The sequence below is a fragment of the Scyliorhinus canicula genome, chromosome 3, assembly GCF_902713615.1.
Source record: "Scyliorhinus canicula chromosome 3, sScyCan1.1, whole genome shotgun sequence".
Lineage (NCBI taxonomy): Eukaryota > Metazoa > Chordata > Chondrichthyes > Carcharhiniformes > Scyliorhinidae > Scyliorhinus > Scyliorhinus canicula.
Genome location: NC_052148.1, coordinates 72285618 through 72568697, shown reverse-complemented (window position 1 = coordinate 72568697; position 283080 = coordinate 72285618). Strand labels below are relative to the sequence as shown.

The 283080-nt window shown below is 45.3% G+C and overlaps 2 protein-coding genes across 7 annotated transcripts; both read right to left on the bottom strand.

Annotated features, from left to right (window-relative positions):
- Positions 1-2075: 2075 nt before the first annotated feature.
- On the bottom strand, positions 2076-102104 carry mtmr12 (myotubularin related protein 12). Of its 4 annotated transcripts, XM_038790707.1 has the most exons (17): positions 101954-102104; positions 76901-76952; positions 70319-70458; positions 67078-67150; positions 65450-65586; positions 60337-60430; positions 50790-50931; positions 37879-37948; positions 32336-32442; positions 27940-28070; positions 27081-27159; positions 17787-17854; positions 14372-14541; positions 11867-12037; positions 9006-9164; positions 7504-7560; positions 2076-4463 (listed from the first exon to the last, which is right to left on the bottom strand). In XM_038790707.1, the coding sequence occupies exons 1-17, from the start codon at positions 102020-102022 to the stop codon at positions 3882-3884; spliced, it is 2301 nt and encodes a 766-aa protein (XP_038646635.1). In that variant the 5' UTR covers positions 102023-102104; the 3' UTR covers positions 2076-3881. The 4 variants fall into 4 exon arrangements, with proteins under 4 accessions (XP_038646635.1, XP_038646636.1, XP_038646638.1 ...); XM_038790708.1 differs by lacking the exon at positions 7504-7560; XM_038790710.1 differs by lacking the exon at positions 70319-70458 and having other exon boundaries at positions 101954-102082.
- Positions 102105-146536: 44432 nt separating this feature from the next.
- On the bottom strand, positions 146537-281932 carry zfr (zinc finger RNA binding protein). Of its 3 annotated transcripts, XM_038790705.1 has the most exons (22): positions 281802-281932; positions 281313-281463; positions 280961-281050; positions 280626-280707; positions 241627-241918; positions 240455-240578; positions 239179-239397; positions 229113-229339; positions 212583-212771; positions 210506-210776; positions 209346-209527; positions 192486-192605; positions 192257-192402; positions 182880-183018; positions 182218-182420; positions 170115-170283; positions 169240-169381; positions 164031-164128; positions 163032-163127; positions 160100-160211; positions 149543-149640; positions 146537-147603 (listed from the first exon to the last, which is right to left on the bottom strand). In XM_038790705.1, exons 3-22 carry the CDS (start codon positions 280995-280997, stop codon positions 147418-147420), a joined length of 3132 nt encoding a protein of 1043 aa, XP_038646633.1. In that variant the 5' UTR covers positions 280998-281050; positions 281313-281463; positions 281802-281932; the 3' UTR covers positions 146537-147417. The 3 variants fall into 3 exon arrangements, 2 of the variants coding, with proteins under 2 accessions (XP_038646633.1, XP_038646634.1); XM_038790706.1 differs by having other exon boundaries at positions 170115-170280; positions 281313-281859; XR_005459942.1 differs by lacking the exons at positions 146537-147603; positions 149543-149640; positions 164031-164128 and having other exon boundaries at positions 160115-160211; positions 281313-281860.
- Positions 281933-283080: the final 1148 nt, after the last annotated feature.

Here is a 283080-nt window from a genome sequence, read left to right as displayed (position 1 = left end):
TTGATATAATTTACAGTATGATACAGTATAGTTAAGGCTGTTCGTAATCAGTTCAGTAGTCAAAATCTCAATTTAAAAAAATCAAAGATTGATCAATGTATGGAAACACAAAAGTTGCACACTTAGAACTACCATATATCTCATACAATCAATGAGACACCAATTGCATTGTCTTTTCAATAAAAACATTTGTGGTATATAACATTTTCTAATGATAGGTTTGTAATGATGTAGGACAACTGAAGTGGCTGAGAATTTTAAAAAGGCGAAGATTTATTATACTTTCCATAAATAGATAATGGAGTGGAGGGGTTACTCTCAGCTGTCCTCCATTTCTAAATAAAGACGCAATTTTCTTGGTTCTCCAAATATACATGTCACATTTGAGCTGGAAACTCAAAATGTTCATCCATACAAATGTAAATTTATGATTTAATTTTGGAGAAAAACAAGTCAACTATCTCATTTTTCTCCAGATATTGTAATATATTGGCACCGTTCAACAAACATAGCTGATGAACTTCCATTAACCCATTTCTTCCATTCACTTCTATTTTATACACACCTGAACCCTTTAAAAAAAAATGATAACTTTTTGGTACATTACACTGTCAGGATGTCAAATCCATTCAACATATTGTCAAATTCTATGTATAAAGTAGCAACATAATCTAGCCACAGTTTGTGTAAAAAAAAAAGTTTCCGATTATAAATTCTGATTAAAGCTTTAGGTTATAAAGTGATTTTCTGACTACAAACCACTTTATTTGCATCTGTACAAAGCTTAAACTATGCATATTCAGCAGATTCAACTGAAAGATGGAAAATATTGCTACCAAAAATACTTAATATTTCAGTTTATCCAGATACAAGGAAAGCTCCCCAAAATGTAGATCTTGTTCACACAAGTTTGAATGTTTTCAGGCAAAGTTGTGTTAATTTTCCAGTGTTTCCAATATTCAAAAGCACATCTTGGAGAAAAAGGTCAAGCAATTAACAGGTCTTCATTTTGTAAAAATGAGACAGAATACATTTTGCAAATACAAAAAATAAATTAAGGGAAAAAAAGTGAGGTACATTGTAAAAATCAAGAGAAAAATTTCCAGTTTCCAAAATAAGTGAGTTAGCATTTCTACTTACTTCTCTGGTTTCGCAAGAATATTAATGTGTGTTGAGATTTTATACCCAAATAGAAACATAGCAGGCACCCAAACAATGATTCTGGCAGCCAAAGACCGAATCTGAGCAGTTAGTGCAGGCAAAAAATCTACACAATTTAGAAGGGTCACAAACAAGTACGATAGAGCAAGTATAATAGAACAAGTAGACAGTATAATAAAGGCCTCAGTGCTGAACAGAGGAACTGTCAAATATATCAAACAGTTTACTCTCAGGTATTAAGCAGTTCGGAAACTTAAAACATCACAAAAGAAAATATATTGCTTTGAAAGTAAAGCTCAGACATGCCTCCTAGTGGTGGGTTATGAAGCAGTGTATACAGATAGTCAAAGCCCTCTTGACCAGAACAAAACATATATTTTTTAAGCAAAACAAAATAGGTGCAACGTTAATAGATGTATAATTTATTGTGTTTCCTTTCGAGACCATGCAGGAGCCATTCAATCGCACATTGTGATAACGCCTTTGCAACACCTGTGCTAGCTAATTAATATTCATTTAACATAGAATTTACAGTGCAGGAGACCATTCGGCCCATTGAGTCTGCACAGGCCCATGGAAAATCACCCTATCCAAGCCCACACCTTTACCCTATCCCCGTAACCCAGTAACCCCATCTAACATTTTTGGACGGCAATTTAGCATGGCCAATCCACCTAACCCACACATCTTTGGACTGTGGGAGGAAACCGGAGCACCCAGAGGAAACCCATGCAGACACTGGGAGAACATGCCGACTCCACACAGACAGTGACCCAAGCCAGGAATCGAACCTGGGACCCTGGAGCTGTGAAGCAACTGTGCTATCGCGCTGCCGGTAATCTTCACAAGTAGTTGATGAGAATGAAATATTGCCTATTCAATGTTTCAACTCTTAAGGCAACCACAACCTAGAATTAGAACTATAAATCACTCATTAGTTTTATTAATTATAAACTTAATACCTTCAATGCCTTATAGGGATCAGGCCAATTTAGAAATTGGACCAACAGCAAAAGCATTGAACTTAGAATGTTACGGGAACTTAAGATTTTACAGTACAAAATAGGCTTATGGCAACTTTAAATTTCATAACTATATGGTGCAAGAGAACAAGTCAGTAGTCAGATTCTGTCCATCATTGAAGGATATTCAAGATCAAATATAAAATTAGTTTTAGCCAACAACTGCATCAAATCCAGAATACAAAAATTCAAACTAATTTCCAGGAGAGTGAGACAGTCTAAAAATTCTCAATGAAATATTTTGTTGGATTTAAAATTTAAAAATCCAAATTTTCTTCTCAGACCGCCTGAACAAAACTATGGAAGAAGCCAGCACTTAAGTGACGCTCTTTAGATGTGAGTTTAGGCAAGAGTCATTTGATAAAACACAATTTTGTTCTCACACAATGCCCACACAAACTCTCTCCACAATGGCTTACTGGTTAGTAACCAGGGCAAGAATTCTAGTTGATTTTTCTCTCTCCACCTCTTAAGCACTAACTGGTACTTTCAGCTGATTGCTCAACATAGGTTGGTAGTAACGTTTAATCTGTAGGACCCACTCTGCAAAATTTATAGAGGAACCTGCTATGGTCGTGGTATCCAGGTCTTTGTTTTAGTAGGGTATCTGCATTTGTGCCAGGATTTTGAGGGACCCTATTTGAAGTTTTAACATCTATGTTCTCATATGTGTGCCTACAATGCAAGCTGACACTACTAGCTCACAATGTGGGTTGGGAACTTATTCTGATGAGGCAATATTGCTAAAAACAAAGTGCTACAAAATTCAAACATAAGTTCAAATTAAAAAACGAGCACAAATAAGGTGAATTTGCCATAACTTCGAGGCTGCACTTCCAGAGGTCATGAGCTGCAAGTATCACTAGGGTTACAGTTTAAGGATAAAGCTATCCGTTTGTTTAACTGAATCTTATCCTACCTGTGATTTCAACAACTATTCCTCGATTAATCATTGAACACTGCAAATATTTCCCTGTGAGGTGCAATACTATTTGAAAGCTTGTACTTTTGTCATTTATTGACAAATTGTAAATTTTGTCCCTTTCCTAGTTTTTAAGCTTTTTAATTCTTACTAAATGGGGAAGGGAAATGGGGTTTGCAGTACATCCATTATGAATGCAAACCCAAATATAAGTTTGCATTATGCGTGAGAAACTTTAATCAAACGTATATGTAGAATTTCCCCAAAACAGCCCCAAAAACAGTTGTAAAATATCCAGACTCACCAACTGAGTCATGCCATTTCCCTCCACCATGTAAAAACCTCCTATAATATAAATAGCACCAGTAATGAAGGAGATGTTTTGTTTTACTATACATTTTGGCAAAATCTGCACTAGTATTTGGCTTCGAAATTACTTCGAATCAACCGGCTTGCTAATAAGTACACATGCTCATAAGCAACCTGCTTTAGGTCAAAATAGTTCAGGAAAACAAGATCACTGAACCAGCAGTTTGGATTTTAGTCTCCTCACATAGGCACAGACTTTGGTTCAGAGACCATTTGCAGTTTCAAACCTTTGCTAAACAAAATCTGAAAACAGGAATATAGACGAGAAAGCAACTTAAACTCATGAAACACTTGACTGGTGTCATTGGCATGCAAAAACAAACATTCAAAATAAAGACTTGCAACATTGGTAAAGTACCACAGCCAAGAATAAAACTGAAATGTTATGGGGGGGGTGGAGATCTATCCTATAGCAAACCCAGATCTTCCTCGTCGTCTGGCAAATTCTCCATTGACCCAAAGCTCATTGAGAGATTTGTAGAGACTGGAATGCGAGGCTTTATGGATTGCCTACGTAGTGTACCAAATGGAAAAGTTGAAGAAAGACGGCTGCTCTGGTGAAAAGGTGTGAAGACATCAGTGTTTGGAGAGCTTGGTTGCCTTTTGAGTAAACACTGTGATACTTTTGTCTGTAAGGTTTTTATCTCATCTATAATTTCACAGGCTTTGTTCAGAGTTGTTGTCAAACCACCACCCGGTATTTGAACCTCCGGAATCCAGCGCAGGTATCGCTGGCCCCAGATTTTTAAAGCAGGACCATCATGCAAAGGAAGGAGCAGTCCATGGTGATCAATTGGTTTACTGCACCAATTTTCATAAAACAGTCTGTTGTTAACGGAATGATCTTCAGCTGTGGGTGTCCACCTGCTGATCTTTTTGCCTAGAAAAGTCTTTATTAAGTGATCCGTCTCCTCTCTGAAAAACCCTTTTTTGGGTGAAGGCCTACTGTGATAGGATGGACTTGAAGGCAGGGACATCTGGCGTTGTGGCTGAGAAAAAAAAAAAATTAGAATTGGGTTAGCTATTTTTTCCACCAGGAAAATATAACTGAACAGGTTTTTAAATCTTGGAAACAAACAGTCACAATTTCAAATAGCAAGATTGACATGCATTAAGGTGGTCAAGAAACAGAAAATAAAGAATTGTACAGAGTAAAGATATGTAATATGAAATTATTTAAGTTGTTGAGCCATTCAGTAGCATTTTTCCTTTCAAGCAAATCAGCCAAAGAATGAGCATTTCATGCACCCAGGCAATTGGGGTGGGGGAGTGGAATTTCACTTCCAGGTAGATATGGCAAAACATTAAGCCCCAAAATCATTTGAATTTCTATATAAACAAGTGGTTTCCATTTCTGCCAATGCTATTCTCCCATCAAGTATTTCAGAAAGTTGTGGATAATATTTTAAGTTATTTGAACAAAACCAAAAAGGACAAAACTTAAGTTATACTTTCTGCCATGTGGTTTAGTTACACTTTCTGCCTTGAGGTTTGTATGCACCTATTTTGCGGCATCAAGGAGATGTTTTCCTTCTCTTCTCGCTGGAAGAGCCCACCATTTTTCTTGGACCTGGTTCCATGGATACCATCAGTCCTCAAAAAGCTCAACCAAAAAGCAAGCAGTCATTCTTCGTATGTGAGCCTAGCTAGAGTGTATCGATTAAAAAGAAAATAACTGGAATGAGGGGAGAGACAACAACAGTCAATATTGTAACCCATCCAAGATTAGCAAATCAGCACAGGTCCCAGCGAAACCTAGAAATGTTCTGGTCCATTTAGTGAAGTTCCACATTTATTTAGAGAGTGTGCATGTTGGAAAATAATTCATTCATTTTATATGAAGACATAAAACTGTTTTTTCTAAGAAATCTAATTTTGGCCCTGCATTTCTCTTTATCAGCTGAGCTTGGACAAAGGTAATTATTTTTGAGTTTTATAAATAAGAGCATAAAATACAAAAACAAAGTGGCTATGATAAATTTGTGCATGATCCTGGGTACTGTGTGTAGTTTTAAACATCCCACTGAAGAAAAGGCATAAAAGCCACCGAGTGCTTGTAGTTTAGATACGTCAGGATGGTATCAGGCAACAAGAGACAAGGGGCACAATCTAACAGAAATGTTCCTAATGTCATTTCCAACGCATCTGCCTGGGGGTTTCTCCCCTTCTCTGTCGGTGAGTTCCCAACCACTATCTAACCACACTTAGTCACTTTTTCAGGCCCTGGGGTGTTTCTTTCCAGGCTAGCCCAAGAATTTGTTTCATCACTGGGGAGCCAAACTCGTGGCCAGACCGGCTCCTCACAGGGTGGCCCGATCTCCAAGTGAGCTTGAGGGTAACCCCCCACATACGCACTTGGGCATTACACCCCCCCCCCCACTGAGGACACCCCACTATGGGGTCACTGAGGACCTGCTCTTTTCAGGCCTTCCCACGCACCCTTTGAGGCCCTCTTCTTTTTAGGACCCCCATCCTTCACCACATCACGCCCCCCCCCCCTCCAAAACTTCCACATCACGCCCCCCCCTCCAAAACTTCCAGAGGTCCCTTCATATTTCTCCCCCCCCCCCCAAAACTTCCAGAGGTCCCTTCGTATTTCCCCCCCCCCCCCCCATCCATCTCTCCTTTCATGGGCATAACCACCCTCAGCCCCTTACCCTTGGCAGTGCCACCCTGGCACTTCCACACTGGAATCCAGGAAGTGCGCCTGCCAACCTGGAAATGCCACTTAGGCACCTTGGGCAGTGTCACAGTGGCAGTGCCCAAGTGCCAGGGTGCGATCCTGCCCTGTCCCTGACCACCCCAGGGTCTACCAATGGCCTCCCTCAACCCCCCCCCCCCCAGGGTCCACCAATGGCCTCCCTCAACCCCCCCCCCCCCCCCCCCCCCAGGGTCCACCAATGGCCTCCCTCAAACCCCCCCCCCCCCGGATGTCGTTACGTTGGGTCCACGTTTGTGTGGACCAGTCCGAATCAGTGCCTGGCTGGGGTCGCCTTGGGGGGAGGGGAACAGATGCCGGGAGTTGGTTCGATCCATCTTCAGCAAGGTTAAGGACGGCAGGGTAGCACAGTGGTTAGCAGTGCTTTACAGCTCCAGGGTGTAGTTGCCTTAAGAGATGAAACATTGAATAGGCAATATTTCATTCTCATCAACTACTTGTGAAAATTACGGGCGGCGCGATAGCACAGTTGCTTCACAGCTCCAGGGTCCCAGGTTCAATTCCCAGTTTGGGTCACTGTCTGTGAAGAGTCTGCACATTCTCCCCGTGTCTGCGTGGGTTTCCTCCAGGTGCTGCAGTTTCCTTCCACAGTCCAAAGATGGCCATGATAAATTGGCCATGGGCTAATTGGCCATGATAAATTGCCCTCAAGTGTCCAAAAAGGTTAGGCGGGGTTACCGGGATAGGATGGAGGTGTGGGCTTAGGTAGGGTGCGCTTTCCAAGGGCTGGTGCAGACGTGATGGGCCGAATGGCCTCCTTCTGCACTGTAAATTCTACGATTCTATTCTTGTAAGACTGGGTCTGACCCATTGTGGATGGGACCAGATCACGACACCTCGCAAGATCTGCTTAGATCTTGCGGCCATTGGGGATCTCACCCAGCATTTACCAGCCGCATCCTGCTCTAATTCCAGCTAGCGCGGCTGGTAGATCACGCTCAAGACTTCAGATATTCAAACAATTTCCGCTCAAACAGAGATAGCCAGAAGTAGAGTCTTGGATTTATTAAATAATTTCAGACAATAAATTAAATCAAATGCTGGAGGGCTGGCACTGGGCTGAATGTCCTACATGCATCTTTGGAAAAGATTTTTAAAAAGGTAACTTGATGGTGTCTAAATTAATAACCATGGTTTTTATTACCACTGCTAATATTACAGGTTTAAATAGGATGATTACATATCTGAGCAATGGTTTTAAGAATTTAGGCACCACTCTACATGTAACTGAAATGCAAGTTTATCCCACATGCACCCTCCCAATCAAGTTAGTAGATGGGTGTGGCCAAAAATTGAAGACCTTAAAATACCTCTGGTATACCCATAACATTTTCCTGGACAATCTCCAAGCAGTTCAGTTCAGGGTCCTTTGATGATATGAATAAGGCAAAATTTACTCAAAAGATGATAAATATAGTTCAATAAGAACATTCCACTACTCTCACTGTTAATACATATGTGGCTACTTTTTGCCAGATCATTATTGTAGGCAGAAAACATTATTGCAGCTATATCCAATTAGGAAGCAACCATATACTTGATGTGGAATCTTTTGCTAGGTTTTCTTATAGAAAATATTTAATTGAAGCATTAATAATTGTAACAATTTTAAACATCAGGTTTCAACAGGAACAAAACAATATAACCAACACACCCAGCCAGTGACAAACCCCAGCCAACATGGCTTACACAAACTGCACCACCTTCCCCAGCCCCCCTTCCACCGACTTGCCTGCCCTTACTTGCCCCCACCCCCAATATTTCTCGAAGTCAATGTACAGGAATTGCCTCTGGGCAAACCCCTGCACCGATTCCTCCCCCCCCCCCCCCCCCCCCCCCCCCCCGATAAATTTAATTTCCTCAAGTCTGAGAAACCTTGCCATGTCATTTAGCCCATACCCCCAACTTCGGGGGCTCTGAGCCCCTCCATCCTAGTACAATCCATCTCTGGGCCACCAGGGAAGCAAAGGCCAAGACATCGGCATCTCATCCCCTGGGCTCCCGGATCTTTCGACACACCAAAGATCGCTATCTCGGGACATGACACCACCCTCACCTTTAAAAACTTGTGAGGTTTACTTTACACACATTTTTTAAAAAGGATACCCTAAGTGAGCTTGAGGGTCCCTCGCACCCTCCATCTAGCAATGCCCCCCCCCCCCCCCCCCACCCCACACACACACACATTGGCATTACTGCCAATCCCCCCACCCCCCCCAAAAGTGACAACACCCTGCTGTGGGCTCACTGAGGGACCCCCCCCCCCCCCTTCCCTTTTCAGGACTCACACAAGTGCCTTTACACCCAGACCTCACTGGCTCATTCACATTTGCTGATCTGGATGTCACCCAATGAGGAAGAGATCCAAATTGCGACGTCTCTCTAGGTTCGGTTGAATCTCGTGAGACGTCTCGAGTGTCGTAAATCTCGCAAGGAATTCAATGGCCTCATTGCGACAGCAAGTCGGGAGTGACGGGGCCAGTAAATTGCACCCAAGAATTCAGATGAATGCCTGATAAATCTTTGTTAAACACCTATTACAGAAAAAAAAAACAAGCAACTCTTCTTTTATAAATTGCAGACAGAACTTAGCTCATCTACTTGGCTATTTAGTCGGTAAGGTGCACACCATCCTCCAACCCCCAACAACAGCCCCAAAAACAAACAGACTTGGGCCAGGTCATTCACCATAAAGCTTTTCTACAACACTGAAGGAAACGGCAGGATCAACTGAGATTATTTTCTATGTCCCCATACCAAGATATTAACTATATATTAAGAACACAATCCAAATTAAATTTAAAATAATTACCTTAATACGTTGTGTTCTTCTAAACCGATCAGGTTTTGGCTTTCCAATGTATAGTGGATTATAAAAGAGTGCTTGAACAGAGTTCTCAAACTGGACAGACCATTCCCAAACACTGGGAAGTTTCAATGACCTACTTCGCATTCGCCGATCTTCATCAAGCTGCAAGACAGACAATATAGTGTGACCTGGCTGGCAAAATAGCATCTTCAACACAACCAAACTACTTGGATCAGGAGAGAAACAGAGGTCCACCCCAAGACATTATCTACTTGTACTGCTCTTCAGCAGCAAAACAATATATAGAGTGGTTATTCAGTAGTACAGAACAGGTATTGCAGAAAAAGGAAATGTCACAGATTTTTGGGCAGGGCAGAGCTAAGCCTTAATATTCCTGGATAATAGGTGTTTAGGCGAGAGACAGGAAAGGAAGGGCGGCACGGGCGCACGGTGGTTAGCACTGTTGCTTCACAGCACCAGGGTCCCAGGTTCCATTCCTACTCGGGTCACTGTCTGTGCTGAGTCTGCACATTCTCTCAGCGTCTGCATGGGTTTCCTCCGGGTGCTCCGGTTTCCTCCCACAAGTCCCAAAAGACGCGCTTGTTCAGGCAATTGGACACTCTGAGTTCTCCCTCTGTGTGCCTGAACAGGTGCCGTAGCGTGGCAACTAGGGGATTTTCACAGTAACGTCATCGCAGTGTTAATGTAAGTCTGCTTGTGACAATAATAAAGATTATTATTATTAGTGGTAGCATTGACTAAAGATGGCATTACAGTACTGAAAGTACAAAGAGGTGCAAGAATGATCAATTAGTTATAACGGGGGATTTCAATTATACAAAACTAGACTGGGATAAGAATAGTGCAAAGGAACAAAAAGGATGAGAGTCCCTGGAATATATGTCAAGATAATTTTCTGCATCAGTATGTTTCCGGTCCAATCAAAAGGACGGGCACGACTTCCGGTGGTGGCCATGGAGAAGTAGGTTGCACATTTGATAGTTCCCGCCTGTGACGGACTTTTGGACCTTTTCGCCCCATTTCCCCCCCGATTTTATGGGATAAATTGGTGAAGAGTGAGACAGTAAGGAGAAATCCCCCTCCGGTGTATGGAGAATTGGACCAGAAGTGGCTGTGAGAAGACAAAGTCCAATAAGGAAGACACAAGCAGAGCTGGTAACGCGGGACAGCATGGCAGGGCAGAAGGGCCGTGGAGAGACGGCACAGTGGTCGACGGAGCAGCTGGTGAAGTTTTTCTGGTAGGAAATAGGGGGGGGGGGGGGGGTGAAATACTGTTATTGGTCCTGTTTGGGTACACTCCCTCATTGTGGTGGGGTGAGGGTGCTGTTGCTGGTCCCGATTGTTGTGTAATTCAGAAAATTATCTTGACATATATTCCAGGGACTCTCATCGTTTTTGTTCCTTTGCACTATTACTGTGAAAGGGCTTTGTGCCCTTCTTGAGACGGCGGTTGTTGGGTGTCTTGACAATTCTTCTTCTCCTGGGGTCATGGGGTGTCCTCAGTGGCTGTTGATGTGAATCTTCTGGTGTTGGCGATGCAGGTACACTGCATTGGATGTGGTCAGAGAAGAGGCTGGTTGTGTTGCGAGTCTTGGCATGGTGTGGGTACCATTGGCGTCTCTGACTCCCATGTGAGTGTTTTTAGGGACATGCCAGGTCTTGCACTGTGGTTGGTACCCTGTTGCTCCTTTATGCTTGTGATGTCTCTTATTAGCCAGGATATCCTGAGAAGCTGAGAGAAGTTTCGATTGAGCAGCTTTCTCCCTTTTCTTCTTGGACTTGTGGTGGAGGGCGCGAGCCAGGAAAGCACAGATTCACGGCTATATCCTGGTCCCTATTATCCGGAAATCCTCTGCTCCTAGTAGTTTCCTTTTTTTATACCAACACTGTTAGTGCTCTGGGAAGTGCTGACCACATTGAGCCAGCTGTATGAATATTTACTGGTCTTCTCTGTATAAATGTGTGGAATGATGATCACTCTCTACTGTGCCCAAGTTCGGTTTTTCTTGCGCCTGGTGGTTATATGTAAAATATCCTCCGAGACCTAGTGCCCTCACATGTTTTTCCTGCAATTTTCTATTTCTGTTATTGCGGGGTTAAGAACCGGTGACTGGCTCCTGCTGAAGTACAGATAGGTCTTGTATCTGAGAAAAGGATGTCACATTGTATTATTGATGCCTCCGATATGGGTTGGAGCTGAGGGATATATATCCTGGTGTGTACCTGAACATGACACAAAGATCTATTCCTGAATTCCCGTGGGCGTGCGTACAATTGCTGCATGGGAAAGTGTGCACCAGTTCATATCCTTCTCTCCCTCATTCTCTAGAATATCCGCAAATACACAAGGAGGATTACACTGAACTGTATTGTTCTCCTGACCTCTTCTGTATTAATGTATGCCGAGACATTTTTGCTGTGCTGAACCAATCCGGAGGTTTTGCTGCGTTATTTGTTAAAATGGAAACATTAATAAAAATATATGTTTTAAAAATGTGTTCTATCGTTACAGTTCTGATAAAAGGTCACAACCCGAAACATTAATAACAATTCCTCTCTCCACAGGTGCTGCCAGACCTGCAGGATTTCCTGGTTTTATACGCAGTATTTTGCTTTTGTACGAGATGATTGATAACACCTTAGCGTTCTCGAAGATTATAACTTCCCTTTAGCATTGTAATAGAACTCAAACATATTTTTATTTATGCAAGCTTTAGAAATATATCTGAAATTAGTTGAGGAACCACAATCAGGTTTCGCAGGCATCATAAATCCGACAAGTCAACAGCAATTTGGGAACACAAGCAAAGAATCTGAAGACATTTTGTAACTAGAACACCTACCATTTGGTTATTATCCCTTTGCCATGGTGAATTGAACAGGAAGGTGCTAAAAATAGGGATGTACATGCTGTCAGACAATATAGTCATGTAGGTCTCTGTAAATTCAAAGGCTGGTGGATATTGCTGAAGTAACTGCCATACGCATTCCAAGAAGAGAAGAAATACTGGTGCCTTCAATTTATAAAAGAAAAAATTGTAATAAATTCACCAAAGCTTATATCTACTTTACAAATAAGATTAAAATGAAGATGCAATGACTATTTTTGGTCATTATAAACTCACTTGACTTCTGTAGATGAGACAAATGACTTAATTTCACAACTTCTCCAAAAAGGTGTTGCTATGGGAACATGTCTTTCCTACAGCTGCTTTTTCATGATATTGGGAACATTCTTTTTCCAATCCTACTTGTGTCCCCTTCTTTCTGGCACAACATTGCTGTATTGATGCCACTTCCTACTCTTGTTCCAAACTCCAAAACTTCTAACTTCCATCCCACCAGTCTCCACATTCAATGGATCATCCTCTGGCAATGTCATGCTGCTGGTGGTAAACCTCCTCCTCTCCTGCCCTTTCAGTATTCCACCTTAATCCACCCTGATTCACTCTTCAATCATGCACAACCCCAAACCCATTTCCCATGTAAACAGGAGATGCAACACTTGTCCTTTCACCTCCTCTATTCCTATTGCTGGGGCCCCAAATTACTTGTCTGGGTGAAACAACTACTTGCTTGTACTTCCTTCCAATTTAGTAAATGTCAGGTCACACTGGGCAGACGAAATACAAATTGAATGATCTTTGCTGAACATCTCGGTTGCGTCAGCAACCATAACAAAGCTCCCGATTGCTTGCCGCTTTAATTCTCCGTTACATCCCCACCTCTCTGGCCTTGCTGCAAGCTCAAAGTACAACACCCCATCTTTCTATTAAGCATGCTACTGCTTTCTGACCTTGTGATTTTAGACCTTACTCATCACTCCAATTTTCTTTCGGCCATCAGAATTTGGTAATGGCAGGTTGCACCACTTCCACTCCGTGGTTCTGATGCTACTTTGGGTGGGTATTCCCCGATCGACACAGCCAGGTGGGCCACACCCTTGGGGTTGACCGGCTTTACTTCTGCCACATTCCTGGGCCAGGGGAGCCTTTTTCTCCAAGACATTTCCATTACTTCACTCTTGCTCTGTTGCTGTCTTGTAACCATTTACACCTCCTATGAAGCCATCCTTTGTTTCTATAATTACTGCTATCCCATTTACAGTTTAATTATTCCTGGATTCACCTCATCAGAATTCTATTTTGTTCTTCTCATGTCTCTTTCCCAGGTTCTGTACTGGTTTAAAGACTGTTTCTCTAACTTTATCCAGTTCAGATGAAGAATCAACAACCCGAAATGTTAAATCAGTTTCTCTCTCCAGATACTACCAGACCTGCTAGCATTTCCAGTTACTTTCGGGTACAGGTTTTGCTTAAAATACATGATAACAGTACTGAAAACAAAGCATTTATTAAAGCAAAAGCTCTCTGAGTAATTTGTCCTGTTCTGATTATTAAAAAATGTAATTGTTACTTTGGCTGAAGGTTATGATTCAGGTTCCTTCCAGTAATACAGAAAACTACTTTTTACAAGGGATGGTTACTACAAATCTAAAAATCAACAGAACGCCTACACCACAGGGCGGCACAGTGGCAGAGTGGTCCGCACTGCTGCCTCATGGCACTGAGGGCCCGGGTTTGACCCTGGCCCACTGTCCGCGTGGAGTTTGCACATTCTCCCCGTGTCTGCATGGGTCTCACACCCACAACCTAAAGATGTGCAGGTTACGCTAAATGGCCATGCTAAATTGTCCCTTCATTGGAAAAAAAGATTTGGGTACTCTCAATTTATTTTTATTTTTTTAAAGAAAAAAAAAGAACACCTACATCACAAGTGGAAGAGCAGCTCCGAATATACTCTTCCTACTTCCCCAGTATCTCCTTCATTGTATACCCTAGCCGTGATCATCAGCTCATGCCACTTTGGAAGAAAGGGCGCAAGGAAGAGTTTGTAAATCAATTTTTAAAACATTTTCCTCCAAATTATACAAGAGTGGTATATCACTTCACACTGGTAGGCAGATGTTAGACGCAAGTCAATTTAAGTCTTCCGAATTGTTTTCCAATTAGCAAGTCACTTTAAATTTTGCAGCGGTCGTGCTCAAAAAAGCCACTATAACATTGAGAATTAATTTTCCACTTGGTGTAGTATACACAAAATTGGACAAACTCTTGACTTAATCCCATAAACTGAGATGCAGCAGCACACCAACATATTAAGCTTTTTATCCACGTCTTGCCTGACAGTTACAGAATCAACTGGAAACATTTTGCACAGAAAAATAACAAATTCCACTTAATATGTTACAAAACTACATTGCATCAACATTGGACACAGCTATCCAATTTAAATTTAATAGTGGTGAGCAAGCAATTACTGGTTTCTCTTAGTTGTTTCAACCTTACCTCTTTATCATTGTTTCGCAGAAGATTACATCGATCCAGAAAGCAATGGCAACCCATCACCCACTCCTTCTGAATTAAACTTTGGAAGCCAGATATTGTTCTAAAATGTGGGTCTATAATCACCTGGACTAGACTAGCAATGAGACAGCACAAATCAGAGCAATTTTCTTCTGTGTGGGGAAAAGAAAAGAACACACTTAATGGGTTCTCTAATTTGAAACAGAGAATTGACAACCTCTCAACACAATCCACCACTACACCCGGGAGATCAGGAGGAGGGGATTGGTAGGCTCCCGCTAAAGAGGGCAGTGAGGAGTTTTAGGTACCTGGGGGTTCAGGTGGCTAGGAGCTGGGGGACTCTGCACAAGCTCAATTTTACTAGGTTGGTGGAGCAGATGGAGGAGGAATTTAAAAGGTGGGACATGCTGCCGTTGTCGTTGGCGGGTAGAGTACAGTCCGTTAAAATGACGGTGCTCCCGAGGTTTTTGTTTTTGTTTCAGTGCCTCCCCATTTTCGTTCCGAGGGCCTTTTTTAGGAGGGTGAACAGCAGCATTCTGGGATTTGTTTGGGCGCACGGGACTCCGAGGGTAAGGAGGGTCTTTTTGGAGCGGGGCAGGGATAGAGGGGGGGCTGGCGCTGCCCAACCTCTCTGGGTACTATTGGGTGGCTAACATCTCGATGGTAAGCAAGTGGGTAATGGATGGGGAGGGGGCAGCATGGAAACGGATGGAGAGGGCATCCTGTGGAGGCACGAGCCTGAAGGCATCTGGTAACGGCGCCGTTGCCGCTCCCTCCAACGAAGTACACTACGAGCCCGGTGGTGGCGGCTACCCTCTAAATTTGAGGGCAGTGGAGGCGACACAGGGGGCAAGTGGGGGGCTCGGTGGAGGCCCCGCTGCGGGGGAACCACCGGTTTGTCCCAGGGAACATGGATGGCAGGTTCCTGGGGTGGCACAGGGCGGGCATTAGGAAGTTGGGAGACCTGTTTATTGACGGGAGGTTCGCGAGTCTTGGTGAATTGGAGGAGAAGTTTGAGCTCCCCCCAGGGAATATGTTCAGGCACCTTCAGGTCAAGGCGTTTGCTTGGCGACAGGTGGAGGGGTTCCCTTTGCTGCCCCCGCGAGGGGTAAGGGATAGGGTGCTTTCGGGGGTGTGGGTCGGAGATGGGAAGGTGTCTGACATCTACCAGGTAATGCAGGAGGTGGGGGAGGCGTCGGTAGAGGAGCTGAAGGCTAAGTGGGAGGTGGAACTGGGGGAGCAGATTGAGGAAGGGACATGGACGGACGCCCTGGAGAGTGTGAACTCCTCCTCCTCTTCATGTGCGAGGCTTAGTCTCATCCAGTTCAAGGTGCTGCACCGGGCCCACATGTCCGGATCTAGGATGAGTAGGTTCTTTGGGGGCGAAGACAGGTGCATCAGGTGTTCGGGGAGTCCAGCGAACCATGCCCATATGTTCTGGGCATGCCCGGCACTGGAGGAGTTCTGGAAGGGGGTGGCGAGGACGGTGTCGAGGGTGGTGGGATCCAGGGTCAAGCCAGACTGGGGACTCGCGATATTTGGGGTTGGGGTGGAGCCGGGAGTGCAGGAGGCGAAAGAGGCCGATGTTCTGGCCTTTGCGTCCCTAGTAGCCCGGCGGAGGATCTTGCTGCAGTGGAAAGATGCGAGACCTCCGAGCATGGAGACCTGGATTAATGACATGGCGGGATTCATTCAGCTGGAGAGGGTCAAATTCGCCCTGAGGGGGTCGGTACAAGGGTTCTTTAGGAGGTGGCAGCCTTTCCTCAACTTTCTGGCTCAACGATAAGGTACTAGGTCAGCAGCAGCAGCAACCCGGGGGGGGGGGGGGGGGGTGTTGTAGGGGGATAGTGTTTAAGTTAATTTGCTTATTGTTAATTTATTTTGTTGTTTATTGGGTTTTGGGGGGGGGGGGGGGGGGGGTTTGTTATATGCGTTGTTACGGGTGCCGGGGGGTGTTTATTATTATTGTTCTGTTGATATTGTTCTGCACAAGATAAAGATGCATGGCATTAAGGGTAAAGTAGTAGCATGGATAGAGGATTGGTTAATTAATAGAAAGCAAAGAGTTGGGATAAATGGGTGTTTCTCTGGTTGGCAATCAGTAGCTAGTGGTGTCCCTCAGGGATCCGTGTTGGGCCCACAATTGTTCACAATTTACATTGATGATTTGGAGTTGGGGACCAAGGGCAATGTGTCCAAGTTTGCAGATGACACTAAGATGAGTGGTAAAGCAAAAAGTGCAGAGGATACTGGAAGTCTGCAGAGGGATTTGGATAGGTTACGTGAATGGGCTCGGGTCTGGCAGATGGAATACAATGTTGACAAATGTGAGGTTATCCATTTTGGTAGGAATAACAGCAAACGGGATTATTATTTAAACGATAAAATATTAAAGCATGCCGCTGTTCAGAGAGACTTGGGTGTGCTAGTGCATGAGTCACAGAAGGTTGGTTTACAAGTGCAACAGGTGATTAAGAAGGCAAATGGAATTTTGTCCTTCATTGCTAGAGGGATGGAGTTTAAGACTAGGGAGGTTATGTTGCAATTGTATAAGGTGTTAGTGCGGCCACACCTGGAGTATTGTGTTCAGTTTTGGTCTCCTTACTTGAGAAAGGACGTACTGGCGCTGGAGGGTGTGCAGAGGAGATTCACTAGGTTAATCCCAGAGCTGAAGGGGTTGGATTATGAGGAGAGGTTGAGTAGACTGGGACTGTACTCGTTGGAATTTAGAAGGATGAGGGGGGATCTTATAGAAACATTTAAAATTATGAAGGGAATAGATAGGATAGATGCGGGCAGGTTGTTTCCACTGGCGGGTGACAGCAGAACTAGGGGGCATAGCCTCAAAATAAGGGGAAGTAGATTTAGAACTGAGTTTAGGAGGAACTTCTTCACCCAAAGGGTTGTGAATCTATGGAATTCCTTGCCCAGTGAAGCAGTTGAGGCTCCTTCATTACATGTTTTTAAGGTAAAGATAGATAGTTTTTTGAAGAATAAAGGGATTAAGGGTTATGGTGTTCGGGCCGGAAAGTGGAGCTGAGTCCACAAAAGATCAGCCATGATCTCATTGAATGGCGGAGCAGGCTCGAGGGGCCAGATGGCCTACTCCTGCTCCTAGTTCTTATGTTCTTATGTTCTTATGTTCTTATATATATTTTTCAAAAAATTCCAATAAAAATTATTTTTAAAAAAAAACACAATCCACCACCACCCCCACCCACCCAGTTAAACATGGTATTTAAAAAAAAAAGAGGTCCTGATTAAATAAAGTGGACAAACTGATTAACATAAATTAAAACCCTATGTTCCACATTATATCTCGTTTGATCTTCAACTATGCCAGTGTTGCAAGAACTCAACATTGAGCAAAAGAAAAAGTAATCCAACTCTTCCTTACCCACAAGCACCACAGATGTGCTATGCTCCAAGCATTCAACAATATCCAAGGCTTTCTTCAGACATTGTCTGTAAAAGGAACACAGCCCACATCTCATATACTGGAACACAATACATCAGGGTTATTTTTAAAATAAGCACTAATCTTAAAAATATCAATACCATCTTCCAGTTGTCCTTCAATTATTTTTATCACCAAAAGATAGCGGGTAGAAAAACTGACTGGACACAACTTGTGGGCACACTCAAATGAAGACATGAAAAACCAGTCCAATATTGGACCATAGACCATATTTCCTGCATAAGTTGTCAGCACCTGCTGCAACTCCAGAGAACTCACACATTTGGAGAGTAGGAATGTTGGTGCTTGCCTGTCCAGCAGTTCCAAAGTCAAGTTTGAGAAAGAGGGTGGGTGGCCAGTAAAATGGCAGTGGAGTCGGGAGACCATTAGTGCTGTTCCTGCCGCCACAAATAGACGTTAAAGATTTGCATTAGAAAAAAAACTTTAGTTTTAATTCACAGTCGCTAAACAATCCCGAATGGCACAGGTTTGATGTTTGCTTTGCTCAATTTCCATAAGGGGTCCTAAACAGGCATTAGGCCCCTCATTTACATATGCAGAAGGGAGGCAGTGACGTAGTGGTTTTGCCACTGGTCTTGTAATCCAGAGACCCAGAGTAATGCTCTGGGGTTCGAATCCCACCACTGCAGATGGTGAAATCTGAATTCAATACAAATCTGCAATGAAAAGTCTAATGATGACCATTAAACCATTGCAGATTGTCTTAAAAACCCATCTGGTTGACTAATGTCCTTCAGGGAAGGAGATCTGCCGTCCTTACCCAATTCTCAACTATCCCCCATTGAAACAGTCTAAAAAGCCACTCAGTTTAAGGACATTTAGGGATGGGCAACAATAATGGCCCAGCCAGCAACACCCACAAATCAAGAACAAAAATGGACATGGGAATGTATGGAGGTGGCTTCATGCAAGGGCACCAGTTTGGGGAGGTTGGGAACTGCGCCCCTACCGTCCCCGCCGGCACGGTACTGCACCAGCCCCGTGGTGTTGGTGGTCCTGAGGGTCTGGGGGCAATGGAGGAGGCATGTGGAAGCAGATGGAGCATCGGTTTGGTCTCCAATCTGTAATAATCACCGGTTTGCCCCGGGAAGTATGGATGGGGTGTTCCGGAGATGGCGGAGAACAGGGATTGAGAGGATTGGGGATATGTTTATAGAGGGGAGCTTTCCGAGTTTGAGGGCGCTGGAGAAGTTTGGATTGGCGAGGGGAAACAAATTAAGATACCTGTAGGTGCAGGACTTCCTACGTAGACAGATTTCAACCTTCCTGCTCCTACCACCAAGGGGGATTCAGCACAGGGTAGAGGGTGGGTAGGAGAAGGGAGCGTCTCTGACATTTACAAGGAACATATGGGGTCAGAGGAGACGCAGGCTGAGGAGCTGAAGCGCAAGTGGGAGGAGGAGCTGGGAGGAGAGATAGAGGATGGTCTATGGGCGGACGTGTTGAGTCCACCCGTCCACAACATGTGCCAGGCTCAGGCTGATACAATTTAAGGTTGTTCATCGGGCTCACATAACACTGGCCCGGATGAACAGATTCTTTGGGGTGGATGAACAGATTCTTTGAGGTGGAAGACAGGTATGCAAAATGCGCGAGAGGGCCAGCAAACCATGTCCACATGTTTTGGACATGTCCGAAGCTTAGGGGATTTTGGCAGGGGTTTACAGATGTCATGTCCACGGTGTTAAAACAAGGATGGCTCTGAGTCCAGAGGTGGCAATTTTCGGGGTGTCAGAAGTTACAGGAATCTAGGAGGAGAAAGAGGCAGACGTTCTGGCCTTTGTTTCCCTGGTAGAACGCAGATGGATACTACTAGCTTGGAGGGACTCAAAGCCCCCAAAGTTGGACACCTGGCTATCTTTCTCTGTCTGAAGAAAATTAAGTTTGCACGGAGGTGACAACCGTTCGTCGACTTCTTTGCGGAAAATTAATCGTCAGCAGATGGGGGGGGGGGGGGGGGTTTAAGTTTAGCTTAGAGTAAGGGGTTAATAAAGGTGGGACCCGTCAGGGAGGGAGACTACTTTTGCACTATGTTTTAGATTCATGTATATTGTTTATTTTGTTGTTGTTGGAAAACCAAAAATACCTCAATAAAATGTTTACTAAAAAAAAGGAACGAAAATGGACCAGCCCACCAGCAACTCCTGAAAAATGGCCTGACTGGATTTATTGTCATTTGTACTGAGGTACAGTGAAAAGTACTGTTCTGCTTACAGTTCAGACAGATTGTTCCATACATTAAAAAACAATGTGGAGATGCCGGTGTTGGACTGGAGTGAGCACAGCAAGAAGTCTTACAACACCAGGTTAACATTTTTTCCTTTGGATCCATGGTGAAGAATCACTGAAACGACTACACAACGACATCAATAATAAGTTCCATCCCATCATCTGACTCTCCCTGGACGACTCTCCAGAATTGGTTGCATTCTTGGACACACTCATCTCCATCAAGGACGGTCACCTCAGCACTTTGCTTTACCGCAAGCCCACGAATAACCTCACAATGCTCCACTTCTCCAGCTTCCACCCTAAACACATTAAAGAAGCCATCCCCTATGGACAAGCCCTCCGTATACACAGGGTCTGCTCGGACGAGGATAACAGACATCTACAGATGCTGAAAGATGCCCCGTACGAACGGGATATGGCGCTCGGCTCAGCGATTGACAGTTCCAACATGCCACAGCAAAGAAAATGTACCGACCTCCACAGAAGACAAACACTGAACACAACCGACAGTACTCTTCATCGTCCAGTACATCCCTGGAGCAGAGAAACTACGACATCTTCTTTGCAGCCTTCAACAAGTAATCGAAGAAGACGAACATCTTGCCAAGGTCCAGGTGAATGAAGAGGTATGTTCCAGAAACATATATATGGACAAAGATGCAAGACAATGCTTTGAATGTGGGCATTTGCAGGTAATTAAGTCTTTACAGATCCAGAGATTTGAAACAAACCTGTTGGACTTTATATATTTCTGGAACATACCTCTTCATTCAGCTGAGGAAGGAGCAGTGCTCCGAAAGCTAGCGATTTGAAACAAACCTGTTGGACTTCTAACCGGGTGTTGTAAGACTTCTTACTTTGTTTTACAAACCACAGAGACAAGTTACTGAACAAATTCACAGGAATCAGTTGATGAACTTTTAACACAAAGAATAAAGCATTTATGAAATTATGGGCGGAATTCATTGGAAAAATTTCTAAGTTCATTTGTGGCGGTTTTTAAAAAAAAGTTTCCTGCCAGCAGGTTCCCCACTGCTATCCAATGATACTTAGTCACTTTTTTGGGCCTGGGGAAATTCTCAGCAGTTACATTTTTTTTTGGCACTGGGGAGCTGAACTCTTGAGATCGCGTCGCTATTTTGAAAGGGTGCCTCGGTCTCTGAGTGAGCTTGTGGGTCCCCCACTGCCCCTACCCATGGACAATGTCACCCCCCACTGCACATGGACACTACCCCAGACCTCCACAAGTGAGGTCACACTGCCATGGGGTCCCTGGGGGTCCCCTCTTCAGGCCCCCCTATGCCACCTTACAGATCCCCCACTTCCAGGACCTCAAGCGTCACCCCCCCCCAACCTCCCAGAGGCCCCTACTTACCTACCATGCATCCCCCACCCTTCAAACAGTCCTCCACTCTCCCTTCATGGGAGGGGCCTCCCTCAGCCCCTGACCCCAGTGCCACCCTGGAACCCTTGCACTGCCACTATGGCACCCGGGCAGTGCTCAAGCCAGCTTGGCAGTGCCACACGGGTACCCTGGCAGTGCCATCCTGACACTACCAAGGTGCCCACATTCCAGAGGGAGGGTCAGGAAGCCACCCTGCACTGAACCCGACTACCCAGGGGTTTCCCATGGCCCAGGGAATCCTCCGGATACCTTTCCGCCTGGACCCCACAAGACAGCCCCCAGTGCTGGATGGCGCCCGGTTGTGGCCTCGCTGGGGAGGCCGGGAGATCCTGGGTAAACTCACAAAAGTTATTTTAAAACCAATTTCTGCAAGCGCCATTTCGTCCCGCCCCTTTTGGACGTCAGTCTGACTCCGACGCCTCGTGGTACTTGGAGGCGTGAAGGCTGTCGAGAAAGGCATGTGACGCCTCTTCTGGGATCTACCAGTTGCACCACGCTTGAGCAAATTGCACCTATGACTGAAACATTTATGAAAACTTACGAATGTAAAAGATGGAACTTAAAAAGGAAATTAGGAGAGCAAAACAGAAGGGCAGCACGGTGGCGCAGTGGTTAACATTGCTGCCTCACGGCGCCGAAGTCCCAGGTTCGGTCCAGGCTCTGGGTCACTGTCTGTGTGGACTTCGCACATTCTCCCAGTGTTTGCGTGGGTTTCCCCGCCTCCCCACAACCCAAAGATACGCTGGGTGGGTGGATTGGCCACACTAAATTGCCCCTTTATTGGAACAAATTGCCCCTTAATTGGAAAAAATGAACTGGGTATTCTAAATTTTTTTTTAAAAAAATTTTTTAAAAAGGAGAGCAAAAAGGGGACAAGAAAGTATACCGGCAGGTAAAATAAAGGAAAATCCTAGGTTGTTTTACAAGTACGTTAAAGGGTAAAAGGATAACTCAGGAAAGAGTAGGGCCCATTAAGGACCACAGTGGTAATGTGTGTGTGGAGCCGGAGGGTGTAGGTAAGGTTCCAAGTGAATACTTTGTGTCCATGTTCACTCGTGAGAGACAGTGGGTATAGAAATCAGGGAGAAGGACTGTAATAAAAAAGTTCCTTTTTTTCTTTTTAAAAATTGGTACCTAATTCATCTTTCCAATTAAGTGGCAATTTTAGTACAGCCAATCCACCTAACCTGCACTTCTTTGGGTTGTGGGGGCGAAATCCACGCAAACAGGGGGAGAATGTGCAAATACACACAGACAGAGCTGGGATCGAACCTGGGACCTCAGCGCTGTGGGGCAGCAGTGCTACCACTGTAATAACAACATAGACTGAGAGAATTTTCTGAGTGGTCTGGTAGGATTAAAAGTAGACAAGTCTCCAGAGCCAGATGCAAGGTATCCAAGGCTGTTGAGTGAGACAAGGAGGAAATAGCAGGCCCTGGCAATAATTTTCAATTCCTCTCTGGCCACAGGAGAAGTGCCGGAGGGCTGGAGGATAGCCAATGGGGCACGATTATTCAAGAAGGGAGGAAGGGATAAACGAGGAAACTCCAGGGCAGTCGCACCTCAGTAGTGGGGAAATTATTTGAAGCAATTCGGAGACACATAATTAATCTGAAATTGGGCGGCACGGTGGTGCAGTGATTAGCACTGATGCCTACGGCACCGAGGACCCGAGTTTGATCCCGGCCCCAGGTCCGTGTGGCATTTGCACATTCTCCCCGTGTTTGTGTGGGACTCACCCCCCACAACCTAGATGTGGTTAGGTGGATTGGCCATACCAAATTGCCCCTTAATTGGAAAAAAAAATTGGGTACTGCAAATGTATTTTTTAAAAAATAATTTGCAGTTGGAGAGGCAGAAGTTAATCAATAATAGTCAGTATGATTTTGTTAACCAACTTGATTGAATTTTTTGATGTGGTGACCAGGTGTGCAGTGAGGAAAATGCATTTGACGTAGTCTACTTGGAGTTCAGAAAGGCTTTTGATACGGTCGCACATGGGAGATTGATCGCAAAGGTAAGAGCCATGGGATCTAAGGAAATTTGGCAAATTGGATCCAAAATTGGCTGAGTGGCAGGAAGCAGACGGTGATGATCATGGGGAGTTTTTATTATTGGAAGCCAGTGTCCAGTGGGGTCCTGCAGGATCAGTGTTGGGGCCCTTGCCGTTTGTGGTTTATACAAATGATTTAGATGTAGGAGGATTGTTGCAGATGAGGAACCAATTAGAGAGCAGCCAATCCTAGACTGAAATCATTAACTATCTAGTTGAGAGACCCCCTTTGGGGATGAGTGATCATAATATGATTGAATTTTTCATCTGGATGGAGAATGAAGTTAGAAGAGAAAATGCTGGAAAATCTCAGCAGGTCTGGCAGCATCTGTAAGGAGAGAAAAGGGCGAATGTTTAGAGTCCAGATGACCCTTTGACAAGCTTGATGGGCCGAATGGCCTCCTTCTGCACTGTAAATTCTATGCAAAGAGCTAAAACAAAGGAAAATCCTTTGTTTTACAAGTACGTTAAGGGTAAAAGGATAACTAGGGAACGAGTAGGGCTCATTAAGGACCACAGTGGTAATTTGTCCGTGGGGCTGGAGGGTGTAGATAGGGTTCCAAGTGAATACTTTGTGTCCATGTAGACAGACAGACAGACAGACAGACAGACAGACAGACAGACAGACAGACAGACAGACAGACAGACAGACAGACAGACAGACAGACAGACAGACAGACAGACAGACGCACCGGCCCTTGGAAAGAGCACCCTACTTAAGCCCACACCTCCATCCCATCCCCATAACCCAGTAACCCTATAACTTGCACACCTTTGGACTGTGGGGAGAAAAAACCCGAAACATCCCGGAGAAAACCCACGCAGACACGGGTAGAACGTGTAGACTCTGCACAGACAGTGACCCAAGCCAGGGATCGAACTTGGGACCCTGGAGCGGTGAAGCAACAGTGCTAACCACTGTGCTACCGTGCCTCCTTACAGGTGCTGCCAGACCTAAGATTTTCCAGCATTTTGTCTTCTGGTTTCAGATTCTGGCATCCATCCGCAGTAATTTGCTTTTATGGAGAAGGCAGTCGTTGATTCTGAGACTAGAGTCCTGAATCTTAATAACTATGATGGTATGAGGCACAACTTGGCTATGATAGATTGGGAAACGCTACTTAAAGGGATGACAGGCGATAGTCAATGACAAATATTCAAGGAACACATGGGGGAACGGCAACAATTACTTATTCCTGTCTGGCACAAAAATAAAATGGGAAAGGTGGCCAATCCATGGCTTACAAAGGAAATTACAGTTAGTATTCGATCCAAGGAAGCAACATACAAATTGGCCAAGAAAAACAACTGGTCTGAGGAATGGGAGCAGTTTAGAATTCAGCAAAGACGGACCAAGGGATTGGTTAAGAAGCGGAAAGTACTGTATGAGTGTAAGCTTGCAGGAAATATAAAAACTCCCTGTAAAAGTTTCTATTGGTAAGTGAAGATAAATAGATGGGTGAAGACAAATGTAGGTCCCTCAGTCAGAAACAGGGGAATGTATAATAGGGTACAAAGAAATGGCTGAACAACTAAACACGTACTGTGGTTCTGTCTTCACAAATGAGGACACAACTCAGGTACCAGAAATAATGGAGAACGTAGGGTTCAGTGAGAGGGAGGAACTGAAGGAGATCAATATCAGTAGAGAAATTATATTGGGGCAATTGAAGGCTGCTGCCTGATAATCTGTATCCCAGAAAACTTAAGGAAGTCTCTCTGGAAATAGTGGATGCATTGGTGGTCATCTTCCAGAATTCTATAGACTCTGGAACGGTTCCTGCAGATTGGAGTATAGCTAATGTAACTCCACTATTTAAAGAGGGAAGTAGAGAGAAAACAAGGAATTATAGACCAGTAAGCCGTGACGCAGTAGTGGGGAAGATTCTAGAATCCATTGTCAAAGATATTATAGCAGAGCACTTAGAAAATAGTGGCAGGAACAGACAGAGTCAGTATTGATTTATGAAGGGGAAATCATGCTTGACAAATCTACTGATATTCTTTGAAGATGTAACTAGTAGAATTGATGAAGGAGGGCCAGTGGATGTGGTGTATTTGGACTTCAAGATGATTTTTGGCAAAAATCCTGCATAAGAGATTAGTGTGCAAAATGAAAGTACATGGGATTACGGGTAGTGAATTGAGATGGATGGAAAACTGGTTGGCAGGCAGGAAACGAGTAGGAATTAACAGGTCTTTTTCAAATTGACAGGCAGTGACTAGTGGGGAACCGCAGGGATTGGTGTTAGGACCCAGCTCTTCACAATACATGTTAACGATTTAGAGGGGGGGACAAAATGTAATGGGCGGGATTCTCCGTTTCCAAGTGTTGACGCCGGCGCAGAATGCGTGCAGTTCCAAGGCAGCAAAATGGGCGCCACACCTGGGCCGATTCTGCTACTGTTAAGGGGCTAGCACCGGTGCCACGTAGAACACAATTGATTCCAATGAGAAACGGTGCGGGATTCGTCGGTTTCGCGATTGACACTCAGGAGGCTGATGTGCTGCAGCCGCATATACACACTTCACTCACCACACACATCCGGCACGCCTTTTCGCTAGCTCCACTCCAATGTCCTGGTAGATTCGGACCCTGTTCCCCTCCCATTCACAGTTCCACTTCTCTCTGGCCCACCGCAGGATCTTCTCCACAAACTTGTGAAGTCTCACAATCACCGCCTGCAATGGCTCCCCCACTCTCGGCTTCTGCCTTAGGGACCTGTGCGCTCTATCCACCTCTGGGACCATGTCCAGCACAGCCTCCATCAGCCCCGCCAGCATCCTCGAGGTGTATTTCCTAGCATTTGTGCCCTCCACACCTTCAGGCAGGCCAAAGCCAAGTTGGAAGAATTCAACCAACGTAGAAACGGTTAAACAAAAATCCAATAGGGAATTGAAGTAATGTGTCAAAAAAATACTGCCACTGGATCCCATTATAAAAAAAGCTTTTTATTTCTGGTATGCAATGATTGAAATACTATGCACATCTGTAGCAGTCAGATAAGCATCCAGCTCTTGTTTAGGACTTCATTTCATGCCAACATTTTGCATTGCAAAAAACTGAACGATGGGAAGTTCCTCACTTTCAAGGCCATGCATTTAATTATTCAATACAAGTGGATATATTCAAGAGGCGGCTAGATATAGCACTTGGGGCGAATGGGATCAAAGGTTATGGGGAGAAAGCAGGATTAGGCTGTTGAGTTGGCTGATCAGCCATGATCACGATAAAAGGCGGAGCAGGCTCGAAGGGCCTCCTCTTGCTCCTATCTTATATGTATCAATGTATGTAATATTGAAAAATACAGGTGTACAGAAACAGTGTAAATATTGTGGTATTTATTTTAGGTCATATATTTTGCAATCAAACTGGCTTCAATTATGGCAGGATTAATGGAAAAACTGCATTGCTGCAGTGTTAAATATTTCTGCTGTCAGCAATTACATTCAAGAAATTCCCAATTCAAGAAACAAACTAAGAAATCATGATTTAACAAGAATGCAGAAAAGATGTACAAACCTGATAATCTCTAGCCAGTTTGCATTCTCCAAAACAGACAGCCATTTAACGTCAGACTCCCAGAATTCAGCAGCATTATCTGGTTAAGAACAATTATTTTTTTTATTATTTTGCTGAATATATCTAGATCAACACACAATGAGTTAATCAAAATTGGTTTCTGACTACAACCTTACCTCATTCATAGGTTCTGTACATAGAAGTTAACATATTTAAAGCTTCTGGAAAATAATTCAAATATAGAACTAGTTTGAATCAATTTATGGGTTGCCTATAAAACAATACCAAGCCCGTGTTATTTATGGTTCATCTATTTGAATAGAAAACATTCTGCAACTAAATTTATGTATGCAAAACACAATTGCACCATAACACACTGGAGTGCAAAAGGACCGTCATACACTTGATTTAATATATTTACCAGCAGTCAACTGTAGATATAGATTTCATGAGTTAAGGTTCGACAGCATACACCCTTACTCAAATATTATTTTCCTTCAAGAAACAACCCATTAGCACACACCAAAATTGGTATTACTTCCCTACAGAACTCTGCCTGTGAACTGATAAGTATCATTTGTTTAAAACCAAATCGACATTTTTTGATATTAATGGCTACCACTCCATGAAAAAATTTTTTTTTTAAAATTAAATTTCAACAGTCCTTTGTTTACAAGGCTGGAAAATAAACACTTTTTTTTTTTAAAAAGTCACAACCAAGTTAAGGTAATAACCGTTTTCAAGCTCAACGTGAAATTTATAGGACTCAATGATAAAATCCGAATACATTTAAACAGTTGCATTGTTCCTCATCAGGAACCACATTAGTTATACTGTTTAATGTACAAAATGATTTTACCTGGCAAGAATAGCTGCTTAAATCTGCTGTAAGAAGCCTGTATTTCCTGCAGAGTTGGGAGAGTGGCTGAAAGGATCTCGGTCTTGATTGTGTGATTCAAGGGATGGGTTTCTCCGAGAACTTGAAACTGCCTGCCATTCAGAAGTAGTATAATCATTAGGTTGTAAAAGTCATGCAAGCCAGAAGTGCTGATGAAACATTTAAAAAAAAAATAAAAATGTATTCGTTATTTCAATTTTACCAAATATTACAGGAAACTTAAATGTTTACAAGTCTACAAATAAAAACATTTGAGGAAAAAAAATCTAAAAGGAACACACACACGCTCGAAACCCGGCCCTGAGTCACTGTTCATGTGGAGTTTGCACATTCTCCCAGTGCCTGCATGGGTTTAACCCCCATAAGCTAAAGACGTGCAGGTTAGGAGGATTGGCCACGCTAAACTGCCCCTTAATTAGAAAAAAATAAATAAATGGATACTCTAAATTTATATTTAAAAAACCAACAAGACGAAGGGGAGAACATTCACCTCCGCCCCTGGCTGCAGCCCCGACGAGTCCGACACTTCAATTGTGGCTATGAGAGAACATGGCTACAATTTGACATTTAGAATCGCTGACATGGTACGAAAAGGTGATTCAAAAGCTCAAGTTTGGGGCAGTACCAGACCATGCGGGTGTGATTAGCCAGGCCTCCGGAACACCGCCCACACATCATTCTCCTCCAGGAAAAAAAAACGCCATTTTTTGCCCAGTCAGATGTGCCCTAAACACTACTTTGAGCCGGATCAAGCCCAACCTCACGTACAGGGATGAGAGTTCACCCTGTGAAGGGCCTCACTCCACACCTCGTCATCTACCCACATTCCACAAGATCTTAGCAGGAGGGAAATCATGCCTGCAGTAGTGTTGGTAGGGAGACCCGGATCAATGAGTCCTGAAACATGTCCACTAGCAACGAGACCAATTGTCTGGCAAACTTCTCATAAAACTCACCCTGAAAACCATTCAGCCCTGAGGCCTCAACTGTTTGCATCTGCCCTATAGCTGCTAAGACTTCCCCAGCACCTAGCAGTGTCTCCAAATCTTCATTGATCCCCCACCAACTCAAAACGCTCCATTATCCAGGGCAGACACCAGCTTACCACTTGAATCCCTGATCTGAATTATCATCGAGGCTTGATCTCGGGAGGCCACCTCCACCTCAACCAGCCAGGAAACGGTTGGCCTTCTCCCCATATTCATAAATAACCCCCTTCAAACGTTAAAGCTGGTGCACCACCTCATCTATGGACAACAGTTGGAATTGTATCTGCAGTTTCTTCCTATCCGCCAGGAGCTCTGTGGGTAGGGTCACAGGAATACCTGCGGTTCACCTCCAGTATATTGTCCACTAACTTCTGGCACTCTTCTCTTACCTCCCTATCCATGTGCACCTTGTATGATATAATCCCCCCTCTAATAACCGCTTTCAAGACCTCCCACAGCGTGGAAGGACCCATTCCCATTGAACCCCACAAAATCATCTATAGCCGTAGAAATATATCCATGGGCAGCATGGTGGCACAGTGGTAGCACTGCAGTCTCTCAGCGCTGAGGTCCCAGGTTCGATCCTGGCTCTGGGTCACTGTTCGTGTGGAGTTTGCACATTCTCCCCGTATTTGCGTGGGTTTCACCCCCACAACCCAAAGATGTGCAAGGTAGGTGGATTGAACACGCTAAATTGCCCCTGAATTGGAAAAAATTAATTGGGTACTCTAAATTTATTTAAAAAAAGAAATACATCCACAAAACCCCACCTCTGCCAATAGCCCCACAACCAGCCTTCATACTAGACCTGGAACAGGGCCCACCTCTAAAATGAAGTCCAAGTGTGGAGCATGGTCCAAAATGACTATAGCTGAATATTCTGCTTTTCTCACCCTGGGAAGGAGAGTCCAATCCATCAAAAAGACGTGTATCCTAGAGTATACCGCATACGTACACGCGCACACATAAAAACCAGGGTCAGCCATTTACATCATGATCGATTAAACCCACCACTCAAATACCTATGCCAAAGGCCCACCCAAGGCAGCTACCAAACCCACTCAAAAGGCGAGTCAAAAGAAAAAAACCATAGTCACCGTCAATGAAATGGCACCCCCCCACCCCTCTCCCCACATCCTCCTCCCCTCACCCACCATCTCCCCCCCCCCCCCCAACATCCTCCTCCCCTCACCCACCATCTTCACCCCCCCCCCCCCCAATGAACTGGATTACCTCCCAGAGAACAATACACCCCACCCTCCAATCCTATCCCTCCATCGAACAGGTTAGGCTCATTGAACAACGTCTCAACATTTCCAACAGGCCACAGCCTCATCCCCCCACTAAGAAATTCTTGTTTGGTAGCTAATACCGTGCGGCTAGCGAAGAAGCCCTTACTCAGGGTAAATATTAAAAGGAACAAAGAAAAAAGCAACTCCTTGGTCCGTCCCTTTTACACATATAAAAAACAAAATCCAACACACCTGCCATGCTCAAATTTGCACCAGGGACAATGTATTTCCATTATTATTGCCTTAACCACCATCCCCTACCACATTGGTCCCCCATTGCTGCCCTCCCCTCATAACGTATGCAAACCCCAAATAACAAATAATATATACAGTATATAAGAAATCCCAAACAAATTAATCCCATGAACAACCATAACATCCCCAACTTGGAGAGGGTGGGTGTGATAGCCAATACTGAGGTGCACTGCAGCAAATTATAGAGGATGACATTAATAACCTTACAATGGGCGGCATGATAGCACAGTGGTTAGCACTGTTACTTAACAGCATCAGGGTCCCAGGTTGGGTCACTGTCCGTGCAGAGTCTGCACATTCTCCCTGTGTCGGAGACCCCCCCCCCCCCCCCCCCTCCCAGGTGCCATTGCCATTCACCTGGTCCACATTTGTGTGAACCAGTACTGAACGATGCCAGGCTGCAGCCACGCTGGAGTGGCCAGTAGATCCCGGATAAGCTCACTTAAGTAGGTTTAAACCCTACTTGGGCACCTGCTGTTTGGTCACGGCCCTTTGGAATGTGCTTCAGATTCCAACACCTCGCGGGACTTGGGTAGATCCCGCAAGGCGTGAAGGTTGCCGGGAAGTCCGCGAGGGGCCAGAGCACAACACGGCCACAAAATCTCGCCCAGAGAGTTATAATCGTTGCAGGACACATTGCAGCAACTCTGCAAGGTTAATTATGATAACACCTCCAAGACCACAGGAGTAGTAAAATCAACAGAACACCATCGCCTCCAATCACATCATGACTTGGACAAACATCAGTGACCCTTTATGGTGACTAGATTAAACAGCTGGAATTTCCACAGCAATGATCACAAGAATTGTAGCAATTCAAAAAGATAACCACGAGTCCCTTGATACAACTAGAACCAGCAATAATACTGACCTCACAATAATAATAATAATACTGACCTCACAATGATAATAATACTGACCTCACAAACACTACCAAGATCCCAAGAACAGCATTTCAAAAATAGGTGCAAAGCATTTTGCAATGATCTATGAACATGCTCACAGGCAGAGTGTAAGTATGTACAAATGCAGAATTAAATTATGTCAATTATGATTCCATTCCTCTTTCTAAATGATGTATTAAAAAGCAGCAATGCACCAAGTTGTTGGAGTGTCAAATTACAAGAAATTTGCTTAGGCAGAATATCATTGTAACCAGAATTTCAATGTGGCATTAATAAGTTTTTGCTCTTATATGCTGCACACTATCAAGGAAATGATCAACTGGCTCTTTCACACCCTGCAAAATTGCCAACTTAGATGGGCAGGCCATGTCTCCCACATAGATGACCAAGCAGATCTATGGAAAACTGTCTCAGGGTAAACAATACCAAGAGTCAGTTCCAACAATACAAGGGCACCCTAAACAAGAGACTTACAAACATTTATATTGCAGACCGCCTCTCATGGGAAAACACTGCAGTCAACCAGCTCAGAGGTGAGCACAAATTTAGTCCAACATATTTCGAGGGCCATCTGTGCCAAACTCTCAACATCAACACGGCCAGAGGAAGGCCTGAAATGGTGCAGCTGGAGAAGATTCACCCAAAGACAATTGGAACTGTGGGTGGCCATGATGATCCTGCAATACTCCCCAGTCATGAGATGACACCACAGAAGATAATGAAATAATTTACAGGTTGGACATGCTTTAACAATGAGGTGTCTATGACAACAATGTAAAATAGGTTACACTTTCCCAAGTATTATGGCGACAGGAAGTTAGAAATATAGGTCACATGGCCAAAAAAACCACACCCTTCCCAATTTGAAGCACAACTGTAGATCTTTACTGTCAATTTAACAAGACTGTCCACTGACCTGTCAATCCAACCTTTGTCCATTTGAGAAGTGTTGTCGTCAACTGTTTCAGGAAAAGCTGCCATTTTCAACAATGCACAACCACTGGGGTGAGACCAGCACCAAAGCTGCATGTGGGTAATTGAGAAACATACATATATATATATATACATACACACACACACACACACACACACACATCTATAGAATGTCCATGGGCATTTGACATTTAGGCAAAAAAGGGAAAGAAGTGGAGTAGCATTGTTGATGAAGGATGGGATCAGTACATTAGTAGGAGAGAATCTTAGACCAAAGGATCGATCTTCACATTGAGGATGTCCTCCATCGTGTTGTGTGGCACTACTGCCACGCTAAATGAGATAGGCTTCAAACATCTGGGTCTGGGTATTTATGAGGTGCTGTGGGCCATCAACAGCAGAATTGTACTCCATCACCACTTGACATATCCGCCACTCTACCATTATCACAAAGCCAGGGGATCATCAGTGATTCAATGAAGAACGCAGGAGGGCATGCCAGGAACAACATCAAGCATACCCAAACATGAGGCTCCAACCTGGTGACGCTGCAACAGGTGACTATTTGAATCCCAACAGCATAAGCAGCAAGTGATAGACAGAGATAAGAAATTCCACAACCAGCAAACCTCTACAGTCCTGCCACATCAAGGATCCAAGGAGTGTACAGTTGCAAAAATGAGATAAAGAGGACTTTCTTTAGTCAGCAGGTAGTGAATCTTTGGAATTCTCTATCCTAGTGGCTGTGGAGGCTCAGTCACTAAGTACACTCCAGACAGAGATTGATAACTTTCTGGATATTAAAGCTATCAATGGTTATGGGGAAAGTGCATGAAAATGGCACTAAAGTAGAAGATCAGCCAAGATCTAATTGAATGGCACAGCAGGCACATGGGGCCAAATGGCCTACTCCTGCTTGTTCCCATGTTCCTAAAATTGGAAAAGTTGGAAGAACTTAAAGGATATTTAAAAATTGTACTGCACAGATAATGCATCTACAGCAGTTTGACAATACGTTCGTGCATTTTAGTGGCCAAACTTTGGTAGATTTTAATAATTCCTCAATCTGTTCTAAAAATAAGCCTGTTAAGAAGATATGAATTCTAGCCTACCAAACATTACGTGTTTGAAATACTGTGAACGTTTGATTCAATTAGAAGCACAATTATACTCCATTCCAGGTCCAAGCTCAAAGACAGTGAGATTTATCTCAGGAAGCTAGTGAACAATTTACCAGGTCTTTTGAGATTATCACAGGGATACAAGAGGTACCATGGAAATTAGGTAACCACCATGTATCATTTTTGTTCAAAAATTTGAACAGGTCCTGTTTTACTGCCACTATTTGAAGAGGCAAGACAACAGCGTAAACATCTAAACAAGATGCATTGAACAGCATAAGACTTTGAATTCTGTCCAAAATAGTTTATTAACTGTTATGACATGTCACAGAATTTACAGTGCAGGAGGAGATCATTCGTCCCATCGAGTTTGCACCGGCCCTTGGAAAGAACACCTTACTTAAACTCACACCTCCACCCCACCCCCATAACCCAGTAACCTCACCTAACCTTTTTGGACACAAAGGGGAATTTAGCATGGCCAATTCACCTAAACTGCACATCTTTGGACTGCAAGAAGTCTTACAACACCAGGTTAAAGTCCAACATGTTTGTTTCAAACACTAGCTTTCGGAGCACTGCTCCTTCCTCAGGTGAATGAAGAGGTATGTTGAAGAGATAACATACCTCCGCATTTATCATTAAATTTTTTACAGTTTTATCATTAAATTTCAATAGATAGAGAAATACAGCACAGAACAGGCCCTTCGGCCCACGATGTTGCGCCAAACTTTTGTCCTAGGTTAATCATAGAATTTTGGACAATTTTTCATGGCCAATCCACCCAACCTGCACATCTTTGGACTGTGGGGGGAAACCGGAGTACCCGGAGGAAACCCACGCAGTCACGGGGAGTATGTGCATACTCCACACAGACAGTGACCCAAGTCGAAATCGAACTTGGGACCCTGAAGCTGTGAAGCAATTGTGCTATCCACAATGCTACCGTGCTGCCCTTAAGAAGTTAACCGACACTCCATTATTCTACCTTAATCCATGTACCTATCCAATAGCCGCTTGAAGGTCCCTAACGTTTCCGACTCAACTACTTCCACAGGCAGTGCATTCCGTGCCCCCACTACTCTCTGGGTAAAGAACCTACCTCTGACATACCCTCTATATCTTCCACCATTTATCTTAAATTTATGTCCCCTTGTAATGGTGTGTTCCACACGGGGAAAAAGTCTCTGACTGTCTACTCTATCTATTCCCCTGATCATCTTATAAACCTCTATCAAGTCGCCCCTCATCCTTCTCCGTTCTAATGAGAAAAGGCCTAGCACCCTCAACCTTTCCTCGTATGACCTACTCTCCATTCCAGGCAACATCCTGGTAAATCTCCTTTGCACCTTTTCCAAAGCTTCCACATCCTTCCTAAAATGATGTGACCAGAACTGCACACAGTACTCCAAATGTGGCCTGACCAAGGTTTTGTACAGCTGCATCATCACCTCACGGCTCTTAAATTCAATCCCTCTGCTAATGAACGCTAGCACACCATAGGCCTTCTTCACAGCTCTATCCACTCGAGTGGCAACTTTCAAAGATCTATGAACATAGACCCCAAGATCTCTCTGCTCCTCCACATTGCCAAGAACCCTACCGTTAACCCTGTATTCCGCATTCATATTTGTCTTTCCAAAATGTACAACCTCACACTTGTCAGGGTTAAACTCCATCTGCCACTTCTCAGCCCAGCTCTGCATTCTATCTATGTCTCTTTGAAGCCGACAACAGCCCTCCTCACTATCCACAACTCCACCAATCTTCGTATCATCTGCAAATTTACTGACCCACCCTTCAACTCCCTCATCCAAGTCGTTAATGAAAATCACAAACAGCAGAGGACCCAGAACTGATCCCTGCGGTACGCCACTGATAACTGGGCTCCAGGCTGAATATTTGCCATCCACCACCACTCTCTGACTTCTATCAGTTAGCCAGTTTGAACAATAGCAAGGTCAATCATTAACCTTCTTTCAAGATCATACACTGCCAACAAAGTTTCAATTTTGAAACCATTCACATAAAAGAAAACAATCCCTGGTGATTTTACATTTGGTTCTTAATCTTGCATTCAGGAAACATCTTAAGCTTTGTTGAATGCTTTCCACTTGATCTAAACGACAAGCTGCAATCACTCCTAATTATCATTTCCCCTTCATTATTACTAGGTAGTGCTGCAATTGGTGGCATTGTGAAGAAATTTTAAACATGTCTAATTTGCAGTGTTTTTTTTTTTTAAATATAAATTTAGAGTACCCACTTATTATTTTCCCCAAGGGGCAATTTAGAATGGCCAATCCATCCACCATGTACATCTTTGGGTTGTGGGGGTGAAACCCATGCAGACACGAGGGGAATGTGCAAACTCCATATGGAGTGACCCAGGGTGGCACGGCAGCACAGTGCCTCGCACTGTTGCTTCACAGCTCCAGGGTCCCAAGTTCGTTTCCCAGCTGGGTCACCGTCTCTGCGGAGTCTGCACATTTGCACAGTGTCTGCGTGGATTTCCTCCAGGTGCTCCGGTTTTCTCCCACAGTCCTAAGATGTGCAGGTTAGGTGGATTGGCCTTGCTAAATTGCCTCTTAGTGTCCAAAAATGTTGGTTGGGGTTACGGGGATAGGGTGGAGGTGTGGGCTTAAGTAGGGTGCTCTTTCCAAAGGCCAGTGCAGATTTGATGGGTCGAATGACCTCCTTCTACACTGTAAATTCCATAATTTGCAGTGTTAACATCGTAATACAAGATAGCTTCATTTTTAATGTAGAATTTGTTGCTAAATCATTTCAAGATTTGAACTGATGCCAGAAAGACCAGAACAAGTCAGTGCCATACCAAACAGCTGAATAGCAAAAGTATATTACACACTGAAAAGGTGGAGTTTGGATCTGTTCGGCTACATATGCCAACGGTGAAATCAAGCTGGAAGTAGCAGCATTTCATTGTTGATGTACTACAAAATTAGAACTGCAGGGTGGCTCAGTGGTTAGCACTGCTGCCTCATGGCACCGAGGACCCAGGATCGATCCCAGCTCTGGGTCACATGTCTATATGGAATTTGCACATTCTCCCGGTGTCTGCGTGGGTCTCACCCCCACAACCCAAAGATGTGCAGGGTAGGGGAGGCAGTGGCGTTCTGGTATTGTCACTGGACTAGTAATCCAGAGACCCAGGGTAATGCTCTGGGGACATGGGCTCAAATCCCACGATGGCAGATGGTGGAATTTGAATTCAATTTTTAAAAAATCTGGAATTAAAAGTCTAATAATGACCATGAAACCATTGTCGATTGTCAGAAAAACCCATCTGGTTCACTAATGTCCTTTAGGGACGGAAATCTGCCATACTTGCCTGGTCTGGCCTGAATGTGACTCAAGACCCACAGTAATATGGTTCACTCTAAATTCCCTCAGGGATGGGCAACAAATGCTGGCCCAGCCAGCAACACCCACATCCCATGAACGAATAAAAACAAAAAAAAGGTGGATAGACCATGCTAAATTGTCCCTTAATTGGGAAAAGATGAATTGGGTACATTAGATTTTTGAAAAACCAACCATTTCATCTTTGGACTTGAAGCAGCCAAAAATTCATATTTGGCACGCAGCAAGTGGGCCCCAGATCAGCTGCCTGTATACACTACCTCCCCAGATCTTTCCTTTCTTTGGAACAAAGAACAACTTGAATTTATTAGCAACTTTTGCACAGTACGTCTCAAGTTGTTTCACAGTGCTCCCAAACTTGATCCTGAGCCACAAAAGGAGATACCAGGACACGTGATCAAAATGCTTGGTCAAATAGATCAGTTTTAAGAAGTATTCTAAATGGAGAGGGGAGGAGAACGGCCTCAGGGGGGGGAAATTACAGAACTTAGGAGGCGTGCAGCTGAAGGCACAGTCACCAATAGTGGAGCAATTAAAACAGATGATGAGAGAAACGGCAGAATTGGAGAAGCATAGGTAGCAGGGTTGTAGGAACGGAGGTACTCAAGAGTCAGGGAAGGAGGAAGCCATGGGGAGTATGTGAGAACACGGATGTGTTGCCCGTTGCCGGTCTGCAAACCAGCAACATCCTTGCCAATGTTAAACTCTACCCACTGGTTTTATAGTGTTAATATTAGTTTAAAAGATTCTTGTTAAAGTAACTAACCACAATTTAACACAAAAATTGTGGCAATGTTTATTCTACTCGATTACATTTTCAATGCTATACAAATTATTATCCGCCATGTATACTTGAAATTAAGTGGTTCAACCTGCTCAATTTCTCAAAGGCATTTTGAGAAAAAGAGGACAACTGGCAGCGGATTTGCAGAACAGACTATGTGAAGGAAGGTACTAGTGGTAATAAAGGTGGGATTAGGGATGGGTGGTAAATTAAAGAAAAACAAACAAGTAAACTTACAGGAATTCCTTTTCCTTTGTATTTCTTAATGTCATCATCAGCAACACTTGCAGCAAAGAACTGTGGAAGTCTGGAAGCAAAATAACCGATCATGTTTTGAAAATGTAAAACTTACTGATAAAGAATTCTGCCCCTTTACCTCTGGGTTAAAATATTTTTCCTTCCCTTTAACATTTTTTGATATCCTATTACAATGATAGAATTTCACAAGCTATTGCATCGGAGCAGGTTCTCAGCTATTCACATGGTTCTCTGTCCCTCCCTCAGATATTTAAAGCTATCGTGAATTCAGCTTCCGTCATTGTTTCTGATCGGGGGCCCGTAAAAGCTTTTCTCCCAACTTCTCCCTTTGCCCATCGATGATCAACTATCAACTCAAACTATGGAAACAAATTTCCCTAAACTACATCATTAACACCCCTTAGTTTTGAACCTCTCGATCAGATCTTCTGTGAACCCTCTCAGCAAAAAGCCACAGCCCCTTCAGAACTAAGTCTCTTTTCCTGATTTATCTTTAGGTTGTACATTCTGCAGTTTCCAAGCCTTCTTGGCTCAAAGAAAGACACTCAAAACACACTACAATATTCTAACTGTAGCCTTAGGAATATTTAATACAGGTTTGAAGTTACTTCCTAACTATAAAACAGAATTGCATTTCCTATCCCCTCAGCACATTTAGAAAATCTGGGGGGTCACCTGCTTTTAAAAATAAATAATCAATTGTCCCTCCCATTTTAAACATTGGTATGTGAATATTACATTATATCAAAACATCGCAAACAATGGAAATCATACCCTTTCAAATTTGCATTTGCTAAATTGAAATAAGAACAAAGTCAATATCCCACCTCCTTGCAAGATTCAGAATTCTGATTCCAGCAGTGCAGAATCAATCACTAGAAATACTCCTTCAAGATTGCCAAAGAAACATGTTGTGTTGGGAATGGCAAGGAATTGTGCAAAGTTTATTGATATATTTTTGGTAAAGTTGTGCATCCAACCATACATTCTAAACACAAAGTGTTTTAGGAAAAATATTATTTTCAATCTACTTTAAACTTTGGTCTGGGAACAGATCACTCTCCTGATTTCTCAGCTTTAAATCCTTGACCAGGAAGGAAGGAAGGAAGGGAGAGGCAAGAGGAAAGGAAAAGGAGAAAATTACTATCAAATTAATAATCAGACCAAGTAAACCAAAGAAAACAGCCACCTTCCCACAAAACAGATAGGGCTTCAGTCTGCATCTGGCCGTAATATATTCAGCTGGGCAGACTGGAGGTGAAGTGCAAAGTGGAATAAACTGAAAAGCCACTTAATTTCTCAGCATCACCATCATCCATTTAAGATACAAATTCAAAACAAAGTCAGCCTTCACATGGAACTGCAAAGTATGGCTATTGCTTTAACAGAACATGAACATACTGCATGAAGTACAGTTTGGCCAGCAGGTCCATATTAAAATGTGAACCAGACCAAAAACCCGAAATAAACAAAGCCTCTTTCACGCAACATTCTTTGTCAAATGGATGGAGATCACTTGAAATCTAGTTAAGATGTAACAAGTCGGGCATACAAAGGCACAGTCGTTGCACTGCTGCCTCACGACGCCGAGAACCCAGGTTCGATCCCAGCCCCGGGTTACTATCCATGTGGAGTTTGCACATTCTCCCCGTGTCTGTGTGGGTCTCACCCTCACAACCTAAAAGATGCGCAGGGTAGGTGGATTGGCCATGCTAAAATTGCCTCTTAATTGGAAAGGTTTAAAAAAAAAGATGCAGCATAGTCAAAACGTACTGTGCTGAGGGCACAACATAGAACAGTACAGCACAGAACAGGCCCTTCGGCCCTCGATGTTGTGCCGAGCAATGATCACCCTACTCAAACCCACATATCCACCCTATACCCGTAACCCAAGAACCCCCCCTTAACCTTACTTTTTTTAGGACACTACGGGCAATTTAGCATGGCCAATCCACCTAACCCGCACATCTTTGGACTGTGGGAGGAAACCGGAGCACCCGGAGGAAACCCACGCACACACGGGGAGAACGTGCAGACTTCACACAGACAGTGACCCAAGCCAGGAATCAAACCTGGGACCCTGGAGCTGTGAAGCATTTATGCTAACCACCATGCTACCGTGCTGCCCCGGTTCCCCTTTTTACATAAATGAACAAACAAGAACAGTGACCAGCTTAAATTTTTTTTTAAACGGAGTCTGGCAAAAGACAGGTACATCTTTAAAGTGAAGAATTACACTGATACAGTAATTGCACCATGCAGACAGTGATGTGGAGGGAATGTCACTGGACCAGCAATCCAGAGCTTAGTCTAATGCTCTGGGGTCATGGGTTCAAACACAACAATGGCATCTGGTGAAACTTCGAATTCAATTTTTAAAAATCTGGAACTGAAATCTAGTCTAAGTAATGGTGACCAAAAACAAAAAGAAATCTGGTTCATTAATATTCTTTAAGGAAATAAATTTTACCTACATGTGACTCCAGGCTCACAACAATGCCCTTTGAAATGGTCTAGTATGTCACTCAGCTCAAGGGCAATTAGGAAAGGTCAAAAAATGTTGGCCTTGAAGGTGATGCCCACATTCTGTGAAAAACTGAACATTCTTCCCTTGTAATTCCATGATGGCACCGGGGGTTATAATGGGCCAACATGAAGCAATGAAGTGGAGAAAATCAATGCCACAGAGCAAAAGAACACAAGCATGATTCCTGACTTAGAGCTCAGTTTAACCACACTGTTCAGGAAACACATGCCAGCAGGAGAAAGGGAGTGAGGGAGAAAAGTGACTCATATTAATGCAAGGGAGACATTTCAGAAACCAGCTAAACACCACCAGTGAGGCTAGAAATAGGAGGATAGCGCAGCTAAATACATGTAGGAGGTGTAGGAGGAAGGGTTTCAAATTTCTGGGCCACTGGAATCTCTTTCGGGGCAGGTACAACCTGTACAAGGAGGACGGGCTGCATCTAAACTGGAGGGGCACCAATATCCTGGCTGGGAGGTTTGCTAGAATCACTCGGGAGGATTGAAACTAGCATGACAGGGGGGTGGGAACCAGAGCGTTAGCTTAGAAGGTGTAATAACTGAAGGGGAAACTGAAGGGAGAACAGAGAACAAAAATAAGAGAACAACATCACCCTGTCTTCTCAAACGAAATGGTTTGAAGTGTATTTGTTTCAATGCCAGAAGTATGGTAGATTATAGCACTTATTAGTACTTGGAATTACAATGTTGTGGCTACCACAGAAACATTAAAGGGCAGGATTGGCAGCTGAACGTTATAGATGCTTCAGGAGAGATAGAGGGGGATGTAAAAGGGGTGGGGGAGTTGCATTATTGATTAACGAGAATATTATAGCTGTACTGCGGGAGGACACCTTGGAGGGCTCATACAATGAGGCAATCTGGGGAGAGCTTAGGAACAGGAGGGGGCAATCACAGAATTGAACAATTTGGATTGAGTGCGGCTGTTGGATAGCAAATCAACATCGGACATGTGGGAGTCTTTCAAGCGACAGCTGATTAGCATTCAGGAAAGACACGTTCCTGAGAGAATGAAGAATAAGTATGGGAAGTTTAGGGAGCCTTGGATAACGTAGGACATTGTGAGCGTAGTCAAAAAAAAAAGGAGACTTTTGTACTGTCTAGAAGGGTCGAAATCCTTCAGGGGTATAAAGAAAGTAGGAAGGCCCTGAAACGGGAAATTAGGAGGGGTCATGAAACGTCCTTAGCGAGTAGGATGACGGTGAATCCCAAAGCTTTTTATTCATATGTAAAAAGCAAGAGGGTGGCCAGGGAAAGGATTGGACCACTTAAGGACAGTGGAAGGAATCTATGTATTGAGCCAAAGGAAATGGACATGGTACTAAATGAGTACTTTGCATCAGTGTTCACCAAAGAAAGGGACTTTGTGGAAGATGATCCTTGGGCAGGGTATGTGAACAGTCTGGATCATGTTAACATCGAAACGGAGGAGGTATTGGGTCTTTTAAAAGATTAAGATTGATAAGTCTCCTGGGCCGGATGGGATTTACCCTAGAGTATGGAGGGAAGGAAGGGAGAAATTGTTGGGGCCTTGACTGACATCTTAATAATATTACAATAAATTGATTATTGTCACAAGTAGGCTTCAATGAAGTTACTGTGAAAAGCCCCTAGTCGCCACATTCCGGTGCCTGTTCGGGGAGGCTGGTACGGGAATTCAACCCGCGCTGCTGGCCTTGTTCTACATTACAAGCCAGCTGTTTAGTCCACTGTGCTAAACCAGCCCCCGACTGTCATTATTCGGATCTAGGGCTGGAGAATAGCTAATGTGGTACCCTTATTTAAGAAAGGTACCAGGGATAATCCTGGAAACTATAGACCGGTGAGCCTCACGTCAGGAATAGGTAAATTATCAGAGAGAATTCTCAGGGACAGGATTTATACCCATTTGGAAACAAATGGACTCATAAGCGATTGACAGCATGGTTTTGTGAAGGGGAGGTCATGCCTCACTAACTTGATTGAGTTTTTTGAAGAGGTGACAAAGATGATTGATATGGGGAGGGCGGTGGATGTTGTTTACATGAACTTCAGTAAAGCCTTTGACAAGGTGCCTCATGGCAGACTGGTACAAAAGGTGAAGTCACATCACACGGGATCAGAGGTGAGGTGGTAAGATGGATACGGAACTGGCTCAGTCACAGAAGGCAAAGGGTAGCGGTAGCAGTGTGTTTTTCTGAATGGAAGGTTGTGACTAGTGGTGTTCCACAGGGATCTGTGCTTGGGTCTCTGTTGTTCGTAGTTTACATAAATGATTTGGAGGAAAATGTAGCTGGTCTGATTAGTAAGTTTTCAAATGACACCAAGGTTGGTGGAGTGGCAGTGTTGAGGATTGTCAGAAGATACAGCAGGATATAGATAGGTTGGAGACTTGGGCAGGGAAATGGCAAATGGAGTTTAATCCGGACAAATATATGTGAGGTAATGCATTTTGGTAGGTCTAACACAGGAAAAATATACCGTAAATGGCAAAACTCTTATGAATATAGCAAGTCAGAGTGGTCTGAGCGTGCAGGTCCACAGATCTTTGAAGGTGGCAACACAAGTGGACAAGATAGCATGCGGAATGCTTGCCTTCATCGGACGGGGCATCGAGTATAAAAACTGGCAAGTCATGCTACAGTTGTACAAAACCTTGGTAAGACCGCACTTGGAATATTGGACAAAATTATGGTCGCCACATTACCAAGAGGATGTGGAGGCTTTGGAGAGGGTGCAGAGGAGGTTTACCAGGATGTTGTCCGGTCTGGAGGATGTTCGCTATGTGGAGAGGTTGAATAAACTCGGACTGTTTTCATTAGAAAGACTGAGGCTGAGGGGTGGTCTGATAGGTGTCTACAAGATTACGAGGGGCATGGATAGAGTGGATGGACAGGCACTCTTTCCCAGGTTGGACGGGTCAGTCACCAGGGGACTTAGGTTTAAGGTCCGTGGGGCAAAGTTTAGAAGAGATGTGCGAGGCAGGTATTTTGTGCAAAGGGTGGTGAGTGCCTGGAACACATTGCCAAGGGAGGTTGTGGAAGCAGATACATTAACAACACTCAAAAGGCATCTTGACAAATACATGGATAGGATGGGTAGAGAGGGATACAGCAGAAGGAAGTGCTGAGGGTTTTGGCAAAGGTTGGTATCATGACCGGTACAGGCTTGGAGGGACGAAGGGCCTGTTCCTGTGCTGTATTGTTCTTTGTTCACCGCATTAGCACAGCTCTTAATCCAGGTCTGTCATCACCAGCACATGGCTCAGTAAATTCAAGGAGAGAAACCTGGGGTAGGTGGGACCTCTACAAACAGGATGGTCTTCACCTGAACCAGAGGGGTCCCAAATCCTGGGGGGGAGATTTGCTAGTGCTCTTCGGGGGGGTTTAAACTAATTCAGCAGGGGGATGGGAACCTAAATTGTAGTCCTAGTGTACAGGATGTTGAGAGTAGTGAGGTCAGGGATAGGGTTAAAAGTTCGAAAGAGGGCACCGGCAAGCAGGACGCTGGTTTGAAGTGTGTCTACTTCAACGCCAGGAGCATCCGGAATAAGGTGGGTGAGCTTGCAGCATGGGTTGGTACCTGGGATCTCGATGTTGTGGCGATTTCGGAGACATGGGTAGAGCAGGGACAGGAATGGTTGTTGCAGGTTCCAGGATTTAGATGTTTCTGTAAGAACAGAGAAGATGGTAAAAGAGGGGGGGGTGTGGCATTGTTAATCAAGGAAAGTATTACGGCGGTAGAAAGGACGCTTGAGGACTCGTCTACTGAGGCAGTATGGGCCGAGGTTAGGAACAGTAGTGGAGAGGTCACCCTGTTGGGAGTTGTCTATAGACCTCCGAATAGTTCCAGAGATGTAGAGGAAAGGATTGCAAAGATGATTCTTGACAGGAGCGAGTGTAACAGGGTAGTTGTTATGGGGGACTTTAACTTTCCAAATATTAACTGGAAATACTATAGTTCGAGTACTATAGATGGGTCAGTTTTTGTGCAGTGTGTGCAGGAGGGTTTTCTGACACAGTATGTAGACAGGCCAACAAGGGGCGAGGCCACATTGGATTTGGTACTGGGTAATGAACCCGGCCAGGTGTTAGATTTAGATGTAGGTGAGCACTTTGGTGATAGTGATCACAACTCGGTTATGTTTACTTTAGCAATGGGCAGGGATAGGTATATACCGCAAGGCAAGAATTATAGCTGGGGGAAAGGCAATTATGATGCTATTCGGCAAGATTTAGGATGTATAGGATGGGGAAGGAAACTGCAGGGGATGGGTACAATCGAAATGTGGAGCTTTTTCAAGGAACAGCTACTGCGTGTCCTTGATAAGTATGTACCTGTCAGGCAGGGAGGAAGTTGTCGAGCAAGGGAACCGTGGTTTACTAAGGAAGTTGAAGCACTTGTCAAGAGGAAGAAGAAGGCTTATGTTTGGATGAGACATGAAGGCTCAGTTAGGGCACTTGAGAGTTACAAGTTAGCCAGGAAGGACCTAAAAGGAGAGTTAAGAAGAGCGAGGAGAGGACACGAAAAGGCGGATAGGATCAAGGAAAACCCTAAGGCTTTTTATAGGTATATCAGGAACAAAAGAATGACTAGAGTAAGATTAGGGCCAATCAAGGATAGTAGTGGAAAGTTGTGTGTGGAATCAGAGGAGATAGGGGAAGCATTAAATGGATATTTTTCGTCAGTGTTTACACTGGAGAAAGACAATGTTGTCGAGGAGTACACTCAGGTTCAGTCGACCAGGCTAGATGGAATTGAGGTTCAAAAGGAGGAGGTGTTAGCAATTTTAGAAAATGTCAAAATAGATAAGTCCCCTGGGCCAGATGGGATTTATCCTAGGATTCTCTGGGAAGCCAGGGAGGAGATTGCAGAGCCTTTGTCCTTGATCTTTATGTCGTCTTTGTCGACAGGAATAGTGCCGGAAGACTGGAGGATAGCAAATGTTGTCCCCTTGTTCAAGAAGGGGAGTAGAGACAACCCTGGTAATTATAGACCTGTGAGCCTTACTTCGGTTGTGGGTAAAATGTTGGAAAAGGTTATAAGAAATAGGGTTTATAATCATCTTGAAAAGAACAAGTTGATTAGCGATACTCAACACGGTTTTGTGAAGGGTAGGTCATGTCTCACAAACCTTATTGAGTTTTTTGAGAAGGTGAACAAACAGGTGGATCAGGGTAAAGCTGTTGATGTGGTGTATATGGATTTCAGTAAGGCGTTTGATAAGGTTCTCCATGGTAGGCTATAGCAGAAAATAAGGAAGTATGGAATTGAAGGTGATTTAGCGGTTTGGATCAGTAATTGGCTAGCTGAAAGAAGACAGAGGGTGGTGGTTGATGGCAAATGTTCATCCTGGAGTTCAGTTACTAGTGGTGTACTGCAAGGATCTGTTTTGGGGCCACTGCTGTTTGTCATTTTTATAAATGACCTGGAAGAGGGTGTAGAAGGATGGGTTAGTAAATTTGCAGATGACACGAAGGTCGGTGGAGTTGTGGATAGTGCTGAAGGATGTTATAGGATACAGAGGGACATAGATAAGCTGCAGAGCTGGGCTGAGAGGTGGCAGATGGAGTTTAATGCGGAAAAGTGTGAGGTGGTTCACTTTGGAAGGAGTAACAGGAATGCAGAGTACTGGGCTAATGGCAAGATTCTTGGTAGTGTAGATGAACAGAGAGATCTCGGCATCCAGGTACATAAATCCCTGAAAGTTGCCACCCAGGTAAATAGGGCTGTTAAGAAGGCATATGGTGTGCTAGCCTTTATAAGCAGGGGGATTGAGTTTCGGAACCACAAGGTCATGCTGCAGCTGTACATAACTCTGGTGCGGCCACACCTGGAGTACTGCGTGCAGTTCTGGTCACCACATTATAGGAAGGATGTGGAAGCTTTGGAAAGGGTTCAGAGGAGATTTACTAGGATGTTGCCTGGTATGGAGGGAAGGTCTTACGAGGAAAGGCTCAGGGAATTGAGGTTGTTTTCGTTAGAGAGGAGAAGGCGGAGAGGTGACTTAATAGAGACATATAAGATAGTCGGAGGGTTAGATAGGGTGGACAGTGAGAGTCTTTTTCCTCGGATGGTGATGACCAACACGAGGGGACATAGCTTTAAATTGAGGGGTGATAGATATAGGACAGATGTCAGAGGCAGTTTCTTTACTCAGAGAGTAGTAGGGGTGTGGAACGCCCTGCCTGCAATAGTAGTAGACTCGCCAACTTTAAGGGCATTTAAGTGGTCACTGGATAGACATATGGATGAAAATGGAATAGTGTAGGTCAGATAGGCTTCAGATGGTTTCACAGGTCGGCGCAACATCGAGGGCCGAAGGGCCCGTACTGCGCTGTAGTGTTCTATGTTCTATGTTCTACATCAGTGAGGAACAGTGAGTGAGCTGGAGTTTCACCAATCCTAAATTCCTTAAGTCTACTTCAGTGTAGTTAAACCAAAACAAATTGCAAGTATTCCACATTTTTAAAACTTATAGAAGAATGTTAAAACGAATACTGCTTGGGCACTTCAGCTCGGGCATAGGCTCCAAACTAGAGCATCAAGTTACGACAAGTCTATTTTGATATTTACAGCTCTGGCCATTCAGCCCATCATCTCTGCACTGACTCCCAAAAGAGCTACCTCTTTTCCCCAGCCCTATTTCTGTAGCTCTCTAAATTAATCACTTTCAAACATATATCTAGCTCTCTTAGTTTGCTTATAACCAACAGAAACGCATTCAACAAGCTAGCTTCCAAAACTAAACATTTATGGATACAACATTCTAAAGTATATTTTTTGACTGAATGAATACTTCCAAACAAAGCTAAGCAGCAATCAGAATGGCCAACAGAAACGTGAACCACATAACCTCCTCTATGACAAATAAATGCAATCAGTTCACACCATAATACCCATGTTTTGTCCTAATCATAAACAAAAAAGGAAAAATTAAAACACTGAAGGCAGCGCAGAGGAGAAAAAGGTCTACTATTAATGGTCTGAATCTTTAAGGGACTGAAAAAATCTGGTCTTTTCATCCTTGAAATGAAGTGACCAAAAGGTAAATTTAAATTTAAAAATAGAGAAAAAAAATACTTGCACTTATTTCGTATCTTCACACCTCGTCACAAACCTTTTGACTTGTAGTAATTGTTGCATTGTTCCCATAAACAGCAATACATAAACAACCAGGTAAACCGTCATTGGTGGAAAGATACACACTGGCCAAAATGCAGGAAGTAGTCCTGTTCTTCACATTATTCCAAGGGATCTTTTACACATTATTCCAAGGGATCTTTTACACTCACAAGAGGACAGAGTTCTAGTTTAATGCCTCATCCAAAAGATGGCTCCTCTAACAGACCAGCATTGTCAGTAGAAAATTATATAGGAAAGGGGCAAATCTTTAAATTGCTTAAGGACAAGAGGAAACTGGTTCAAATTAGTAAAGGCAGATGACGACAAATTAGTTCTTCATATACATATCAACTAAAATACAGAGAATTAAGTCCACAATAAAGCAGCTAAACAAGAACCTTGGAATCATTTAGGAACCGATTTGATGGTGCAGTAGTAGGATTCAGGTTTATTTGAATAGATGAGCAAACACACACTTCCCCCAATGCCCGAGACGTGAATCACTAGCATTTTAATGTGTTTAAGATATCAATTCCTAAATAGCTGCAAATAGTTTCAATCAAGAGAATAGATTATAATTTTAAAAGTTTCCTTCACTTTGCAGACCTACATCCAGGCTGTTCAGGAATTCTTGTATTGTCAGAGCTGCCCAGTTTCAGGTGAGACATCACAGTAAGGCCAATCTTTGCTCAAGTGGGCATAAACCACCCTATGGCACAATACAAAGCGATGAGGGTAGTTCTCTTTGTACCCAGGCTAATTTTTATTCCTCAAACAAATGTCCAGTTATTTGCCACCTTTTTCTTTTCCATAAAAGGATCAAGTGGTTCTTAAATTTGCTGCTGGATTTCCCTACAGTACACGGACATCACTCGAGAAGTACTTCTTCATCGGCTGAAGCAATTTTGAACATCCTATAGTCACGCAAGAGGTTATACAAGTCCTCCCTGTGATTTTTGATTGAATGCAGAGTAAACAGGCTATCATAATGCATATGCATATACCAACAATAAGGAAGGACGGAAGAAAGAGGGAAAATCAACCGTGGATATCTAAGGAAATAAGGGAGAGTATCAAATTGAAGGAAAAAGCATATAAAGTGGCAAAGATTGCTGGGAGATTAGAGGACTGGGAAATCTTTAGGGGGCAACAGAAAGCTACTAAAAAAGCTATAAAGAAGAGTAAGATAGAGTATGAGTGTAAACTTGCTCAGAATATAAAAACAGACAGTAAAAGTTTTTACAAATATATAAGACAAAAAAAAGAGTGGCTAAGGTAAATATTGGTCCTTTAGAGGATGAGAAGGGAGTTTTAATAATGGGAAATGAGGAAATGGCTGAGGAACTGAACAGGTTTTTTGGGTCGGTCTTCACAGTGGAAGACACAAATAACATGCCAGCGACTGATTGAAATGAGGCTATGACAGGTGAGGACCTTGAGAGGATTGTTATCACTAAGGAGGGAGTGATGGGCAAGCTAATGGGGCTAAAGGTAGACAAGTCTCCTGGCCCTGATGGAATGCATCCCAGAGTGCTAAAAGAGATGGCTAGGGAAATTGCAGATGCACTAGTGATAATTTACCGAAATTCACTAGACTCTGGGGTGGTCCCGGTGGATTGGAAATTAGCAAACGTGACGCCACTGTTTAAAAAAGGAGGTAGGCAGAAAGCAGGAAATTATAGGCCAGTGAGCTTAACTTCGGTAGTAGGGAAGATGCTGGAATCTATCATCAAGGAAGAAATTGCGAGGCATCTGGATAGAAATTGTCCCATTGGGCAGACGCAGCATGGGTTCGTAAAGGGCAGGTCATGCCTAACTAATTTAGTGGAATTTTTTGAGGACATTACCAGTGCAGTAGATAACGGGGAGCCGATGGATGTGGTATATCTGGATTTCCAGAAAGCCTTTGACAAGGTGCCACACAAAAGGTTGCTGCATAAGATAAAGATGCATGGCATTAAGGGTAACGTAGTAGCATGGATAGAGGATTGGTTAATTAATAGAAAGCAAAGAGTTGGGATAAATGGGTGTTTCTCTGGTTGGCAATCAGTAGCTAGTGGTGTCCCTCAGGGATCCGTGTTGGGCCCACAATTGTTCACAATTTACATAGATGATTTGGAGTTGGGGACCAAGGGCAATGTGTCCAAGTTTGCAGATGACACTAAGATGAGTGGTAAAGCGAAAAGTGCAGAGGATACTGGAAGTCTGCAGAGGGATTTGGATAGGTTAAGTGAATGGGCTAGGGTCTGGCAGATGGAATACAATGTTGACAAATGTGAGGTTATCCATTTTGGTAGGAATAACAGCAAACGGGATTATTATTTAAACGATAAAATATTAAAACATGCCGCTGTTCAGAGAGACTTGGGTGTACTAGTGCATGAGTCACAGAAGGTTGGTTTACAAATGCAACAGGTGATTAAGAAGGCAAATGGAATTTTGTCCTTCATTGCTAGAGGGATGGTGTTTAAGACTAGGGAGGTTATGTTGCAATTGTATAAGGTGTTAGTGCGGCCACACCTAGAGTATTGTGTTCAGTTTTGGTCTCCTTACTTGAGAAAGGACGTACTGGCGCTGGAGGGTGTGCAGAGGAGATTCACTAGGTTAATCCCAGAGCTGAAGGGGTTGGATTATGAGGAGAGGTTGAGTAGACTGGGACTGTACTCATTGGAATTTAGAAGGATGAGGGGAGACCGTATAGAAACATTTAAAATTATGAAGGGAATAGATAGGATAGATGCGGGCAGGTTGTTTCCACTGGCAGGTGACAGCAGAACTAGGGGACATAGCCTCAAAATAAGGGGAAGTAGATTTAGGACTGAGTTTAGGAGGAACTTCTTCACCCAAAGGGTTGTGAATCTATGGAATTCCTTGCCCAGTGAAGCAGTTGAGGCTCCTTCATTACATGATTTTAAGGTAAAGATAGTTTTTTGAAGAATAAAGGGATTAAGGGTTATGGTGTTCGGGCCGGAAAGTGGAGCCGAGTCCACAAAAGATCAGCCATGATCTAATTGAATGGCGGAGCAGGCTCGAGGGGCCAGATGGCCTACTCCTGCTCCTAGTTCTTATGTTCTTATAACAGAAGCAACATTTTGGTAGGGTGATGTCAGGGATGGGACTTGGTGTACCTTTCCTGGAGACAATTTTAGTGTTGCAGGGGAAAGTAGGAGGAGAGTCAGGCTATGTATTCCCAATAATTACCCAGTATTATCTACGATATCTAACTGCTGACTACTCACCTGGTGCTGATTTTGTAATTCTCGTTACTGGAAATTATTCTGTAAGTTAGTAGACCTCCGGTTCGGTCCAATTCATCTCTCCAGTCGCTTTTAGTTTCAAACATGATGGTCGGAGGCTCCCCTTCTATTCCCAAGGGACCCACTGGGAAAAAAAAGGCAACTTCTCATTGACTGAGGGATACACTTTTGCAAACCAAATACCTCCCCATCACTTACTCTAGGTACAATCTAATTGCTGTGGATAGTTATGGACAGGCATTAGCACAGAAAGTGCTGTGGAATTCCATTTGAGAATTAAGTGTCTTTTTAAAAGAAATAAAAGTTACAATGAATGAAGTGAGGTCGCCATAGCCCCAGATGACCACACCTCAGGCGAGGGGCGAGGTTAAGAAGGCGAGGCCTTCATGAATAACCTCAACCGGCACAGGAATTGAAACCGGCTGCTGGCCTTGAATGAAGTAGTGAGGAATTGTCAAAAGGTTTCAAAACCATTATATTTAGCAAGACGCAAAGAAAGAAATATTTATACATAAAAGAACTACAGGCAGTGTTATTTGTGAATGAATGAAAATTTTAAAAAGTCAGTTCATCAAAGCAGGTTCCCCTCAGTTAATTAACAAATGGGACTGTATTGCAGAATGTGCATTTCAAATGTTTATTATTTTTGATATGTACACATATACTTTTTCATTATTTTGCAAAGTTTCTACTTTACATTCTTTCAAATATTCAGAATGTAAACGGTTTCCTTAAAGTCAACATTTTAAAAACAGCAACGTTGTAGCATTAAGCCAAAATGTTTTTTTTTAAAAACAGTACATTAGTACAAACGGTTCATGTGGTGTTATGTTTCCACAATATCACAATAAACTCAAACAAACTTAAGTATCGCAAGAAACTGGGGGAAACTAATCTCTCAAAAACACTGCCATATTTGAGCGTAACTAAAAATCAATGCTGACACTCCAACGCAATACTAAGGGAGTGCTGCATAGTTGCAGGTGACACCTTTAACAAGAGATGCTAAACCGAGGCACCTTCTGCTGCTCACGCGCGTGTAAAATAACCCATGGCACTACTTCAAAGAGCACAGAGTTATTCTGGCCATTATTTATCCTTCAATCAATATCACAGAAAAAATTCTGGTCACTATTATTATGCGCCAGGGTTTAGAGAACACTAAAGTATATCATGGAGTTCACCTGACCACAATTTTAAATACATTTTGGTTATAGGGAGCACAAGGGCCCATTTTACACGTGTGATGCAACAGAGAGCTAAAGTATGTTTAAAACAAAACAATGTTTATTCTATGAATCCAGTTAACATTTTATAAACACACAGTAAACATCTGATCAACTACAAACACGGATACTTTCCCAAACACAATATTCTATAGGTAACCCGTACTAATTTCCCAAACAACATCCATAAGTTAAATCCTTTTTTTAAATAAAATAAAGACAGCAGGTTTAAATGCTCTACAGAAACAGGTATTATTTTGAAAATCAATGACCTGGAGACATTCCTTAGCTTGTAAAGAGAGATCATTATACAGCTGATTGCTTTGAATGCAGCGATCCACTTCTGAAAACAAAATTAAACACACTGCAGCTGCCAGCTCAAAAACAAAGTTAAAGACAGACAGCCCAGCTCCACTCACACAGTTGTGTGCACATTTGCTTTCACACCGTTCTTACATTACAACATTGTTAGGTTACTGGACAAGAACCCTTTTTTAAAAAAATTTGTATAATTGTGAGGAAAGGATACTTCACCCATTCTGGCCAATTGATGTCTTTTATGTTGAAACAAACATTAATTTAAACATAGAATTAGCCACATTAACATCAAAGAAAATAGCGATACAATTTTCAGTTAAAAAGTTCTTAAACACAAGGGAAAACTAAAACTTACTATCTACACTTGCAACTAGCTCCAATTAAGCAACCCAATACAGTAAAACAAAATGCCACTTATAAATTCAGTTAACAAACAGATGATTTGTTTCGCTCTGAAGACTTTTGGAGACAAAGAGCAAAAGCAGCACACCTCTGCTCAACCTAAACTAATTTGGCAAAACTGCTGTTCAACTTAAAATCTTTGTCTCGTCAGACTCATCCTATGGCAAACTGCAACTACAGACAAACCTGGCTCCTCCCACTAGATACATCATCTGTATCCCACTAAGATGTCATATGACCTACTTAGCTAAGACTAAATACAACCCCTCAAATAATCTACCCTCCAGGGGATCTGTAGCAATCACAACAATATTCCATCTGCCCTCTATATGTAAACAGGTAAATGGCTGGAATCAACTTAATTACAGCTTTAGCAGATATACAGTCTGGATACCTTAACTTAGGTTTTTTTAACATTATTACTGCAAAAAATATATATATTAATCAGGCTTTTAATAACATTGCCACAAATATAAAATGTATGATACATAACAATTTCTGCATTCATCATACAACAGTGGCTACACTTTACTTCACTGCCTGTAAAGTGCTCGAGACATCCAGTTGTCATGAAAGTCTCCTTTTTCTAGCACATTTCACTGAATACTTTGGACACATTACAAGTATCATACCACATCCTACTTACTATGTTGGTACAAATTCCCCAATGCTTCAGGTAGTTAAGATAATGCATAATGGAGCCAGGAGCCAACCTTCACCACAAAGTAACTACTGTCCACTAGGGCCAGGGAGAGCAATCATGGGCCCAGGTGCCTCTCCCATTTCTGGGCCCTTTATCCCCCTCCCAGCCCTTTAACCCTCCCCCTCAATCATGCATGATATTTTTTTCAATATTCACAATGATTCTCAGTACAAAATCTTACAACACCAGGTTAAAGTCCAACAGGTTTGTTTTGAATCACTAGCTTTCAGAGCACTGCTCCTTCCTCAAGTGAATGAAGAGGTAGTTCCAGAAATATTTATACAGAAAGTCAAAGATGCGCAATACAATACTTTGAATGAGAGTCTTTGCAGGTAATTAAGTCTTTATAGGTCCAAACGGAGCAACTGGAGAGAAGGGTAACCCCAGGTTAAAGGTGTGAATTGTCTCAAGCCAGGGCAGTTGGTAGGATTTCGCAAGCCCAGGCCAGATGGTGGGGAGTGAATGTGATGCGACATGAATCCAAGGTCCCGGTTGAGGGCGTACTCATGTGTGCGGAACATGACTACAAGTTTCTGCTCGGCAATTCTGCATTGTCGGGTGTCCTGAAGGCCGCCTTGGAGAACGCTTACCAAAAGATCAGAGGCTGAAGGCCCTTGACTGCTGAAGTGTTCCGACTGGAAGGTACCATTCCTATCTGGCGATTGTCATGCAGTGCCCGTTCATCCATTGTCGCAGCGTCTGCATGGTCTCACCAATGCACCACGCTTCAGGACATCCTTTCCTGCAGCGTATGAGGTAGACAACGTTGGCACAGTCGCACGAGTATGTACCATGTACCTGGTGGGTGGTGTTCTCACATGTAATGGTGGTACCCATGTCGATGATCTGTCATGTCTTGCAGAGATTGCCTTGGCAGGGTTGTGTGGTGTCGCGAGTAAATAAATCAAAACTCCATTACCTGCTCCGACGACCACTGGGCGGGCAGCACTGCCCCCTTATCCTCCACCATCTTCACCTGTGTCGCACCACAAAAATCCCTTTCGTACTCCAACTGCTCACTCTTTCTCGTAGCACTTCTCGTCCGCTGATCCATACACTAGAGGAGTATTCCCTTCCCTGGGCACTCACACACCTTTTGCCCTCAAGTACCACACCATTCAGTGGGGAAGGACCAAAAAAAAAAAAAAATCCACCTTGAGCGGGAGCCACCAAATATGCGACTACTCACTCCATGGCCGCCACCCCAAGTCCACTGTTCTTTCATTTTCTGATTCTTCTCTATGGCCTCCAGAAGATGCTGTCGCAAATCATTCAGAGCAGCTGAAGGACTCCTGCAAGGTGGCCAGCGAGAACAGCCAGAATAATTGCTCTACCTCCTCAAAAGACAGGCTCCCTCTCTCCCGTCTTTGCTTTTTCCCCAGTCAGAGTCTGTCTCTGGCGGAGTGGCACTTTTGGGTGAAATTTAACCAGTGATTGAAGGAACGAAAGCAACAACCAACTAGAATGTCTTGTCGAGTTCCCCAATAGAATGCATTCAACGGGACTTAGCAGCTTCAAGGGAAGTTGCTATGAGAGCTTCAGAAGAAAACCCTCAGCAGTACAAACATCTGCACATTTGTTCAGGACTTCTAAAATTGGTCATTGACACACCCCTCCCTTAAAGCAAGCATCTTCAGCCTTGAAGCAGGGGAGGAAAGGTCAAGAAGCAACAAGGGTCAAATAAAGTACACAAAATACTGGAAAAGCTCAGCAGGTTTGGAAGTGCAAGTGGCTAGCATTGCGGTTTCACAGCGCCAGGGTCCCAGGATCGATTCCCTACTGGGTCACTGTCTGTGCGGAGTCTGCACGTTTTCCCCGTGTCTGCGTGGGTTTCCTCCGTGTGCTCCGGTTTCCTCCCAGTCCAAAGATGTGCAGGCTGGGTGGATTGGCCATGCTAAATTGTCCTCAATTGTCCAAAAAGGTGTGGAGCAGTTATTGGGTTACAGGATAGGGTGGAAGTGAGGGCTTAAGTGGGTCAGTGCAGACTCAATGGGCCGAATGGCCTCCTTCTGCACTGTATGTTCTAAGAGAGAAACAGAGTTCACTGTTCTCTTCCGAAGAGGCATCATATTGAACTCCATGAACGTTAACCCCGTTTCTCTCGCCACAGATGCTGCCAGAATGGAGTTTTTCCACCAGTTTGTTTTTATGTCAGTTTATGTCTACAGACTCACTTGTTCAAAACGGTTAGAAATGGCTGATCAGAAAAGTCAAAACGTCACAATTAAAATCATTGGTGCTTTCTACTGAATGCCATTACTAATACAACATTCTTTTTGTTGTCGCAAAGTGCATTATTTTAACTTTCCCAAAGAAACTGAAATTCCAATATTGTGGAATAGAAGGTTTTGCAAATGTTAGGAACTGCAAAAAAAAAAAAAAAAAACTTAAATTCCGCAATTTTAAAATGAAACCAGTAGGAATTGGTGGACAGTGCCTCTGCCCTCATCCCCTAAACAAATAAATGTTTTAAAATCTCTTAACATTTAGGCCTGTGAATTTGATGCTGCTGAACACCAATGATTTATCACAGGTGTACAACCGATTACCAACATTAAAATAAAACTGATATTCTTGAGGGACAAGCACAATGCGAGATCCATGGAATGGCACATCTGTTGGTGTATTTGTTCTTAAGTTCAAAAACACGTTTGTAGGATTTCCTATTTCAAATGAAACATTAAGACAAGCTTCAAACACAGCTGTATTGAAAACCTTCTCCCAGCCCTCCACTCCACTAAAGGATACCTGTACAATCAGAGCCCAAGAAATCTTTGCTGTTTTACCTCTCATTCTTGCACACCTTTGTCCATCTTTAGTTTACCATACCATACCATAGATTATAGATGGAGGCTTTCATTCCAACCCCCTCTCTCTCTCTTTCTTCCTAGACCCACGCCTCCCCACTGGCCGTACCATCTCGAAATGCACATCCTCTTGTCTGATCACTCTCGTTTCCTTCCCCCAGGGAGTGAAATTCATGAGTCCCAGAGTAATTGATTTAAACAAATAAATAATCTGTATTCATCGAAGGTAATTAGAAAAAAATTGAGGCCAGTACACAGGTGGGAGAAGCAGGATCGGTCACTAGAAGAGCAGCTCTGTCTTTCCCATACCTGCTGCTTCTCCAATCACTGCTCTACTGTTTAGAATTGGAAGCTGCACAAAGTTCAGAAGCAGCAATTTACCCGACCTAAAAGACCACGGGCTGGATTCTTGGTTCCTGAGCCCAAGTGTTGACGCCGGGGCAGGATTTGTTACTTTCACGACAGTAAAACTGGCACCGAACCTGGACTGATTCAGTTACCGTGGAGGGGTTAGCATCGGCGCCACATGGCGATTCCCAAGGAAAATGGCATGGGATTCGCCACATCCATGCAGCTGTATACACACACACTACAATCCCCACACACACTCATCCCAACAAACAAGATGGCACTGGTTATGCTGAAGCACATCCATACAGCTGATGGGTCGGTTGGGCCAGAGGACATCTAAGGGAGTGGCCTGGGAGACACCTATATGACCTGTGGTCCTAAGTTCACAGTGGACTGCTAGCAGTGTGCGCGCAGCTGCACTGCTGCCTTTCCAACTACAGCAATGGTGTTCTGTGCCTGTCCACCCCGACCACACTGCCCACCACCTGGCCAACCCCCGCTACACCCACCAGCCCTGGCAGAAGTCCCCCAGCCACCACATACCCATCAGCACACTATGGCGATGTTGGACACTTTCCGTATCCCCATCTCTCCCTCAGCAGCCATGACGCCGGTTTCACGATTTTTAAAAGCACAAGTGAACCGCATCGTCGGAAACTCAGCCCATCGGAGGCGGAGAATCACGGAGACCCCGGAGAATACCAGGCCGGGCCCGCTAATGACATGCAAATGGTGTTTACAGTATGTGTGTTCCAGACCACATTGATGCCACTATCGAGCTGCTGGGACACGGAGATTTGGCATCAAATCAGCGCCCGCCGTGATTTTGGCATCGGTACCTATTCTCCGCCCAATCAAGTTTCCAGATTTTGGCGTCAGTCAACGGAGAGTCCCGCCCCAGATTTTTTTTTTTTTTTTTTTAAATGCAACAGTCTGCCCGACAGTTCAGATTTTTTATTTTTAAAGTCATTCTTTTGGGTCTGCAGTTCTGCCTCTGGAAACTGAATAGCTACAAAAGTTGGGGATCTTTACAATGGGAAGGCACTAGAATTATCTTATAAAAGTATTCTAGATTCCAACAGGTATGGACAGGATAAAGATCAATGTATTTAATATACAGATGGGATGTGGGTGAACTGGTACGGCCAGCATTTGTTGCCCATCCCTTATTGCCCTAACTGAGTGGCTTATTAGGCCATTGCAAGGGCAGTTAAGAGTCAACCAGTCACATGTACCCCAGACCGGGTAAGGATGGTAGATTTCTTTCACTAAAGGATATTAATTAACCATAACCAGATTGGTTAATTGATCATAATTATGTTACAGTGAGCCATGACCGAAGCAATTGCAATATTTTAGCATTTAGGCTAACAAAATGGAGCACTACTAATTAAATGTGAAGCATTATGGGGTCTGGCAGACTTGACCATATTCCTGCAGTGATTCACAGACATTAAGCTTGCTCAGCAGGGCTTCTCTTATCAACGCGCAGGCAGCTGCATTGAGTAATGGTTAGCACTGTGCAGGATGTGTATTTTGCCAGGGGAGGTGGGAGCATTGCCATGGCGAAGGCTCGGAGGGTTGTTCCTTTGTAGGAAGACTCCTCCAGCCTCGCCCATTCCATGTTAGGTTCTGGTATCCATCCCCTCACCCTCTTGGCTGTGGCTGCCCAGTGGTAGTACTGCAGGTTCGGTAGGGTCAGGCCGCCTATATTTTTCCTCCTTTACAGTGTCGAATTGGGGATCTTTTGTTCTTTCCTCCCCTTCTCAGGGCTGATCTTACCCCATCTTATGCCCACTGTCTGTTCACTGTCTGGGACTATGCTTCACCGTCACCCGTTTCATTTTTTATTTTCATTTTCATTCCTCTGCCTGTGCCCTTCCCTGTGACCCAGTATTTCTGATCAGGGCGAGGCAGCACAGTCCCGCCCGAACGTATCATGTGTCCAGGAAATCTCTTTCTCTATCCTCCTTCATCGCTGCCTCGCCTGCCCATGGTTTGACCGTACAAATTCATCGACCTCCGCTGGGGTGTTAAAGTAATGCGCCTTGTTCTGGAACGTGACCCAGAGCCTGGCTGGGAACAGCATTCCAAATCTTTCCCAGTTCTTGCACAGGGCCGATTTTGCCGGAATAAATTTGGCCCTGTGTTTTGCTAGGTTTTCCCCAATGTCCTGTCATACCCGGATTTGGTGTCTTTCCCAGGTACTCGCCTTGGTCTGTCTCACCCACCTCAGGATCCTCTCACGATCCTGGTATTCATGTAGCTTCGTGATGACCACCCTCGGTTGTTCCCTGCCTTGGATTTCGGCCTGAGAAACCCATGCGCTCTGTTAATCTCCGGGGGGCGTTGGGGAAGCTGTCTCGCCCAACTAGGTTGCCCAGCATTTGGGTGACATAGCCCATTGGGTCCCTGCCCATGGGTCCCTGCCCTCGATTCCTTCCGGCAAGCCCACACTTCAAAAGTTCTGGTATCGGGACCTGTTCTCTGGGTCTTTGACTTTTGGTTGACTCTTAACTGCCCTTGCAATGGCCTAGTAAGCCACTCAGTAAGGGCAATAAGGGATGGGCAACAAATGCTGGCCGTACCAGTTCACCCACATCCCATCTGTATTAAATACATCGATATTTATCCTGTCCATACCTGTTGGAATCTAGAACACAAGATAATTCTAGCACCTTCCCATTGTAAAGATTCTTTCACTCTGGTCTGTCGATGCTTTCTCCAAGTAGTGGATCGTTTTTTCTTGCGCTTCCGCCATCTTCCCCAATCCATCGATCGCTTTTTGCATGTGACCTTCAGCTCAGTCACCGCCACCTGGATTTCAACCTTAATCGCCTCTTTCATTGCGGTCAATTCCTTTATAAGGAATGCTTTCCATCCGTCTCCAGGTGGTGGTGGTATCTGGGGGGCTGATACTCGGGTCGTCGGCCACCCTCTTTCTTGGGAGGTCGCGGCCCCCTCACCTCATCCGCCTGCTTCTCGTGGCCTTTTCCACCGCTTCTGCCGTCCCTTTGACCCCCTCGAGCTCCCGTTTGCTGGCATTCTGGTTCTATTACTTTCTTTTCTTAGTGGAGGTTGAGTTGCTTGCGAATGTTTGGGCAAAATTCACCTAAAGGTGCCTATTCAGTTAGGATCTGGAGGAGAGCCACCAGATGTGCGTCCATTCAGCACTTCACCGTCACCAGAAGTCCATGGCTGTTGAAACCCGCGCAGAAATAAGTAGACACCAGCTAGCTGGTCAGTGTTTTGTTGCTTCTTCCTTTGATATTCTTCATTTTCTAAATATCTGTCCAATTAATTGTTTAAGGAGGTAATAATTTGAATCAATAGTCAGTTGTGGTAAACCAATAGATGTTTTATTATACTTCGGAATTGTCTTTTTTCTAAACTTTCCTCTTGCCTCTCATTACAATGTACCCGTCAATTGTGATCATCTCTATTAGAAACCCCCATAAACATATTGATTTCTGAAAATAGCAAAATTTCAATCCTTCATGACTTCAGTCCTAATTTGTTTGCACCGCTCTACCTTGTGGTCCCAGCCCAGTCAGGAACAGGAACAAGCTGGCTGCATTCAAACTCGGGCCACAAAGGGGAAAGGAAAACTGGTTGAAACAATGATCAAAACATACAAAAATATTTTAAAGGTTACAGTAATCCACATATTAATCAAAGCAAAATTTTAAAATAGAGAACACGGAGTATTTATACGGCATTACCTTTAAGACCACCTGCTGTACCAACATAGGAGAAAGCAAATAAACATTTTAAAGATGTTGGATTCAAACAATGGTGAACTATCACCCGGATCAGCTGAAGGAAAAAGAAAAGAAAATGAGTGGTCAATAAAGATATTACATTTTAATGACTTTTTACTGTGTGTTGGGGAGTGGGGTGGAGGTTGAGGGGTCAATAAGCAAGCTCAAAGATAACAATTACCTTATCCTTTTCACCTCACGAGGCAAGATATGTATACAAAAAGATCAGAAGCTCAACTTCCCAAAGAAATAGTTGGCCACATTTTTCACAAATAAATTTATTCTTTCATGGGTTGTGGACATTACTGGCAAGGTCAACAGTTGCTGCGCTGCACACCCCTTTATTGTGGCTTGTTAAGAATCAACCACCATGCTGCTAGTTGGGAGTCACATGTAGGTCAGACCAGGTAAGGACGGCAGATTTCCTTCCCCAAAGGACAATAGTGAAACAGATGGGTTTTCACAACAAATCAATGATAGTTGTCATGGTGATCATCATTGGGACTCGTTTAATATTCCGTATTTATAAACGGAATTTAAATTCCACTAGATGCCATTGTGGGATTTGAAACCATGCTCCCAGAGCATTAGCTTGGGCCTCTGTATTACTGGACCTGAATGACACTGTCACGGCTAATCAGTCTTCCTATTTTAAACTTACTCATTTTTATAGTATATATTGAACTATTACTAATTCGGTGCTTCCCAACCAGTGGGTCATTTTAGGGTCACAAGCTCAGAGGCAGCAATGGTTGCCATAAAAGCCTGTGAAAAGGTACGTGTGTTTTTTTAAAAAAAAAATAACCCTGCAGCCAGCCAGCAGTGAAAAATTACATTACTGCCCACCTCGGGTCCAGCCCCCATACCACCGCCAAAATCCTGCCTGAAATGTGATATAGGGGAAATATGGGGAGGCAGGGGCACAGTGGTATGAGGCAGTGGCACAGTGGTATTGCACACTGTACCAGTAAACCAGAGCCACAGGGTAATGCTCGGAGAACCTGGGTTTAAAATCCCACCATGGCAGACGGAGAGAGTTGAACTCAAATTTTTTTAAAATCTGTAATGAGTCTGAAAATGACCACAAAACTGTTGTCAGTTGGTGTAAAAACGCATCTAATGTCCTTTAGGAAAGGAAATCTGCTCTTACCTGGTCTGGCTTACAAATCCATTTGGGTCGAAATTAGAAATTCTAAGAAGAAAAAGACACTGATAGGCATAGTCTATAGGCCACCAAATAATAGCATCACACTGGGACGGGCAGTAAACAAAGAGATAACTAATGCCTGTGAAAAGGGTACAGCAGTTATCATGGGAGATTTTAATCTGCATATAGATTGGTCAAATCAGCTCGGTCAGGGTAGCCTTGAAGAGGAGTTTGTTGAATGTATCCGGGATAGTTTTCTGCAACAATATGTAATGGAACCGACGAGAGAGCAAGCTATCCTAGATCTGGCCCTGTGTAATGAGGCAGGAATAATTAATGACCTCATCGTTAGGGATCCTCTTGGGAGGAGTGATCACAGCATGGTTGAATTTAGTATACAGATGGAGTGTGATGATAGAATCCAATACGAGGGTCCTATGCGTGAACAAAGGGGACTACGATAGAATGAGGAAGGACCTCGCTAAAATAGACTGGAAACAAATATTTTATGGTAGGACAGTTGAGGAGCAGTGGAGTACTTTCAAAGAAATCTTTCATAGTGCTCAACAAAAGTATATTCCAGTGAGAAGGAAGAATTGTAAGAAAAGAGGTAATCTACCATGGGTGTCTGAGGAGATACATGAGGCTGTCAAATTGAAAGAGAAGGCTTACAAAGTGGCCAAGATCAGTGGGAAACTAGAAGATTGGGAAAACTTTAATCGTCAGCAGAAAGCCACGAAAAGAGCCATAAAGAAAAGTAAGATAGAACACGAAAAAAAACTGGCACAGGATACAAGGACAGATAGCAAAATTTTTAATAATTATATAAAACTAAAAAGAGTGGCTAAAGTAAACATTGGTCCGTTAGAGGATGAGAGTGGTCATTTAGTTATGGGATATGATGAAATGGCGGAGGCATTGAACAAATATTTTGTATCGGTCTTCACAGTGGAGGACACTAATAATATGCCAGCAATTGACCGAGAAGAAGATGGTAGGTGAGGACCTGGAAACCATTACTATCACGAAAGAGCAAGTGTTGGGCAAGCTAATGGAGCTCAGGATAGATAAGTCTCCTGGCCCTGATGGAATGCATCCCAGGGTACTGAAAGAGATGGCTGGAGTAATAGCAGATGCACTGGCGGTAATTTTCCAAAATTCACTGAACACTGGGGCAGTCCCAGAGGATTGGAAAACAGCAAATGTGACGCCACTGTTTAAAAAGGGAAGTAGACAAAAGATGGGGAATTATAGACCGGTTAGCTTAACCTCTGTCGTGGGGAAGATGCTCGAGTGTATTATCAAGAAAGAGATAGGAGGGCACTTCGATAGAAATTGTCCCATTGAACGGACGCAGCATGGATTCATGAAGGGCAGGTCGTGCTTGACAAATCTCTTGGAATTCTATGAAGACATTTCGAGCAAGGTAGACAAAGGGGACCCAGTGGATGTGATGTACCTAGATTTCCAAAAGGCCTTTGACAAGGTACCGCACAAGAGGCTGCTGCATAAGATAAGGATGCATGGTGTTAAGGGTAGAGTACTAGCATGGATAGAGGATTGGTTGTCTAACAGGAAACAAAGAGTGGGAATAAATGAGTGCTATTCTGGCTGGAAATCAGTGGTGAATGGTGTGCCTCAGGGATTGGTGTTAGGACCACAATTATTTACAATTTATATAGACGATTTGGAGTTGGGAACTACGTATAAGGTATCCATGTCTGCAGATGACACGAAGGTGTGTGGCAGAGCAAAGTGTACTGAGGACTGTAAAACCTTAGCGGAACTTTGACACATTGAGTGAGTGGGCAAAGGTCTGGCAGATGGAGTATAATGTCAATAAGTGTGAAGTCATGCATTTTGGTAGGAGTAACAATAAAACGGATTATTACTTAAATGGTAAAAAGCTGCAGCATGCTGCTATGCAGAGGGACCTGGGTGTACTTGTGCACGAGTCACAGAAGGTTGGTCTGCAGGTGCAACAAGTAATTAGGAAGGCAAATGGAATTTTGTCCTTCATTGCGAAGGGGATTGAGTTTAAAAGTAGAGAGGTAATGTTGCAGTTGTACAAGGTGCTGGTGAGGCCACACCTGGAGTACTGTGTGCAGTTTTGGTCTCCATACTTGAGAAAGGATGTGCTAGCACCAGAGGAGGTTCACTAGGCTGATTCCGGAGTTGAGGGCGTTATCGTATGAGGAGAGGCTGAGTAGATTGGGATTATATTCACTGGAATTCAGAAGGTTGAGGGGGGATCTAATAGAAACATATAAAATTTTGAAGGGAATGGATAAAATAGAAGTAGAAAGGATGTTTCCACTGGTAGGTGAAAGTAGGACAAGAAGGTATAGCCTCAAGATTAGGGGGAGCAGATTTAGGACTGAATCAAGGAGGGACTTCTTCACTCAGAGAGTGGTTAAAGTATGGAATTCCCTACCGAAAGGAGTAGTAGACGCTACTTCACTGAATATATTTAAAGATAGGGTAGATGTTTTTTTGAAAAATAAAGGAATTACGGGATATGGCGAGAATGCGGGCAAGTAGTTCTGATACCACGAAAAGATCAGCCATGATCTTATAGAATGGCGGAGCAGGCTCGAAGGGCCGGACGGTCTACTTTTGCTCCTAGTTCTTATGTTCTTATATGACTGCTGGCCCACAGCAATGCGGTCGACTCTTAAATGCCCTCAGGGATGGCCAATAAATGCTGGCCCAGTCAGCAGCGTCCACATCCCATGAAAGAATAAACAAACAAAAATATAGAGGGGCAACACAAGCTAAAGAGGACACAAGAATGCAAACAAGCTACAAGATTATTTGGAGACAAATAGAATTAAAAATCAGCGAAGCTTATGTAAACTTGCAAGGAACTTTAATTAGACCTCCTTGGAGTATTGTGCACTGCTCCGGTCGCCACATTGCAAAAGGATAGGGACACTGGAGAACATACTAAAAGGATTAAACCAGGACAGGAGGGGGGTACATAGAACATAGAACAGTACAGCACAGAACAGAACAGGCCCTTCGGCCCTCAATGTTGTGCCGAGCCATGATCACCCTACTCAAACCCACGTATCCACCCTATACCCGTAACCCAACAACCCCCCCCCTTAACCTTACTTTTATTAGGACACTACGGGCAATTTAGCATGGCCAATACACCTAACCCGCACATCTTTGGACTGTGGGAGGAAACCGGAGCACCCGGAGGAAACCCACGCACACAGGGGGAGGACGTGCAGACTCCACACAGACAGTGACCCAGCCGGGAATCGAACCTGGGACCCTGGAGCTGTGAAGCATTTATGCTAACCACCATGCTACCCTGCTGCCCCAATCTCAACATCTCAACAACCTGCATTTATCCAACACCTTTAACACAGCTAAATGATTCGTGGCACTGGAAGGTTGAAATATGAAAGGAGATGAGGGAGTATCCATGGAGGGGATTTAAACATGAAGTTGGGGTTTTAAATTGGTAGCTTTTGGAACTAGGATCCAATGCAGATCAATAAGTCAATGGGCAATGGATTATTGGGAGTTGGTGTACTACAAGATAGTGGGAGCAGTTTCAAATAAGCTGATGTTTGTAGAGGGTAAAAGGATGAGGGGACAACAAGGAAAGCATTGGAATAGCAAACTCCAGAGGTGACACAAATGCCTGTGGGTGTAACTGGGCAACTGTCCCGCTCACATACACAAATAGTAATGTTAAACACAGGAAATGTTTAAGTCCAGCCATCCTGCACACTGTGCATAAGCCTATGGGCTTATGCACATGCACAATGTTCCCCACATAGCACTGAATAATTTCAAAGTGTACGCACTTCACAACTGGAAAGATAGGGAATATTTACAAATAATCCATAATGTGCAAATTGCATGAGGGGTAGACAATTAGATATTTGTTAAATTTTAGTTCTCATTTACCCTTTTAGCATCCTCTTCCTTAGTGTATCTTAACCCAAAGTGAAAGACCCGAAAGTCTTTGCAGTAAAGCAGAAGCTTCTCAGGAATTTTGTTCTTTACAGCACCAGGCAGTAGTGGCTTCTTTTTATCATCATACACTACGAAGAAAACCACAAAAAGTTATGAAATCCTTACACATGAAGCAACAGTAATAATAAAGGAAGACTGAACTTCAGCTGCGGTTATTCTTGCAAAAAGTAAATGTTGCACATTTCCTGGCCCAACATTCTCCTTCCAAAATAATAATAAAACTTCAGCAACCAATTCTATCCCCAGCAAGGCAGGAGACTGGAAGTTTTTGGTTATTTTTTTTTTAAATTTCAAATTTTTTTTAAAAAATGAACAATAGTTTTTGAAGATATCCATTTATAACAAAGACACCTAGGTACAAATCTCGTCACTGAAATCCCCCACTCATTTTACTGCTGCAAGCTGAAAATACAGGCCGACGAGCAGACAAAACAGAAAGCCCCTGCTGATGAAACTGCATGTCAAAGAAAGGAGTAAAACACTTCCTTCATTGAAATTGTAGCCAAGAAATTCTCGTTTGCAGGGAAGTTAAAATTGGATATTAACTATAACTATCGAATCTCAATTTCACTCAATTGGTATCTTTCGACTGAAGAATAAAATAGTTTGAGATTTAAAGCCTCTTGAAGATGGATCTAGGCTTGATACACCAGCAAAGTACGGAGTACTGAGAACTCTAATGTGGTAGGGGCCTCTTTTAAACAAGACATTAACCAGCAGCCATACCTGCCTGTTCAGGCAGATACAGATTCCCTATTCAAAGTTCCAATGAACTGCAAACCAACACATCCCTCCCTCAACTAACAGCTTTTTGAGCGATTCGGAAGGTGGCTCCTACATTACTGGTGAATTAAAATCAAAACATTTCATTGATTCTGGAGACAATTACTGGTGCTATGCAGTCTTTCATTTTAAAGAGTTACAACAGCAAAAATATAGGACTATATTCTCCACATGCCATTCGATACATTTTACACATTGTAGTTTTGGCATGCAATGAATATTGCCACCAACCGAATATATGCAGATCAAAATAAGTGGCTTTTCTTTATATATGCCTGTTTAAATAGAGCCTTTGTTTTTATAAAAAAATTATATTTCAGGTATGGCAGCACGTGAACAATTTAATGGCCCTAAGTAAATTACTGAAGGTTTTCCTACCCCATCTAGGAAGGAAGGCCTTCCTTCTACCCGATTTGCTGAAGGCATTTACTGCTTGCAGCAACCCTACAATATCTGCACCAAAACCCTACAATATCTGCACCAAAAAAAACCCACTATAAAATGTACAAACTTCAGCAGGCAGGTGAATGAAGTTAGGATCCACATCAGTCAGGATCCAACTGAATTACAGAATGGCTAAAAGGCTCTTACTCCTTAGTTCCTATGGATTCAGTTTCAGAGTAGGTCATTCAGCCCCTCTAGCCTGTTCTACTTTTCAATTAGACACAACACTGCTGTTAAAATCTAGATGTACTGCAACTCAATAAATATTTGTCCTAATGGAAACAAAACTAGAAAAATCAAAATACTTCATGCAGCTTTGCTTGTTACATTACCTCCAAAGATCTGGTCCACACAATGCAAGGATATGTCATTTTCACCCATCAGTTTATTCCTATATGATTGCTCCTGAAGTACAAATGACAGGACAAAAGAAATCAAAATAAATTTACAACAAACTGATCATTCAGTTAAAGTCACCACCTAGGTTATATATATTCATATAGCAATCTGAAGTGTAGGTCTCAATGATACTGGGTAAATTCAACAAATGTTTCACATTACAGAAAAAAGATCATTCATGACATAGCCTGAGATCTGGAATGTAGTTTATGATACCTTTTTTATAAAAATAATTAATGAGACACTAGCATCATCAGCAAGGCCAGCATGTGTTGCCCATACCCAATTGCCTATAAGAAGTTGGTGGTAAACCACCAGTCATGTGGTGCAGGCACATACATAATGCTCAGCAGGTCTGACAGCATCTGCGGAGAGAGAAGAGAGCTAACTTGGAGTCTGGATGACCCTTTGTCAAAGAGTCATCCAGACTCAAAACATTAGCTTCGTTCTCTCTCTGCAGATGCTGTCAGATCTGATGAGATTGTCCAGTATTTTTTGATTTTGTTGTAGAATCCAGCATCCACAGTACTTTGCTTTTAATTTACATATATAACGCTGTGAGAAAGGGAGTTCCAGGTTTTTGACCCAATGACAATGGAGGGAGGCCGATATACTTCCAAATCAGGATGGTGGGTGACTTGGAGGAGAACTTGTCCATGGCTGTGTTCACATGTACTTCTCAGGTGGTCGAGAAGGTGCTGTTGAAGGATTAGCATTGCTCACTTACAATTCAAACGTGGCAATGGTTTGCATTCTTTGAACAGTAAATGAACTGAAATATCACATGACTAAAATCCCCAAAACACATACCCTCACTAGTCATATTATTGCCTCATATAAACTTGCTTCTTATTCTCAATTAATCTGCAGTGATTGTACAAGACGCAGATTGTTCACTCTTATTCCTTTCTGTCTAAGGATGTCCATTATGATCAATTATTTACAGGATTATTAAAAAAGGGAGATTCCCTTCTACTTTATTTGCTTATAGATTTGGATTTGATTTGTAGATTTTATTACAGATATCTGGCATTGCACCCAATTCAAGATTCTCCACCACCATTACCTGCAAGCGTCAACACCTTGATCAGGTTATATAATACAACTGATTTTGAATGCAATGACCAATCTCAGCAACCAAATAATTCGAAGATCCTGGTTTGGCTCTTGAAGGATCATCATTTACAAAACAGTCATGGATAATTCACCCCATTTTACCTCTTGCATCCAGGAATGTCCTAAGCAGCCCTGGATTCACCATTTTCATTTTCTGAGATTACCTCAGACTTTCCAGTCTTTCATCATAAACTATATCCTGATACTAGGGATCATCCCAAGGATGAACACTGCACCTTGATTACTATATGATAGAAATAATTTAAACAACCCTCTCCTACCCAAGTATAAAGTAACATTTTTATAGTTTCTCATTGTCTCTAAAGCAATTGATCTAATAGACAGCGCAGTTTATTTCTTACTTTCAGATTTGATTATTTTCAAAACTAGTTTTGCCTCCGATTTCAAACTATGCACCCATTCATTCTTCCACCATACACCTGCTACTGCTCTTCAAAACTACAAGTGTTCCAGGCAATTGCTGATCCCAGTTGCTAACTCAATTCTGCACTCAATCTCCAGACAGCAGAAATGGAGGCATTGTAGTTTAATGAAGTAAATTTCAGCAAGCAGCACACGCAGAAATTCTTCGCACAGAGGAAGCCATTCAGCTCACTGTGCCTGTGCCGGATGAAAAAGAGCGTCCCAGTCTAATCCCACTTTCTAACTCTCAGCTTTGAAGGATACATACTTGAAGTGCTGTAACCAAGTACATATGGGTATCTGCGACTGCCACCCTTTCATTAATTGGGTTCCAGTCCCCGCCAGCCTCAGTTAAAAATTCCTCAACTCCTTTCTAATATCTCTTTGGAAATTACTTTAAAAATCGCTGCCCCATCCTAGTTATCGATCTCCCACAGCCTCTACTTTTCCAAAGAAAACAACTCCGGTCTATTTGAGTTTTACTTATAGCCAAAATTGTTCAGTCGTGGCAACATCTACTATGTACTTATTGAGTACAATCTTTCCTGTAACATTATGACCTTGACATAGTATTCTTGTCGTTGCCTAACTAGTGCTCGGTTTGTTGTTCATTGCCGAACAGTTCTACCATAACTTCACTGCTCTAACCATGCCTCATCTCCTGTCCTGTTACCTCAGGAATCTATGGACATGCACATTAAAGATTCTGCTGCTGCTGCTCAGAATCTGACCATTCATTGAACGTTCCTTTGTCCTGTTTGCTCTCCTGAAATACACTTCCTCATTACTTTTGCAGCTTGAATTTTATTTGCCACTTTCCTGCTACCCAGACCAGCCCATCGACACCTTACTAGTAAATAGCTTTCTTCCTCGCCGTCATCCATGTGCCAATTAGTGTCATATGCAAATTTCTTAATCGTACAAAGTCTAAATCATTGATCTTCATCATGAGAAGTACTGCACCAAGTTTGGAAGCACATCACTGGAAAGAGCCATCCAGTCACAAACATACCCATTGACCTTTATCCTTAGTTCCATGCTACTGAGCCAATTTTGGGTTCAACTTGTCGCCTGCCCTTTTTATCATATGGGCTTTTATTTTCCTGATCAGTCTGCCACGCGAGACCTTGCTAAAAGTCTTGAAAATTCCACATACGTTGCTTCACACGTTAAACTCATTGACCATCTTGGCTTTCAAAAAACTCAAATCATAGGACACTACCTTCCCGTCAGAATTACAGAAATTTAAAACACTGAATGAGGCCATTCAGCCCATTGTGTCCACGCCATCTCAGCGATGTACAATGGCACCCAAATATCCAGTTTTCCAGTCTACTTTATCTTGGTCAATCATGTCAACAGCCCTTTATTAAGGAGTGCCTTCCAAAATGATGATTAATATTACCCCTCAGAACTTTGTGCCCAATAATTTGCTGACTGGCCTCTACTTACTTGATATAGCCCTTTTTACACATGTTGCTATTTTGGGTCTACTTGAGGTTTGCTCAGTTGCACAGGCACTGGCCTGGGAGCAGAGCATTCATCCGCTTCTCAATTTGAAACTCTCTGCAGAGCTACGAGAAAAGAAAGTCCACATTTACCACCTATACAAAATACCTTCTGAATGATGCTTACCACTTCATCCAACAACTGCTCAGCACTTAAAAAGGAAATCTTGAAATTCGTACAGACAAGCTTTCCATAAAAGCCTCGTTGTAAAGAATCTTCTCGACTGTATTTCACTACAGTGTTGGCTTCACAGATTACAAGTTCCCCTGTGAGAGGCAGAAAAGGGAAGCGAGGAGCAGAGAGGGAAGAAAAGTGAGAACTAATTAAATCAATTATTCGTGTTGGTGTGTGAAAATGTGGAAATGTACGTATATCCCAGCTTTTCTCACCTCTCTGTATAATTGAAAACCCTTACTCTGTTCAAAGATCTTGATATCCTTCCTAAACTGTGGTGCCCAGAACTAGACAAAATACTCGAGCTGAGTACAAACTAGTCCATACCTGAGTTTATGTTCTGTGCAAACTTCCATCCATCTTTCCTTATCCAACTTTATATAATTGTATTGTCTTCTCCCTCATAAGCGTTTGAGGGGGGGGGGGGGTCTTCTCCCTCATAAGCGTTTGGGGGGGGGGGGGGGGGGGAGATGAAGAAACGAATAGGACAAGGCAGCAGAACCAGAGGATCGTGGGACTTCCCAAGGATGTGGAGGGTTCAAGGTTGACTGAATACTTCAAGTCGATGTTTAGGACGTTGATGATTTTTGGGGGTGGGGGGGGGGGGGGGACGTTGATGATTTTTTTGGGGGGGGGGGGGGGGAGAAGAGAAGGGAAGGAGGATCAGGGTCCCCTAATTGAGCTAGATCGCACCCACCGGTCGCTTTGGGTGAAGTGAACCACTGCAAATGATGATATCACGCTTTCACAGTTATCGGTCGAAGGAGAGGGTCGGGGAGAATGGGGAGGTGCTGTGGGACGGTAAGAGTACCGGCATCTATCAACACATTGCAGCCGAATTGGCAAGAAGCTGTGTGGCCTTTAATAGTGTGAAGTCAGCGCACTACAAGAGTGCTCGCTTTGGCGTGGTGTACCTGGCAAGGCTGAGGATTACGCACAAGGCTAAAGACCATTTCTTTGAGACGGCGGAGTCATTGATCAAAGCTGAAGGACTTGGACTGGACTGAAGGGACTTGGTTGGTGGTTGGGACGGGTCTGTATGGGGACGTTGCAGTAGCAATTGTGGGGATCCAGCGGCTTAATGGGTGGTGGATGGAGTCAGTTTAGTGTATGGGGTCAGGGCTAAGGGCATTGGTGATCACTTTGCTACCTTTTTCTCCAGGGGCATACTCAGGGAATCCAGTGGTGGCCTCCACATTGAAGATATGGAGTTTTGACAGCACTTCAAAATGGGGGCAGTATTGAAGTTGGTGCTGGTCGGTGCAAACCATATGTTTCAGTCATCGAGGCTGCACACTAGGTTTAGGGGGTGGAAGGAGATGGGAGGGATGCTGTGATGGAGGATTTGTTTTTGGAAGGCTGATTTGCAAGCCTTGGGAGTTCGCTGAGAAATTTTAATTTTCACAGGTGGATACATTTAGATATTTACAGGCGCACAACTTTGCGAATAAGATCTTTCCCAACATTCCATGTGGTGCCACCTTCCTCGTTTGGAGGGGGCTTGGTCATTGGCAGGGACGGAGGTGGGGAGTACCTCAGGGATTTCTGGAAGGCTTATAGCAGAGGAGGCAGTATCTTTGGAGGGGGTACAACCAAGTGGGAGGATAAGTTGGGGTCCAAGCTGGAGGAGGAGGAGGAGAGTGTGGTGTGAGATTCTGTGTAGGGTGAACACTAGGTCAACATGTGTGAGGTTAAGGCTGATACAATTGAAAGTAGCGCACAGGCCCCATTTGACTAAATCCAGGATGAGCAGGCTACTTGTGGGAGTGGAGTCGGAGTGTGAGGGTTGTGGGTACGGCCCAGCTAATCACGTACACATGTTCTGGCCGTGTCCTAAATCCGCGGGGCACAAAGTCTCCTTCTTTGGCACCATATCAACGATCCTACAAATTCAACTGAAGCCTTGTCCCCCTCGGGCATCGGGCCTGCCGGAGCTGCAGACTGGGGCGGGGGCTATGTTCTGGCCTTCATCTCGCTCATTGTTCGAAGGCAGGTGTTGATGGATTGGAGGCCAGCTTCTCCCCAGAGTGCTTCAGTATGGCTAGCTGGGGATCCTGTAGAGTTTTTGTATCTCGAGAAAGTGAAGTACACCATGAGGGGAGCAACTGATGGGGGCAGCCATATATTTTGTACTTCAAATTACTAGTCACCGTTAGCTTTTAGGAGGGACGGGGTGGTTATTCTTTTTCTGATGCATAAAATTGAAAAATGTATACATTTTTTATAACCATTGTCTATATTATTTGCTTTAACCTCTCCCTGCAAGTAACCAGTTCCACATTCTCAGTACTCTTTAGAAGAAGTTTCTCCAAAATCCCTATTGGATTTCTTTGTGTCTATCTTATATTGATGGCCTCTAGTTATACTCTTTCCCAGAAGAGGAAATATTCTTCACCAACTCTACCAAGGACCTTTCATAATTTAAGCACCTATATTTGATCACCCATCAAGTCATTTTTCAAGAGAGAAGTCCTAGTCTGTCAATCTTTTCCTGATTTGCATATCCATGCATTTCTGGCATCATTCTTGTAAACGTTCTCTATATACTCTCCCGAGTCTTTATATATTTTTTATAATATGGCAATCAGAACTGCGCATAATCCAATCAAGGCTCGACACTTTTCCCATTTTTCAACTCTCTCACTCGAGAGATAAAGCCCAGTGCTTGGTTTGTTTTTTATGTTCTTGCTGCCTGTGGTGCAAGTTTTAGTGATTTGTGTATTTGTACGCAGAGATCCGTTTCACTACTTCACCTAGACTGGCACCTGGCCTCCCTATTCTTCCTACCAAAATGTACTAGCTCACATTTATTCAAAGTCATAAACAACATCCTATGTGACAATTCCTCCTCATTCACCTTGACTTCTCTGCAAATTTTGGTGCAGTCATCACATCCATCTCCTCCAAGACCATCTCTTCAATGGTTCAGCTGAATAGGGCAGTTCTTGATTGATTCCACTCTTACGTATTCATAGGAAAGTGTAAGCCATGCAACTCATGACTGTTCTTGTATTTAACCAGATAATGGTCAATCTGTGACCCAACTATTGCTGTTGTTCCATATCCATCAATAATAATAATCTTTCATTGTCACAAGTATGAAGTTACTGTGAAAAGCCCCTAGTCGCCACATTCAGCACCTGTTCGCGTATGCTGGTACGGGAATTGAACCCGCGCTGCTGGCCTTTTTCTGCATCATAAACCAGCTGTCTGGCCCACTGAGCTAAACCAGCCCTAAACCAATACCCTTGCATTAAAAATTCTTAGTCTTGAGAATTTCAATTGACACAGCAACACAGCCTTTTGCAGAGGAAGGAGAAAACAAGTTCCAGATTTTCACTTACTGATGAGATTTTTTTTTTTTAAATCTCAATCTTTGTTACAAAGCCAATGTGCAGAGTGGACAGGACAAGCCCTTAATCAATCTCATTGCTTGCTGGCTCCAAAATCAATTCAAATTGAATCCAATTCATGGTATTCACATGATGTACAAGATTCGAGCTGATTTTGGGCTTGATCTGACACTTGATCTGAGCCAAAAGGCCAAGAAAGTGTTACTCGATTTCACTCTCAAATGACCAAACTTCAATATTTAAATAAGGCCTCCTTGTTTTGTCTTACCTCATCAGCAGAAATAGTTTGTCTATCTACCCCAAGCCCTTACCAATACATCAAATTAATTGATTGCCATCAATATGCAGTGAATACTGACAAGTATTAAAAAGAAAACATGAATTAAATTCTTGACCCAGCACATAGACACATGCTTGCCACAGAAAAGAAAATTGTACGCTCATGTTCTTAGATGTGAGAGCATGTTCAATGGCCTCCTCACAATTCCCCCTCCTACACTTCACCTCTCCTGCAGGATCTAATTTGCATTGTTAGATCTCAAGCCATTTTAAATGCTTGATCAACAGGACGCTGCCAAATCTAGATCCCCCTGGTTGTCCAGAGGAATACAGATGAAGGTCAAACATAAAAAAAGCTTATGAGAGGCACAAAGAACGAAGCTTACGAGAGGCATAAAGAACAAAGCACTGCAGGTAGACTAGACGGGTATAGAAGTGCAGGGATGAAATAAAAAAGGAAATAAGGAAATCAAAGAGAGGGCATGAACAAAGATTAGCAAATAAAGTTAAAGAAATCTCAAAAATGTTTTACCAATATATTAATCTCAAAAGAATTAGTTATAGAAAAAGTGGGACCTATCAGAGATGAAGAAGGAAATTTGTGTGTCGATGCAAAGGCTATGGGGAAGGGTTTTAAATGAATATTTTGTCTCCATGTTTACAAGAGAAAGCGATGATGCAGATACAGTACTCCAGAAGGAACACAGATATTGGATGGGATACTCATAAAAGAGAGAGGAAGTACTCAAAGGGTTGCAATCCTTGAAAGTTGATAAGTCGCCAGGGCCAGATGGATTGTTTCCGAGGCTGCTAAAGGAGGTCAAGGAGATAACAGATGCTCGGAAGCTGATTTTCCAATCCTCACTAGATGCAGGAGAGGAACCAGAGGACTGAAAAAATGCAAACATAGTTCCATTGTTTAAAAAAGAATTGAAGGAAATGCCGAACAATTATAGGCCAGTTAGTCTGAAGTCGGTGATGGGCAAATTAGTAGAATCAATCCTGAGAGAACGGTCACAAAGAAAGACATGGGACGAGTCAGGGATGGTCAGATGGATTTGTTACAGGAAGGACTTGCCTCACAAATTTGATTGAATTCTTTGAGGAAGTGACAAGAGGGTTGATGAAGATAGTGCAATGGATGATGTGTGGATTTTGTCAAGGTCTTTGACAAGGTCCTACACATGGCAGACTGCTCAAAAATGTAATACCCCATGGGATAGAAGGTAATGTGGCAAACTGGATAAAATATTGGCTTAGTAACAGGAAACAAAGGGTAATGGTTGATGGATGCCCTTGCGAATGGAAAGTTGTCTCCTGTAGTGTTCCACAAGATTGTGTTGGAACCTTTACTGTTTGTGTTATATATTAACGATTTGTACATGAATGTGGGGGGGCACAATTGGGAAACTTGCAGATGACAAAGATTGGCTGGAGTGGCAGACAGTGCGGAGGATAGCTGCAATCTCCAAAACAATATAAATGGGTTGGTGGAGTGGGCTGTAAAGTGGCAGATGGATTTTAACATGGGGAAGTGTGAGGTCATGCATTTAGGGAGGTCAAACAGTTATAGGGAGTACACAATAAATGGGAATATACTAAGAGGGATAGATGAAGTGAGAGATCTTGGCGTACTAGTACACAGGTCCCCAAAGGCAGCAGTTCAAAATAGACAAGGTTGTAAACAAAAAAAAGCACATGAAGTGCTCTCCACCATTGATGGGGTATAAAATATAAAAGGAAGGGTAAAAAAATGTTGGAATTGTATAAAACAATACGTGTGCAGATCTGGTAACCACATTATAGGAAGGACATAATTGTTCTGTAGAGAGTGCAGATGAGGTTTACAAGAATGTTCAGCCGGGCTAGAAAAGTGTGGCTACGAGGAGAGAGTGAACAGGATAAAATTATTTCCCTTGGTTGAAAATTCTAGAACCAGAGAACATAAATTCAAGATAAGTGGCAGAAGGTGTAGAGGGAACATGAGGAAGAGCTTTTTTTTAAAAAAAACGCAGAGGGTAGTGGGATTCTGGAATTCACTGCCTGGAGTTGGTGGTGGAGGCAGAGACCCTAAACTCTTTCAAAAAGTACCTGGATCTGCACTTTAAGTGCTGTAAGCTACAGGGCTATGGGCCAAGCGCAGGAAAGTGGGATTAGAAAGGGCACCTGGGTGTCCTCAGGCTGGCATGGACAAGATGGGCTGAATGGCCTCCTTCTGGGCTGCAATGCTTCCACGGTTCTAATGTTCAACTGGGTGGGTCTCACAGCCTCAGATCGCAAAGTCCATTTTTCAACAACGATCACGATCAAGACAGCAGTTCGACCACAACTGGAGTATTGTGCACAGTTCTGGGTGCCACACTATATGGAGGATGTGAACGCACGAGAGAGTGCAGAAGGGGTTTGTTTACAAGAATGATTCCAGGGGTGAGAAACTTCACTTTTGGAGGATAGATTGGAGAAGTTGGGACTGTTCTTCTTGGCCAAGAGGAGATTTGACAGACATGTTCAAATTAATGATGGGGCTGGATGGAGGAGAAAGGGAGAAACTTTTCCCATTTGTAAAAGAAGCAGATTGCTGCGAGGGAAAATAAATTCACAATGAGTGGTTCAGGTCTGGAATGCACTGGCTGGAAGTGTGGCGGAGGCAGGTTCAATCGAAGCATTCAAGAGGGCATTAGATGATTATTTGATGGGGTAGGGGTATGGGGAAAAAGGCAAGTTAATGGGCGCTAAGTCACGATGCTCATTTGGAGAGCAGGTGCAGACACAACAGGCTGAATGGCCTCCTTCTGCACCATAACAATTCTGTGATTAAGAATAGAAACTCTCAACTGACTTTATCCAACATTCAAAAAGAAAAAACATTTACTGTGCAAATGTTTAGAAGATTTTTTCTTACCTGGTAATAAATGTGGCTTCAGCTCATCATTAACATTTTCCTTTTTAATTTCCTGAAATGAAAATAACATCTCAATCATGGATTAACACAAAATGTCTTCGGGAACATAGTGAACTGGAGTTGAAGAAAAAGGAGGCCTAGAACACACAATCCGATTTGAGATTATATGGAATTAAATTGCGCAAATCATTCTACAGTATGCGCTCCACAAACTTAACACATTCCTCCAATGTGAACAATCATATGATGACCATTTATCATTGGCAATATAACACTTGGAACATGGTCTTCCTAATGTTGGCATAAACAATCATTCTTGGACAACCAATTTAGGAAATAGAAAGAACAGGTTGCCAACATGTCATTTATTTCTCTGCATTTTTCCTGTAACAATTTTTTCTATTCTCTCCTGAAGTTATTGACTCTTTCTGCAGTGTCCTTGGGCAGCACAGTGACAGTGTGCTGGGTGCTCAGTGTTTCCTCCCACAGTCTAAAGAAGTGCAGGTTAGGTGGATTGGCCATACATTGTCCAACGGTTAGATGGGGTTGCGAGGTTACAGGGATAGGGTACGGTATTGGGCCCAAATAGGGTGCTCTTTCAAAGGGAGAGTGCATACTTGATGGGCCAAATGGCCTCCTTCTGCACTGTGGTGATTTTGTGAGATCTATGTAGACTTTCATGGCACTAGACACCCTTTAGAATCAAAGAATTGAGCGTCCATAATGGGTTGTCTTGATTTCCAGAAATATTAGGTAAATCCTATTCTCCAGATATCCATCCAATTATTTTCTGGATAATTATCAAGCCGAGACAATTTTCCCTGACCAAGCTTTGGGGAGGTTTCAAGACCAATTTGCTCTAAGGGAAAGAACAATTCCACACTGGAGTGAAACCAGTCTGGAGACTAAATGGTATATTGTTCTTTCACTGTGCAACACTGCTCCACCCCAGACTAATCAAGTTATCAGCCTCTTTGGTTACAGTTTAGAATGAGCTCTACTCAATATATTGTGGGTCTGAGGTTTCAGCACCTCACTGAACTTGTTCACTGAAAATGATCCTTTTCTCAATCTGTTCTCCCGGAGGCTTCATGAATCCACAAGTGCGAGAAATTAAAATATCAACAGGTAGATGCTCAGTGCATGGAACAAAAGAAGCACGACCAACTTGCACACCACTGATCAGATATTTTTGTATGTAAAAATGTATGTCCTTAGAAGAGTCATATGAATCCAGCATGCAGCTTGAAGATATTTCAAATCCTTCTTTCTGTTTAGGTTTTAATGAAAACAAACAAGAATGAGGGAATAGCAAGGTTTGGAATCATAGATCATATATAATAGAAAAACATGGATTAGCGGCCGTACCGCGTGTGGCTCCCACGCAGGCCCCGGCACATCGGGCTTATCTGCCCGATCCAAGGGAATCGCAATTTCTTTCTTTTAAAAAAAAACAAAAAGAAAACTGTACATGGAGGTTGGGGCCCAAGGATTGTGGCAAGAGAGCAGAGTTGCCAACAAGTGTGGCTCAGGCAAGTTCAAGCAGGGCCCAAGCCGGACCAGTGTAGAGCTCATATCCAGACAGGCCAGGAAGACCAAGTTCACCATCCACCAAGAGAAAGAGAAGGAAAGTAAAGTAAACTAAAGGAAAAGAGAGGCCGGGGGGGGGAGGAGGAGGAGGAGGAGGCGGAGAGAGAAGGAGGATGGATCCCTCAACAGCAAAAGGAGGGTGACCAAGAAAAGATGGCAGCAAACGGGAGCTGGGGGGGGGGGGCGAAGAAGCACCAGGAAGAGCCATGACCATCAGGGTGACTAGACAGCAGACACACAAGGCAAAGGGGTCCCAGCCACCCAGGAGAGAAGACAACCAGCGACCCGGGCATCAGCCTCGACACACAAACACACACGAGAAAGTGACAAGGAGGGGAAACCCAAGGGAAGCACAAAACAAAGCACGGGGACAAGGGGAGGGGAAGGGCCACGCAGGCAGACATCCCCCCCCCCACCAAATAAAAACTAAAAGCCCCAGCAGAAAGAAGCAGAGCACAATACGGGGCCCAGAAAGCGGAGCACAATGACACAAGAAGCGGTACGCAATACGGGGCAACATTAAGAGGGGAACCACTATCAATGGGGGAAAGGGAGGGGGGGGACCTCATGTAAAAACAGTTGTTAATAAGATACAAGCTTGTTTGTAAATACCAGGCTCACATGAGCTGTAACTCTGTAAAAACTGGAAAACATGAAGGCAGCACAGTGGCTAGCCCTGCTGCCTCACGGAACCAAAGTCCCAGGTCCGTTCGCGGCTCTGGGTCACTTTTTGTGTGCCGTTTGCAATCTCCCCATGTTTGCGTGGGTTTTGCCCCCACAACCCAGCAGTGCAGGGTAGGTAGATTGGCCATGCTAAATTGCCCCTTAATTGGAAAAAATGAATCAGTACTCAAAAATCTTTTTTTAAAAAGAAAAACTCAGTTTCTACTAAAACGTGAAGATCACCATTTTCCAGCCTATTAATATGTACAAATCTCTTATTCGGGGAGACATTGTCAGATGTGACATTATGGCAGAGACAAACAGCCTTTTCTTTTGATGTATATTTTTATTCCGTTCAATGTACTCAGAGATTAGCAGTTGCAAAGAGACACCAGAGACTAATCTCATATCCCTCCACAACTCCCCCTTCCACTTAATCCGTTCCACCAGCACCTTCCCCTGCTCTCCCAACCACCGATATATGTCCCCGATCCTGCCCTCCCCACCTAATCTGGGAGCAGCAGTTTCTCCAGCAGCATGTGCAGATGGGTCTTGTATCCGTGAAGGGAATATGTGGGGGATTTTGTCCGATTTATCCGGTCTTATTTGTTCCCATTCTTGCATTGACAATTGTGAGCTGTACCTGTGTACACTGTTACCTTACATCAAGCCCCTTAAGGTAGAGCAAAGATTTTTCCTCTCTGAATTTTAGTTGTTTTTCAGTCGCACTGCAAATTCATCTCATTCACTATCTCTAGTTGATTTATTTTCCTTTCTCAGCTACTTTAGAAGTCACTCAGGCCACCTTGCTGGTTTTCCGTGACCTGACTTCAATCAAAGCCATCCAGAATATGTCCAGCCAAAGGTGACAACCCTATTGATCAGTCCAGTTTATCCATTTGCTGTGAAAGACACTGAACTCTCCGAGGATCACAGAGTCTAAATCTTTTCTTTAAATTTCTGATTACCCTTCGAATGTACATTCCCACCCAGACTTTTCACATAAAATTACAGACTGTGAAATTACAGACACTCTGTCCTGTAATCTAAGGGGCCTCACGGTAGCATGGTGGTTAGCATCAATGCTTCACAGCTCCAGGGTCCCAGGTTCGATTCCCGGCTGGGTCACTGTCTGTGTGGAGTCTGCACGTCCTCCCCGTGTGTGCGTGGGTTTCCTCCGGGTGCTCCGGTTTCCTCCCACAGTCCAAAGATGTGCGGGTTAGGTGGATTGGCCATGCTAAATTGCCCGTAGTGTAAGGTTAATGGGGGGATTGTTGGGTTACGGGTATACGGGTTACGTGGGTTTAAGTAGGGTGATCATTGCTCGGCACAACATCAAGGGCCGAAGGGCCTGTTCTGTGCTGTTCTATGTTCTATGTATGTACAAGGTGCATAAAAGTGGCCAATTCCCTTTCTCCCAAAAGAAAGTTGAACATTTATGGCAGGGAGATATCGTTCATAACACTCATCATGGCTAGCTTTGCTCAAATGCTGAATTTATTACCTTCTTGCCACTTAAATATGTTGAGGTAGAGAATTTCCACTCAGTTGTATTGGTGTTTTCAGCTCAATTCATCAAAAAATCATGACAAACTATGTACATTGTGTATTTTCAATCTTCTGCACAAGTTTAAAAAACACTAATGGAAGTTATTCCAGCTCACAGAACACACCATGTCAAGATGAATCAAATAACATTAGGAGTTACTATTAATAGCACTCGTGATTAGCCACTTATTTTTTTTGCAATAAATCTATTTTTAGCGTATTAATCAAACAACACCAAGTGGCCACACTTAAGTACATCAAGGGACCATTAAAAGCAACAATTTAATTGTTACAATAGGTTTGGCAGTATTACGTAAATCAGTTTGAGCAGAAATGAGAGAACACAAAAAACCTTCTCAAAATGGATACAATTTTGTCTGCATTTTCTTTGCCTAAATCATCAATTGGGCCAATGGTAGAAACTCTACTCTAATGTATGAAGGGCTCAAGAAGTAGGAAATAATTGTCACAGCAAATCTAGCACAGACAAAAGATACCATAAAAGGTCAATCAACAAATTTGTAGACTTGCGCCTTTTTAAAATCTAAAGTTTCAGTTAATGATTCCCTCCCTATTTATTTTTCCTCACCATTTCTTTCCACCCTTCCATGTACCAGTTCCAGCAACAGCAAGAAGCTATATTCCAGGTTCCAGATGTATGTTACTATACTGCACGGTGGTGTACTCAATCGTGACTAACACATGGTACCTACTTGCAGTGACTAATCAGTTTTAAACAAAGGACATAGCTTCAGTTTACGTATTACTACAGCATTAAGTAGAGGGGAATATTTGATGGAGGTACACTACAATATCACTGGCATTAATGTTTATATAACTAAAGACCTTGTGTATGGCACAACTTTACTTTACTTCATAATTAAGTCATGTTTGTATGTCAATATTTAACATTCAACCAAGTCATGTCAATATTTATAATGAAAGTGGCATGTAAACATTCCTATATAAATTGTTGCTGCACATGGAATTGCACATGCTGACCATTATATTGCACGGTGACAAGAATTTCAGTTTCTTCAACTCTGCCCTATTCCCCCTCCCACAACATCATCTGTTAAATGGTTAAATGATAGGAGACTTTCACAGTAACTTCATTGCAGTGTTAATGTAAGCCTACTTGTGACAATAATTAAGATTATTATTAGGCATCTGAATTTAAATCCAACACACCAGAAGCAGAACATGAAAGTTTCTGGGCTATTACAGTACAAAGATTCATCCAAGTGATTAATGCGAGAGATAGAGAGAGAGAGAGAGAGAGAAAAGAGCTGCCACCTCTAACCTATTTGGCCCACGCACCTCTGCAAACCTCCAATCCACTGAACTGCAAAACTGTAAAAACGGTTGCTACCTTGAACAAAGAATGTGCCAAAATCTTGAAAATTTTATTTGAAATGTCTACTTTCTCACATGCTGCATTGTAACCCATCAACATATACTGCAACTGTACAGACATTACAATGCGGAAACAGGTCATTGGTCCAAACAGGTCATGTCAGCATTTACTATCTACGTATGCAAATAGCCCTGATCACATTGTCCCATCTCTTCATTTCCCTGACACTATTTGAAGATTACAAAGAAGTGACTTGGAACAGTTTTTAATATCAGACCTTAGCCATAAAAAGGAGAATGGAGACCTTACCCATAAAAGGAGATGGAGATACACAATGAAATAATTTGTTAGCAATGTTGTTTGAGTGATAAATCCTAGCCAGACCATCTAGGACTCTCCTGTTCTTCTTCCTATGGAGAACAGGGATTTCACCCAAAATACATCAATCACGTCAGCTTGGACTACATACTCATGTCTCTGGAGTGGTACCTGAACCCACAACCTTCTGACCCAGAGGCAAGGATGTTGCATCGAAGCCAGGTTGGCATCTGGATTATAATTCAGTTGCTCTGCTGCCCAACATAAAAACTCACTCATGAGAATTAAAGTTTGCCAGCTAAATAACAGCAAGAACAAAACCTTCCTCTCCAGCCTTCACCAGAAAGTGATCGTCAGGCAACAACCACCCTCAAGCATGCCAATGTCCATCCCTTATCTGGTTGCGCACAAGCTAAACAATTTATATTCCTTTCATATTCACATTAATGTCAGGGTAGTAGTCAAGGTTCAGCAACTAATCTTTGTAAGTATATGAAGAAAAACACACCTAAACCTCTCCACCTTTATAGAACCCCCCTTAAAAACACAGCTTTGGGTCTCCCTGCTTAATGTCCAAATGGGTCAACATCCATTTGGTAGATTTCTGGTGGCGGCAACGTGGTGAGCAGTCGCACTTGGATCAGCCCTTTCTGTCCAGATTTTGGGCAATTTGTTGGAGGAAATTGGTGTTGTTTGACGAAATAAGATCCTGTTTTAACAGTAACGTCTTGTATATATAACGTAAAGCAGAAGTTGGGCAAGAGATTGTCGTCACACGCAGTTCCTTGAGCCTCGGGGGGTGTGGGGGGGGGGGGGGGGGGGGGGGCATGGCAAAGGCTTCTCGTGTGGTTGACTGAGATGTTGGCTTGCTTCTTGACAGACAAGTTTAAGAAGCTGCATGTTATAACCTGCCTGGATCCTATTGGCTGGGGCAATTGGCTATTGTAGGGTCCAATCAACTTCATAGAATAACAGATGAACTCGGGTAAATTTAAAGGCACTGCACCTGGTAGGGGCACTGCTCAAAAAAAACAAAGAACGGAAACTTATCAACATCAAATCACAACGTGAAAAGAGGGGTCGATAAAACAATCCAAACCCTGCAGTGCCCATAAGGCCTCGAGAATGCCGTGACACCACAGACTCCCTTTCCAGGGACCCCCCAGCCGCAAATAAAGCCACGGAAGAGGAACAGGCAGTCCGGCTGGTTGACCCCCTCGGTCAGCCGCTGCCTGGACCTGTTAATGGTAAATTTTGCCAGGCCCAGGAGCAGGTTCAAGAGGACGTCTAGTCACCCCATGATCCTTGGGGAATATGAGCTGCCCCAATGAGGGGAGGGGGGAAACAGGGCAATCATTAGCAGTATAGCTGTATAAATAGAGCTGGCCAGTGTGGTATCAGCTAGAGAGGGAACTGCTGGTGCTTTGTACATATTGTTGCAAATAAAGTTACTTTCTGTTTGCCTCTATAAACTCATGCTGGTTTCTTCATGGCCCTCACTGTGACTGCCTGCGGCACTTTTGAGGATCTGGAGAAGGCAACGGAGGCTTTGTCCTCAATTCGGGCAGCCATGGACAACATGGATAGACAGATAGGAGGTACAAGAGGCAACAATATAGGTGGAGGTGGCGCTCTCTAACCATAGTGATTGGAGGCAGAGATGGCATTGTTGGTTGGAGTGGCGCAGAGTGTTAAAGGCCAAGGCTGATGATCTGGAGAACCGCTTCAGACGCCAAAGCTTCTCGTTAGGCTGCTGGAGAGCCTGGAGGGCTCAGGTTCCATGGACTATATGTTCAAGATGTTTGGAAAGTTGGCAGGGTAGAGGGTCGTTCCGACACCTCACGAGTTGACCCAGGCCCATGGGTCGCCACAGGGCCTCATATTCAGGCTTAATCAATACCTGGATAAGGAGCAGGTTCTGAAGTGGGCAAAGGACCATCAAGACTGCAGATGGGAGGACCAGGTCATCAGATTATACCAAGATGTTGGGGCCAAGACAGTGAGAAAGTGTACAGAGTTTAATAAGGCCACGCTGTACAAGAGCAGCATGAGGTTTGGTGTAGTGTATCCGGCTCGTGTTCGGGTGACTTTCAAGGGCAGACAATTACTTTGGTGCATCAGAGGATGAGAATTAGTTTGTCAAGAAGCACAGACGGGGTGAACTAAAGTGCATAAGGAGGGTGGAGTTTGTTATTTGTTCATTGTGAAGTTCATCTGTATTTGTATTTTTGCGGGATTTTTGTAATGTGGGGTGGACTTGGGGTTGTTTCTTGGCTTGTTGGTGGGTGTTTTTCGGGGGGGGGGGGGGATTGGGTGTTGATTTTCTTCTATTGTTCCGTATTAAAGATTGGTATGGGCGGGGGAGTTGATCGTTGATATACTGTTTAGTTGACATTGATTTCTACCCTGTGCAGGGGTTACCCTGCTAGCAGTATAACTAGTTAATGTTGTGGAGAGGGGGAGATGTCTCAACCTTGTTAATACTGGGGTGGCAACAAAAAAAAAAGGTAATGAACTTAGGATTTTTGATTCTGCTCCGAGGACAGGGAAGGGGTGCTTTGTTTTGCACGGTTAAAAAGGTCCCAGGTGTTTGGCACCTGGAAAGTTTGAGGGCAGATGCGTTTTTTTAAAAATAGGAGACTCATTTGAGAATCAAGAGTAAAACAAGATTGCAGAAGGGATCGGTGGGGCAGGTATATCACTCAGGATCTGATGGTAGGGCACGGGGGGGGGGGGGGGGGGGGGGGGGGGGGGCACTGTTTTGATTAATAAGAGGGTGGCTTTTTCTGGGGTTAATATATTAACAGACCCAGGTGGGAGCCAATTGTAAATGGATTTTGAGTTGTCGTCAACGGGTAAGGCAGTGAGCCAGCTGTGACACTTGAAGGGGACTTTTTAATGAGTATGGGGAGAAAATGAAAAAATGAAAAACGCTTATTGTCACAAGTAGGCTTCAATGAGGTTACTGTGAAAAGGCCCTAGGCGCCACATTCCGGTGCCTGTCCAGGGAGGCTGGTGCGGGAATCGAACCGTGCTGCTGGCCTGCTTTCAAAGCCAGCGATTTAGCTCAGTGAGCTAAACCAGCCCCTACTAGCCGAGTTCCCGACGGCGTGGTTCTAACCATGTTTTGCCTGTCGGGAACGGTCAGTGGCAGCTGCTGACTCAGTCCGCGGCCGCCCTGGTGGGGGGGGGGGGGGGGGGGGGGGGGGGGGCAGGGACCCTCACAGATGGCCAGGCAAGTGATCGGGGGGGGGGGGGGGGGGGAGGACCTACATTCATGGTGCCGCTCTGCGCGCTGAGTCCGTTATGTAGCACGGGGCAGCAGCTGCAGGCCACCGCTGTGCGCATGCGCGGTCTCCGGACCAGAAATGCAGGGCCCCCTATCCACAGTTGTCTGTTGGTTCACCACCTCAGATGGCAGGCTGCTTCCTGGGAGATGGTGCGAGTTAGGGACTCGGGTGATGGGTTGGCTTCTCTCCTAGAGAAGGCCAATGAGGTTCTGGAGGCCTTCTATTTGGGCTGTAGGAGTCAGAGCATCCAGAGGAGTGTTCATCAATGAAGCAATTTTTGGATGGGTTGACCTTCCTGGAGGTGGAGCAAGAGAGAAGGCAGGTGTCGGATAAGGACAGAGGAGATCATGAGCTGTATTTGGCTAATGCAGATGGGCAAAGCACCAGATTCAGATAGGTTCCGTATTCAATTTCATGAACAGTTTGCTGGTTAGTTGTTCCCATTTCTGCTGGGTACGTTTGATGATTCCATGTCCCACGGGGTGTTGCCGGCCATGCCGACACAGGCGTCGATTTCCTTGATCCCGAAGGACAAGGATCCTATGGAATGTGGGTTGCATCGGCCTATTTTGTTGTTAAAATGCGGTTGCGTTTGGAGCCCTGCTTACCTGGAGTGCTTTCGGACTGGGTTGGCAGTTATCACCCTCCGTTGGGATCGAGCAAAAGGTGATTGTTTTGGTGGATGCGGAGAAGACTTTAGATAGGGTTGAGTGGGGGTACCTCGGAGATCCTGGGGCGGTTTAGCTTTGGGCCAAAATTTATTTAATGGATTAGGCTTTTGTGTAGGGCCCCCACTGCAAGTACATACCAATACCCTGAGGTGGGGTTTATTTCCAACTGAACAGAGTTTCAAGGCAGGAGTGTCGGTGTCTCGGCTTTTGTTTACCTTAGCAATCGAGCCACTGGCCATTGCATTGAGGTTGTCTAACAGGTGGAGGAGGATAGAGCAGAGCGGGCGGGAAGGAAGAGAACATAGGGTGTCCTAATAAGACATAGGAGCAGAATTAGGCCACTTGGCCCATCGAGTCTGCCCTGCCATTCAATCATGGCTGATATTTTCTCATCCCCATTCTCCTGCCTTCTCCCCATAACCCCTTTTTAATCAAGAACCTATCTATCTGCAGACAATTTGTTACTATATACCACGTGCCCACTCTCCAATGAGGGGGAGATAATGCAATTGCTCAGGAAGTTTCGTTCCTTTTTGGTATACAAGCTGAATATGGGCAAGAGTGAATAATTTCCTGTGAACCCTCCCGGGAAGGGAAGAGCTGATGATCTAGGGAAGCTGCCATCACTGGACCACGCTCCAACTTTTCTGGTCTGGTGGATGGGGTGTGGGCCGATTTGAAACAGTGGGATAACCTCTCTCTGACCTTAGCAGGAAGGGAACAGATGGTGAAGATGAATATTTTCCCGACATTTTTGTTTTGTTTCAGTGTCTCCCAGTCTTTCCACCCAAGGCTTTCTTTTGCAGGGTTAATAAATCGATATCTGCTTTTGTTTGGGCTTGTAAGACTCAGGTTTGTAGGAGGTTTTTGCAAAGCGATCTTTTATTAAAGTTCTGTTTTTCTGTGGGGGGGTGAGGGCAGCTGTACTTTTGGTATAGGAAGTGGTTGAGGTTTGTTTTATATGTTCGGTGACACAGTGCCATCAGATATTTTTCTTTAATAAAAGTGTAGATAAATAAAAGTTGTTTTCCCTCAAATTCCTTACTACTCAAATAAAGAAAAAAAAAGTGTTTTCCCTTAAAATAATGTAGTAATTATTTGGGTCTTTATTCAGTGGAATTTAGAAGAATGCAAAGGGATCCAATTGAAACATTAAAAATTCTGACAGGGCTGGATGTCTAGATCAACGGGTCACCATTTCAGGATATGGGGTCGGCCATTTAGGACTGAGAAGAGGAGAATTTTCTTCATTCTGAGGGCGGCCGGTGAACCTGTGGAATTGTCTACCACAGAAGGCCGTGAAGGCCAAGTCACTGAATATATTTATGAACCGTAACAAGTCTTACAGTACCAGGTTTAAAGCCCAATAGGTTGGTTTTGAATCACTAGCTCTCAGAGCACAGCTTCTTCATCAGGCGAGTTGTAAAACTTATTACTGTGCCCACCCCAATCCAATGCCGGCTTCTCCACATTATATTTATGAAGGAATTGGATTGCTTTCTAGACTCTAAAAAGGTGTCCAGGGGTTTGGGGAACATGCTAGAGTATGTTTCTATGTTAATAGTCTGAATGGACAGGACTTCCCTGATGCAAATTACTTGGTAACTGCATCATTTTTTACATACCGGTCAAGACATTTTCTGGGGGATTACATTAGCCAGTGAAGCATTTTGGTAAGAAATAAGTTTCGTTTATTTAATTTTTAATATAACATATACGGACAAAAATACTGAAAACCCTTTTACCAATATGTTCATGCTAGCTTCAAGAGAGTACCAAAACTAAACAAGAGCAAGCAACAGTGCCAAATTATATCATCATTGCTGCAATCAGTTTGGTGATGTGGGAGAAATGGGACCTCTGCCAGTTATTTACTTCTCTTTTCAGAGTAACAAAAACTGGAAATGTTGACAATGAAAAGTGGGCAAAGGAGGAAGTGAAAACAACCAAGACAACCCAAGGTTTTTTAAAAATGCAATCAGTCACGCATGTAAGAAAATGTGACAATTAATCTCATAGGGAAAACACTATAGCCAATTCACGGAAGGGTGTCTGTGCTTCTCATGAAAGAGTGTCATGGGATCTTCAATAGAACTAGAGGACAAAGTTACGATGAATGGCAAATGAACCAAAAGGCAATGAAGGGTTTAAAGAAAAACGGAACACGTAGTTTAGGATTTGGAATGCACGCCTCAGAGTACGGTGGAGACAAATTTAATTGTTCCTTTAAAAGGCTAACTGATCCCTTACTTTATGTGATGGACCTGATACCTGGGAGCCCACCACCTAAGAGGGTCCCCTCCAAGTCACTCAACAGCCTGACTTGGAAATATATCACCGTTCCTTCTCTGTCGCTGGGTCAAAATCCTGGAATTCCCTTCCTAACCGCACAGTGGGTGTACTTACACCTCAGGGACTTCAGCTGTTCAAGAAGGCAACTAGGAATGGGTAATAAATGCTGGCCTAACCAGCGATGCCCACATCTCACAAATGAATACAAAAAGATAGACAAAAATATTAGGGTTATTTAAAAAATATTTACTTGTACTCAATGGCCTTTTTGCATCCCTATTCATGTTCCAATGGAGATAATAGTAAAATAAATTTTAATTAAAATCTACAAGCAGGTCAGGTGGAAAATAGCAAGTACTCATCACTTATTGTTCATATCACAAGTTGCATTACTTCAACACAATTTAACAACACAGGAAGAGAATGTCAAAAGTCGCCACTTATACACAGTTTTCTACTCAAGCTGGCCAAATTATTAATTTTTCCCTCCTAACTCAATCAGCAACTTTTAAGATACGTTTAAATGCTTTTATGTGTAGTGCTTTCCATTAGCAGGTTCTGCAAAATAACTGGAAGAAATTTTACCAAATGTTAGTGATGAACAAAACAAATTTTCATCATGATAATGCTTCCTATTGTTACCACTTAAGGGTTCTACATGTAGTATCGGCTATGGTGCAACAATGTAACTCATAGCACTGATCCAATCTAAGATTTGAGTTTAATGCACTTAGCACAAATATTAGAGATCAGTAACTTGACATTCTCAGCAGAGTGTGGGGCATCATGTTTCAACAGGAAAACTCTCAAAATGATCAGGAATATGCACAACTCATTTTAAATTGATGCTTGTGAATAACAAAAACAAACATTCACTTACATTCTTCCATAACAAAATTCCGAAAACAGCTCAGAAAGACATTAAAAGTGGGGGCAAAGTTAAGATGCTTCAGCAAAAAGAAAATATTCCAAAAGATCAAGCATAGCTTTTAATTTTTTTTAAAATTGACACGCTGATTAAATGCTCACCCACCAATTTCCACCAACATTTATTAAAGCAATTTAAAGAATTATTCAAAACGGAGGCACATATACATAGAACATAGAGAAATACAGCACAGAACAGGCCCGTAGGCCCACGATGTTGTGCCGAACTTTTATCCTAGGTTAATCATAGTGTCCAAAATTCGATGATAATTTAAGGGCAATTTATCATCGCCAATCTACCCAACCTGCACATCTTTGGACTGTGGGAGGAAACCCACGCACACACGGGGAGGATGTGCAGACTCCACACAGACAGTGACCCAAGCCGGAATCGAACCTGGAACCCTGGAGCTGTGAAGCAATTGTGCTAACCACCATGCTACCCTGCTGCCCTCAAGAACAAATTAATCTACACTCCATTATTCTACCATAATCCATGTACCTATCCAATAGCCGCTTGAAGGTCCCTAATGTTTCCGACTCAATTACTTCCACAGGCAGTGCATTCCATGCCCCCACTACTCTCTGGGTAAAGAACCTACCTCTGACATCCCCCCTATATCTTCCACCATTCACCTTAAATTTATGTCCCCTTGTAATGGTTTGTTCCACCCGGGGATAAGTCTCTGACTGTCTACTCTATCTATTCCCCTGATCATCTTATAAACCTCTATCAAGTCGCCCCTCATCCTTCTCCGTTCTAATGAGAAAAGGCCTAGCACCCTCAACCTTTCCTCACAAGACCTACTCTCCATTCCAGGCAATATCCTGGTAAATCTCCTTTGCACCTTTTCCAAAGCTTTCACATCCTTCCTAAAATGAGGTGACCAGAACTGCACAGAGTACGCCAAATGTGGCCTTACCAAGGTTTTGTACAGCTGCAACATCACCTCACGGCTCTTAAACTCAATCCCTCTGCTAATGAACGCTAGCACACCATAGGCCTTCTTCACAGCTCTATCCACTCGGGTGGCAACTTTCAAAGATCTATGAACATAGACCCCCAAGATCTCTCTGCTCCTCTACATTGCCAAGAACCCAACCATTAACCCTGTATTCCGCATTCATATTTGTCCTTCCAAAATGGACAACCTCACACTTGTCAGGGTTAAACTCCATCTGTCACTTCTCAGCCCAACTCTGCATCTTACCTATGTCTCTTTGCAGACGACAACAGCCCTCCTCACTATCCACAACTCCACCAATCTTCGTATCATCTGCAAATTTACTGACCCACCCTTCAACTCCCTCATCCAAGTCATTAATGAAAATCACAAACAGCAGAGGACCCAGAACTGATCCTTGCGGTGCACCACTGGTAACTGGACTCCAGGCTGAATATTTGCCATCCACCACCACTCTCTGACTTCTATTGGTTAGCCAGTTCAATATCCAACTGGCCAAATTTCCCACGATCCCATGCCTCCTTACTTTCTGCATAAGCCTATCATGGGCAACCTTATCAAATGCCTTACTATAATCCATGTACACTACATCCACTGCTTTACCTTCATCCACATGCTTGGTCACCTCCTCAAAAGAAGTCAATAAGACTTGTAAAGCAAGACCTACCCCTCACAAATCCGTGCTGACTATCCCTAATCAAGCAGTTTCTTTCCAGATACTCAGAAATCCTATCCCTCAGTACCCTTTCCATTACTTTGCCTATCACCGATGTAAGACTAACTGGCCTGTAATTCCCAGGATTATCCCTATTCCCTTTTTTGAACAGGGGCACGACATTCACCACTCTCAAATCCCCTGGTATCACCCCTGTTGACAGTGAGGGTGAAAAGATCATTGTCAACGGCTCTGCAATTTCATTTCTTGCTTCCCATAGAATCCTTGGATATATCCCGTCAGGCCCGGGGGACTTGTCTATCCTCAAGTTTTTCAAAACGCCCAACACATCTTCCTTCCTAACAAGTATCTCCTTGAGCTTACCAGTCTGTTTCACACTGTCCTCTCCAACAATATGGCCCCTCTCGTTTGTAAATACTGAATAAAAGTACTCGTTCAAGACCGCTCCTATGCTATACATATATAGCAAAAGCATCTGGAGGCAGTTGTCCTCTTTTTACCTCGCATTCCAGAAAAATGCCCAGCTCCAGAATTAGAGGTTGAACAGTTCAATACACTTAAAATTGAAATAAAAAATTTAAGTGTTGATTTTCTGGGTGCAGACTGCGCAGTCGACCTCTGGAAAAAAAAAAACATTCCTTTTGTTCACTGCTGATGCACAGCCTTCAGCTGCCATCCTTCTCTTTGTAAAATTCCTTTCCCAAGTCCGGCATCTCAAATCCTCAAAACTCACTTCCTCATTCAAGTTTTTACTCATCGCTCCAACCATCTTGCTTTATCCCACATCTTTATTTCCTGCTTTTCTTCACCTCATGTGCACCCCCTGCCGCCCCCTTCACCCCAAATGTTCTTGGCTATTTTCTACATTAAAAACAAATTCTTGATATGAAGTCACAGCACAGTTCTCTTAAAAGCCATCAATAAACCCAGTCATGTTCTGAGTTTTGTAACAATTTACCACAAAGTTTTTTTTAAATAACTTCAAATAATAGGTTTCAACATCTAATGTAATCATAAAGGTTTTTTTAAAACAGTCCTGAAACTGATAGCTATGAATATTTTGAGTTAGCTTTGAAGTCACCTCTCTTAAAAATAAATTCCATTGCTGTGGAAAAATGTTGATCCTTTTTTGCTTGCAAATCGAGGGGCATAAACTAGAATGGAACACAAACTGGTAGAAAGGCTTTTGAAAACGAATGCTGCAAGCATTAATGTCTTGACACACAGTTGGCACCTATTAAAAGCATGCATTATAATTAGAAATCGTGCAAGGTATTTTGTTTAGGTCATTGTGTAATGTTAGTGTCACTGGACTCGTAATCTAGAGGTCCAGGCTAATGCTCTGGGACAAGGCTTCATATCCCACCATGGTAGCTGGTGGAATTTAAACTCAATTATTAAAATAAGAATTTGAAAGCTTATCTCAGAAATGATGACAATCAAGTTATTGTCATAGTCATGAAACTCCATCTGGTTCATGAATGTCCTTTCGGGAAGGAAATATGTACCTGCTCTGGCGTGCACGTGACTCCACATCAACAGTAACGTGGTTCATTCTTATCTTCCCTCTGAAATGGTCTAGCAAGCACCTCAGTTCAAAAGGTATGGACAGCAAATGTTGGCCTCGCCAGCGATGCCCAGATCTCACGAAAAGGATTTTTAAAAAGACAGCCTATTGTGGAAGCAGTGGGTTCCTGCAGTGCAAGATGGTACACACTGCTGCCGCTGTGTATCAGTGGTAGAGGGATTGAATGATTGGGGAAGGTGCATCAATCAAGCAGATTGTTATTTTCCTGGATGGTGTTGAGTTTTTCTATTGCTTTATGTGGTAACCCTCAGGATGCAGAGAGTGGGGGATTCAGCTGTTGAATCTCAAGGGATGATGATTACTTTCTCTCTTGTTGGAGATGGTTATTACCGGATATTGTTCAGGACAATATGGACTAGTAAACCAGAGACATGCTCTGGGGTGCCAGGTTCAAATCCCTCCACTGCAGATGGTGAAATTTGAATTAAATAAAAATCTAGAATTAAAAGTCTAATGACAACCATGAAACTATTGTCGATTGTCGCAAAAACCAACCTGGTTTACTAATGTCCTTTAGGGAAGGAAATCTGCCATCCTGACCTGGCCTACATGTGACTCCAGACCCACAGCAATGTGGTCGATTCTTAACTGCCCCCTCAAGGGCAATTAGGGATGGGCAATAAATGCTGGCACAGCCTGCGATGACCACATCCCATGAACAAATTTTTTAAAACATTGCAAGAGTTCCTCAGGTTAGTGCCCTAGGCCCTTCTATCTTCAGCTGCTTCATCAATGGCCTCCCTTCCATCATAATGTGGAGATGCTGGCGCTGGACTGGGGTGGGCACAGCAAGAGGTCTTACAACACCAGGTTAAAGTCCAACAGGTTTGTTTCAAATCACTAGCTTCCGGAGCACTGTTCCTTCCTCAGGTGAATGAAGAGGTATGTTCCAGAAACATATATGTGGACAAACATGCAAGACAATGCTTTGAATGTGAGCATTTGCAGGTAATTAAGTATTTACAGATCTAGAGATTTGAAACAAACCTGTTGGACTTTAACCTGGTGTTGCAAGACTTCTTACTGCTTCCATCATAAGGGCAGAAGTGCAGATGAACGTACAATGTTCAGCACAATTTGCGACTCCTCATATAATGAAGCAGTCCATGTCCAAATGCAGCAACACCTGGACAATATCGAGGCTTGAGCTCACAAGTGACAAGTTTCATTTGTGCCACACAAGTGTCATCTCCTACAAGAGAGGATTAAACCACTACCCCTTAACACTCCATGGCTTTACCATCACTGAATCCCCCACAATCAACATCCTAGAGTTACCATTGATCAGAAACAGAACTGGACCAGCCATATTAATATGGCTGGTTTAGCTCACAAGGCTAAACCGCTGGCTTTTAAAGCAGACCAAGCAGGCCAGCAGCACGGTTCGATTCCTGTACCAGCCTCCCCGGACAGGCGCCGAAATGTGGCGACTAGGGGCTTTTCACAGTAACTTCATTGAAGCCGACTCGTGACAATAAGCGATTTTCATTTCATTTTTTCACCAGGGCAGGTCAAAAGGTGAGGAATCCTTCGGCGAGTAACTCACCTCCTGACCCCCCCCACCCCCAAGGCCTGTCCATCATCTACAAGGCACGTCAGGAGTGTGATGGAATACTCTCCACTTGCCTGGATGAGTGCAGCTCCAACAACACTCAAGAAGCTCAACACCATTCAGGACAAAGCAGCCCGCTGGATTGCTCCCCCTTCCACAAACATTGGCAGTCGTGTGTACCATCTACAAGATGCCCTACAGTAACTCACCAAAGTTCCTTAGACAGCACCTTCCAAACCCATGACCACTACCATCTAGAACAGTGTTCTTCAAACTCAGGGGCGCAACCCGCGGGTGGGTGTTGGGGAGGGTCGCGGAGCCGTCCTTCGCAGCGCTCCAGATCGCACGAATCAGCCGCAGCAGCCGGCTTTTAATAACGCTGGCTGCAAGCAGCCTTCAAAATGGCCACGATCGTATTAAAAAAAACGGCCGCAATGATCAGGCCGCACCCAATCATCGGTGTGCATGCGTAAAACTATATAGTTTTGTGCATGCGCACCAATGATCGGGCGCGCATGTGCAATGTGGCCGTTTTTTTTTTAATACGATCACGGCCATTTTGAAGGCCGCTTGCAGCCAGCGTTATTAAAAGCCGGCTGCTGCAAAGACACAAGATTTTTTTTTTTTTTAAACCTAATCTATCTAATCTTACTGCCTAAAGGGAGGCAGAGGGCAGGTCACAGACCCCGAACGTAGACATCACGTGCTTTGGGCGCGATTGCGATTCCTCCATTTTGTTAGCAGCAAACAAGCAACAGGCCAGTAAAATTTAAAATGCATCATTTTGTTTAAGGAAGAGAGAATCAGAGACACAATTAGGCCAGGATGTCAACTAAACCTGCTGAAGAGTGGCTCAGGAGAATCCACAGCAGGACAAAGCAGTGTTGGTGTGAGCTGCAGGGCCTCTGGTGAACAGCCCATTAAGAAGAAACTGAAATCAGGCACAAAGCAGTAGAAAGACGATTTTTTAAGGTTTTGGATTTATTAATTGTGCCACCGCAAATCAGGATGCAAGGCCCAGGTGCGTTATATGCAGGGAAGTGCTGGCAAGTGAAAGTTTAAAACCCTCAAAACTTCAACGGCATTTGAAGACTAAGCATTGTAAGTTCAAGGACAAATCTCTTGATTTTTTTCAAAGGATGCAGCGAGAACTTAAATCGTCGGCTGGAGTCCTCAACAGAAATGTTACATTGAACGACAAAGTACAATTAGCCTCTTACATGATAGCTTACCGTGTAGCCTAAGAGAAAATGCCCCACACTATAGCAGAGAGATTAATTCTCCCTGAAGCACTGGATATAGTTTGTACGGTCATAGATGAGAGGTTCATTGAAAAAGTTAAATGCATCCCACTTAGTGATAGCACAGTGACTCGCCAAATTTCTGATATTGCTGAGAATTTAGAAGCCCAGCTTATTTCTCAGTTAAAACCAGCGCAGGCATTCTCCATACAACTGGATGAAAGTACAGACATTTCACATTGTGCAACCTTGCTAGTATACGTTAGGTATGTTTGGCACAGGGCAGCACGGTGGCCTAGTGGTTAGCACAACCGCCTCACGGCGCTGAGGTCCCAGGTTCGATCCCGGCTCTGGGTCACTGTCCGTGTGGAGTTTGCACATTCTCCCAGTGTCTGCGTGGGTTTCGCCCCCACAACCCAAAAATGTGCAGAGTAGGTGGATTGGACACGCTAAATTGCCCCTTAATTGGAAAAAATAATTGGGTAATCTAAATTTTTTTTAAAAAGGTATGTTTGGCACAATAAATTTGTTGAAGATTTGCTGTGCTACCTGACATTACCAACCCACACGACTGGCGCAGAAATTTTTGAAGTTTTGAATAGCTTTGTGGTTGGAAAGTGCGGCTCGACTGGGGTAATTGCAGAGGAATCACAAGAGATGGAGCAGCCAACATGACTGGGAAAAACAGTTATAGTAAGGATTGAGGCAGCTGGTCAGGACATTGTTTGGAATCATTGTTTTATTCACCGTGAGGCACTGGCATCGAAAGGAATTCCATCCAATCGTGAAGTGGTGTTGAAAGGAATAGTGAAAGTTGTGAATTTTATTAAACGCAGCCCACTCAATACCAGACTTTTTGGCACTGTGTTCCGATGGGGGCTGAGCACACACATTTATTGTTCCACACAGAAGTGCGTTGGCTGTCAAAGGGTCGGGTGCTACTCAGAGTTTACGAACTGAGGGAATGAAATCCACGCTTTCCTTCGAGAAATTGTCCCTTCGGCTGATTCGTTTGCTGTTGAAACTTGGATGCTAGCAATGTCTTACCTTGCAGACATATTTTCATTCTAAATGAACTGAACCTCAAATTGCAAGGGAAGGATAATGATTGCTTTTGGCACTCTGAAGAAATCGAAGCTTTCCAAAAGATATTATAAGTTTGGCAATTGCGATTGCGAAGACAGCATTAGTAAGGAAACTGTAAATGGATTGGCAAGCCTTATTGAGTTGCATCTGGCTGCCCTGATCGACAATTTTGGTCGCTACTTTCCAGAGGAGAAGTTTAAGATTCTGAGAGAGAGGAGGTGGGTGAAAAATCCCTTTGAGTTTGAGACCCCAGAATCAGTTCTTAACTTGCAGCTGACTCCAAAAGAAGAAATTGAGCTTATGCGTCTCAGCTGTGACAGCATATTAAAAACACAGCACAAGTCAATGAGACTGTCAGAATTCTGGAGTAGCATCTCTGAGGAGTATCCGGAGCAGAGTAAAACAAACATTTTGTTGCTCTTACCCTTCACAACGACCTACATGCGCGAGGTTGGATTTTCCGACCTCACAAAGATGAAGACGGCAAAGGAACTGGCTGAATCCATCACCCGATATGCGCATAGCCCTCTCTTTCTGTGAACCTGATTGGAGTGAGATCGTGAGGACCAAGCAGGCTCACCTCACATATTAATGGTAAGAGAAAATGGTGGATTGCAAAGGTCGGCCGGCGTGGGTCGCAAGGGTCGGCCGGCATGGGTCCCCAAGGTTGGCCGGGTTGGTAAAAATGGGTCCCCGGAAAAAAAAAAGTTTGAAGAACACTGATCTAGAAGAACAAGAGCAGCGGATACCTGGGAACCCCACCACCTGGAGGTTCCCCTTTGGAAATATATCGCTGTTCCTTCACTGTCACCAGGGCAACATCCTGGAACTCCCTCCCTAACAGCACAATGGGTGTACTTACACCTCAAGACAGCAGCGGTTCAAGACGACAACTCACCACCATCTTCTGAAGGGCAACTAGGGATGGGTAATATATGCTGGTCTAACCAATGATACCCACATCTCATAAATGAGTTACAAAAAACATTCATGGGCCAGCATTTATTGCCCATCCCTAATTGTCCTTGAACAGAGTTTCTTTCTAGATCATTTCAGGGGGCATTCAAGAGTCAACCACATTGCTGGTTAGGCCAGTTCGGGTCAGAATGGCAGATTTCCCTTCCCAGAGTTTTTATGACAATCAACATAGGTTTCATGGTTATCATTAAACTTTTGATTCCATATTTTTATTGAATTTATCTATCATGGTGGGATTTGAATCCGGGTCCCCAGATCACTGATCTCTGGATTACTAGCCCAGTGAAAATACCACTACGCCACCACCTCCCCACGCACTGCTTCAGCACGTTGCTACAATAAATCTCTACAACGACATTCACAATCGACAAAATTAGCATTGTTGCAAATCAAAACAACTCCACGTTAATTTCAAATTCAAAGTAAAGTTATAGTTAAACATTAAAGTCCAAACTTGACGCATGAAAATGCCTGCACTTGAGAGGATAGCTTCAGTTCACACCCAAAACTCAATAAAAGTTGAATTTACATTACAGATACAGAAACATAACATATAGGAGCAGGACTAGGCCATTCGAGCCTGCTCTGCCATTTAATATGATCATGGCTGATCCTCCATCCCAATGCCATTGTAAGGGTCCTTCCTGTTGATTCCCTTATTTCCCCATTATTTTTTCAGTTATCATTTTTGATCCATGAATACTTAATGCATCTTTAAGTCGAGCAACAGATAGAATTAGGAATTCAAGAAGTTGCAAAAAGTATTTCGTGCCATTGTTCGAACAGGAGAACTTTGTGGCACCCGTGAGATGGGGTGGATTTGATGAACTGGTTGGTGACCAATGAATTGGCTAAAAAGCCTTATTCTGCCCAGTAACCAGTGGTGATTGGGTCATACACGAGTGGAATTCTTTTCAAAGACCCAAGGAACACAGAGTTTGAGTCCTGGCGACTGAGGGACAAGGACCTGCTCTTTCTTTCTCCAGAAAAGCTATCTTACTGTACCAAGACCTGAAGAAATCTATATTTATATATTAGATAATAGTTAACCAGTTGTTTTTGCTGCATATTTCATTCTAGTTATTAATAAAAAGTAATTGTGTTTAAAACTTACAAACCTGGTGACTGCAATTATTGGGCAACCAAGGACCAAAGATTTGGGGTATTTTTCTAAGAATAGGGGCAGCACAGTGGCGCAGTGGGTTAGCCCTGCTGCGTCACGGCACCGAGGTCCCAGGTTCGATCCCGGCTCTGGGTCACTGTCCGTGTGGAGTTTGCACACTCTCCCCGTGTTTGCGTGGGTTTTGCCCCCACAACCCAAAGATGTGCAGGCTAGGTGGATTGGCCATGCTAAATTGCCCCTTAATTGGAAATAAATAACTGGGTACTTCAAATGTATTTATTTTTTTAAATTTTCTAAGAATTATTTGTTAATTCAAATTGTATTGCGATTCCAGGTCAAAGGGGGCTGGAGTTGATGTGCACTAGCCCAGGGTGTTGGAATTCCGTTGAACGTACAGTGCAGAAGGAAGCCATTTGGCCCATTGAGTCTGCACCGACCCACTTAAGCCCCCACTTCCTCCCTATCCCCGTAACCCAATAACCGCTCCTATCCTTTTTTAGCATGCCCAATCCACCTAACCTGCACATCTTTGGACTGTGGGAGAAAACCGGAGCACCCAGAGGAAACACCCACGCAAACACGGCAAGATCGTGCAGACACCACACAGACAGTCCCAGCAGGGAATTGAACCTGGCACTGTGAAGCCACAATGCTAGCCACTAGTGCTACTGTGCTGCCCACTTTCGCCCCAGACCCCTTAAAAACCGCAAAAAAGTTCTCTCTTTCTTGAATACATTTAGTGACTTGGCCTCCATAGCCTTCAGTGGTAGAAAATTTCACTCTCTTTGAATGAAGAAAGTTTTTCTCATCTCAAGTCTTAAATGGTATTACTCCATATCTCGTGACTGTGTCCCTTGGTTCTCGGTGCCTCAACCAGGGAAAACATTGTCCCTGCATCTAGCCTGTAGGCAGAAGGTACAGAAGCCTGAAAACCTGCACATCCAGACATAGGATCAGCTTCTTCCCCACAGCTACAGGACTCCTCAATGACTCTCCCTTGGACTGATCTGTTCTCTGCAAGAACACTATTCACAATGCCCTATGCTGCTCTTGCTCATGTATTTGCCTTGTTTAGCCCCTTGTTCTGTACTGTAACCAATCACGGTTTGTTGATGTACCATTTGTCAATGTTCTCTGCTGAATATTCTTTTTGTCTACTATGTACGTTTCCTTGGCCGCAGAAAAATACTTTTCACTGTACTTCAGTATATGTGACAATAAATTAAATCCAGCCCGGTTAGAATTTTATGCATTACAATCAGATCTCCTCTTTCTAAACTCTATTGAACACAAGCCCAGTAGAACCAATCTCTCCTCAAGGGTTATCCCACCAACCCTGCTATTAGCCTAGTAATTATAACTACTGTGCAAGTGTAAACACACCTTTATATGTGAAATTACTGAACATACCACAAAGATATACGTTCCAACCTCTATAAAACTCTTATCTGCTGTCTTATTTTACAACAATTAGATACATTTAAATTTGTCTTTGTCTTTTGAAGGGCCTGTAGGATTGCAGCCATGCTCAATCTAGCCTAATATTTCAGTGTAGCACTGACTGCATGTTGGAGGTCCTGTTTTTTGGTCGAGACATTGAATGAAGGCCTTATCGGTCACCTCAGTTGATGTCAAACAGCACTGTTTGAAGAGGAGCTCGCCTGCTATCTCAATTAACATTTATCCCCAAACAACAATATTTTAAAACATTGCAATTTGTGGGACCTTGTTCGGTGTAAAATGACAATCGTCAGTACACTTCAAAAAGTATTTCATTGGTTGGGACACCTCAAAGTCTTGAAACACTTTAAATACAATAATTATTGCAGAAGCAACTACAGCTTCATTAGGGTAAACAAATCACAACTGTTAACTGTGCATACTTGCGAGGCCCTTCAATATAACACTGAAGGTATCATTCATGATGTGTGACAGTGGTTGGATCTTGCCTTAATATTAGTTCTTTCAGGGTAGAGACGGTGTTTTTCATGGATTTGAGCTGAAGCATATATATCCCAGATAAAATCAAAGATTTGGTCAATTAATCACAACTTCCAGCCTTCACAGCACTCAATTGAAAATATTACAAAAAGAAATAAAAGTAGGGATCTTGAGCTTTACAGTGCACTATGATTTTAAATAAAGCCACAATCTCCCCACAAGCAAGTAATGTTGGCAAAGATAACTGACAAACTTGCTCCCGTCAACAGCAAAATTCCCCACTGATAACAGCTAATGTTGAACAAATGTTGCCATTCATAAACAATTTATTGAACCCAGGAGCTAATTTCACACTGTAACCGAGACAAGTGGGGGCACGCATCCAGTGCATTCCACATAATGTATTCCAAAATGGGAGACTTCTTCCTATATCCCTATTACTCTAAACGGTACAAATGATTAGTTTATTAAATCTTAAACACTGTTTTAAAACGACAAAAATATTTTGACAGAATAAGATAGGTACAAATGGCTTTCAAAATAAAGACACGAATCCTATTCAACAAGCTTTTTTAAGGGTGTTCGTTGCATTGTACTAGGAAATAAATGCAGATTTTAAAGAAGATTTAGAGAGTACAATATTAATTGCATTGCATAACAGGTGCTTGCCTCACTAAAATGCAATTGTAATCTGCAAGCTCTACTTTGTTTCGCGCTGCATGCCATACCACGAAGAAGATGACCCACTACAAAAGCCCCTTGGGGACCTCTTCTTCTCCTCCCCCCCCCCCCCCCCCCCCCAAACCCAACCCACCCCCACGCTCCCATCCGGTGACATCAAGGAGTCTCCAACTTCCCTGCAGTATAATAACCTTGATCAGAGGAGAATATGAAATGCCTGATCATGGATGGGATAACTCAGTCGCACACTCCATGCTTGAGTGCCACCATGTCCGAATGACTGCCTGTTACTACACCACGCTGGGATACTTGTTTCACCCCTGGCCTCATTTACAGGGGGGGGACAGAGGAACATCGAGCTCCCAGAGAGGGAGAGAACACCGCGAAGCTGAAAGCTTATCATGCCAACCTTCAAGCACAGTTTGAACTGTTGCTACAGAAATAAACAATCGCCGCGCCCAGTCCGCAGGTCCCCTTCAATCCTTCAGCAGCAGCGTCAGATTGCAGCCGCAAGATTCTCCTCTTGGCTTTTAAATTATTTCTGTTTTAAAAGGATTAGGACCCACCTCTGGTGAAACGTAGGACACAAAAGAGGGCTTCGCTGTTTTTCCGCCGCCCGACCCTAAACTGAGCATTTTGTGTGGTTTTTTTTCCGGGTTACTTTGTTGCTGTTTACTCAGGTGCTGCTACTGCCACTAATTCAACTTGTTTCAGCCGGGGCCCGCCCCTCGCCTTCCATTGGCTTAGAGCCCTCCATTTCCCAACGTCACTCAGCCCTCCGGCAGCTGATTGGTTATCGGCTATGTCAATCATTTCCCCCCCCCTTTCCCGCCTCTCTGGGTTACTGACCGTCTGTCTGCCTCCCCCTTCTCCCCTCCCCATCGCTCTCTGCTCTCCATTTAAGGACTTATAAAACAGCGGCCCCTCTATTTATTGGTTGCTTGAAATGCCAATCGCTATTGGCTACTTATATTAGCTGCTCCTTTCTCGAGCGACAGAAAAAGAAGCGAAGCGGCTTGGAAACTTTTTGCTTTAAACTTCCTTGCTGTGTTCATAAGATTGCAGCTTCGGTCGAGAGTTAAACTTTTAGACGGTAATCTTGTCAGGGGCCGGGACCGATTGGTAGCCGCGGTGTGAATGTGCCCAGGGGGGGCACCGGGAGGAAGAAGCTCCGGGTCGGTGGCGTATCTGAAAGGCATTTCACAATGAATGAAAGAAACAGCGCCTTTCGCCACCTGGTGCAGTGCAGGGGCACATTCCACAGCTCGGGAGGGGTGAGCCCTAGGCAGGGATTTAAATACCACCAGACGAGGTTTACGTTGGAAGAGTCCGGAGACCACAAATCAATGTTGGATAAGCCTGTGCAATCTTGAATGTGAGGGAAGATTTGCATTTCGTACACAGTTCCTCTCATGACCAGGGCATCCATCCCTAAGGTGTCTCACAACCAATTAGATACTTTTCAAATATTGCAGCAGTTTTAATCATAGAATCCCTACAGTGCAGAAGGAGGCCATTCGGCCAAAGAGTCTGTACGGACCCTCCGAAAGAACACCCTACCCAGACCCATGCCCCTCTCCATCCTCTTCACCTAACCTTTGTGCACTCGAGGACAATTTAGCATAACAAGTCCACCTAACCTGCACATCTTTGAACTGTGGGAGGAAACCAGAGCAACCGAGGAAACCCATGCCCGCACAGGGAGAGCGTGCACAGGTAGGTCACCCAAGGTCAGAATCGAACACAGGTCCCTGGTGCTGTGAGGCAGCAGTGCTAACCACTGTGCCACTGTCTAATAGGAGAAACAAAGCCGCTAATTTACATACAGCAAGCTCCCACAAACAGCAATGTGATAATGACCAGATGGCTGGGTGATGTTAAAGGGAAAAGTTTCAGCCAGAAGAGTATGTATATGGATGTGGTAAATACTCTTACACCCACACCCTCTTCCCCATGACGTAACTGGCTATCATTTGATCAAAGCTTATGACTGGGCTAAAACACAAACATCGGAAGGAAAATTAGTTGAAGGTTGTTAATGAAGTTAAGATCGAGGGAAAGAAATCAGTAGTTGGACTGCATATAAACCATGCTAAAACCTTGATTCGGATGTTCTGCCTTAATTCCGTTACTTCACGTCAAAATAATGCCCCAGAATTTGTGGTGGAAATAACCAAAATAAATGTCTGCACTCATGTTTTATACTCCTGGTATCCATATCGTCCCTGTTAATTGCTGAAATCTGGAAGCTGTTGTCAGTGATAATGTTGCCTCACATGGTTTGTCGTTGGAGTATTTGCAGATGGATCCATTCAATCACTGATTTGTTGTGAATATCAATGACATTCATAATATTCTCACTTAAAAAAAGAAATTGAAACATTAAATCTTGTTCAATTGCATAATGGTTGCAGTGCAGAAAGAGGTCATTTGGCTCATTGCTCTTTGAAAGAACAATCCATCTCGTGCCACTCCCCTGCTTTTGCCAGTTACCTTAAATCTGGAGCCTCTGATTCATGATCCTTCCCCAATGAAACAGTTTCTCCCTGTCTACTCTGTCCAGGCCCTTCATGCTTTTCAATACCTCTTCAAAAAAAAAAATCCTCTCAACCTTCCCTTCAAGGAAAACAGTCCCATTTTCCTCAGTCTATCTACATAAGCGAGGTTCCTCATCCCCGGAGTCATTTTTTGAATCTTTTGCACTCTCTCCAATGCCATCACAATCAGGAGTAGTTGAGTTTTTAAAAGTGTATTAAGTCACAATTATTGAATAACCTCTCTGGCCTGAAAACTTGATTTTAACAAGGGGACAGTTTATTCCCTCAGAAGAGGGGCAGCAGGGTAGCATGGTGGTTAGCATAAATGCTTCACAGCTCCAGGGTCCCAGGTTCGATTCCCGGCTGGGTCACTGTCTGTGTGGAGTCTGCACGTCCTCCCCCTGTGTGCGTGGGTTTCCTCCGGGTGCTCCGGTTTCCTCCCACAGTCCAAAGATGTGCGGGTTAGGTGGATTGGCCATGCTAAATTGCCCATAGTGTCCTAATGAAAGTAAGGTTAAGGGGGGTGTTGTTGGGTTACGGGTATAGGGTGGATATGTGGGTTTGAGTAGGGTGATCATGGCTCGGCACAACATTGAGGGCCGAAGGGCCTGTTCTGTGCTGTACTGTTCTATGTTCTAAGAACATTTAAATAGTGTCGTTTTTTTTATTTTGAAAAATGTTCAAAGTTTTCTGATATTTGTTTCTCCCTTATCCCATGTGTGTGCGTAGATAGTCATTTGGAGTACAGAATTTGCTGAAAATAGACACGTTGTTGAAGCCTTTCATCTTGCACTCACCAGGAAAATTTGCAAGAAAATCAAATTGTAATGGGAACACCAATTTATGCTGCATAAAAAGAGAGTGCTGATTGGTTGGCAAACAGACTCTTATTGGTAGAGGCAGTGCCATGGGGAATGCACCAGCTAACTGATATCTGACAGTTAACTTCCAAAATTTGTTTTTTATGAAATGATCCCTAGCTTCCTACCCCTTGCATTTTTCCAATTTATAGATGATATATGTGATATATTTGAAATCCCAGGCGCATGTAAGAATTTCCTTGCACGCCCTAATGGGTTCAATCCTGCATTCAAATTAATTCCTCTTCCTTGACATGCTAGTTAAGAAATATGCCAGTAGGTTGTTTTCTACTGTCTAGCAGAGCAAATCATCACTGGTCAATATTTGCACTGGGAGGCCTACAGTTCCACACACTATAAGACTGACTTTATTGGCAACTTTGTAAATAGTGTCTGAGCCATTTCCTCATCACGCAAGCTTGATGCTGGAATAGCATGCTTCAAATATATTCTGCAATCAAAGCATTACTTGCTGTATGTTGCACAGACTCATAAATAGGCATAAGGCCACTTTTGCCACTATCAGGTTGCTGCTGTTAAGCCAAATATATGGTCTGCCTATCACACAACTGAGTAATGTGGTATATGATTTTCATTGCGTATCTGATGCCAGATATGGAGGTCATCTATCTGAAAAACTGGCGGTTCGTATAAAACAGCATGTCCCTTCAGCTGTTCACAACAGGCAAAGTACAAACCATACCCAGCCAGCCCGTGCTTCCAAATTTCAAAACACAAAGTCCAACATTATATGTGATTCTGCAATTGGACAACACTTGCTAAATAATGCTGAGTGTGCTAAGAATTACGCTGACAACCAATTTAAGATTATCAGTCAGGCTCACATTGTGATCCACTTACATGTACTAGAAGCTACACAAATTAATACACAGTGCCCTGTTCTTTACAGACAGAAGGAACACGTACACGGACTGTGCATTCTTCAACAACACATAATAGGTTACAGCCATTCCCTGGATCATTCCCCAGGGCAATGCCTTGACCAATTAGAGTCAATCTGTCTGGTTTGAATTAAACAAGGTTTGCTTAATATTTATTTTACTTTCTGTAAATTATTTAATTGTGATGTGTATTCCTTGCTTTTTACTTCCTGCTTTGCCGGCTGAGAACTGTTCAGTCAAATTGGATCATCAACCAGCCTGTTGCCTACTCCATTGCTGGATACCACGGATCCCTGTAGAAAGCGCCAAATTGAAACTGACAACTGGCAGTGGAAAAGTGGAAGTCTACACTCGAAGCCCCATTAATCTTTGTGGGCAGCTCTGTTTGAGGTCAGCAGTGAGTGTTGCTCGTTTGCCACTGACTGCAAAATCCAGGCCAATGTTCCTGACAGTTGTAGTATAAAGACGAAGTACTGTACTAGTACAGAGCCATCTGGAGGTCAGGGTTTGGAACTACAAACTATCAAATTATTATCCAGGATCAAATTTTGCTTTTGAAACTATGACATTTAGCAGGCAGGTTTGGAGGTGGGCGTCCTGGCATTTCCCACCACCAGCCAATGAGGGGCTGGTTTAGCACAGTGGGCTAAATAGCTGGCTTGTAATGCAGAACAATGCAGCAGTGCGGGTTCAATTCCCGTACCAGCCTGCCCGAACAGGCGCCAGAATGTGGCGACTAGGGGCTTTTCACAGTAACTTCATTGAAGCCTACTTGTGACAATAAGAGATTATTATATTATTATTATGTGCCTGTCTGCCAGCATGTTCCATCTCTGATCTATTTTCAGGGTAGTGGTTTTTGGAGGTGACAGCTATCTACCTGCCAGTGGCGGGTGGCCAATTAGGCCAACAGAGGGCATCCTTCACATACCATCTGGATTCCCCTACATGTTAGATAGCTCCCATCCCCTCACAATGTGGCTGGAGCCAATAGATGAAATGCTGGCTACCTCCTAGCAACACATGTCAAATACATTGCCCTCATCTACATACCTGGTTAGGTCATTGAAAAATTCAAACAAGTTGGTCAGACATGACTTTTCCTTAACAAAACTATATTCTTGATTAATCCCTGCCTCTCCAAATGCAGATTAATTCTGTCCCTCAGAATTGCTTCAAATAGTTTCCCCACCACTGAGGTTAGGCTAACTGGCCGGTAGTTTCCTGGTATATCCCTTCCTCCCTTCTTGAATAATGATACCACATTGGCTATCCTCCAGTCCTCTGGCATCTCTCCTGTGGCCAGAGAGGAATTGAAAATTATTGCCAGTGACCCTGCTATTTCCTTCCTTGCCTCAATCAACAGCCAAGGATAAATTTAATCTGACCCTGGATATTTGTCTACTTTTAAGCTTGCCAAAGTACACAGAACTTCCTCTCTGTCTATGTTACTTTATTTAATTTTATTACAGTCCTTCTCCTTACTTTCTATCCCCACATTGTCCCTCTCACTATGAACACCGACACAGAGTATTCACTTAGAACCCTGTCTATGTCCTCCGGTTCCACACACAATTTACCACTATGGTTCTTAATGGGCCCTACTCTTTCCCTAACTATCCTTTTACCCTGAATGTACTTGTAAAACAATTCCGGGTTTTCCTTTATTTTACCTGACAGTATCCTTTCATGTCCACTTTTTGCTTTCCTAATTTTTAAGTTCTCTCTTGCATATTTTATAATCCTCCAAGGCTTCTACTGTTTTGAGCCCCCAAGATGCTGCCATAAGCCTTCCTTTTTCTCCTGATCTAATGCTGTATATCCTTCGATATCCAGAGTCCCTTGGATTTGTTAGTCCCACCCTTTTTCTTGATTGGAGCATTTTGCCCCTTTACACTCCCTATTTCCTTCTTGAAAGCGTCCCACTGTTTTGTCACAGATTTACCTAAAATGTCTACTCCCAGTCAGTCCACTCTGGCCAAATCATATCTGATGTTATTAAAATCGGCATTCCCCCAGTTTGGAAATTTGATTTCAGGCCCATCCTTGTCCATTTCCATAACAATCTTGAATCCAACGGAGTTATGATCACTGTCTGCAAAATGCTCCCCATTGATATTTCAACCACTGGCCCAGCTTTGTTACCTAAAGTTAAAGTCCAGGACCTCCCCGGACCTTCATATTGGTTTAAAAAGTTCTCCTGGATGCATTTTAAGAATTTCACTTCCTCTAAATCTTTCACACTATGACTACTCCATAGATGATAGGATACATAGATGATAGGAGCAGGAGCAGGAGGAGGTCTGATTTTCCCCAGATAATGCTGGGGAAGATGAAATCCTCCACTATCACTGCGCTATTTGTTTTACACTTCTCTGAAGTTTGCCTACATGTAACTTCATACTTGTGACAATAAAATGTTATTATTAGTATCTGCTATTTCTCTCGGACTGTTAGGAGCACGATAGGATAGTCCCATTAATGTGATTGCTCTTTGTTTGTTATTTATTTCTACCCATCTACAGTCATTTCTCCCAACAGCATCCAAAATTACATATCTTTTAGAAAGGAAGATGGCCACAGGGGACTCCTGCACTCCCTACCTTCCTCTACTCTGCCTGGTAGTCATATATGCCCTTTCTACCTGCTCAGTCTTCACCTGGAGTGTAACAACCTAATTGAACATGATATCCACGACCTGCTTAGCATCGCAGATGCTCCACGGTGAATCCACCCTCAGCTCCAGCTCCAAAATGCGGTTAGCCAGTAGCTACAGTTGGACACACTTCCTGCACACATGGTCACCAGGGACAACCAAACTGTGGTGAATTATAATCACTAATAATCCACACTGTATTGTACAACATGTGTTGAGCCTGTACCTGGTATTAGATCATGTGTAGTTGCGCGGCTCTACCCATAGGGGGAGATGAGGAGCTTGTACTGGGCTCCACCCTTGGCTCTGCCCATGGCTCCTCCCCCTAACCAGAAGTATAAAGGTTGCTGTTGTGAGCCTGCCTGCCAGTTCATCTAGAGATCATCTTGTCACAGGCAGGCTCTGTTGTAAGACGATTAAAACCACAGTTCGCTTCTAACCACGTGTCGCGTGAATTGATGGTCTCATCAATTTAATCGTCTTAAGAAACAGTAAGGAATGACCATGGAATCAGCCCTCAAACCTGATCGACTGGAACTCGACCCACAGGATGCAGAGGCGAAATAAATCTTTTCACACTGGCTCCGATGTTTCAAGGCCTAACTGGCTGAAGCAAGCAAGCACTACAGAAACTACGGAGGAGCAGAAACTCAGTCTACTGCACGCAAGGGTGAGCCATCGTATATCTACTCAACTTAATTGTACCGGCTCATATACAGAGGCCCTGGCCCGACTCGACAGAATGTACATGAGGCCTGTCAATGAGGTCTATGCGCGCCACGTTTTTACTACTCGCCGCCAGCGCCCCACAGAATCGCTAGAAGAATTCCTAAGAGACTTAAAAACCTTATCCTGGGACTGTAATTACCAAGCTGTAAATGCTGCAGAACATAGGGAACTCGCTGTCCGCGATGTATTTGTTGCAGGCCTCAGATCCAATCACGTGCGCCAGCGGTTGCTTGAGAAAGGAGCCCAAAACTTAGAAGACACTGTAGAACCCGCCACTACTATGGAGGTCTCGTTCCGCAGCCTCACCTCGTTCCCCGCGGACTCTGTGACCCCATCATGGGCCCCCGACCAGCGACTACCCCAGGCCTGCGCCGCGCGGCCACACAGCCACTATGCTACTCCAGTCTGCCACTTTTGTGGCCAGCCCCAACACCCGCGGCAGCACTGCCCGGCCCGCAACGTGACCTGCAGCAGCTGCAGTCGCAAAGGACAATATGCCAGATTATGTCTGGCGAAGAACGCTCCAGCCTCAAACCCTCCCGCAGCCCAGAGCACTCGCTCCCTTAATTCGCAGGCCCTCAGGCCCCATAATGCCGCGGCCTGTTCTCCGACTCCACCCCCACCCACTACGTGCGACCCATGGGGGCCACCATCTTGGCAAACCCCCACCACGCTGCCAGCCACGAGCGGCTCATGGGGGCCGCCATCTTGGGTGCCACCTTCCTCGCCGCCCACCGCGTGCGATCCACGGGGACGTCCATCTTGGGCTCCATCCTCTGCAAACTCGGCAATCCAGATCGAAGACTGTGACCTCAGCGGGCATTCATCACGGGGCCACTCCAGCACAGCTGATCAAGCCGCCGACTACCCACAACTCAGCGCGGTCACATTGGACCAGTCGCATCCGAAACACCTCCGCAATTCCATGATGACCGTTGAAATCAACGGGTACAGTACACCGTGCCTCTTCGACTCCGGGACCACCGAGAGCTTTGTACACCCAGATCTGGTAAGACGCTGTTCGCTCCGTTTTTCCTGCACGGTAAACTATCTCCGTCGCTTCGGGCACCCACTCTGTTCACCTCCAAGGGCGCACTGTCGCGACCCTAACGATCCAAGGCGCTAGCTACTCTCATTTTCCACTATACGTCCTGCCCGAACTCTGTGCCCCACTCTTACTGGGACTCGACTGCCAGTGTAACCTCAAAAGTCTCACCCTCAGCTTCGGCGGACCCCTACCTCCACTCACCATCTGCAGCCTAGCCACACTGCAAATCTCCCCCCCCCCCCCCCCCCCCCCCCCCCCTCCACTCTTTGCCAATCTCACTCCGGACTGCAAACCCGTAGCCACCCGCAGTAGGCGGTACAGCCTGCAGGACAGGGTGTTTATCAGAACCGAGGTCCGGAGGCTCCTACATGAGGGGATCATAGAGGCCAGTAACAGCCCATGGAGAGCTCATGTGCTGGTCGTCAAGACCGGGGAAAAATTCCGCATGGTCGTAGATTACAGTTAGACCATTAATCGGTTTACGCTCCTCGATGCGTACCCCCTCCCCAGGATTGCAGACATGGTGAATCAGATCGCCCAGTATCGTATTTTCTCCACGGTGGATCTGAAGTCTGCATTCCACCAGCTCCCAATCTGCCCGGAGGACCGCCACTACACGGCGTTTGAGGCCGATGGCTGCCTCTTCCATTTCCTCCGGGTTCACTTTGGTGTCACGAACGGGGTCTCGGTGTTCCAACGAGCAATGGACCGAATGGTGGACCAGTACAGGCTGCGGGCCACATTTCCGTACTTGGATAACGTCACTATCTGCGGCTATGACCAGCAGGACCACGATGCCAACCTCCATCAATTTCTCCTGATGGCCCAGAAACTCAACCTCACTTACAACATGGAAAAATACGTTTTCAGCACGACCAGGCTAGCCATCCTTGCCTATGTCGTGGAAAACTGAGTCCTGGGCCCCGAGCCGGACCGTATGCGCCCCCTCTTAGAACTCCCTCTCCCTCATTGTCCCAGGGCCCTCAAACGGTGCCTGGGATTCTTTTCATACTATGCCCAGTGGGTCCCTCAATATGCGGACAAAGCCCGCCCACTATTTAAGGCCACACTTTTCCCCCTGTCGGCTGAGGCTCGCCAGGCCTTCAACTGCATCAAGGAGGACATCGCCAAAGCGGCCATGTGGGCGGTGGATGATTCCGTCCCTTTTCAGGTTGAGAGCGATGCCTCAGAGGTCGCTCTTGCAGCCACATTGAATCAGGCAAGGAGACCAGTCGCATTTTTCTCCCGAACCCTCTCTGCTTCAGAACTTCGACACTCCTCGGTCGAAAAGGAAGCATAAGCCATTGTGGAAGCTGTACGTCACTGGAGGCACTACCTCGCAGGTAGAAGGTTCACCCTCATCACCGACCAAAGATCGGTTGCCTTCATGTTTGACAACTCGCAAAGGGGCAAAATTAAAAATGATAAAATCCTGAGGTGGAGGATCGAAGTCACCACCTACAATTACGATATCATGTATCGACTGGGAAAGCTCAACGAGCCCCTATGCCCTGTCCCACGGCACGTGCGGCAGCACGCAGAGCGACCGCCTGAAAGCCATCCACAATGACCTCTGCCACCCGGGGGTCACCCGGCTCGCCCACTACGTCAAAGCCCGAAAACTACCTTTCTTCACTGAGGAGATAAAAGCCATCACCAGGGATTGTCCGATCTGTGCGGAGTGCAAACCGCACTTCTATAGACCAGACAAGGCCCACCTGGTCAAGACTTCTCGGCCCTTTGAACGCCTCGCTTCCCTTTTGCTATCCCGTTCCCCGATATGACCGCCCACACAGTCATTAGGGCCCTGCATAGTATCTTCACCCTGTTCGACTTCCCCAGCTACGTACACAGTGACCGGGGTTCGTCCTTCATGAGCGGCGAACTGCGTCAGTACCTGCTCGACAAGGGCATCGCCTCGAGCAGGACTACCAGCTATAACCCCAGGGGGAACGGGCAGGTGGAGAGGGAGAACGCGACGGTCTGGAAGACCGTCCTACTGACCCTCCGGTCCAGGAATCTCCCGGTTTCCCATTGGCAGGAAGTCCTCCCTGACACGCTCCACGCTGTTAGGTCCCTCCTATGTACTGCCACCAACCAGACACCTCACGAGCGGCTCTTTGTTTTTTCCGGGGGCACTACCACGGGGGCCTCACTCCCAGCATGGTTGAAGACACCGGGCCCGGTACTCCTCCGGAAGCACGTTAGGACACACAAAACTGACCCACTCGTAGAAAGAGTGCTCCTACTCCACTCAAACCCCCAATACGCCTTCATAGAGTACCCTGATGGCCATCAGGACACCGTATCCCTCCGGGACCTAGCGCCGGCAGGATCGAATCCCACCACTACCACTGCTGAGGTACCCCTCACACTACATCCCACCCAACTTGCAGCGCCCCACGCCCCCGCACCTACCGGGTAGCTACACATGTTCCGCGCCCCCACGCCCACAAGCTTCCAGCGCCCCCAGTCCCCAGTCGAACCAGACGGGTACGAAGCTAGGACAGAATCACACCCGGAGTCCGCCATCGTACCCCAACCAACCGTGATCGTCCAGCCACCAGAAGAGGCTGCAACCCCGGTGCTCCGCCAATCACAACGGACAACTCGACCACCGGACAGACTCAATTTGTAAGCCATCACCCCCGCCGGACTTGATTTTTGCACAGGGGGTGAATGTGGTGAATTATAAACACTAATAATCCACACTGTATTGTACAACATGTGTTGAGCCTGTACCTGGTATTAGCTCATATGTAGTTGCGCGGCTCTACCCATAGGGGGAGATGAGGAGCTTGTACTGGGCTCCACCCTTGGCTCCTCCCCCTAACCAGAAGTATAAAGGTTGCTGTTGTGAGCCTGCCTGCCAGTTCATCTGGGGCTGGTTTGGCTCACAAGGCTAAATCGCTGGCTTTTAAAGCAGGCCAGCAGCATGGTTCGATTCCCGTACCAGCCTCCCCGGACAGGCGCCGGAATGTGGCGACTGGGGGCTTTTCACAGTAACTTCATTGAAGCCTACTCGTGACAATAAGCGATTTTCATTTTCATTTTCATCTAGAGTTTATCTCGTCACAGGCAGGCTCTGTTGTAAGACGATTAAAACCACTGTTCGCTTCTAACCACGTGTCGCGTGAATTGATGGTCTCATCACAAACCTTCCATGGTTTGCCACATAGCACAGGAGGAGCATATCATGCAAACTCTCCTGCCTTGACTACCGTTTAGCCCCTTATTTACTCTCTTTTTAACAAAAGATTATGCTTATATAAAAATACTATTAGCTTACCTCCCTACACTAACTTTACTTTGTTTACTTATGTTACTTTATTATAATAACCCTGACTTTCATTTATTTCTATTGTTTCTCAGTTAATCTTTAAAAACATTTTATTCTATTCTCAAAGTTGTAAAGCCAATACACAGAATGGACAAGGCAAGTCTGAATCCACTTCATTCTTGCTCCAGAAACCAATTCAAATTCAAATTGAATCCTATTCACGGACTCCACACGAGAGACACAGAAGATTCAAGCCATCAAAAGAAGTCATTGCACGTCATCTTGGGCTTAATCTGATGCTTGATCTCAACCAAAAGGCCGAGAAGCAATCCCTTCTTACAAAAAAAAACTACTTTTAAAAATCACGACTGCTTCTCTGCGACATTGACTATAAGGACATAATTCCCAGACTGCTTCACTGTGATGCTGACTCTGAGGACACCGTTCCTAGACTGCTTCACTGTGATGCTAACTGCAAGGACACCGTTCCCAGACTGCTTCACTGTGACGCTGACTGTGAGGACACTATTCCCAGACTCGTGGTGTCTTGAAACCATTAAAATCATGTCTTAAAATCTTAAACTTAATTTAAGAACAGTAAGAAGTCTTACAACACCAGATTAAAGTCCAACAAGTTTGTTTTGAATCACTAGCTTTCAGAGCACAGCTCCTTCATCAGATGAGTGAAGAGGTGGGTTCCACAACCACGTGATGGTGATGCTTTAAATGAGAGTCTTTGCAGGTAATTAAGTCTTTACAGGTCCAGATGGAGCGACTGGAGAGAGGGTTAATCACAGGTTAAAGAGTTTTGAATTGTTTCAAGCAGGACAGTTGCAGGATTTTGCAAGCCCAGGCCAGATGGTGGGGGGGGGGGGGGGGGGGGGGGGGGGGTGAATGGAATGAGCCATAAATCCAAGGTCATGGTTGAGGCCGTACTAATGTGTGTGGAACTTGGCTATCAGTTTCTGCTCAGCAATTCTGCGTTGTCACGCGTCCTGAAGGCCGACTTGGTGAATGCTTACCCGGAGATCAGAGGCTGAATGCCCTTGACTGCTGAAGTGTTTCTCGACTGGAAGGGAACATTCCTGCCTGGCAAATGGGGCAGCACGGTGGCACACGTGGCTAGCACTGTGGCTTCACAGCTCCAGGGTCCCAAGTTCGATTCCCCACTGGGTCACTGTCTGTGTGGAGTCTGCACGTTCTCCCCGTGTCTGCGTGGGTTTCCTCCGGGTGCTCCGGTTTCTTCCCACAGTCCAAAGACGTGCAGGTTAGATGGATTGGCCATGATAACTTGCCCTTAGTGACCAAAAAGGATAGATGGGGTTATTGGGTTACGGGGATAGGGTGAAAGTGAGGGCTTAAGTGGATCGGTGCAGACTCGATGGGCCAAAGGGCCTCCTTCTGCACTGTATGTTCTATGTTCTAATTGTCGCGCAATGTCCATTCATCCGTTCTTGCAGCGTCTGCATGGTCTGACCAATGTACCATGCCTCGGGACATCCTTTCCTGCAGCGTATGAGGAAGACAACAGTGGCTGAGTTGCACGAGTATGTACCGCGTACGTGGTGGGTGATGTTCTCATGTGTAATGGTGGTACCCATGTTGATGATCTGGCATGTCTTGCAGAGGTTGCCATAGCAGGGTTGTGTGGTGTTGTGGTCGCTGTTCTCCTGAAGGCTGGGTAGTTTGCTGCAAACAATGGTCTGTTTGAGGTTGCGCGGTTGTTTGAAGGCAAGTAGTGAGGGTGTGGCGATAGGCTTGGCAAGATGTTCATCTTCATCGATGATGCATTGAAGTCTGCGAAGAAGATGCCGTAGTTTCTCTGCTCCGGGGAAGTACTGGACGACGAAGGGTACTGTGTTTGTCTTCTGAAGAGGTCGATGTGTTTTTTTGCTGTGGCACTTTGGAACTGTCTATCGATGAGTCGAGCACCATATCCCGTTCTTATGAAGGTATCTTTCAGCTTCTGTTTCAGCTGATGTCTCCCATCGGATCCCAGGATCATCCAGTAGCAGCCGCCGACCGAGGAAGCGAGGGAAATGCGGCGGTCTGCAAGTTAGACTGAAGAAACGTGGTTTCAAGACCCCTTTCCCAAGCATACTCCTGGCAAACGTCCAAGCGATCAAAAACAAGCTGGATGAACTTAACGCCAGACTTACCTCTTAGAGGGAAGTAAGAGACTGCTGTGTGCTCTGTTTCACAGAGACATGGCTCAACCCTGCCTCACCGGACTGTGCCATACAACCTGAAGGCTTCTCTATTCACCGGGTGGACCGCACGGCATCTTCAGGCAAAGTGAAGGGTGGAGGGGTTTGCCTCCTCATCAACTTCTCCTGGTGCTTGGATGTGCCGACCCTGGCAACCTACTGTTCCCCGGACCTGGAATACCTGACCGTGAAGAGCCGCCCATACTATCTTCCACGTGAGTTCACTTCAGCCATTATCACAGCGGTCTACATCCCACCCCAGGCAAAAGTGAGGAATGCGCTGGATGAACTGTACACAGTTATAAACAACTACGAAACAGAACACCCGGAGGCCTTGTTCATCGTGGCCGGGGACTTCAACAAGGCCAACCTCAAGAGTGCACTGCCAAAATTCCGCCAGCTCATCTCCTGTCCCTCCAGGGGCGACAACACTCTTGACCACTGCTACTCAAAAATCAAGGGCGCCTACCGTTCCATCCCCCGACCGCACTTTGGGAAATCAGACCATAAGACTGTGCTCCTTCTCCCGGCATACAAGCAGTAACTCAAGCGGGAGAATCCAGCTAAGAAGGTTGTGCAGTGCTGGTCCGAGGAGACAGAAGAGCTCTTATGTGACTGCTTAGAGACAGTGGACTGGTCCATATTTAAGAACTCAGCGACCAACTTAAATGAGTATGCCACCACCGTCACAGACTTCATCAGCAAATGTGTGGACGACTGTGTGCTAAAGAAAGCAGTACCAACTGGAAACCATGGCTGAATCGCGAGATTGACTCCCCACTGAAGGACAGATCTGAGGCGTTCAAGGCAGACGACCCTGACCTATACAAGAAATCCAGGTACGACCTCCGCAAAGCCATCCGAGATGCCAAGAGAGAATATCAAACCAAGCTAGAGTGACAGACAGACTCTCGGCGGTTGTGGCAAGGACTAAACAACATAATGGGCTACAAAGCAAAGCCGAGCAGTATCTCTGGTAGCAGCGCACCCCTCCCCGATGAACTCAATGCATTCTATACTCGGTTCGAGCAGGTAACCAACAATCCGCTGTCGAGTGCCCCAGCAGCCCATAATTCACCCATACCCACCATCACACCTTCCGAAGTCAGATCGGCCTTCCTGAAAGTGAACCCGCGGAAGGCGACGGGCCCAGACGGGATCCCTGGTCGTGCACTCAGAGCCCGCGCAGACCAGCTGGCAGAGGTATTCATAGACATCTTTAACCTGTCCCTACTCCACTCTGAGGTCCCCACATGCTTCAAGAAGACCACCATCATACCGGTACCAAAGAAGAACCAGGCAACGTGCCTCAATGACCACCGGCCGGTGGCCCTGACGTCAGTCGTAATGAAGTGCTTCGAGCGGTTGGTCATGAAGCAAATCACCTCCATACTCCAGAACGCCTTGATCCACTGCAATTCGCACACCGTCGCAACCGGTCCACATCAGATGCCATTTCCCTGGCCCTACACTCAACGCTGGAGCATCTCAACAGGAAGGACTCCTACATCAGATTCCTATTTATTGACTACAGCTCCGCCTTCAACACCATAATCCCAGCCAAGCTCATATCAAAGCTCCAAAACCTAGGACTTGGCTCTCCACTCTGCAACTTGATCCTCGATTTTCTGACCAACAGACCACAATCAGTAAGAATGAAAAACGACACCTCCTCCACAATTGTCCTCGATACCGGGGCCCCGCAAGGCTGCGTACTTAGCCCCCTACTCTACTCCCTGTACACACATGACTGCGTGGCAAAACTTGGTTCCAACTCCATCAACAAGTTTGCTGACGATATGACCATAGTGGGCCGGATCTCGAATAACGACGAGTCAGAATACAGGAGGGAGATAGAGAACCTAGTGGAGTGGTGTAGCGACAACAATCTCTCCCTCAATGCCAGCAAAAGTAAAGATCTGGTCATTGACTTCAGAAAGCAAAGTACTGTACACACCCCTGTCAGCATCAACGGGGCCGAGGTAGGGATGGTTAACAGTTTTAAATTCCTAGGGGTGCACATCTCCAAAAATCTGTCCTGGTCCACCCACGTCGACACTACCATCAATAAAGCACAACAGCGCCTATACTTCCTCAGGAAACTAAGGAAATTTGTCATGTCCCCATTAACCCTTACCAACTTTTACAGATGCACCATAGAAAGCATCCTATTAGGCTGCATCACAGCCTTGTATGGCATCTGCTCGGCCCAGGACCACAAGAAACTTCAGAGAATCGTGAATACCACCCAGTCCATCACACGAACCTGCCTCCCATCCATTGACTCCATCGACACCTCCCGCTGCCTGGGGAAAGCGGGCAGCATAATCAAAGATCCCTCCCACCCGGCTTATTCACTCTTCCAACTTCTTCCATCGGGCAGGAGATACAGAAGTCTGAGAACACGCACGAACAGACTCAAAAACAGCTTCTTCCCTGCTGTTACCAGACTCCTAAATGACCCTCTTATGGACTGACCTCATTAACACTGCACCCTGTATGCTTCATCCGATGTCAGTACATATGTAGTTACATTGTATATCTTGTGTTGCCCTATTATGTATTTTCTTTTATTCCCTTTTCTTCCCATGTACTTAATGATCTGTTGAGCTGCTCGCAGAAAAATACTTTTCACTGTACCTCAGTACACGTGACAATAAATAAATCCAATCCAATCCAAGAAGTATCTCATTGATGTACCTGAAGTTTGAAATGTGCCATTGGTGTACCTGAAGTGTGAAGCGCTATGGGAAATCCAGAGACATAAAAGGTTTGGTTTAATAACAGTCCTGTGAATCAGCTTGAGAAGTTTTGCTACTTTTTAAACGCAGGATGTTTGTGTGGGCCTCTCTGACTAGGCGGGCATTTATTGCCCATCCCTAATAGCCTTGAGAAGGTGGCGGTGAGCTGTCTTCTTAAATACTGAACTGAATGGATTGCTGCACCATTTCAGAGAGCAGTTCGCTACCAGTCAATTGCATTGCTGTGGATCTGGAGTCACATGTTGGCCAGACTTGGTAAGGACATATATTTCCTTCCCTAAAGGACAATCGTGAACCTGATGGTTTTTACAGCAAGCTGATAATTCCATGCTCACCGTCATTGATACAAGTTTATTATTATAGGGAATTGAGATGGATATAAAACTGGTTGGCAGACATGGATTGGTGCTAGGCCCCAGCTATTCACAATATATATTAAAGATTTAGATGAGAGGACTAAATCTAATATCTCCAAATTTGCAGATGGCACAAAGCTGGGTGGGAACGTGAGCTGTGAGGAGGATGCACACATTCAGTGTGATGCGGACAAGTTGAGTGAGTGGATAAAAGGATGGCAAATGCAGTACATTGTGGATAAATGTGAGGTTATCCACTTTGCTAGCTAAAACAGGAAGGCAGATTATTATCTGAATGGTTATAGATTGAGAGAGGGGAATGAACAATGAGACCTGGTGTCCTCGTACACCAGTCACTGAAGGTAAGCATGCAGGTTCAGCGAGCGGTGAAGAAGCAAATGGTACGTTGGTCTGCAGAGCGAGAGGATTATATCTCCAAATCGGAGAGTAAGTAACTTCCTGTGAAGCCACACTAGATTTCCAGTGTTCAGTGGATTCTCTGAAGAACCAGTAATAGGCTGGCATATTGACCAAATAGAGTACAGAGCTGCTATCTATGCTTTTTTTCTTCTTTTTAAATAAATTTAGAGGACCCAATTAATTTTTTTCCAATTAAGGGGCAATTTAGCGTGACCGATCCACCTACCTTGCACATCTTTGGGTTGTGGGGGCCAAACCAACGCAAAGACGAGGAGAATGTGCAAATTCCTCACAGACAGTGACCCAGAGCCGGGATCGAACCTGGGACCTTGGCGCCGTGAGGCAGCAGTGCTAACCACTGTGCCATCATGCTGCCCTTGCTATTTATGCTTTTTAATTACAGGTGCTCAAGGACTCCAAAGGCATTATTGTGATGCTCCTCTCATGAAACACACATTTCCACAAAGATCTCATTTAACAAAAGATGGTCTGAAGAATTTCCCTGGGGTTACCACCCTTTCCAGGGAATATTGAGGTGAAAAGAAATTCCTATGATCATGCTTTTCTGGCTGATGATTGAGTCCTCCCTTAAACCAACCATATGAAGCATCGCCTCGGACACACTGGCCACAATGCTTCACCGTCATCCTTCATCTAAGACAAGACCTGTAAAATTCAAGTCCCCAGTTCTTCTCCCTGATTTCTATACCCAGACTGTCTCTCTTGAGTGAACACAGACACAAAGTATTCACTTGGAACCTTACCTACACCCTCCGGCTCCACACACAAATTACCACTGTTGCCCTTAATGAACCCTAGAGTACCCAATTATTTTTTCCAATTAAGGGGCAATTTAGTGTGGCTAATCCACCTACTCTGCACATCTTCAGGTTGTGGGGGCAAAATCCACCCAAACACGGGAAGAATGTGCAAACTCCACACGGACAGTGATCCAAAGCCGGGATCGAACCTGGGACCTCAGCGGTGTGAGGCTGCAGTGCTAACCACTGTGCCACCATGCTATCAAATGCATTTCTGTAGGCACACCATCTGATGGGAGTACATAATAGCAAGAATTAATATCCGGCCTCATTTCAGTAAGTTCCCTTTCATATTTAATGTTGCATTTATGTTGTTATAGTGTCTGTTTATTATAGCTGCATAAGACCCAGGAAGTGGAATTCATCCACATACAAACCGGTTCTTCCACCTGCCCTCTAATCTCTCCATATCCCACATATTCTGCCATTGGGCACAATGCTACACATCTGTTCTTCATGAAGAGTTCACTCCCATATTTTGCTTTTTACTCCTGTTGATTTGCCACTCCTTCACCTACTCTCTTTGTGGCATTATGGACTATCTTCCCTTAAGAAATTCAAAGCTTATCATATAACAAAAGAACCAAGCAACGCGCCTCAATGACTACCGCCCGGTAACCTTGACATCTATCATTATGAAGTGCTTCGAGAGGTTGGTCATGAGACACATCAACTCCATACTCCCAGAATGCCTTGATCACTGCAATTTGCATACTGCCACAACCGGCCCACAGCAGGCGCCATCCCTCTGGCCCTACACTCATACCTGGAGCATCTCGACAACAAGGACTCCTACATCAGACTCCTATTTATTGACTACAGCTCCGCCTTCAACACCATAATCCCAGCCAAGCTCATATCAAAGCTCCAAAACGTAGCACTTGACTCCTCCCTCTGCAACTGGATCCTTGACTTCCTGACCCATAGACCACAATCAGTAAGGATAAACAATAACACCACCTCCACGTTAGTCCTCAATACCAGGACCCCGCAAGGCTGCGTATGTAGCATCCTACATACTCCATATACGCACAACAATGAGTCAGAGTACAGGAGGGAGATAGAGAACCGAGCTACATGATGCAACGACAACAATCTCTCCCTCAATGTTGGCAAAACGAAAGAGCTGGTCATTGACTTCAAGAAGCAAAGTATTGTACACACCCCTGTCTGCATCAATGATGCCAAGGGGGAGATGGTTGACAGCTTCACATTCCAAGGTGTGCACATCACCAACAATCTGTCCTGGTCCACCCACATCGATGCTATGACCAGGAAAGCGCCTAAACTTTCTCAGGAAACTAAGGAAATTTGGCAAGTCCACTTTGACTCTTACCAACTTTTACAGATGCACTATAAAAAGCATCCTATCTGCCTGCATCACAGCCTGTATGGCAACTGCTCGGCCCAAGACTGTAAGAAACTACAGAGAGTCATGAACACAGCCCTTCCATTACACAAATCCGCCTCCCATCCATGAACTCTGTCTACACCTCCTGCTGCCTTGGAAAAGTGGGCAGTATAGTCAAAGACTCCTCCCACCCTCGACACAGATTGGGTACAAATGGAGGAGGCATCCTGTAAAGAAACGACCCTCCGGGCCCTGGCTACAGCAGCACTCCCGTCCTTCTCAACAAGATACACAACAAGCCCAGTGGTAGCGGCCACGCTGAAAACGTGGACACAGTTGGGACAGCACTTCGGGTTAACCAAAATGTCACCCATGGCTCCCATCTGCGGCAATCACAGATTCCCCCCAGCCATGCTAGATACCACCTTCAAAAGATGGAGGCGGGTCAGACTTCCGGTAATGGCGGGCGGGAGGCAGCCGCACACTGGAGGGCTCCTGCTCGGGAATAGGAATTTTGGAGTTTTAACGCCCAGTCCTGGGGGCAACGGGGGCTGAAAAGGCTGTATAAAGGCACAGGGGGGAGAAATGTCCAAGTTTGGGAGAAAAACTTGGGGCAGCAGGGTAGCATGGTGGTTAGCATAAATGCTTCACAGCTCCAGGGTCCCAGGTTCAATTCCCGGCTAGGTCACTGTCTGTGTGGAGTCTGCACGTCCTCCCCCTGTGTGCGTGGGTTTCCTCCGGGTGCTCCGGTTTCCTCCCACAGTCCAAAGATGTGCGGGTTAGGTGGATTGGCCATGCTAAATTGCCCGTAGTGTCCTAATAAAAGTAAGGTTAAGGGGGAGGTTGTTGGGTTACGGGTATAGGGTGGATACATGGGTTTGAGTAGGGTGATCATGGCTCGGCACAACATTGAGGGCCGAAGGGCCTGTTCTGTGCTGTACTGTTCTATGTTCTAAAACGGCCGTGAAAAAGGGGGTTAACGGAAGTCCGCCGATGAGTGAAAAGGTCAGCGCAGGAACTGTAAGGAAAGCGGAGGCTGGAGAACCAGGGGAGGCCGCATTGTTCACAGCAGAAGAAATGACCATGGTGATGGCTGTGGAACTTGAAAAACAGTTCACAAAACACATGGAAGCGATGAAGCTGATGTGTGAGGCAGGTTGGTTCGATGTGGACTGCACTCGATGCAGGGAAGTTAGAAACAGACGTCTAACACTGGAGAAGATCCAACACTGTTTTATTCAACTATAGAACTGCTGTACATATTCAGCTGTGGGTCGACACTATACTGATCTGACTGGTGACCTTGTAGTAGCATGACCAGACTTACTAGCTACCGCATGGTGTTTGCACTTGCTAGCTCGTGGACTCTGACTGTCTCAGTAGCTGGGTCCCGAGAGAGCGGGAAACCTAGTGCCCTCTGTAGTGTCCTGTCTGGTGATTGGCTGTACTGTGTTGTATGCTTACTGGTCATCCTATGTGTCAATCACTGCCTGTCTGCATTTCATTATATACATGAGTGGATATTATGACAGAAAAAGGAGATGGGGGCAGTATTGAAAGCGCTGGTGGAGGAGGCGATTGCCCCGGTGAGGGCGGCGGTATCAAGCGCAGTGGCGGAGGTGCGGGAGCAAGGTGAGACACTGAAGGAAGTGGAAGAGGCATTATCACAGCACAGTGATCAATACACCTCAATTGGGAAGGAGTTGTGGAGGGTGATAGAGCCAAAATGGAAGACCTGGAAAACAGATCCAGGCGACAGAATCTGAGGATCGTGGGTCTGCCCGAAGGGGTGGAAAGCCCGAGGCCGACGGAGTATTTTTCCACGATGTTGGCGAAGCTATTGGGGGTGGGGGACAATCCCTCCCGATATGAACTGGATCGGGCTCATCGGTCGTGGAGGCCTGTACCAAAGGCGAGTGAGCCGCCAAGTGTAGTAACTCTGTGTTTTCATAGGTATAGCGTGAAGGAGAAAGTCCTGTGCTGGGCAAAGCAGAAGCGGGAGGTGCAGTGGGCTGGAGCTGGTATACGTATATACCAGGACTTTATGGTGGAGTTGGCGAGGAGGCAGGCTGCCTTCAGCCAGGTGAAGAAGACACTGTACACCAGTAAGGTGCAGTGTGGCATAGTATATCCAGCTAAGTTGAGGGTGACCTACAAATCCAAGGACTTTTATTTTGGGACGGCGGAAGCAGCGGAGGAGTTTGCGAAGGCAGAAGGACTGTGGCAGAATTGAGAAATGGTTGTGTACCGATGTAGCCTCATGTAACTTTATTTTTTCACTGCATGTTGGTGTATGTGCTAAATTAGTTGACGCAGTATACATTTGGACAAGGGAAGAGATAGGACTTTCATTTGCAATGATGGTTTTTTGGGGATTGGGTGTGTGCTAAAGGAGATTTCTTGATTTTCCTGGGATCAGGCAAGGGGGAAGGAGACCGGGTGGTGGGGGGGTCTCCACGTGGCCGGTTTAAGCCGGCCAGTGAGCGGGAGTGAGGTGGGGGGAGGGGCTGCGGCCATCGGGGCCTGGTAGAACAGGTTTCGGTGAGTCCAGCTGGGGTGAAAAGTTGGGGGAAAGAACCAAGGTTGGGGGGAGGAGTTTACAAGAGAAAGTGGAGGGGAGGAGTCAGGGTGGGGGTGTCTACAATTCATGGGTGTCATTCACGGTACTCTCTCGGGGATTGGATGGCATTGAATATTAGGGGGTGGATTGGGGGGTGGACTGTATATGTCAATGGTGACATATTCCTGATTCCTTTTTCTTTTTTCCTTTCTTTTCCCTCAGAAGGTTGACAGGTGTTGTGTAAACATTATGCATGCAGTATGCTTGTGATACATTGCCTAGCAGTGAGCAGTTATTCAGAATAACAGGCATAACCTGTTATTCAGGCAATATGCCTGTGATCAGTGTGACTTTGATCATGGCAATGTTCTTGTGTATATTCAAATGTCACCATCTTCAGTGGCAGGAGTTGAACCTGGGACCCCAGGCAGTACTCTGGGTCTCTGGATTACTAGTCCAGTAACAATACCACTACACCACCAGTGCACCTGTGATCATACTGTGTGCCTGTGATTGTACAGTGTGTCTGTGATTATACAGACTGTCTGTGATCAAACAGTGTGAATATGATCAGAGAGCCTGTTATCATACAGTCTGTCTGTGATCATACAGTCTGTCTGTGATCATACAGCATGTCTGTGATCTTACAGTGTGAATATGATCAAACAGAGAGCCTGTTATCATACAGTCTGTCTGTGATCATACAGCATGTCTGTGATCTTACAGTGTGCATGTGATTATACAGTGAACCTGTGATGATAGTGTAGCTGTAATTATACAGTGTATCTGTGATTATAGTGTGCTTGTGATTATACAGTGAACCTGTGATCATAGTGTAGCTGTGATTATAGTGTGCTTGTGATTATACAGACTGAAATTATACAGTGAACCTGTGATTATACATTGTGCCTGTGATTATACAGTGAGCCTGTGATTATACTGTGAGCCTGTGATTATACAGTGTAGTTGTGTTTACACAGTGTCGGTAATCATACAGTGAGCTGTGATTATTCAGCGTAGCTGTGATTATACAGACTGTCTGTGATTATACAGTGAACCTTTGATTATAGTGTGCCTGTGATTATACAGACTGTCTGTGATTATACAGTGTGTCTGTGATTATACAGTGTGTCTGTGATTATAGTCTGCCTGTGACTATACAGACAGTCTGTGATTATACAGCGTGCCTGTGATTATAGACAGTTTGTGATTATACAGTGTGTCTGTGATTATCATGTGCCTGTGATTATAGTGTGCCTGTGATTATACAGACAGTTTGTGATTATAGTGTGTCTGTGATTATAGTGTGCCTGTGACTATACAGCCTGTGATTATACAGTCTGCCTGTGATTATACAGACTGTCTGTGATTATACAGTGTGCCTGTAATTATAGTGTGCCTGTGATTATACAGACTGTCTGTGATTATAGTGTGTCTGTGATTATCATGTGCCTGTGATCATACAGTGTGCCTGTGATTATACAGTGTGTCTGTGATTATACAGTGAGCCTGTGATTATACAGACTGTCTGCGATTTTACAGTGTGTCTGTGATCATACAGTGGTTGTATTTTTTCCCGTTTAGGAGACTCCATGTTGATGCCAAGGCTGAATTGCGTACAGTTTGTGTTCCTGTTGGGGCATTTTTAAAACTAAATTTAGAGTACCCAATTTTTTCCCATTTCATAGAACCATAGAATTTACAGTGCAGAAGGGCAATTTGGTGTGGCCAATTCACGTACCTGCACATCTTTTTGGGTTGTGAGGTGAGACTCACACAGACGCAGGGAGTCTGTGCAAACTCCACCCGGACACAGTGACCCGGGGCCGGATCAAACCTGGGTCCTTGGTGCCGTGAGGCTGCAGTGCTAACCGCTGTGCAGTCCTGGGGGCACTATGTTTGGAGCAATTCAGGACATGTTCTAGAGCGAATCTAGAGCGATTCTCATTCCCGCTGACGGTTGATTCGCTGGGGCCGGAATTGGCGCTGGCGAGCTGGATAAGCTACTTATAAGCAGTCCACTCCCCACACACTCTCATTCCAGCCAAGAAGATAGGCCAGAGAGAGCAGCGCCACGTTTCGTGGACGTGGAGCTCGATACCATGTTGGATATGGTGGAGGAGAGGCGGGACTCCCCGCCCATGGTCAACTGGGCCTGGGTGGAGGTGGCCGAGGCAGTCAGCGATGTGAGCCTCACCAGGCGGACAGGCGTGCAATGTCGCAAGAAGATGAATCACCTCCTTAGGGCAGCTCGGATGAGCCACCTGTTCCTTTGGCATCACTCCTGTCTCTCACTCCTCCCATCACTCCCTCACTCCCATAGAGGCCAATCAAAATTCACGTGCCTGTATCTCCCTCAGATCCCACCCTGGCACCAAGGGCTCCAACTGCCTTTGGGTGCAGGAGATTGTGCCGACAATTCGTGGTATCCAGGCCAACACTGGCATCTGCGGTGGAAGCCTTGGGTCTAAAAGTCACAGCTATGGGTCAAGACTTCGGGCACACTGTGCAGTTGAGGCTCAGGACATGGGAGCCCAGTTACAGGCAGCCATGTACTCGGCCCACATGGACTTTCCTGTGGCGCTCCAGAGTCACCAAGGTTTATGGCTGAGGACATCAAGAGCATTGGCCGCACGCTGACTGAGATCATACAGTGAGTCTGTGATCATGCAATCGGTCTGTGATTATATAGTCTGCCTGTGGTCATGCAGTCTGTCTGTGATTATACAGTATGTCTGTGATCATGCAGTCTGTCTGTGATTATGCAGTCTGTCTGTGAATATAGTCTGTCTGTGATTATACAGTGTGTCTGTGATTATACAGTGTGTCTGTGATTATACAGTGTGTCTGTGATCATGCAGTCTCTCTGTGATTATGCAGTCTGTCTGTGATTATGCAGTCTGTCTGTGATTATGCAGTCTGTCTGTGAATATGCAGTCTGTCTGTGATTATAGTGTGTCTATGATCATGCAGTATGTCTATGATTATACAGTCTGCCTGTGATTATACAGTGTGTCTATGATCATGCAGTCTGTCTGTGATTATGCAGTATGTCTGTGATTATAGTGTGTCTGTAATTATAGTGTGCCTGTGATCATGCAGTATGTCTGTGATTATACAGTGTGTCTATGACCATGCAGTGTGTCTGTGATTATAGTGTGTCTGTGATTATACAGTGTGTCTATGGTAATGCAGCATGTCTGTGATTATACATTCTGCCTGTGATTATAGTGTGTCTGTGATTATACAGTGTGTCTGTGATTATACAGTGTGTCTATGATCATGCAGCATGTCTGTGATTATACAGTGTGTCTGTGATTATACAGTGTGTCTATGATCATGCAGTATGTCAGTGATTATACAGTGTCTATGATTATAGTGTGTCTATGATCATGCAGTATGTCTATGATCATGCAGCATGTCTGTGATTATACAGTGTGTCTGTGATTATACAGTGTGTCTATGATCATGCAGCATGTCTGTGATTATACAGTGTGTCTGTGATTATACAGTGTGTCTATGATCATGCAGTATGTCAGTGATTATACAGTGTCTATGATTATAGTGTGTCTATGATCATGCAGTATGTCTATGATCATGCAGCATGTCTGTGATTATACAGTCTGTCTGTGATTATACAGTCTGTCTGTGATTATACAGTCTGCCTTTGATTATACAGTGTGTCTGTAATTATACAGTCTGCCTGTGATTATAGTGTGTCTGTGATTATACAGTGTGTCTATGATCATGCAGTCTGCCTGTGATTATAGTGTGTCTGTGATTATACAGTGTGTCTATGATAATGCAGCATGTCTGTGATTATACATTCTGCCTGTGATTATAGTGTGTCTGTGATTATACAGTGCGTCTGTGATTATAGTGTGTCTATGATCATGCAGCATGTCTGTGATTATACAGTCTGCCTGTGATCATACAGAGTGCCTGTGATTATACAGTGTGTCTGTGATCATGCATTGTGTTTGTAATCATATAGTGTGTCTGTGATCATACAGACTAAACAAAGAACAAAGCAAAGTACAGCACAGGAACAGGCCCTTCGGCCCTCCAAGCCTGTGCCGATCATGCTGCCCCTCTAAAATAAAATCTTCTACACTCCCGGGGTCCGTATCCCAAATAAATATGATTACACAGTGTGTCTGTGATTATACAGTGTGCCTGTGATTATACAGTGTGCCTGTGATTATACAGTATGTCTGTGATCATGCAGTCTGTCTGTGATTATACAGTATGTCTGTGATCATGCAGTCTGTCTGTGATTATGCAGTCTGTCTGTGAATATAGTCTGTCTGTGATTATACAGTGTGTCTGTGATTATACAGTCTGTCTGTGATTATGCAGTCTGTCTGTGAATATGCAGTCTGTCTGTGATTATAGTGTGTCTATGATCATGCAGTATGTCTGTGATTATACAGTCTGCCTGTGATTATACAGTGTGTCTATGATCATGCAGTGTGTCTATGATCATGCAGCATGTCTGTGATTATACAGTCTGTCTGTGATTATACAGTCTTTGTCTGTGATTATACAGTCTGCCTTTGATTATACAGTGTGTCTGTAATTATACAGTCTGCCTGTGATTATAGTGTGTCTGTGATTATACAGTGTGTCTATGATCATGCAGTCTGCCTGTGATTATAGTGTGTCTGTGATTATACAGTGTGTCTATGATAATGCAGCATGTCTGTGATTATACATTCTGCCTGTGATTATAGTGTGTCTGTGATTATACAGTGCGTCTGTGATTATAGTGTGTCTATGATCATGCAGCATGTCTGTGATTATACAGTCTGCCTGTGATCATACAGAGTGCCTGTGATTATACAGTGTGTCTGTGATCATGCATTGTGTTTGTAATCATACAGTGTGTCTGTGATCATACAGACTAAACAAAGAACAAAGCAAAGTACAGCACAGGAACAGGCCCTTCGGCCCTCCAAGCCTGTGCCGATCATGCTGCCCCTCTAAAATAAAATCTTCTACACTCCCGGGGTCCGTATCCCAAATAAATATGATTACACAGTGTGTCTGTGATTATACAGTGTGCCTGTGATTATACAGTGTGCCTGTGATTATACAGTATGTCTGTGATCATGCAGTCTGTCTGTGATTATGCAGTCTGTCTGTGATTATACAGTATGTCTGTGATCATGCAGTCTGTCTGTGATTATGCAGTCTGTCTGTGAATATAGTCTGTCTGTGATTATACAGTGTGTCTGTGATTATACAGTCTGTCTGTGATTATGCAGTCTGTCTGTGAATATGCAGTCTGTCTGTGATTATAGTGTGTCTATGATCATGCAGTATGTCTGTGATTATACAGTCTGCCTGTGATTATACAGTGTGTCTATGATCATGCAGTCTGTCTGTGATTATGCAGTCTGTCTGTGAATATGCAGTCTGTCTGTGATTATAGTGTGTCTATGATCATGCAGTATGTCTGTGATTATAGTGTGTCTGTAATTATAGTGTGCCTGTGATCATGCAGTATGTCTGTGATTATACAGTGTGTCTATGATCATGCAGTATGTCTGTGAATATACAGTCTGCCTGTGATTATACAGTGTGTCTATGATCATGCAGTCTGTCTGTGATTATACAGTGTGTATATGATCATGCAGTATGTCTGTGATTATAGTGTGCCTGTGATTATACAGTGTGCCTGTGATTATACAGTATGTCTGTGATCATGCAGTCTGTCTGTGATTATGCAGTCTGTCTGTGATTATACAGTATGTCTGTGATCATGCAGTCTGTCTGTGATTATGCAGTCTGTCTGTGAATATAGTCTGTCTGTGATTATACAGTGTGTCTGTGATTATACAGTCTGTCTGTGATTATGCAGTCTGTCTGTGAATATGCAGTCTGTCTGTGATTATAGTGTGTCTATGATCATGCAGTATGTCTGTGATTATACAGTCTGCCTGTGATTATACAGTGTGTCTATGATCATGCAGTCTGTCTGTGATTATGCAGTCTGTCTGTGAATATGCAGTCTGTCTGTGATTATAGTGTGTCTATGATCATGCAGTATGTCTGTGATTATAGTGTGTCTGTAATTATAGTGTGCCTGTGATCATGCAGTATGTCTGTGATTATACAGTGTGTCTATGATCATGCAGTATGTCTGTGAATATACAGTCTGCCTGTGATTATACAGTGTGTCTATGATCATGCAGTCTGTCTGTGATTATACAGTGTGTATATGATCATGCAGTATGTCTGTGATTATAGTGTGTCTGTGATTATACAGTGTGTCTATGATAATGCAGCATGTTTGTGATTATACATTCTGCCTGTGATTATAGTGTGTCTGTGATTATACAGTGTGTCTGTGATTATACAGTGTGTCTATGATCATGCAGCATGTCTGTGATTATACAGTGTGTCTGTGATTATACAGTGTGTCTATGATCATGCAGCATGTCTGTGATTATAGTGTGTCTGTGATTATATAGTGTGTCTATGATCATGCAGTATGTCTATGATCATGCAGCATGTCTGTGATTATACAGTCTGCCTTTGATTATACAGTGTCTGTAATTATACAGTCTGCCTGTGATTATAGTGTGTCTGTGATTATACAGTGCCTGTGATTATACAGTGTGTCTATGATCATGCAGCATGTCTGTGATTATAGTGTGTCTGTGATTATACAGTCTGCCTTTGATTATACAGTGTGTCTGTAATTATACAGTCTGCCTGTGATTATAGTGTGTCTATGATCATGCAGTATGTCTGTGACACTCCACAGACACTCCTTTAGAATGTTAATAAAGAAAATAAATAAAGAAAACTCTGTGGCCTCTTCATACCCTTCAATGTGCAGGTTGGGTGGATTGACCACGCTAACATGCCCCTTAATTGGGAAAAATGAATTGGGTACTCTAAATTTAGAAAATAAATGCCTGCTCCAAGTTTGAGGAAACCAGTATTAATTGACGCCCAGCTGAGGCCTCGAAAGCACGGCCATTGACTCCCGGGCTCCAGATTACTTTTGGATATTTAAATGAGCATAATGCCTCATTTAAATATCATTATCTGGATCACACCCAGCAAGGGCGTGATGCAGATCACGTCAGGCGTAGCTCACGATCAACCTGGTGCGAAGCCTGATTTCGGGCTCTCCTGGGATTCATCCATCGCGTCCGGCACCGCACCAGGTGCAACATGGTGGCTGAATGGCACCCAACCTGTTTCCCAAAACAAAGACTCCAGGTTTAACACCAAGTGGCTGCCTCCAATTTAAAACATTCACAAGGGTTGTGAATCAACGGAATTCCCTGCCCAGTGAAGCAGTTGAGGTTCCTTCATTAAATATTTTCAAGATAAAGATAGATAGTTTTTGAAGAATAAAGGAATAAAGGTGTTCGGGCCGGAAAGTGGAGCTGAATCCACAAAAGATCAGCCATGATCTCATTGAATGGCAGAGCAGGCTTGAGGGGCCAGATGGCCTACTCCTGCTCCTAGTTCTTATGTTATGTACAACTACTCATCATCATGGTTTTCAGAGATTTCCCAGCAGCAACTCAACTGTATTAAACATCCTTTTCCTTAAGTAACGTTTCCCCCTTCAATTCAGATTAGACTGCCCTTAAGCACCTCTTTGAACTCAACTTCTCCAAATATTAAAATCTTCCAGGTTTTCTATTTTGCCTCTACTTTCGGGTCAATAAAATTTAATGTACCTTCCCCTGTTTATTCAAATAACCCCTGTAAGATGCAAATATTCCTCGTCACCTCTGAACTCCCATTTGAAATTGAACAGCTGAAAAAACAATTTCTCCACTTATCTCACAATGTAAGTTTCAGTTTGGACGAGTGCACCTGTTTCAACACGAGAAGTACAGCAGGTCAGGCAGATGAAATTAGAGCTTGGATTAGTACTTGAAATGATGGTGTTATTGCAGAGACTTGGTTGAGGGAGGGAGAAGATTGGCAGCTAACGTTCTAGGATTTAGATGCTTCAGGCGGGAAATGAAATGAAATGAAAATGAATGAAATGAAATGAAAATTGCTTATTGTCACGAGTAGGCTTCAATGAAGTTACTGTGAAAAGCCCCTAGTCACCACATTCCGGCGCCTGTCCGGGGAGGCTGGTACGGGAATCGAACCGTGCTGCTGGCCTGCTTGAAAAGCCAGCGATTTAGCCTGGTGTGCTAAACCAGCCCCTGGGATAGAGGAGGATATAAAAGGGTTGGGGGACTTCCAGTGGCGGCCATGCGCGGGTAGGTCGCGTTTTCGGCAGATCCTGCCGCTAACGGACTAACGAGTCCTTTCAAGGAGCTTTGACGGCCCCTTTTCAGCACAAACCGGCAGGCAAACGGCACTAGTAGGCTCCCCACAGCAGTTCATGGAGGGGACCAGGAGCAGGACGGCCAAACAAACAAGCAACGAGAAGCGGCAAGAACGGGCTGCTCTCCTGGCAGCCGGAGCCGTTTCTTTTGTGGGGTCAGGTTTGTGCCCGGGGTTTGTTGTTTGTTTCGTGGGGAGAGGGGGGGGGGGGGGGGGGGGGGCGGGAAATGTTCTTTGGGGGCCGTTGAAGCAGAAAAGTTGGGCTTTCCACAGTGTGAAAGGGTGATTTCAACACAGTCATGGACCCTGTATTGGACCGGTCAAACCCCAGGTCGGGCAAGCGACCAGCGGCGGCTAAAGAACTGAGCAGGTGGGGGGCGTAGACCTGTGGAGATTCACCCGGCCGAGGGCGAAGGAGTTCTCTTTCTTCTCCCATGTCCACAAAGTTTATTTCCGTATAGATTTCTTTGTGATGGGCAGGGCGTTAATCCCGAGGGTGGAGGGGACAGAATATTCGGCCATTGCAGTCTCCAATCATGCTCCTCACTGGATGGAATTGCGTCTTGGGGTGGAGAGAGGTCAGCCCCCACTATGAGGCTAGATGTGGGGCTGCTGGCAGACGACGAGGTTTGTGGGCGGATAAGAAGGAACATTAAAATCTCCCTGGAAACTAATGATACAGGGGAGGTAGCGGCATCCATGGTGTGGGAGGCCCTGAAGGCAGTTATCAGAGGGGAGTTAATCTATATCAGATCCCATAGAGAGAAGAATGAAAGAGCGAAGAGAGAAAGGCTAGTCGAGGAGATACTCAGAGTAGACAGGAGCTATGTGGAGACCCCTGTGACGGGGCTACTGAAAAAACACCGGACGCTGCAGGCAGAATTCGACCTGCTGACCAAAGAGAAGACGGTAGCACAGCTGAGGAAGGCCAAAGGGGCTGTCTACGAGCACGGGGAGAAAGCGAGTAGAATGCTGGCGCACCAACTTCGCAAGAGGGAGGCGGCCAAGGAAATTGGGGAAATACAGGATAAGGAGGGCAACATGGTCATAGACTCAGAGGGGGTGAACAAAGTTTTTAGGGCGTTCTACAGTAAATTGTACGAGTCGGAGCCCCCGCCGGCAGGGGAGGGGAAATTGAGGACTGCGTCCCTAGGGGTGATAGGGGAGGATCAGACAGGCTTCATCAAGGACAGGCAATTGAACTCTAAGGTACGGAGGCTCCTAAACATCATCATGGTGCCCTCAGAGGGAGGGGAGGCAGAAGTGGTGGCGGCAATGGACACAGAGAAAGCCTTTGACCAGGTGGAATGGGAGTACCTGTGGGAGGCGCTAAGAAGGTTCGAGTTCGGTGAGGGGTTCATAGGTTGGGTCCAGCTACTCGACCAGGCCCCCATGGCAGGTGTGTGCACGAACAGGGTGTGTTTGGAATACTTTAGGCTCCACCGGGGGACGAGGCAGGGGTGCCCCCTCTCCTCGTTACTATTCGTCCTTGCGATAGAGCCGCTGGCTATAGCGCTACGGACTTCAAGGAACTGGCGGGGCGAGGGGGAGGAGCACCACGTCTTGCTTTACGCGGACGATCTGTTCCTGTACATCTTGAACCCTTTAGCGGGGATGGGGGACGTCATGCAGATTCTGAGGGACTTTGGCAATTTCTCGGGGTACAAGCTGAACGAGAAGAAAAGCGAGATCTTCGTGATACAAGCTAAGGGGCAGGAAAAGAGACTGGGGGAGCTCCTGCTCAAAATGGTCGAGAATATCTTTCGGTAGCTAGGGATACAGGTGGCTCGAAAGTGGGATGCCCTCCACAAGCTTAATCTATCTCAGCTGGTAGAGCAGATGGAGGGGACTTCAAAAGGTGGGAACATGCTCCCGCTATCTTGTGCAGACCATTAAGATGACAGATCTCCCCAGATTCCTGTTCGTCTTTCAGTGCCTTCCCATCTTCATCCCTAAGTCCTTCTTTAAGCGGGTGAATAAGATCATCGCGGGATTCGTATGGACAAATAAGACCCCGTGGGTAACGAGAACGCAGTCGGGGGTGGGGGGGGTGGGGGGATGGGCTGGCGCTGCCGAGCCTTTGCAGCTACTATTGGGCAACTAACGTAGCCATGATTAGGAAATGGATATTGGGGGAGGGGTTGACGTGGGAGCGGTTGGAGGCGGCCTCATGCAGAGGTACCAGCTGAGGGTCACTTGTAATGGCACCTCTGACGTTGTCGCCGGCCCGCTACTCCTCCAATCCGGTGGAGGTGGCGGCATTAAAGATCTGGGGTCAGTGGAGAAGGCACAGTGGGGTGGAGGGAGCCTCAGTCTAGACCCCGATACACAACAATCACAGATTTGTCCCGGGCAAGACAGACGGAGGGTTTCAAAGCTGGCATAGGGCAGGCATTAAAAGGATGGGGGACCTGTTCATAGATGGGACCTTTCCCAGCCTGAAAGCGCTAGAGGAGAAATTCAGTTTGCCCCCTGGAAATGCTTTCAGATACCTTCAGGTACGCGCCTTTCTCAAAAAACAGGTGGTGTCATTTCCATTGCTACCCCCACACAGGATACAGGATATGGTGGTCTCCGGCATCTGGGTGGGGGAGGGGAAGGTGTCAGACATCTACCAGGAACTTCAGGAGGCGGAGGAAGCCCCAGTGGAGGAACCCAAGGGCAAATGGGAGGAGGAGCTAGGCAGGGAGCTGGATGCGGGCCTGTGGGCGGATACCCTAAACAGGGTCAATTCCTCCTCATCATGTGCCAGGCTTAGCTTAATCCAGTTTAAGGTGGTCCACCGGGCACATATGACGACAACCAGGATGAGCAAGGTCTTTGGGGTCGAGGATAAATGTGCGAGGTGAGCGGGAAGCCCAGCAGATCATGTCCATATGTTCTGGGCATTCCCGCCTCTTAAGGGATTCTGGCAGGGTTTTGCTAAGGCAATGTCCAAGATCTTGGACACGTGGGTGGTGCCGAGTCCAGAGATAGCGATCTTTGGTGTGCCAGATGATCCGGGAGTTCAGGAAGCGAAAGAGGCCGATATACTGGCCTTTGCCTCCCTGGTAGCCCGGAGATGGATCCTTTTACTGTGGAGGGACTCGAAGCCCCCGAGTGTAGAGACCTGGGTTAGTGACATGGCTAGGTTTCTCAGTCTCGAGAAAATAAAGTTTGCCTTAAGAGGGCACATGGTGGCGTTCTCTCGGAGTTGGCAGCCGTTCCTCGACTTTCATGGAGAGCAGTAATGCTCAGCAGCAGCATCCTGGGGGGGGAATTGTTACGTTTTATTGTTCTTTTCTTTGTATATATGGTTAACTTTTATTTTATTTTGCTGTTTAATGGTTGCGCACGGTTATGCAAAAATTATGTTTTTGACAAAAATTTTGAATAAAAGGGGTGGGGAAGTTACATTATTGGTTAAGGAGAATATCACAGCTGTACTTTGGGAAGGCACCTCAGAGGGCTCATGTAGTGAGGCAATATGGGTAGAGCTCTCAGGAATAGGAAGGGTGCAGTCACAATGTTGGGGGTTTATTACAGTTCTCCAGGGTCAGTGGGAGATAGAGGAACAGGTACGTAGACAGATTTTGGAAAGATGTCAAAAATAACAGCATTGTTGTGGTGGATGATTTTAACTTCCCTTATATTGCTAGGGGCATGGATGGGGCAAAATTTGTAAGGAGCATCCAGGAGGGTTTCTGGAAACAATATGTAAATAGTCCAACTAAGGAAGGGGCCGTACTGAACCTGGTATTGGGGAATGAACCCGGCCAAGCGATTGAAGTTTCAGTAGGGGAGCATTTCAGGGATAGTGGCGATAATTCTGAAGATTTTAAGGCACTTCATAGAATCCCTACAGTGCAGAAAGGAGGCTATTCTGCCATCGGGCCTGCACGGGCCCTCTGAAAGAACACCCTATCTAGGCCCACGCCCCACCCTATCCCCTGAACCCAGTAATCTTACCTAACCTTTTAGACACCCAGGGACAATTTAGAATAGCCAATCTACCTAACCTGTACATCTTTGGACTGTGGGTGAAAACCGGAGCACCTGGAGGAAACCCACACAGATACGGAGAATGTACAAACTCCACACAGGCAGTCCCCCAAGGCTGGAATTTAACCTGGGTCCCTGGCGCTGTGAGGCAGCAGTGCTAATCACTACGCCACCATCCCCACTTAAGAGAGAATCAAACCATTGCCCCATGACATTCAATGGCATTATCATCATTGAATCCCCCATTATCAACATCCTGGGGGTTAACATTGGCCAGAAACTGAACTGGATTAGCCATATTAATACTGTGGTTACAAGAACAGGTCAGAGACTGGGAATCCTGTGGTGAGTAACTCATCTCTTGACTCCCCAAAGTCTGTCCACCATCTAGAAGGCACAAGTCAGGAGTGTGATAGAATACTCCCCACTTTTCTGGATGAGTGCAACTCCAACAAACACTCAAGAACAGTGTTCTTCAAAGTCGGGGGCGTGACCCGTGGGTGGGTTGCGGGCGTGTGTCGGGAGGGTCGCGGAGCCATTGTCTGCGGCGCTCCCGATTGCGCAAATCCCCGTGCAGCAGCTTGCTTTTCAAAACGCCGGCTGCAAGCGGCCAGGAACGTGCCAAAAAAAATTCGGCCGCATTGCGCATGCGCGATGATCGGTGTGCATGCGCAAATCGGGCACGCATGCGCAGTGCGGCCGCTATTTTTTTTTAACGGTTGTAGCTTTTTGTTTTACAAGTTCTGTAGTGGTTTTTTTTCATTTATTTTATTCATTTAATTTTTTTTACAAGTTTGGGGGGGTTTTAATCATTTTTTTCATTTATTTTATTCATTTTTTTTTACAAGTTCGGGGGGGTTTTATTCATTTTTTTCATTTATTTTACTAATTTTATTATTTTTTTTGACAAGTTCGGCGGAGGGGGTTTATTTGATTAAACTTTACAGGAAATAAATTCAGAACTTTGGACAGATGGAGACTCCATACTTTCTGACACCGTAAGGCTTCACCTTCATCCAACAGGTTCCAATGGAGGAGCGTGTACGAGGGCCAAAGGGACCCAAAACCATTTCCTCCATTTTTGTCAGCAGCAAACAAAGTAAGAGAAAATCGTGGGTCGCGCAGGTCGGCTGGCATGGGTCGCGAAGGTCGGCCAGCGTGGGTCGCGAAGGTCGGCCGGGTTGGGTCCCGAAGATGGTCGGTTGGTAAAAATGGGTCCCCGGAAAAAAAGTTTGAAGAACACTAATCAAGAAGCTCGACACCATCCAGGACAAAGCAGCCCATTTCATTGGCACCCTTTCCATAAACATTCACCGACACACAGTAGCAGTCACGTGTACCATTTACAAGATGCACTGCAGGAACTTACCAAGACTCCTTAGGCAGTGGCTTCCAAACCCACGACCACCACCACTTGGCAGGACAAGAGCAGCAGATACCCAGGAACCCAATCACCTGGAAGTTCCCCTCCAAGCCACTCACCATCTGGTCTTGGCATCCCCGTTCCTTCACTATCGCTGGGTCAAAATCCTGGAACTCCCCCTTTAATAGCACAGTGGGTATACCTACACCACATGGATTGCAGCCCGTTAAAGATGGCAACTCACCATCGCGCTCTCAAGTGCAATTCGGGATGGGCAATAAATGCTGGCCTAGCCAAGACACCCGAATCCCATAAAATGAATTTAAAAAGGTACCATACAAATGCCTAGTTAATAAAATTGATGCTTATAGACCAGGTTTAGTGTCCAATTGGATAAAAAAATAGTTTAAGGACAGAAAGGGGCCATTGAAAGAGGGCCTCACGGCCATTCTCCACAGTCGACCGGCCGAGTTCCCGCTGGCGTGGCTCAATTATGGTTCCACCCGGTAGGAGCTCGACATCGTGGCTGCGGTGGCCGTACTGGTGGGGGAGCAGGGGAATCAGTCTCCGGAGGGGCCTCCAAGACAGCCAGGCCCATGATCGAGGGCCACTGATCATCGGGCGTACGCGATTTGGGGGGAGCCTACCTTCTTCCGCACTGGCCCGCTGTGTGGCTCTGCCATGTTGCACGGCGCTTGCGTGGAAGCAGCCGCTGCGCGCAAGTGCGGCAGCTGGAGCAGCGCGGAGCACTCCGGCGCCATGCTGGCCCCCTGTGGGCCACAGAATCGCTGGGCCAAGAGGCCCATTGACGCTGGCGTGAAACACTCCGGTGTTTACTCCGCCGTCAACACTTAGTCGCATTTTTGGAGAATCGTGGCCATGATTAGGCCAAAAATAGACTCATTCTGGTCACCAAACTTTAGGAAAGATTTGAAAGCCTTTGAGAAAGTTTTAACCTGATTGGTTCCAGAGATAATGGTGCTGGGTGGGACCGGGGGAGGTGTTAGTTACAAGGTTCAGTTGGAGGAGCTGGGTTTCCTCTCCTTGGAGTAAAGGAGATTGAGGGGAGATTTGATTGAGGTTACGTTGATTAGATAAGGTAGTGAAGGAAATACTCTTTCCATTATCTGATGATACAAGGGCGAGGGGAAACATATTTAAGATTTTGGGCAAGTTGCAAGGGACATATAGGAACATAGGAATTAGGAGCAGAAGTAGGCAATTCAGCCCTTCGAGCCTGCTCTGCCATTCAATCAGATCATGACTGATCTCTTCCTGGTCCCTGCCTGTTCCCCATATCCCTTTCACCCATTTTAAAAATTAGAAATATATCTATTTCCATCTTGAAACCATTTAATGATTCAGACTCCACCACAGCGAGTGGGGCAGCAAGTTCCACAAATTCATCACCCTCTGCGAGAAGTAGTTCCTTCCCATCTCAGTTTTGAATCTACTGCCTCTAAATCTATATGTGACCTCTCATTCTAGATTGCTCCATAAGGGAGAACATTTGATCTACATTTACTTTATCAATTCCTCTTAATATTTTATTTATTTATTTATATATTTAGAGAGCCAATTCTTTTTTCCCAATTAAGGGGCAATTTAGAGTGGCTAATTCAGTCCTCTGAATATCTTTTGAGTTGTGAGGGTGAGAAACGACGCAGACACGGGGAGAATGTGCAAACTACACACGGACAGTGATTCGTGGCCGGGATCGCACCTGGGTCCTCAGTGCTGTGAGGCAGCAGGACTACCCCTCCTCTTAGTATTTTATATCCCCCAATCAGATCCCCTATCATCCTTCTAAACTGTAGTGAGTACAAGCCCAAACTGTTCAATCTCTCCGCATATGTCAACCCTTTCATCCTCGGAATCAATCTGGTGTGGAGCCGGGAGTGCAGGAGGCGAAAGAGGCCAGTGTTCTAGCCTTTGCGTCTGTAGTAGCCCGGCGGAGGATTCTTCTTCAGTGGAAGGATGCGAGGCCCCCAAGTGTGGAGGCCTGGGTCAACGATATGGCGGGGTTTATTAAATTGCAGAGGGTGAAATTTGCCCTGAGGGGGTCAATGCAGGGGTTTTTCAGGAGATGGCAACTATTCCTAGATCTCCTGGCAGAACGGTTAAAAACAAACGGTCAGCAGCAGCAGCAACCCGGGGGGGGGGGGGGGGGGAAGAGAGAGAGAGGGGGGGTTGTCTCTTTGTTTTTGTTCTGGGTTGAATATCTGTTTTTTTGCCAATGACGGGCGTTAATAATTGTTTCTCTTTTGTATTTACGGCGGGGGGGGGGGGGGGGGGGTCTGTTTTTTTTTGTTCTTAGCATTTTCTGTTAGTTTTCTTTTTTGTGAAAATTTGAATAAAAATTATTTTAAAAAAAGGAATCAATCTGGGGAATCTCCTCTGAACTGCCTCCACATCCTCCCTCAAATAAGGAGACCTAAACTGGATACAATACTCCAGATATGGTCTCACTAACACCGTACACAATTGCAACACTTCTCTACTTTTATACTCCAGACCTTATACAATAAACGCCAACATTCCATTTGCCTTTTTAATTACATGCTGCACCTTCATACCGACTTTTTGCAATTCATGAACAAAGACACCCAGAACCCTCTGCCCAGACACATTACGAATCTGCTTTCCATTTAGACAATAATTTGCCTTTCTATTTTTTTTGGCCAAAATGGATAACCTCACACATTAAACTCCATCTGCAACATTTTAGCCCATTCTCCTAGCCAGTCTATATCTGTCTGTAAACTCTTTATTTTCTCATCACTGACCTGAGACTGAGATCATTGAACTCCAACAACCATCTTCCTTTGTGTTAGGTATGACTCCAATCAGTGGAATTTTCCCCAATTGACTTCAATTTGCAAGAGCTCTTTGATGCTGTTATGATGTTAAGGACAGTTACTTTCAGCTCACCTCTCAAGTTCAGCTCTTTTGTCAGTGTTTCAACCAAGCACGGTAGCATGGTGGCTAGCACAAATGCTTCACAGCTCCAGGGTCCCAGGTTTGATTCCTGGCTTGGGTCACTGTCTGTGTGAAGTCTGCACGTTCTCCCCGTGTGTGCGTGGGTTTCCTCCGGGTGCTCTGGTTTCCTCCCACAGTCCAAAGATGTGCAGGTTAGGTGGATTGGCCATGAAAAATTGCCCTTAGGGTCCAAATTGGCCTTAGTGTTGGGTGGGGTTACTGGGTTATGGGGATAGGGTGGAGGTAGGATGCTCTTTCAAAAAGCCAGTGCAGACTCGATGGGCCAAATGGCCTCCTTCTGCACTGTAAATTCTATGAAAAAAAAGCCTGTAATGAGGTCAGGAGCTCACCACAGAACCCAAACAGAGTGTCATTGAGCAGGTCATCGCTGTGCAAGTGTCACTTGATTGCACCGTCAATGATACCTTTCATCACTTTTTTTATGATTGAGAATAGACTGATGTAGTGGCCATTGGCAGGGTTGGATTTATCCTGCTTTTTGTTTCCGGGACATACCTGAGCAATTTTCATATTCCTGTGGACATGCCAGTGTTGCAGCTGTATTGAAATAGTTTTTCTAGGAGCAGTTAATTCTGCACCAAAAGTCTTTAGTACTACTGTCGGAATGTTGCCAAGACCCATAGCTTATAGAGTATCCAGTGCCTTCAGTTGTTTCTGGATATTTGGCATCGGTCTTCACCAGAGGATACAAACAACATTGCACAAATAGCTGTAAATCAGAAAATGGAAAGGTTAGAGGAACTGAAGAAAATTGCTATCACCAGAGAAGTGGTACTAAGCAAATTGTTGTAGCTAAGGGTTGACAAGTAACTGGGTCAGATTGGACTTAATTCTCGGGCCTTGAAAGAAGTGACTAGTGGGATATTTGTTGCGTTGGCTTTTAATTCCCCAAAACTCCCTTGATTTGGATTCCATTAAACTGGAAAATAGTAATTGTAACTTCATTATTCAAGAAGGGAGTCAGAAAGTAGGAAACTACACATCAGATAACTTAACATGTCATTGGGAAAAAGTTAGAAATTATTATTAAAGATATAAGGGCAGCACAGTGGCGCAGTGGGTTAGCCCTGCTGCCTCACGGCACCGAGGTACCAGGTTCGATCCCGACTCTGGGTCACTGTCTGTGTGGAGTTGGCACATTCTCCTTGCTTGCCGCCCCAGTGCTCGGCAAGGGGTGGGGGTCTCTCGGCTGCCCGGAGGGGAGGGGGGGGGGGTGCAGGATGGGCAACCGGTGGGCAACACGGCACCACCATGCCAACCCCTAGATCATGTGTACCCGTTCTGTGGGCAGAACCCGTCTACCCCACCAACCACCCATTACCCCCACCGACTGCCGATGCTTCTGGCCATGTGGCTGAAGGCTGCTGCTGATAGGGAATCGGCAATCGTGGTTAAATGAGCACTTCACACAATCCAAGTAGGTTCCCATGGATGGGCAGGCCATGTAGCATGTGGGAGTCTTGCCTAACATCCCAAACACACCTTAATGCCTGGCCACTGTGCTTGAACACTGAGGGAGGCAACACCACACACTCAGCAGCCAACATCCGAACACCCAGGGGATGGGACACAGCTGTGGGGACATGTTCATGGGTGGAGGGTGATGCCTGAAGAGATGCGCCAAGGGTTTAGAGGTCGGCGCGCATTGCGGAAGAAAGTGACACAGTTGTGCACAATGATGTTTATTCTATTTTACAATTCCCCACCATCCCAATGGTGCTGCCCCCTCTCCCATCCCCCCCCACCCCTGGTGACCTCAGTGATCCTTGATGTGTTTTACCTTGCTAGCTCTACCACTACGTCTAGGTGTGTCTCCAGGATGCACATCTGAGGTGGAGGAAGTCAGCTGCTTACCTTGTCCCGTGGCCGTCGATGCCCCTAGCGGGCATCCTCTGGGGGGGCTTTTGAGGCCAGAGGGCCCTGGCTTACTTGTTGGAGGCTCCCAAGCGGCTATGGATTTGCTGGAGTGTCGCTGACATCTCCCTCTGAATGTCACGGCCACACCCTAACGTCTCCATCAGCTCCGGGATGACCATAGGTTCACCATCAGGCAGTACCCAGCTGGGTCTTGGGATCCAGCAGCCCTCCGACCTGGGGGCTCCTGCCTCCACCTTATGTACATCAGCAGCTGTGTGATGCTCACCAGATTGTGCCCCAGAAGCCTGACTACTAACATTTCCTACTGAGGTGCACATCTGCATTGGTGGAGGGTGAGGATGACAGCAGTGACATGACTATTATGGTGGCACCCTCGGAACTCTCCTCCGAAGTGGTCTCATGGGAGGTTGGAGGGGGTGCCGCCCAGGATGGGCTGGTGCCGTCGGCTGGAGGACCTGTGGGAGAATGGTGGTCAGTGGGAGGCATGGGTCAGTCAGTAAGGCAACTACAACTCACGTTTACAGGTCCCCTGGGTGGAGCTGGTGGTTCCTCACCTCTGCGCCGTCCGCCCGCCTCGGTGTTGGTGACTGCTCTGTTCCCCGGCCACACCAGTCACCTCCAGGGCTCGCTTCTAGAAAGTGGTGGGGATTGTGACGTACGGCACACCACTGCCAGTCTGACCCTCTCCTGGTGATTGTGGGACAGCTTTTCCTGAGACACAGAGAGGGCATCGTTAGCGGTTCAGTGGTGTGTGTGAAGGTTGGAGGTTTGAAGGGGGAGGGATGCTCCCTTGGGGTGGGGTTGGGGGGAAGCACTGGTGTCCACTCACTCGTGCTCCCCAGTGTAGGTCGATGACCTTTTTCCTGCACTGGAGGTTAATCCTGGTCATACTTGCGGCACTCGCAGCCGCCGCCACCTCTTCCTAGGCAGCATTAACTGCCCTATGGCTGACCCTCCTGGACTCACGGGAGAACAGGACATCCCTCCTGGCCTCCACAGCATCTCCAAACCTTGGGGCCAGTCTCCTGGGTGCCGTTGTTGCAAGATAGCAGGAGTTGCCTGAGCAAGTTCTGCCTAAGTGGTGCTTGACCTTGTCAGCGGGGGGGCTGGCGAACTCAATGCCGGCGATTCAGTTGGCAAACCTTCATTTGCGGTGATAAGTCAGTGAGGCATTGTTAAGTGAACCAATTAACGTTGAATAGCATTGCCTGCCTCAAAGGGCCGAGCGCCAGGAAGCTCGCAGCAGTTCCTGCTCACTGCAACACTTCAAAATCTTTCCAGAGAATCGTGTCCAGAGTAGGTATAATGGGTCATTTTCTGGTTGGCCAGATGTAACAAATGGTGTGCCACAGGGAATCAATGCTGGGACCTCAATTTTTTACAATTGATATAAATAACTTTATGAAGGGTCCAAGGGTATGGATGCTAAATTTGCCGATGATACAAAAATAGGTAGGAATGGGAGTTGTGAAGAGGACGCAAGGAGACTACAATGGGTTGACGAGTGGGAAAAGATCTGTCAAACTGAGCATAATGTAGGCAAATGTGAAATTGTCCATTTTGGCAGGGAGAATAAAAATGTTTTTCGAAATGGGGAGATTGCAGAGCTCTGAGATGCAGAGGCATCTGGGTATCCTAATGCTTTAATCACAAAAGGTTAGCATGCAGGTACAGCAAGTAATTAGAACACCTAATAGAATGTCATAATTGATCAAGAAGCGAGGCAGTGGCGTAGTGGTATTATCACCGGACTGGTAATCCAGAAACCGATCAGGGCAGATAGTGGAATTTGAATTTAATAAAAATCTGGAATTAAAAGTCAAATGATGGCCATGAAACCATTCTGGTTCACTCATTTCCTTTAGGGAAGGAAATCTGCCATCCTTACTTGGTCTGGCCCTACATGTGACTTCAGACCCAAAGCAATGTAAATGCCCTCAGGGATGGGCAATAAATGCCCAGCAAGCGAGGCCCACATCCCATGAACAAGTAGAATAAAACAGAAATAGAGAGGTTATGTTTCAGTTTTACAGGGCATTGGTGAGACTACATCTGGAGTACTATGTACAGTATTGGACTCCTTATTTATGGAACGATTTAATTGCATTGAAAGCAGATCATAGGAAGTTTACAGGACTAATACATGTAATAGGTAGGTTATCTTATGAGGAAAGGTTAACCAGGCAAGGCTTGTATCCGCTGGAGTTTAGAAGAGCGAGAGGCAACTTGACTGAAGCATATCTGATCCTGGGAGATCTTGACAAGGTGGCTCTGGAAGGGAAGTCTAGAGCTAGGGGGTCACTGTTTAAAAATATGGGGGTGCCCATTTAAAACAGATGAGATTTTTTTCCCGCGAGGGCCTTGAGTCTTCAGAACACTCTTCCATGAAAGGTGATGGAAGCAGTCTTTTCAAAGCTTATTAGGGATAGGTGGGAATGTGGAGTTCAGGTTACAATTCAATAAGATCAGCCATGATCTTATTAAATGGTGGAGCAGACTCGAGGGGCTGAGTGGCTCCTAATTCTTATGTTGGGATTTGAATCTGTCCCAAGAGTATTTAACCTGGGCCTCTGGATTACTAGTCCAGTGACATTACCACTATGGGTCTTTGCACCAGTCAACAATGGTTGCATGGTCATCATTAAGACTTTTACTGCATTCAAATTTCACCATCTGCCATGGTGGGGTTTAAACCTGGGTCCCCAGATCATTAACCTAGAGTCTCTGGGTTATTAGTCCAGTAACATCACCACTATGTCACAACTTCTCCCAAATCATACAATTGGATCAAATTAAGTAATTCATTACACTTTCTTGTTCTCACCCACAATTTTTAAGATCTCTTTATGGTGCAAAATATTTCCTTGTTATGCTTATTCAGTGCTATTTGAGAAAATCATGATTTTGTTTTAATTTAAGTGGCCAAATGCTACATGCACGGTTATCCAGCATACGTTTTGCTCATCATGAAACTTAAAATATGTATTTCCAGGATGTGGGCATCGCTGATAGGCCAGCATTTACTGCTCATCCCTTGTTGCCCTTCAGAAGGTGCCTTCTTGAACCGCTGTAGTCCTTTAGGTGTAGTTATACTCACTGTGCTGTCAGGGAGGAAGTTCCAGGATGTTGCCTGTCAAGTGTTAGTGTAGTTAAATGTTCACAAAACAGTCACAGTTATGCACCCCCATCAGCAACTCATAGCAATCCAAAACGAAAATCATTTTAAAAAGCTAATTAAAAATGGAAACCCCCCCCCCTGCCACACCAATAACATTTGCTGATAAAATAAATCGATTGTAATACAAGAACCAACATCCATCCTCCCCAGATTAAATACTAAATGCAATGCTTATTCTTGACCATTGCCTTTATGATGTCCAAAAATGTTTTGCTTAATGAGACCTACCCGTATCTCAATTCAGAATAACTTGAATGGAATTTAAATTATTGGATTGGATTTTACTAAATTTAAGTAAATGCCTAGATCACCCAGCATGGAAACTATCCTGTCAAGGTCTGTCAGGGACCCGGGTTTAATTCCGGCCTCAGGTGACTGCCTGTGTGGAGTTTGCATTCCCTGTGTCTGCGTGAGTTTCGTCCGGGTGCTCCAGTTTCCTCCCACAGTCTAAAGATGTGCAGGTTAGATGGATTGGCCATGCTAAATTGCTGGGTTACAGAGATAGGGTGGAGGCATGGGCTTAAATAGGGTGCTCTTTCCTTGTGCCAGTGCAGACTTGATGGACCCAATGGCCTCCTTCTGCACTGTAAATTCAATGAAAGTACAAATTACCATCATTATTTCCTATTGTATTACAGTGACTACACTTCAAAACTAAAACTTCTTTCTAAGGTTGGCAACTGACAGTAGGAAGCAAAAAACAGAAATTTAGCAGAGGTCTGTACTGACTACTAGTTAATTAAATTATTTCAAGCTATGGATGGTGCATTGTAAGACACAGAGGAATTGAATTTATCCATCTTGTGACGTTTGTCTCTGGATTTTTTCTGTTCAACATTGAAACACTCAAGGTACCCAGATTTTCACATATTCAATGTAGTGGTGGTGCTGGATGATACAAAATCCAGGGGATACAAAAACAAAACACTTAAGCAACACAATACATAAAAATGTTATATCCTCTAAGTTTTATTGTGGTGGTATGAAGTGACAAAGTATACACCAGGGGGACAGTTCAACTTCAATTACAACAGAACTGTTCAACACATCAACTGCATCAAGCTTATAATTACTACATATTTAAACCATATAAAACAAACTACGCATCATCCTTGCCACTGAAAACAAAACAAAAAAAAGACATGGAAACAGTTAGTTTTATAAAAGCATTTCTACAACACAAACCTCCAAGGCTATAGCTCAGTCATGCAAGCAGATTTACTAGGAATGACTGTAAAAGTACTGCATTAAAATTGCTGGCAAGCCATACATAGAATTGCTTTTTTTTTTTGCTGATGCACAACGGACAATGAATTAACTTTTTATAAACCAAAGAAACCAATTCTTATTCACATTCATCTTTATACTTGACAGACAAGTCACAGGTTCTGCAAAAGCACACGTTTAGTTGAACTGAAGTTGCAGTAATGAGTTGTAAGTCCTTAGAAACACTGCTATCGATAGTGTGTTGTAGAATCTACATGGCCCTCCGTCGCACTTTTGATGTTCTCAACTGGATGCAAGTTGAAAGCAATATCTGTTTACATTAGAATCTCTAAGTTTATAAAATTGGTTTTGTACTAACGATTAAACAAAGAAATAAAGGTTTAGTAGCTCTGGATAAATGTCACAAATGGGGCCATGTAACAATCGGTTTTAAATATGTTTAGACAACATGCCATTTGAGTGTAAAGCAGGTGAGTACTTTATTTACATTTACCATAACTATATTTAAAATAAATTGAAACTTAGAATTCAGACATTGCTTTCTGCTTAGCCAAAGAAAGTCAACATTGTATTAACAATCTGGGGAACTCTGCATAATGATTTAAAATTCTCCACTGTCAAAATCTTTTTTATCCTTCTTTCCTTCTGCTTCCAATCCATCAGTGCCATCACTGTTGTCCCTCCTCCTCTTTCGGTTACGTACATTGAAACGTGGATTCATCTGAGGTAATGGATCCATTCCCAGGACCTTGTGAATCTGACGGAATGCTACTAATCTCAATGCAAACTGTAGAACGGAGCAAAAAAAATTATGGCTTTGATCTATTCATATTTAATGTAAAGTTTTACATCTACTCTGAAAAAAATATGTAATACAATACAAATTCATCAACTTGCATTCATGTAATGCCTTTCATGTAAAAAGCACTCCAAGGAGCTTTCATAAAAGATGCAAAATAAACCAACAGCAAGACAAAAGGCAGAAGAGTGAAATTCATGAAACATGTCGTACAAAGAAGATTTCAACATTTTGTTGAGCAGAAAAATGGCATAACAGCAAACCAAATTAGAGCAACGGGAATGAAGGTTCACCCCATGAATTCCACCTTATGTGGTCTACAAACAGAACATGCCCTTTTTCAAATGGAAAAAATGTAGAGAAGGGAGAAAAGGTATCCTGGTCTGTTCTTATTCACAAAAATATCAAGGTCATCAGCCACATGCAATCTCAAAAATAGCTGATGCAGAAGATTCAGTGATCAATGAGGGACATCAGTGAATATACAGAGCAGGTTCTGAAGTATTACATGTAGGTCACCTTTGGGCAATCACACTAAATTTTCTATCAACCATTTATCCCAATATAAAAGTTCTAAATGATAAAGCTTGAAGTTTTTCCAATTGCAGCTTTGAATCATCAGATTCCCCAATACATGTTTTCCAGTCCATAGAGTGAACAAATATAGAAGTCCAAACAATTAATTACTTTGGAATATTTAAACATCACTTGCCCATTCTCTTGCTCCATGTCAACAATAATCCTGAGTGACTTAATGATGCACCCGAGAAATCCCCAAGCGTCACAAAACAGCCACTTTCACATGATCAACATTTACCTGATATGCTCTGATGTCACAGAGAAGTGAAGTGAAACTGCGAAATAAAGATGGAGGAACCAAAGACATGCTAGACATTTCCAAGTTTAATAAGAAAACAAGAATGTACTGTCCAGAAGATGGATAAATCAAGAAAATAATAGAGAACTGAGAAAATGTAAATTTCACGCGAAAATGGAGGCTTGGAATAAATATCTATATACCTATCTATAAAGTTGTTGGAAAACAGGAGAAAGGGCAGAACTGACAGGCAAAGAGAACTTAATAATCTTTATTGTCACAAGTAGGCTTACATTAACACTGCAGTGAAGTTACTGTGAAAAGCACCGAGTCGCCACAATCCAGGCGAGATAATGGAAAAAGGTTATGATCTCACACTGATTAAAAATATATGCAAAAACTTTTTTGTTTACAGTCATAAACCATAACTAGAAAAACATGCTGCTATACGAGGGGATACACGCAGAAGAAATAAAAATATACAACTCCACATGGCTACTGTCACATGGAAGGGTTAAATGATCTATAATTTTCTCGACTTGGATGACTGGCATACAGTACTACATAGAGGAGGGACAAACAAGATAAAAAAATTTAAGCTCTGGAAGAATTTCCCTTCAGTAAAGTTTCCCTTAAATGGCACAAAGTAGGGTGACCACGCAAGTTAGACGCACTCTTCAAATCAACTGTAGGATTAAGTAAACATCCTCACCACATGGGAGAAGACAATGGGTGGCACTGTAGCACAGTGGTTAGCACTGTTGCTTCACAGCACCAGGGACTCGGGTTTGATTCCTGGCTTGAGTCACTGTCTGTGCGGAGTCTGCACGTTCTCCCCGTGTCTGTGTGGGTTTCCTCCCACAAGTCCCGAACATTCTGAATTCTCCCTGAGTGTACCTGAGCAGGCACTGTAGTGTGGCAACTAGGGGATTTTCACTAACTTTATTGCAGTGTTAAAGAAAGCCAACTTGTAACACTATAAATTATTAAGAATACACAATTTAATTATTTTTGTTACTTGCGGTCAACCACAGGTTTCCACAAATATTTCTTTTGGATTTTTCAATTCTTATATGACATAACTGGGCGACTGGACTATGGGAACCATACCTGTGCACTAGCCGTGATATCTTCCCGTTGCTGTCCAATCACTGAATTCAGTGTATCACTAGGGTTCTTTTCACAAGGATCGTATAGTCCAGGACCACCTAAAAGACAGTTAAGAAAGTTAGCATATTTCTAGCATTTTGAACTATTCCCAAAAATCCGTTGCAGCTTCAGCATTTCATAGAACAGCCATTTACTTAATGGCATTTACGAAACTTGAAATTAAAACCAGCTCAATGCTAGACGATAAGTACTGGTGGACAATAATGCCAAAGTGTAGCTAGTGGCTCAACTATTTACGTTCTATAATATCTACCTGGATGAAGGAACAGAGTGTGTTGTAGCCAAAGTAGCTGATCAAAAAACAGGTGTGAAAGCTAGCTTTGAGGAAAACAGAGTCTACAAAGAGATATAAATAGGTTAACAGAGTGGACAACAATCTGGCAGATGAGTATAATGTGAAGTTAATCACTTTAGTGGTGAGAATAGAAAAGCAGTATATTATTTAAATGGAGATTGCAGAATGCTCAGGTTTAGAGGGATCGAGTGTCTTTACATGAATCACAAATAGTTATCACGCAGGAACAACAATTAGGAAGGCAAATGTAATGCTGATTTTTATTGAAAGTATGGAAGTCTTGTTACAACTACAAGGAGCTGGTGAGACTGCACCTAGAGTTCTCTGTACAGTTTTTGTCTCCTTACTTAAGGAGGTATATGTATTTGCATTGGCAGCAGTTCAAAAAGGTTCACTATGTAGATTCGAAGGATGGAGTAAAATGCGCTGTAGATGAAGGGGAGCCTGTAGACATACTGAACTTGAATTTCAAGAACGCAATTGATAAGATGCTACATCAAAGGTTATTGTGGAAAATAAAAGCTCATGGAGTGGGATAACACATTACAATGGACAGAAGGTTGGTTGGCTGGCAAAAACAGAGTAAGCATAAATGGGTCCTTTGTTGATATTGGAGTCCCGCGGGGGTCTGTGCAGGAGCCCCAACATTTTACAATTTATATCAATAACGAAGATGAGGAGATCGAAAGCATGGTAGTTAAATTTGCAGATGACACACAGGTAGGTAGGAAAGTAGGCTTTGAAGGGGACATAAAGAGGTTGCAGATGGATAGTGAGTACAAATACAGTAGATGGGAGTATAATATGGGAAAATGTGAAGTTGTTCACTTTGGCAGGAAGAATATAAAGAGTATTACTGAAACAGAGAATGACTGCAGAATTACAAGGTCCACGTGCCGTCGTGTATGAGTCACAAGGGAGAATGTTGAAAATATGTTTCACTCATATGGGTGTGTCCGGAACTAAGGGGGGCTGGTTTAAAATTAGGAGTCTCCCTTATAGAACAGAGATGAGGAGAAATATTTTCTCTTAGAAGGTTGTGTAACTTTGGAACTCTCTGCATCAGAAGGCTGTATAGGCAAACTCCTTGAATTTAAAAAAAAATTAGTGTACCCAATTGTTTTCAAATTAAGGGGCAATTTAGCATGACCAATCCACCTACCCTGCACATCTTTGGGTTGTGGGGGTGAGACCCACTCCGACACGGGGAGAATGTGCAAACTCCGCACAGACAGTGACCCAGGGCCGGGATCAAACCCAGGTTCTCGATGCCGAGGCGACAGTGCTAACCACAGTGCCACCTTGCCATCCATCATTGAATATTTTTACGATGGAGGTAGGTTGATTCCTTTGCCTAACAAGAATCAATGATTATTGGGGTTAGGTGAGAATGTAGAATTTTAAAAATCAGATCAACATGATCTTATTGAATAGCACAGATGACTTTGGGGGCGAATGGCCTACTTTTGCTGCCATCTTCTATGCCGCACATGAAGACAGTAAGAAGTCTTACAACACCAGGTTAAAGTCCAACAGGTTTGTTTCAAACACGAGCTTTCGGAGCCGTGCTCCGAAAGCTCGTGTTTGAAACAAACCTGTTGGACTTTAACCTGGTGTTGTAAGACTTCTTACTGTGCTCACCCCAGTCCAACGCCGGCATCTCCACATCATGGCACATGAAGAGAGATTGGGTCTATACTCAATAGAGTTTAGAAGCGTGAGAGGTGGTGATCTTATTGACATATAAAAGATTCTGAGGGGGTTAACAGGTGCTGAGAGGATGTTTCCCCTTGTGGGGAAATCTAGAAATAGGAGACAGTTTCAAATAAGGGGTCTCCAATTTAAGATGCAGATTAGGAATAATTTCTTCTCTTGAGGATTGTTAATCTTTGGAATTCTTCACCCCAATCAGCAATTGAGGTTGGGTCATTGACTATAATTAAGGCTGTGTTGGACAGATTTTTGATCTGGAGGGGATTCAAGGGATTGGTGGGAGTGCACAGTTCATGCAGGCAGGAAAGTGAGATTGAAGTCACAATCTGATTAACCCCGATCTTGCTGACTGCTGGCGCTCACGCGAGGGGCCAAATGGTCCACACCTACTCCCATTTCTTATGTTCTTAGAAATGAATAGAAGATACTATGCTCTATTAAAAACACTTGTTTTAAGATTAATGAGCAGCCTACAGGACATGGTGCAACAAAAAACACAACACAAGGCAGCTTTTAGTCAATGCAAGATAATCTGGTGCCATCAACTAGTTGAAGAATTGATTTAAAGCTGCTGAATATTTAATCTAGCAATCAAATTCCCTAATGGGAAGGCGGCAAGGTATGCAGTGGTTAGCACTGCTGCCTCACAGCACTAAGGACCTGGGTTCGGTCCTGGCCCTGGGTCACTGTCCGTGTGGATGTTTGCACATTCTCCCCGTTTGCGTGGGTCTCACCCCCACAACCCAAAGATGTGCAGGATAGGTCAATTGGCCATACTAAATTTCCCCTTAATCGGAAAAAAAATAATTGGGTACTCTAAAAATTTTTTTTTTTTTAAACAAATTCCCTAATGGTAGAATAATGAAAGTAAACATTGGAGATGGTAGAATCAGATGGTGTTTAACGTAAATGAGACATTCTGGCAAAATTCTCATTTTTAGATACAGCAAATGAATACTTTGAGACATCATAAATAGTAAATGCAGGAGGACATGTAGCCTTGGATCTATGATTTCAAAAGCTCTCTACCACTGAGATACTGCTAACCTTATGTCTGGTTCTGTTGCAGACTAATTGATAAGCGATTGATTGTCATCATTAGACAACAACTATTATTACTGCTGAATCATAGGATAGTTGAAGGCTAACTAGATGGACTTTGGGTCTTTATATCTCCAGCAATTCCTATGTTTCTAGAATCCTCAAAGATGGAGACATAAGAGATTAAGCCAATTACTGAAACAGAACTTAAATCTGAATTCCAATAATATTTCAACCTCCAGATGATCTTTTGAAAATTAAGACAAAGACTTATGAAAACTGCATTGTTGTGGTCAAGATATGAAACTAGTTTAAACTAAATTTGTGTTGTTCGTTTCAGTACCTAAGCATGCAGGTACAGCAGGCGATAAAGGCGGCAAATAGTATGTTGGCCTTCATAGCGAGAGGAGTTGAGTGGTTAGCACAGTTGCTTCACAGCTCCAGGGTCCCAGGTTCGATTCCCGGCTTGGGTCACTGTCTGTGCGGAGTCTGAACGGTCTCCCTGTGTCTGCTTGGGTTTCCTCCAGGTGCTCGGAGTTCCCCCTCACAATCCAAAGATGTGCAGGTTAGGTGGATTGGCCATGCTAAATGCCTTTAGTGTCCAAAAAAAAGGTGGGGTTACTGGGATAGGGTGGAGGTGTGGGCTTGGGTCGGATGCTCTTTCCAAGGACTGGTGGAGACTCGATGGGCCAAATGGCCTCCTTCTACACTCTAAATTCTATGATTTATGTTTTGTTGCAATTATAGAGGGCCTTGGTGGGGCCACACCTGGAATATTGTGTGCAGTTTTGGTCTCCTCAGCACTGAATGCTGATTTTGGGCTGCATTAGAGTGCTGAAGTGGGAGTTTGGTGACGGAGGGAAATTATGGGTTAATTAAGGGTTCATTTCTATCTAAATGTCGAGTCTTTCTTTATTTAGTAAATTAACTTAAAAGTTGCTGTTTGGGTTGGAAGGTGAGTTTTATACCAGCTATAAACAAAGTTCACTCAGGCTCTGCTTGCAGCTGCAGCTTGTTTAGAGATAATTGGATGAAGCTTGTTTTCAGAGGCTAGAGTCAGACAATAAAAAAGTGAGCCATCTCACAGTGCTGACTTCAGGCTGCATTAGGGTGCTAAAGTTGGAGTTTGGTGACTGAGAGAGTTCAGTGAGGAGGGAGCGAGGTGCTCCTTTAATCTCCTACATTTTCTCAAAGAGCGCGAGGGGAACCGTGAATTTACAAAGAGTACAGCTAACTGGGAGCAGAGTCAGAGGGCAGAGTTCCAGGCGGTAAGTAAATAAGAGTAACGGACCTCAAGTGAAAAAAAAAATGAAAAAGTAACATCAATTTGAAAATATAACATGTTAAAGCTAATTAAACCTAATTCATTAATTACTTAATCAGAAGTAGAGGGGAATATAAACCAGAGGCAGGAGATTACTGTAATTAGCATTTTACATTTCTAGTCAAAATGTATTACTTGGAAGTATATAGTTAACTGTAACTTATTTGAACTAAGTATTTCTTTTTAAATTAGTTTATTAATTCTAGAAACGGCAGCTGGAGGGGTAAAATGCTTCACTTGTGAGATGTGGGAGGTCCGTGAAGTTTCCAGCATTCCGGACAACTACATCTTCAGGACGTGCACCCAAATGCAGCTCCTCACAGACCGCATGGATCGGTTGGAGCATGCAGGTGGCGGAAAACATCATAGACATGAGTTTTAGAGACATGGCTACACCCAAGGTGCAGGAAGATAGATGCGTGCCCGCTACAAGGGGCAGGCAGTCAGCGTAAGACTATGTCATGCTCTCTAACAAGTATACTGTTGGGTGGGGTGAAGCAGCAGCAATCAGAGCAGCAGCACCACGGTGGCTCTGTTGTTAAGGAGGGAGGGACAAAGCACAGAAGAGCAATAGTTATTGGCGACTCTATAGTCAGGCGCACAGATAGGCGCTTCTGTGCATGTGAAAGAGACACCATGATGTATGTTGCCTCCCTGGTGCCAGGGTCCAGGATGTCTCTCAACAGACAGGGGCATTCTGAAGTGGGAGGGTGAACAGCCAGAGGTTCTGGTACATATTTGTACCAACGACATAGACACCAAGAGTGATGAGGTTCTACAGCCAGAGTTCAGGGAGTTAGGTAGGAAGTTAAAAAGCAGGACCTCAAGGGTTGTAATCTCAGGATTATTCCCTGTGCCACGTGCCAATGAGGCTAGAAATAGGAAGATAGTACAGCTAAACACATGGCTGAATAGCTGGTGTAGGAAGCAGTGTTTCAGATGTCTGGACCATTGGGATTTCTTCCAGGGCAGGTAGGACCTGTACAAGGACTGGTTGCACCAAAACAGGAGGGGCATAAATATCCGGGCCGCAAGGTTTGCTAATGTCACACAAGAGGGTTTAAACTGCTGTGGGAGGAGGTGGGAATCGGAGCAATAGGTCAGAAGGTGAAATAACTGAGGGGGACTAGAGAACAGGGCCCGTAAGACTCAGGGAAAGAGCAGGCAGGGAGATGTTACTGAACATCTGGTGATCTGAAGTCCATTTGTTTCAATGCAAGAAGTATAACAGGTAAGGTAGATGAACTTAAGAGCTTGGATTAGTACTTGGAACTATGATGTTGTTGCCATTACAGAGACCTGGTTGAGGGAAGGACAGGATTGGCAGCTAAACATTCCAGGATTTAGCTGTTTCAGGCAGGATAGAGGGGATGCAAAAGGGGTGGGGAGTTACACTACTGGTTAAGGAGACTATCACAGCTGTACTGCGGGAGGACACCTCACAGGGCTCATGGGTGCAATCTGGGTGGAGCTCAGAAATAGGAAGGGTGCAATAACAATATTGGGGGTTTACTACAGGCCTCCCAACAGCCAGAGATAGAAAGAGGAGATATGTCGACAGATTTTGGAAAGTTGTGAAAGCAACAGAATTGTTGTGGTGAGTGATTTTAACTTTCTCTACATTGACTGGGACTCACTTAGTGCTAGGGGCTTGGATGGGGCAGAGTTTGTAAGGAGGATCCAGGAGGGCTTTTGGAAAAATTATGTAGATAGTCCAACTAGGGAAAGGGCCATATATTGGACCTGGCATTCAGGAATAAGCCCGACCAGGTGGTCGAAGTTTCAGTAGCAGAGCATTTTCGGAACAGTGACCATAGAACATAGAACAGTACAGCACAGAACAGGCCCTTCGGCCCTCGATGTTGTGCCGAGCCATGATCACCCTACTCAAACCCACATATCCACCCTATACCCGTAACCCAACAACCCCCCCCTTAACCTTACTTTTAGGACACTACGGGCAATTTAGCATGGCCAATCCACCTAACCCGCACATCTTTGGACTGTGGGAGGAAACCGGAGCACCCGGAGAAAACCCACGCACACACGGGGAGGACGTGCAGACTCCGCACAGACAGTAACCCAGCCGGGAATTGAACCTGAGACCCTGGAGCTGTGAAGCATTTATGCTAACCACCATGCTTCCCCATAATTCATTCAGTTTTAAGGCACGGTTGGATAAAAATAAGAGTAGTCCTCAGGTGAAGGTGCTAAATTGGGGGAAGGCTAATTATAACAATATTAGGCAGGAACTGAAGAATCTAGATTGGGGATGGATGTTGGAGGGTAAATCAACATCTGGCATGTGGGAGGCTTTCAAATGTCAGTTGATAGGAATTCAGGATCGCCATATTCCTGTGAGGAAATAAGATAAGTATGGCAAGTTTCAGAAAACTTGGCTAATTAGGGATATTGGGAGCCTAGTCCAAAATAAAAAGAAAGCATTTGTAAGGGCTATAAGGCTGGGAACAGAAGAAGCCCGTGAGGAATAGAAGGTAAGTAGAAAGAAACTTAAGCAAGGAGTCGGGAGGGCTAAAAGGGGCCACGAACAGTCATTGGCAAACAGGATTAAGGAAAATCCCAAGGCTCTTTGTACATATATAAAGAGCAAGAGGGTACGCCAGCAAAGGGTAGGCCGACTCAAGGACAGGGGAGGGAATCTATGCTTGGAGCGAGAGGAAATGGGAGAGGTACTAAATGAGTACTTTGCATCAGTATTCATCAAAGAGAAGGGCTTGGTGGATGATGAGTCTGGGGAAGGGTGTGTTGGGTGTCTTGAAACACATTAAGGTAGGCAAGTCCCCAGGGCCTGATGGGATCTACCCCAGAATACTGAAGGAAGCAAGGGAGGAAATTGCTGGTGTCTTGACAGAAATCTTTGTATCCTCACTGGTTACAGATGAGGTCCCAGAAGACTGGAGAATAACAAATTTTGTTCCTTTGTTTAAGAAGGGTAGCAGGGATAATCCAGGAAATTACAGGGTGGGCACTTTACAGCAGTGGTAGGGAAATTATTGGAGAGGATTCTTTGGGCAGCACGGTAACATAGTGGTTAGCACAATTGTTTCACAGCTCCAGGGTCCAGGTTCGATTCCCAGCTTGGGTCACTGTCTGTACGGAGTCTGCACATTCTCCCAGTGTGTGCATGGGTTTCCTCCGGATGCTCCTGTTTCCTCCCATAGTCCAAAGATGTGCAGGTTAGGTGGACTGGCCATGCTAAATAGCCCTTAGTGTCCAAAATTGCCCTTGGGTGGGGTTACTAAGTTTTGGGGATAGGGTGGAGGTATGGGGTTGGGTAGGGTGCTCTTTCCAAGAGCCGGTGCAGACTCGATGGGCCAAATGGCCTTCTTCTGCACTGTAAATTCTATGAAACAGGATTTAATCCCATTTGGAAGCCAGTGGACGTATTAGCGAGAGGCAACATGGTTTTGTGAAGGGGAGGTTGTGTCTCACTAACTTGATCGAGTTTTTCGAGGAGGTCACAAAGATGATTGATGCAGGTATGGCAATGAGTGTTGTCTATATGGACTTCAGTAAGGCCTTTGACAAGGTCCCTCATGGCAGACTGGTATAAAAGGTGAAGTCACACGGGATCAGAAGTGAGCTGGAAAGATGGATGTAGAACTGGCTTGGTCATAAAAGACAGAGGATAGCAGTGGAAGGGTGCTTTTCTGAATGGAGAACTGAGACTAGTGGTGTTCCGCAGGGATCAGTTCTGGGTCGTTTGCTGTTTGTAGTATATATAAATGATTTGGAGATAAATGTAATTGGTCTGATTAGCCAGTTTGTGGACGACAAAGGTTGGTGGATTTGCAGTTAGCGATCATTTGGATTTGATTTATTGTCACGTGTATCGAGGTACAGTGCAAAGTATTGTTCTGTGTACAGTCCAGACAGATCGTTCCATATGTGAAAAAACATTGGACATACATAAATACACAATGTAAATACGTAGGCAAAGGCATCGGGTAAGCATACAGAGTGAAGTACTGCTCAGTAGAGAAGATGTGTGAAGAGATCAGTTCAGAGCATAAGAGGGTCATTCAGGAGTCTGATAACAGTGGGGTAGAAGCTGTTTTTGAACCGGTTAGTGTGCATTCTCAGACTTTGTAGCTCCTGCCCAATGGAAGAAATTGGGAGAGAATGTAACCCGGGTGGGAGGAGTCTTTGATTATTCTGCCCGCTTTCCCAAGGCAGCGGGAGGTATAGACAGAGTCAATGGATAGGAGAGTTTGCGTGATGGACCTAGGAATTTGAAGCTGTCAACCATCTCCACCTACACGGTATCACTGATGCAGACAGGGGTGTGTACGATACTTTGCTAAAGTCAATGACCAGCTCAATAGTTTTGCTGACATTAAAGGGACAGATTGTTGTCATTACACCACGCCACCAGGTTCTCTATCTCCCTCCTGTACTCTGACTCCTCATTGTTTGAGATCTGACCCACTAAGGTTGTGTCATCAGCAAACTTGTAGGTGCAGTTGGAGCCACGTTTTGTCTCACAATTGTGTGAAGTAATCAGCCTTGCGGGGCCCCAGTATTGAGGACTATCGTGGAGGTGTTGGAGGTACTGACTGTGATCTGTGTGTCAGGAAGTCAAGGATTCAGTTGCAGAGGGAGGAGCCAAATCCTAGGTTCTGGAATTTTGATACAAGCTTGGCGGAGATTATGGTGTTGAAGGCTGAGCTGTAGTCAATTAATAGGAGTCTGATGTAGGAGTCTTTGTTGTCAAGATGAGGACCGTCAGAGGATACGGCAGGATATAGATCGGTTGGAGGTTTGGATAAGTGTGAGGTAATGCATTTTGGAAGGTCTAAATACAGGTGGGAAATATACAGTAAATGGCAGAACACTTAATTTGACAGGAAGAGGGATTTTGGTGTGCAGATCCACAGGTCACTGAAAATGCAATGCAGATGGAGACGGTAGTCAAAAAGCCATACGGCATGCTTGCCTTCATCAGCTGGGGCATGGAGTATAAAAATTGGCAACTCAGCTATATAGAACCGTAGTTAGGCTACACTGGAATATAGTGTTCAATTCTGCTACACTGCCAGAAAGATTTGTTTTTTAAATATAAATTTAAACTCAATTCATTTTTTCCAATTAAGGTGCAATTTAACTTGGCCAATCCACCTACCCTGCATATCTTTGGGTTGTGGGGGCAAAACACACGCAAACACAGGTGGAATGTGCAAACTCCACACAGACAGTGACCCAGAGCCAGGATCGAACCTGGGACCTTGGCGCCATAAGGCAGCAGTGCTAACTACTGCGCCACCGTGCTGCTCTCCACTGCCAGAAGGATGTGGAGGCTTTGGAGAGGGTACAGAAGAGTTTACCAGGATGTTGCCTGGTATTGAGGGCATTAGCTAGGAGAGGTTGGATATATTCAGCTCATTCTCACTGGAACGATGGAGGGCCAGGGGCGACCTGATAGAAGTCTACAAAATTATGAGGGGCATGGACAGAGTGGATAGTCAGAAGCTTTTTTCCCAGGAAGTCAATTACTAGGGGATATAGGTTTAAGCTGCAAAGTTTAGAGGAGACGTGCGAGGGAAGTTTTTTTCCCCCAGAGGGTATTGGGTGCCTGGAACTCACTGCCACTTCCTGTGCCATAACATTCCATACTCCCATTGGCCTTTTGAGTAAAGACATTTAAAATTATCAATATTTAATTTTGGTGCTTTATAACCCCAACTACCTCCAGGTACTTTAAGGGTTATAAAGCACCAAAATTAAATGTAGCGTAGTGGTTAGCATAGTTACTTCACAGCTCCAAGGTCCCAGGTTTGATTCCGGCTTGGGTCACTGTCTGTGTGGAGTATGCACGTTCTCCTCGTGTCTGCGTGGGTTTCCTCCAGGTGCTCCGGTTTCTTCCCACAGTCCAAAGATGTGCAGGTTAGGTGGATTGGCCATACTAAATTGCCCTTAGTGTCCAAAAAAATAAAGGTTAAGTGGAGGTTACGAGGATACGGTGGAGACGTGGGCTTGAGTAGGGTGCTCTTTGTAAGGGCCGGTGCAGACTCGAGTAAGGTGCGCTTTGCAAGGGCCGAATGGCCTCCTTCAGTTCTGTAAATTCTATGATTCGTCTTAAAAAAGGGACCCAAACAGAACTCACCTGGTAAAAGTATTCCAGAAGAGACACATTCAAAAACTCTCCTCATGGCATCACCAGGACTAAGTGGTCCAGAAGCACTGCTGATTACCTTTTCCACCAGCAACTCCATGGCCTATGTAAATTGCACAAGGATTAACAGAGAATAGCACAAGTTAACTCATTCATATTGGTCTGCTCATGTGAAATAGCGTCTCAGTGCATTTTACAAGGAGGGGGGTGGAGATATGCTTGAGCATGAAACAAAATAATTTGAAGGGGAAAGAGGAGATCAAACATAGTTGAAGAGATGGTTTTTTAAAAAAGGCACAATGATGAAAACAGAAAATGATGGAAATACTCAGCAGGTCTGACAGCATCTGTGGATAGAGAAACAGAGTTAACGTCTAAGTCAAATACAACTTATTTCGTTGAGGTTGCTGATTCTGACCAGCACTTCAAAATCTTTTAGCAGTATTTTGCATTTAACAAGGAATGGTGTTTTTATGAGGGGACCATCAGCTGCAAGAAAAACCTCAAATTACAATGTAGTGAAATCAATGGGGTGCTGGTTGGGGCATACAGCTGTAGAAAGATTCTCAATAGGATAGGACACGGTTCTGGAAGGAACTGCAAGTATTACACCTTTAAAGGCAAGTCACTAGGGCATAGTATTGAGTGTGTGGCACTTGTACAAGAAAGACCATAAATTAAATGGAATTAGTAAAGGCAATAGGCAAGATCAACGAGGAAAGATAAATCAATATTTGAGATAGTGGCGTTTGGTTGTTGAAATTTTTAACCATACCTCGAAGAGAATATACTCATTTTACAATTCAACAAGGTTAGCTGACCCAGTTCAAGACCTCTGCCTTTCGGATAAGCCAAGGCCCCATATGCCTGCTCGAGTGGGTGAGTTATCACCCACACGTGGGTGGGTGAGTGAGTGAATTAGTGTCTTGGCCAATATTTATCCCTCAATCAAATCACAAAAACAGATAATCGGGGGAGGCAGTGGCGTAGTGGTATTGTCGTTGTAATCCAAAGACCCACGGTAATAATGCTCAGAGGACCCAGGTTCAAATCTCACCACGGCAGATGGTAAAATTGGAATTCAATAAAAATGTGGAATTAAAAGTCTAATGACGGGGCAGCACGGTGGCGCAGTGGGTTAGCACAGCAGCCTCACGGCGCCGAGGTCCCAGGTTCGATCCCGGCTCTGGGTCACTGTCCATGTGGAGTTTACACATTCTCCCCGTGTTTGCATGGCTTTCGCCCCCACAACCCAAAGATGAGCAGGCTAGGTAGATTGGCCACGGAAAATTGGAAAAAATTAATTGGGTACACTAAAAAAATGTTTTTAAGTCTAATGACGACCATTAAACCACTGCCAATTGTCATAAAACCCATCTGGTTCACTAATGTTCATTAGGGAAGGAATCCTTATGTCTGACCTATATGTGAATCCAGATCCACAGAAATTGGTTGACTCGTAAATGCCGTCAGGGATAAGGAATAAATGCTGGCACAGCCAACAACACCCACATCTCATGAATGAATTTAAAAAATGGTTATCATATTGCTGGTTGCAAATTAATGATTCTCCCAAAAACTGACTAAGTGTCATTTTGGGCGAGGTTGGCGGGGTGTTTCCTGCCAGCTTTTCGGATGTGATCCTGACCTGTATTCACCCACACTTGAGTCATCTATTTGGGGGCTTGGGAGTTTCTCACAGATCTATCCCACACTTGGAAATCTTTTCGGCAGTCAGGAACCAAACTCACTAGCCCAACCAGTTGGAGAGATTGGGGCATCACTTTGAAAGGGTGCCCCAACCTCAAAAGGATCTTGAGTCCCACCCCCCACACGGACAATGCTATCTCACCCCCCCCCCCTCCCCAAGATGAGCACATGGGTTGCTGAGGGTCTACCTCAGCCCCCAGACTTCATAATGCCCTCCAAATCTCTCCCTCACCCGTCCGCCCCAAACACCCCTTCACCCCCCCTTTCATGGTCATAACTCCCTTGGACAGTTTCCCTGACACTCTGCCAAGGTGCCAGTTTGGCACTGTCAGGGGGAGTCCCAGGGCATTGCCCTGTCCCCAACCACTCGGGGGTTTCCAATGGCCTCTGAGGTCTACCGAATGGCCAGCGCACCTGATCCCCGCTTTCAGAGACCAGTACTAATTGGTGCTTGGGCGAGGCCTCACTGGTGCGGCTGTTGACCCCCGGGAGCCAGGAGACTGTGGCCTCAAACAGCAATATTTAAAATGAGCCAAATTACTCATTTAAATATGATTATCCGGATCACACCCAGTGCACCGGGTGACTCATGCGCAGTTTGGCATGAAGCCCGATTTGGGCCTTTCCTGCGATGCTCCTAACGCAACGTAGTGGCAAAACCGAGCCCTACATTTAAAACATACTTCATTGGGCTGTAAAGCACTTTCAGATGTCCAGGTCTATTAAAATGAAAGTTTTTCTCTTAACCCTTCAAATCCCTTCCTCTCTGCATGCTGAGAGCAAAATCTTTCCATGTCGTATACATCTAGTTTCATCAACCTGAACAGAATTCATTCTAGCTACACCCAAATATGGTTTATGGCACAGCTTGCTCAAGAGAAGTTTTATTTTTATTATTCTTTCATGGGATGTGGGCGCTATTGGCCGTTGGCTATTTGAAAAGCAAATCTGCAGAAAAGTGTTCAGGTGTTTGTAAGCTACAAAGAAATTACAACTGGCAGCGAAGCATATCCTATATTAGAATAACCAATCATACAAAGAAGTTAGGCTACCAGGTTGTTTTTAATAAGTATTTTATGATATTCTTTTATTGCTACATCACAAATGGATGCTATTCTGTGCTATTAATATTTTCCCCAAACCCTGTCAAAGTCATGCATAGTCATCAAGTATTTTTTAGTCATCTAACTAAGCAAAGGGTAGCTGCACTTACCCAGCTTGGCAATGCTCCCCAGGTTGGTACACGCTGGCAGAGATCGCGAAGGATGCGAATAATAATCACACAAGATTGCAAACCATTGGCTCTAGCCTAGAGCAGAAACAAGAATCTAAGTCATGTGCACGTTAATAAGTCTCCAGGCTAGAGACTAGATAATGGGAAAAACACTGCTGATTCAAAACAAAAGCTTGTAAAGATGGTGGATTAATTGAAAAAATATATCCAGCACTTTACTCATGAGCCTAATCTCTACAGCAGAATTTTTCGGTTCTGTGGAAGAAATGGGGGTCAAAGTACACAGCAGAAACAGGAAGAAGTTGGCCTAGCTCATCTTCCTGGCCTCTTGAGAACTTCTTGTCCCTCACGTTCTTCCTTAGTTGAATATCAAAAGAACATAGCATTTATACTGAAACGACCACAATTACACAGAAGTTAATTTAAGATGATCAATATAAATCAAGGAACACAGAGTAGACTGCCTTTTCTTACTGCGTATTTGCCACACTGCAAACCCACAGTAAGTTAGAGCAACTTCTCGGTCTCCCACGCAACAACACAAACATTAAATTCCTAAATAAAATTATAAATGGAGCAGGTGAAGAAAAGTTTACAAAGGCTAAGCATAAAGCATTACAAATTCCCTTATAAAAGCGGGTTAAAACTGCAGCCTTATGGAACATTTACATCAACACAATACTGATAAAGTGCAAACATTATGTAAAGCGACACAAGGATGCCTCATGCTACAGTCAATGACCAGAAAAAAAGTTAATGAGTAATCAAAAAATTTTAAACAATAGAAAAGGAAATTTTAAAAACTGAAAGTATAAATCAAAAATATTTTTCCTGGTCACTTTTAGGCAAAGGCACGATCAATGTAGGCAGCCTTGGGAATATTAGGTTTACTATGTAGTAGCTCATTTTCATGGAAAAGTCATAAACTCAATTATCTCTCATAAGGCTACAAGAAGAAAGTAAAATGATGTTCCGAACCTGGAACCACTTAGCGTGGCGTAGAGCAGCCAGAGCGTCAAGGCATTTTTGCCTGTCCAAGACGTCCGGTGGATCTTTCACCATAACCGAGGTTACATCTAAAATGGATCGAATTGGCAAAGTGCAGTGAGGAATGGGTGTTTGACCAGGTAGGCATGTCATTTCAGAAACATAGCCATACTGCCACACATACTACCCAAAACTGACTTTTCATGAGGGAATTATCAATACTTTCAAGAATCCAATGAATTCCAATTTAATGCATTATTATACTTGAGTTTTTTGATGTCTCAAGTAACTCAGCGAGCATGAAGTTTTGTTTTTAAAAGACACATTTAAAAACGGCCAGTGTAATCAAACAAATAAAGACTCTGCTTCAAATATTAGTTAGTCCTAAAATACAAAGGAGGACTAGTAGCCACACTTCACCAGCCAATTCAGAACATATAATAGAAGGGCCTCCAGAAATCCATGTAGAGAATTAAGAATGGAAGAATCTTGTAAACTTGGAAGTGGTCAATTGACAAGGTACATATTTTAATTAGTTCACTGGCATTTCATCTTTATTGCTTTGTTGGAAGAAATTTACTTTAAAGCTATTGTACATAAATGTTTATAATTTCACCTAAACTGGAGTTTCCGTTCAATGCCAGTTACTATATATTACAATAATCAAGTAGTAAATGATGAACGAGAAAAATGACTAGGTAACTAAGATAAGGAATAGGAAGTCAGCATTCGGCCCGCAAGCCGAATAAGATCATGACTGATTTGAGTTGTGGCCTTCTAACTTCACTTTCCTGCCTACCCCATAACCCTTTTCCTGCCTGCCCCCATGATACTAAACTGCTTTGTTGTATAACTCAGATATCAGCTTTCAGTATATTTAATGACCCCACCTCCACTTATTTCTAGGAAATAGATGCCAAAGACCCTCAGAGAAAGAAATCCTCCTCATCTCTATTATTAAAGGGGAGAACTCTCTGCGTGGATTCTCAGCTGCCGGGATTCTCCATTTTGCCGACAGCCCCCACGGGGATTCCCGACGACGTGGGGCTGCCCACAACGGGTAACCCCATTGGCTGGCGGGACAGAAAATCCTAAGTGCCCGCTGCCCCATAAATCTTATTTTAAATTGTGCTCCCCAATTCTACACTCCCTCACAAGGGGAACCATCCTCCCAATGTCCACCGTCAAGCTCCTTCAGAACTGGACGCGCTTCACTAAGATCACCTTTCAATCATCCAAACTTCATTGAGTATACGTCTAACTTATTCAACCTTTTCTAATCCCATTATCGCAGGAATCAGCCAAGCGAAACTTCTCTGAACTGCTTCCAATGCAATTGTATCCCTCAAATGGACCAAAAACTGTACACAGTACTCCAGATGATCATGAAGGCCCTGTGCAACTGTAGCTCCCTACTTTTATACTCCTTTCCCCTTGCATTAAATGCCAGCATTCTATTTGTCTTCCCAATTATTTGCTGCACCTGCTAGCTTTTCGAGATGCACATACCAGGATATGGAAATCCCTCTGTACCACAGAATTCTGCAGTCTTTCTCTCTCTCCATTTAAATATTCTGCTTTTCTTCCTGCCCAAGTGGATGAGCTCACATTTTCCTACATTATCTCCATCTGCCAATTTTTTGCCTATTTACTTATTAGCAGACTCTGTATCCTCCTCGCAATTTGCTTTCCAACCTTTGTCATCAGAAAATTTAGCTATCATGCACTTGGTCCCTTCATCCAAGTCATTAATGTAAACTATAAACAGCTGAGGCCTCAGCATCCTTGCGGCACTCCATTAGTTAAGTTTGCCAATCCGAAAACGACTCATATTCCAACTCTCTGCTTCATGTTAACTAACCAATCCATATCCACACTAGCATGCCACCCCGCCCCACCAACCACAACATAAGCTCTTGTATCGTATAATAATCTTGTGTGCCGCCTTATCGAATGTCTTTTGAAAATCCAAATACACTTTCCCCTTTATCACAGTGCTTGCTACGTCAAAGAACTCTAATAAATTAGTGAAACAAGATTTCCCTTTCAGAAAACTATGTTGTCTCTGCCTGATAGTATTATAAATTTCTAAATGTTCTGTTACTATCTCATTAATAATGGATTCAAGAATTTTCCCTGTGACATCCATTGGACTAATTGACATCTAGTTTCCTGCTTTCTATCTCCCTCCTTTCTTGAATAAGTGTTTACATGTTTGTGGTTTTCCAATCCGCTGGGACCTTTCCATAATTCGGAGTTATTTGTAAGATTACAACTAATGCATCTCTGCTGCCACTTCTTTTAAGATGCCAGGATGCAGGCCTCAAGCCCAAGGGATTTGTCGGGCTTGAGTCCCAATAGTTTACCCAGTACCATTTTCCTAGTGTGCGTTTTAAATTCCTCCTTCCCTTTCCCCTCTTGATTTCCTACTATTCTTGGGATACTTTGTGTCTTGTACAGTGTAGGCTGATGCAAAATACCTGGCAACGCTGCTATTTCATTGGTTCACTATTACTAACTTCCCAGTCTCAACCACTAAGGGAATAATAGGCACTATAGCTACTCTTCTCTTTTTTATTTACTTGTAGAAACTATTACTGGTCTTTATATTTCCAGCTAGCTTTCTCAACAAATACCCCACGTTGGAAAAAAAAATTAGTCAACCTTGTCAGTACCCATGATTTTAAAAATATCTTGCATTCAGTGAAGGATCAAAATGAGGGAAATTTTAAACTACACCCAACAATACAGCATCCAAAGTGAAGTGGAGGTATGTACTGTCAGAACTGGATATAATAGAGGCATGTCCATATTAAACTTCAAAAGTTAAAACACTGGCATTGAAAGAGAACCTACTAAGCTAGCATAACTTAGTTTAGAAACTAATTAACTTTATGATTTATGGCCTCAGATCCAAAAAACGATTTCAACGATAAGATTTACCAATAATTGTTTTTGCCGGTTGGTTGAAAAATTAGATTAAGCCTCTTTAGTTTGTTGATAATTTTAGTTTATTAGTATACTTAGGAGAGCCATAAAGTCATCAATAGAGTTTGTAATCCATTTAGGTAACTTACATAGTCACCATTTTATGCAGCATAATTTACCACATTTAAATACAAATTACTTGAAAGGCCATCTGCAAAGTTAACATTTTGGAATTGGATGATGGAATTGAGTGTTAGAATTAACGTATGCCTTATTATAGAAAAACACATCTTACAAAAATTTCACTAGTCAATTTAAACAGAATTTGTTAATGAATATACTGAAAATTTGAGTCAGTAATTTAGGACGAGAGCCCAGAGAGGTAGATTGCAGTAGTTCTATGCTAGCCTGAAATGGCTTTGATCCTCAGTTCAAATGAAAAGAACTGTGATTTTACTCCAACACCACCAATGTCTTATGTGCAAATTTGTATTATTTTTCAATTTACTTAACTGACTGGCAGAACGTTTTCTTCATGCCACTAGGTAAGGGTGGGGGAGAGGGGTGCGAGAGAGTGGGTGGGCAATGATACTCCAAGTTGGAGTCGTTACAATCCAGTCTTTGGAAACTGTAGAACTGAAATTTTACCAGCAGGAATAATGGATGCTTGCTTGGCTGCTTTTAAAAATGAATTTTTGTGGCCCTGCTAAAGTTTAATAGATACAATTATCATTTGTATTTCAGCAGCGTCAAACTAAGTTAAAGAAAGCAGGAAAGGAAATGGAATTCTGCAAGAATACTTAAAGAGATAGACCGATACCACATATCTGGCAGTATATGCAATGCTAGCATAACATACCAGACATTTCCTTATAAACAAACCACTGAAAGTAATTTGAATGCCTTTAAGTTTGGAAACTACACAATTATAGAAATTGAATTCTTACATTAGAATTTCAATTAAATGCAATTTTGTAGGAAAGGGCATTGTGAAAGCAATTTACTTCATTTTAAAGAAAGCAAAACATCTGATACCAACACTAAGTGGCATTGTTCGATCTCTAGATACATTTTTATATATAAGCAAGGCTGGAGTGGCCCCAGTCCATCCAACAACTGTGTGGCAGGTGTGGCTAAGCTCTTACAAAAACCTTGGTCAAAATCCTTCCGATGACGTGGCAGCAGCCCCTGAGAGGATTCGATTCTTGCTGTTGATGCTAGAAGGCTTTGGACTGAATCCATGAGCTATGGATAGATAAAAACAACCATCTTGCTGGAAATCTACATCCCAACAAAGGTCACAAGTAAGTTATTGCAGAGTCAACACCAGCAAAACAAGCAGACTCAATCTGGCGGCAGTCTAACAATTAAGGGAATTTTTTCATTACACCCCTACCCCTCATCCATCAGAGATTCCTCTCGCAAAGCCTTCATTAGTAGTAGTTTAGTAACTCCCCCAAGGATTTTCTGAAAGCTTAAAATGAAATCTGGCATTTTACATCACCAGGGCTCTAAAATTCGATCAAACTCAAGAATTATGTGCTGTTCCTTAACTCAGAATTAACAAAAATGTTGTTGAGTAGTTTAATAGTGTTTTTATACAAGACGTATGATTACTTTGGTGCCTGGGTTTTAACTTTTGCTCCAAATTAAATATTTTTGAAAAGGTATATATCCATTCAAGTTAAAGCTTTGGTTCATGTTTTCAAGAGACAAAAAATCAGCTTTACAGTATGTACGTCAGCAACTCAAAAAGCAACAAGATGCTTTAGCAGATAATTATAGAATTAATCAGCATTCCACAGGCCATTTACCAGTTATTTTACATCTTGGTTTTAACTTTGTTGGATATAAAGTATCTGTCACAAATATAAGAGTTTCCAGACAGCAAATCTGAATTTAAGAGCCCTGTTTTGTTGAAAGGAATCTTATGAATTGTCAAGAAAGTTTAAAAATATGAACACCAGCACACTTGGAAATTACATTACAAAAATATTCTTTAAGAATACAGAGTTCAGCTTGCACTCAGGGGAGCTATATGTTGAATACCAAGGGACCTCAGAATAGTGAGTTCTACAACACTTTCCTTTACTATCACACAGGCAACTTCACATTTTGCACACGCTAACATGCTTTGAATTCCACTTTCTTTCAAGTCTCTTATATACTGAAAAGTGTCATAGAGTAACTCCTAGGGCCCATTGGCATCTGAAGATAGCAGGAAGAAAACAGAAGAGAGAAGCAGACAAGTAAAGAATCTTAGACTTCCAACCTCCATCCCTCATGTTCTCCTCTCTAATGACCGGGGATGTAAGTGTGATGGTGACTTGCATTTTCGGTTCCGCAAACGAAGTAAGAATTATGGCCGAGTCAGGTACACAGCACTTCACTTCATATTTCTCGGGAGTGGTTGCCTGCAATTAGATTTTTAAAAGTTAACTTGGAAATGCTGCACTGCTGTACAGTCCAGCATTACACAAGCCCAAAACAGGAATAGAAAATGTAGTAAATACCCAGTCAAGATCTATAAAGAGAAACCAAATGAATGTTTTTCCTCAAACAAATGCTGAAATTTGCTAATTCCTAGGAATTTTCTGTTTGACGTTCCCAGCATTAATCATCTTTCTATCATCTCCTTTTACAAAAAGAGATCAAACAAGAGTGACCAAGCTTTTGTAGGAGTTGCACTTTCTAACTTCAGTTCACAATTTGCACTTTTCTATACCCCATTTTGCGAAAATAGCAGCCTATTAACGTTGAACATTTATGAATTGGTTTATTTGCTGTGCTCAGAATTACTGCCAGTGAGCCACATCTGCCAATTTAACAGCAAAAAAATATATATATCTGCTAATCTAACCCACTCCAGGTACTTCAACATAAAAGCAAATTACTGCAGATGCTGGAATCTGAAACCAAAGAGAAAATGCTGGAAAATCTCAGCAGGTCTGGCAGCATCTATAGGGAGAGAAAAGAGCTAACATTTCAAGTCCAGATGACTCTTTGTCAAAGCTTTGATCTCAGACCTGCTGAGATTTTCCAGCATTTTCTCTTTGATTCCAGGTACTTCCACATTTAGGATGCAAAATGGTGCTAAAGGCATTTTCTTAGGCAATGACCAATCGGTTTTGAGTAAAAGTACCATACCGCAAGCTGCTTTGGCAAGTTCTCTGCAATGCGATTTAGCAGTGTTCCAGTCGGTTTCTCTGCGCAGAGCAGGACAAGGTTCACATTTTTGTCCCCACGTAACAGCAACCCTTTGGCAAGCACACCAACTCGCATTACACCTTTCAAAGCTCTCTGGCTATCATCTCTTCTGTAGCAAGTGTGGGTAGGAGAGAAAAAAATGTGAATCAAGTTTTTGTACTCCATGCAGTTACTAGTAACATAGCAAAAGCAATGGTTGAGTTCAAGACTCGGTGTCAAATGGTATTTTCCTGCAGATGACAGTTTTTCTCTTTACATGTTCCTCTCCACTCAAAGTTTCTCTGTAGCAATTACCGGATGGGACCAGAAACTTAAATAAATTTAATGGAATGTGGGGATTGCTAGCAATTGTTGCCCGTCCCTACATGCCCTTGAACAGAGTGGGCGTGTTAGATCACTGCTTAGGGTAGTTAAGAGTCAACCACTTTGTTTCTATAAAACTATAGGCTCAGTTTGCTGACAACCACTTTCTTCTGGAATTATTAATAGATTTGTAAGCAGAGGTGGTGGTAGCCATGGATGCAGAAAAGGCCTTTGATCGGATAGAGTGGAAGTACGTGTGGGATATCCTGGGAAGGTTTGGGTTCGGGCAGTGATTCGTTGACTGGGCCCGGCTGTTATATCAGACCGGTGGCGAATGTAAGGACCAAAGGGGGCCGGTAGAATATTTTATTTTGGGTAGGGGACAAGACAGGGGTGTCCACTCTCCCCACTACTGTTTGCCCTGGCCGTAGAGCCCTTGGCAATGGTGCTTAGGTCATCTAACATCTGGCAGGGGATAGTGAGGGGGGTGGAGCATAGGGGTTCACTCTACATGGATGACTGCTACTTTACATAACAGACCCGTTTGGGGAGAGTGGCTGGGATTATGGAGGAATTTGGTCGGTTCTCAGGCTACAAATTAAACATGGGTAAGAATGAGATGTTCGCAATCCAGGCACGGGGGCAGGAGAGGAGACTGAGGGAGTTACCGTTTAAAGTGGTGGGAAGGAGTTTTAGGTACCTGGGTGATTCAGGTGGCAAGGGACTGACTGGGGTCAGCTCCACAAGTTACATTTGGGCAGGGCTCTTGAGCAAATGAAAGGTGACTTCCGCAGGTGGGACATGCTCCCGCTGTCACTGGCGGGGAGGGTACAGACTGTGAAGGTGACGGTCCTCCAGAGATTGCTATTTGTGTTTCCAGGTCTTCCAATTTTTATCCCCAAGGCATTTTTCAGGAAGATGAATGCGGTGATCTCAGGTTTCGTATGGGCTGGTAAGGCCCCCCGAGGGTGAGGAAGGTCCTTTTGGAACGGGGGCGCGGGATGGGGGGGCTTGGCCCTTCCGAATTTTATTAATTATTACTGGACGGCGAATATATTGATGTTTAGGAAGTGGATAGTGGGGCAGGGGTCGGTGTGGGAGTGAGTGGAGGCGGCATCCTGTAAGGGTACGAGTTTGGAAGCTTTGTTAACGGTACCTGTGTCGTTCTCGCCGGCTCGGTACTCCACAAGCCCAGTGGTAGTGGCAGCCCGGAGGGTGTGGGGGCAATGGAGGCAGCACATGAGACTGGAGGGGGCATTGGTGTGGTCACCGTTCTGTGACAACCACCGTTTTGTTCCAGATGGGGACTTTAGGAATTGGCAGGGGGCAGGGATTGAGAGATATGGAGATCTCTTCATTATTGAAGAGGGTTTTCCGTGCCTGAAGAGATTAGAGGAGGAGTTTGAGTTGCCGGGTGGGAACGGATTTCGGTACCTGCAGGTATGGGACTTTGTCCGGAGGCAGGTTCCAAGCTTCCCTCGCCTCCCTCTGAGGGGACTGCAGGATAAGGCGATGTCAAAAACAGGGGTTGGGGAGGGGAGAGTCTCAGAAATATATAAGGAGTTGATGGAATGGGAAGAGGTCCCAATCGGGGAGGTGAAGAGGAAGTGGGAGGAGGAGCTGGGAGGGAAGTTGGAATTTGGACAATGGGGAAAGGCCTCGAGGAGAGTCAATTCATCCTCATTGTGTGTCAGGTTTAGCCTGATCCAGTTCAAGGTGGTCCATACGGCTCAGATGACTATGGCCCGGATGAGTAGGTTTTTGAGATGGAGGACAGGTGTGGGCAGTGTGGGGGAAGCCCGGCCAATCACGTACACATGTTTTGGGCGTGTCCGAAGCTGAAGCAGGGATTTGCGGACGTCATGTCAGAGGTCCTGGAAGGGAGGGTTACTCAGAGTCCAGAGATGGCAATATTTGGGTGTCGGAGGATTGGGGAGCTGAGATGGGGAGAGAGGCCGATGTTTTGGCCTTTACCTACCTGGTGGCCCAGAGACGAATTTTGTTGGGATGGAGGGACTCAGAGCCTCAAGTCAGAGATGTGGGTCAGTGATATGGCAGGGTTTCTCAGGCTGGAGAAGATTAAGTTCACCTTAAGAGGATCAATTCAGGGGTTTGCTCGGAGGTGGCAGCCGTTCATTCGACTTCTTGAAGGAAAACTGACCATCAGCAGAAGGTTGGGGGGGGGGGGGGGAAGAGGGGGGCATGGCATTGCAGAATAAGGATGGGGAATCTAATATACGGATATATGGGCAGTCAGGAGGTAGGGCGGGCGGGGGGGGGGGGGGAAGAGTTGGGCATTGTGATGTAATTGCGTGTGTCGGACCGCGCTGTTGTTTAGAATGTTAAAATTATAAATGCATCAATAAAATGTTTTCTCAAAAAACAGATTCGCATGCAATGGATTCTTGAAAATGTGGAGCTTTTTGACTTAAAAATAAATTATCTTGCATCATTCACAGCAAACCATTCATCTTCAGATGCTGTTGTAGAAATCGATTTAGTCTCCTATTCCACTATGGGCTGGTTTAGCTCACTGGGCTAAATCGCTGGCTTTTAAAGCTGACCTGACTAAGGCAGGCCAGCAGCACAGTTCAATTCCCGTACCAGCCTCCCGAACAGGCGCCGGAATGTGGCGACTAGGGGCTTTTCACAGTAACTTCATTGAAGCCTACTTGTGACAATAAACGATTTTCATTTTTCATGAGCAACAACCAATATGCTCTGATAGAGCATATAAATTGTCATGCAATCAGATCAAAAAGCAAGTAGGGTAAAGTAATTGCAGAAAAGCCAAACAGTCACAATTTTTTTTAAAAGGTTAATGCCAAGTAATTCTGAATCAGAAAATAGAGTAATAAATAAGGGCAAATAAAGTTCAATTGCAATCATAAATGTATTAAACTAATAGTCATTTGGCAGTACATACTTGAATATTGCTGGAAAAAAAGGAACATTTTGTCTCAACATTTTATCCTACACTCATCAGGACAATCACACAAGAGTACAAATGGCAAGGGAAAACAACAAATTGATACCAGTCATAGAGGACTACAGCACAGAAAAAGTCCTTTTGCCCATCGCGTCTGCACCAGTCAAAAACAATCACTTAATGACTTCTAGTGTTGGGATGTGCTGAGTCGTGACACATCAGGCGGCTCTCCTCCGTAAGACAACAAAATAGGCACTTTTGACCGAATAAAACACCGCTTACACTCAAGGATAATAGACAGCGAAAACGTCAGGAAACAGCAGTTCAAGAGGCCACAGGGAAACCAGGAATTAAGTCAAGGGCCAAGAGCGGCAAGCATGTAGGTCAGCGGACCCACAAGGTGAGGGGTTCCTGGCCAGCCCCAAGGCCCAAATTCTGGGCAACCTAGTGGGGAGGGACAGCTTTCCCTAACCGCCAGAGATCCACAGGGCTCACAGGTTGCGCCGATCAAAGCCCAAAGCGGGGGAGCAGCCAAGAGCAGTAACAGCCAAGCTGCACAAGTACCAGGACTGGAAAAGGATCCTTTGCTGGGCTAGACAGACAAAGGCATGCAACTGGGAGGGACATAACATCAGAGTGTATCAAAATATTGGGGCAGACCTGGCAAAGCGCAGGGCGGAATTTAATCATGCAAAGTCGGCCCTATATAAAAGCAAAAATCAGATTTGGGATGCTTTTCCCAGCCAGGGTCTGGGTAACATATCAGGGCAGAAGTGGACGAGTTCATCCACAAGAACGGCTTGGACAGACAGCAAGAGAGGCAGTGATGAGGAAGGCACAGACGACGTGGAGGAAACCAATGGACCATTTTGCGTGAGGCTGCATCGCCTTGCTTTGAACAGGGGAACCAACTCATAGAAAGGAAGGGGCGAGTGCAGTAGAGTGCAGGAGAGGGTGAGGAGGTATTAGTAGGAACACCAGTAGAGCGGGCATAGGAGGTGTCAGATCGAGAGGGGAACCATCAACGAGCGGGAAAGCTTGCGCCAAGAGGTATGAATGAGAAGGGGGCTGCGGCACATCTCCAACTGGGGAGGCAAGGGGAGGGAGAGAAGAACTCTAGATTCGCCTCAGTAGGTCACTCTCGGAAACATAAGGAAGGGCTGGGTGGGACAGACCTACCAGTCCTGCTACACGATGAGCTAGGAGTAACTATTTTCAATGAGGACTGTGTTTACTGCGACGAGGACGGTTATGGACCAAGGGGGACTGTACGTCATGGTCAGCAGTATCCTGGGCAGGGCATCGGTGGTCCTGTAAACGTGTACGCACCCAATTGGGACACGGAATTTGTAAAGAAGGCCATGGCGAAAATCCCCGACATAGACATGCACAGTTTCTCAAGTGACTTGATATGCTAGTCGTGGGAGACGATAGATTGAGGGGGCTGGAAGCACCACTAGGACTGGGAGAGGTCATGGAGAGCTTCAACCCCATGCGGTGGATGGGGGGGGGACACTGATTGCTTGAGGCTTTTACACTCGGGAGGACAGATTAGCGACCCTAGAGAAACTGGCGGTGAGGCTGGAGCTACCTAACGGAAACAAACTCAAACATCAACAGGTCAAGAATTTTCTCTGCAGAGATGACAGCTTACCCACAGACCCCAAAAAACACAATGCTAGAGGAGCTACTGGACGCGGACAGAAACTGCTAGGACCTGTACGGGCAACTATTAGAAAGGACGTGCTCCCCATTGGACAAAAAAATGGGAAAAATGTGAGCAAGAAATAGGGACGGAAATAGGATGCAGACTCTGGAGCGTAACACTGAGCAGGGCCAACTCCACCTCCTCACACGCAAGACTAAGCCTCATGCAGCTGAAAATGGTGCGTAGAGCACACCCGACAAGAACCTGAATGAGCAGGTTCTTCCCAGGAGTGGAGGACAATGGTGAACGGTGCCCACGATGCCCGGCCAACCACGCCCACATGTTCTGGGAATGCCCCAGACTGGTCAGGTTTTGGACAGCCTCCGAGGCAATATCCAAGGTGGTGGGGGTACGGGTGGAGTCGTGCCCAAGAGTGGCAGTGTTCGGGATATCGGACCAGCCAGAACTATTCATGGGGAAGAGGGCCGATGCCCTTGCTCCCTAATCGCCCGCTGGAGAATATTGCTCGGCGATCAACAGCACGGCCCATTGCTGCAGACTGGCTGGCAGACCTGTCGGAATTCCTCTACCTGGAGAAGATAAAATCTGCTGAGGGTCAGAGGATGGATTCCACAAATCATAGCGACCATTCACCAACTTGTTCCAGGACCTGTTCGAGGCCAACAGAGCGAGGGCTGGCACGGGAGCCAAAGAGAATGCTGGGAACAGACAGGGAAGAGAGGGGTAAGAGAGAAAGGAGGGCGAGGCTGGAAAATGGTAAATACAGAAATCAGGGGGCCTAGAACAAGGCCACAAGAAACGGAATCCCCAAAGAAACGCCAAAAACTGGATGGTGGGGGGTGGGGTGAGACCAATCAACAAAAGGGCGGGAACACATGTAAATAGAAGATAACTGCTCATTGTACAATAAGTGACCTTGGAAAGGACCGTGAAGCAACAAAAGGAGGGGGCTGAGGGGGAAAATCGATAGTGAGAAATTACTTGTATATTGTAATCGACGCATACCCCTATTGAACATCCAGTGTATAAAATATATAAACTTAAATAAAAACATTTTAAACGGCAACCACATAACTATTCTTTTAAAAACATTTACAGTACCCAATTCTATTTTTTTCAATTAAGAGGCAATTTAGCGTGGTCAATTTCACCTACCCTGCACATCTTTTTGGGTAGTGGGGTTGAGACCCACGAAGACACTGGGAGAATGTGCAAACTACACACAGACAGTGATCTGGGGCCAGGGTCAAACCCAAATCCTTGGCGCCGTGAGGCAGCAGCGCTAACCACTGCACCACCGACCCACATAACTATTCTAATCCCATTTTCCAGCACTTGGTCTATAGCCTTGTGTGCCTTGGTATTGCAAGTGCACAGCTAAACATTTCTTAAATGTAATGGAGTGTCTCTGTCTCCACCACCTTTTCAGGAGTTCCAGATTTCCACCACCCTCTGGGTGAAAAAGATTTGCCTCACATTCCCCTCTAAACCCCCTGTACCCCTTAACTTAAATCTATTCTCCCTGGTCATTGATCCCTCCAAAAGGAAAGGTTTCTTTCTGTCTACCCTATCTATGTCTCTCATAATTTTATACATCTCAATCATGACGTGGTCCACCCCACCCTCCCCAAATCTCTTCTGCTCCAAGGAAAACAACCCCAGTCTATCTAATCCCACCATAACTAAAAACCCTCCAGCCCAGGAAACTTCCTGGTAAATCTCCCCTACACTCTTTCTAGTGCTATCACATCCCTCCTATAATGTGGATTCCTGAACCGCACACAATACTCCAGTTCTGGTCTAACCAAAGTTTTATGCTGTTCCAGCATAACCTCCCTGCACTTAAAGTCTGTGCCTCATCTAAAAAAGGCCAGTATACCATATGTCTTCTTAACCACTTTACCGACCTGTCCTGCTACCTTAATGGGTCGATCCTTGGTGCTTCCCAGGGTCCTGTCTTTCATCATGTATTCCCTTGCTTTGCTTGGCCTGCCAAAGTGCATCAACTCAAAGCTATATAGATTTATTTTTATTTGACACCAATCAGCCCAGCTGACCAGCCAGTCTATAGTCTCTGTAATGGAAGGCTAGCCCTCCTCACTATTTACCACCCCACCAATTTTCAGAAACTTATTGATCAAACCTCCTACATTCAAGCCTAAATCATTTATATAACCCACAAACAGCAAGGCCCCAACACTGATCCTAGCGGCACCCTACTGGGCATAGGCTTCCAGTTAGAAAAACAGCCCTTGACCCTCACCCTCTGCTTCCCACCACTCAGCCAATTCTGGATCCAATTTGCCAAATTTCCTTGGATCCCATGGGCTCTTACCTTCGCCATTAGTTTTCTATATCAAAAGCTTTGCTGAAATCCAAGTAGACCATGTCAAATGCATTGGCCTCATCTGCACACTTGGTCACCTCTACTGTATGAGAAGAGAGTGCTAATTGGTTGGAATGTGGACTCTTACCACAGAGTGGATGGTAAGGGAGGTGGTGTTATTTAAGGATGACATCCGGGGAATAGTAAGGGATGACATCGCTGCTATGGAGGATAAGGTTGAATCCATTTGGGTGGAAATCAGGAATAGTAAGGCGAAAAAGTCACTGATAGGAGTAGTCTATCGGCCACCAAATAGTAACGTTATGGTGGGGCAGGCAATAAACAAAGAAATAACTGGTGCATGTAGAAATGGTACAGCAGTTATCATGGGGGATTTTAATTTACATGTCGATTGGTTTAACCAGGTCGGTCAAGGCAACCTTGAGGAGGAGTTTATAGAATGTATCCGCGATAGTTTCCTAGAACAGTATGTAATGGAACCTACGAGGGAACAAGCAGTCCTAGATCTTGTCCTGTGTAATGAGACAGGACTGATTCATGATCTCATAGTTAGGGATCCTCTCGGAAGGAGCGATCACAATATGGCGGAATTTAAAATACAGATGGAGGGTGAGAAAGTAAAATCAAATACTAGTGTTTTGTGTTTAAACAATTACAATGGGATGAGAGAAGAACTGGCTACAGTAGACTGGGAGCAAAGACTTTATGGTGCAACAGTTGAGGAACAGTGGAGAACCTTCCAAGCAATTTTTCACAGTGCTCAGCAAAGGTTTATACCAACAAAAAGGAAGGGCGGTAGAAAGAGGGAAAATCGACCGTGGATACTTAAGGAAATAAGGGAGAGTATCAAATTGAAGGAAAAAGCATATAAAGTGGCAAAGATTGGTGGGAGACTAGAGGACTGGGAAATCTTTAGGGGGCAACAGAAAGCTACTAAAAAAGCTATAAAGAAGAGTAAGATAGAGTATGAGAGTAAATTTGCTCATAATATAAAAACAGACAGCAAAAGCTTTTACAAATATATAAAACAAAAAAGAGTGGCTAAGGTAAATATTGGTCCTTTAGAGGATGAGAAGGGAGTTTTAATAATGGGAGATGAGGAAATGGCTGAGGAACTGAACAGGTTTTCTGGGTCGGTCTTCACAGTGGAAGACACAAATAAAATGCCAGCGACTGATAGAAATGAGGCTATGGCAGGTGAGGACCTTGAGAGGATTGTTATCACTAAGGAGGTAGTGATGGGCAAGCTAATGGGGCTAAAGATAGACAAGTCTCCTGGCCCTGATGGAATGCATCCCAGAGTGCTAAAAGAAATGGCTAGGGAAATTGCAGATGCACAAATGATGATTTACCAAAATTCAACTCTGGGGTGGTCCCGGTGGATTGGAAATTAGCAAACGTGACACCACTGTTTAAAAAAGGAGGTAGGCAGAGAGCAAGAAATTATAGGCCGGTGAGCTTAACTTCGGTAGTAGGGAAGATGCTGGAATCTATCATCAAGGAAGAAATAGCGAGGCATCTGGATAGAAATTGTCCCATTGGGCAGACGCAGCATGGGTTCATAAAGGGCAGGTCGTGCCTAACTAATTTAGTGGAATCTTCTGAGGACATTACCAGTGCAGTAGATAACGGGGAGCCAATGGATGTGGTATATCTGGATTTCCAGAAAGCCTTTGACAAGGTGCCACACAAAAGGTTGCTGCGTCAGATAAAGATGCATGGCATTAAGGGTAAAGTAGTAGCATGGATAGAGGATTGGTTAATTAATAGAAAGCAAAGAGTGGGGATTAATGGGCGTTTCTCTGGTTGGCAATCAGTAGCTAGTGGTGTCCCTCAGGGATCATGTTGGGCCCACAATTGTTCACAATTTACATAGATGATTTGGAGTTGGGGACCAAGGGCAATGTGTCCAAGTTTGCAGATGACACTAAGATGAGTGGTAAAGCGAAAAGTACAGAGGATACTGGAAGTCTGCAGAGGGATTTGGATAGGTTAAGTGAATGGGCTAGGGTCTGGCAGATGGAATACAATGTTGACAAATGTGAGGTTATCCATTTTGGTAGGAATAACAGCAAACGAGATTATTATTTAAACGATAAAATATTAAAGCATGCCGCTGTGCAGAGAGACCTGGGTGTGCTAGTGCATGAGTCACAGAAAGTTGGTTTACAGGTGCAACAGGTGATTAAGAAGGCAAATGGAATTTTGTCCTTCATTGCTAGAAGGATGGAGTTTAAGACTAGGGAGGTTATGTTGCAATTGTATACAGTGTTAGTGAGGCCACACCTGGAGTATTGTGTTCAGTTTTGGTCTCCTTACTTGAGAAAGGACATACTGGCACTGGAGGGTGTGCAGAGGAGATTCACTAGGTTAATCCCAGAGCTGAAGGGGTTGGATTATGAGGAGAGGTTGAGTAGACTGGGACTGTACTCGTTGGAATTTAGAAGGATGAGGGGGGATCTTATAGAAACATTTAAAATTATGAAGGGAATAGATAGGATAGATGCGGGCAGGTTGTTTCCACTGGCGGGTGAAAGCAGAACTAGGGGACATAGCCTCAAAATAAGGGGAAGTAGATTTAGGACTGAGTTTAGGAGGAACTTCTTCACCCAAAGGGTTGTGAATCTATGGAATTCCTTGCCCAGTGAAGCAGTTGAGGTTCCTTCATTACATGTTTTTAAGGTAAAGATAGATAGATTTTTGAAGAATAAAGGGATTAAGGGTTATGGTGTTCGGGCCGGAAAGTGGAGCTGAGTCCACAAAAGATCAGCCATGATCTCATTGAATGGCGGAGCAGGCTTGAGGGGCCAGATGGCCTACTCCTGCTCCTAGTTCTTATGTTCTTACCCTGGAAGGGTAAAATGTCTCAAAATTTGAATAACAGGTGAAGTCAGGGGTTTCATGCTGCTATGCAGTAGCAACAAAAGTGGTATTTTCCATTAATAGGATGCTGCCATCAAGCCAAAATGATGTCTTGCCTATCACGCAAATGAGCAATGTGGTATATGGATTTCAGTGCTGGCGTAATGCTAGACATGCAGGCCGGACATCGCAAAGACTGGGGGACTGTATCAAACATCATGTCTTTTCTGCTGTTTGCAACGGGCATGGTACAGACTGTACCCAACCAGCCCATTCTGGCAAAACTCAAAACAGTGTCCAACATTAGATGTGATGTTGCATTGGACAAAATTTGTAAAATAATCCTCAGTGTGCTAGGAATTACGCTGTCAACCAATTTAAGAGTCAGTTGGACCCACAATGTGAAGCATTTGCATGTTTTGGAAGCTCCTACTATTAATACAGAGGGTCCTGTTCTTTGTAGAAAGAAAGTAAATGTATGCACACTGTACCAGTTTCAGCTAGACAGAATAATGGAATCATTCCTCGACAAAGCTTTCATCAATTAAAATCAAACTGACTGATTTAAATTTTAAACAATGCTTGGCAGTTAACGGTTGGTTACCAACTGTTAGTCAACAAGGACTAGCACGGTAGCTCAGTGGTTAGCAGGTTCGAATCCTGGAATGGGTCACTGTCTATGTGGAGGCTGCACATTCACCCTGAGTCTGCGTGGGTTTCCTCCGGGTGCACCGAGTTTCCTCCCACAGTCCAGAGATGTGCAGGTTCGGTGGATTGGCCATGATAAATTGCCCTTTGTGTCCAAAAAGGTTAGGTGGGGTTACTGGGTAACGGGGATAGGGTGGCGACGTGGGTTTAAGTAAGGTGCTCTTTCCATGGGCTGGTGCAGACCCAATGGGCCGAATGGCCTCCTTCTGCACTGTAAATTCTATAACTGGTGCATTCTCCATGGCAACACCTCTACCATAGTCCACCTGTCAACCAATCAGGACTCATACAGTATAGCTTTTGTTTTCCATTACATTGGTATTCATGCGATTGTCCTAATGTGTGTTCCTGATGTGATCAAATCTGGCTGCTGTAGTAGAATACAGTGTATATAACAGCAGCAAAGAAAATGGATTATTTTGACACCCATCTTTCAATAAAGCTTCAACAAATGTTTCTTTTTTTCAGCAATATATTAACTGTTCCTTAAACATTTTTTTTATGTTCATGGGATGTGGGCTTGAACCACCTTCTTGAACTACTGCAATCTTAGTGTGGGAGTGTAGGTACTCCCACAATGCTGTTAAGTAGGAAATTCCAGGATTCTGAACCAGTGATACTGAAAGACTATTAAGTGCATTAATAATTAATATCTTTGATTTTAGATCAATAACCAAACAAAAATCTGGCAGATATTTATTCTGTGTACATCATTTTATTATTGAAAAATATCACATCCACACTAATGGCTACTAGATATAAGGTTTGCTAACATCATGATAATTTAACATGATACATGCATCAAAATTCTCAGTGTCCACAGAGATTTGCAGACATCAGAAGTGAACAATAATCAAATGAACAGCATAATCAATACTCACTCATTCATACTCACTCTTCCAACTTCTTCCATCGGGCAGGAGATACAGAAGTCTGAGAACACGCACGAACGGACTCAAAAACAGCTTCTTCCCCACTGTCACCAGACTCCTAAATGACCCTCTTATGGACTGACCTCATTAACACTACACCCTGTATGCTTCATCCGATGCCAGTGCTTATGTAGTTACATGGTATATCTTGTGTTGCCCTATTATGTATTTTCTTTTATTCCCTTTTCTTCCCATGTACTTAATGACCTGTAGAGCTGCTCGCAGAAAAATAATTTTCACTGTACCTCGGTACACGTGACAATAAACAAATCCAATCCAATAAAGTGCCATACCTATCTTTAATTGCATCTTTCTTCTCATCCTCTTTATTCTTTGGTTTATCTTGTTCCGTGATGCAGTCGGACACAAGTTTAAGAGCGCGTTCAGTATGCGATACTATCTTCTGGACGGCCTGCAGCTCCTCCTCGGTTGGATAGATTGCAGCATGCTTTGTCATAACGTAGCGATCATCCGATGAGTCTGGACGTCTGGGAGGCTGAGCAGAGGTCGAAAGATAGGTGTCAAAATAATGCATTTTGTTTGCTGCTGTTACATACACTGTATTCTACTACAACAGCCAGATTTGATCAGCTAGCAATCAAAAGCATATTTTAACATTTATTTTCTGAGTACCCAAACCACAATCTATCTTTACCAAAAAACAATTGCTACAAACCTCAATTTATTTAATAATTGCAGAAGTAATGAGCCGAGATGCAAAACTAATTGATCTTCCAGCAGCTCAGTAGACAAGTACAGGTGGAAGTTCAAAACTAGCATGCAAAGACAGGAAGGGTATATTTCAATTTGGATAACCAGTTCCAGATAATGCACAGATTACAGAATCTGTCTTTCCAATTCCGTGAATTCCAACTCATTTCAGTCCTCAAATGTATTTTTTAAAAATCTACACTTATTTATCAAATGAGCTTAATCTTTGTGGAAACCAACATACCAGTGGCCCCTGGGGTTGCATCATTCCTGGTCGAACACCAAGTAAACCTGGTGGATATCCATCAGCCATTCTGCGACGGTCATCCCAGTAGTGGTGTTCCTCTTCCATTCTCCTCCAGTAGATGTCCTCTTCATAGCGCCTGAAGAAAACAAAAATCTTGCTCTTTAGTCACCCTACAAAAAACATACAAAAGTTATGGAATACTTTCACCTTATTGAGGATATCCTCAACCAGTCAATTAAAATACTACATCATATGTTTGAGAATAGCTATGCTAGGAGTGGTGAGGTTATTCTCAAATATGTTCATTTTCAGACACATTTCAGCAAGGGACAAAATTCATCCAAAGTATCTATGATAATTCGCAAGTTTCTCTGTCAGGACTGTTTGAAATGGTCAGTTTAAGAGAAGTTTCTATCAGTGGCCATTACCTGACGCACACAGAAGAACATGGGAGTGCACAGAGGGCTGAAACACATGGCACACTTTAAAAAGATTTGTTCTTGGGATGTGAATGCTGTCAAAGCCAGCATTTGGTGCACATCTCAAATTGTCCCTGCGGTGGTGGTGGCGAGCCGCTTTCTTGAACCGTTGTACCTACAACAGCTGGGCTGCAAAGTTTTGTTTGGAAGGAAATTCCAAGATTTTGACTCCGCAACAACGAAGGAATGGTGATATACAGTTACACCCGGTTTTAAGTAGTCTCACGTAGAGTCATTTTGTTATTAAGCAGTCAGAAAATGGCTATCTATTAAGTACTACATGTCCCATTGTAAAGTAATGAACTAAGTGCAAAGGTCTTTTGTAACCATCTGTATAGATATTGGCTGGGTGAATCAATGAATGGGCTCTTTCCCCATTCGCTAGAAGTTTGGCTGAGATTTTGTTCTCTTCCCTACCCAAAACATTGGAACATGCTCCTCCTATCGGCAGTGAAGAACACATTCTTCTGGATCCACACTAGGATCTCTGCACCTTCCACAACAGTGACAGTGCCAGGGGAGAAGTAGCCCATGGCCATTTGCACTTGACCAAGTAGTCCATTGCTCAATGTGTTTGCAGCCAATATTCTTCCAAGGGTTTGGAAAGTGCTGCCGAAATAGCCTTAGCAAGTGCTGCTGCCGGCCGTTCGTGGTGGCGTTTGGAGTGGAGAACAAAAACAAAGAGAGTGAAGAACCGGCAAAAAAGTGAGAATGGTGCTTCTTGGAGGGGAATTTGCAGATAGATGTTCCCATGCAGCTGATGCCCTTATGGACGTCTTGTCGGAGTTCCTCGATCTGCTTGAAATCTATCCCATTTAGCACCGTGTTAATTCCACACAACATGATTGAAGGTATCTGCAATACAAAGACAGGACTTCACCTCCACAAAGATTGTGCAGGGGTCACTCCTATCAATACTGTCATGAACAGATGCATCTGCGACAGTTAAATTGAGGATAGGGTTAAGTAGATTTTTCCCTCTTGTTGGTCTCTCCCACAGATCTGGTCTAGCAGCTATGTCCTTTAGGACTGGTCACCTCAGTTGGTAGTGGTGCTACAGAACCACTTTTGGCAATAAGACTTTGAAGTTCCCCACCTAGAGTTGATTCTGTGCCTTTGCCACCCTGAGTGTTTCTTCCAAGTGGTGTTCAACATGGAGGAAGACTCATTCATCAGCTGAGGAGAGGATGATAAGTGGTAATCAGCAGGATGTCTTGCCTTGCCCATATTTGACCAGATGCATTGAGATCTCATGGGGTCGAGTTATGTTGAGAATGTACAGGAGGGAACTCCCTCCTGATTGTATGCGACTGCGCTGCCACCTCTTGTGGGTTTGCCTAACAGGAGGACAGGACATATCCAGGGATGGTGGTGGTTTGTCTGGAGCGTTATCTACAAGGTATGATTCTGTGAGTATGACAATGCCAGGCTATTGACTGGTCTGTGGGATAGGTCTCCCAAATTTGGCACAAGCCCCCAGATGGTCATACAGAGGACTTTGCAAAGTTGACAGGGCTAGGTTTGCTATTGTAGTTTCCAGCGCCTAAGTTAAAACTACAATGTCTGTCTGGTTTCATTCCTTTTTGTAGACTTTGTAGCGACTTGATACAACAGTGGCTTGCTAGGCCACAAAGAGTCAACCACATTGCTGTGGGTCTGGACTCACACATAGGCCAGGCCAGACCAAGTAAGGACATAAGATGGAAAGAATGGGATAGAGATGACATGCGAAGGATGGAATGCTATTGGACAAAGGCACTGATATGCTGGGATTGGTTAAGTGTGTCAAAATGGGAGAGACAATTTTTCAAATGCTATTTTTTGTGCTGAGAATAAATATTCATTGGGTTTGAATGGGAAAGCATTATAAAAAACATCATGAACATATCAGCAGTGATTCTATAGATGAAGAGAATAATAACACCGATACCCTCCAGAATTTCACATTGATTTATTTATTCTTTCATGGGCATCATCAATTGTGAGCCACTGCCTTCGTCCATTGCAGACAAACCAACAGCACTGTTAGAAAGGGAGCTCTTAAATAATGTATATATTCTGTGGCTTTGCATCAAGTAAAACATTGCACTGACCAACCATTTAAAATATACTATGCCCCCAAATCAGAAAATTAAACAAACACAACAAGGTACTGCACAGATATGGTTCATCCAGATTTTAGAACAAAAAACTGCAGAGTGCTACACAATCTAACTCCAATGGGCAAGCCACCATGCAAATTTAGACTCAACAAAGGAGCAAGTAGAATCCTGAACAAAAACTGCAAAATACCAGGGAGTCAGTGGTGTAGTGGTATTGTCACTGGGCTAGTAATCCAGAGACCCAGGGTAAAGCTCTGGGGACCTGCTTGCGAATCCCATCACGGCAGGTGACAAAATTAGAATTCAATAAAAATCTGGAATTAAACGTTTAATGATGACCATGAAACCATTGTAGATTGTCGTAAATACCCATCTGGTTCATGAATGTCCTTTAGGGAAGGACATCTGCCATCCTCACCTGGTCTGACCTACATGTGACTCCAAACACTCTCTCACCCCCATAACCCACGGGTCATCCGACACCACAAATATTGCCACCTCTGAACTCAGGACCACCATCACACCCAGCACCCAAGAACACCTGGCAGAACTCCCTCAATCTTGGACATGCCCAGAACATGTGGATGTGATTCATGGACAAACCCCCCCACCCCACACACCACCCACACCTATCCTCTACCCCCGCAAAGAACCTACTCATGTGTGCAGGAAGTGTCTCCAGTTACAGCTCCTGGAAGTTCGAGTTTCAGAGCTGGAGCGACGGCTGGAGACATTGTGGAGCATCCGCGAGGAGAGCATGGTGGATAGCAGGTACAGAGAGGTGGTCACACCACAGGCTCAGACTCCGCAGGCAGGAAGGGAATGGGTGACCACCAGGCAGAGCGAGAGCACGAGGCAGGTACTGCAGGAATCTCCTGTGCCATTCCCCTGCAGAACAGATATAACATTTTCGATACTGTTGAGGGGAATGGCCTCAGGCGAAAACGGCAACACCCAAACTCGTGGCACCATGGTTGGTTCTGCTGCAGAGGGATGGGGTAAAGTGCAATAGTTACAGGGGATTCAATTGTAAGGGAAATAGACAGGCGCCTCTGTCGCCGTAAACAAGATTCAAGGATGATATGTTGCCTTCCTGGTGCTAGGGTCAAGGATGTCTCAGAGCGGGTACAGGACATTCTGGAGGGGGAGGGTGAACAGCCAGTGGTCGTGGTAAACATCGGTACAAACGGCATAGGTAAAAAAAGGGATGAGGTCCTAAAAGCAGAATACAGGGAGCTAGGAAGGAAGTCAATAAATCGGACCTCAAAAGATAGTGATCTCAGGATTACTACCAGTGGCATGTGCTAGTCAGAGTAGAAATGACAGGATATTTAGGATGAATACGTGGCTGAAGAGGTGGTGTCAGGGGAAGTGTTTCAGATTCCTGGGGCTTTGGGACCGGTTCTGGGGGAGTTGGGACCTGTACAAATGGACTGGTTACTCCTGGGCAGGACTGGAACTGATGTCCTATTTGCTAGAGCTGTTAGGGAGGGTTTAAACTAATATGCCAGGGGGATGGGAACCTATGCAAGGAGTCAGAGAAAGAGGGAGCAAGACAAAAACAAAAGGTAGAAAAGTGAATAAGAAAAGTGATAGGTGGATAAACCAAGGGTAAAATTCAAACAGGGCAACAGAGAAAAATATTGGGAGCACGACAAACAATGTGAAAAAGACAAACTTAAAGGCTCTGTGCCTTAATGCACAGAGCATTTGCAATAAAGTGGATGAACTAATCATGCAGATAGATATAAATGGGTATGACGTAATTGGGATTACAGAGACATGGCTGCAGGGTGAACAGGGATGGGAACTGAATGTCCCAGTGTTTCCAGTATTTAGGAAGGACAGGCATAAAAGAAAAGGTGGTGGCATGGCACTGCTGGTTAAAGAGGAAATTAACACAGTAGTTGGAAAGGATATTAGCTCTGACAATGTGGAATCTGTATGGGTAGAGTTGAGAAATACCAAGGGACAAAATACATTAGTGGGTGTCATATATAGACCCCCAAACTGCAGTGGTGAGGTTGGGAATGGCATTAAACACAAAATAAGAGATGCATGTAACAAGGGAATATCGGTGATCATGGGTGATTTTAATCTTCACATAGATTGGGCAAATCAAATTAGCCACAATGCCGGAGAGGAGGAATTCCTGGAGTGCATACGGGATGGTTTTCTTGACCAATATGTGGAGGACCCAACTAGAGAGCAGGCCATCTTAGACTGGGTACTGTGTAATGAGAAGGGAATCATTGCCAATCTGGCTGTACGGGACTGCTTGGGGATGAGCGACCATAACATGATGGAATTTTTTATCAAGATGGAGAGTGAAGTAGTTGATTCGGAGACTAGGGTGCTGAATCTTACTAAAGGGAACTATGAGGATTTGAAGCGTAAGTTGGCCTTGATAGTTTGGGGAGAGTTACTTAAAGGGATGACAGTGAATAGACAATGGCAAACATTCAAGGAACGCATGGGAACTCTACAGCAACTGTTCATTCCTGTCTGGCAGAAATGCAAAGGGGGTAAGAGGGCCAATTTATGGCTTACAAAGGAAATTAGAAATCGTATCCGATCCAAGGAAGAAGCATACAGATTGGCCGAGAAACATAATAGGTCTGAGGATTGGGAGCAGTTTAGAATTCATCACAGAAGGACGAAGGGACTGATTAAGAAGGGGAATGTACAATGCGAAAGGAAGCTTGCAGGGAACATAAAGACTGACACTAAGAGTTTCTACAGATATGTGAAGAAAAAGAGATTGGTAAAGAGAAATGTAGGCCCCCTACAGACAGAAATAGGGGAATGCATAATAAGGGACAAAGAAATGGCTGAGCAATTGAATACATACTTTGGTTCTGTCTTCACAAAAGAGGATACAAATCAGATACCAGAAGTGCTGGAAAATGAAAGGTTTAGTGAGAGGAAGAACTGAGGGAGATCAACATTAGTAGAAAAATGGTGCTGTGAAAATTGATGGGATTGAACGCGGATAAATCCCCAGAGAATCTGCACCCCAGAGTGCTTAAGGAGGTGGCTCTAGAAATAGTGGACGCATTGGTGGTCTTCCGGGATTCTCTCGACTCTGGAACTGTCCCTGCAGATTGGAGGGTAGCTCACGTCACTCCAATATTGAAAAAGGGAGGTAGAGAGAAAGTAGGGAATTATAGACCAGTAAGCTTAACATCGGTAGTGGGGAAAATGCTTGAATCCATTATCAAGAACTTTATAGTGGAACATTTAGAAAGCAGTGGCAGGATCAGTCAGGGTCAGCATGGATTTATGAAGGGAAAATCATGCTTGACAAATCTGTTGGAATTCTTTGAAGAGGCAGCCAGTACAGTCGACAAGGGGGAGCCAGTCGATGTGATATATTTGGACTTTCAGAAGGCGTTTGACAAAGTCCCACATAAGAAATTACTGTGCAAAATTAAAGCGCATGGGATTGGGGGAAATGTACTGAGGTGGATAGAAAACTGGTTGGCAGAGAGGAAAGAAAGAGCAGGGATTAACGGGTCCATTTCAAATTGGCAGGCAGTAACTATTGGGGTATCACAGGGATCGGTGCTGGGAACCCAGCTATTCACAATATATATTAATGATTTGGATGAGGGAACAAAATGTAACATCTCAAAATTTGCAGATGATACCAAGTTAGGCAAGAGGGTGAATTGTGACGAGGATACTGGGATCCTGCAGCATGATCTGGACAGGTTGGGCGAGTGGGCAAACCAATGGCAGATGCAGTATAATTTGGATAAGAGTGAGGTTATTAAACAGGAAGGCAGATTACTACCTGAATGGTTGTAAATTCGGAGAGGGGAGTGTGCAGCGGGATTTGGGTGTCCTTGTGCACCAGTACAGTAAGCATGCAGGTGCAGCAGTTGGTAAAGAAGGCTAATGGTATGTTGGCTTTCATTGCGAGAGGTTTCAGTATAGAAGCAGGGATGTGTTGCTGCAATTATACATGACCTTGGTGAGGCCATACCTGGAGTATTGTGTGCAATTTTGGTCTCCTTCTCTGAGAAATGTTTTTGCTCTCAAGGGAGTGCAGCGAAGGTCTACCAGACTGATTCCAGGGATGGTGGCACTGCCATATGAGGAGAGATTGACTCGGTTGAGATTTTTCTCGCTGCAGTTCAGAAGAATGAGGGGGTTCTCATAGAGACTTATAAAATTTTAACGGGACTAGACTGGGTAGATGCAGGGAAGATGTTACAAATGATGGGTGTGTCCAGAATCAGGGGTCACAGCCTGAGGATTCAGGGTAAACCATTTCAGACAGATATATTCAAGAGGCGGCTAGATATAGCACTTGGGGAGAATGGGATCAAAGGTTATGGTGAGAAAGCAGGATTAGGCTATTGAGTTGGATGATCAGCCATGATCGTGATGAATGGCAAAGCAGGCTCAAAGGGCCAAAAGGCCTCCTCCTGCTCCTATCTTCTATGTATCTATGTAAGTTTGCTGCCGACACGGCCGTAGTGGGTCGGATCGCGAACAACGAGGAGTCAGAGTACAGGAGGAAGATAGAGAACCTAGTGGAGTGGTGTAACGACAACAATCTCTCCTTCACCGTCAACAAAACTAAAGAGCTGGTCATGGACTTCAGGAGGCAAAGTATCGTACACACCCGTCTGCATCAATGGTGCAGAGGTGGAGATGGTTGACAGCTTAAATTCCTAGGTGTGCACATCACCAACAATCTGTCCTGGTCCACCCATGTCAACCAAGAAAGCACAACAACCCCTACACTTTCTCAGAAAAATAAGGAAATTCGGCATGTCCACATGGACTCTTTCCAACTTTTAAAGATGCACCATAGAAACCATCCTATCTGGCTGCTTCACAGTCTGGTCTGGCAACTGCTTGGCCCAAGACCGTAAGAAACTACAGAGTCGTAAACACCACCCAGACCAACACACAAACCTGGCTCCCATTCATTGACTCTGTCTACACCTCCTGCTGCCTGGGGACAGAGGGCAGCATAATCAAAGACCCCTCCCACCTGGCTCACTCACTCTTCCAACTTCTTCCATCGGGCAGAAGATACAAGAGTCAAGGAACACGCACCAACAGATTCAAAAACAGTTTCTTTCCCGCTGTTACCAGACTCCTAAACGATCCTCTTATGGACTGACCTGATCTCTCTCACATCGTTTCTACAGAGTAGTACTCCTGTATGCTTCACCCGATGCCTGTGTCTCTGTATTTATATTGTGTATTTTATGTTTGCCTATGTATTTTCTTTTCCTGTATGGAATGATCTGTCTGAGCTGCAAGCAGAACAATATTTTTCACTGTATCTCGGTACACCTGACAACAAACAAATCCATCCATCCATCCATTAATAGAACTCATCAATTGCTGCATCGGCAGTTCCACCTCCATCATTTTCCTAACTTGCACTGCGCCACGAGTCTCCTCCATCTCCTGGGCCAGGACTCTCACTGACTTTAACCAGGTTTGATACCCCGTAGACATTCCAATCCGGGGGAGAAACAATCACCTTCCACTTTTCTTATACTTTATCCCATTAATCGGGTAAAAAGGACCAAAACTTGACACCTCGAGGCAGAAGCCACCTAGTGTGCGACCAATCAGACCATGGCCATCACCGGAAGTCTGATTTGAAAATTCTAACATCAATATTAGCCCACAGAGAAAATTGAATAACTAAGGTTATACACTCAGATCAAACTGGACATATAACAGGGTGTTACTCTGGAGACGATTTCCGCTGGCTCCTGAATATCACAACATGCCCAAAGTAGTGGTGAAAAGGTCATGATTTTATTTATAAACAGCGATAAGGCGTTTGATCAAGTGTCATGGGTGGTAGGTGGCACGTGGCACAGTGGTTAGCACTGGGATTGCAGCGCTGAGGACCCGGGTTCGAATCCCGGTCCTGGGTCACTGTCCATGTGCAGTTTGCACATTCTCTCTGTGTCTATGAGGGTTTCACCCCCACAACCCAAAGATGTGCCGGGCAGGAAGATTGGCCACGCTAAATTGTCCTTGAATTGGAAATAAATAAATAAATGGCTACTCTAAATTTTATTTTATTTTTTAAAAATTTTTTTAAGTGTCACGGGTGTATCTATTTTAGGCTTCAGTGCGCCTGGGGTTTGAACCTAATTTTGTGAAATTCATCCAGATTCTTTATTCCCGCAGGCCTCTGATAGAGCAAATGGTCATATATTTGTAGCCTTCCAATAATGGAGGGGGACAAGACATTGTTATCTTCTGTCCCTCCTTCGCAATATGTATAGAGCCCTTAGCACAAATGGTGAGAGACAATAAGAACATAAATGGTGTTATAGTTGGGGAAGATTATTATATGGTGCCGATGTACTGCTATACTTATCAGATCCTTCATCAATATTTTACCAGAGAGTATTAAAAAGTTTGGCTATTATTTCGGGTATAAAGTTAACATTGATGAAACTGACGCAATGGAGATAAGCGGACAGATCCCATAAGACCATAAGATATAGGCGCAGAATTTAAAGGCACTTTGTGTCTTAATATAGATGTGGCTGTGGAGGAGAAGTCACTGAGTGCCTTTAAGACAGAGATTGATAGGCTCTTGATTAATAAGGGGATCGCAGATTACGGGGAGAAGGCAGGAGAATGGGGATGAGAAACATATCAGCCGTGATCGAATGGCAGAACAGATGTGATGGGCCGAATGGCCCAATTCTTACATTTTCATAACTTTTAAGACCCTTGGAATTCCTGATAAATGTACAAATTCATAGTAGCAGTTTACTCAAAATGATCAACTGATTACCTCATTTCCATACGCCAGCGCTCCTCTTCTTCTCTCCGTCTCCAATATTCTTCCTTCTGCATTTGCTTTCTCATTTTTTCTTCTTGGATTTTTCTTGCTCTGATGCTGGGCTTTACTTCAACTTGTAATTCAGGATTAACCTTTTTCTTATTTAGAAGGAAGGAAGAAATATTTCACTCCACTGTTGAAACCTAGTTGATGGCTAATCTTTTTTTGACTCGATACTTACCTTATACTGCAGCCGATGTCTTCTCCCTTTCAAGTGCATTTCCTTTGCATTAGGGTCATTGAAACTGCATTCACACAACTTACAGTGGAAACGAATCACTTTGCCTTCATCATTTCGAACCTTTTAAAAGACAGAAAAGATTAATTTAAGAAATAAATCTTGATATTTTTGCTAGAAGCTACTTTGGCATGAGAAAGCTCAAGGTTCTTGCACAAAAGCGCAGTCTCCCAAGTTTCCAGCATCTTTGTCACCCTGTGCAATGGGCTGAATAAGGAACAGCATATAAAATAGTAGCAAGAGGAGGCCATTGGCCCTTCACGTCTGCTCAGTCATTCATTATCATGGCTGATCATCCAACTCAATAGCCTAATTCCACTTTCCCCCATATCCTTTGATTCCCTTCACACTAAGTGCTCTATCTAACTGCTTCTTGAAAACACAATGTTTCGCCCTCAACTACTTCCTGTAGTAACGAATTCCACAGGCTCACCGCACTCTGGGTAAAGAAATTTCTCCTAATCTCTGTCCTAAATCATAGAATTTACAGTGCAGAAGGCGGCCATTTGGCCCATCGAGTCTGCACCGGCCCTTGGAAAGAGCACCCCACCCAAGCCCATGCCTCCACCCTATTTCCGTAACCCAGTAACCCCACCTAACCTTTTTGGACACTAAGGGCAATTTATCATGGCCAATCCACCTAACCTGCACATCTTTGGACAGTGGGAGGAAACCGGAGCACCCGGGGAAAACCCATGCAGACACGGTGCGAACGTGCAGACTCTGCAGTGACCCAAGCCGGAAATCGAACCCGAGACCCTGGAGCTGTAAAGCAACTGTGCTAACCTCTGTGCTACCCTATAGATAAATGATCTACCCATATCCTCAGACTGTGAACCCTGGTTCTGGACACACCCACCATCAGGAACATCCTTCCTGCACCAACCCTGTCTAGTCCTCCCTCATGCATATTCTAAACTAACCAAATTTTTTGAGGAAGGACACAAGAGTTAGTTATTTTTTATAAACATTTTATTGAGGTATTTATGGTTTTACAACAACAACAAAATAAACAATGTACACAAAATTATAAACATACTGCAAAAGCCGTCTTCCTCCCTCACAGGTCCCACCTTTACTAACCCCCTACTCTAAACTAAGCTAACCCCCAGCCCGCCCGCCCCCTTCTGCTGACGGTTAATTTTCTGCAAAGAAGTCGACGAACGCCTGCCACCTCCGGGCGAACCCTAACATTGACCCTCTCAAGGCAAACTTGATTTTCTGCAAGCAGAGAAGGCTAGCCATGTCAGTTAGCCAGGTCTCTATCGTCAGGGGCTTTGGGTCCCTCCAAGCTAATAGAATCCATCTCCGGGCTACCAGGGAAGCAAAGGCTATAACGTCTGCCTCTTTCTCCTCCTGGATTCCTGGGTCTTCCGATACTCCGAAAATCACCACGTCTGGACTCATTGCCACCCTTGTTTTTAACACTTTGGACATGATATCCACAAACCCCTGCCGGAAACCCCTAAGCTTCAGGAATGCCCAGAACACATGGACATGGTTCGCTGGCCCTCCCGCACACCTTGCGGACCCATCTTCTACCCCAAGAACCTGCTCATTGGGTCACTGTCATGTGAGCCCGGTGAACGACCTTGAACTGTATCAGGCTCAGTCTGGCACATGTTGTGGACGCGTTGACTCTACTCAACGCATCCGCCCAGAGGCCATCCTCTATCTCTCCTCCCAACTCCTCTTCCCACCTGTGTTTTAACTCCTCGGTCTGCGTCTTCTCTAACCCCATGAGTTCCTTGTAAATGTCAGAAACCCTCCCTTCTCCCACCCACTCTATCCCCCTTGGTGGTAGGAGTGGGAAGGTTGAGACCTGCCTGTGTAGGAAGTCCCACACCTGCTGGTACCTAAATTCGTTTCCACTCGCCAATCCAAATTTCTCCTCCAGCTCCCTTAGGCTACAAAAGCTCCCCTCAATAAACATATGCCCCAACCTCTCAATCCCAGCTCTCTGCCATCTCCGGAAGCCTTCATCCAGCCTTCCCAGGGCAAACCAGTGATTATTACAGACTGGAGACCACACCGATGCTCCCTCCGCTCCCACATGCCTCCTCCATTGCCTCCAGACCCTCAGGGCCACCACCACCACGGGGCAGAGGTGCTGTTATCAACACCCCAAAACTGGTGCCCTTGCATGAAGCCGCCTCCACACGCTCCCATACCTACCCTCCCCCCACCACTCTGATCATGGCTATATTTGCCACCCAATAATTACTAAAGTTCGGCAGCACCAACCCGCCCTCCCAGCGGCTCCGCTCAAGCATCCCTTTTTTTGTTTTACTCGCGGGGTCTTACCCGCCCATACAAAGCCAGTGATTACCTTATTGGCCCGTTTAAAGAAGGACCGTCGAATAAAGATGGGGAGGCACTGAAACAGAAACAGGAATCTCGGGAGGACCGTCATTTTCACTGTCTCTACCCTCCCTGCCAGTGACAACGGGAGCGCTACCCACATTCCACATTGTGGATAGCACAATTGCTTCACAGCTCCAGGGTCCCAGGTTCGATTCCGGCTTGGGTCACTGTCTGTGCGCAGTCTGCACATCCTCCCCGTGTGTGCGTGGGTTTCCTCCGGGTGCTCCGGTTTCCTCCCACAGTCCAAAGATGTGCAGGTTAGGTGGATTGGCCATGATAAACTGTCCTTAGTGTCCAAAATTGCCCTTAGTGTTGGGTGGGGTTACTGGGTTGTGGGGATAGGGTGGCGGTGTGGGCTTGGGTAGGGTGCTCTTTCCAAGAGCCGGTGCAGACTCGATGGGCCGAATGGCCTCCTTCTGCACTGTAAATTCTATGATTCGGAAATCGTCCTTCATTTGGTCTACTAGTCGGGCTAAATTTAGCTTGTGTAGTCGTTCCCATTCCCGTACCACCTGGATGCCTAGGTATCAAAAGTTTCCCCCTACCACCCTAAACGGCAGCTCCCCCAATCGCCTCTCCTGCCCTCTTGCCTGGACCGCAAACATCTCACTTTTCCCCATATTTCGTTAATACCCCGAAAACCGGCCAAATTCCCCAGAATTCTCATAATTTCTTCCATCCCCTCTAGTGGGTCCAAAACATACAGGAGGTCATCTGCGTAAAGCGAGACTGAGTGCTCCACCCCCCCACCACCAGCCCCGAGGCTCTCAGCGCAATTGCCAGCGGCTCTATTGCTAACGCGAACAACAGTGGGGAGAGGGTGCATCCCTGTTCCGTCCCCTGATGCAGCCTGAAATAGTCCGACGTTGACCTATTCGTCCATCCGCTCGCAACAGGAGCCTGATACAACAACCTGACCCAGTCAATAAAGCCCCGCCCAAATCCAAACCACCCCAGTACCTCCCATAGATATTCCCATTCCACCCAATCAAAAGCCTTCTCTGCGTCCATTGCGACCACTACCTCCACATCCCTACCTTCTGGGGGCATCATAACCACATTTATTATGTTGGCCGCCAACTGCCTACCCTTAACAAATCCCTTCTGGTCCTCCCCAATCAAGTCCGGAACACAGTCCAATCCCAGAGGACAAGATTTTGGCCAGCAGTTTAGCGTGCACATTTAATAGGGATATCGGCCTGTAGGACCCACATAGCTCCAGGTCCTTGTCCCGCTTCAGGAACAATGAGATCATGGCCTGTGACATAGTGGGGGGAAGCACTCCATGCTCACTTGCCTCATTGAATGTCCTCATCATCAACAGAGGCCCCAATATCCCAGAATTCTTTTTATAAAAGTCCACTGGGTGCCCGTCCGGCCTGGGGTTTTACCCGACTGCATGGCCTTCAGGCCCTCTGCTATCTCTTCCAACCCGATCGGGGCCCCCAGCCGTTCTACCAACAGCCCCCTCCACCTTCGGGAAATTCAGCCCCCCTAAACAGTGCCTCCGGCCCAGCTGGGGGTTCCAACCCATACAGCCTACTGTAAAACTGCTTGAACGCTTTATTCACCCCTGCTGAGTCTCCAACCAGGTTCCCGTCCCGGTTCTTTACTTTCTCTATTTTCCTGGCTGCCTCCCTCTTTCTAGGCTGTTGCGCAAACATTCTGCTGGCCAGCTCCCCATGCTCATAGATTTGCCCCCCCTCCCTCCCCTCGCCTTCCTCACCTGCTCTACCGCCCTCTACAAGCCAAACTCAGCCTGTAGCCTCCGTTGTTCCCTTAGTAGCCCTGCCTCTGGGGTCTCCGCATACCTACTGTCGACCGTCAATATCTCCTTTATCAGTTAGTCTGTCTCTGCTCTGTCTGCCTTCTCCCTATGGGCCCGTATCAAGATCTGCTTCCCTCTAACCACTGCCTTCAAGTCTACCAGACCACCTCCGCTGAAACTTCACCTGTGTCGTTGACTTCCAGGTAGTTCTGAATACATTTCCTCAGCCGCCCCCGCACACCTCTTCATCAGCTAAGAGTCCCATGTCCAGCCTCCAGTACGGGCGCTGGCTACTCTCCTTGCTAACCTGCAGGTCAACCCAGTGCGGGGCATGATCTGAGACAGTAGAGCCCCGTTCAAAATTTTTAAAAAATCAATCCGGGAGTACATTTTATGTACGTGTGAGTAGAAGGAGAATTCCTTCACTCTCGGTTGCCCAAATCTCTATGGGTCCACCCCCCCCCAATCTGCTCCATAAACCCCTTTAGCTCCTTTGCCATTGCTGGCACCCTGCCTGTCCTTGAGCTCGACCAGTCTAACCCAGGGTCAATAACTGTGTTAAAGTCCCCTCCCATGATCAACTTTTGCGAATCCAGGTCCAGGATCATCCCCAACATCCTCTTTATAAACTCCACATCATCCCAATTTGGCGCGTACACATTCACCAGTACCACCGGCAACCCCTTCAGCTTCCCACTGACCATAATATACCGACCTCCCATATTCTTCCCGCCTCAAATACTACTCGCTTCTTAATCAGGATCGCGACCCCTCTAGTCTTCGAGTCCAGCCTCGAGTGAAAAACCAGTCCGACCCATCCCTTCCTTAATCTAATCTGATCAATTACTCTAAAATGTGTCTCGTGTATTACCACGTCCGCCTTCAGTCCTCTCAAATGCGTGAACACGTGTGCCATCTTAACCGGCCCATTTAGCCAGCTCACATTCCATGCGATCAGCCTGATTGGGGGGCTCAGTAACCCCTCCCCCCCCCCCAAACCAATCTTCGCTGATCAGCCATCACCTTTCTTTCTTTTAAAAAAAATTTAGAGTACCCAATTCATTTTTCCAATTAAGGGGCAATTTAGCGTGTTCAATCCACCTACCTTGCACATCTTTGGGTCGTGGGGCAAAACCCACGCAAACACGGGGAGAATGTGCAAACTCCACATGGACAGTGACCCAGAGCCGGGATTGAACCTGGGACCTTGACGCCGTGAGACTGCAGTGCTACCACTGCACCACTGTGCTGCCCCAACCATCACCTTTCTTGGGCCACGCATCCACCGTCTCGCCCCCAGGCAGCCTCCGCCCCCGACTTCCTTTCTGTCACACAGCAAATGCCCCTCCCCAGTCAGCAGAACATTTCCCCCCCCCCCCCATATCCCATCTAGTAACAGCACTATGTAAACCAACCCCTTCAACAAGCATAACATCTGCTCACCACCACACTGTGCTTCTGTGAGCTCGCCCACCCAGCTAGCTTGGTGACCCCTGCCCAGGGCGCCAGACATTCTCCCACCTATTGTTCCCTCCCCTCCTCCGACACACATATTCAAAAGAAAAGCAATCCCAACACAACTGCCCGAAGAAAAACACAAAAAAAACAAAGAAAAGATCAAACAGAAGATCCAACATCTAACAAACACACCTCCATCCCCCATCAGGGCAAATGTAAACTTTAACTCACTCAGCTGTGCAACAGGCCCCAAATCAATACTGAAGACATTACAAATAACGTCCAAAAAAACAAGAAACTTTTTTTAAAACATGAGCGCTGCAGCAAAGTTCAAAGACCTCAATCCGCCACCAGTCCTTTCCTTCTAGCGAAGTCCATCGCTTCCTCGGGCGACTCAAAATAAAAATTGTGCTCCTCATACGTGACCCAGAGACGGGCCGGATACAGCAATCCAAACTTCACCTTTTTCTTAAAAAGGGTCGACTTCATCTGATTGAAACCCTCACTTCTCCTGGCCATCTCTGCACTCAGACCCTGATAGATCCGCAGGATTTACAACTCCGTGTCTGCTTGGCCCACCGTAAAAAAACGCTCCTTGTCCAAGTACCTGTGGAATTGCACCACCATTGCCCTCGGGGGGGGGGGGGGGGGGGGTCCCCCAACTCGCGGCTTCCTCACGAGCACTCACTGGCCGCCCCCAAGGGTTGGGAAAACGTCCCATCCCCCAGCAGCTTCTCGAACATGCCCGCTACGTATGCCCCAGCGTCTGCTTCTTCGGACACCTCCGGGAGACCGACGATTCTCAAGTTCTGCCAGCGGGATCTATTTTCCAGGTCCTCCACCCTCTCCAGGAGCCTTTTCTGCTGGTCTCTTAGCATCCCCACCTCCAACTCCACCGCAGTTTGATGTTCCTCCTGCTCAGCTAGCGCCTTCTCTGCCTTTGGATTGCCCGATCTTGGGCATCCAATCTAAGTTCCAGCCGCGCAATCGATTCCGATTTCTGCTTGGCGAAGCCCTCCTGAATAAACTGCATCAGCTGCTCCGTCGACTGCTGGGTCGACAAGCCAGGACTCCAGTCATCCACCATGGTTTCTCCCGCTGCAACTTCAGCCCAAGCCTTCTCTGTTCGTCTATTTCTTCCTTTGCGAGCATTTCTAGTCCGCCTCTCCATGCACCGATGTACAAATCCAGTGCACAATTGCCTCTACCATCAATCTACCGAATCAATGCCAATTTTAAAAAAAATTGGGGGATAAGGTCCAAAGGTCTGACCTGAGCGGGAGCCACCAAATGTGCGACCTACTCCTTCATAGCCGCCACCGGAAGTCCACAAGAGTTAGTTTTTGATCAACAAACTACATCTGCACACAAAATTGGCCAACAATCCAACCCAGTTAGCCAGAATGAATCAACTTAGCAATCCGCTTGTGCAACATTATAAAGCAGGACTGTACTCATGATTGCACCACCTTGGAGAAACACATATCAAATACCTCTAAGCTTTAAAACCAATAAACATATCCGTGGAGACTTGAGGGCAAGGAGCAAGGAATATTCATTCTACTCATGTGCACAAGGCATACTCCAGGATGATTTTTTTAATACTGGACAAAACATTGTTGGCGTAGTATCGGACCATGTGCCTCATTGGCGAGACCTACAGGTGAACATGGGAAATTCTCAGCGCCCACAGTAGATGCTAGAAGCAGGGCTGTTAGCAGACGACAAGATATGTGAGCGAGTGAGGGAGGCCATTCGGGGGTATATAAAAACCAACGACACGGGAGAGATCGCGGCTGTGGTGGTGTGGGAGACATTGAAAGCAGTCATCAGAGGGGAATATATTTCGATTCGGACCCAGAGGGAAAGGGCTGAACGGGCGGAGCTGGACAGGCTAGTAGGAGAAATCTTACATGTGGATAGGAGATATGCAGAGTCTCTGAATGAGGAGCTCCTGAAGGAGCGTCAGAGACTTCAAATGGATTTTGCACTCCTTTCCACAGGCAAGGCGGAGGGGCAGCTGACGAGGGTAAAAGGGGCAGTATAGGAATGTGGGGAGAAAGCATGCAGGATGTTGGCACAGCGGCTGAGGAAGCAGGAGGCGGCGAGAGAAATAGAGAAAATTAAGGATGTGAGGGGGAAAGTAGTGAGGGACCCAGGGGGCGGTTAATGACGTGTTTCGTGAATTCTATAGTCATTTATACGAGTCGGAACCCCCTGCGAGGGAGAAGGGAATGAACCAATTCCTGGAGAGGCTAGAGTTCCCGAAGGTAGATGAGGAGCTGGTGGAAGTCTTGGGGTCCAAATTGGGCTCGGTGAAGTGATAGACGAATTCGGGGCAATGCAATCATGTAAGGCCCCGAGATCTGAAGGATTCCCAGTGGATTTTTATAAAAGGTTTTTGGGGCTAGTGGGACCGCTGTTAGTTATCACGCTATCACAGACATCAATCTCTTTCATCCTGAAGCGAGACAAGGACCCCGGAGAGCTGTGGATCGTACAAACCAATTTCCATTTTAAATGTCGATGCTAAATTACTGGCAAAGATCTTGGCCACCAGAATAGAGGACTGTGTCCCGGAGGTATCGGGGGAGGATCAGACAGGATTTGTGATGGGCAGGCACCTGACGTTCAATATTAGATGCCTTCTTAATGTCATAATGATGCCAGCTGAAGGGAGTGAGGCTGAGGTGGTGGTAGCCATGGACGCCGAGAAGGCTTTCGACCGGGTGGGATATTTCAGGGAAGTTTGGGTTCGGGCAGGGATTTGTGGACTGGGTCCGGCTGTTATAGCAGGCCCCGGTGGCAAATGTGAGAACCAACCAAACCCAGTCAGAATATTTTAAATTTTGGGAGAGGGACAAGGCAGGGATGCCTGCTCTCCCCATACCGTTTGCCCTGGCCATAGAGCCTTTAGCAATGGCCCTTCGAGCATCAAGTGCGTTGGGGGGGGGGGGGGGGGGGGGGGGGGGGGGTAGTGAGGGGGGTGGAGCACAGAGTTTCTCTCTCTGCAGATGACTTTCTGCTTTATGTTACAGACCCGGTGGGGGGGATGTCCGAAATTATGGAGATACTGGGAGAATTTGAGCGATTTTCAGGCTACAAGTTGAACACGGGAAAGAGCGTGATGTTTGTGATCCAGGCATGGGGCAGTAAAGGAGACTGAGGGAGTTACCTTTTAAAGTGCTGGTGCGGAGTTTTAGATATTTAGGGATTCAAGTGGCTAAAGAATGGGGGCAGCTCCACAAGTTAAATCTGGGCAAAGTGTTCGACCAAATAAAAAGGGATTTCCACAGATGGGACATGCTCCCGCTGACGCTAGCGGGAAGGGTCCCAGACAGTGAAAATGACACCCAAGACTGCTTTTCTTTTTTCAATAAGAAGTCTTACAACACCAGGTTAAAGTTAAACAATTCTTTTTTCAATGCCTTCCAATTTTTGTCCCAAAGGCTTTTTTTTTTAGAAAAACGTGGCAATTACAGGTTTGGTGTGGGCAGGGAAAACCCGTGAGTAAAGTGGGCACTCCTGGAGCAGGGTCGCAGAGAGGGGGGCCTGGCCCTCCCGAGCTTTATTAATTATTTAATTTATTTATTTATTTTTTAAAAATTTAGAGTACCCAATTAGTTTTTTCCAATTAAGGGGCAATTTTAGGATGGCCAATCCACCTATCCTGCACATCTTTTGGGTTGTGGGGGCGAAACCCACGCAAACACGGGGAGAATGTGCAAACTCCACACGGACAGTGACCCAGGGCCGGGATTCGAACCCGGGTCCTCAGCGCCGCAGGCAACAATGCTAACCACTGTGCCACCGTGCTGCCCTAGCTTTATTAATTATTACTGGGTGGCCAACATATCGATGGTCAGGAAGTGGGTAGTGGGGGGAGGGGTCGGCCTGGGAGCGAGTGGAAGCAGCATCCTGCAAGGGTACGAGTTTGGAGGCCTTACTAGTGGCCCCCTGGCAGCTCAAAGGATGTGGGGGCAATGGAGGCAGTACATGGAATTGGAGGGGGCATCAGTGTGATCTCTTATTTGTAACAATCACCAGTTTGCCCCGGGTGGGCTGGATGGGGACTTCAGGAGGTGGCAGCAGGCAGAGATCAAGAGATTTGGGGATTTATTTATCCAGGAGGGCATTCCGACCTTGAAGGCATTAGAGGAGTTTGAGCTACCCCAATGTACGAAGGCAGGTTCCTAGCTTTCCTCGTCTCCTCCTGAGGGGACTACAGGATAAGGTAATGTCAAAAAATGAGGTTGGGGGGGGGGGGGGGGGGGGGAAAGGAGGGGGCGCGGTAGCACAGTGGTTAGCAGTGTTGCTTCACAGCGGCAGGGTCCCATGTTCGATTCCTGGCTTGGGTCACTGTCTGTGCAGAGTCTGCACGTTCTCCCTCAGTTTGCGTTGGTTTCCTCCCACAAGTCCCAAAAGACGTTCTGTTAAGTAATTTGGTCATTCTGAATTCTCCCTCTGTGTACCCGAACAGGTGCCGGAATGTGGCGACAAGGGGATTTTCACATTAACTTCATTGCAGTGTTGATGTAAGCCTACTTATGACAATAAAGATTATTATATCTTTGGGTTGTGGGGGTGAAACCCATCCAGATATTGGGAGAATGTGTAAACACCACACGGACAGTGACCCGGGGCCAGGATCAAATCCAAGTCCTCGACTTTGTGATGCAGCAGTGCTAACCACTGCGCCGCTGTGCCGCCCAGGATCTCAGTTTAAGGACGCGTTCAACACAAGTATGCATTCTACGTTTGGCGTATGCGGATGACTGCTGCCTCACAGCGCCACGGACCCAGGTTCGATCCTGGCCCCGCGTCACTGTCCGTGAGGCGATTGTACATTTTCCCCATGTCTGCATGGGTCTCGCCCCCACAACCGAAAGCTGTGCAGGGTAGGTGGACTGACCACTCTAAATTGCCCCTTAATTGGAAAATAATTGGGTACGCTAAATTTTTTTTTAAAAATGCACTATAGGTTGACACTTCAGTGAGTTACTGAGGCAAGTGATTTATTTTGGATGAGACAATAAACTGAGGTACTGTTTGCCTGTTCGGGAAGCACTAACTGAAGAACAGCAACTAGCTGACGTGTTATATTAAATAACATATTTGAAAAGCCCAAGGCCAAAACCATAGGCTTCAACCTGGAAGTGGTTTTCAGTCCTCATATGATCATACGGATCTCTGGTCAGTCTCGGTACAGGGAAAATAACTTCATGTTTCATCTATGCACACCCTTTCAAAGTTCAAAATGCGAATGACTGTCAATTGCAATTGCTATTTCAAATATTCCAACAATCTACAGGTCGAGTGGTTTTTGAAAGCAGTTCTGATTTTAAAGAAAGAAAATGGAAGTGAAGGGGAGAAACGTATCCATATAATTTTAGTGTTCCTATAAAAAGAGACATATTTCTTATCTCCCCAACAATTTAGCCTCCTTGTCCCCACTACCCACAGGTGGTGAATCTTTCCTGCGATAAAGAAACATAGATTTTGGTACCTCACCCAGAGAGCGAGGAAGTGTCAGAGTAAAAGACAGATACATTCAGTTAGATCCCAAACAATAGGAAAAAAACAAGTTTAGTTTTCGGTCATCCTGTAACCAAAATTAAAGAATTTCTTGCTGACATTTGAAAATGCCAATGGCTTTAATGTTCACCATGGGAACCTGGATTGTAGTTTTAGGGTACGGGAGATTGAGAGTATAGAGGTCAGGAGCACAGATTTGACTTCGCAGGAGAGTGCCAGTGTTCAGGTAGGTGGTTTGAAGTGTGTCTACTTCAATGCGAGGAGTATACGAAATAAGGTAGGGGAACTGGCAGCATGGGTTGGTACCTGGGACTTCGATGTTGTGGCCATTTCAGAGACATGGATAGAGCAGGGACAGGAATGGTTGTTGCAGGTTCCGGGGTTTAGGCGTTTTAGTAAGCTCAGAGAAGGGGGCAAAAGAGGGGGAGGTGTGGCGCTGCTAGTCAAGAATAGTATTACGGTGGCGGAAAGGATGCTAGATGGAGACTCTTCTTCCGAGGTAGTATGGGCTGAGGTTAGAAACAGGAAAGGAGAGGTCACCCTGTTGGGAGTTTTCTATAGGCCACCTAATAGTTCTAGGGATGTAGAGGAAAGGATGGCGAAGATGATTCTGGAAAAGAGCGAAAGTAACAGGGTAGTTGTTATGGGAGACTTTAACTTTCCAAATATTGACTGGAAAAGATATAGTTCGAGTACATTAGATGGGTCGTTCTTTGTACAATGTGTGCAGGAGGGTTTCCTGACACAATATGTTGACAGGCCAACAAGAGGCGAGGCCACATTGGATTTGGTTTTGGGTAATGAACCAGGCCAGGTGTTAGATCTGGAGGTAGGTGAGCACTTTGGAAACAGTGACCACAATTCGGTGACCTTTACGTTAGTGATGGAAAGGGTTAAGTATACCCCGCAGGGCAAGAGTTATAGCTGGGGGAAGGGCAATTATGATGCCATTAGACATGACTTAGGATGTGTAGGTTGGAGAAGTAGGCTGCAAGGGTTGGGCACACTGGATATGTGGAGCTTGTTCAAGGAACAGCTATTGCGTGTTCTTGATAAGTACGTACCAGTCAGGCAGGGAGGAAGGGGTAGAGCGAGGGAACCATGGTTTACCAAAGAAGTGGAATCTCTTGTTAAGAGGAAGAAGGAGGCCTATGTGAAGATGAGGCGTGAAGTTTCAGTTGGGGCGCTTGATAGTTACAAGGAAGCGAGGAAGGATCTAAAGAGAGAGCTAAGACGAGCAAGGAGGGGACATGAGAAGTCTTTGGTAGGTAGGATCAAGGAAAACCCAAAAGCTTTCTATAGGTATGTCAGGAATAAAAGAATGACTAGGGTAAGAGTAGGGCCAGTCAAGGTCAGTGGTGGGAAGTTGTGTGTGGAGGCTGAGGAGATAAGCGAGATACTAAATGAATACTTTTCGTCAGTATTCACTCAGGAAAAAGATAATGTTGTGGAGGAGAATGCTGAGACCCAGGCTATTAGAATAGATGGCATTGAGGTGCGTAGGGAAGATGTGTTGGCAATTCTGGACAAGGTGAAAATAGATAAGTCCCCGGGGCCTGATGGGATTTATCCTAGGATTCTCTGGGAAGCCAGGAAGAGATTGCTGAGCCTTTGGCTTTGATTTTTATGTCATCATTGGCTACAGGAATAGTGCCAGAGGACTGGAGGATAGCAAATGTGGTCCATTTGTTCAAGAAGGGGAGTAGAGATAACCCTGGTAACTATAGGCCGGTGAGCCTCACGTCTTTTGTGGGTAAAGTCTTGGAGAGGATTATAAGAGATACGATTTATAATCATCTAGATAGGAATAATATGATTAGGGATAGTCAGCATGGTTTTGTGAAGGGTAGGTCATGCTTCACAAACCTTATCGAGTTCTTTGAGAAGGTGACTGAACAGGTAGACGAGGGTAGAGCAGTTGATGTGGTGTATATGGATTTCAGTAAAGCGTTTGATAAGATTCCCCATGGTCGGCTATTGCAGAAAATACGGAGGCTGGGGATTGAGGGTGATTTAGAGATGTGGATCAGAAATTGGCTAGTTGAAAGAAGACAGAGGGTGGTGGTTGATGGGAAATGCTCAGAATGGAGTTCAGTTACGAGTGGCGTACCACAAGGATCTATTCTGGGGCCGTTGCTGTTTGTCATTTTTATAAATGACCTAGAGGAGGGCTCAGAAGGTTGGGTGAGTAAATTTTCAGACGACACTAAAGTCGGTGGAGTTGTAGACAGTGTGGAAGGATGTTGCAGGTTACAGAGGGACATAGATAAGCTGCAGAGCTGGGCTGAGAGGTGGCAAATGGAGTTTAATGTAGAGAAGTGTGAGGTGATTCACTTTGGAAAGAAAAAGAGGAATGCGGAATATTTGGCTAATGGTAAAATTCTTGGCAGTGTGGATGAGCAGAGGGATCTCGGTGTCCATGTACATAGATCCCTGAAAGTTGCCACCCAGGTTGATAGGGTTGTGAAGAAGGCCTATGGTGTGTTGGCCTTTATTGGTAGAGGGATTGAGTACCGGAGCCATGAGATCATGTTGCAGCTGTACAAAACTTTGGTACGGCCGCATTTGGAGTATTGCGTACAGTTCTGGTCGCCTCATTATAGGAAGGACGTGGAAGCTTTGGAACGGGTGCAGAGGAGATTTACCAAGATGTTGCCTGGTATGGAGGGAAAATCTTATGAGGAAAGGCTGATGGACTTGAGGTTGTTCTCGTTAGAGAGAAGAAGGTTGAGAGGTGACTTAATAGAGGCATACAAAATGATCAAAGGGTTAGATAGGGTGGACAGTGAGAGCCTTCTCCCACGGATGGAGGTGGCTAGCATGAGGGGACATAGCCTTAAATTGAGGGGTAATAGATATAGGACAGATGTCAGAGGTAGGTTTTTTACGCAAAAAGTGGTGAGGCCGTGGAATGCCCTACCTGCAACAGTAGTGAACTCGCCAACATTGAGGGCATTTAGAAGTTTATTGGATAAGCATATGGATGATAATGGCATAGTGTAGGTTAGATGGCCTTTAGTTTTTGACTTCCCATGTCGGTGCAACATCGTGGGCCGAAGGGCCTGTACTGCGCTGTATCGTTCTATGTTCTATGATCAAGAACTTGGTTTTAGGTCATATTGAAAAAATGGCACCTGCAACAATATAGCAATAAAAAGTATTATCTGAGAATATGTGCTCAACTCCAAGAGCGAGATGATTCAGAACTGTGTGCACCATGACTCCCAGCACTATGATTATTCATGTGGTAGATTTTTGAGTGTTAGCTGGGAAAATCTCAGTGACATCCAATCATAGAACATAGTGCAGAAGGAGGCCATTCGGCCCATCGAGTCTGCACCGACCCACTTAAGCCCTCACTTCCACCCTATCCCCGTAACCCAATAACCCCTCCAAACTTTTTGGTCACTAACGGCAATTTATCATGGTCAATCCACCTAACCTGCACGTCTTTGGACTGTGGGAGGAAACCGGTGCACCGGGAGAAACCCACGCAAACATGGGGAGAACATGCAGACTCCGCACAGACAGTGACCCAGCGGGAAATCAAACCTGGGACCCTGGCGCTGTGAAGCCACAATGCTCGCCACTTGTGCTACCGTGCTGCCAATCCATTCATATCTAATGCCTATATTTGCATACTTCCAGTACTGGTTGTGAAATTCAAGCAGCAAAACTGAATGCAACATCAACATCCCTACCACTCCACTAGTCAGCCAGTCCTGCAAAGGATCAAGATTGGGAACTTTCTGGTGCACATTGCTCAGCTACCCAAAATATAAACTGAACAGATAAAATGTTAAAAGGAATGCTGTTAGGAAAACAAAGGTAGTTTCAAGGGACTTATATTTGTACTGGTAAACATTTGCAATAGGTATAGTTTAAGTGGATTTATTTAATGTTTCTGTGCCTTGAAGGTAAGAGCCTATAGTTAGATTCATGATAGACAAAAGGTATGTGTGGGAGTTGGGTAAGTTTCAACTGTGTTTCTTTTGTGCTTAGAGAGAACTGCGTGTGAATAAATAAATAAAAGAGCCTATAGTTAGATTCATGCTAGACAAAAGGTATGTGTGGGAGTTGGTTAAGTTTCAACTGTGTTTCTTTTGTGCTTAGAGAGAACTGCGTGTGAATAAATAAAGGTGGGTGTTGCTTAGCAATTGGAGCCTTGTAAGGTAGAGAAGCTTATAAGTTTTAGTTCAGCTAATTTGTGGACAGTTGGAGATAAATAGTGAGAGAGAAAGCAGCTCTCACAGCTAGAAAGTTGATTCAGAAGACTAGAGAGGGAACAACTCAGCTTTGCTGGAAGAAAAGCATACAACAGAGTAATGGTTAAGAAAACAAGTGCGGAGATCTGAAGAGCAGCTAGTTATGGAAACTAAAGAAATTAGTAGAAGTTTCCAAGAAGCCTGAGATTAGAGAACTGTTCAGTAAAGACACACAAAGCTAAGAACAACAAAGAACAGTACAGCACAGGAACAGGCCCGTTGGCCCTCCAAGCCTGCGCTGATCACGTGTCCTATCAAAACCAACCGCCTATAACCTTCTATACCGTCTGTTCATGTGTCTATCCAGATACATCTTAAAGGTCGCTAACGTATCTGCCTGAAACACCTCACTCGGCAGTGCATTCCAGGCCACCACCACCCTCTGTGTAAAAACTTCACCCGCACATCTCTACTGAACCTATCTCCCTTCACCATGAACGTGTGCCCCCTTGTACTGATCACACAAGCATATCTAGGGTGTTCTGTTGAAATACTTTTCAGTTTCAGGTGGGGATTCACACTTGGGGAGTCATGCCGAAACAAACTAAATGCTCCTGATCTTGGCTTGGGCTGTCATGTGCAGGCTATATCTCACAGGCTATATCGAACACATCTGGGAGGATGATGCACTCAAACCAGTCTCAACCTTCACCAGTGAGAGATCTGCACTTTAATGGGTATGCGGGAGCAGAGTGCCTCACCCATTCTCCTGTTTGGTACACGTTGGGGGCACTGTTGGCAGGAAAGGACACACAACATGATTCAAAATGTTCCAGGCTCAATGTAATAATGTCTTTGGCAACATGTATGTTTGGGCATCAGCTTACAGGGGGTGATAGTGTACACTACACCTCCTGCTGCCTCTCAGCGCCACAGCCCTGCGTTCACATTCTGGCCTTGGGTGACTGTCTGTTTGGAGTTAACACGTTCTACCAGTGTCTGCGAGTGTTTTCTCCGGGTGCTCCGGTTTGCTCCCACAGTTCAAAGACGTGCAGGTTAGGTGGATTTGGACGCTAAATTGTCCTTCGTGTCCCACAGTCCAAAGACATGCAGGTTAGTTGAGGTTACAGGGTTGTGGTGTGGGGGGGGGGGGGGGGGGGGGGGGGGGTGGACTGAGGCAGGATGAACTTTCAGTGCAGACTCGATGGGCCGAATTGCCTCTTTCTGCATTGTAGCAGTTCCAAAATCTCAACAGTTTACTTTTTACATATGCATAAAGTATGAATACAAATTAGATTTACTCCCAGTTAATATTTCACATTGCTATACATAGAAGAGTTTCATTATTCTGCATAAAATTAACAATCCTACAATACACCCCCCCCCCCAACATTTTAGAAATACCTCGTAATCTCCCAAATGTAGTAAATGTGAAGTGTAAAAAGTGAGAACCAACAGTCTCCATAAAATTACCTCTTCCACATAATCATGACCAACAGGCTGAACATCACTCTGCAATGCAGCAAGAGTTGTCATGGATTCCACCACTGCCTCAGATTTGGTCTCTTGAACAGGTGGTGTTGCTACTTTAACTTCAGGTGTTTTGACTTCGTCAATGATATTGGTTATTCCTGTAGTCTGCAGCTTGTTACCACCTAGAAAATAAATCAACCACCAGAAGTCGAGCAATTTGTACATGAACAGTGGCTAATTGCTGTAATTTTACATTACGAAAGGAATTAAACAAATGACACTTAAAATACAACATCACAGATTGTTTTTTTTTTTGTTTTTTTCTTATAAATTTAGAGTACCCAATTAATTTTTCCAATTAAGGGGCAATTTAGCATGGCAAATCCATCTATCCTGCACATCTTTTGGGTTGTGGGGGCGAAACCCACGCAAACACGGGGAGAATGTGCAAACTCCATACGGACAATGACCCAGAGCCAGGATCGAACCTGGGACCTCGGTGCCGTGAGGCTGCAGTGCTACTCACTGCGCCACTGTGCTGCCCACATCACAGATTGCTGATTATCCTAACATTTATCAGTCCAGATTTACCAAGAAAACAGATTATTGCCATTCAGCGCAATAGATTTTGCCAACACTGATGACTTTTGTGTATACTCGGGGAAACCATCCGGTGTCAATTAGGATTCTTCTTTTTATTCTTTCCCTCCATTCCCTTCAATCCCAAATGTAGTAATTGGATAGTCAGATAGTGCTCTTTATAATAATAAATGATCTTTATTATTGTCACAAGTAGGCTTACATTAACACTTCAATTAAGTTACTGTGAAAATCCCCTATTCGTCACACTCTGGCGCCTGTTCGGGTACACAGAGGGAGAATTCAGAATGTCCAATTCACCCAACAAGCATGTCTTCTGGGACTTCTGGGAGGAAACCAGAGCACCCGGAGGAAACCCACACAGACACTGGGAAAACGTGCAGACTCCGCACAGTGACCCAAGCCGGGAATCAAACCTGGGACTCATGCGCTTTGAAGCCACAGTGTTAACCACTGTGCTACCGTGTGGCCCCACTTCTGTTGGTGCTCGACAGGTTAGCAAATAGGAGAACAGCTTGTTAAATTAAAAATATAAAAGTAATTTAATTTTGAGTACTTGCCAACAAAAGTGATCTTCGGTGTTGGTGCTTTTTTTGCAGCAAGTAGCTTGTTAGCAACATTATTGACAGAGACAGCCGCCAATTGATTTGGCTTTACAGCAGTAGAGACAGTAGCAGTTGCAGCAGTCATACCACTGCTGGATCCTGTGGGTTGGCTCAGAGGAGTTGGCTTGATTGAAGTTCCAGCTGTAGTTGTGGTTGTCGTCTGGCTCACCATGCTAGGCTCTGTCGAGGGAATGGGCTTGCCAAGTTTGGTATGTAACTTCACTACCTGGATGAAATCATTACAAATCAATTGTTTTGCTGCTCAACAGTGGCAATAAAGTTACTTTGTAAATGGAACAGATTTGACAAAATTGTTTTGAAAAATGCATTCTAATTACAAAACACACAATACCATCTGCTAAAATCAAGCAAGAGTTAATTTCAAAAATCAAAATGTTAACCTAATCGAACCGAAGTATGTTACCATAACAGGAGCAGTAATCTACCTATGGGAAGGTCATCTCATTTCTCCACATCTTGCAGTTGTGTGCTTTCCTCTTCAGTTGCTTATCGCAGCCTCCCATTTCAATTTCACATTGTCCAACATCATCATACGCTTTCGCCCTCCCGGACTATATCCCTCTAATCTTCCTGAAAACATCTGCTTCAGCAAGTTCTCATGTCTCAGTACGGTAAATCCAACCTTTCTGCCTTTTCTCAATGATGTGGAGATGCCAGTGTTGGAATGGGGTGAGCATAGTAAGTCTTACAACACCAGGTTAAAGTCCAACAAGTTTGTTTCAAACACCAGCTTTCAGAACACTGCTCCTTCCTCAGGTGAATGAAGAGGTGTGTTCCAGAAACATATATATAGACAAATTCAAAGATGCCAGACAATGCTTAGAATGCAAGCATTTGCAGGTAATTGAGTTTTTACAGATCCAGAGATAGGGGTAACCCCAGGTTAAAGAGGTGGGAATTGTCTCAAGCCAGGACAGTTGGTAGGATTTCGCAAGCCCAGGCCAGATGGTGGGGGATGAATGTAATGCGACATGAATCCCAGGTCCCGGTTGAGGCCGTACTCATGTGTGCGGACTTTGGCTCTAAGTTTCTGCTCGGCGACTCTGCGTTGCCGCGCGTCCTGAAGGCCGCCTTGGAGAACGCTTACCCGGAGATCAGAGGCTGAATGCCCTTGACTGCTGAAGTGTTCCCCGACTGGAAGGGAACATTCCTGCCTGATGATTGTCGCGTGATGTACGTTCATTCATTGTCGCAGCGTCTGCATGGTCTTGCCAATGTACCACGCTTCGGGACATCCTTTCCTGCAGCGTATGAGGTAGACAACGTTGGCCGAGTCGCACGAGTATGTACCGCGTACCAGGTTGGTGGTGTTCTTGCGTGTAATGGTGGTATCCATGATGATCTGGCACGTCTTGCAGAGATTGCCATGGCAGGGTTGTGTGGTGTCGTGGTCGCTGTTCTGAAGACTGGGTAGTTTGCTGCAAACAATGGTTTGTTTGAGGTTGCGTGGTTGTTTGAAGGCAAGTAGTGGGGGTGTCGGGATGACCTTGGCAAGATGTTCATCTTCATCGATGACGTGTTGAAGGCTGCGAAGAAGATGTCGTAGTTTCTCCACTCCGGGGAAGTACTGGACGACGAAGAGCACTCTGTCGGTTGTGTCCCGTGTTTGTCTTCTGAGGAGGTCGGTGCGGTTTTTTGCTGTGGTGCGCTGGAGGAAAAACTGCAACCATGCCTTCTCCTCGTCTATTGATCAGGGTCACTGCTTTGCAATGACCGGCTGACTCATTGAGAACTACTGAAATTTATGACTATGTACGCAGCATGATGTTTGTTAGTTTTTGTTTTTATTATCCACCCTCCATTCGTCAGTTGGTCATTGCAAAGCGCAGATCATGATCAAAGATCTTGATCATTAAATAAGGAAAAGCCATGGATACAATTTTTCTCCAAATCTGGATAAACTCAAGCTCAATCACGGAGTTATATTGACAAAATACTAACATTGCTTACCAGACCAGGAACTATTTACACAAATAAAGGGTGGTTATAAAACTGCAAAGAATACATTTACCTTCTGATGCTTTGCTCCACGAATATGAGCTGCATAAGCATCAGCTCCAGTGCAAGAAACATCACAGAGTTCACAACGCAGCTGATTTTGAATGCCACGAGCTGTCCCAGTATTGCTGCTTTGATTAGTAGTTTTGAGGGCCGCTTCCTTCTTTTTGTGTTTCTGTCCTTCCAAATGTTCCCTGTATGTCTAATGAAAGAAAAACAGATATTTCCCCATGAATATTCAGCCATGTGCAGCCTGTTCTATTTGTATTGGTTAATAAAAATGCATTTTGGACCAAAATCAGCATCAGAGTCTGCACTTAGAGACGGCCCATAGAAAGTTACAGCAGGTGTAGCAAGTTTGGCTGATGGAGGTTGATCCAAAACTAATGGAAATACCCCAGAAGCTTCCCCTAGTGCTCTGTATTTTCCCTTATCTCAAATATTTATTCAGTTTGGTCTTCAAAATACACAATGGGTTGTGCCTTAACCACTCCTTGTTGAAAACTATGAAATATGCAATGACATTTCTACAAGCCCCTCATTTTTGACAAATTTCAACTGAAGGTTCCTCATCAGATACTAGTGAACTGCAGGAAACCACCTTTCCCTCCCACACAAAGGAAGTCCCATTCAATCTTCAAAAATCTCCTAAATCTCCCTTCACCTTCTTGGCTTCAGCGGAAATGGTTCAATTACCTCAAGTATCTTTCCCTGATTACAGTTTCTCATCCTTAGTATTATCCTGGTGAACCTTTGCGATAATCCCTCCAATGCTTGTACTGTCATTTCTGTAACCAGGCAGTCAAACTCGTGCACAATAAAAAGAAACTGAGGGCTCAGAAAGACAAGGGCACTAGACTAGAAAAAGGCAATGTCCAGTAAAACGATAAGCAAATTGGCCCAAATTAAGTGAGTAGTTAGTTAATAGAATGAAAAATCAGTAGTGGTGACACATAGTCATATACATGACATGGCACAAAATACATATATTGTCACAAGGTGAAAGGCAGTGGATAGTGCTCTGTAGAAAAATAATTCACTTTCAAAAAGAAACAGAACAGGAATACTCTTTGGATGTCTCCTAGCACAAATGTAAGAAATTGGCATAGATAGTGTGTATCTGTTGCTGTAAGGGTTAAAAGCCTGGGCTACAGTATATATTTGTTGCATTATTAAAGAATCTAGGTTAAGGTATCCAGACTGTGTCTGCTAACACTGTAATGATTGATTCTAACCATTTACTTGTTTACATGTAGAGGGCTAATGCAATATTGTTATGACTGTTGGAGATTCTCTGGAGAATAGATAATTTATATGGGGTTGCTGTTAGTCCTAGCTAAGCAGATCATATGACATCTTAGTGGGATACAGATTATGTAATGAATGGGAGAAGCCAGGTCTGTTGATAGTTTTGTAGTCTGCCATAGGATGGGAGTCTGACATGGCAGAAGGATTTTAACTTGAACAGCAGTTTTTGCCAAATGCTGCTCTGCTCCTGAAAGGATCTCTCCCTCCAAAGGACCTCTCCACAATCAGGCAAGTAATCTGTCTGTCAACTATATTTATTTATTTGTTTATTATTATTTTTAAAATAAATTTAGAGTACCCAATTAATTTTTTCCAATTAAGGGGCAATTTGGCGTGGCCAATGCACCTAGCTTGCACATTTTTGGGTTGTGGGGGCGAAACCCACGCAAACACGGAAAGAAAGTGCAAACTCCACACGGACAGTGACCCAGAGCCGGGATCGAACCTGGGACCTCGGTGCCGTAGGTCGCAGTGCTAACCCACTGCGCCACCGTGCTGCCCTAGTTAACTATATTTATAAGTGGCAATTGAAATGTGTGGAGTTGTTTAATTGGAGTTAGTAGCAGGTATAGATTGTACGTTTTAGTTTTTCCTTGTATTCAAGATCTGTTTATCTGATAATTGTAAAACTATTTTCTTTGGTGTTAATGTGGTTTATTCTGTGTTTGAATTAAAGTTTGTTTTAACATAAAAGATACCGATTGGTCAGAGTCATCACTCCTGGGTGAAGTTTTCTTTCCTCTCAGTTTTACAAACTTTAAAAATCTGTTTAGGGTTTTTGTCCGGTATCCTAACAAATGTTGGGGGTCTGGTCTGGTCTCTCAACAGTAGTTCCCTAATTTGGCAAATCATTCTTTAGTCAGCAAAGCGATTCTAACCCAAAGTATATTTTACTTCTGCATTTTTCCCCATTTATTTTTGGACCATGTTTCTGACTGGAGAATGCATGTTTCTGGAACTTTAGATCCTAAAGTTCCGCCTTCTCACTTGTTCTGCGGTGAGATCATGGTAAATCTGAATACCAATGCCTTCCCACCTTGCCTCTCGGTTCAGCTTTGCCAATCTCAGCATCTTTTCTTCCACCTGATAGTTGTAGAAGCATAGCATCACAGCTCTTGGTAGTTCATTCACTACTTCGTCAGCCTCTGGACCTCCAGCCCCTCAGATAGACCCACAATCCTTAAATTCTGCCTTTGGAACCTGTTCTCTCGGTCCTCCATTTTGGCTCTCAGCCCTTCGTTGCACTCCACCACCCTCCACAGTTCCTCAATAATAGAGATGGACTGGTCACATGTTCTGACAATGCCTCCTCCACTTCCTTCAATATCTCTCCTTGCTCCCACACCTGTCGATGGCTTTGCCAAAGCCCCCTTCACAGGGCAAGAGTCTCATCCACCCATTCCTTGAGCAAGGTCACCATCTTGCGATTCTTGTCAAAGTGCTTAGAAAACAACCGCTCAAACTCCCCCGCCATCACTTTGGCCAGCGTAATGGGGACGGCCCCACTTGAAAAGCCTGCACCCGCTAGAGTCCCCTCCGAACTCACTGGCAGATTTTCACTCGCCGCCGTTTCCCCTGATTTTGTAATCTGGATTTTGGCAGCCGTTGGCTGCTTTAGGCTTTCCCACAAATGTTCATACCAAATTCTCCACACAAACTGGAGACCAATAACCAAAAGCCCTAGCAGGAGTCACCCAACGTGAGACCTCCAACTACATGTCGGCACCTGAAGTCGCCGTAAAAATAGAATTAGTTGACAATCTTATGGTGAGGGAACATTTTGTGAATAGTGTCCATAATGTAATTTGAATTAAATTTTAGGTTTGCAGAGAAGGGAGAGTTGCAAACCAAAGTTTTAAAGTTTAAGCAAGGCATACTTTGCAGGAATGGGAGATGAAATGACCCACTTTTCAGCTGTTAGTGGGTTAACCTGCAGATAGGTAGTGGGAAGGCATTCAAAGATGTTTATGGTATGATACAAAACCAGGATATGCCTTCAAAACACAGCTTCGCTTGTAAGTTAAGCAACCATGGTCAACAAATTAGATAGAAACAATGTTACGCTTTTAGTAAAGTCTATACAAATGCAAGATAAGGGGGAGCTATTAAAAGCAGGAGAAGATATGATGAAACTCATAAAATGAACAAAGAGATGACAGACTCTTGCATGGAATATCAAAGCAAACAGGAAAGGGTGGATAAATATAAAGAGAAGCAGTATTGTGAAGGGCAATATAAACCCAATATGCAGATGAGACTACAATGGACAGTATGGAATTAGCAGACTCGTTAAATTAATATATGTCCATTCCATTCTCAGGAAAGGAAGAAAACAAAATACCAGCAGTGCAAGGGAACGTAAACTTAGTTAAGGGAAGGAAATTCATGGATTTAATGGAGAAAATAGAATAAGCTAGGTCTGTATATTCAAGAATTGTGCCTTATAGATTGACTGCTCTCCAAGAGAAGAAACTAGGTAACTAAAGATATACTGATATAACATAAATTATGGAAAGGTTGCGTGAAATCTATAATTCAGGTCACAGTCACTGAGCACTTAGCCAACTATGAGCTGATTATGGAGTCAGCATGGATTTGTGAGAGTAGTGGACGGCTGATTTTGGTTGGAGGAGGCCACTTGCGGTGCATGAGGAAGGTCCATGGATATTGTGAAAAGGTAAGGCAAAGTCGCCATAGCCCCAGATGACCATAAGCTGCTTTCCCCTTTGACGGAGAGAGCTGACTGGTGGTGATTTAACTTGATGATCACCACACCCCAGACAAGGGGCAAGGTTGAGAAGGCGGGGCCTTCATGAGTAATCACAGCCGGTACGGGAATTGAACCCATCATGCTGGCCTCGCTCTGCATCACAAACTAGCTGTCTAGCCAACTGAGCGAAACTGAATAAAGACTTTGCATTCACAAAAATTTAAGTATTTGATATTCAGGCGTAAGCTTGTGATGAGGATTGCCAATTGATTGGGAGTGAGGGGGCAGGCAATAGGGATAAATCTTTGGTGGAATGCCACAAATAATGTTCCCCGGGAATCTGAGTCATCTGTTTTCTCCACTTTTCACCATATACATCATACTCTTGGACAAAGTATAGAGAAATGTTACATCTAAATTTGCAAGTAACACAAAAGGGAGGCAGCACAGTAAGTTGTGTAGATGGAGAACAGGTGCTTCCAAAGGGACAAAGGGGGGGAGGGGGGGGGGGGGGGGGGGAAGAAGAGAAGAGTCGAAGTTGATGCCGATCCGAGGGAACCATGGGTTTGAGCCAGGGAGGATGGATGTGATGTTTCAGGGATGGGTGGAGCCAGGGAGGATGGAGTTGAAGGATTTGTTATTGGGTGATCTGCAAGTCTGGAGGAGTTTTGGGGGGGGGGGGGGGGGGGGGGGGGGGGGGGGGGGGGGTCAGCGTGGGGAGGGTTTCAGGTTCATGCAGGTGCGGGATTTTGCGGAAAAGCTTTTTTATAACATTTCCGGTGGCAACGCCCTCCTTGTTGGTAGATCGGATTGAGGGGGGGTCATCGAGATTTTGGATGAGGATAAGGCATCTCTGGAGGGAGTGAAGGCTAAGTGGGAGGAGGAGCTGAGGATGCCACTGGTGGAGGGTTGTAATGTGAGGTGCTGCGGAGGGTGAATGCCTCAACTTTATGTGCAAGGCGGGGGTTAATACAGCTGAAGGCAGCACACAGAGTGCACCTGACAAAGTCAAGGATGAGCCGGCTGTTTGAGGGGGTGGAGAATATTTGTGAGCGGTGTGGGAAAGGGCCAGCCAATCACGGACACAAGTTCTGCTCCAGCCCAAAGTTGGAAACATTTTGGAGTTCATTCTTCAGCACCATGTCGGCTCCTCCAGAAGCACGCAGAGGAAACCCACGCAGACATGGCGAGAACGTGAAATCTCCACACAGATAGTCATCCATGGTCGGAACCGTGCCGCCTGTGAATGGGTTAAATACAAGAAATTCTCTCAAATTATATAATCTCCACTTCTGTAAGACTTCCCGCTAGCCTTCGATAGTAATGATGCACCACACCAAATCTCATTTGAAGATTGAAATATGAAACAACTTTCAGCGATGAATATATTACTCCCGACAGGACATGGCTCAATTAGGTGCTACATCTAACCCACAGGCAGTGCCACTTATTTTCAACCTGCACAGATATTGTTTCAGTCAAGAAGCACTGGAATTAATCATTGTTTAAACAGCCAGACATCTGCACTCTGGAAAGTTGCCATGGTCAGATGGGTTCCCGGTAGAATTTTATAAGAAGTTTGTGGATCAGTTGGCCCCATTGTTGCAAGGGAGATAATGATTCACTGTCACAGGGTTTCCTTCTGGAGACATTGGGGCAGACTTCCATCTCCCTCCTTCTAAAGAAGGATAAGGTTCCCACGGAGTGTGGGTCGAATCGGCCAATTTCTCTGCTTAATGCGAATGCAAAACTTCTAGCTAAGTTTTTGGCGTTAAATTTGGAGATGTGCCTCCCAGAGGTTGTGGGAGAGGATCAGACAACTTTTTGAAGGGAGGGGAACTGTTGTCTAATGTGAGGTGGTTACTCAACGTGTTTCTTGCACCTGTGGTGGGATCAGAACCAGAGATAATTGTGTCGTTGGACACAGAGAAGGTCTTCAATCGGGTTGAATGGAGATACTGGTTTACAGTTCTGGGGAAGTTTGGGTTTGTGTCCTGGGTGTACGATGCACAGGGCCAGAGTGCGAACCAACAACACAAACTTTGGTGCTTTATGTTGTATAGGGGGACAAGGCAGGGTTGCCCTATGCCCCCGTGGTTACTCGCGTTGGTGATTGAACGATAAGCAATTGCTTTCAGGGCCTCGGACAAACAAATGGAGGGGGATTGTGAGGGGCGTGGAGCATGCTTATGATCTCTTGCTGTATTTAAGGGTCCCAGGGACGGCGGTGATGGGGTATGCTAGAAGGTAGGCCTTTGTCTGATGGATCTGTTCAGCTACTTTCAGGTGTGTGATTGGGTCCGACAAGCATTCCCGACATTCCCAGTGACGCTGCCGTCCACTTTGCTGGAGAGAATTGTTTCTTGTGCGGCATAGGAGGAGGGCAGCACGTCCAGGATATATGGATGGATCATGGGGGAAGAGCAGGTATCGATGGAGGAGGTGAAAGTTAGGTGGGAGGCGGAGTTGGGTCCCATTTTGGAGGAGGACATGAGGTGCAAATCTCTCCGCTGGGTGAATGCTGCGTCATCCTGCGCAAGGGTAAGTTTGATTCAGCTCAAGGTGTTCAGAGCACTTCTCACCAAGGTCGTTTTTGTTTTTTTAGAAAGGAGGTTGAGGATAGGTGTTTGAGGGGGCCTGAGAACCATATGCACATGTTCTGGTCCTTCCCCAAGTTGTATGGTTTTTGGAGACCTTTCTTTAAACAATATTGGCAATTTTAAATGTGGATGTGGAGCCCCTGCCCATTCGCTGCGATATTTGGGATGTCAGACCAGCAGGAACTGAGGATGAGGATGATAGCGGATGCTTTGGTATTTTCCTCATTGCTGGCTCGGCATGGATCCTACTGAGTTGGAGGCAGGTCGCACCATCCAGTGCCATAGCATGGTTGGGTGACTTGATCGAGCTTTTGCAACTCATGATTAAGCTCATGATGAGGGGAGCAGTTGGCAGATTGCGTGCGATTCTATTGCATTTCAAGGATATGGTTATTGTTAGCGGGGGATGGAGTTCTATTTGGGAGGGGGTGGTTGGCATGGGTTCGGTGTTTTGGTTACTTGAGGTTGTTGACACATGGTTTGTGGTTTTGTATAAAATGTTAAAAACCTAATAAAATATATATTTTTTAAAAACAGCCAGACATCACATTTTTGTCTGACATTGTATATTTACCGTGCGGAAACAGGTCATATGGATTGACAGTTCTACAACAGCCGATATGCTCCAAGGTAACATTTTCCCATTTTTCTTCATCTAACACCATCAGCATGTCCTTTTATTCCATTCTTCCCAGTGTGTTTATTGCGTTTCCGCTTAAATACATCTAAACTACTGGCTTTCCCACTCCGATAATAGCAAATTCCACATTCTCACCTCCCTCTGTGGTCCATCGTGAGATATGAAGAAAAATCAGTCCCTGCTATTAATTTGTGGTTTTCACTAAGAGTACACTGTTCATGTTGGATGGGATGAAACCTGGTCAACACTGTCTCTCCTCAGAGCCCCATCTCATAAGAACATAAAAATTAGTAGGAGTCAGCTCCACTTATCTGCCCGCTCACGATAGCACTCAATTCCTTTACTGTTCAAAAATCTACCTACCTTAGCCTTTTTAAAAATAAATTTAGAGTACCTAATTTTTTTTCTAATTAAAGGGCAATTTAGCGTGGCCAATTACTCCACAATCCAAAAAGACATGCAAGGTAGGTGGAGAACCATGCAGACAGGGGGAGAATATGCAGACTCCACGCGGACAGTGACCCGGGGCCGGGATCGAACACGGGTCCTCAGCACCGTTGGCAGCAGTGCTAACCACTGTGCCGCCCTATCTTTGCCCCTTAAAAACATCCAACGAGACTTCCGGTTGCGGCTATGACCAGCTAAGTCGCACGTTTGGCTGCTCCTGCTACAAAGGTGTTTTCGGGCCGATTGGAGGGCCCCAACGGCGCTGTAAGGACAAATCCCGGTGGGGGAAGGCTCCCTGAAGAGAACCAGACCAACTTTATGGTCGGTACCCGGAGTGGGGTGGTAAAGAAAGCAACAGCAGCTCCCAAAAAAAAGCGGGGGAAGAAGACCAAAATGGCGGCCGGTGGCGCACCCGAGGAATGGAGGAAATGGGCGGAGGAGCAGCAGGCCGCTCTCCTGCGCTTCTTTACGGAGCTGAAAATGGAGCTCTTGGAGTCAATGAATGCGACGACCACCAGGCTGATGGGAGCCCAGGCGACCCAAGAGGCGTCGATTCGGGAGCTGCAACAGGAGATGACTGTGAGGGAGGAGGAGGCCACGGTCCTCGTGGGAAAGGTAGAGGTGCACGAGGCACTCCACCTGAAATGGCAGAGCCGGTTTGAGGAGCTGGATACCCGAATGAGGCGGAAGAACCTGAGGATCCTGGGCCTGGCAGAAGGCCTGGAGGGGTCAGACCTCCCGGGATATGTAGCAGAAATGCTGAGCTCCCTGATGGGGGCAGGGGCCGTCCCCTCGCCCCTGGAGCTGGAAGAGGCCTACAGGGTCACGGCTAGGAGGCCAAGAGCAAATGAGCCCCCGAGGGCGGTGCTGGTGCGGTTCCAGCGACTCAGCGACCGTGAGAGAGTGCTGGAGTGGGCCAAGAGGGAAAGGAGCAGCAAGTGGGAGAATTCGACGGTGAGGGTCTACCAGGACTGGAGTGCGGAGGTGGCAAAGCGGCGGGCCCGGTACAACCGGACGAAGGCGGTGCTACATGCAAAACGGATCAGGTTCGGAATGCTGCAGCCAGCGCGCTTGTGGGTCACCTACAGGAACCAACACCACTATTTTGAGTCCCCAGAGGAGGCGTGGGCCTTTGTACAGGAAGAGAAACTGGACTCGAATTAGACCCAGGGGATACTTGGCGGCCGTAGCCGCTCGGGTACTTTCAGCTGAATTCTCTGTTTGGATTTTGAACTCTTGCTGTGGTTTTTCTTCTGATGTTTTTTCCCCCTTTGCCAACTTCCCTTAGTTATTGTTATTGTGGTTATTCATGGTTATTTATGGTTATTTATGCTGTTTGGTAGAGGGCGACTGTTAAGTACATTGTTATTTATCTGTTATTTATAATGTTAAGTTGGGGAGGTGGGACGGGGGGGAGAGCAGATCGGGGATATGGGCCCCTAGGGGGGGTTCCTTTACAGGCATGGACGGGGACGGGGGTGGAGCTGAAGATGGCGGGGTGGGGTGTGGCAGGGCGAAAGCGCGGGCTTTCCTCTGTTTTCCCGCGCGCGGGGCAGAGGGGGGAGGGGAGGAGTGCGGGGCGTGGCTAGCAATGGCGACCTTTCCCGCGCTGGAGCGGGGCCAGGGAGGAGTGGCAAGGGGGGGGAGGCCCCCCCCCCCCCCCCCCCCAGCCGGGGGGAGTCGGAGTGTGGCAGGAGCAGCCGGGTCAGCGTGAACCAGCTGACTTACGGGAGTACGATGGAGGGTACATCGCGGCTAGGAGGGGTCCTAGCCTGGGGGGGGGGGGGAGGGGGGTTAGGGAGGGACACCGGGTTGCTGCTGAAAAGACCAGAAACGGGAAGCGGAGGACTGGAGAGGTGGGGGGAGGGGGACATCGCCATGGGGAGCGGGTCAGTAGGGGAGGGTCGACCCGGGGCGAGCAGGGAACAGGACATGGCTAATCGGCAGGGGAAGGGGGCGGGTCGTCCCGCGACCCGGCTGATCACTTGGAACGTGAGGGGGTTGAATGGGCCGGTCAAGAGATCAAGGGTATTCTCACACCTGAAGGGACTGAAGGCTGATGTAGCTATGTTACAGGAGACCCATTTGAAGGTAGTGGACCAGGTTCGCCTGAGAAGGGGGTGGGTGGGACAGGTGTTCCACTCTGGATTGGACGCAAAGAACCGGGGTGGTGGCGATTCTGGTGGGAAAGAGGGTGTCGTTCGTGGCGGAGGAGGTGGTGGCGGATAAGGAGGGTAGGTATGTGATGGTGAAGGGTAAGCTGCAGGGGGAGAAAGTGGTGATGGTCAACGTATATGCCCCGAACTGGGATGACGCGGGTTTTATGAGGCGCCTATTGGGCAGGGGGCTTGATCATGGGGGGGGACTTTAACACAGTGCTGGACCCCGGGCTAGACAGATCGAGCTCAAGGACCAATAGGAGGCCGGCAGCGGCAGAAGTGCTGAGGGGGTACATGGAGCAGATGGGAGGAGTAGACCCATGGAGGTTTGGTAGGCCGAGGGCGAGGGAGTATTCCTTTTTCTCCCACGTCCATAGAGTGTACTCCAGAATCGATTTCTTCGTGTTGAGCAGGGGGCTGATCCCGAGGGTACGGGAAGCTGAGTACTCGGCCATTGCGATCTCTGATCATGCACCGCATTGGGTGGATGTGGAAATGGGGGAGGCGCGGGACCAGCGCCCGCTGTGGCGGCTGGACGTGGGGCTGTTAGCGGACGACGAGGTGTGTAAAAGGGTCCGGAAGAGCATTGAGAGCTATCTGGACTTGAATGACACGGGTGAGGTGCAGGTGGGGATGGTCTGGGAGGCCCTGAAGGCAGTGATCAGGGGAGAGCTGATCTCCATAAGGGCGCACAGAGAAAGAAAGGAGAGGCAGGAGAGGGAGAGGCTGGTGGGGGAGCTATTGGAAGTGGATAGGAGATATGCGGAGGCACCAGAGGAGGGGCTGCTGGAAGAACGGCGCAGCCTGCAGGTCAAGTTCGACCTGCTGACCACCAGGAAGGCAGAGACGCAGTGGAGAAGGGCACAGGGCGCGGTCTATGAGTATGGGGAAAAGGCGAGCAGGATGCTGGCACACCAGCTTCGCAAACGAGATGCGGCTAGGGAGATTGGGGGAGTGAAGGAGAGGGGCGGGAAGGTAGTGCAGAAGGGGCAAGAAGTGAACGGGGTCTTCAGGGATTTTTACAAGGAGTTGTATCGGTCTGAGCCGCCGACGAGGAGAGGGGGAATGGAGGACTTCCTAAATAAATTGAGGTTCCCAAGGGTCCAGGAGGGGCTGGTAGAAGGGCTGGGGGCGCCAATAGGGCTAGAGGAGCTAGTCAAGGGAATAGGTCAGATGCAAGCGGGGAAGGCGCCGGGGCCAGATGGGTTCCCGGTGGAATTCTATAAGAAAAATGTGGACTTGGTGGGACCGGTACTGGTACGAGCCTTTAATGAGGCGCGAGAGGGGGGGGTTCTGCCCCCGACAATGTCGCAGGCTCTGATCTCCCTGATATTGAAGCGGGATAAAGACCCCGTGCAGTGCGGGTCCTACAGGCCTATCTCGCTTCTGAACGTGGATGCCAAGTTGCTGGCAAAGATCCTGGCAGCTAGAATAGAGGATTGTGTGCCAGGGGTAATCCATGAGGACCAGACGGGGTTCGTGAAGGGGCGGCAGCTCAACACGAACGTGCGGAGATTGCTGAATGTAATTATGATGCCGGCAGTGGAGGGGGAGGCTGAGATAGTGGTAGCGCTGGACGCGGAGAAGGCATTCGATAGGGTGGAGTGGGAGTACCTGTGGGAGACGTTGGAACGGTTTGGGTTTGGGGAAGGGTTTATTAAGTGGGTGAAGTTGCTCTACTCGGCCCCGACGGCGAGTGTAGTGACAAACGGGAGGAGGTCGGAGTATTTCGGGCTCCACCGAGGGACCAGGCAGGGATGTCCCCTATCCCCCCTACTTTTCGCACTGGCGATTGAACCGTTGGCGATGGCACTGAGGGGTTCAGGGGGGTGGAGAGGACTGACTAGGGTAGGGGAGGAACATCGAGTATCGCTGTATGCGGATGATCTACTGCTGTACGTGGCAGACCCAGAAGGGGGAATGCCGGAGATAATGGAACTATTAGCAGAGTTTGGGGACTTTTCGGGGTACAAACTAAATTTGGGCAAAAGCGAGGTTTTTGTGATACACCCGGGGGACCAGGGAGAGGATATTGGGAGACTCCCCTTCAAGCGAGCAGGAAAGAGCTTTAGGTACTTAGGGGTGCAGGTGGCAAGGAACTGGGGGACCCTCCACAAGTTGAACTTTTCCAGGCTGGTGGAACAGATGGAGGAGGAATTTAAGAGGTGGGACATGGTACCGTTGTCGCTGGCGGGGAGGGTGCAGTCAATCAAAATGACGGTCCTCCCAAGGTTCTTGTTTTTATTTCAGTGCTTGCCCATCTTCCTCCCTAGGGCCTTCTTCAAAAAGGTGACGAGTAGCATCATGAGCTACGTGTGGGCGCATGGCACCCCAAGGGTGAGGAGGGTCTTTTTGGAGCGGAGTAGGGACAGTGGAGGGCTGGCACTGCCCAATCTCTCGGGGTACTACTGGGCGGCAAATGTGTCAATGGTGCGCAAGTGGATGATGGAAGGGGAGGGGGCAGCTTGGAAACGAATGGAGAGGGCGTCCTGTGGCAACACAAGCCTGGGGGCCCTAGTAACGGCACCATGGCCGCTCCCCCCCACGAGGTACACCACGAGCCCGGTGGTGGCGGCCACCCTCAAGATATGGGGGCAGTGGAGGCGACATAGGGGGGAAATGGGAGGTCTGTTGGCGGCGCCAATAAGAGGGAACCATAGATTCATCCCGGGGAACATCGACGGGGGATTTCAGAGCTGGTACAGGGTGGGCATACGGCAGCTGAAGGACCTGTTTATAGAGGGGAGGTTTGCGAGCCTGGGAGGGCTGGAGGAGAAGTTTGAGCTCCCCCCGGGAAACATGTTCAGATATTTACAAGTGAAGGCATTTGCTAGGCGGCAGGTGGAGGGGTTTCCCCTGCTCCCCAGTAAGGGGGCGAGTGATAGGGTGCTCTCGGGGGTCTGGGTCGGAGGGGGGAAGATATCAGACATCTACAAGATAATGCAGGAGGCGGAAGCAGCATCAGGGGAGGAGCTGAAAGCCAAGTGGGAAGGGGAGCTGGGAGAGCAGATAGAAGACGGGACGTGGGCGGATGCACTGGAGAAGGTCAACTCTTCCTCCTCGTGTGCGAGACTGAGCCTCATTCAATTTAAGGTGCTGCATAGAGCTCACATGACGGGGACAAGGATGAGCCGGTTCTTTGGGGGTGAGGACAGGTGTGTCAGATGTCTGGGAAGCCCAGCGAACCATGTGCATATGTTCTGGGCATGTCCGGTGCTGGAAGGGTTCTGGAAGGGGGTGGCAAGGACGGTGTCGAAGGTGGTGGGGTCCAGGGTTAAACCAGGATGGGGGCTTGCGATCTTTGGGGTCGGGGTAGAACCGGGGGTACAGGAGGCTGGAATACTGGCCTTTGCGTCCCTAGTGGCTCGACGAAGGATATTAATTCAATGGAAGGACGCGAGGCCTCCAAGCGTTGAAACTTGGATTAACGATATGGCTAGCTATATTCAGCTAGAAAGGATCAAATTTGCCCTGAGAGGGTCGGTACAGGGATTCGCCAGGCGGTGGCAACCTTTCCTTGACTTTTTAGATCAGAGATAGACGTTTGGGGTCGTGGCAGCAGCAACCCGGGGGGGGGGGGGCAGCAAGGGTCGTGGGGGGACATGCACGACTGTAACGCGGGCAAGTCTGCTCGCTGCTCATGTCTGAAACTGTAGGCTGCCTTGTTTGTTAAGGTTGCCTGGGGGGGTGGGGGGGGGGGAGGACTGGTGCGCGCGAGTGGGCGGGCGAGGGTGGGACATTTGTCTAGAGGGATTGTGTTGTAAATAATTTAAAAATTAGTAGGGGTAAATGTCTGTATGGAAAAACTCTTTCAATAAAAATTATTTAAAAAAAAAAAACATCCAACGAGGTAGTCTCAAATGATTCACTGGGCAGGGAGACACGGGGCGGGCGGCGGGGGCAGAGCCGAGACGGGGCGGGCGGCGGGGGCAGAGCCGAGGCCGGGGCGGGCGGCGGGGGCAGAGCCGAGGCCGGGGCGGGCGGCGGGGGCAGAGCCGAGGCCGGGGGGCGGGCGGCGGGGGCAGAGCCGAGGCCGGGGCGGGCGGCGGGGGCAGAGCCGAGGCCGGGGCGGGCGGCGGGGGGCAGAGCCGAGGCCGGGGCGGGCGGCGGGGGCAGAGCCGAGGCCGGGCGGGCGGCGGGGGCAGAGCCGAGGCCGGGCGGGCGGCGGGGGCAGAGCCGAGGCCGGGCGGGCGGCGGGGGCAGAGCCGAGGCCGGGCGGGCGGCGGGGGCAGAGCCGAGGCCGGGCGGGCGGCGGGGGCAGAGCCGAGGCCGGGCGGGCGGCGGGGGCAGAGCCGAGGCGGGCGGGCGGCGGGGGCAGAGCCGAGGCCGGGCGGGCGGCGGGGGCAGAGCCGAGGCCGGGCGGGCGGCGGGGGCAGAGCCGAGGCCGGGCGGGCGGCGGGGGCAGAGCCGAGGCCGGGCGGGCGGCGGGGGCAGAGCCGAGGCCGGGCGGGCGGCGGGGGCAGAGCCGAGGCCGGGCGGGCGGCCGGGGGCAGAGCCGAGGCCGGGCGGGCGCCGGGGGCAGAGCCGAGGCCGGGCGGGCGCCGGGGGCAGAGCCGAGGCCGGGCGGGCGCCGGGGGCAGAGCCGAGGCCGGGCGGGCGCCGGGGGCAGAGCCGAGGCCGGGCGGGCGCCGGGGGCAGAGCCGAGGCCGGGCGGGCGCCGGGGGCAGAGCCGAGGCCGGGCGGGCGCCGGGGGCAGAGCCGAGGCCGGGCGGGCGCCGGGGGCAGAGCCGAGGCGGGCGGGCGCCGGGGGCAGAGCCGAGGCCGGGCGGGCGCCGGGGGCAGAGCCGAGGCCGGGCGGGCGCCGGGGCAGAGCCGAGGCCGGGCGGGCGCCGGGGGCAGAGCCGAGGCCGGGCGGGCGCCGGGGGCAGAGCCGAGGCCGGGCGGGCGCCGGGGGCAGAGCCGAGGCCGGGCGGGCGCCGGGGGCAGAGCCGAGGCCGGGCGGGCGCCGGGGGCAGAGGCCGGGGCGGGGCGCGAGGGGCAGAGGCCGAGCGGTCGCCGAGGGGCAGAGGCCGGGGCGGGCGCTGAGAGGCAGACAGAGCGCGCGCCGAGAGGCAGACAGAGCGCGCGCCGAGAGGCAGACAGAGCGCGCGCCGAGAGGCAGACAGAGCGCGCGCCGAGAGGCAGACAGAGCGCGCGCCGAGAGGCAGACAGAGCGCGCGCCGAGAGGCAGACAGAGCGCGCGCCGAGAGGCAGACAGAGCGCGCGCCGAGAGGCAGACAGAGCGCGCGCCGAGAGGCAGACAGAGCGCGCGCCGAGAGGCAGACAGAGCGCGCGCCGAGAGGCAGACAGAGCGCAAGACCAAGACAGAGCGCTAGACCAAGACAGAGAGACGAGATCCGGGCTTTGAGTCTGGAGGCCGGGCCTCTGCTACCCTCACTAATCATCTCCCGCCTTTAACAGCAGCCGGAGCCATTACAGGATACAACACCTGGCTATTCCACATAAATCAGCCCAGCCCTGGGACCGGCTGAATTGGGAACACATTCACACAGCGTGGCAATTTTCAGGCTCACTAATGTCACACAGTCTGATTCTTCCCAGTGTTTCTACCACTCCCTCCATCATTCTTCACTGGCCCTATGACCGTCTCCCTGTTAAAGAAGGAGTTCTTCAAAACATTTGCAATTCATCCTTACCCAAGAAAGGATATACTTACTATGGAGGGAGCGCAACCAAGGTTCACCAGACAAATTCCTGGGACAGCCCAATTGTCGAATGAGGAGAGATTGGGTCGACTAGGATTGTATTCACTGGAGTTGAGAAGAACGAGAGGGGTTCTCATGGAAACATATAAAATCCTGACTCTAAAGACATCAAGGGGTATGCGGAGAGTGTGAGAATAAGGTGCTGAGATAGAAACTCAGCCATGATACACAATGGCAGTGCAGGCTCGAAGGGCAAAGGACCTACTCCTGCTCCTATTTTCGATGTTTCCATTTGCCTTTACTGCTTTGCCCATTCAATGCGAAAATGTAATCTTTCATTCTAATCACTGCTTTTGCTACATGCTTCTCTGATCTCCATATTTATACATTAAATTGCTTAACTAGATGTTTGTTGACAACTTTCTTTTTTTTCATGAATTTAATGTACTCAATTCATTTTGTCCAATTAAGGGGCAATTTTAGTGTGGCCAGTCCGCCTACCCTGCACATCTTTGGGTTGTGGGGGCGAAACCCACACAAACACGGGGAGAATGTGCAAATTCCACACGGACAGTGACCCAGAGTCGGGATCAAACCTGGGATCTCGGCGCAGTGAGGCAGCAATGCTACCCACTGTGCCACCGTGCTGCCCACCGTTGACAACTTTCTAACAAGAGTCTTGCATCATGACTAAAATCCCTTTCTCCTTCAATTATGTTTCTCAATGCCATTTCACCCACTTTCCAACATCTCTCATTTCCAAGGATCCTTTAACCTGGAATATTTAACTGGCCTGCAGCCAGATCACAGTAGTGGCGACATATAATTTGAGCTGAATTTTGTGCTCCTAAAACAGAGTTAGATTTCTAAACATTTTGAAAATCACAAGTAATGTAACACAATATTGCTTGGAGGAGCGAACATATAAAGTAATTAATTCATGTTGGAAATGTAACTGAAGTTTTGTCCAAATTGGAAAGTAACCTGCAAACTAATCATAAAAAAATAATGTCCACAATGCAATATATTCTTACCTGTGGCCCGGCACAACTAATCTTGCAAACATCACAGTAATGGATCTGAGGTTGTTTAGGTGGCTGCTTTGGTTTCTGTTTATTCTGGAATGGCACTTTCTTTGTGAAAGTAGTCCCAGCCCAAGCTGCTGCTTGTTTTTGTTGTTGCTGTTGCTGCTGCTGCTGTTGTTGATAGTAAGACGAAGCGGCAGAATACACTGCAGCTTCATATCCAGCATACGTAGCCCCTAGAAAATAATTATGAAGGGAAAATGCTACTGTCCAGTCTTTTTTCAAACAAATTCACTTCAACTGAATTGCCATTCCCTCCCAGGTGCTTTTCCATTTTGATAGGATTATTAAAACATATGAAAGATGGACAGGAAAAGACCCAGCTGACCAGTCAGATTCGCCCCATAAACATGATCTCAGAATTTTCAACATCCAACAGCAGTCACGAGAGCTTCTCAATGAGTAAAATTAAAAACTCACAGGCAAGGGGGGAAATAAATCTGGAAAATTTATTTCAAGGCCAGGACAGGAGTTATATTTTTCCCAACAATAGGTAATAATAATAATAATAATAATAATAATCACTTATTGTCACAAGTAGGCTTCAATGAAGTTACTGTGAAAAGCCCCTGGTCGCCACATTCCGGCACCTGTCCCGGGAGGCCGGTACAGGAATTGAACCTGCACTGCTGCCTTGCAAGCCAGCTGTGTAGCCCACTGTGCTAAACCAGCCCATGATAAGTAAATCATACAACTAATCCAAGTTCATCCGTATCGGAAATTACAGAACCAGTTGTTGGAAAGACTCCGAGGTTTTTACTCCAACTACCTAGCCCCACCACCAAGACAATTCCTTATGTTCATCAATACTTGCAAAACTTTCTGACAGCGGTCTTAAATGTCATTTAGTAATTTTGAACCATGTCCTGGCCATTTAGCTTGAAGTTGAAGATTTTTTTCTGACTTCCAGTGGTGGCCATGGAGTGAGTGGTCACACACAGGGCAACTCAGGCTCGAAGGCATTGGTTTGGGAATTTTATACCCGTTAGCGGGGGTAACTCCAGCAGGAAAGCAGTGTGGAAGGTGCAGAGGGAGAGGTTCTCCCCAAGATTGGCATGCCTACTTGCTACCAGATCCAGCAAAAAAAAAAAAGTTAAAGACCTGGCTATGGAGTTGGAGGAGACCCGAGGCGCAGCAACAATTGTGAGAATGGCGGAGGGGGAAGAGTCGTCGCCAGTGGGAAAGCCCCAGATGGAACAGTTGATGGCCTTCATCAAAAAAGAATTTCGCCAGAAAAGGAAGGAGATGCAGGGCGACTGGTCAAATGCCATTGAGGGAACGGTGGCACCTCTGCAAGGATTGATGGACTGGGTCGAGAAGTGCCCAGAGGTGCAAGAGACGACCGATATAAGAGGTGGAGAAGGTGGCGTCTAACCAGAGTGATCGGATCGTGTCCTTGGAGGCAGAGGTGGAGATCAATGCCAGTCCCTGCGAGTGAAAGTCAAGGGGCAGGAGAACAGGTCCAGGCAGCAGAACGTACATATTGTGGGCCTGCCAGAGGGTGTGTAAGGAACGAGCGCCACAAAATATATGTGTTGAGAATGCTGGCCGTGTTGGTGGAAGAGAGGGTGCTGAACTAGACCCCATGAGCCGAAGGCAGGGGAGCTGCAGCAGGCGCTGGTTGTGCGGTTGCACAAGTTCGTGGAGAAGACCTGGGTAAGGAGCTAGAGGCAGCTTTGTGGGAGGATGCTCTGATTAAAGTCAACACATCTTCGTGTGCCAGGCTCAGCCTGATACAATTCAAGGCGGTTCACCGGGCACACATGACGATGGCCTGGATCAGCAGGTTTTTTGGGGTGGAGGACAGATGTGTGAGGTGCGCAGGAGGGCCTGCAAATCATGTCCACATGTTCTGGGCATGTCAGAAGCTTAGGGGATTCTGGCAGGGATTTGCGGATGTCATGTCCATAGATGTGCAGGTTTAGGTGGATTGGCTATGCTAAATTGCCCTTAGTGTCCAAAAAAAAGGTTAGTTGGAGTTACGGAAATGGGGTGGAGGTATGGGCTTGATCGGGTGCTCTTTCCAAGGGCCGGTGCAGACCTCGATGGGCCGAATGGCCTCCTTCGGCACTGTAAATTCTATGATTCTATGATGTCAACGGTGCTAAAAATGAGGGTGGCCCCGAGTCCAGAGGTGGTGATTTTTTGGAGTGCCAGAAGAACCGGGAGTCCAGGGGGCGAGAGAAGCTGAATTTTTGGCCTTTGCCTCCTTGGTAGCCCGTAGATGGATCTTATTGGCGTGGAGGGGCTCAGAACCCCAAAATCGGGGGTATGGGTTAGCGACATGGCTGCGTTTCTCAGGCTTGAAAAAATCAAGTTCGCCCTAAGGGGATCAATGTTAGGGTTCGTCCGGAGGTGGCAGCCGTTTATCTACTTCTTCGCGGAAAACTAAACTGTTAGCAGTTTAGGGGGGGGTGTTAGGGAATGGGGGAGGTAGTTTACTTTAGTTCTGGCGGGTGTTAGGTATTGAATTATGCTCATATTTGTATTTGGGGTGTTGTACCCGGCGCAACTGTGGGTCACATTTGAACGCCAGGAGTACTACTTTTGAGGCGCCAGAGGAGGCCAATTACTTTGTACAGGACCATAAACTGGGGGTGAACTGAGAGTTGGTGTCAGATGGAGGAGGGGGAGTTGCCAGAGACGTTGACACAGGCGTCGATCATGTTAATCCCAAAGAGGAAGGATCTGTTGGAGCGTGGGTGGTACAGGCACATTTTGTTGTTGAATACAGACGTGAAAGTGCCCACGGACGACCTGGTGTTGTTTGTGCTGGAGAGTATGGGTAGGATCATAGGAATACTGGAGAGGTTTGGGGCCTACTCTGGGTATAAGTTAAATGTCGGGAAGACTAAGGTGTTTCCGGTGAATACAGCGGAGTGGGGGCTAACTTGGAGGTCCTGCCATTCAAGGTAGCTGGGGAAAAATTCAGGTGGCGAGGGAATGGGCTTCAATGCATTGGTGGAATCTGATAACATTGGAGGAGGAGTGGGAGGATTTTATGAGATGGGGTACACCTGACATTGGCAAGGAGGATGCAGGTGGTAAAGATGAATGTGCTGCCAAGGTTCTGGTTTGTTTTCCAGACCCTCCCAATCTTTCCCCTTAAGGCCTCCTTCTGGAAGATGTAGACAGTGATTTCAGAGTTTATATGGCAGCTCTGCTGCCATTAGCTACTGGGAACCCAGTGGTACAGTCAACGGCGAAACCAATTGAGGAGACACTTCATATTGGAGGGGATGTCGGTGTTGATGCCACCGTGTGGGAATCATAGATTTAAGTCAGAGGTGATGGATGGGAAGTGGAGGGAGACGGGGCTGAAGAGGGTGAGGGACTTGTACTCGGAAGAGAAGTTTGCTGGTCTGGATGAGTTGCGGGAAAGGTTTGAGTGGCCGAGGGGGAGTGAATTTAGATATATGCAGATGAGGGACTTTGTGCGAAAAAAGTGGAGGGCGTTTCCCAGATTGCTGGAGTACACTTTATTGCAGCAACTGCTGCGCCCGGGTGAGTTTGAGGATATATACGGGTGGTTGAGAGAGCGGAGAGGTGGCGAGGATGAAGAACAAATGGGAGGAGGAAGTTGGGGAGGTTAAATAGGCTGGGAACAATGGTGTGAGAGGATGCGGAGGGTAAACTCAATCTCTTCCTGCGTGGGGATGAGCTGGATCAAGTTTAAGGTGGCACACAGGGTGCATATAGCCCGGGCAAGGATGAGTGGGTTTTTTCCAAGAGGTGGCTGATGAGTGCGAGGGTGGCTGATGAGTGCGAGAAGTGTGGATGGGGCAGGTGAATGATGCACACATGTTTTGGGATTGCGAGAAGCTGTAGATACTGGGAAGTGGTGCTTGGGATGCTATCCAAGAATGCGGGGGTGGAGGTCAGGCCGGACCCAATGGTGCGACTTTTGGGGTACCAGAAGTGCCGGAGCTACTGGAGGGGAAGGGGGCTGGTGGTGTGGCCTTCACCACTCTATAATTGCCCGGCGAAGGGTCTTGCTAAATTAGATGCCTGGCTGGGGGGCTTGTACGAATTTCTCTGGTTGGAAAAGTTTAAGTTTGAGTTGATGGGACCAGCAGAGGGCTTCAAGATGCAGTGGGGGTTTTTTAAAATGTGTTCACGGGATGAGAGTGTCACTGGTTGGCCAGTATTTATTGCCCATCCCTAATTGCCCTTGAGAGGGCAGTCAAGAGTCAATCACATTGCTGTGGGTCTGGAGTCACATGTAGGTTTGACCAGATAACAATGGTAGATTTCCTTCTATAAAGGACATTAGTGAACCAGATGGGTTTTTACGACAATAGTTACATGATCATTAGACTTTTAATTCCAGAATTTTATTGAATTTTTATTGAATTCAAATTTCACCACCTGCAGTGGCGGGATTCAAATTCTGTGTTTCTAGTTTCTAGTCCAGTGATAATACCACTACGCCTCCGATTTGTTAATGACGGTGTTTGAGGAACTTTTAATCGTGCAGGGATGGGTAAAAGGGGGAAAATAGTACAAACTGTGGACTGAATATGTGGAGTGTGCTTTGCATATGTTGCTGGGTTTTTTTAAACATGTGTAGGATAAAGTACATTATGTTCACCCAGCTTGCAACGCTCTTTAACAACTTTTCCAGCTACAGTTATTCAGAATAAAGATTTTTATCACTCCAATTTTGTTGCTATCAAGAATAATAATCTTTATCAGTGTCGCAAGTAGGCTTACATTACAGGGACAGAAGCAAAAGGAAGGGGAAAAATGCAAGGCAGAGAAGACATAGTCAAAAATCAAAAAGGGCGACAGTACAAGGTACAGTGACTGAGGGGAGCTCAGTGAATAGGCCCAGTAATACTAAAAGGAATAAAACTGGAGATGTTAAGATTCAAAACAGAGGTAAAAAAACCAACATAAGTGTACTTTACCTGAATGCTCGTAGTATTCGGAATAAATTAAATGAGTTGATGGCACAAATCATCGTGAATGACAATGATTTAGTGGCCACTACTGAAACATGGTTAAAGGATGGTCACGACTGGGAGTTAAATATCCGAGGGTATCAAACTATTCGGAAGGACAGAGTGGATGGTAAGGGAGGTGGTGCTGCTCTGTCATTTAAGGATGACATCCGGGCAATAGTAAGGGATGACATCGCTGCTATGGAGGATAAGGTTGAATCCATTTGGGTGGAAATCAGGAATAGTAAGGCGAAAAAGTCACTGATAGGAGTAGTCTATCGGCCACCAAATAGTAACGTTATGGTGGGGCAGGCAATAAACAAAGAAATAACTGGTGCATGTAGAAATGGTACAGCAGTTATCATAGGGGATTTTAATCTACATGTCGATTGGTTTAACCAGGTCGGTCAAGGCAACCTTGAGGAGGAGTTTATAGAATGTATCCGCGATAGTTTCCTAGAACAGTATGTAATGGAACCTACGAGGGAACAAGCGGTCAGAGATCTTGTCCTGTGTAATGAGACAGGATTGATTCATGATCTCATAGTTAGGGATCCTCTCAGAAGGAGCGATCACAATATGGCGGAATTTAACATACAGATGGAGGGTGAGAAAGTAAAATCAAATTCTACTGTTTCGTGTTTAAACAAAGGAGATTACAATGGGATGAGAGAAGAACTAGCTACGGTAGACCGGGAGCAAAGATTTTATGGTGGAACAGTTCAGGAACAGTGGAGAACCCTCCAAGCGATTTTTCACAGTGCTCAGCAAAGGTTTATACCAACAAAAAGGAAGGACGGTAGAAAGAAGGAAAATCGACCGTGGATATCTAAGGAAATAAGGGAGAGTATCAAATTGAAGGAAAAAGCATATAAAGTGGCAAAGATTGGTGGGAGACTAGAGGACTGAGAAATCTTTAGGGGGCAACAGAAAGCTATTAAAAAAGCTATAAAGAAGAGCAAGATAGAGTATGAGAGTAAACTTGCTCAGAATATAAAAACAGATAGTAAAGGTTTTTACAAATATATAAAACAAAAAGAGTGGCTAAGGTAAATATTGGTCCTTTAGAGGACGAGAAGGGAGTTTTAATAATGGAAGATGAGGAAATGGCTGAGGAACTGAACAGGTTTTCTGGGTCGGTCTTCACAGTGGAAGACACAAATAACATACCAGCGACTGATAGAAATTAGGCTATGACAGGTGAGGACCTTGAGAGGATTGTTATCACTAAGGAGGTAGTGATGGTCAAGCTAATGGGGCTAAAGGTAGACAAGTCTCCTGGCCCTGATGGAATGCATCCCAGAGTGCTAAAAGAGATGGCTAGGGAAATTGCAGATGCACTAATGATGATTTACCAAAATTCATTAGACTCTGGGGTGGTCCCGGTGGATTGGAAATTAGCAAACGTGACACCACTGTTTAAAAAAAGGAGGTAGGCAGAGAGCGGGAAATTATAGGCCAGTGAGCTTAACTTCGGTAGTAGGGAAGATGCTGGAATCTATCATCAAGGAAGAAATAGTGAGGCATCTGGATAGAAATTGTCCCATTGGGCAGACGCAGCATGGGTTCATAAAGGGCAGGTCGTGCCTAACTAATTTAGTGGAATTTTTTTGAGGACATTACCAGTGCAGTAGAAACGGGGAGCCAATGGATGTGGTTGGATTTCCAGAAAGCCTTTGACAAGGTGCCACACAAAAGGTTGCTGCATAAGATAAAGATGCATGGCATTAAGGGTAAAGTAGTAGCATGGATCGAGGATTGGTTAATTAATAGAAAGCAAAGAGTGGGGATTAATGGGTGTTTCTCTGGTTGGCAATCAGTAGCTAGTGGTGTCCCTCAGGGATCCGTGTTAGGCCCACAATTGTTCACAATTTACATAGATGATTTGGAGTTGGGGACCACGGACAATGTGTCCAAGTTTGCAGATGACACTAAGATGAGTGGTAAAGCGAAAAGTGCAGAGGATACTGGCAGTCTGCAGAGGGATTTGGATAGGTTAAGTGAATGGGCTAGGGTCTGGCAGATGGAATACAATGTTGACAAATGTGAGCTTATCCATTTTGGTAGGAATAACAGCAAACGGGATTATTATTTAAACGATAAAATATTAAAGCATGCCGCTGTGCAGAGAGACCTGGGTGTGCTCGTGCGTGAGTCACAGAAAGTTGGTTTACAGGTGCAACAGGTGATTAAGAAGGCAAATGGAATTTTGTCCTTCATTGCTAGAGGGATGGAGTTTAAGACTAGGGAGGTTATGTTGCAATTGTATACAGTGTTAGTGAGGCCACACCTGGAGTATTGTGTTCAGTTTTGGTCTCCTTACTTGAGAAAGGACGTACTGGCGCTGGAGGGTGTGCAGAGGAGATTCACTTGGTTAATCCCAGAGCTGAAGGGGTTGGATTATGAGGAGAGGTTGAGTAGACTGGGACTGTACTCGTTGGAATTTAGAAGGATGAGGGGGGGATCTTATAGAAACATTTAAAATTATGATGGGAATAGATAGGATAGATGCGGGCAGGTTGTTTCCACTGGCGGGTGAAAGCAGACATAGCCTCAAAATAAGGGGAAGTAGATTTCGGACTGAGTTTAGGAGGAACTTCTTCACCCAAAGGGTTGTGAATCTATGGAATTCCTTGCCCAGTGAAGCAATTGAGGCTCCTTCATTAAATGTTTTTAAGGTAAAGATAGATAGTTTTTTGAAGAATAAAGGGATTAAGGGTTATGGTGTTCGGGCCGGAAAGTGGAGCTGAGTCCACAAAAGATCAGCCATGATCTCATTGAATGGCTCGAGGGGCCAGATGGCCTACTCCTGCTCCTAGTTCTTATGTTCTTATTAACATGCAATGAAGTTGCTGTGAAAATCCCTTAGTCACCGCACTTTGGCACCAGTTTGGGTACATTGAGGGAGAATTCAGAATGTGCAATTTGCCTAACAAGCAGGTCTTTTGGGACTTGTGGGAGGAAACCGGAGCGCCCAGAGGAAATCCACGCAGACTTGGGGAGAATGTGCACAGACAGTAACCCAAGCCAGGAATTTAACCCAGGTCCCTGGTGCTGTGAAGCAACAGTGCTAACCACTGTGGCTTCTCAAGCATAAGTAGCACAAGGTCTCTTATCCCCTGTTCTTGAAAATATGGAAAGATGTGTCATTTGAAACATGGAAGTCTAGCAATATCTGGTCTGAGAGAAACACGAGAGGATACAGGGAAAGATCCCACAAAGGATTAACAGCAGCTGCAAAGAGCAGGATTATAAAATGCAGATTGCTTCTCCCAAACAAACAAAACAGGATTATTGTATGAAGCTAAAAACAATGGCTCACACCTTCATTGAAAGTAACCATCTTAGTAAGCATCTGGAAAAGCATGGATGAGAGTTTCAGTTGAGCCAAGTGATAAATGTAAACCTTTCAAGTTAAAACCAAGTGGATTTCAGCATACAGCTAAAAGCAATGTTTCACACAATGAAGTTCAGTTGAGTTTGGTGACAATTCCAGGTGTGAAGTTCTGCCGATATCAGGTAAATTAAAGAAAACTGGAGACTAATCAGTCTACGAGAAACATAACTTAAAGCCAAAATCAAAGTCAAAATTATGAGCTGGAGACCCAATGGAAAATAAAATTATAGAAATGACAGGATCCAAACAAAAATTCAAGGAAACAATGTAATCAGAGACCTGAGAGGTGAGGTCATGTCAAAATGAATACTTAGTTGTATTAGAATGTTTAGATCATAGATACTTTTTACAATCAAAGTGAACTAAAAGTTACTTTACAAGAAAGTCATAAAAACTTAATAACTGTTAGAAAGAGAATATAAACCCAGAGACCAGGGCAGGAACAACCAGAACTCAGAGAGAGGAGAGAAGCAGAGAAGGAACAAAAGAAGCAAGCAGAGTCAGCTTACAGTCAGATCGGTCATGGGAAAGATAAGACATAGCAGCCGAGCTAAAACAGCTAATACGTCTAAGGAAGACTAGAACTTAAAGAGGAGGCAGAGTCAGCTCAGAGATAGCCAGCAGAGTCAGCTCTCACAGCTCGGTACATGGGGAAGATAGGACAAAGCAACCGAGCTAACCAGCGAATACATCTAAAGAACAGGCTTTAAATAAGTTCACTTGTGGTTTCAAAAATCGGGAAAGGAGCGCCATGGCCAATGAGGGAGAGAGAGGAAGTGGGACATGCAAAGGGCATGGATGCATGCACCATGTTAACATGTCTGCCTTTCACCCCTGCAGCTAATGCACTTTGGAATTCAACCAGAAATGGTGGCCTTCATCCTGGTCGCCGCAGCCCTCGGGAATGCACTGAGGCTGTACGAACTGGGATTACTTGAAGAGCTGCAGCAGCGGAAACTGCCCTAGAGGAACGGTGAGGATGGACAGCCAGCCGCCCAACAGGTCGAGGAGGAGATGGAAAGGAGGCGCCGTATGAGGTACAGTCAAGTGTACACGCAGTGCCCGTTATTTGAGGACCTGCCGGACCAGGCATGCCGTCGAAGACCTCAGTTCACAGGTGCAACCATACCGTCACGGAGGCCCTATTGTTCTGGACGGCACAATACATCAAACAAAATGTGGACCAGACCCACCAGGATGCCTGGGCAGCGGGGTTTGCATCCATCATTGCAGAGATGCCCCGGGTCCAGGGAGTGATCAACAGGAGGCATGTCGCCCTACAAGTGCCTGCGCATGACAGGCTAGTCAGGCGGGACGGTAGCACAGTGCTTAGCAAATTTTAAAAACCATTTTTATTCATTCAAATTCATGCGTATGAATTTTAAAAATCCAAATCTCAGCTCAATACCATTCTTGTATGCCCCCATGTCAACTGGCTCAAATTTCCATCAAGAGAGGTTTGGAAGCAAGTTATCTGCCGGTGAGAGGTAAAACTATTCAGAAGGTACTTTGTGTGTGTATATGTTACTCAATGAAAGCACAATTTAACAGGTAGAAACATGGGGAAAAACCATGTATAACCACAAAAACAAAGAAGTGGAATAGAAAGCTTTCAAGAATATTTGTATTTAGAATCCAAAGTCTATCTAAGAATTTGAAATATTTTACTCCTTACCAGTATAAGTCACAGCAGTCGAGCTGTATGTACCACTTTGAGTATAGGACGGAACCACAGTGGCAGCTGCTGCAGCAGCCGGTTGCACTGTTGTGGACACTGGGTAAACAGTAAAGGTAGTAGTTGGGTTTGGTGTAGCTGGCTTAATCGCTGTGACTTGTCGAGTTTGTTGAGCTTGTGTATATTGTGTTGCAGCTTGACTATATCCTGCCTTGGCAGCTGGAACAAAATGTTATTTATTAACTTGTGAACAGAATTAAAAGAATGCTAACAGAAGGAAACTTGTCATAGTTCCCTTGAAATTTCTAAGTATCATATTACGTTCCAAATATATAGTTGAAATCTATTGTTCCAACTCATCCACAGTATCCTTTTGCTCACCATACTTCAACAATTATGAATTACATAGTACGTTTAATGCAACAAAAAGTCCCAAGTCACTTCAATACAAGTGTTAGTTCTAAAGCAAAATAAGATACAGAATCACACAGGATTTAAGGCAGATGGCCAAAAGCTTGGTCAGATATAAAAGGAACATCTTAAAAAAGAGAGAGGTAGAGAAGAAGAGTGATTTAGGGAGTAATTTATGGCCTAGGCTGTTGAGGGCACAGCCACCTTTGGTGGAGCCATTAAAATAGAGATGCTCATGAGGCCAGAATTAGATGCATGCAGGTATTTTGGTGGATTGTAGGACCGCAGATTATAGAGATAGGTATGATACACTGCTTGAAAATCTGTACTCATAAACAATCTCTATATTTTTTTAAACCTCTTATCATGGGTCAGCAATTGGGAATATTTTTGAAGGCTGAAGGCATCAGGATGTTCCATTTTGGAAGTGGTCGAGCAGGTTAGTCAAGGGAGAGGAGGAAAGGGTCAGCACTCTGTTCCAACAGCAGTCATGTCCAATTATGCTGTTCACCTTTCTACAACGTGATATTTAGTCAATGCAGAATGAGAAACAAACTGGCATGTTAAAAGTAATAAAAGAGCATTGAACCAGGTATACCATGGTAACAATACCACTCTAATTCAGTAAGGTAAACTCTTGCATTATCAAATAGCTCATTGATTGTATGATTTTCTTTTCTACAAACAGCTTAGTGTGGACAACATTTTCATTGACATATTGGGATGAGATACTTAGTAATTTAGATTCAAAATCAATATAGAGAACGTACAGCAAACTCTACATTTAATGGTATTGCATTTGTGGACTACATACCACACCATGATTTACTTTGCTTAGTATTTCCTCAACAGTTATCAGACTCACCAGCTTGATAGTAGGCTTCTGCTGCAGTCTGTTGTGGCTGAGCTGTAGCAGCAGGTTGTTGGTAGTATTGTTTGCTATCATAGGCTATAGCTGGTGCCGTGGAACGTACATACGTATAGGTATCCTAAATTGAAAAGAATGAATTAAAATTGCTGGATAACACTTAGTTTTAGGTAGGTACTGTGCCCCAGATCCATATTACTGGTAAATTTTGACTGTGTCATTTCAAAACACAATACACGGGATCAGCTTATTTGTTGGAAAAAGACATAAAAGCTTGACAAATGCATAAGTGATGTTCATTAAAGTCCTGCACAAGTCTTAATTACAAGAACAACTTTACAAATCAACTGCATTATACACTGAAGTTTGCTGCTCAATGAGAATTTAATGAGCATGAAATATTGGGCGGAATTTTATGGAAATATTTCTAAGTTCATTTGTGGCAGATTTTTCATGGTTCTCCACCGCCATCAAACTTACGTCACTATATTTTGGGCCCTGGGGCGTTTTCCCACTAGTTTAGCCCACACTTCAGAATTCTTTTCAGCACTGGGGAGCTGAAATCAGAGATCAGGCCGCCATTTTGAAAGGGCACCCTGACCTCCAAGTCCCCCTCGCATGGGCACTACCCCTCAAGTGAGGACACCCCCGCTATGTCCCTGGTGGCTCACTCTCTTCAAACACCCCTCCTCCCACTTTCCACTCTGCTCAAGATTTCCTATGCACCTCCTTCATTCAGCAAATTAATGTATATCCCCTGGTTATACTTCTTCAACCAATAGCAAATGATCTATCCTCCCAAACACTTTGAATTTAAAATCTCACTGAATTTCCCTCTGACCCCCCAACTCCCCCTTTTCTGCCTCGCCTTTGATAGAATTGTTTTGTATCTTTGCAGTGGAACAATTGGTATGTAATTTGATTGCATCGAAATACAACACAAACACCGATACAAAGTTATTCGATGTACATAAACTCAAATGATTACTTATCATATGAAAATTACTACAAAACCGTTAGCGACTACTGTTCATCTATCATTCTTCAACCATGTGTTTTCCTAGAGGTGTGAGAGTAGGAAAAGAGGGAGGAAGTGCAATAAGAAATAAATACTGTTCTGAACGATTGATAGGAGACAGATCAACAACTATTTTATATTTTGGTCATACCTGATAATTTTGCGATGTGACTGGTGGAGGTGGTGGAGGGGCTTCTTGCTGCCGCTGCGTGTATCCATAATCTGCTGCAGTATGTGCTGTTTGATACCCTCCATAGGCTGCTGTGGCAGCAGCTGCTGCTGCAGCAGCGGCGGCAGCAGCAGGAACGGGTCTGGCTGCTGTAGCAGCAGCTGCAGGAGCATAGGCTGCTGTCACAGCATGAGCAGCTACCGGGGCCTGATGGACTGTATAGCTGCCAGCTGTGGTAGGATGTGAGTATGCAATGCCCGTGGCCGGCTGTTGGCTAGTCAAAAAGATAAAAATACATTTTTAATCTTTGGAAAACTGTAAAAACTTTCAAACAGCTGTGCTGCAACAAGTTCATCACAAAGTTGCAACAGAATTCTTCTTAATGCAAAGATAGATATGTGGTGATGTTTAAGTGCAGAAAATTATTTTGATCTGTTCCAAAATAAATTATTTTTAAATTTACTGCATTTAGCCAGTGTACTTTGCTTTTTGTCGTTATATCTAATTTTATATTTTCCACAGCATTTTAGATTTTTAACTTGGAAAAACGGCAACATTTGTTACAGTAAGAAAAAATTTAATTGTCTGTAGGAGTTTACGAGCAATCATATCTTGATGGCTTTTGGGTCTAAAGTGGGGAGAGCTAATGGAGGGGGACAGATTAATCTTAATGCCACTCAAGTGAAGTGCCTTCTGACAATCATTATAAAAGTATCAGATTGCAATAAGCGCTTATGCAAAGAACCAGGGTGCACAGTCCTTGAACTGCTACCATTACAAGTGACAATGAAAGGAAGAGGTACATTTATAGGTAAACAGTACCACTCACATTTTTCTTTATAGTCAATTCTTCCTAATATCAATATGGCAGTGGAAGAGGGGAAAACATGTACGAGTGCCTGACACACAAGAAATCATACTGAAGCCTACAAATCAAACTGAAGTCCACACATGTATATCTGATATGAACTGCACATTTTCCTGTTGGTCTATATCCCACTTGTGTAAATCCAAAAGGCTATCGAGCAAGTTGGCAGAGGCAAAGTTGAGGAACCCAATTGCACGAGCAGAAATAAAACTGGAATTTAGCTAACTAAAACCAAGAAAACCACCAAACAGCACTGATAAGTCCTCCTGTATGCTCAGTCAGGATCACCTATTGCTTGCAAATTGGTTTGCACGATTACCTGAAGCAGAGGGAGAAGAATTTTAATCCAGTGATGGATCTACACATTCAAGTCCTGAGCTAGTGAGTCAATCATGACTAGTATCTGAACTACATTCAGATTTAAGATTACCAACTCAACCAGAATATTCATTATCTTCCAAACTGCTAATTGTTCAGCCATATCAACTTATTTTTTAACCTCTCTTGCACATACGTTTCTCCCATTACTCCAGGAAGATAAGACATCTTTTAGTTGGATTATTGACGAGCAAGGGTTTAAAGCAGTGACATGGTAGACATCACAACTTATGAGAAGCACAACTTGGCACAAAATAGAACATCCTGCCAGCAGCCTTCTGATCACAGTATGGAATTGCACTACACCTTATACTATTGGAAAAATACATCACTGTAGAGCAGAACTTCAGAAGTATCTGTTCGTTTCTCCTCAGCCTAGCTACAATTTGCTCTAAATTCTGCATGTATACAACTACTGTTTTCACACCAGACAGGCTGAAATCTTCCAGCATCTGCTGTCCCAATTTCCCAATCAACTACACAACCAGCATTCAGCTTTGTGCACATGGCAACTCATTAAAGGTCTTGATATTAAAATCTTCTGCCATATATCAGACATACTAGTTGTCAATTACCTAACCCAGATCCTCATACCAGGGGCTTTGACAAAGGCGTGCCTACCTTATTCACAAATGTGGTTCCAAATGGTCACATGCCACAGCAGTTCACCGCCACCTCCAAGGGCAATTAGAGATGAGCAACAAATACTGGCCTAGCCAGCGAGGTCCACATCCCAACAATGAATCAAAATAATGTCCATCACACAGCTTGGTCCTAGGCATGGAACATGAACCACAGAAACCTACTACTGCATACCTGGGTGACCAGAACCACAAAGGGAACCGTTTAGACATGCATTACACACCACAAACTTAACCAGCATTTGAACGTTCTCATCACTGAAGGCAAGATAGATCAGAACATGCTGCCAAAGAAGTATAACCATTATCCACTAACACTCCCCTGTACTGATATGAACTGGACAAGCACGCTTGGATCTTTTTAACATACTTAAAGCAGAAAAGACCTGTGATTACAGGAGACCTAAAAAGATCTTGTGTGAACTGCATTTCATGCTGGAGAGCTTGCCATTATGTCAGCCATAATTAGGTTCACTTATCAGGACAATTTTTTTTTAAAGTACTTCTGTTGGGCAGTTACGGTTTTGGATCTTTTTCTCTCATCTTGCTACATTTTTGATTATGAACACCTTCACTGACTCAGATTTATAGGTATGGTATTGAGATCAAGTCCAGAATAAAGTGAAAACTTTTAAATTGTCATATATGGAATCTATTACATCAAGACCACATTTTTTTTTAAGTTTTCAAAATTCACAGTATTTATTGCTGGAAGGAAAAACACACTTTGAAAGTTATAAGAAAAATGTAGTATTCAAGAGGGTTAATAGGCGCCGTATGTTATTAGAAGGATGAGCGAGTAATTTAGATTGACTTTGCTCCTAATGGTCAATTCTTTCAATGTTTGATTTTCTTCCCATTTTTAAAAATCTTTTTATTGGCATTTCCAAAATTATATACATTGCATCAAGACCACATTTTATTTCGCCTCTTTAACAGATGATCCTAACTAAAAGCTTTAATAGAAATTAATATAATTGTTATGGTATTAATTTACCATAAGGCGTTAAACATTCTTTTCTTATACTTCAAAAGGAGCTAAATGGCTAGATCTATCTTTCTGAAGATTCAAAACCAGCTGTTAGGAATACCCCCAAAATATTAGATGTGATATCTCTGGCTAGCTAATTGAAATGGCCTCATTATTTCATGCTCATTTTTAAAAATGACACTGCAGAAACTTGCATTTATCTATACTAACAGCTACAATGCAGATGGAAAATTGCATACAATTTTCATGCTCCAGGTCAGGAGCATCCAGCAATAAGAATGTCTTAGTTTTCCAAAACAAATGTCAGGTGCGTCAAAGGCTAAACATTTCAATTCCTCAATCAATAGGTTTTGATTTATGTACATTTTAAATAGTGATGTGACTTCCTTTAATTTTTTTTATCTCTTTTTAAAATATTATTTATAGTAACGACTTGAATACAGTTCTATAGCCAAATTTGCAGATGACACTAAAAATAGGTGGGAAGTAAATTGCAATGAGGAAATAAGAACCGTACAAATTCATTTAGACAGGTTAGGTGAACGTGCCAAAATCTGGCAAATGGAATTTAACATGGATAAGTGGAAGGGCAGCCATTTTGGTCGGAAAAATGGAAAGGCAACTTATTATCTAAATGGGGAGACACTTTGTGGTGCTCTGGTGCAGAGGGATCTGGGTGTTTTGTGCATAAGTTGCAGAAAACGAGCATGCAGGTACGACAGGTAATAAAGAAAGCAAATGGAATTTAGGCATTTATAAAGAGAGTGTTATTGCAACCGTACATGACATTGGTGAGACTGCACCTGAAGTATTGCGCACATTTTAGTCCCCTTATTTGAGGAACAATGTAGCGGCATTGGAGGCAGTTCAGAGAAGGTTCACTAGATTGATTCTGGAGATCAGGGGTTTGTCTTATGAAGAGAATTTGAGCTGTTTATGCCTATACTCTCAGGTGTTTAGAAGAATATGGGGAGATCGAATGAAGTGAGGAGCAAATTGATAAAGGTATGGATAAAGTAGACGTGGAGTGGATGCTTCCTCTTGTGGGGCATTCTAGAACAAGGGATCATAGTCTCAGGATAAGGAGTAGCAAATTTAAAACAGATGAGGAGAAATTACTTTTCCCAAATGGGTTGTGAATCTGTGGAATTCGCTATCACAGAGTGCGCTAGATGCTGGGACAGTGAGTAAATTTAAGGAGACGTCAGACAAATTTTTAATTAGTAATGGGTTTGAAAGGTTACAGAGAATGGGCAGGATGGTGGAGTTGAGGCCAAGATGAGGTCAGCCATGATGGTATTGAGCAGTGGATAAGTCTCGAGGCACTAAATTGCCTGCTTCTGCTCCTAGTTCTTATGTTCCAAGAAAGAGTGACTCTGTTTAATTCCACATTTCAGCTCTTGGTCTGTAGCCCAATAGGTAATAGCACCTCAAGCACAAATCTGGTGTTAATTCATTAATAAGAGGGTTTCTTGAATAATTTGGGGATCAGAGGAGAAGGCAGGAGAATGGGGATGAAGAACCATCCTCATCATTGAAGGCCAGAGCAGACTTGATGGGCTGAATGACCTTATTCTGCTCCTATATCTTATGGTCTTATTTCTGTTTATTAAATTTTAACAATAATGAATAACAGTATAGAAAATTTAAGCTTACAGTACAGCAATAACTTAATTAACTTGCATTTGGAAGAGAAAGAAAAAAAGTAGGAGGAAGGAAAAACATTTTTAAATACTTGTTTTGAAACAACAGCTATTTGCATAAAAACAGGGAAGAGAGATGAATGTTCTCATATGGAATACAGTTTATATTTTCATACAAATATCAATTTTATTGCTGATATAAACCCTTCAAATCGGAACTATCTCCAATGGTCACACCTTCACAAAACAATAGAGGACCATCCCATACCAACTATCTCCCTTGCCTACCAGCCCTAGTCTCCCACCTGCTCTAAACCAGGACCCTATGGAAAGCAACCATCTCCCCACTGCCTCCCAAAGCTCGCTCACACTTTGCCTATGACTGCCACTGCTTGCTCCCTCAATCCTTTCATTACCTCTTTCTTGCCTCCAATCTATCTGGCATACGAGCACACAAAATAGAAGTAGGTCATTTGGCCGCTTGCTGTTTTGTGTTTAGAATTTCACAGTCTCATGTACCTCCATAACCTTTGATTCCCTTGCCGACCCGAGTCAATGGCCCAGCCTCTACTGATTTTTGAGGCAAAGAGTTCCAAAGTTGCACAACACTCAGGGAAAATTATTTTTCTCATACCTGCCCTAAAAGAACATCCCCTAATTTTAAAACAGTGCACACTAGTTCTGGACCCACCAATAAGAGGAACATACTTTCCACGTCTACCATGTCAAAACAGTTCAGGATCTTGTATACTTCAATCAAATCACCCTAGCTCTTCAAATCTCCAGTGAAAACTAGCCCAGTCGATCTGATCTTTCCTCAAGACAATCCGCTCATTCCAGGTGTTAATCTAATAAACCTCCTCTGAACTTCCCCCAATGTATTTACATCCTTCCTTAAATAAAGAGATCAAACTCCACACACTACCTGAGATGTGGTCTCACGAATGCCCTGTATAACTGAAGTTTAACATCCTTACTTTTATGTTCAATTCCTCTTGAAATAAAGGATATCATTCCATTGGCCTTTTCAATGACCTGCTGTACACCTCCATACGAACTTCTTGTGACTCATGGCACTAGCAACACCTCGATGCTTCTACACCTCTGAATTCTGCAGTGATTCTGCATTTAAGTAATCTCTGCATTTTTATTCTTCCCGTCCAAGTGAACAACTTAACACTTTCCCACATTATACTCCATCTGCCAGATTTTGCCTACACACTCAATTTATATCCCTCCCCATGGTGTCGACACAACATATTTCCCACATATCTTTGTCATCTGCAAATTTAGCTACAATGCATTTGCTCCCCTTATCCAAGTCATCAATACAAATTGTAAAATGTTGATGCCCAACACAGACCTCTGTGGGATTCCACTCGTGACACCCCGCCACTCACTCAGAAAAAGGCCTATTTAGGCATTCTCTTTTCTGTCTGCCAGCCCATTGTCTATCCATGCTATGTTACCCCGGACACCGAGCTTTTATTTTCCACAATAACCTTTGATGTCACACTGCCGCACCCCTTTGAAACAGCTGTCATCACAACCCATAAAAAAAATTCTTACTAATTCAAACAAAGCCACTATATCTACTACAATGGCGCCTCTCCCTTCATTTGCACCATTGCTCATCATGGGAACCATTGCTCATCATGGAATAGCAGAACATAGGCCATTCAGCCCATCAAGTCTGTATCCCTGCGATGTTTTCTCTTTCTAGTATTTATCTAGTTCTCTTGCAAGTTACTAACAATTCTGCACACTACCTTCTGAGACAGCACATTCAAATCATATATAACAAAACTTCTTTGGCCAATCATCTTCAATCTGTGCACTCTAGCTGTCAATCATTTTTGCTACTGCAAACAGCTTACCTTTATTTACTTATTCTAAACACTACACGACTTTATGCAATTCTATCAAATCTCTTCTTTGCTATCTCTGCTCCAAGAACAGTCCCGGCTTCTCAAGTCTGTCAAAGTAACCTCAATTTCTCATACGTGAAAGCATTCTCGTAAATCTCAGCCATACATCTTCTGACGTCTTCATGTAGTTGTGGCACCGAGAACTGGGCACAATACGCCAGCTTCGGCCAAACTATTGTTTAATATGTTGTTTCAAGGTATCCTCAGGAATCTATCCAAGGGGGAGCAGCACGGTGGCGCAGTGGTTAGTACTGCTGCCTCACAGCACCGAGGACCTGGTTCGGTCCCAGCCTCAGGTCACTGTCCCTGTGGCGTTTTGCACATTCTCCCAGAGTCTGCGTGGGTCTCATCTCCACAACCCAAAGATGTGCAGGGTAGGTGGATTGGACACACTAAATTGTCCCTCAACTGGAAAGAAAAAATTGGGTACTTTAAATTTATAAAAAGATACAAAGAATCTAATCACAGCTCTGCCACTTTTGTATCGAGTTTTATCTTCCAGCATCTCAAGCATATGGTCAATTTTCACATGCATAATGATACAGAGCTTCATCTCTCCAGCACAGAACAAAGAACAGTACCGCACAGTACAGGCCCTTCAGCCCACGATGTTATGCTGACCATTTATCCTAATCTAAGATCAACCTATAGAATCTAACCACAGCTCCGCCACTTTTGTATCAAGTTTTATCTTCCAGCATCTCAAGCATGGGGTCAATTTTCACATGCACAATGATACCGAGCTCCATCTCTTCAGCATAGAACATAGAACAGTACCGCACAGTACAGGCCCTTCAGCCCACTATGTTGTGCCGACCATTTATCCAAATCTAATATCAACCTAACCTACACCCCTTCAATTTGCTGCTTTCATGTCTCTGTCTAAGAGTTGCTTAAATGTCCCTAATGACTCTAGACTCCACCACCTCTGCTGGCAGTGTATTACATACACCCACCACTCTCTGTGTAAAGGACCTATCTCTGACATCTCCCCTATACCTTCCACCAATCACCATAAAATTATTTCCCCTCGTGACAGCCATTTCCACCCTAGGGAAAAGTCTCCGGCTATCCACGCCTCTCATCACCTTGTACACCTCTATCAAGTAACCTCTCTGCCTTCTTCGCTCCAGTGAGAAAGCCTCTAGTTCCCTCAACCTTTCTTCATAAGACATGCCCTCCAGTCCAGGCAGCATCCTGGTAAATCTCCTCTGTTCCCTCTCCAAAGTCCACATCCTTCCTATAATGAGGCAACCAGAACTGTACACAATATTCCAAGTGTGGTCTAGCTAGAGTTTTATAAAGCTGCAGCAAAACCTTGCGGCTCAATCCCCCTGTTAATGAAAGCCAACACACCGTACGCCTTCTTAACAACCCTATCAACCTGGGTGGCAGCTTTGAGGGATCTATGTATGTGGACACCAAGATCCCGCTGTTCCTCTGCACTTCCAAGAATCCTGCCTATAACCCTGTATTCAAACGGGAGCGAGGTGGGGGGAGGGGCTGCGGCCATCGGAGCCTGGCAGAATAGGTCCCGATGAGTCTAGCCGGGGTGGAAAGATGGGGGGAAGGAACATAGGTTGGGGGGAGGAGTTTTGTAAGAGGAAGTGGAAGGAAGGAGTCGGGGAGAAGGGGGGCGTTTGCAATGCATGGGTGTCATCAACGGTACTCTTTCGGGGATTGGATGGCATTGAATGTTAGGGGGATGGGGTGTGGGAGGGATTCTATAGGTTAATGGTGACCATAGGCGATTCCTAATTCCTTTTTCTTTTATTTCTCCTTTGTTTGTCCCACCGCGGGAGGGTTTGTTTTATTTGATGCTTATATTGTCAGGTGGGTTGTTGCTTGGGGTGGTGGGAGGATGGGATCGTTGTTGTTGATAAGGAAATCGACTTTGTATTTGTTACCATTTACTGCTTGTGGGTGGGGTGTAAATTCTGGAGAAAATGTGAAAATGGGGAATAAAAATATTTTACCAAACAAAACCTGTATTCAGCATTCAAATTCGATTTTCCAAAATGAATCACTTCACATTTATCAAAGTTGAACTCCATCTGCCACTTCTCAGCCCAGCTCTACATCCTGTCAATGTCCTGCTGTAACCTGCAAACCCTCAACACTATCTACAACTCCCCCAACCTTCTTGTCAACGGCAAATTTACTAACCCGCCCTTCCCTTCCTCATCCTAGTCATTTATAAAAACCACAAAGAGCAGAGGTCCCAGAACAGATCCTTGCAGGACACCACTGGTCACCGACCTCCAGGCGGAATACTTTCCACCACTATCACGCGCTGTCTTCTTTCGGCCAGCCAATTCGGTATCCAGACAGCCTAATTTCCCTGTATCCCATTCCCCCTATCTTTCTGAATGAGCCTACCATGGGGAACTTTATCAAATGCCTTACTGAAATCCATATACACCACATCCACTGCCCGACCTTCATCAATGTGTCTCGTCACATCCTCAAAGAATTCAATGAGGCTTGTGAGGCATGACTTGCCCCTCACAAAACCATGCTGACTATTTTTAATCAAACTAGGTTTTTCTAAATAATCATCAATCCTATCTCTCAGAATCCTTTCCAATATTTTTCTCACCACAGATGTAAGACTGATGGGTCTGTAATTCCCAGAGATTTCCCTATTCCCTTTCTTGAACAGGGGAACAACATTCGCCTCCCTCCAATCATCCGGTACTACTCCAGTGGAGAGCGAGGATGCAAAGATCATCGCCAACGCGCAGCAATCTCCTACCTCGCTTCCCGTAGTGACCTTGGGTATATCCAGTCAGGCTCGGGGGACTTATCTATCCTGATACTTTTCAAAATTTCCAGCACATCCTCCTTCTTAATATCTACGTGTTCGAGACTCCCCCATCTCCTCAGACTCTAGGCACAAGTTCCCTCCACTGTCCTTGATCGGTCCTACTCTCACTCTGATCATCCTCCTATTTCTCACATGTGTAAAATGCCTTGGGGTTTTCCCCAATCCTTCCTGGCAGGGCTTTTTCATGCCCCCTTCTAGCTCCCCTCAGTCCATTTTTGAGTTCCTTCCTGGCTACCTTGTAACCCTCTTGAGACAAGTCAGATCCTTGCTTCCTCAACCTTACCCAAGCTTCCTTCTTCCTCTTGACATCCAAGACTCCTTCACCTTACCATTCCTTCCTCGTCTCAGTGGGACAAAACAATTCAGCACTCGCAGCAAGTGCTCCTTAAACAATCTCCATATTACCTGTTGTGCATTTCCCCCAAGTACAATTGTTCCCACTTTATGCTCCTCAGCTCCTGTCTGATAGCAGGATAATTTCCCCTCACCTAATTAAATACCTTCCCATACGGTGTGTTCTTATCCCTCCATGACTATGGTAAAGGTCAAAGAGTTGTGGTCACTATCACCGAAATGCTCTCCCACCGAGACATCTAACACTTGGCCTGGTTCGTTGCCGAGCACCAAGTCCAATATGGCCTCTCCCCTAGTCGGCCTATCTACATTTTGAGTTAGTAATCCTTCCTGTACACACCTGACAAAATCTGCTCAACCAAACCATTTGCACTAAAGAAGTTCCAGTCAATATTAGGGAAGTTGAAGTCACCTATGACAACAGCTCTGTTACTTCTGCACTTTTCCAAGATCTGCCACCCAATCTGTTCCTCTATCTCTCTGCTACTACTGGGGGTCTATAGAAAACTCCCAATAAAGTGACTGCTCCTTTCTTGTTTCTATCTTCCACCCATATTGACTCAGTAGACAAACCCTCCTCAACTATCTCCTTTTCTGCAGCTGTGGTCCACTCCCTGATTAACAGTGCCACTCCCCGTCCTCTTTTACCTCCCTCCCTATTCTTCTGAAAACATCTAAATCCCAGAACATCTAACAACCATTCCTGCCCCTGTGAAATCCATGTCTCCGTAATGGCCACAACATCGTAGTTCCAAGTACTGATCCATGTTCTAAGTTCATCTCCCTTATTTCTTACACTCCTTGTATTGAAACAAACACACTTTAACCCATTCCACTGAGTGCAACTTGCCCTATCAACTGTCTATCCTTCCTCAGACTTGCTGCATACTATTTCTGCCTGTTCAACTGCTACCCTATCCTCTGATCCATATCTCTGGTTCCCATCCACCTGCCAAACTAGTTTAAACTTCCCGAAGAGCTCTAGCAAACCTCCCACCCAGGATATTGGTGCCCCTCCAGTTTAGGTGCAATCCGTCCTTCATGCACAGATCCCACCTTCCCCAGAAGATATCCCAATGATCCACATATCTGAAGCCTTCCCTTCTGCACCAGCCCTGTAGCCACGTGTTCAGCTGCACTCGCTCTCTGTTCCTTGCCTCACTTGCTCGTGGCACCGGTAGCAATCCTGAGATCACTACTCCGCTTGTCCTGCTCTTTAGCTTGCAACCTAACTCCCTAAAATCGCTTTTTAGATCCTTATCCCTTTTCTTAGCCGTGTCGTTGGTGCCTATGTGCACCACGACTTCAGGCTGCTCACTCACCCCCTTAAGAATCCTGTAGACTCGATCCAAGACATCCCTGGCCCTGGCACCCGGGAGGCAACATACCTTCCGGGAGACTCGCTCGCAACCTCAGAATCTCCTATCCATTCCCCTAACCATTGAGCCACCTATCACTATTGCTTTTCTATTCTCCCCTCTTCCATTCTGAGCCACAGAATCAAACTCAATGCCAGAGACCTGGCCGCTCGGGCCTTCCCCCGGTAGGTCATTTCCCCCCCCCCCCCCCCCCCCCCCCCCCCCCCCCCTCCCCCCCCCCCCCCCCTCCCCTAACAGCATCCAAAACCGTATACTTGTTTTGAAGGGGAACGGCCACAAGGGATCCCTGCACTGTCTGCCCGTTCATTTTCCTTCCCTGACTGTAACCCAGTTACTCTTGTCCTGTACCTTGGGTGTGGCTACCTCCCTGTAACTCTTGTCTAACATCCCCTCTGCCTCCCGGATGATCCGAAGTTCATCCAGCTCCAGTTCCATAATGCAGTCTCCGAGGAGCTGGTGTTGGGAGCATGCAACTGGCCTAGCCTCCATCCCCTCTGATCTGAATTCACAAAGAGATTGAGAGGGGAAAAAAAGAAAGATTAAACACCCGTTAGGCCCGTATTCTGTTGCTACTCTCCCAAGTGAACCCTCGAAAATTGGTGATTCTGACTTCCGGTGGCAGCAATGCGGAGCTAAGCCGCACGTTCGGCAGCTCCCGCTTTCGTAGGACTGGTGGGCTCTTTTAAGGGCCCCAAACGGCGCTGATCCGACGATTCCCGGTGTGTGAAGGGGTCTGGAGCAATACCCCCCGGGATTTATGGTGCGGACCCGGAGTGGGGCGAGGAAAAAAGCGGCAGCAGCTCCCCTGGAAAAACGGGGGAAGGTGGACAAAATGGCAGCCGCTGGAGCCCCCGAGGAGTGGAGGCAGTGGGCGGAGGAGCAGCAGGCGGCCCTTCTGCGCTACTTTACGGAGCTGAAAGTGGGGTTGCTGGACTCTCTGAAGGTTATGACAAGTAAGCTGCTGGAGACCCAGGCAACCCAGGGTGCAGCGATCCTTCGGTTGCAGCAGCAGGCCTGAGCGCGAGGATGAGGTCTCGGCCCTCGTGGGGAAGGTGGAGATCCACGAGGCGCTCCACAAGAAGTGGCAAGATCGGTTTGAGGAGATGGAGTTTCGGTCAAGGAGGAAGAACTTGCGGATCCTGGGCCTCGCGGAGGGGCTGGAGGGGTCGGACCTGCCGGCTTATGTGGCCGTAATGCTGAACTCGCTGGTGGGGGCAGGATCTTTCCATCTGCCCCTGGAGGTGGCCCACAGAGTACTGGCCAGGAGGCCTAAGGCGAATGAACCCCCGCGGGCGGTGCTGGTGCGGTTCCATCGGTTCAGTGACCGGGAGTGTGTGTTGCGATGGGCCAAGAAGGTGAGGAGCAGCAAGTGGGAGAATTCGGTAGTGCGCATCTACCAGGACTGGAGTGCGGAGGTGGCCAAGTGGAGGGTCGGGTTCAACCGGATGAAGGCGGTGCTCCACAGCAGGCAGGTGAAATTCGGCATGCTGCCGCCTGCGCGCTTGTGGGTCATACACAAGGACCGGCATCACTATTTTGAGTCCCTGGAGGAGGCGTGAGCCTTTGTGCAGGCTGAAAAGTTGGACTCGAACTAGGGATTGGGGGACTGTGGGAGTTTTGTATCACTGTTTATGCTGTTGCTGGCTATTCTGTTTTTTTTTCTCCTTTCAGATGGTGTTGGTTATGGTTGTGTGTTTTAAGGGGGGTGTTGGGGTCTGTGGTTTTTTTTTGTACGGGGTTGGTGGATGGGTTGGGACTGCTATTTGGGAGCTGCATTGAGGGGGTGGGGTGGGGCAGAGGGAAAGCGCGGGCTTTCCTCTGGTTTCCCACGCTGCGGGATGAGGGGGGTGAGTGGAGCTGGAGGCAAGGGGAGTGGATATCAGTTCCGTTTTCCCGCGCTGGAGCGGTGCCAAGGAGCTGCTGCAGGGGGGGGTGACCCCATATCGGGAGGGGCCGGAGTTAGGGCGGGAGCTGCCGGGGTCAGCAGAAGTCAGCTGGCTCATGGGAGTACTATGGAGGGAGCGTCGCGGCTAGGAGGGTCCTAGCCTTGGGGGGGGGGCAAATTGGAATGATGCTGGTTTCATGAGGCGTATGTTGGGCCGCATTCCTGACCTGGAGGCGGGCAGGGGGGGGGGGCTGACTTCAATACAGTGCTGGATCCCCCACTGGATCGTTCTAGTTCTAGGACAGGCAGGAGGCCGGCGGCGGCCAAGGTGTTGAGGGGGTTTATGGACCAGATGGGAGGAGTGGATCCCTGGAGGTTTGGGAGGCCGAGGGCTCAGGAGTACTCATTTTTTCTCCCACGTGCACAGGGTTTATTCCCGTATTGATTTTTTTGTCCTGAGTAGGGGGCTGGTCCCGAGGGTGGAGGATGCCGAATATTCGGCTATAGCAATTTCGGGCCATGCTCCACATTGGGTGGATCTGGAGATGGGGGAGGTGCGAGACCAGCGCCCGCTTTGGCGTCTGGACGTGGGGCTGTTGGCTGAGGAGGAGGTGTGCAGGAGGGTCCGGGGATGTATTGAGAGGTACCTCGAGGCCAATGATACTGGGGAGGTCCAGGTGGGGATGGTGTGGGAGGCTCCGAAGGCAGTGATTAGGGGGGAGCTGATTTCCATCCGAGCCCATAGGGAGAGGGGGGAGAGGAGGGAGAGGGAGAGACTGGTGGGGGAGCTGCTGAGTGTAGATAGGAGGTATGCGGAGGCCCCGGAACTGGTTAGAGGGATTGGCCACATGCAGTCGGGGAAGGCACCGGGACCGGATGGGTTCCCAGTTGAATTTTATAAAAAATATGCGGACCTGTTGGGCCCCCTGTTGGTTCGTACCTTTAACGAGGCATGGGAGGGGGGGGTTTTTTGCCCCCGACGATGTCACGGGCGCTGATTTCCCTGATCCTGAAGCGAGACAAGGACCCCTTGCAGTGTGGATCATATAGGCCAATTTCACTGTTGAATTTGGACGCCAAGTTGCTGGCGAAGGTCTTGGCCACTAGAATAGAGGACTGTGTGCCGGGGGTGGTACATGAAGATCAGACGGGTTTTGTGAAGGGGAGGCAGCTGAACACTAACGTGCAAAGGCTGCTAAATGTGATAATGATGCCGGCGGCAGAAGGAGAGGCGGAGATTGTGGAGGCATTAGATGCGGAGAAGGCCTTTGATAGGGTTGAGTGGGGGTACTTGTGGGAGGTGTTAGAGAGGTTCGGGTTTGGGGAAGGGTTTATTAAATGGGTGAGGTTGCTGTACGAGGCCCCGATGGAGAGTGTAGCGACAAATGGGAGGAGGTCCGAGTACTTCAGGCTCCACCATGGGATGAGGCAGGGGTGCCCCCTGGCCCCCTTGCTTTTTGCATTGGCAATTGAGCCTCTGGCCATGGCGCTCAGGGACTCGGGGAGGTAGAGGGGTCTGGTGCGGGGTGGGGAGGAGCACCGAGTGTCACTTTATGCAGATGACTTGCTGCTGTATGTAGCAGACCCGGTGGGGGGAATATGGGAGGTGATGGAGATTCTTGCTGAGTTTGGGAGTTTCTCGGGCTACAAGTTGAACCTGGGCAAGAGCGAGCTGTTTGTTGTACACCCGGGAGATCAGGAAGAAGGGATTGGTAGGCTCCCGCTAAAAAGGGCAGTGAGGAGTTTTAGGTACCTGGGGGTTCAGGTGGCTAGGAGTTGGGGGACTTTGCATAAGCTTAATTTTACTAGGTTGGTGGAGCAGATGGAGGAGGAGTTTAAAAGGTGGGACATGCTGCCGCTGTCGTTGGTGGGTAGAGTACAATCCGTTAAAATGACGGTGCTCCCGAGGTTTTGGTTTTTGTTCCAGTGCCTCCCCATTTTTATTCAGAGGGCCTTTTTTAGGAGGGTGAATAGCAGCATCACGGGATTTGTTTGGGCGCACGGGACTCCGGAGTACTATTGGGCGGCTAATGTCTCGATGGTACGCAAGTGGGTAATGGATGGGGAGAGGGCAGCATGGAAACGGATGGAGATGGCGTCCTGTGGAGGTACGGGCCTGAAGGCACTGGTAACGGCGCCGTTGCCGCTCCCTCCAACGAGGTACACTACGAGCCCGGTGGTGGCGGCTACCCTCAAAATTTGGGGGCAGTGGAGGCCCCGCTGCGGGGGAACCACCAGTTTGTCCCAGGGAACATTGATGGCGGGTTCCTGGGGTGGCACAGGGCGGGCATAAGGAAATTGGGAGACCTGTTCATTGACGGGAGGTTTGCGAGCCTGGGTTAGCTGGAGGAGAAGTTTGAGCTCCCCCGGGGAATATGTTCAGGTACCTTCAGGTCAAGGCGTTTGCTAGGCGGCAGGTGGAGGGGTTCCCTTCGCTGCCCCCGCGGGGGGTAAGGGATAGGGTGCTTTCGGGGGTGTGGGTCGGGGATGGGAAGGTATTGGACATCTACCAGGTGATGCAGGAGGTGGAGGAGGCGTCGGTAGAGGAGCTAACGGCTAAGTGGGAAGTGGAGCTGGGGGAGCAGGTTGAGGAGGGGACATGGGCGAACGCCCTGGAGAGGGTGAACTCCTCCTCTTCATGTGCGAGGCTTAGCCTCATCCAGTTCAAGGTACTGCACATGGCTCATATGTCCGGGACGAGAATGAGTAGGTTTTTTGGGGGTGAGGACAGCTGCATTAGGTGTTCGGGGAGCCCAGCGAACCATGCCCATATGTTTTGGGCATGCCCGGCACTGGGGGAATTCTGGCAGGGGATGGTGCGGACGGTGTCGAGGGTGGTAGGGTTCAGGGTCAAGCCAGGCTGGGGACTCGCGATATTTGGGGCTGGGGTGGAGCCGGGAGTGCAGGAGGCGAAAGAGGCCGGTGTTTTGGCCTTTGCGCCCCTAGTAGCCCTGCGGAGGATCTTGTTGCAATGGAAAGAGGCGAGACGCCCAAGCGTGGAGACCTGGATCAATGACATGGTGGGATTCATTAAGCTGGAGAAGGTCAAATTTGCCCTGAGGGGGTCGGTACAAGGGTTCTTTAGGCGGTGGCAGCCTTTCCTCGACTTTCTGGCTCAACGATAGGCAACTAGGTCAGCAGCAGCAACCTGGGGGGAGGGGAGAAGGGGGGGTTTTCAGGGGAATATTGAACTTAATTTATTTTTAATTTATTTTGTTGTTCATTGAGTTTGGGGGGGGGGGTTCTAGATATGCATTGTTGCGGGTCCGGGGGGTGTTTATTATTGTTATTATTATTGTTCTGTTGTTATACATTTTTCAAAAATTTCAATAAAAATTATTTTTTTTAAAGAAAATTGGTGATTCTGCAAAATGAAAGAATGATAGCTTGCTGCCCCCAAACGAAAAAAAAACAAAAAATTAAAAAAATTTAAAATTAAAAATCCCAAATTAAAAATACCCAAAAACAAACAACTCTTACCTTACAGAATGTAGCTGCCCTGTGGACCAACTGGAACTCCACCCTCCGACTCTGCTCCCAGTCAGCTGCACTCTCTGTAAACTGCCAGCTCCCTTCTCGCTCTTTGAGGAAATGAAATGAAAGGAGGACCTTGCTCCCTCCTCACCTAACTCTTTCTGTCACCAAACTCTCACTATAGCACTCAAATGCACCCAAATTCAGCACTCGGTGCAAACAAAGTCTGCACTGTAAACAGGCTCACATTTGTACTATACTCTTGCCTCTGAAAACTGGCCGAATCCAATTAACTATTTAACACGCTCCAGCTGAAAGCACCTCTGTTTAAAGCTGATTGAAAACTCATCTTCTTCTAAACCCAAACAACAACTTTTAAGTTAGTTAACTGACTAAAAGAAAGACTAAACTTTAGATAAAAATGAAGCCTTAATATCCCTCAGTCACCAAACTCTCACTGTAGCACTCAAATGCACCTAAATTCAGCACTCAGTGCAAACCACTTCACTCAATTGAGTCCATGCTGTGAGATTGCACGTCTGAAATCAAACAAGTTGACTGGAATTCCCATGGTCAATACCACATTATACAAATACATAAAACACACAATTCTGCCAATTCAGTCAAAATTGCAGCACAAGTGTCTGAGCATACTCAAGCATGTATATCAAAAATTTAATTCTGAATCACTATTTTACAGCATTTATTGAACATGTCTGCTCGCGGGCGGCACGATAGCACAGTGGCTAGCACTGCTGCCTACAGCGCCGAGGACCCGGGTTCGATCCCAGCCCTGGGTCATTGTCTGTATAGAGTTTGCACATTCTCCCCATGTGTTTCACCCCCACAACCCAAAAGATGTGCAGGTTCGGTGGATTGCCAACGCTAAATTGCCCCTTAATTGGGAAAAAAATAATTGGGCACTCTAAATTTTTTTTTAAACATGTCTGCTTGGATACATCAAGGGTACCTGTTTCTGGCCGATTTTAATAAGATCAGATATGATTGGCCAGAGAGCAAACAGTTTTGGGTAACTCTGATAGAACAGTGGGACGTATTCAAGGAGGAAACAGGGCGAGTACAGGGCCAACATATTCCAATAAAGAAAAAGGGTGAGACCAACACATCCACTGAAGCCTGCATATCAAGGGATATACAGCATTTGATAATAATAAAAAGCGAGGCTTATGGCAGAGAGCTCAAAACAACAGAAGCCCTAGAGCAGCATAGAATATGAGAGGTGGAACTTGGAAGAAAATAAGAATAAAGGGAACAAGAAAGAATACTGCAGATAAAATAAAGGAAAATCCAAAATTGTTTTACAAGTATATTAAGGGTAAATGAATAACCAGGCAAAGAGTAGGGCCCCATTAAGGACCATGGCGGTAATTTGTGTGGAGCAGGAGAACGCAGGTAGCGATCTAAATGAAAATCTTGTGTTGGTGTCCACTGGTGAGAGAGACAATGTGGGTGTAGAAATTAGGGGAAAAGCGTGATAAAATTAAAAATTAAAGGAATTAATTCAGAGTGGAGGTTCAGACTGGTCTGAATCTTAAAAGTATAGAAAGGAATTTGAATCAAGTTCCAACAATGTAACATTTAATGAGCAGTGGAGGGAGATACCTTCAAAAGTTCTACTTCCATGTTGAGTGCATAAAACACATGAAAATGAAAATGAAATGAAAATCGCTTATTGTCACGAGTAGGCTTCAATGAAGTTACTGTGTAAAGCCACATTCGCCACAGTCGCCACATTCCGGCGCCTGTCCGGGGAGGCTGGTACGGGAATAAGACATATGGTCTTATTTGGAAAAAGTTTGATGAAGCTTCAATTAAGACAGCATATTGAATGCTCAAACTCACAAATGGCTCCCAACATTTCAATTTGAAAATAATCCAGAAAATAGCTATGCAGAAATATAGCTGTTCCAATGCAGTAGCAAAATGCTACGGTGCATGTTCACACCCATTATTCTACTTGATCAGATGGGGAGGGAAAACGGGTTAATATATGAAATAATTTTGTGCACCTTAGTACAGACCAACATCAGTAAAAACCTGAAGCTAGGGCTCCTGCCTGTTCTTCCTAACATCAAGAAATAAAATGTTATTTTTTAAAAAATAAATGGATAGGCAAGTCATCTTTTCTCCGAATAAAAAGAGACCCAACATGATAGAGGCAGACTAAGGAGGGCTACGAGGAATTGACGTAGGCATTTAAGTTTGAGTAAACCTAGAAATCCACTGTATTTAGTCATAACTTGAATATTAATGTATATACAGTACAGATTTTACCATATGTTTGTGGTTATAACTTAGTTAATGATAGATGGGGAGGCAGTGACATAATGATGGGGGGGGTCTGCCCCCTGGGCGTGGGGTGAGCTGAGGGAGACCTATGGCTGATCGGCACAGAGGGAGGGGAAGACCCCCAGATTCAGATGGTCACATGGAACGCGAGGGGGCTGAATGGTCCGGTGAAGCGGTCCCGGGTCTTGGCACACTTGAGGGGGCTGGGGGCGGATGTGGCTATGCTCCAGGAGACGCATCTCAAGGTTACGGATCAGGTGCAGCTAAGGAAAGACTGGGTGGGACAGGTGTTTCACTCGGGGCTTGACGCAAAGAACCGAGGGGTGGCAATTTTGGTCGGTAAGAGCTTGTCGTTCGTCGCGTCCAATGTGGTGGCGGGCAGTGCTGGTAGATACGTTATGGTGAGTGGTAGACTTCAGGTTGAGCGGGTGGTCCTGGTCAATGTGTGCGCCCCCAACTGGGACGATGCAGGCTTCGTGAGGCGAATGCTGGGTCTGATCCCGGACCTGGAGGCGGGGGGTTTGATCCTGGGTGGGGACTTTAATACGGTGCTGAATCCGGCTCTGGATCGCTCAAAGTCTAGGATGGGCAAGAGGCCGGCGGCGGCCTCGGTGCTGAGGGGGTTCATGGATCAGATGGGAGGGGTGGACCCGTGGAGGTTCTTGAAGCTGGGGGGTAGGGAGTTCTCCTTTTTCTCCCACGTTCACAAGGATTACTCCCGGATTGACTTTTTTGTCCTTAGTAGGGCGCTGATCCAGAGAGTGGTGGGGGCGGAGTATTCGGCGATAGCCATATCTGACCATGCTCTGCACCTGGTGGTTCTGGAGCTGGGGAAGGATCAACTATGGAGGTTGGATGTGGGGTTTTTGGCAGAGGAGGAAGTGTGTGGGCGGGTCCGTAGGGGTATCTGGAAGCCAACGACAATGGGGAGGTGCAAGTAGGGGTGGTCTGGGAGGCGCTGAAGGCAGTGGTCAGAGGGGAGCTGATATCTATTCGGGCGCACAGGGAGAGGGTGGAGAGGGTCGAGAGGGAGAGGCTGGTGGAGGAAATAGTGGGGGTGGATAGGAGATATGCAGACACCCCGGAGGAGGGGCTTCTGAGGAAGCAGCGCAATCTCCAAGCGGAGTTTGACATACTGACCACCCGGAAGGCAGAGACGCAGTGGAGGAAGGCGCAGGGGGCGATGTATGAGTATGGGGAGAAGGAAAGTCGGATGCTGGCCCACCAGCTCCGGAAACGGGAGAGGCGGACCCGGCCGAGGGGATGCCAGAGTTGCTGAGGATACTCGAGGAGTTTGGGGACTTTTCGGGTTACAAGCTCAATGTGGGGAAAAGTGAGTTGTTGTCCTGCACCCAGGGGAGCAGGAGGGGGAGATAGGTCAGCTCCCGTTGAAGAGGGCTGAGAGGAGCTTTAGGTATCTCGGGGTCCAGATAGCTAGGACCTGGGGGGCCATGCACAGGCTTAACTTTTCAAGGCTGGTGGAGCAGATGGAGGAAGAGTTCAGGAGGTGGGACGCGCTGCCGCTCTCGTTGGCGGGCAGGGTCCAGTCGATTAAGATGACGGTGCTCCCGAGGTTTTTGTTCCTTTTCCAATGCCTCCCCATATTGATCCCGAAGGCTTTTTTCAAAAGGGTGAATAAGTCCATTCTCGGGTTTGTGTGGGCGCGGAAGGCCCCGAGAGTAAGGAGGGTATTCTTGGAGCGAAGAAGGGAGGTAGGGGGTTTGGCGTTGCCCAACCTGTGTGGGTATTACTGGGCGGCAAATGTGGCAATGATTCGCAGGTGGGTGACGGAGGGGGAAGGTGACGCGTGGAAGAGATTGGAGGTGGCGTCCTGTGTGGGCATGTGTCTGGAGGCTTTGGTGACGCAGGAGGATGCAGGAGGAGGAGGAGGAGGCCTCAGTAGAGGAGCTTAAAGCGAAGTGGGAGGATGAGTTAGGGGAAGAGATTGAGGATAGAATGTGGGCGGATGCCCTGGAAAGGGTGAACTCGTCCTCTTCTTGCGCACGGCTCAACTTAATCCAGCTGAAGGTGCTGCATAGGGCGCACTTGACAGGGACCAGGATGAGCCGGTTCTTTGGAGGGAAAGACAGGTGCGTGAGGTCCGTGAATCACACCCATATGTTTTGGGCATGTCCGGCCTTGGAGGGGTTTTGGAAGGGGGTGGCGGGGACTTTGTCTGAAGTGGTCGGGTCTAGGGTCTGACCGAGTTGGGTGCTCGCGATCTTTGGGGTAGCTTCGGAGCCGGGAGTACGTGAGGTGAGAGAGGCCGGCGTTCTGGCCTTTGCGTCTCTAGTAGCCCGGCGCAGGATTCTGTTACAGTGGAGGGATACGCGGCCCCCGAGTTCGGAGGCCTGGATCAACGACATGGCTGGGTTTATCAAGCTGGAGAAAGTTAAGTTTGCCCTGAGGGGGTCGGTACAGGGGTTCTTTCGGCGGTGGCAGCCCTTTCGCGATTTCCTGGCGAAGGGGTAGAGAGTGGTCAGTTTCAGCAGCAACCTGGTGGGGTGGGGGGTTCGGGGCTGGTTAAGGGGGTTTGTATTTGCGATAGTGGGTCTGCTAATTTCTTCTTTCTTGTACTGTTGTTTGTTATAATTTATTATTTCGTTTTGGGGCGGGGGGGGGTTCTTTTTATGTTTTGGTGCAGAACCTCACTTTGTTTGTTTTAACTATGGGGAGAAAATTTGTTGTTGAAAAAATTTGAATAAAAATTATTTTTTATTAAAAAGTCTAATGAAGCAATTGTTGTAAAAACCCTTCCCTTGCATTTGCATACATGCTGGTGTTGAGAAAAAAGGCCAGGAGAATACTTTGAATAAAATTACTGAAGCTAACCATTTGAACTCAACACAAAATAGCAAGATGGGATCGTAAGCTGGGTACATTACAGTAAGCAGAGTAGACGGGTAGCTACTTAGTCAGACAAAGGGTTCAACGACTGTGTTCCACCAGCATCAGTGCAGGAATTACATTTGATCACAATTTAAAATATTATTAATTGAAGACTTATACACACTCGGCCTTTTTATTAATTTTCAGTCTACCCATTACCTCCATCCACCCAAGCCTCTACCAAGGTTTTGTCAGCATCTCTTCCCCAATTATCACCATTGTTAAGTACTCATTGAGCATTCTTGCCTTGTCCTGCATCTTTAAGCATAATTCACTCTGTCTCCAGCAGGATCCACGCCACCTCTTGCTGTCCACTTACTATTTCCATGCGACAGAAGATGGCACGGTGACACTGTGGTTTGCCCTGGGGCCTCACGGTACCAGGGACCCAGGTATGGGCGGCACGGTAGCACAGTGGTTTGTCTTGTTGCCTCAACTCCAGGGACCCAGGTTCAATTCAGGCCTCGAGTGACTGTGGAGTTTGCACTTTCTCCCCGTGTCTGCATGAGTTTCCTCCAGGCGCTCGGGTTTCCTCCCATTGTCCAAAGGTGTGCAGGTTAGGTGGGGTTAGGAGGATAGGGTGCCGAGTGGGCCTATGTAAACTGCTCTTTCAGAGGATCTGTGGAGACACGATGGGTCGAATGGCATCCTCCTGCATTGTAGGAATTCCGTGGAAACTAAGGAAGAAGAGTTTTAGGTTCCTTTATTATGTTAATTACCATGCCGTTCTTATATTCTCTCTTTGCCAGTCTTGCTTCCTTTTTCACTGCCCCTCTCCATTTATTTTATACGACCATGTTCTCACTTGAAATGTTCACCTGACATACATCATACACGTTCTATAATCATCATATTCTCCCTTGACATCTAAAGAGCCCTGGATTTAGTTCCTCAGAAATCACAAAATACTCCAAGTCGACCACCTCCGCCAACAACGACTTAACTAGCACGAAAAAAAATCAATCCTGGAGTACACCAGGTGCACATGGGTGAAGTATAAAACTCGTTCGCCCTCTCCTTCTCAAACCTCCACGGGTCCACCCCAACCCCATGCGTTCCAGAAACCCCCTCAGCTCCTTTGCCACTGCCGACACCCTCAATGACTTGGGACTCAACCAGTCCAAGCTCGGATTCATAACCATATTAAAAATCCCCCACCCCCCCGCCAAATCAGCCGACTCAAGTCTAAGTCAGGGATCTTCGCTAACACCTGCCTCATAAAATCCACTTTGTCCCAATTCGGGGCATAGGCATTTACCAGAACCACCGTCACTCCTTCCAACTTTCCATTAACCATCACAAATCTTCCCCCCCCCCCACCCCCCAGATCAACCACAATTCTCCCCACCTCGAACGCAACCCGCTTATTAACCAACACCACCAGCCCCCTCACCTTCATATCCAGCTCCGAATGAAACACTTGCCCCACCCATCCTTTTCTCAGCCTTGTCTGGTCTCCTATCTTCAGGTGCATCTCCTGCAAAAACAGCCATGCCCGCCCTCAGCCTCCTCAAATACGTGAACACATGCAACATGTTTAACCTGCCTATTCAACCTCCTCAGATACCATGTAACCAGCCTGGTCAGGAGGTTCCCCACTCCCTTCCCCTGCCAATCAGCCATATCCCTTTTTGGGCCAGCTTCCAGCCCACATCATGTGACTCACCAGGCCCGTCCTCGGATGCCCACCATCATCAATTTCATCCCAACTGCACCATACCAACCACACCCATGCCAGCAACCCTCCAACCCCCTCCACCCTCAAACTCCTACCTCAATTCCTCTTTTCCCCTCCCCAACCCAGCCATCTATCCCTTAAGAGTAACAAAAGGCACACTCATCATCGTTGCTCTCTGTCAAAATGACCCTGAAAACCCACCATCAAATACCTTAAAGAACACCCAGAAAAAACTCCTCAAAGTTAAATGTCCTCACACTCCTCCCAGTTCATTGCCCCTTATAAATTCCACCGCCTCCTCTGAAGAGTCGAAATACCATTCTTGCTTCTGGAAAGTCACCCACAGGCGGGCTGGGTACAGTACCCCGAATTCCACCCCCTTTTTAAAGAAGGGAGCCTTGATCCGGTTAAACTCGGCCCTCCTCTTCACCAGTTCCGCACCCAAGTCGGCGTACACCTGCAGGTCATTCCCTTCCCAGGTACATATCCTGGTCTACCTTGCCCATCGAAGGATCTCCTCGTCCAGAATGTGGTACAACTGCCTGCCTGCAGGCAGCGCCCAGTCCACTTCCAGGGGTTGATCAAAGGCCTCCTTCCCCCATCAGCTTCTCCAAATCTTTACCACATACACCCCAGCGTCCGCACCTTCAATGTCTGCAGGCATCCCGACAATCCTTAGGTTTTGCCTGCTTGAGCTATCTCCAAATCTTCCACCGTCTCCCTCAGCTTTTACTGGCTCTCCCACATCATTCCCATCTCAGCCACCAACAAGGCCAACTGCTCCTCATGCTCCCCCACCGCCTCCTCCACTTTCTGGATCACCAGGCTCTGGGACTCCAGCCTCTGCTCCACACATTCGATCCCAGACCTCAATAGTTCCACCACCTTGGCTAGGTCTTCCAGTGCCTCTCCTCTGCTGCCGAACGTTATCATTCAGAAACTCCACCAACTGTTCCAGCGACCACTGCAGCAGTCCCTTTGCCCTCCATCATCTTTCCCTGTGCCTTCCCCAGGCACTCCTGTACCTTTTGCCCTCAAATACTTGCCCTTTGGCTGGGGAAAAGACAAAAAAAAATCTGCCTCAAGCAGGAGCCACCAAACTGCGACCACTCACTCCATGGCCGCCACTGGAACACCTACTCTGGTACCTCAGTCAAGTTGCCAGTTTCCATCAGTGAACCTTGGCAGCAAATACTAAAATTATTAGTGGGGTCAGCCAGGAGCGCAGGTGCTGTGTTTAGTTGTTGGAGAAAAATTTCAGCTACGGCTTTTAATCCTTGTTGGAAAATATATGTTCCAAATTGGCTATTTTGCCCCTGTGGTCGAGTAACATTTAGTATTTTTTGCAGGCTGACCACTTTTATATCAGATGCATAAATAAGGAAGCTAAATGAGGACTGAGAGTTGTTTTAACTGGAACTTTTTGCTTCAGTATATGAAAATTCAGTTTTCTTAAGCAGAAGTGACTAACATGTGCTCTGTACAAAGGTGCAAACACTAACTACAAAATAGTCATTACTTTTAGGGGCTATGTGAAATAGGCTGCATCATTGAATGTTCCTTGGCTTGATGCAGCATGGTCAAAAATGAAAGTTCTCTCATATTGTCCCCCTGTACAAACCATTCATAATTAGAAAAAGTGGACCCAGCGATAACCGATGGGGTACTTCAATTCAAAGTCACATCCAATTTCAGCAACTCAAATTCATCCAGATTTAATGATTCTGTTCTATGTACAACCAACTCTCTATCCATGTTACTCTGACTCCTCTCGTACCACACAGCAGAATGTTCTGAGAAATAAGTTCCAAAAATGCATATACATCGGTTTTTTTAAAGAAATGTACAGCTAAATAGAAGAAATGAAAACAGCGGTATCACATTTTATTCACTCTACTTGCCTTTAGAAAATAGTACCAGCTGTCAATGAACCTACTAATTTCCAAATGCCTCTTCCTGTACTGCAAACATTCTCTAAGATTCTTCAAAATCAATTCCTTTTAACTCAGATTTTTCTATAACCTTTCATTCTTCCATCTTCACTTGCGAAAACAAGGCAAAACACACCCAAATCATCCTCCACAATTAGATCCCTACCTTCATCTGTGAATAGTTCTACCCTCTTTATTCTTCTTTCATAAAAGCTTACTGTATTCTGTTCGGCATAATTCACCAGCCTTCTTAGATTCTGTTCCAGTCCTTTTAGACTCCATTTTCATATAATTGTAGAATCCCTGCCATGCAGGAGGCCATTGAGCCCATCGAGTCTGCACTAATCCTGAAAGAGCTCTCTACCCAGGCCCTGCAGTGTGTTAAGGAAAATTTTCCCCAGCAGCATGTTCCCAATCCAACGAGAAAGGCAGCATTGCTGGACCTAGTTCTTAGAAATGAGATGGATTGGATGGATCAAATGTCAGTAGGGGAAAGTTTAGGAGCAGTGATCATTACCTCACCATACAAAGAACAATCCAGAGGAAGAATAAATTAACTGGCAGGCAGCACTATGGTGCAGTGGTTAGCACTTCTGCCTCACTGAGCTGCGGACCGGGTTTGATCCCGGCCCCAGGTCACTGCCCGTGTGGAGTTTGCGCAATTTCCCCGTGTCTGCGCGGGTCTCACTCCCACAACCCAAAAACCATGTGCAGGGTAGGTGAATTAGCCACACTATTGGGGGGGGAAAAAGAATTAGAATAGGAAAACAAAAAGAAAGAATTGGAATAGGAAAAAAAAAGATCAACTGGCGAAAGTCAAATTTAACAAGGTCAGAACGGATTTGGCCTAATAAATTGGAGTCAAATGTTGGCTGAACAATGGGCTACCTCGAAGAAGATAGTTTGGGTGCAGTTGAGGTATATTTCCCAGAGGGTGAAAGATAAGGCAAACAATTCCAGAGCTTCCTGGATGACAAAAGAAATAGAAATTAGAGAAGAAGAAAAAAGTGCACTTACGATGGATGTCAGTTAGAAAATTCAGGACGGCATGTGGCGCAGTGGTTTGCACTGGGTTGCGGCGCTGAGGAGCCAGGTTCGAATCCCGGCCCTGGGTCACTGTCCGTGTGGAGTTTGCACATTCTCCCCATGTTTGCTTGGGTTTCACCCCCACAACCCAAAGATGTGCTGGTTAGGTGGATTGGCCATGCTAAATTGCCCCTTAATTGGAAAAGAAAAAAATGATTGGCTACTCTAAATTTTTTTTAAATTTATTTTTAAAAAATAAAATACACCGAGAGCCAGGCTGAATCGAGAAGGATCAGAGAGGCAAAAAGGAAATAAGTAAAGAGAGAGAGTATGAAAAGATACTGGCTGCCAATATAAAGGAAATCCCAAAATCTTCTATAGGACAAGAGGACTGAGGAGTAGGGCCAATTCGGAATCAAAAGAGGATTTATGCTAGGAAGCAATGGACAAAGTAGTGGTATTAAATGAATATTTTGCATCTTCTTAATGCTGCTACTCAGGGCATGGTGAAAGAGGGGGTAATTCAGACACTAAAAGGATTTAAAATTGACATGGAAGAGGTATTAGAAAAGCTGTTTGTATTTCAAGATTTGTTCCATTACTCTGTTCTGACGTCCCCACCTGCTTCAAGAAGACCATCATCATACTGGTGCCAAAGAACCAGACAATGTGCTTCAACGAATACCGTCCAGTGGCCTTGACATCTATTATGAAGTGCTTTGATGTTGGTCATCAACTCCATATTTCCAGAATACAATTGATCCACTGCAATTCACATACCACCAAAATCGGTCCACAGCACTCATTATCTCCCTGGCCCTACACTCATCCCTGGAGCATCTCAACAACAAGGACTTTGGGGGCCTCACGGTAGCATGGTGGTTAGCATCAATGCTTCACAGCTCCAGGGTCCCAGGTTCGATTCCCGGCTGGGTCACTGTCTGTGTGGAGTCTGCACGTCCTCCCCGTGTGTGCGTGGGTTTCCTCCGGGTGCTCCGGTTTCCTCCCACAGTCCAAAGATGTGCGGGTTAGGTGGATTGGCCATGCTAAATTGCCCGTAGTGTAAGGTTAATGGGGGGATTGTTGGGTTACGGGTATACGGGTTACGTGGGTTTAAGTAGGGTGATCATTGTTCGGCACAGCATCGAGGGCCGAAGGGCCTGTTCTGTGCTGTACTGTTCTATAATCTATTCTATAGACTCCTACGTCAGACTCACATTCATGAACAACAGCTCCACCTTCAACACCATAATCCCAGCCAAGCTCATTTCCAAACTCCAAAACCTAGGACTTGGCTCTTCCCCCTGCAACTGATCCTCGACTTCCTGACCCATAGACCACAATCAGCAAGAATAAATAACGACATGTTCTCCATGATAATACTCAATACTGGGGACCCGTGAGGCTGCGTACTTAGCCCCCTCCTATACTCCTTGTACACACATGACTGTGTGGCAAAATTCAGCCACCTACAAGTTTGCTGAAGACACGACCATAGTGGGTCGGATCTCAAACAACAATGAGTCAGAGTACAGGAGGGAGATAGAGAACCTAGTGACATTGTACAACAAAAATCTCTCCTTCAATGTAAGCAAAACTAAGGAGCTTGTCATCGACTTCAGGAAACAAAGTGCCGACACACTCCTGTCTGCATCTTCGGTGCAGAGGTGGAGGTGGTTGAGAGCTTCAAATTCCTAGGTCTGCACATCACCAACAATCTGTCCTGGTCCATCCATGCCTCGCAACGACCAAGAAAGCACAACAGCGCCTATACTTCCTCAGGAAACTAAGGAAATTCGGCATGTCCACATTGACTCTTACCAATTTTTACATATGCACCATACATCCTACCTGGCTGCATCACAGATTGGTATGGCAATTGCTCAGCCCAAGGCTGCAAAACTATTAGTCGTTATTAGTGTCACAAGTAGTCCTACATTAACACTACAATGAAGTCACAGTGAAAATCCCCTAGTCGCCAAACTATGTTCAGGTACACACACAGAACTCGGAATGTCCCAATCACCTAACAGCACGTCTTTCGGGACTTGTGGGAAGAAACCAGAACGCCCGGGGAAACCCACGCACAGGAAGAACGTGCAGACTCTGGACAGCGACCCAAGCTGGGAATCGTACCCGAGTCCCTGGCACTGTGCTACCATGCCACCCTACAGAGAATCATGAACACAGCCCAGTTATCACGAGAACCCGCACCTCCCATCCAATGACTCTGTCTACGCCTCCCGCTGCCTTGGGAAGCAGGCAGCATAATCAAAGACCCCTCTCAACCTGGTTAATATCTCTCTTCCAACCTCTTCCATCGGGCAGAAGATGCAAAAATCCAAAAACACGCACAAAAATCTGAGAACACGCAAGAAACCGATTCAAAAACAGCTTCTTCCCTGCTGTTACCCGACTTCTGAATGACCCTCTTATGGACTGAACTGATCTCTCTAGCCATGTTCTCTTCTGTTGTTAGCACTGTACTCCGTATGCTCACCCAATGTCTATATCTATGTATTTACATTGTGTATTTATCATATGTCCTATGTTTTTCATGTATGGAACAAGTTCCATAGAACAATACTTTTCACTGTACCTCGGTTTACACATGACAATGAATCTAAATACAAAAATCTTAAAAAGTTGACATGCATCCAAGGCTACTAGAGTGGAAACACTGGTCAAAACTTCATAGTATTCAGCCACAGGGAAGTACTCAGGGAGTCTGGTAATAATAGCTTCATTGAGAACTTGGAGGCAGTTTCATCAACACTTCAAGTTGGGGGCAGGGTCAATGGAAATGCCGATTCGGGGGAATCACAGATTTAAGCAAGGGAGGTGGGATGGAAATTTTCAGAAATGGGAGGAGACGGGGATTAAGACACTAAAAGATTTGTTTCTTAGGGGCCAGTTTGCAGGACTGAAGGAGCTGGAAGAGAAGTATGGGCTGGAGCAGGGGGAAATGTTTAGATACATGCAGGTTCGACGCTAATCATGTTCATATGTTTTGGTCCAGTCCAAAGCTAGAGGATTACTGGAAGGAGGTTTTCAGGGTAATTTCTAAAGTGGTGCACGTGAAACCCCCGGGTGGCCATATTCGGGGTGTCGGACCAGCCAGGGTTGGAAACGGGTGTAGAGGCAGATGTTGTAGCCTTCGCCACGTTGATCGCCCGAAGACGGATCCTGATGGGATGGAGAGCAACCTCTGCACCCTGGCGTGGCGGTGGGAGGGACTAGTTGGAGTTCTTGAATCTTGAGGTGGTCAAGTTTGAACTGAGAGGAAGGATGGAGGGGTTCTATAATTCATGGGCATTATTCATCATGCACTTTCAAGAACTGGAGAACAGCGAACATTAGGGTTTTTTTGGGGGCGCGGCGTGTGTTGATGTGACTGTGGGGGATTCCTGATTCCTTTTTGTCATTTGTTTATGTGAACATGCGGGCTGATGTTTGGGATTTGGTGGGAGGATGGGATCATTGTTACTGATATGGGGATTGACATATTTGTTACTGATTATTGTTTGTTTTGGTGGGTGTAAATTTGGGAGAAAATGTGAAAAAGAAGAATAAAAAAATATATTTTTTTAAACTTCATAGTCTTCTTTAGATTCAAGGATTGTACAGGGGGCTGGGGAATTGCAAATATAACAGCCTTGTTTTTAAAAAAAAAAGGATGTACTGATTAGCCCAACAACTAATAGCCAGATTAACTTCAGTGGAGGGAAAACTTCAAATAATTTGAGCCAAAACTAAGTCACATGGACAAATGCAGGTTATTAAAGAAGATGGATGATTTTTTTTTGATTTATTGTCACGTGTACCGAAGTACAGTGAAAAGTATTTTTCTGCGGCCGAGGAACGTACACAGTAGACAAAAAGAATAAACAACAGAGCACATTGACAAATGGTACATCGACAAAGTGATTGGTTACTGTGCGGAGCCAAACAAAGCAAATACATGAGCAAGAGCAGCATAGGGCATCATGAAAAGTGTTCTTACAGGAACAGATCAGTCAGAGAGGGAGCCGTTGAGGAGTCTTGTCGCTGTGGGGAAGAAGCTGTTCCTATGTCTGGATGTGCGGGTCTTCAGACCTCTGTACCTTCCGAGGGTCTGGAAGAAGGCAATGCCTGGGTGGGAGGGGTCTTGGATAATGCTGTCTGCCTTGCTGAGGCAGCGGGAGGTGTAGACAGAATCAAGGTAAGTGTGGCAAGCTTGTGTGATGCTTTGGGCCGAGTTCATCACATTCTGCAGTTTCTTGTGATCTTGGACCAAGCAGATGCCATACCAAGCTGTGATACAGCCGGATTGGATGCTGTCTGTAGAAGTTTGAAAGTCGATGCACACATGCCGCATTTCTTTAGCTTCCGTAGGAGGTAGAGACGTTGCTGGGCTTTCTAGAGGGTAATGTTGTTAATGTGGTGCACATGGATTTTCAAAAGTAGTAGTACAAAATTGGCTTGCGTGACAGGAAACAGAGTGTCATGGCTAATGGATGTTTTTCAGGCTGGAGGAAGGGGTGTAATAGAGTTCCCAGGAGTCAGTGTTGGGAATCTTCCTTCTCCTGATTTACTGGTTGAGCATCCCTTATTCGAAATGCTTGGGGCTTAAAGAATCTCTGATTCCGGAAATTTTCGAATTTTGAAAAACCTGTAAATTTATATAATGCGGTCGCTGATGATCAGCAGAAGCACGATAATCAGTGAGTAATGCACTAATATCTGGCTATAATGACTGAAAACAAACTGACCTTTTGGCGCCAAAACTGCCCCACCTAGGGCTTGTAGAACAAAGAACATTACAGCACAGTAACAGTCTATAAGATACATCTTAAACGTTGCTATCGTGCCTGCCTCCATCACCTCCACTGGCAAAGTGTTCAAGGCACCTCTACGTGAAAAACTTTCCCCACACATCTAAACTTTTCACTTCTCACCTTGAACATATGCCTCCTTGTAATTGAGTCTTACACCCTGGTAAATAATTCTGACTATTCATCCTGTCAAAACCTCTTGTCATTTTATAGACCTCAATCAGGTCTCCCCTCAGCCTCCGTCTTTCCAACAATCTGAGTTTATTCAAACTCTCCTCATACCTAACACCCTCCAGACCAGGCAACATCCTGGTAAACCTTCTTTGCACTCTCGCCAAAGCATCCACGTCCTTCTGGTAGTGCGGTGACCGGAACTGCACGAAATATTCCAAATGTGGCCAAATATGGTTTTATACAACTGCAAGATGACCTACCAACTCTTGCACTCAATGTCTCGGCCGATGAATGCCGTATGCCTTCTTGACCACCTCATCCGCCTGATTTGCCACTTAAGGAAGTATGAACGCCCAAATCCCTCTGTATGTCAATGCCCCCAAGGGTTCTGCCACATAGTGTATAATTCACACCTGAATTTGATCTTCCAAAATGCATCACCTCACATTTGTCCAGATTGAATTCTATCTGCCATTTCTCTATCCAACTCTCCAATCTATCTATATCCTGCTATGTTCTCAAGACAGTCCCCTTCGCCATCTGCAACGCCACCTATCTTAGTGTCATCTACAAACTTGCTAATCAGGCCATCTACATTTTCCTCCAGATCATTTATATATATTGCAAACAGTAGTCCCAGCACTAATGCCCGTGGAACATCACTAGTTACAGATCTCCATTCCTGAAAAACTCTCTTCCACTGTTACTCTGTCTCCTGTTGCCAAGCCAGTTCTTTATCCATGTAGCTAGCCAGAATCCCAAGCGACTTTATCTTTTGTCCCAGTCCACCATGAGGGACCCTGTCAACGCCTTACTAAAGTCCATGTAGACAACATCCACAGCCTCCCCCTATCAATTAATTTTGCCACCTCTTGTCGAGTTGGTAATGACCTTCCCTTCCCAAAACTATGTTGCCCATCACTAACAAGTCCATTTGTTTCCAAATGTGAATAAATCCTGTCTATCAGTATCTTCTCCAACAGCTTTCCCACCACTGATGTCAGACTCATCGGCCTATAATTACATGGATTAGCCTTTCTTCCCTACTTAAACAAAAGGACAACATTAATTATTCTCCAGTCCTCTGGAACCTCACCTGTGGTCAAAGATGATGCAAAGACATCTGTTAAGACCCCAGCTATCTCCTCCCACAGTACCCTGGGGTATATCTCATCCGGCCCAAGGGACACGTCTACCTTAATGCGTTTTAAGATATCCAACACTTCCTCCTTTATTATGCTGATATGTCCTAGAGTATTCACACAGCCATCCCTAATCTCAACATCTGCCTTGTTCCTCTTTGAATACCAAAGTACTCATTAAGGATCTCACCCACTTCCTCTGACTCCACTCATAACTTCCCTCCTTTGTCCTTGAATGGGCCTACTCTTTCCCTAGCTACCCTCTTGTTCTTGTATATTTAGAAAAAGGTCTTGAGATTTTCCTGACCCTGCTTGCCAATGACATTTCATTGTATCTTTTAGCCTTCCTAACTCCCTATTTGTGTTTGTTCCCACTTTCCCTATATTCTTCAAAACACTTAAGTCTGTTTTTAGTTGCCTAGACCTTATGTGTGCTTCCTTTTTCTTTTTGAAAGTCTCAATTTCCCCTGTCATCCATGGTTCCCTAATCCTGCCATTGAGAGTTTGGCTCAAATTAGAATCAGAGCTTGATGGGAAATGGAATGTCAAGTTAGAATCAGAGCTTGATGGGAAATGGAATGTCAAGGTTTGTGTAATATGTGTATGTGCCTTGTGAGATGAATTGCTTCTGTGTTCAGCTTATCGCGATCCTGGCTGTGACTGTCTGTGGGAACCTGTGACTGTCTGTGGGAACGAAACGCAGCTGTGGGATGAGTTACTCCTTCTGATGATAAAAATTGCAATGTTATGTAAGCTAATGAACAAACTGCGTGAATATTGAGACGAAGAAGAAAATATATGAAGGAGGGGTTTTGTACAAGTATATAATTAACTGTAACTGAAAGAAAATTGCCTTCACTTGCTGTAACTCAAAGTTACACTTGTGTAGCCCCGCGGTAAATAAAAGAATCATTGAAGTTATCTGGTGTTCGACTGATACTTGCATCCGGACTGAAATTTAGGAATTCTCACCATTTCCGTCCTTTTCACAGGGACATGACTGTCCTGCACTCTAATCAACTGTCCTTAAATAGCTGCTTCCAATCCACATTCTCCAGCTCTTGCCGAATTCTGTTACAGTTAGCTTTCTCTCAACTTAGCACCCTCGAGCACCACTCTTGTCCTTATCCATGAGTATTTGAAAACTTAGGAATTATGTTCACAATTCCCAAAATATTCCCCTGGTCACTCAGACGGGCTCATTCCCAAAACTAGGTCAAGTAAGGCCCCCTCCATGGTTAGAATATCAACATACTGTTTCAAAGAACCCTCCTAGACACACCTAACAAATTGCTCTGAATCTGGTCGGTGGCACATTGAGACCTGTGCATCGCCTGGGAACCTTGCCAGACCCTTGTTTCCACTCGCAGCATCATGTCAGCGCTCGAAGGTGCGGCTTCCAGAGCTTTTCAAATTTCGAATAAGGGGTGCTCAACCTATATAATAAATTGGAGTACAGGGCACAGACTGTGACCCAAGCTGGGAATCGAACCCAGGTCCATGGCGCCGTGAAGAAACAGTGCTAATCACTGTGCTACCATTCCTTTCAGCTGTTAATGTCACCTTTCTTTAAAAAATGATTTAATGAGTCGTTGGTGTCACTGGTTAGGCCAGCATATACCACCCATCCCCAATTTCCATTGAGGTGACGGTGAACCGCAGCAGTCCATGTGCTTTAGCTAAACCCACAGTGCTGTTTCCTGAGTAATGATGTCAAGCTTGGCTCTTGTCTGTTAATTTCCTGCCATGAGGGAGTCCACCAGTTGTTTCTTAAGTTAGTGACACTAAACCATCAGGAGATGCATGGCTGTAACAATTAAGTGCATAGCACTTGATGGATTATTGTGCAGGCTCACACAACTTAGAACAAACACTGGTGGTGAACCACCTTCTTCACTACGGCAGCCCATGTGGTGAGAGTATCATAAGAGTGCTGTTAATGGAAGTCCATAATTTATTTCCAGCAATAATGATGGAACAATCTACTTTCAAGTCAGGATGATGCGAGATCTTCAGTGTACTCCAATGTGTTGCAGCTTTCCCATGTACCAGCCGCACTTGTCCTTCTTGGTGATAGAGGCAATTTCCGAAAGAGTCTCATTGCAGCAGTGCATTTTGTAGATGATATGCATTACTGCAAGTGAAGGGCATACCTACATTCCTCAATTTTAGAATTCTCTCAGTTAAAAAATCCGTCCATGGTTTGCCTTCTCTAATCTCTAACCTCCTCCAGCTCCACCCTAACACTGGCATTTGAGCATCCCAGATTTTAACAACTTCATCATTGGTGCCTCGATCTCTGTTTCTCCTTTAAGATGCTCCACAACATCTCTTTGACCATGCTTCTGGACATCTATCTCAACATCTTTGTAGCTCAATGTCATATATTGCTTACAATGCTCCTGCATTTTGGGATGTTTTACTGTGTTAAAGGTCTATGAAAATACAAGTTTTTGAAAAGGTCTTTAACAACATATGGGCATCACTGGCTCGGCCAGCATTCCTTAATTGCCCTCGAGGGATTGGCAGTGACCCATCTTCTTGAGTTGCTGGGGAGTCAATGTGGCGTGGACACCTCCACAGTGCCATTAGGAAGAGTTTTGCAGGATTTTGACCCAGCAGCAGTGAAGGAACGGCAATATAGTTCCAAGCCAGGATGGTGTGCGACTTGGGAGGAAAACTTGCAGGTCATGGTGCTCCCATGCATTTATTGCCCTTGTCGTCGTCCCCCCCACACCTACCCCAGGTGCGTTTTGAGTCCACACTGGCCCGCTGAGTGGCTCTGCCATGTCACGCAGGGGTCGGCACGAAACAGCCAGAAGTGCAGGGCCCGTATCAGCAGCAGGAGCTGTGCGGCACACACCGGGGCCCTGCTATCCCTCTTAAAACTGGAGAATCACTCTGGACTTTTTGAAAAAAGTCCAGAGTGATTCATGCCTGTTTTCCGGCAAGAGTGGGGACATAGTCCCATTTTCGGCAAATCCCGGCCCACACTTCTGACTTGTGCCTTGTACATGGTGGACAGACTTTGGGAATTCAGTTTAACAGGAAGAACATGGAGAGACAGTGTAATAAAAGGGTGCATTATATAATAAGGGTGAAGGAGCAGAGGGACCTGGGTGTCTGCGTGCACAAGTCATTGGAGGTGGCAGGATAGATGGAAAGAGCAATTAATAAAGCGCACAGTATCATAGCCTTTATGAAGAGGGCATAGGGCACAAAAGTTAAGAGATTATGCTGAACTTGCATAGGACCTCAGTTGGAGTACTGTGTACAGTTCTGGGTGCCACACTTTAGGACAGATGTGAACACGTTGGAGAGAGTGCAGAAGAGGTTTACTAGAATAGATCAAGAAATGACAACTTCAATTATGAACATGGACTGGAGAATTTGGGACTGTTCTCCTTGAAAAGGAGAAGGTCAAGAGGAGATTTGATAGAGCTGTTCAAAATCTAGAGTCAGAGTTTTACAGTAGAGAAAAAGACCCTTCAGCCCATCATGTCTGCATCAGTCATCAAGCACCTATCTATTCTCATCCCATTTTCCAACACATCTATAGATGGTGGAAAGCAGAATACTCAGCCTCTGACTTTTAATACTGGTTTATATCAGAATAATACCGTTGGCTGGTGTGATATCACGTGTTATACAATGATGTAATTGGAGCACCGTCGGCTTTTGTGGAATTCACCATTGTACCCTGTTTGAGCAGCATCTATTAATAAACCTCCGACACTATGTTATACAAACTCAACATGTACTACCTCTGATTCTCTCTTTGCGGCTACAAAGATCATAAATACTTGTTTTTAGGGAAATAAGTCTGCTTTAAACAAGCGCAAGACCAAATCAGATGATCAATAAATTAATTTTATGAATTGTAGGAGTTCCACCTGGCCCAGCATGGTACTTAAAACATAATTTTTTCTCTGACCCAGTCGAGCAGCCATTCTCACCAATCCAGAGAAGCAGGTATAAGATTTAGGTATCACATTTCAAAGTGAAAGATAATTTGCTGAAAGTACTTGTGCAGCCTCATTACAATGTCTGCCTCTAGTGAACCTCCTTTCTGGAAGAAGTCCACAATGGCATGTTGTTTTTTTTTTTTAATCAGAATATTTTCCTTATTCGCAGATGCTATTGCAGAAATTGTTTCTTTAAAAATTGCTATGTTAACAGTCATCGTAAATATTTTGGAAAACAAATTTAAGGGGATTAGACTGTACGCAAACCTTATAAATTGCTGAAATGATAGCCTTCAGCTGTCATAAGTAGTCATTTGGTTATTGCATGAAAAACAGAGGGTCTTGAGAAAACATTCACATCTACAAAGTCTCAATCCACCCTTCATAGCAATCCAAGTGATTGCAGGAATCAGCTAATTATCAAATCTAAATGGTTTTGGCAATCTCATTGCATCGGTGATTGAGCCCTGGTAACATCTACTCATTGATCCCCACTAAGACTGTTACTGTCAATCCAAGTTATTTTTGATTTTCCCATACAACAGTTGCTGACAGATCATACCCACTACTGCACTACAAAATCTCACTCTTGGGATCTGGCCTGCATCGATTTGACTGCTTCATTGCACTGAGGCCGAGGCCTATATCTCTTTTTTGAAATTTAGAGTATCCAATTCATTTTTTCCAATTAAGGGGCAATTTAGCATGGCCAATCCACCTATCCTGCACACCTTTTGGGTTGTGGGGACGAAACCCACGCAAACACGGGAGAATTTGTGCGCAAACTCCACACAGACAGTGACCCAGAGCCAGGAGCAAACCATGCTAACCACCTGTGCCGCCGCGTTGCCCTGCTTAGGCCTATAATATTAGCTGCTTTACAGAACTGTTGGAATTATGCGTTTTTTAAATTTAAAGTACCCAATTCTTTTTTTCCCAATTAGGGGCAATTTAGCGTGGCTAACCCACGTTCCTTGCATATCTTTGGGTTTGTGGGAGTGAGGCACAGACACGGGGAGAATGTGTAAACTCCACATGGACAGTGAACCCGGATAATCGGTGCCGTGAGGCAGTAGTGCTCACCACTGTGCCACCTTTAAATTATGCACATTTTTAAATGTGTTAAAAATTACACATTTTTTCCAGGGGGAAAGGCAATAATATCAGTATCTGGAATGGATATTGAAAGTGATTTGTTTTCTACTGTTTTGTGTGACCACAGTAACTTCTGATACAAGTGCTACAATTTTAGTTCAGACAGAAAGAGTCATATTGGACTCGAAATGTTAACTTTGTTTCTCTCTCCACACATACTGCTAGTTTTCCCAGCACTTTGTTTTATTTTGCTTTACTTTAAAGTTGTACAAGCCAAGATGATGATTGAGTGACATGATAGTATCACATTATGTCAATATGCATGTGGCTAGAATATTGCCAGCCGGTCATTAAAAAAAGAACCTGGATTTGAAACAGCAATGCAGGAGAATTCCAACAGGAGGCAATACTGTCAAATTTCAAGACCTCCAATTCAATTCTACATGGGTCAGTTTACTTCAAAACCAGTTTTAGAGATGTTCAACTTCCCAGCTGCTCAATACTTCCAAATATTAAAATCACATTATTTCATCAACTGACCATATCACAATAGCCATTGCAGAAATCCTACAACAGATTAGTAATATCAATTGTAGAAGTTTACTTAATTTGACACTGGATGGCTTAGTTTTGAACTGACGCAGCAGAGCTTGGTGTAAAACAAAACAGTGTTATATTTATATTTAGCATACAAGAAAATTAATTTTGTTTCCTGGGAGATTGTAATTTCCAATTGTGAATTGTAATTCATTTCACTCTAACTACTGGAAACTTGACGTATTAATAATCTAGTACCAGCAACACCACAGTATCAGGTTGCACTATTCAGCATTAATACTGGAAAACCAGCACCTTTACTGATTGTGACATGTTTAGTGCAAATACTAGAAAATATCCAAGAGTGAAAATCCAAATAAAAATATGTTAATTTGACTAATTAAGTCAATAACACATGGATAAATTAATTTGATAATGTTTTTTTAAATAAATGTCAATGACAAAAAAATAGAAATTAGCTATGGAAATACAAGTGGCAAACGGGGACTACTGACCCCAAGGTTCCTCCTGCCTTCTTTATTGCACCAAGGGCTCAGACCCCAGCGGTACTTATTTGACGACCTCTGGAAGACATCTTCCGCAGGGATCGCAAGTTACCGTTACAAACCCACGCGGTTTTTTAAAAAAATAGAAGGGGGAGTTCAAAAGAGAACAGTTGGAAGGAAAGAACGATTTGTTAAGTCTAAATCCAACCCAAGGGAAACGAGACCCCGCTGACAAAAAAGATCGCCGGCCGCATCAAGAGAGACCGCACACCGTGTCGCCATTTTGTGACTGCAATTGAGAAAAGGGGGAGTTTCTCAGTTACACGCCAGCCGAGGGAGAGCAGGCATTACGTTATTTTTCCAAACATATAAGGGGGAAAACAAAGGTGGCCCTTGAAAGAAAAAGTGCGGGGATTTTTTTTTAACCATTGAGAGAAAGTCACAAAGCAAGATGGGTGGATTGCGGAGACAAGGCAGGGCGTGGGAAGGAAGCTGTGGATTTTGAATGAAAAGTGTTGGAGAAGCCGCGGAATGATAAACACATACCTGTACTGCGCAGCACCACCATGGGCAAATCCAAAGTAGTTACTGGTAGCCATTTTGGCATCTTCGCCTAGCCGGCCGGGCACTGAGCACCATGCGAAGCGCCCAAACAAACAAGAGGGAGAAGGGAGAGACCAGTAAAACATCATCACAGATCACATCGTTCAGCTTCAGCAAACAAGAAACAAAAACTCCTCTCGCTCCACAAATCAAAGTCTTTAACATTCCCCGAAGGCCGCGAGCGGAGCCACCACCATCTTTATTTACCCCACCTCTATTTTTTTTTAAATAATAAAAGGGATCTATTGTTTTACATATAAATTGCCAATTCCACTTACCGTACGTGAAAGAAACTACTGGGCATATAGGAATCATGGGGGTTTCTTTGAGCCACCAACCGCGACCTTTCACCTTTCCAGTGCTGGAATCTGCGGGGAGAGAGACGTCACAGTCAGCCGGGAAGTGCACTGCGCATGCGTCGGCGCCGCGCGCTGCCCGCCGGGAGTTGTAGTCTTTTACTTTCCACTGCACAACAACAACTTGCATTTCCATATTTAAAAGCAGGGAAAATGCTGGGCCAGGCCGACAACAAAAGGGGGCGCATTTAAACGCACTTTTTCCTCACACGAACGAGCCACAGACATAAGAATTAGCGGCATGTTAAAAACATTCTGTAAAGAAAATTCTAACCTTTATATCCAGTCGACAGAGAGAGAGTGAGAGAAGGAAGGTTGGTTGGTTGGTGCAGCACTCAGATCCCCATTCGATGCTCTTGGTCTGTCTGTATCCCTTCCCCCAAGCAGAGCCGAGATTTCACCAATTCACCGATGATTTTTAAAATCTATTATAAAAAAATAAAGATCCACTTGTTTCTGTGCGCCTGTCTATAAAAACAGAAACACGTAACAGCTGCTAGATTCATTTCAGTTGATTTGCAATGTGCTTCACGGCGTTTTTTCTCATCAGGTCCAATGATCTGACCTTGGCAAATCTGCAACCCAACAATCTTAATCCAGCCCTGTCAAGTGTAATGTATAAGGCTCACGCGTTTACAGCTCTTCTTACACACTCGTGCTAAAATGACCGGACGCTCTTGTCTGTGTTCTAGTTTCGCTATCAGCATTACACTGCGACAATAAACAATCTTGCAGCAGTTTAGCGCAATATATTTTTCCTCACCAGCTATCCCAGGAAGTCTATTTCTGCCCGCAGGAAAACACTGCGTAAAATGTGTTCTGCATGCGCGCGAACAACGCCAGCACCGCGATCATTGGTCTTATTCCGGCAATGCCCATACGGGAGTAATTAATCGCATATGCGCTGCAAGGGTGGTGGTATTGAGGTATAAAATGAGCATAACATCTATTTTTTAAATGTACACAAATTCAGAGGTGTGATAGGGTAACTTGGGGGCTAATAAGGATGAGGAAATTAAGGTATAGTAATTAGAGGAGAAAAAAAGTATTGGAGACGTAAGAGACGAAAAACCAACAAATCCCTAGGACCTGACATCCGAGGGTTCGAAAACAGATAACTGCAGAGAGGTTATGATTTAAATCTCACAATTTCCGAGATTCTAGAACAGTTGGAAGCTAGCAAACATAACACCACCATGAAAGGGAGAGAGAGAAAACAGGGAACTACATGTCAGTTAGCCTGACATCAACAATGTACTTCGAAAACCATACTATAATCAGACAAAGTCAACGTGGTTTTATGAAAGGTAAACCGTGTTTGACAAATTTATTTGAGTTTTTTGAGGATGTAACTCATAGGGTGGATAAAACAGAATTAGTAGAGTAGACTTGGAAACACCAAAAGGCATTCAATACATAAGATTGGTGGACAAGATAAGGGCTCCTGGAATTGGATTGGATGTGTTTATTGTCACACGTACCGAGGTACAGTGAAAAGTATTGGGCGCGATTCTCCAAAATGGAGACTAAGTGTTCGCGCCATTGTGAACGCCGTCGTGTTTCACGATGGCGTGAAACGGGTGCGGGAACAGCCAATTCTGGCCCCCACAGGGGGCCAGCATGGCGCTGGAGTGGTTCACACCACTCCAGGCTCCTTTCCCGGCGCCAAATGGGCGCCACGCCAACCCACGCATTCGCAGTTGGGCCACGCCAACCCGCACATGCGTGGGGGACTTCTTCACGCAACATGGTGTGGGGGTTCAGGGGCCGGCTGCGCAATAAAGTAGGCCCAGGGGGGAGAGGCCGGCCCGCTGATCGGTGGGCCCCCGATCGCCGGCCAGACCCCATCGGAGGCCCCCCGGGGACAGAGCCCCCCTCCTCTCCCCCCCCCCCCCAACAGCCCCCCTCCCCCGACCCTTCGCACAGAGTTCCCGCCAGCAGCGACCAGGGGTGAATGGCGCTGGCGGGACTCTGCCGTTTCCGCGTGGCTGCTCGGCCCATCTGGACCAAAGAATCGGCGGGCAGGCCGCGGACAGCAGCCC

Coding starts and splice junctions, on each gene's coding strand:
- zfr (XM_038790705.1), bottom strand. CDS start 280,997: ATGATTCCTATATGCCCAGTAGTTTCTTTCACGTACG. Junction 192,606..209,345: donor GTCATGATTATGTGGAAGAG/GTAATTTTATGG, acceptor GTCTTTTAAAAG/GTTCGAAATGATGAAGGCAA. Junction 192,403..192,485: donor GACATCGGCTGCAGTATAAG/GTAAGTATCGAG, acceptor CTTCTAAATAAG/AAAAAGGTTAATCCTGAATT.
- mtmr12 (XM_038790707.1), bottom strand. CDS start 102,022: ATGCTCAGTTTAGGGTCGGGCGGCGGAAAAACAGCGAAGCCCTCTTTT. Junction 27,160..27,939: donor TAAGCAGCTATTCTTGCCAG/GTAAAATCATTT, acceptor GTTCTTAACCAG/ATAATGCTGCTGAATTCTGG. Junction 7,561..9,005: donor GAAGAACACAACGTATTAAG/GTAATTATTTTA, acceptor ATATCATCAAAG/GACCCTGAACTGAACTGCTT.